The 288,358-nt window shown below is 43.2% G+C and overlaps 3 protein-coding genes and 1 non-coding gene across 10 annotated transcripts; all 4 read right to left on the bottom strand.

The window, feature by feature from the left end:
• Positions 1–9,207: 9,207 nt before the first annotated feature.
• KCNA5 (potassium voltage-gated channel subfamily A member 5) lies at positions 9,208–171,787 on the bottom strand. Of its 5 annotated transcripts, XM_036404888.2 has the most exons (5): positions 168,052–171,787; positions 61,612–61,684; positions 51,729–51,881; positions 45,071–45,249; positions 9,208–10,010 (listed from the first exon to the last, which is right to left on the bottom strand). In XM_036404888.2, the coding sequence occupies exon 1, from the start codon at positions 171,501–171,503 to the stop codon at positions 169,617–169,619; it is 1,887 nt and encodes a 628-aa protein (XP_036260781.1). In that variant the 5' UTR covers positions 171,504–171,787; the 3' UTR covers positions 9,208–10,010; positions 45,071–45,249; positions 51,729–51,881; positions 61,612–61,684; positions 168,052–169,616. The 5 variants fall into 5 exon arrangements, with proteins under 5 accessions (XP_036260781.1, XP_054370771.1, XP_036260782.1 ...); XM_054514796.1 differs by lacking the exons at positions 51,729–51,881; positions 61,612–61,684 and having other exon boundaries at positions 9,209–10,010; XM_036404889.2 differs by lacking the exons at positions 45,071–45,249; positions 51,729–51,881; positions 61,612–61,684 and having other exon boundaries at positions 9,209–10,010.
• Positions 165,000–165,074, bottom strand: LOC118700489 (small nucleolar RNA SNORD66). Its single transcript, XR_004982281.1, has one exon. It is a non-coding gene; the product is annotated as a small nucleolar RNA SNORD66 (small nucleolar RNA).
• Positions 171,788–179,718: 7,931 nt separating the features above from the next.
• On the bottom strand, positions 179,719–196,211 carry LOC118700471 (elongation of very long chain fatty acids protein 4-like). Of its 3 annotated transcripts, XM_036404959.2 has the most exons (8): positions 190,106–196,211; positions 188,867–188,932; positions 187,216–187,403; positions 185,930–186,010; positions 185,219–185,362; positions 183,979–184,093; positions 182,905–183,032; positions 179,719–181,623 (listed from the first exon to the last, which is right to left on the bottom strand). In XM_036404959.2, the coding sequence occupies exons 2-8, from the start codon at positions 188,922–188,924 to the stop codon at positions 181,453–181,455; spliced, it is 885 nt and encodes a 294-aa protein (XP_036260852.1). In that variant the 5' UTR covers positions 188,925–188,932; positions 190,106–196,211; the 3' UTR covers positions 179,719–181,452. The 3 variants fall into 3 exon arrangements, with proteins under 3 accessions (XP_036260852.1, XP_036260854.1, XP_036260853.1); XM_036404961.1 differs by lacking the exon at positions 190,106–196,211 and having other exon boundaries at positions 185,219–185,275; positions 188,867–189,060; XM_036404960.1 differs by lacking the exon at positions 190,106–196,211 and having other exon boundaries at positions 179,719–181,574; positions 188,867–189,060.
• Positions 196,212–257,457: 61,246 nt separating this feature from the next.
• KCNA1 (potassium voltage-gated channel subfamily A member 1) lies at positions 257,458–265,908 on the bottom strand. Its single transcript, XM_036404920.1, has one exon. It carries the CDS (start codon positions 265,474–265,476, stop codon positions 264,001–264,003), a length of 1,476 nt encoding a protein of 491 aa, XP_036260813.1. The 5' UTR covers positions 265,477–265,908; the 3' UTR covers positions 257,458–264,000.
• Positions 265,909–288,358: the final 22,450 nt, after the last annotated feature.

The following is a 288,358-nucleotide window of genomic DNA, read 5'->3' on the forward strand; positions in this document are numbered from 1 at the left end:
CCAGAGAAGGGAATGGAACTGTTGAAGGGTCTGGAGCTCCAGGAGGGGCTGAGGGAGCTGGGGAGCTCAGCCTGGAGAAAAGGAGGCTCAGGAGGGACCTTCTGGCTCTGAACAACTCCTTGACTCCCAGGAAACAGGGACAAGATGACAGGAAATGGTCTCAAGCTGCATTAGGGGAGTTCAGGTCAGACATCAGGAAAGATTTGTCCACTGAAAGGGCTATCAGACACTGGAAGGGGGTGTCCAGGGAGGTGGTGAATCCCCATTCCTGAAGGTATCCAAGGAACTGCCAAATGTGGCACTCAGTGCTCTGGTCTGGTTGACAAGGTGGGGATTGGTCAAGTTTGGGCTTGATGGTCTTGGAAGCCTTTTCCAGTGATAATAATTCTGTGATTTGATGATTCTGTAAAGCTGCCATCTGTGAGGGTGTTAATGCAGAAGGTGGGACAATTTCTCCCAGCACTTCTGAAAGAAGTGCAGTCTCAACACCTGCTCAATCCTGTTCAAAAGTCTTTACTGAAGAGGTGAATTGCAGCCTGGAAAAGAGGGAAGCTTTGCCTCTGCAAATTGCAGCCTCAAGGCAAGGCTGGTTCCACATGAGGACTGGCATTTGGAATCAGCTAAGGTAGCATCTCCTACCTGAGGTTCCACCTTTGACACCCCTTTAAACATCCCCACTGATTCTCCTTCAGAAGCTGCCTTGGAAGGACTCTCTCTTTTCAGGTGAGCTGCAGGACGTGCCAGCTTTCACCTCCTGTCCAGCTTCATCTCACCAAAAACATCAGAGAGGGTGATGGAAGAAATAATTATTTTTCATTTCATATAGTAAAAGTCTAGCTATGACTAATTTGACAGCAAATTTTACAAATCCACCAAAAACACCATGATTGATTTCACAGGGGGGATTTCATAGAAATCATGAAATTTCATAGCAAATTTCATACAGGGAATTCATAGAAAGCTCAGCTGTATAGATTTGTGCATCTTTTGGTTCTTAAAGGATCCAGCTGGAGAGTTTTGAATCTGCAGTGGGAGAGGTGACACATGAGGGAAAAGGATGGGAACTATTAAAAGGAAACTCTTGAGCTGTGTCCATGCAAGGAAAGGAACTGACTGCCTTGAAAGAGAAAAGACAGGAGGGGAATGATGGAAGAGAATGGATATTCTCGCTATTCCTATTGCCTGTACATATGGTTTTTACTGAAGGAAAAAAAGACCTGAAGGAATTTGGATTTGTAAGGCCTAGTGAAAGACAGTTCTGATACCAAATATGTGGTAAAAGGGAGATTTGCCATGTGAAAGAGGAAGTCTTTAATTCTTGTCAAGGGGGAGGGGAACAAGAAATCTTGGGAGTTCCCAGTCCACTATTTTAAGCTCTGTCAGTTTATCAGAAGTGAAGTGTGTTTCCCAAGCAGAGAAAGGAGACAACAAATTGGTGTTTGTATGGGAACAGTGTTGTGAGAAATCAATTACTTTTATTTCATGATACAACTCCAAGCAAAATAATTTTTTGTGTGTAAGTATTAAGTGTTACAGGGATGAAAAATCGAATTAAGTTATATTTATTAAGAAAATATAGCATCCCAGGTTTATTATGGATTTCCATATGCCATCTTTAGGTGATCAAATAAGAAGTCATTTAATTACTTTGAGAGGGTATTAAATGGCAGCTCCTGTGAGCTGTTCCCTGAAGTAACTTTGCAAATCATGATCTTTGTTTTGTTTCTGCCATGAGAGTAAATGAAATCACCTTGATTTTTCAGTGAAATTCCCTAACAGCTCTTGTCTTGCCTTGCATGAACCTGCCTGAACTGACATCCATATAATAATATTAGGAATATAAATCACTCATTTACCTTCATGACAGGAGGATGGGGCAGCCTGTGCTCCCTGCATGATGCAAAGGACTTGAGCCAGCCTGAAATCAGTGAGGCAAGAGAAGGCTTTTGTTTCATGTCTCAGCACAGGAGTAAGGGAGGTCAGATTCTCCCCCTTTCCAGCCTGCCAAGCAGCCAAAAACTGGATCCCCACGGAAGGGCTGGGTTAAGACATCATGCTGTTAACAGGGGCTCCAAGGCAGTCCATCTGCTGCCATTGTCACACTGCTGCTGTGACACAGCAGAGTTGCCAGGGAAGACACCTCACTCCTGGGCTCTTTATGGAGTCCTTGGGAATCAGAAGTGTGGTCCATTCAGAGGGGCGGGAGGAGACTGTGGGAATGGGAAACCTGATGGATTTGGGGGCAGGGAGAATGTGAAGCTGCTTGGATTTTCTGGGAAAGCGTGCATGAAATCAATGGGCTGTTGTTGAGGGGGGGAAGGAGGAAGAATTTGTATTTGTTCTCTGATAGGGAAATATAATACTGGGGGATTTGCTTTGGAGAGGAAAAAAAAAAACTATTTGAGAAGAAGGCTACTTGCCTGACCAGAAAAATGACTGAGGGAACCCTGTTTTAAAAGAGCTGGATGCCTAAGCCTGAATTAATAAACTAGGAACTGCTGTTGAAATTATGCAAGGAATTTCTGAAGGAAAGACAAGAGAGGACATTGGCAAAACAAGAAGGTAGAAAAAATTATGAATTTAATGATCAAGTTCAAAACAGATCAGAGATACTTCTGCTAATTTATTTCTCCTCTGTCTCTTTTAAAAAATCCTTTCCCCTCAGGAATAAATGTTTAAGTGGAAATACATTTAATTATGACTCTGTCAGTTCCATGGTTTGGAAGGATGGAGATGAGGACTGGGTTTTGTTTATTTTGAAAAATAAAATGCATTGGATCTGAAAACTGACAAACAAGTTATCGCTTCACTTTTCAGATGCACGAACACAGAAAATATCCAGGTTGAAATCTCATAAATTTTCACAATATGTTCCACAGCTTGCTTTTGATGCCTGAGAATCCTCGATAGCTCTAAATTAAGAGAGGGAAAATGACAAAAATGTTCAAATTATTTAAAGTCTAACACATAAATTTAATCTTTGAACAGCTTAAATTCTATCCTGTCCACTCTTCTGCAGTATCATCACTGATTTCTAAATGATAGTGGTGTCTTTGCTGATATAATAAATTATATAATGTCTCTGCAGAGTAAATTAGGAGAGGATTTCAATGATGTCAGCTGCAATTAAGCATGAAAGTTTGGTTTTCCTTTTACCCCTTTTGTCAGTGTTTGTAAAAGTTTTATCCAAAGTCTCTCTGGCTAATGGAAAACTTTTCCTTGGTTTCCTCTCACACCCAGACCCTCTAAAAGTTTCTTTTGTAGCAAGAATTATAGTTTCATTTTGTTGCCATTTATTTCTAGAAAGCCTGAACAAATCAAGTTTTTTTGTAGGAAATGTGTCATAGTGCTTAGAGAGCAGAGACTCCTTGGCTTGATTTTCTGTGGAGATAAGATTGATGTTAACAAAATGTCTGATGTTTGCTGTTGTCCTTTCTCTTCATAATCTCAAAACCCTTTTCCAATTTCAGCTACATCTGACAGATGACTTCAGTTTTAAGAGGAACTAAACTGCAAATTTCAATAAAGTGGTGGCTGGGACAGAAGAAGATCCAAACAAGTCTTTCCTGAGGGAAAAGCTGGAGCAGAAACTCAAATATATTATTAGAAACTGGAGCAGCAAGGCAACAGAAGTTCTGCAGTCTTGAAGCAAGGCTTGGCCAGAAAGTGGTATTCAGAGAGCTCAGCCACAAATCCTGGAATACCAGGGTGTCAGGCTTCAGGTGTTGTACTGATGATTCACATTCTGAGGAAAGAGGAAGACTTGTGAATAATTTCTTTGTCGATACAGACTTTTTCTCATTTCCTTATTTGAAGAGAATGACAAATTTTAGTCTGAAAAATTTAAGAGAATGTGAAGAAAATGCAGTTATTTTCCTGAGTTTTCTAGACAACACTGGAAAACCCACACACCACTTTTTTTTCTGAAGTCCTTCTATTCATTCATTTGCCTAACGATCCCATACTTTTTTTCTTTTATTTATGAATGTTAAGTAAGAACTCATTGATTTTTTTAATTACATCAAAATACAAACATTTCCAGAATGAAGTAATTTGTACCAAAGATTACTTTATGGTCACCACTTGTAACAAAAGATTAGAGACTGCAAATGGTAACTGTGAAGTAGTGAAAACAAATTTAGTTTCATGTGTAATTTTTTTTTGTGTCTGTCTTTCCATAATTGCAAACATATTTACAATTCCTCTTTTGCATGGGAGCCTCTCATCTTTTCAACTTTCAAATTAAAAAATAAAAAACCCCAACAATTTCTAAGGGTCAAGGGGACAAATATAAGGAATGGAACAACCTAGTAGGCAGAAAATCTACAAAAGGGAATGTGTGAGTCAGCAGATCCACCGTGATGAAAAAAGGAATCCCCTGTAAATGAGGGGTGCTACAGAAGGTATGGGAAGTAATACCTCTTTCCCATATGGATAAAGCCCAATCTGGGATCCTGTGTCCAGCTGAATGCACGTAACAGCTGGAGAAATGCCCCTTGCCAACTGGCAAAAACCCAGAGATGAACACCAAGAATTATCAGATGTCCAGAAAACACAGCTAGAGAGACAAGAGCAAAGGAGCTGGGTTTGTTTAGTCTAGGGAAGGGAAGAATGTGCAGAGACATGATAACAGCCACCAGGAACAGAACAAGACATGATGTGTTTGAATTGCCTCAACAGAAAGAGGTGGGAATTAGGGGAAAAAACCTAAGCTTTTTAATGGCAAGATAGTGAAAGGCTGGATCAGCATGCTCCAGGAATTTGTGGAGGCTTAAAGAAAGATTTAGACAAATATTTGCTAGGTGAGTTGTGAGACTGAATTTTGCTTATATGTAACCCTGCCCAGGGTAGAAAAATGGACTGGGTGACTTCTTAAAGTCTGTGGCAGTCTACATTTTTGTGGATTTTTTTACCATTGCTTAAAATCATGATTTTGAATGTTTAAAAAAATTGAAAGTGAATGGGGCCTAATCCTCTGTTTCTCACACACAGTTTTACTCCTTATATACACATCAATGCATTCCTTGTCTCGACTGATTATTATCCTAACTGTTCATTATTCTGAGAATTCTATGTTCAGAAACAAGTGACTTTAAAGACTATATTAAATTTGAGGTTTTCCTTTCATAGCAACTATAAAATGTGAAAGATATATTTTTAAATACTTATTCTTTAGTATTATAAAAATTGAATTATTCTATTAATACCTGGCTTAATAAGCTTTAAAGTAGCTTTATAAGTCTGACATTTTTATTTAAGATAGATTCTTCTGGGGTATATATTTGGTTATATTTTCCAATGTGATAATAATGCAGTATTCTGTTACTAGTTTTTACTTTTTCTCTTCTTTTTTTCCCTGTGTATAATAGGTACAGATAAAGAGTAGCTAAGACTTTGTGAACTCTCTTGCTTTATCAGTTTTAAATCTACTGACTTTGGATTTAACTGCTTTCTCTCTGCTTCTGAACTGTAGGTCAAAATAAAAACTTTGCATTATTCTAGTCCTTTCTGGTGGATCCCTTCTCATTCACTTCTCTCAAATCCATGGACCTGGTAATCCCAGTCTGGCTTGCAGGTGCCCTCTTGTCTGTCTGAGGGTCAAAATTGGCTGTTGGCTGGGTCTCTTTCAAGCAAGAGCACATCCCACACAGTGAGAGAAGGAGACACAGCTGAGAGCAGCACTTTTGGAGCACCGGCAGAATGGCAGATGGGTTTAGCATGAGTTTTTGGACAATTTGATTCATCTAAGCACAAAATAGTTATGTGGAAAACCAGGTTACAAGGCATATTCTGGTATCTTAAATGTGACAGCAGCACCAACAGAGGTGGGAAAGCTTTGCAAAGTCCTCTTAGGAGGGCGATACAGAATAATCTGCTTCAAAAACTACATTTCACCTTCCTTGTTAACAATCAGAAATTGAAATGAAACTTGAAGAATAGAACTTAGCAGTAGAAGTAAGTTAAACTGAGCAGAAACAGAAACAAGTGCTATATAGGGAAATATAATACTAGCTTATTCTGGAAAAGAGAAACAAGCTACTGAAAACCTCCCATAAAATTGGGTCTATCAAAGCATAAAATATAAAGTTAGTACAGGTTTTAAAAGGTCTTATATTATTTCATTTGAATTGAGATGAAAAAGAGTAGTTCAATATTTTGGAGGAGTATACGGGTGACAAGATTGTAATCAGCTATAAAAACTATATCTGTATCAGGTCAGTGTGCTTCCGTACATAATAGAACAAAAAAAATTCCTTTGTCAAGGTGTACATTCTAAAGGTTTGCTTTCCTACAAAAACATCTCTGTCAGTTCAGAAACACAATTATTATTTAGCGAAAAATGCCATGAATGGTTGTTCCTATCCTTTATCTGCTGTTGAAAAGTTCTTCCAGGTGCAAAAGATTTTTAAAATTCTTTTTGGTCTAACTTTAGATGCATTGAATAACGTTCATCTTATTTTTCATGAAGTAACACAGAGATCATTGATTCCGTGGTCCTGGTGTGAGAAACTGCTACTTTTTTGTTGTAATGGAAGTTTTTCAGTTTGTTTGGAAAGTGTCACTACAACAAACAGTGTTTGCTTTGATGGTCATTGATTTTGATGGTATAAAATTAATTTAGAGTCTATTAATGAGAACAGCATGTTGATTTTGTCCAGCCCACAGTTGGATAGAAACATGGTGTGCTGGGGGAGTAACTGGCTCACAGGCTGGGCACAGAGGGTGACAGTGACTGTGGTGACATCAGACTGGGGACTTGTCACTGTTGTGGTTCTGCAGGGCTCCATCAGGGCTCCATCTTAAGCCGCGTTCTCTTCAACAGCTTCATAAAAGAATTGGATGCAGGACAGGTAGGGATACAAAGTAAGTTTGCAGATGATACAAAACTGGGAGGAGCTGTTGACGCCCTCAAGGGCGAAGAGGCTCTGCAGAGAGCCCTGGACAAATGACAGGGCTGGGCATCACCAACTGTGTGAAGTTAACATAGGCAAGAGCTGGATTCTCTGCAGCTGGGATGGGACAACCCTGAATGTACAGACAGACTGGGAATGAGAGGCTGCAGAGCAGTGTTGTGGAAGGGGACCTGGGGGTCCTGGTTGATGGCCAGCTGGACATGGGCCAGCAGTGCCCTGGCAGCCAGGAGGGACAGCCCTGTTCTGGGTCACCAGGCTCAGCATGGCCAGCCAGGCCAGGGAGGGGATTGTCCCGCTCTGCTCTGGGCTGGGGTGGCCTAACCTTGAATATTGTGTTTTGAGTGCCACAATATAAGAAAGATCTAAAGCTGTTTGAGAGTGTCCAAAGTAGGGTTTTGGAGATGGTGAAGGGCCTGGAGGGGAAGCCGCATGAGGAGCAGCTGAGGGCACTTGGTCTGTTCAGCTGGAGGAGACTGAGGACAGAGCTCATTGTGCTCTTCAACACCCTCACGAGGGGAAGAGGCAGGGCTGGCCCTGGTCTCTGCTCTGTGTGACCAGGGACAGGACCCAAGAGAATGGCTGGAGCTGGGTCAGGGGAGGATTAGGTTGGATATCAGGGAAAGGTTCTTCCTCCAGAGGGTGGTGGGGCACTGAACAGGCTCCCCAGGGTGTGGTCACAGCCCCAAGGCTGCCAGAGCTCCAGGAGCATTTGGACAATGCTCTCAGGCACAGGGTGAAACTGTTGGGTGTTTGTGCAGGGCCAGGAGTTGGAGTGGATGGTCCTTGTGGGTCCCTTCCAACTCAGCACAGTCTATGATTCTACCATTTTGTAGCCAAGAGGCCACAGCAGTCATCCAGGCGGCCAAAGGAGACAGAGCAGGGGACACAGCCTTGGTGTAGTTCAAAGTCTAAACTGTGCTGTCTGTCCCTCAAATATGTAAATGTGTATCAGAGTTTTGGGGCTGGGATTTCTCATTTCTCCAAAGACACAGAGATTTTGTTCCAGTGCAATTTTTGTCCCAGTGTGCTTTTTTTTTTTTTTTTTTTTAATTTTGAAGTCCCCAAGATGTTAATAAAAATAGAATTCTTGTCTTCCAATCAGCTCTAGCTGCTGCCTCGTACCAGTTTTGGGGAAGATGTTCATACAGCTTCAGGACATTAATAGGAGGGAATAACTTCACATTGGAAAGGCATTCATCACACGGCATCTGTGCATGTGTGGAAGTAATTTGAAGACTTCTGTGATGTACAGCTCACCAGAAGCCATTTTCCACACTGGCAATGATGACAATCCAAAGTATTGACCTATGCTGGCTAGTCTTGATCTTGTCATGTTGTCTTGGGGGTTTGGTCAACTGTGAAAAGAAATTTCATTGCCATTGCTTGAAGAAAAAAAAAAAAAAAAAAGGAAATAAGCTACCATATTGTTATGATTCTCCAGCTGTCTATCAGTTTACTACATGAAACAGCAAAGTGACATCTAAGTTGTGATTTATTTTCATAAATTAAGAGCAGACCCATTATGCCAGCCCTAAAACACTCTTGGTGTTTGCATCGGCCAATTACTGTGGAAACTGCTGAAACAAATCCTTTGTTTATGCAGGATTCAAATGTTAAAATCCTTGGATAAGGATCTGGAAAAAATGCCTCAATTTTTTAAGAATTCTTGCAAAATATCACTAGACCAAGAAATTCCGACTGCTTCATCTGTTTGTTGCTCCATCTATATCCTTCTCTGGAATTTCTTGCTGCAGATCTACAAAGGAATAAATGAAAAATTGCTGTTCTCCCAATAAACCTATAGCAAGCAGCCTTAAAAAACAACTAATCTGTAACATTCCGGCCATATTTAGCAGTTTTTATCAGAGGTGTGCAGTAGGAAATGATCTGTGGGGGTTTTGAAAGACTGAAATATGAGGATATTCAAGTCCTGCTTTGAATCCAATATAATCCTGCTCATGAACTTGTCCCATTGAAATCATGTTCATAAAAGCATACCTCTACACACCCTTCCTAAAGTCAATTTTAAATGCCTCTGGTATTGTAAACCGGCTTGATGGGACAGATCCTGCTTTCCCAGGGCAAAACAGAACCCAGTGTCTTGCCATTCTGTGTGATTCCCTTTCCAAAGAGTGGGAATGGAACAAAATGTAAGAAAAGAGAAGAAAATGCACAGGTGGCACAATAATCAAAACTGTGCATTTAATACATAAAAAATCATGCAGAAATACACACAGACTTAATTTTACAGAGAGATGCTATTTTGTTTATTAACACATGACATCAAAGTCCACATACATCATGTTACATATGTGAATTCCTAATTTTCTTTTCACTGTTAAATATATTTATTAGCTCTTTATAGGTTTACTTTAATATTTTATACATAGACACAAATATATTTTATCCTATTTACAGAAGCACCTTCTGTGGTTTTATTGCTGTAATAACAGGCTTCCCAAATAATGAGGTTCCCAATCTATGTGCTATTTATCATGTTATCTATGTTCATGTTTCTTATTTCTATTTATCACATCATCCATGTTCATGTTTATCATTTCCAGTTACAAAGGAAAAAAGTTTCTTGGTTCTGTTCACCCAGCAAAGCACTGAAATTAGATTCATCCTCCCCATTTTACTGTCCCCACTGCCTCTGATTAGGGCTGATTATGGAGCAGCATACTGGTAATTAACATGTTTCTGGTTTTTAAAGATATACTTCTCATAAGAAGCATAAAAACCTGTATTTTTTAAATGAAGGTATTTTGACATGTTGAAATATGTTTGAAATATGAAACTTTATGAACACATGTCCTTTTATTAAAAATCCAAAACAGCAGAAACTCATCAATGTCCCTATCTTGAATATATAAAGTATAGAAATGGATATAGATCATCACAAATTAAAACTGAAGAACATCTAACAAGGCAAATCATGTTAATTAACAGTTATTATAGCAAAACACCTTTCCTCTTGTTTGTTTTAGTGATTTATGCAGTAGCTTTTTTTGATAGAGGCTCATGATGTGAGAAAACAGCACAGTCCTGCAGTCCTTCCCACAGAAATGGTTCCAAAGGACATTCCAGAACTGGGGACTGTAAAAAAAGATAGAAATCAAATTTAAAAGTATTTGCAAAAATATTAGCATGACAAAATTCAAACAAATAAATGTGCCATATTTTGGCAGAGTGGATTAAACACTGAAGAGAGCAGAGAGAGACATGAGAGAGCATTCATTTAGGTACTCTGGGTAGGAGACCCTTATAATTAAGCCTTCTGGAACCAAGCTAAATTAAATAAAATCTATAAATATAATGCATAAATATAATGAATAAACATAATTCACAAATATAAATTAAATACTCCTCTTCAGCCATTTTACATCCAGGTGTCTTTAGGCACCATAAGGATATAGATGTGCTTCAGCCCATGTCACACAGTAGGTGAGCAGTAACACCAGGAACAAACCCCACATTTGTTGAAGGACCACACAGAGTTAAGCCCAGGGTGGATGGCTGAAATATCAAGCACCAAAGAATGAAATAAAAAGATCAAATGCACTTTTCCAAATGCTTTGCAAAGTAAAATGGTGGGTTTTTTCCTCAGTACTCCAGTCCCGTAAGCGCCATTTTGTTTTCAATGCTTGGTGATACTGGGTTTCAGTTTGTGGTTTTGCTATTCTTCTTTTAAGTGAAGTAAAGAAACATACACTAAATAAAATGAGGGGTGCAGTTGACCTCTAACATTTCATGAGAGGCCTTGTATGTTTACCGCATTTAAATGAAAATCAACTTTGGCTGGAGCAGTGAAATAAAAGACCTGAAGGAACAAGGCAGCTGGATGATAGAGTTTCTTCTTGATTTCTGTGACAACACATCTACCTATCTACTACCAACCAACCTACACAGTTAATTATTCTACTTCTAAACACCCAGAGGGAACAACTCATGTATACAGCAGCTTTGACAATTGAAGCCCAAGCTAAAAATATAATGGGAATTGAAAATTGGAACACTCTGGAATATGTAGACTTTGCTTCCATTTCTACATCACTCTCGCGGCTCTTGACCTAACCTAGCTAAAAAAATCTCTCTTTCCATAAAGGCATTTGCAATGATTTTGAAAATTAAGGTGGCTCCCAATCTGCCTGATATATCTGTAGTATTTCTCAGGTTTGCACTTTGGAAACCTTTGAAATGAAGCAAAAATTCCTCCAAATGTTTATGTGCAAGAGCATAATTGCACTGTATATATGCATGTAAAATATAAATGTGCAATATATGTATGACCAGACCTCTTGGGCCACAAAGAAAAATCTTGCTCAGGCTTAGATTTTCATCATTTAGACTTTCTTCTCTAATACTCCCATTGCTGCTTTTATTTTGCACTTGCTGTTCCACATCCGAGGTTTTGCTTGCCCATGGCAAGAAAGAGTTTAGGCACCACCTATTTAATTTCAGATTGATTCACACTACCATTTTCAGCAGAATTAATCTTGGAATGTTTTTGACCCATTAGTTCTAAATAGTACTTTTGTTGGGAATTGTGCAGCTGGGGGAATGTGTCTGTGTCCAGCTATGATTTCCACTTGGGGTAGGGAAGATTGTTTTAGATGTTACTATTACTGATAATTAAATTATTTATTGAACAGGTCTCACAGTCCTGTGTCCGTCCTTGTCCCCTTCTCCAGAGAAGGAGCTAGGGAAGAAAACTATTGCAGCCTGTGGAGAAAAATGACATTACAATGACATTAAAAATGTCATATGTCCTTCAACTGCAAGTATTGAATTGTTAGAAAATGCTGGAAAGTGAACAGAAAAAGGAACTTTGTCTTTTTCTTGAAGATACTGAGAAAAATCCACAGGTGATAGTTACCAGAATTATGAAGGAGAGTAGAAATGCTCTTGTAGTTTTGCTCTGTTTTTCTGTGCCCTATTTCTAAAACTCTTCTAGGGATTCTAGGAATGGCCTGGTACACGTGTGTGAAGGTAAGCAGGTTTCATCTTCCATTTGCCTCATCCCTGGAAGTGTTCCAGGCCAGGCTGGATAGGGCTTGGAGCACCCTGGGATAGTGGAAGGTATCCCTGCCCACGGCAGGGATTGGATCTAGATTATCTTTAGGGCCCCCTCCAACTCAGGCCATTCTATGATTCTATGATTGCGTAATTTAGTAAATCTTTATTATTTCACATGGCACACAATCCTTAAAACAGGGTAACTAGAAAAAAACCCAGTCCATTTGTGTGGTTCTCTCCTGCTTGAGAGGATTATCTGAGTAACCAACTCAGCAAGCTTAGGTCAATGATTCTTCCTGAAGGGATATAGGGCATAGATGTCCCAAACACAGAAGTGGCATCAGAGACAGGAACTGTATTGCTAAACTGGATATGGTGATATTAAGAGGTACTGGCACTTGGCAAGCTTTGCCTTTTTCAGATAGATCCTGGAGATCCATTTTCTGAACTCCTCCAAAAAAAGGGAACAAACCAACTGGGTGGTGGCAGTCCCATATTGCAGGGCCACCTCCCTGCTTGAAGGGATTTAGGGATTTGTCAGTAAACCACATATCATAACTTCTCAGTGTCAACAGAATGGCTGCTATAACTTCTATCCACAGTTTTTGCACCTTTCTGCCAGATCCTTTTTGTCTTCAAACACACACACATACACACACACACACACACACACACACACACACACACACAAAACAGGGAAGGGAAGCTGTGGCAGAACCTTTGTCCAACATGAGCTTTTCCTGGGATCCTATCTCAGTGCCAGTGGCTGGAGAACTGGTAAAGTTTGCCAAGTTTCTTTGTAAAACCCAGATCCCAAATCAAGTGAGTTTGCTGATGAGTGACTTGCAAAATCCTAATCTGGCCTCTGACAGTAACACTGTGTGGCTTTCAGCAAGTCTCAACACCTCTCTGCTTCTGTCTTCCCATGGCTAAAACGTTTATTTGTCTGTCACAGCAGATTTTTAGGGAGAATGCATAATTTGGCATATCACAGAAAATATTGCTTTTCTGCAGTGAGTTAAATAATCAGGCCATCAACAGTGAGATAAGGTCTCCCCTGAGAAGAAAATTGATGTCTACGATAATTTTAGGGTTTATAACACATCAAGGTCTACATAAATAAATCAATTCAATGCAAACAAGAGGAAAAATGGTCAAAAAAACCCCACAGTTCAAGAAACTGTTGCCGAGCACAGTTAATCACTTAATAACAACATCTCCTCTTGGAAAAAATAAGGTAATAATTGGGGTTATCATCTGGTCTGTAAAACCTAATTTACAGCCGGCACAAGTAAGAGCCTTTCAGTTAAGTGAATGAAGGAACATCCATCACCACTACTCCCAGGGCACTCTGTTCTCTTAAAATCAGCACAAGCAAACTCCCCAAAATGTTGCTTAATTCCTGCAATAACAGAATTTGGGAGATGAAACTGGTCAGGCTTAGCCTGAGAGTAGGGTGCATATTTACACACAAGAAATATTAAATTATGATTCCTGTCCCACAGGTTTTCTGACCTAGGAGTAAGCCCCCTAAGCCCCCCAGTCTAGTGGAAGTCTGCAGAGAGACTGGAAAGAGATGATTCCTGTGGCTCCTTCCAACTCAGTCCATTCTATGGTTCTATGATACTATGAATACACAGGCTCATAATTTCTATTTATATAGCCAGACACTGAGATCTTTTTGTCTTGTGCTGTCATTACAGCTTCAAGAGCACCTGTATAATATGATAAATATTCAGAACAAAACTGACACCAGGCTTGGAGGACTCCCTTAAGGATTACAGAGAGTTGAAAGGGTGATATTAATGTGACAAGGGCATCTCACAAAGAAAGGGAATTATTTCTTGTTTCCCAGAATAGCCTAGAAATACATTTCTCCTCTCAGATAAAAAACGCCAAGCTCTGCATTAGTAAAATGGCTACTATAAAAGGAGTAAGAGAGTAAGAGAGTAAAGGAATTGATTCCTTTACTCTGCAGCAATTCAAAACCAGATATATGAAAATATTAACATGATTAAATGACAAGATATTGAGTAGTCCTGCAACATGGCAGAGTTCAGACTGTTTTATTGAAGAGGCGTTTAGGGCTTTTAGGACAACCTCTGGCAGCTTTTTCCAGCTGTGATGCCCCAATATACAGTCCTTCAGGCAGACATGGATCAATTTTATGTCCACATTTCTATAGGAATAATTACCACCCTCACAGCTGACAGATGACAGGACAGATCTACCCACAGTAGAAAATGGCTTCATTTTCTGCAGCTCTTTGCAAGTGGTAATTAAATTGTGCAGCTCAGAATTAAAAATTCATAGAATCACAGTAAATGGGGATAGGAAAGAGCTGCTAAGGTAATTTTTGTCCCTGCCCCTCCTTCTGCCAATGCTTTGTCCAGCACTTTGTAGCCAATTTGAAATGCTCTCTACTTACCCAGGGCTTTTATGAGACCCTGGTTTGACTTATGCACAGCAGAAAATGATACCTTTTCTCCAGAGGTGGACAATTTGCCTCATTCAAAGAGTTGTGTAATCAATTTCATTTACCAATTACAGCCCTTCATTAACATGAGGCCACGGGGGCACTGGGCAAGGCAGGAAGTTAATGAGATTGAGGATGGGATCAGGAGGTCTCCTGAATGCCTTGTTTTGTCTTGACAGCCCAGTAAATCTTGAGTCAGCTCAGTGCTTCTGAAGGAAGAAACAGCTTTGGAGATTCATCCGAGTTTTTCATCCAGCTGTGGGTTGGATGGGTTTGCTGATCACCATTCCTCTCTGCCCTGCAAACTCCAAATGCCCACTTTACAGGGACACCTGGGGTTTGGCAAGGCAGAGAGGAATGGTGATCCAAACTTCCTAAAAGCTGCTGGGTACTCCCTGGGAAGTGCAGAGCACCTCACAGTAGGGACTGAGGTGGATTTTCAGTCCTCAGTTTCAGGTGGGGTAAATGCTGTTTGAAAGAGGCACTTTGCTTTCACATGGCATGGACATGAATTTTGGATCTCCCTGGAAATTTGTAATCTAAGCCTGCAAAGCCTAAAGTGACTTTGCTCTTGCATGAGCTCCTCCCACACCCCCAAGACTTGAGTCTTAAAAATGTGTCTGAGGCCCCTATCACCCCTTCCAGGGTTTGTCAAAATGCTTCTCTCCAGGGGCTGGAGAGTGTCTTGTCCAAAAGACTAAATGTTTATCAACCTTTTTTTCAAATTGATATAAATCGTTTGTTCAAGACACAGGCCATAAATATAAACCCAGGCTTTCCCTGGGGATAAACTGCAATGGTCTACAGCTGAATTTCTTTTGAAATAACTGGCACTGCCTGCAGTCAGAAATAGAACATTGAACTGGGAGGGATACAAATATGATCTGATACAGACTTCCTAGGCCTGCCCAGATCCCCCTCATATGGTTTGTCTGGAATTTTGACTCACCAGTTCCTTGACAAGGGTCCTGCTTTCCATGTGGTTATTCCAAGCCTGATCCTTATCTGGCCTAAATTGATGTTCCTGGTGACAATCAACAAGAGTTCATCTCCCCGTCCTGCTGAGTGCCCTGCAGAAATCCCTAAACCACCTGTGCCTGGTGGGAATCCAGAGCTGGAATGAGTTGGCCATGCTGCAAAGCCCCTCTGGCAAGACAAGTGCCATAGGTACAGCCCAGTTGGACCCTGCAATGGGGACGTGGCTCTCAGGATGGAGTGAACCTCCCCTCCCAGCCCTGCTGGTGACAGGGACACCAGGCAGGGTGCCTGGAGTCAGCTCTGGCACCCCTGAGCTACTCCCATGCCTCAGCAAGACTTCCTAAGTGTCCCATGGGCCGTGGTTCTCAGCAGGATAAACATTACACATCATCCCTCAGGTGCATAAAAATCATCTTCAGGTGATTGGGTCCAAATGGCACAAACAAGGACTCATTCTGCTGATGCTTCTTTTCACATTCTTAGTGTGGGAACTTAAATTGCTCCAAAAGAAAAAAAAGAAGGAGAAAAGGAACAGCTACATAAATACACATTTGAGGGATGGCTTAGCTCTAAATGTGGTTGCAGTGTATAGAAAAGCCAAGCATAAAGACTCTGAAGATAGTCATGCAACAAGACACCTAAACTTATTTTCCACTTTCTTTCTCATCCCGTGCCAGTAGCGACACAGGCAATGAAAAAAAGTAAGTTGATGAAGCAAAATATTTCAGTTAAACACAGTATTTTTTTACACATTAGACATGACCTTTGTTATCTTAGCAGAATTTCTATTTTGAATTTACTTCCCCTTGATTATCTTTGTCCAGGACTGTTTCAAATTGTGAGAGAATAAAAACTTTACTGTCATAAAGCCTTAATGTGGTAATGGCTGACTAAAATTGTTCAAGTAAATTTCTAAAGGAAGTTTTCAGTGAAAACAGAGAAAATTACTGACCTAGAAGTGCTTGTGAAAACGATTTTTCTGTTCAGATCTTAGAAAGCACACAGGGCACTTCTAGGGCAGAAACAAATCCATTTCCTGCAGGAACACCTCAAACTCTGCCAGAACCACACACATTCTTTTGAGCTGCAGCTGATCCTCAAATAATTTTTACAGCTGCCATTCATCTGATCTTGACACAAAGCCCAGATTCACTCCTGGGCCTACCGGCTGCTTTGACTCTAGAGAAGCAGTAAGTGAAGAACTCTGTGTAGGGGTCTGAATGCCTCGAAAGCACTGGCAGATGGGCATATCTTGCATTACATATAATTCACACCTTAATCAGTCTGATCCACATCTGAGTCCTCCCCAGATTTGCTCATAAATACTGCAAAACCAGGGCTATTTTTAAGACAATTTAAGTGTCCTTCATGCCTGGCTTATAGCTTTTAAATGGCTTTTAACTTTCCTCAGCCTGAAAATAAAATAATGTCCTATGGGTGCTTGTAAGAATTCTTGCCTGTAATTACTATGAGAACTGATTTATCTGTGGCACACGCCAGTGTAGGAGGTGTGAGGGTGATTAAGATGCTCTCCTGGGAAGCTTCAGATAATGATTAAATACTGTAGGACAGGACCACCTGCTTGGTCTTTATTTTGGTGTATAGGAATATCACTGTTACTCTCTGCTTCTGATGTGAGAAAGGGGAAGGACAGTTTGGGAAAACTCCAATTCTGTATTTTCTTGGATTTTTAAACAATTTCAATTAAATTCCTCTTTCAAATATCAAAGGGGAATATTTGGCATGCAGAAATGTTTATTTTAATGCCTAAAGTCTTGCCAGACTCAGCTTAAAGGGTGACTTGGTATTTTAGAAGGTTTTGGTGGGTACAGTTTCTTTTTTCTTTCAAAGGAATGCTTTCATGTTTATTCCATGGCTTGGAGAATGTCATCCTAATTTTAAAATCAGGTGCACCAGGGCGGGTACCTCAGTCCCTGATGAGAAGAGTCTCCTGCAGGCAGGGAGTGAGTACAGGCAAAGCTTTGAGGGAGGAGGGTGGTGACAGTGGCACCGCCCAAATTGCTGCTGCCAGAATGGTGACTCAGCTGAGTGACTGAGTCACAGTGTCTCCCTCCCCTTCCTCTGGCCAGGGAAGGTACTGATATTCTGCTGGTGCCTTGGAGATGTAAATTGTAATATTCCCACCATGCTGCAGAAGCCAAGGGAAGAAAAGTTTCCTCCTCCTCACTGTCCATGTGGACTTGTTCCAGGCAGTCTGATCAGGGGAAAGAAAGGAGAGGCCTGACTAACAGCCAAGTGAGCTCTGGAATCAGACACTAGTCAGTGCAGATTGCCTTGGAGACAGGGGAGGAGGCCAGGATCCTCCAAGCATGATTCAAGGCAGGAGGCTCTGGTGGAAGATGTGAGTTTGTATGGGAGTGGGGATGCCTTATCCTGGATGGAGATTCCATTCCAACGGACAGTCAGGCCACGTCCTGGCTGGTACTGGTTGAATCTTGTGAGTATTGATTGAAATCTCAGGATTAGTAGAGGCAAGCAGCAACTCCTACATTTTCAGACAAGATCTAATTGCTCAGAAGAACATCCTGATTAGAGTCAGCAAATCAATATACAGCAATGTAGCTTAAATTGATAAGATAAGGCCCTGCCTGCTGAAAGATCTGCTCTCTGTCAGTGCGTTGGGAAATTCCCCCAGTTAATGAGGTTTGGAAAATAGTGCCAAGCATTTCATCTGTGTCAAAAATGCCTTGGAAGGCATCTGGAAGGTAGTCCTTCCTTCTGGTCTTTCCCTAGCTTGCACTTCACTTCTCGTTCCTATGACTTCGTCTTTAAGTCTTCATTCGTCTTTCTTGAATGAAGTGCCTGTGCCTGTGATCTTGATTGCTGTATCTGCACAACCAAACTGTCCAGGTTTTAATTAGAATGTAAAGGTTACTTTGGTTTTTTCTGCTTTAGTTTTGGGGTTTTTTCTTAAAAAAAACCCAATACAATTCTTTTTTCTTTGAATTGCTTTCCTTGAGTTACAGAAAATCTCTTTGATGCTCACATGTCATACCATTTTTTTCTTGTTTTATACACCTGGGATTCTGGTTTCATCTTGAGTCTTCTTCCACCTTTCTGGAATGCTTTTTTTGAATTGTAGCATTGTGGCATAAGACTCTGCCAGTTCACCAGCCTGGAAGTATCATATATCAGTCTGGGAATCAACACAGTGAATATAATTCAAATGGTTATTGTTCAGCTTGACTTAGAATAGCAAACCTCGATTTACAGATGTCCCAAAATCAATGGGAGATAGATTTCATCTGTTTCCTGACAGATGAAAAATCTTATCCAATAATTTCCCCAGATACTAATTTTTAGTTCCTTGGCCAATACCAGACTAAATTCCATTCAGCAGCTGAGTACAAAACCATCATGGTTTCCCCATCCCAAAGTTTTCCTGACACACAATAATAACAACTCTTGAAATGAAATAGTCTGACAGTGGCTAATGACAGCCTTGCTGCATGAATAAATTACAGAACCTGAGTTGCCCTTGGCTTGCACAATTCTGACTCCTTCCTGACTGCAGTGCCTAAAAATGGCCTGGTCTTCATCAGGAAATAGGAAAGAAAAATTCATAATTATAAATATGTATAATTATGTGTATATACACATTTATATGATTTCTATTATATGTTTATGGCTAGTCACTCCTAATTTTCTCTGAGGAATTTTGTAGATGCTCACAGACACCGTGAAAACTTGGGAAAAAGATACAAGAGCCAAAGACAAGGATAAACCAGATCTGATTTACCACTCATAGCAAAAGTGAAGGAAAAAAATAGGAGAAATAGACACTTAACATGCTTTCTGCAGATGTCATATTCCTTCAGACGCATGGTCAATCTTCACACTTATTTACAGCCAAAAAATGGTGATGTTTCACAGTCTATCATTAGGGAAAATCTATCTTTACCAAGCTTTCTAATATATTACATACACAGAACTGATTGTTATAATCTATTTGCTCACCAGCTGCTAAATAGTTTCAGAGGTTACTTTTCTCCGTGTTAGCTGAGCCTTCGTTTTGATGAGAAAAAAGGTTGGCCTCAAGTCAGACTTCTCTAACATGGGCCTGGGCTTTACAGCTCAGCTTGGTCATCCAGTGAAAAAGGTGAGTCATCTTCTAAATCAGAAAAAGAAATAGCACTTGGATCTGATTTGGATAGTCTCGATCCATTTACCCCACTAAAGATTTTCCAGTTCCTGTCTCAGAGTACCTGGGATCATTTGCATATGTACAGAAGAAAGTTTTGAAAGGTGACAGAACAGAGAGGGAAGAGTTACAATCCCTGTAGTGTGGAGGTGTAGCTGTAGCATTATGTAACAAAACTGGTTTTGCTGCTTATTCTTTCAGTTCAGTACCTAAGTGCTTCATATCTTCCCCTCAGATATGGAAAGCCCAAAGGGAATTTCATTGTTTGCCCTAGAGCATTTAACCCAGATCCTGCAGCAGAGCCTGGGATGGCCTTTCCCTTATCAGTTAGAGACGCTGATGGAAGCACTCCCACAGAGAGGGAGTTTGAAAGCTTTCGGGGAAGCTCGCAGGTTGCTGTGTGCCCAGAGGCACCAGGCACCCCTGTGACTGCATTTTCAGCCTCCAGCGATCCTTTCACAGTAGCACATGAAATCATCAGGAATCCTGGGGTGTATTGGGAAGAGCAGTGCCAGCAGCTCAGGGAGTGATCCTGCCCCTCTGCCCAGCCCTGTGAGGCACATCTGCAGTGCTGTGTCCAGCTCTGGCCTCCTCAGGACAGCAGAGACATGGAGCTCCTGGAGTGGGGCCAGCAGAGGCTGCAGAGATGATTTAGGGCCTGGAGCATCTCTGGCAGGGAAAGGCTGAGGGAGCTGGGCCTGTCCAGCCTGGAGAGGAGCCCCAGCTGAGAGGGGCCCTCAGCCCTGGGTGTCCCTGCCTGCAGGGAGGGCTCTGAGCAGGGCCCAGGCCCTGCTCCAGGGGCCCAGCAATGGCACCAGAGGAACAGGCAGGAACTGATGGAATATTCTCTGCTTTAGAGTCTTAAAATATTTGACTGCATTACTGTTGCTCTTTCATAATGAATTAGATTTTCCTCATTATAACTGTTAAAAGGTCCCCTCTGCTTTAAGAAGATGCCTGTCGTACAGCAGTTCTGTCATACCAAAAAGTGCTATTTTCTGAATACAAAAAGATAAATTGTCTCTCACTGCATTGATAGTTATCCAAACTGTGCAATTTCTCAGCAAAAACGGAGTTCATGTCACAGTGACTGCAAAAATGTTGTACTGTTATTAAGTGCTACTTCCTCAGAACTGTCTCAAATTCCTCCAGGGAGAAGTAAATAGACATTTCTCATGATTATTCCCTTTAAAAAAAACAAAAAAAAAAACCCAAAAAACTTTGGATGTCTCAGATATCTCACAATATTCATATGCCATGTGGATCTGCTCCTCAGGAACTACAACAGTTTTACCTGGCTTAGCATGAGGTCCCAGAGGAAGTGAGCATGGAGAATCTTAGAAAAAAATATTCATTGCAACAAAGCATGATTTCAGATGCCTGTTCTTTTAAAAATTTGCAGATTGCTGGTGCTGTTCTTGCAGATTACTAAGAATTGACAGTGTTATTATTACTTCTACTGCTAAACAGGATAGAAGAACCATCAATATCTCAGAGTTTGTAAGAAACAGCATTAGCAGTGTTAGAGTGTCTAGGAAGTCTGTGCAACTTAAATACTTTGTAGCCTCTAGTAGTATTTTCAGTGTTTATTTTCTAATGACAAAATAAAATGGTTGCCAGCCAGCATTTGTGAAAGTAAATACCTCAAAACTGCTTTCTTACGGCAAGTTTGCCTTTGCTACCTGACTTTGCTCTCAACATTCCGTAACATTTTACACAGCTGAAGTCTTCCTTTTTCCAAACTGCTTGAATCTGTGCTCCATGTTTAAAGGATTCCGTGGGACTGAAGAGGACCTGTGCTTGGACACAGCAACAGAGTAAAACACAGCAAAATCTTGAATGCAGTCATACAAGCAGGAGCCTGGGATTTTCCTGTTAGTCTTGTTGTGTACAAGCAATGAATGAGCAAGAGATTTTCTGAGGGAAAAAACCGAGCAGTCACTGACATTTGAAATGAAGAAGGGAGGGTGCCAATGATGCCTTGAGAGGCTGCCTAGGATAGACGCTAAACTGTGTTAAAGGAATAAAGTAGGTATTTATTAAAAGGCCTTCCAAGGACACACCTTGGTCAGTACAAGAATCTGGCTGTGGCTCCACCCAAGATGGACTCCAGGGCATGAGTTTTCACACTTTTATAAGTTTTGGTCCATTTACATATTGGGATTAATTGTCCAATTACAGCTTCAGGTTATGTAGTCCCATCCTCCCAGATTGCTCTTCTCAATTCGCTGTTGTTTGTACTTTTTGGGCTTGAAGCTGCTACAGTATCCTTGGTTCTCAGTCTGGAAAAGGATTGTTTTGTCTAATTCAGCTGTGAAGAGAACTTGCTAACACTTTATATGTTCAGATTTACACACTAATGCAGTACAGAATCTGGAGAATATGAAAGCTAAAACTTAAGGCATCACCAAGAGGATGGAGCCAGGCTGGTGGTGCTGAGCAGAGGCACTAGAGGAACAGGCAGGAACTGAGCCCAGGAGATTCCACCTGGGCAGGAGGCAGAACTTCTTCCCTATGCAGTGACCGAGCACTGAACAGATTGTCCAGAGGGGGTGGGCAGTCTCCTCACTGGGGATATTCCAGACCCTTCTGGACACAATCGTGTGCCCTGTGCTGTGGGATGGCCCTGCTGGAGCAGGGAGGTGGGACCAATGACGCACTGTGGTCCCTTCCAACCTGGCCCATTCTAGGATTATGGGAATATCCAACATGCAGAAGGAGGCACTCACACCTTCCCACTCCATTCTGCAGCTTGCTGTGCTTACAGATGATTCTGGTTTTTTATTAAATAAATCAGCAGTTACTATCCTTCCAGGAAAGTGACCTCAGTTCTCCTGTACCACTGTGATGGGCCTAATGGAATGATTTGGATAGATGATGGGTAGGGGTGAATTCTGAAGTCACTTGAACCTGAAGACAGCAAGGATTAAAAGCAGAACTATACATATTGTAACAAAATCATCTTTTGGCCTCTTAGAAAGCAGAAAATGTCACCTCATGCACTCTTGTGTGATTTAGCAAAGGTGGATGAAGGAAGCAAAACCCTCCTTCAGTGCCAAGAGTTTAGGTAAAGACTGGGGTTTAAAAACGAGTCCAGTTGATAGGTGACTGAACTGAAACGTCAGCTGCTAAATTGAGCATTTCCAGAGCTAAACCTGGGGACCTTACAGCTAATTGAAGATCTGTTTAACAAACATTGCTTGCAAGCTCTGTGTAGGATCCCCAAGCCAGAGCAGCTGTACTTTAGCGACTGGTTTGAAAAGAGGAGGGGAGGAGGAGAAATGAAGGAGTTAGGACAGGTACTGGAGCTGCTCCTCATGAGCCTCACCAAATAGCAAATGGGAAATCAACAGATGAGTACATTCCAGCAGAAATTCAAAGTGCAAGTAATAATATGAAGGCTAGAATGACATGTTCTGGCAAGTTGGGAAGGCATTGCTAGAAAAGCACTGGTAGGTGCACAGCTCAAACCTCAAAGCTTCTGCTTCCCTCCCCCCTTCCATTTCCTCTCCTCTTTTATTTCATCCATGAGAAATTGTTTGCTGGGATGCATTCACTTCCAGAGGTGGAAGGGAACAGGTACTGGCAGCATTAAGTAGTAGGAGAGAAGGTAAGAATTTAAGTAATCTGGTAAAAATTTGGGGTGTCCAGTGCGGAAAATGAGTATGCAGGTGAATAAAAAAAAATACAGCTGAGCAGTAATTGCAAATTGGATTCATCCTGGAGGAGATGGCAAGATGAGAAGTGAGGAATCAAAGTTTCATAGCCGTATCTTTCACTGTGTGAACTACTTTGTCAATTACTGAGGGCAGAGAGTGACTTCTACTCAGGCTCGCGTCAATGGTGGCAATGGTCTGGAATGAGATGAAGGTGCAGCAGTGGAACTTCATCTCACCTCACGCTTCTCTGGAGACTCAAGGTGCACTTTTCAGAGCAGGTCTCACTAAAGCTCCTTCAATACCTGAAAACTCTCCCCTGGAGTTCTCCAAGCCACAGCTCAGCTTGCAGGCTTGGAAGACATTCTTCATGGGCTTGATGAAATGGGAAATACACTCTGGAGTTGCAATAAAATGAAACTGTTTCCTGTTCTGCCTGTAAACATTCCATAGGAAATTGAGGCAGTTTTCACTGGAGACAAGGAAACTGCCACCAACTAGGAAAAGTTGCTTGAACTGTGAAAAACGGCAAACTTCTCCTTATGGCAAATGCACTGAAATGTACACTTTTATCCAGGGGTTGGAATTACACCCTTTTCTCAGAGAACAGCTGCATGTGCTGGTGGGAATGGTAAAGTTTTGGCCAGGATCCAATTTAATAATACTTACAGAAAGAAGGGTTGGGGGGTTTTTTGTTTGTTTGGTTAGTTTTTTTTGTTTTGGTTTGGTTTTTTAAATTTTTTTTGTCATTTTGCTTTCTTTGAATATAAATTCTTCCAAAACAAAATTTACTCATTGGCAGATCAGGCTTGCAAAGGTGCTGAGTACTCTGGCTGTGGTCCAAAAGTGCACTTAAGCCCCGTGCTCAACTCTGAGGACATAATTAGTCTTGCCAATTTCAGTGGGGCTGTTGACATGCTTAAAGTTAAGCATGTGACTAAGTCCACTGCTGCAAGAATGCTTAGCCCTTTGTAGGGTAAAGCCCAGCTCTGTACTACACAAAAGATCTTTTGTTCAGCCTTGAATGACGAGGACAGGCAATGGAAGGAATAAACACCATTCTCTAAAATAAACATTGTGCTGATCACAGAGATAGCGCACATGTTATTAACACTGAGGCTGTCATCACATTTTATGAGCAGCATTTTAGCAGCACGAAAGAAATGATTCACTCCTCTAAACCATATCTCCATTATCTCTTTGTACCTGAAATGCTTTGCTGGTTCTCTTCCATGGTAACTCTGCAGCTGTTGGTGTTTGCATGGACCCCGTTCATCTTCAAGCTCTGTACTCTGAATACACCAAGACAGCGCATTCTGTGAGGAACAGCTGAGGGAGTTGAGGGGCTCAGCCTGGAGAAGAGGAGGCTCAAGGGGGACTTCTTCACTCTCTACAACTCCTTGACAGGAGGGCACAAGCAAGTGAGGTCAGGGTCTTCTCCCAGGGAACAGAGGAGAGGACAAGAGGAAATGGCCTCAAGCTGCACCAGGAGAGGTTCAGGTTGGACAACAGGAAGAATTTTCTTGTGGAAAGGGTGGTTAAACACTAGAACAGGCTGCCCAGGGAGGTGTGGAGTCCCCATTCCTGGAGGTTTTCAAGAAATGACTCAGTGTTCTGGTCTGGTTGATAAAGAGGTGCTCAGTAAAAGGATGGACTCGATTATCTAGCAGGTATTTTCCAGCCTAAACGATTCTGTGATTCTGTGAAGTCAGCTCTGAGCAGGCTGCTGGGTCTGTCTGGTGCAGAGACACCAGACAGAGGCACTATGAAGTGTCCCTGGCAGTGCGACAGCCACATCCCAGATTTGGGGTTCACTCATCCCTTGCACAGTGCTCCTACTTCTGGGGCTGTGTAGCTGTGATGGGCTGGACCAGATCCCCCCATGTCTAGATCATGGAATGATTATAGAATAGATTTGCCTTTGCCTTTGCAAGGGACCTTAAAGTCCATTTAATTCCCAATCCTGACATGGGCAGGAACACCTTCCCTTATCCCTTGCTCAGAGCCCCATCCAACCTGGCCTTGAACACTTCCAGGGATGGGGCAGCCACAGCTGCTCTGTGCAAGTGTTATGAGCTGACCCTGAAGGCAAGGGTATCCCAGGTTCTTGTTAATAAACATCTTGGGACAGGTTAAATGAAACAACAAAAATTACCGTGTTTATAAATGTATATATATATTTTCAAGATTTATTTTTGAATAGTTTGTTTGCAATGGGAAGCAGGTTTGTAGCCATTTTGGTTATGATTATCTATAGTAACACAGCAGTACAAAAGCATAAAAATAACCTTTAAACACCTCCACAGTGGCAGATTGTTTTGAGTCATTATCCATTAACATTCCAGTCTGCCAGAAACCCGTGCCAGTGCCTCACCACCCTCGCAAGGAAGAGTTATTTTCCACTATCCAATCTAAACCTACTTTCTGTCAGTCCAAAGCCACTGATAGAGCCAGTGCATGCTCAGGCAAAGAGTGAAAAATGGACAAGGCCACAGTGCTGTTATTTCAGACCCCATCATCCTGGCAAGATCTTGGGCAGGTTCTCCCAAAGCTGGAAGCTTGGACAGCTTGAAGCAATGAGTCCCAAAGGATTTCTCTGCAGGGAGGCCAGTGCCACACTGGTGGTGTGGCATTTTTCATGGTGAAGCAAAGGGAATGTGAGTGTTTGCAGACATTTTTCTCCCTAACATTCCCATTTCTGGTCACACAGTCCCAACTGAAACATAGCAGCAGCAGTGGTAAAGGAAAAGGTAGTGTGAGGAACAGCTTTTGAACATTGTTGAGCTATGGCTGTTGAGGTCTGTAGAACTGAGTCACTGAACCATTTGTGTTGATAATTAAAATGAAGCATTCTTAAAACATAATTAAGAAAAAGAAAGCCTGAAGCTTAAATAAATCATCTTCCCCTATTTACTCTTTATGCATTTTTCCATTCCAGATATTCTAAGCCTTAGCACTCTCTCCTTTTTGGCCTTAGTTTTTAGTTTCCAGGCCATGGCTGCTTTTTATTTATTTAGGACTCTTAAACTTTGTTTCATTGTTGGTCCTGAATACTTTTTAAAGGTATTCCTATAGCTTAACTTTTTTCATTTGAAAACTGCAATTCTGACAATTACTAATTCCAAACAGGGGGAAAATTATGGAAAACCAGCAGATTTCAGGAGACAAATCTAAATTTTAGTGGCCTAAACAGCTGTCACTTCCTAGAGAAAGCCTTTCCAACAGAACAATTTTCGGTTTGAGAGCTGCAGAATCATCTATGAAGTTGTCCAACACAATCTTCACATTCAAAAGGACTCCAACAGGTCTTTGAGAACATATCTTTATTTCCACAGGGTCTGATGCAATCCTTACCTTGTCTTCAGGCAAAGTCTGCAGGTAATTTCTGCTCATGATTCACCAGAGTTCAGCAGCCTTGAGGGCACAGAGAAAGGCAAAGAGCATCTGTTCTGGCAGGTTAAAAGATTAATTTCTGAATACTAAAAATAACTTCTTTATAATTCCATCCCATCTTGCTTCCAAGGACTTGACATTTGGCAAATTTTACTGAAGTGAACTTTGCAACAGCTCTGTGAGGTCAATGTAAATATCATCCCTATTGACAGGTAAATGAAATTATAGCACAGATGAAGACAAAGGCTGGGGCTCAGGAAGCATCCATACAGACATGCATCCTCTCTTACAAGTGCTGCTGGCAGCATCAGGAGGCATTTTTTCTGAAATAATTAAATCTGATCCAGAAGTCATTGCCCAGACACAAAAGCCCATTTTGGCTCAAGGAAAGGAGTAGACTTTACTCATGGACAGCTCTGGAAACAGTTATTACTCACAATAAGGCAGAGTCCTCTGGAAGAAACTGCAAGCAAGAACAGTTGTGAAAGAACCCTGGTTTTTTCAAAATAGTTTTTCTTTCTAGACTGAAAAGAAAGCACACAGAAAATTCTGAATACCAGAAGAAAATGGAATTTCTGATGATTTTCCTCCTGAAAACTCTTGGTGATTCATATTCTTAACCCCTGTTTTTGTTTTGTAATTGTAGAAATAAGTTTGCAACTGAAAATGGAAACTTTTCTTTCCAGGAAGTGAAAAAGATTGGGCTTAACCTGGACAAAACAAAGCAAAGCAAACCCTTGAAATTAATATTATTGGTTGGGTTTTTTCTTTTTTTTATGGGAACAAAAATGTCTCCATTGACTCTCTGTGTCCTTCAGACTCCTCGAAGAAAATATGCGAAACATCTTTTTGTTATTCCTTGGGAGGGTCAGATGGTTTAAGAATCCTTTTTATTCCTTTTAATGTGATAAGCTTTATTAAGCTTGCTATACATCATTATTCAGTTGTTTAGAATATAATCAGTGGGGTGAAAAAACTTAGGAGGATGGAAAGACAAGAGAGGGTGAAACTGAGAACAAGATTGATTTCCCCCCATTTAGCTGTCCTCACTTAGTTTAATCTTTCAGATGAGAGAGATGAATCACTCCCTCGAGGTGCTTGAGACAGAGCCCCATGCGAGCAGCTTGAGCCAGACATCCAATTTTCAGAGAGCTGATTCTCAGTAGGACTAGTCCTGCCCCAGTTCCTGCCTCTCCTCTTCCACCTGGAATTGACTGAAGGACAGTCAGCCCCACAGAGCTTCATTTCCCAGCCCAAGCAGATTTTGAGTGATTTGCTTATTTATTAATAGCAAAGAAATAAATAGCAGTTTACATGAATTATTGTGCTGTTTATTCATAATTCCATGTCTTGAATAAGGATGGTTTGGTTGTAGGTTCAACTTGGAAGCAAGAATAGCAGAAATCCAGGGTGAAAGTCCACCAAGCTCAGCATCCTGGCCCATGGAAACATATCACATTCCATGGAAAACAGGTGAGACTCAAGTAAATCTCAAGTGACACTCCTCCAGGATACTCTTCCAGTCTCTAATAACCAGCTTGAGGAGTACCTGAGATAAAGGTGATACCTTGGAGTTGTTAATGTTTTGACAGCCTAAACGGTTTTGATCCTGTGAAAATAAAGCCTAGCAGGAATACAGCATTCCTTGCAGCCTGCACCTCCAACTCCATGAGGGATAAAACCTAAGGGATGGCTGGAGTTCCTACAGACCTGTCTTGGCTGATTGAAATGTCATTCACTTGCCAGCTGTGACCAATGTACTTGGTGCAACATGGATTTCAACACAGGATAATTCAATTTTTTGCTTTACTTGACCATGTGCTGAAGTAACTGTGAAGAGCTGAGTGGACAAAAGGTACCTTGAGTTTGTAGTTAAAGGTCCATTATGTGGGGTAGGAAGAATATGTAGTCCAAGCACTCAGAGGAGAATGAGCAAACCAAAGTGGTGCTTCAAGAGAGCAAAATCAGGGCCTGATTTTTGTGTGAGTGCTTGAACACACATGTACCTGTGGATGCACAAGAAAGGTCAAGCAAGCATTGAAGTAAATACACAGAAATGGTTTTCCTTTGTGGAAATCAGGGCCTTCTGATGTCTTTGCTTGAAAGAAAAGCATGATTCCTAGCTTGGACTACAGATTCATTAGTTAGGATTCCCTGAAAGATTTGAGGAAAATTTAGGTGTAGAGAATTCTAGCAGCAATGTTAACAGAATGAGAAAAAAGCACTGCAATATCAGAGGAGAAGAAGAGGGAAGAGCTAATTAAGAGTGTCAGTTATAAAATAACCAAAAAAAACCCCCAAAACAAAAAAAAAACCCACCAACCAAATAAAAATAAAAACCCAAAAGAACAAACAAACAAAAACAAACAAAAAAACCCCAAACAGTGGTGGTGGTAGTGCCTTGCGTGAAGATTCTTTTTATTTTCCTTCAGAAAAAAAGATCTTCCTGACCTGCTAGATTATTTGATGAAGGAGAAATTGGCTACCACACCCTATTCTGTGCAGGCAAATCTCTTTTTATCAGGAGCGGCACTTTAGCAGATATTCAAGGCAAGCTTGCACTGCCATCTAAATATTTTGAATTCAACCATATGCAGAAGCACATTCTTCAGTTACAATCTCAAGCATGTACTTTTGGGAAAAAAACAGTATAAAAATCACTTTGTCATTGAAGTCAGCAATTTTGACTCTGCTCAGAATGTGGGACTGATTGGTATAAGCTGCTATTTAATGCAGCATGTGTTCAGAGTAGAAGCATATTTTATTACGTCCAAATCTATCACAAGGCCAAATTAATCTCTGGCACACAATAGAGTCGACTCTGACCTACTGCAGTTTTTTTCTCGTGAAAATCAAAATGTAGCATCCAATTTCTATGTAGTTCTAGAAGAACCAAGTAAATCAGTATTTTTTAATTTTACTGATTTAATTTATAAGTGACATAAGGAATGTATAGACAAATGGTGACCACAAACTATTAAATAAAGGTAAATTGACTTTCTGTTGTACATTTGTCTACTGGCTACATAGAAAATAAACTTGGTTTAACACTGCCCTGACTCCTGGTTTATAATTGTTACTTTGGCAAATCCTTTTAAAATCAATAAATATGAAGGCTAAATGGAGAGCAAGTTTTTGAGCAATGCAAACAAAAAAAGGCCTTGATTTAGGAAGTCATATAAGCATGTACGGATGCAGTCCTGCTTAGAAGAGCACACTGGGCATCTCTGGATTTAATCCAGGCATAAATCCAGCAAAGCATATGCTCTAAAAACTTTTTTGTGTCTGGACATGTGTTTTGGGTGAAAGTAGTAACATTTACATTAAATTTAGTTCAGAGAGCATATCCAACTAAAAAGATGGAGAGAACTTGAAAGAGATATCTGCAATTTTCACAAAGTTACAAGAGTTTAATTTAAATTTATATTGTTCCCATGCCTTGAAAATTGGCCCGTGCTCGAGTATGTCTGTAATAATTTACAATAAATTGTAAATGGCTTTTATGTTTCAGATATTAAAGAACACTTTGCTTATTGTGGGGTTAATTTTGCAGGAAAATAGTTTGATAGAAAACATGTTATTTTACATTCAGAGAATACAAACCATATTCCTGATGTATTGAAGGCATTGGGACAGGCCCTGCCATGACCTACAGTGGAACAGATGTGGGAGACTCCATGAGAGGAGGGAACAGCCTCAAAAAATCCATATATCTAGTGTCTGATAAAATCTGAATCCAAGCAGTTTTCTTGTCCAGCAAATGAATTTAATATTTCTATAACATGAGATTGGACAGACTGAAATCACATCCATCATTGTGCTCCTCCTGTTGTCACATCCACATAAGCCTGTCCATTGTGGAGACCACATGGACAGAGGCATTGCATGGACCATTAAGCCACAAAATGAGGCAGGATGTTGATTCTCAGTCATGGAAGAAAGCTCCAAACTTAAATATGTCAAACAGAAAAAGCAGTCATTGGTAGTCTTAAATAAAGAGTTTGGACACAGTCCACCAGAGCGTCTTTGTAGGACTAATCACTGGGACCTGGTAATGCCAGAGTTTTTTGAGATTAAATGTATGGGTAACTATCTATTAAAAGTACTGAGTCATAATGAATTCTTTCAGAATTTATCACAATAGCATGAATTAGGATATATTTTGTGGACATTAGTGAAGCTCTCACAAGTATTTTCCAGATATTTGATAATTTAGCATTAGTCAGACATGAGTTAATGGACACCAAAGGCTTTTTATTCCCTTAAAAATCCCCTCTTTTGGGTGAGTTCCCACTTCTATTATATCATTTAATATTCATTTTCATGACACTAATTGTGTGATATTGATTCAGATATTGCACATTACCTTTGGGACTCCATTTTAATTCAGTGTTAGTGCAGCATTAAGATGTAAAACAAAAGTGTTAGCATTTTAAATTAAAAGTCTGACTAAAACATTTCCATTTAGTGGAATTCTGCTGCCCCCATTGAGTTAAGAAGTCAATCCATATCTTCCTTGAGGGTGCAGATTTGTAAACAAATGTCACAACCCCTTTTATTTTTAGCAGCCAAAAGGATTTCTGAAGTATTTAGAGGGCCTGAAGTAGTACAAGACTCTCTGCAAAAGTAAAGGATCCTTGCTACCAAAGACTCACTGGGATATTTGACTTTGATTTCAGTGGCTACAAAACCACCTCCAAAGAATTTGCTACTTCTTGCAATATTGAAATATTGCCAAGAAATATTGAAATGGTGTGGTTCCCCCAGGGTAGACTAAATTTAGACTTCTCTCTACTGGACTTTTTTTTCTACAATTAAGCCACAAAGCAAATGCTCCAAGAGGAGAGACAAAAGCACTTATTTTGCCCGTTCTTTATATCTGAGTGTCTCCCACCATGGCATTATCATGCCATATAAGCAAAGGACAGAACCCTTGTTCTGAGCATAAAAACGTCCCATTACAGTGAAAATTCCACACACTGGATTTTACGATAGTGTCCTTCCAATTGCTTTTCCCTGAGCCCAGTGTGGTCCCACTGAAATCTGTTAAAATACAGATGTAAACTTCAAATTTCTTTACATCTGTTCATATATATTACTCAAGACTTTCTTGTTCATGCCAGTCTGCTAGAATTTATTCTCATTGAGGCTTGTACATCATTTATTTTTAAGAAAAAGGAACTTTGGCCACTCTAATTAGACTGTGAGTTTTTTTTAAAAACTGGATAGTCTTTTGCTGAGCTGTGGCCATGGTTATCCTCAGCAGCACACAATTAAATACACTTTCCCCCCATTCATTATGGCAGTGAGATGCCCCTGGTTTAACCATTTTTATTAAGGAGAGAAACAAATAATAATTTTGAAGATGCTGTGATTAATGGAGAGAAGGGAAGAAGCCTTTTGCACTGTCCAATTTTAAATTTATTAACTTAGAATTTACTCCTAACTGGAAGCAGTGCTCAAGATGATTAGACACTCAAGATGCTGAGGAATAGAGGTGTATCCAGATCCATATATTTAAAATCCATTCAAATTCTACATCCAGAAAGCATACCCTTATTTTTTAGACACCTATTGTTTGAGGCAGAGAGAAAAAACAGAGGGAGGATACAGAAGGGAAGACATGGAAACGAAAGATAAATGGGAAAGAAAAATCTGCTTCTGTGTTCATGACAGGAACAAAATTCTGCACAGAATCTGTTTCTGTGTGTGGAACAAGGACAAAATTCTGCCCAGAGCGTTGCCAAAGTTGTTTCCAAAGGCATCAGTTCTAATAAAAAAGTGGAATCTGGACCCTGGATCATTTCTCTTCTGGGACAGAATGCTCAATCTAAGACTGCCCATACAAACAGTGCTGAGCAGAGAAAGAAATCAGGCTGCTGCTGGATGCCACATCTCTCTAGGTTCCCTCAGATCATCTCCACCTCTCTGCTAATGGAGATAACCTGACATGTTTGTGCACGCTGGAACTCGTCGTGGAACTCCATGGTGATCCATCTCCACTTGTGCTTCCTGAATGAGTTGCACCTACTGGGATCAGATGCCACAGTATGGTGAGACCTCTCATTTGTGCCTCTCAAACCAGATGTGAGCAGTCCAGAGCAAAACCTAGCAAGCAGCAGAACATCTTAACACCTCCCAGGAACAAAACTGCCACAGCTCTGCTTCACAGAGCAGAGTGAGGGACTGAAATAACAGCTATTACTGTTAAAAACTCTAGAAAGCATTTCATAGATGTATCTCACCAAGAACACTGGCAGCTGTGCAGCATCCAAAGCTTTATTAAGTACATCACAATTGTAAAAGTCTCATATTTCATAGGCCAAACCCATGAACATTTAAGAATGTAAGAACGTAAAAATTTTGCTTGAAATATTCAATATAAATAGTCTCCACAACATTTTTCAGATATGCTTTTAAGGTCAAGTACTGAGTTTGAGTCCATGGTATTCCTAAAGATGTTAGCTTTTCTAGGAGGCTTGAAAATTTCCTAAGGTTTTTAGGTTACATTTATGTATATGAGTTCAGCATTGTCATAAACAGTTTCATAATAAAGTTGCAGGAAAATTGTAGTTCTGAACTGCACCACTTGGCCAGGCAGAGCAGCTCTCTTTTCTACTGCTGGCCAGTGCCAAATCTACAGAAAAATACATATAAAATCCTACAGAGAAAGATGAATAAGAAAGCAGTGCCAGCTAGAAATGCTTTGTACCCTTTTGTCAGTATTTTGTCCTTCAGGGCTGCTCCTGTAGCTTAGCAAGAGCAAATAATTGTGAATGTTAATTAGAGTCTTTATAGATACCTAACTAGTAGATACAGATTGATCTTTTGCACTGAAGTTAGCTATAGGAAACTTTTCTAGAATCTCTGAAAAGGCAGCTGAAATATAAGTCAAGTCTGTGATGGGTATAGATAAAGCTTTGCTCTGTGGAGGGTGTCCTATAAAAAAAAAAGGCATGTATAGAAAACTTTAGGCATTTGTTAGGGTGTTCTCATACTGCTAGTGCTGGGAAATCCTGGTTTTCGAGGCCACATGGTGAGCCATTTGTTTGTTGTAGCAGTGTGCCACGACCTTCTCAAGGCACAGGACTGTGTCCAGTTGACTTTGGAATATCACCAGTGAGGAGACTCCACACCCTCTCTGGACAATCTGTTTAGAGCTTGGTCACTGTCCCGGACAGAAGTTCTGCCTCCTGCCCAGGTGGAACCTCCTGGGCTCAGTCCCTGCCAGTTCCTCTGGTGCCATTGCTGGGCCCCTGGAGCAGAGCCTGGGCCCTGCTCAGAGCCCTCCCTGCAGACAGGGACACCCAGGGCTGAGGGCCCCTCTACTTCTGAGTCTTCTGCAGTCCATTCTTAGAGTGTTGTCATTTGACAAGAAACTCACTCCAAGCATTGGAACATCTCCAACAAAATATTCTTCAGTGGCTACGCTCCGAACATAAGAATTGAAAATAAACCTTGTAATCCTCACCCAAACATAGCATTGAGCAAGGGCCTTACGAGACACTGATTTTTGCTAGAGGTCTAGGGTTTCTTTCACCACAATTTCAGTGTGCACAAAGCTTTCTGTTCTATTGAGAATACAGAGCTCAGCCATCTGATGGGATCAGCACTTCCTTTCCCACCCCAATCCATCACCAATATGCAGGACTGGCTTCCTCAAGCTTTACTATTTGATGAGTAGTTTAGCAGCAAGAATCTTGTACAGCTTTTGTTACTAATGAATTTCAAACCCAACCACGTCTGTTTTTGTATTAGGTTCTCTAATTATCTCAATCTTGGTGTGGTTTAGGCTGGGGAAGCTATTCCACATGGCAGCGGAGAACAGAGCAGCACAGACTGTTCTCCTTGGCCACAACTGGGAGCTCTAAGTAACATTACCCAAAGAGGGAACAGTTCAAACCTATTTATTGTTAGGCTTGTGGCACCATAACATCATGTTGAGCTTCCCAAAGCCACAAAAATTTTTCTTCAGATACTTTCAGCAGAAGCTGCTTGAGGTCCCTCTTACTTGTTTTGGAAGGAGTCAGTGTTGGATCCTCTCAGGTACAGACAGATACTTCTCTCATGTTGTCACAAGTGAGTGTCACTAAGAATGTACTTGCTATGTTCAGCTCACTGAAGGACAAGTTTGGGACTGGCCTGAAAAGATGCAGTGATTTTGGTAAAGCTTTTCAGAAAATTTTTAAAAAATTTTCGGTTTGGGTTGCTCAAGTGGAGCAAGGATCTTCATCCCTTTTTATGAGAACACCGTTTTGGATGTGAGGGACCTTTTAGATGTGAAGAATTGATTACTCTTGTCCTATTCCACATCTAAGGCATTATCCATATCCACATTAAGGATATTGTGGTTTAGACTGGTGGAAAAAAGCTCTTCTGCTGGCTGTTGTTCATAAAAGGATCCCTGCCCAAGAACAGAGCTGTCCAAGACATGGGAAAGAGCAGCTGGAGCTTGGTGCTCTCTCTGTACTCATTGGGATACTCACTTGGAAAAGGGAATGCTCTGGTTCTTGTCCCTCTGCTAGGGATCACTTCAGCTTATTGTGAAAATGCTTTAAAAGGGAGTCTGAAAAGCTGCCCAGATCTGACAAAGAGTTTGGAGGCCAGGGCATTCTAGGAGCTGGGGATTTGACACTTCTCCGTGGGAGAAGGCAGTGAATCTAAATCTCTGGTATTTTGGGTAAGCAGCTTAAGCACTGGGTTAAACGGAAAGAGTGGCATTTCTTTGTTATTTTTCAGTGTTACCTAATGAAGCTTTTCATTTCTCATTCAGTTCTTTGCTTTTATTAGAATTGTCAGCAATGAAAACAAAAATATTTCCATTGACTCATAATGACTTTTTTTCACAGAACCACAGAATATGCTGAGTTGGAAGGGATTTTCTTCTCCAAGAGAAAGAAAAAGAAATCATTTATGTTCAAGGCTAAATGTTTTGTTTGTTTGGACTAAGAACTGAAAAGTTCATTATTTGCACAAAGTATTAACCGAGGCTAAGTGCTTAATGGGTTTCATAAAGATTTGAATATCATGTTGAAAGAAAGGAAATTCTAAGTGCTTTGGAGGACTGGATCAGAATCTGAAAGATCTTGAAAAATTGGCAAATCAGTGTAAAGGCTGATCTCTGGGGCCGTTTGGGTCCGAAGTGGCTTTCTCTGGGCTCTGGCCCCTTGCAGCCTTTACAAGGACAAAAGTAAAAAACTCAAGGTGCTTCTTCCTCTTGCAACCAGAGTCCCACTTTATTCCTAGATAGGAGCTGCCTGGGGATCCATCTGCAGCATCTGAGAGGGGAGAGAGCCAGAATCGCTCATGGCAGGAGATTTTAAACCCAGGGGAATGGGGGGCGGACAAGAGGGAACACAGCCAATGGGATACAAGTGATGGCAGGGGCAAGGGGAGGGAGTAAGCTGGGGAGAGACCACCAGTGGGGCTTGGGGGGGGGGGGGGGGGGGGAGGGGAAGACTGTGTGCTGTAATAGGGGAATCCCATGAGGATACAAACATACTATTCAGTGCAAAATACCAACTAAATTAACTATTTAATGCAGTGCAACAAACCAGTCGAAAGCAAACAAAAACATTCTGAGTAAAGCCAAGCACAAAATGACACAAATAAGGAGCAAATGCATCTAAAGCAGGAGATAATTCCCAGGCAGAAGCAGTACCAAAAAATATGAGGATAACTCTTGAGTGACAGAGAATCAATAACATGAAGCTGTGACCACAATAAAAGATGAATCTCCCTGAAAAATGCATTCAGAGGTCCTTCACTGACAAAAGGACTCAGATTCTGAGTTCCCCTTTGTCTTGGTATACAGAAGTAAGTTATCTGTACATTAAAGAAAGGAGTGAGAGATGTTTTAGTTTCTTCACAATCATGTGTGACTACGGAATGGATTGTTGAAGTTCTCACACTCCTTTATTTAATGTTATTTCTCAAGACATCCAAATCAGTGTTGGTAAGAAATGGAAATGTCCTGGAGAGCTGCGTTTGCTCATCACCACACACACAAATCCTTCCTGGGCCTTCCAATCCTGTATAGGAGGTGCACAAGTGACACGGGCAGTCGCTTGGTGATCCTTTGGCTAGCCCTTACCTCCTGGCCCGTGCCAAGAGCAGCTGCCCCCTATCTACCCCTTGGGCCAGTCTGGGGGCAGTAGAGCAGAGCTGCCTAACTCCCAGAGGCAGCAAAGCTGCTCTGGGCAGCTGCTGATAGGAATCCCGAGTTGAGGAAGCCAGAACAAAGGAGACGAGAGGGGCCACTTGTGTAAGTTCTCAAGAGGGCTTAATCTCCGAGAGGGTCCAGGGGCAAGTGACAAGCTTCAACAGGGTAACAGCAACTTAAGCACAGGGGACACTGTTAGAGAAGGATAACCAATAGTAGAACAGCAGGGGAGGAACATAGCGTGGGGATCAGATTCTAGGTAGTCAAGAGGAGGTAACATGGGAGGGGATCAGGCTTGGCACACCAATGGAGCTTTGAGAGAAAGGTGATAGACAAGGAAGGTTCGAGAGAAAGGGGTGGGGTTACATTTGATGAACAAGGGAAGAGGGCAGTACTTTAAGGATTGGCAGGGAAGGGTCTGGAAATCAGGGAGGTGCAAGGGAGATTGACATGGGGACTGACATAAGATTAGGCAGGAAAATAGTAGTAAACAACTTCAGGGCAAAACCATTGGGGGAAACCAAACGGGGTACATGGAACAAACCTCACAATAAGGAACACCTTAAGATTACAACAGAAAAACAATCTACCACACACAATGAGGTGAAGCTTCACTTCAAACCACGCACAACTGCAATTCCAGCCACCAAAATGCAACACTGTCCTGGGGGTAGTGCTGCCATGGCATGGAATCCACACAGTCATTCCAAGGCTTCTGTGGAGATATTTCCTCAGTGGACAGACCACAGAGAAGAGGAACAGGGCATCTGACCACTGCAAATAGACTCAGCCGGGGTTGGTGGAGTAAAAATCAAGCAAACCATCTAGATGATCACCAGTCTAAGAGATTTTTCTTCCTATTCTTTCTATTACTAACGCACTGCTACTTCTGTTTCCTATTACTTCGTGCTCCCTTTATATCACTTGAACAGTTCAAAGAGCCCATAAAACAAGTGTCAATAATCTTTATGCATTCTTAGTCATGCCTTTATGTGTTCAGACTGCCTAAAAGGGCTGGGGGATAAATAAGAAGGCCCAAGGTGTGAAATTAAACCCTGAACTGAGGAAAAGAAAATATATGTGCCTGGTTTATGGCCTCCACGAATGGAAAGAAATTGGTCAGGATATGAATCTTCTATATTTGGTATCAGGAATATATTGGGGTGGGGTGGGGAAAGAGTGCTGAATTATCCCTCAGTTTTATCTGCTCTCCCCTTTTCCGTGTAAGAATTGCCAGGACTACATTACAGCTGGGGGGTCTGGGCAAAAGTGACCCAAGAGACTCATCCTTGGGTTTCCTCACTCAGCAACAGGTGTTATTCATGTTCAGCAACAAGACTTCCTTAGTCCAGGCCACAAGAGGACACAGAAAGTCTGAAAGCTTTCCTCTAAGCAAATCCCATGAAGTAATTTGAGTTACAACTTAGAGGGAAATAAACCCTCTTAAAACTCAATGGCTTTCTCCCATATGGGGAGCAGGGCTGCCAAGATTTCTGCCCATTAAGGCCTTTTATGAGCAGTTTCCAAAGCCCTAAAAATAGGGATTTCCAAAGGAAATACTGACCCAGATGGAACTGCAGCAGTGTAAATGAGGCTGCAATAACACTGCTGGGTTCCATAAAGAAACAGGAAAGCATTCACCTGGAATTAGACTCAGTTTGTGTTTGGGCATCACATGTCCCACTCACTCTTCACATCTTTCAGCATTTTGTGCTCACTGCAAAGAGAATAACTTTGTTTCTTGGGCATCTTTAACATTTTCTGTGCCTGTTATCCTGGTGGCTTTCCTCAACTTTCCTGAAGGCAACGGGCGTGATGTTTTTATTATTATTTGTTATAAACTGTAATTTTTTCTGTTGGAGCAAATTTTGAATGTTATAAAACTAAAAAGATCTAAGCATATCAAAATGAGACCTCAAGAAGCAAACACCATTTGTTGCAGAGTGTGTGTTGCTCAACTCTGTAGGAGGGAAGCAGAACTAGAAAACATACCAGATTTCAAAATACCCTTTATTTCTGTGATCTGGTTTAGCATCAAGGATTTTGGTCACTTAATGTGAATTGAGCATGCTGACAGAGGCAGGAACTCTGTACTGTTCTAATGTTAACCTGAGGCTAATGGGGGAGGGAGAACTCACCTGGACAGGAATGCAAATGCACCCCCTGCATAGCCATTCCTGTGGCCACACAGGATATCAGTGCCATTTAGTGTGGGATTAATCAGTCACAGAGTGGCTTTGAGGTTAAGCATTTGTCAAGAGTAAAAAAGGGACTGGACGCTTACATGATTAATCATATAAAGATCAGCACCTACAGTTACATCAGGAAGAAGTGGGGAAAAGAAAAATACGTCCAAGAGTTACTTGGAAAGAAAAACAAAGGAAAGAAAAACAAAGCCTGATGGTTTAGAATATAATCCCCCCTCCAAATGAAGCATAAAGGAACCAATTCCTTTTTGATCATCAAGGTTCAATTAACAGCTTCCTGAAAATGGGCTGCCTAATGCAGGGCACAGCAAGAGAAAGGATACAGGGATGGCTTGGCTGGTGACCCAGTGTGGTACTGCTCCTGTGCCACACTTACTAAACCTTTCAGGTGTGACACTGTGGGGACAGAAATTAGACTCTGCAAACTGCTCCTACCATGGGACAATGCCACAACCAAAAAAGGTTTGGCTTTGCACTTCCAAAGGAGGTTATAGCAAAGTGGGAGCTGGTCTCTTCTCCAAAGCAAGAAGTGACAGGACAAGAGGAAATGGCCTCAGGATGCACAAGGGGAGGTTCAGGATGGACATAAGGAGCAGTTTCTTCTTAGAAAGGACTGTGAAACATTGGAACAGGCTGCCCAGGGTGGAGTCCCCATCCCTGGTGGTGTTCAAGAAACCATTGGATGTGGCACTCTGTGCTCTGGGCTGGTTGACACAGCGTGGATTGGTCACAGGCTGGATTTGATGATCTCTGAAGTCTTTTCCAATCTCAGTGATTTTGTTATCCTCTGTCAAGCAATTTCCATAGAAAACAAGGAACTTATCTCCAAGATGAGGAAACTTATCTATGAAAAGATATCCCCATAAAGCCTGAGCACACAGGAGGCCAGGCAGCCCCCCTCAGCTAGGTCAACAGTGCAACAATAGTACCAGGACTGGTAATCCCTTCCCTTCTCTTCCCTTCCCTTCTTCCTTCCCCCTCTTTGATCCCTCTCTCACTCTCTTCCCTTCTGCCCCACCCTTTTGTTCCAAATCCACCACCATGTCCATGTACTTGGAGATCAGGGACAAACTCACACAGATTTGTATGGCAGGTGTGATTTACCCATAAACTTTATAAACTTTCTCAGACCCTCTGACTTTTGTCATTCCTTTCAACCAGGAGTATCTGTGGATCTTAGGAGCTCCCTTCACCTTTTGGGGAGGACACCACAGCAAGTCCTTGCTTAGTTTGCAGCACCTCTTCCTGAATGCTCCTCCTACACTGACTAAAGCATCATGCAGAGCCCACTCTGGATGCTTTGCTTGTCCTCTTATTCCTGTTTAAGATGAGAAGTATCTTTTTACTGTCCTACTGCACCTTTTCATTAACATGAACATGGAGGGACAGCATGGTGGCAGCCACCTACCCTTTAAATTTTTTTTTAAATATACACCACACAGATTCCCTCTATCTAATGTCTTGGTTTATTTTCATGTATTTATCAATTTTCCTAAATCTTCCTTATTGAGAAATGTATTTGCCAAAACAATGAGCAGGAAAAGTATTGTAATAATTCCATCTTTACCAAAACAGTTTTTCAGAGCATTTTTGGGTGTATTAGATTATGGTCTCAAGCGGTAACAGAGAAGGTAAAGAAAAAGTTGAAGGAATTTTAAAAATCACAGGACAAATATAGAATTAGCCAAAAACTCAACAAGACGAAGGCTGGAAGGAAAACTATGTCTTTAAGCTTAGTTTCCTTAGTTCCTGAGAACACAAGGGGTTAAAAAGCAGAGAACTCCCAAGGGAACTCACTCTTCGTTCCCTCCCCTTCGAAGCCACAGGCTGGGTGAGGGAGGGGAAGCCATGCGGCCTCGGTGGAGGCAGGCTGGAGCCTTGGACAGAGAAGGGGTTGAAGGCCCCTGCAGGACAGAAAGGTGAAGAAACACTGGGATGTCCTGGGCAGCCCCAGAAAGAGAGAGCCCCTCCCACCCAGAGAGTGAGCAGGCCACCTTGAAATGATGTATCATGTGCTGGCAGCAGGGCTGGACAGCGAAGAAAGAAAAGGAGGGGGGGTGCAGCAAGAAGGTGCCTGGTCGCCGTGGAATTTCTGGGTGGGCAGAACCTGAAGTTTTAACCCTTTTCTTAGACAATAAAAACTTTACAAATCACTAGTCCTCCTTGATTTGAATAAGAAGAAAGACAGACATGAAATAGAAAAAAATGAGCAAGTGTAGTGAAAGTCAGAACAAGTGAGTGAAAGACGTCAGAAAAAGATAAAAAAGAATCCTAAGTAAGAAGAGATGATGGAGTAGCCTTTAGCTGGACTTTTCTTGCACAGCCATTGTAGCCTGCCTTGCGGCCACGGGGAGCTGGACGAATGCTGGCTAGCCGCTCCCGGTGTGTGGCTGGAGGAGACCACAAGATCTGCCACTCCCGGGTTCTTCTTGAAAACCCCTGGGTAGTGGTGCTGTCTGCGATGTGGGTGGCGCAGGCGAGACCGTGGCTACGAAGTCCCGAGATGAAAGAAGGAGAGAGTGGACACTCGTGTGGATGCCAAGGCACCTTATTTCCCAAGCAGGACCAGTTACAGGTGTCTGAGGAGAATGGCTTGAGGAGGCACTGATAAAGGGGATGGGCGTGACAGGAGGAGACACGAGGGAACCAATAAACGAAGCCCAGGGGAGGAGTGTGGGACACAGCTGGACCAAATATGGATTACGTAGGGGAGGGAAGAGGCTCTGGATGCAAATCATACCTCGAGTAAGGGATGATTGACACAGAAAATTCTCAAAATAAAGGGGGGGGGGGGGGGGGGGGGGGTGGTTACAATGATAGACAGGGGAAGTGGGCGCCACCAGGAGGGAGGAGATAAACTTATAAGGGCATAAAGGGGAGGACCAAGGGATCAGTCACCTTAAAGGGACAAGCCATTGGTAGGAAAACAAGGGGTAAACACCTTAGGGAGAAACCATTATGAGGGCAGTACGTGGGGAGAACCGAGGACCAAACCATATTTTTAACTTATAAAAGGGATAACCAACTTTACAACTGAACTCATATAAACATTTTAAAACACACGACGCCACATAGCCATAGATTAAATCAATTTTTTCTGTAACACAGAAACTGCAATTAGGGGGATGCAATAGCTTCAGCCAAGAGAGTGACCTGCTGCAGTGACGCCAAGTGCAAGAGAAGAGAGAACAGAAAAAGATGAAGAGGGTGTAGTAGTGCCCTCTGGCTTCAGAAAAAAAGAAGAAAATCTCTGTTCTCAAGACCCTCGGCCCCAAGAAAAATGAAAATAAAGTGAAGACTGTTGCTCACAGATAAGAGATAGTTATTCTTTAATACTTAGCAAAGCATCCTTAAAAGAGAACCCTATAAGCAGTTTTAGTGCATGAACAGTAGTGAAAGCACTGTACATAGAAAAAAATGCCACAATAGCAAATTTTCTCTGAGCAGTGCCATGTGTGACATAAAAACACAAGAAGTTTCAGCTGTGTTTCCTAGAAAACCTACAGTACAAAAAGGACTCCTCTCTCCCTTAATAAACTGAGAATTAATTATCTGAGGAGTAGTGATGAACTGAGAATTAATTATCTGAAAGGTGGTAACTTGATTGAGAATCCAAAGTTTTGTCTCACTGTGCTGTGTTAGAAATTGGGTGAGGGGAGGAAGAATATTTTAAAAAGTTTTCATTTTGAATTCTGTGTGTTCCTTTTATTATAGTTGTAGGTTAATAAAGTTATTTTTTCTTTATTTCTAAGGTTAAGCCTGTTCTGCTCTGTTTCTAGTCACATCTCACAGCACTCATTTGAGAAAAATATATTTTCCTAAGTGCAGTAGCATTGCACCAATGTCAAGCCATGACAGATATGCAGGACAAGAGCTGGAATGCATGGACATATTTTCATGTGCAAATGAAAGCACACGCAGTGGCCTAAGGGACAGTGAGACTGACTGGAAAACTGAAGTACAACAGATAGAACAATCTGTGGGGAGAGGGTGGGAAATGACAGCGACTCTTTCTTCTTCAGGGAACAAATGGAAAGGAAACAACCTTTCAAAAGTCATCCCAAGGAGGAAAGGGAGGAATTTCTGGGCTGCATTCAAGGCACCGTGGGCAGCAGGGCAGGGGGGATTCTGCCCCTCTCTGCCGAGCTCCCCCTGCAGGGCTGCATCCAGCCCTGGGTCCAGCACAGGAAGCACAGGGAGCTGCTGGAGCCAGTGCAGAGCAGGGACACCAAGGGGATCAGAGGGATGGAGCAGCTCTGCTGGGAGGAAAGGCTGAGGGAATTGGGATTGTTCAGCCTGGAGAGGAGAAGACTTTGGGGTGACCTCATTGAGGCCTTCTAGTGCCTGAAGGGAGCCTCCAAAAAATGGAGAGAGACTTTTGACTCTGGACAAGGGCCTGGAGTGACAGGACAAGGGGGAATGGCTTCACACTGACAGAGAGCAGGTTTAGATGGGATGTTGGGAAGAAATTCTTTCTTGTGGGGGTGCTGAGGCCCTGGCACAGGTTGGCCAGAGCAGCTGTGGCTACCCCATCCCTGGCAGTGCCCATGGCCAGGTTGGATGGGGCTCTGAGCAACCTGGTCTGCTGTAAGGTGACACTGTCCTTGGCCACATCCTCAGGTGACACATCTGTAAACAAAGGCAGTGTTAGGCACTCTATGTTTTTGGACCATGAAAATTATGCTGTGTCTTCTGTTAGGTATTTCTAGGTTTCAGCATGCACACGTGAGTTATGCTTGTGGCCTACAAGGCTAAGACGGAATTGGCAGGAAGCAATACAATCCCATAATAAGCAGTATTGTATCATAGCTCTGGAAAGTAGCAATACATTTGGAAAACATAAAGTTTGTACATAGGTGTGAAGATTAATTTTAGTATTTTGTTCTTCTTTTCAAAAATCCTCTAAAATTAAAAATATCTTTTTCTAGAGAAGCCTATGTTTAGTGTTTTTGGAGCAATCCACTTAAGTGAGTTTAGTTTTAAGCCAAATAAATAGGCCCTTCTTTACACCCGGTTGACCTCTTCAGGTTAAGTGGACATTTACAAGTGGACAAAGGACATAGATTTGTTTGGGCTGCTTTATCTAAATCCATGAACCAACCATCACATAACCGTGTCTTCCACAGGAATCTATCCAGCCTGCACAGCTAAGATGTGGTAACCCACAGAAGGTAAAACCCATGATGAGGCAGAGTAAAGTGGAGCTTCAGGAGGCAACCTCAAGACTGAGAACTGCTTTGTTGTGGTTTAACCCCATATAGTCACTCACTTTCTCCTATCCCACTGCAAAGGAAAAAAGCTGGAACTGGCAGGGTGAAAGCCAGAAATCTCTAATCTTTAGATGAGGACAGTTTAATCAGGAAGGCAAAAGCTAAGCGAGCCAGCAAAGCAAAACAAGGAATTAATTCACCACTTCCCATAGGCAGGCAGATGTTCAGCCATCCCCAGGAGAACAGGGCTCCTTCAGACACATCTGGGGAAAAAACTGCCATCACTTCAAACATCCCCCACTTCCTTCTTCTCCCCACAGCTTTATAAGCTGAGCATGTTGCCAAAGGGTCTGGAATGTCCCTTTGGCCAGCTGGGGTCAGCTGGGGTCCTGGCTGTGTCCCCTTACAATACATTATGCACCTTCCTCGCTGATGGGGTGGGGTGACAAGCAGAAAAGGCCTCAGTGCTGTGTAATCGCTGCTCAGCAAGAACTAAAACATCCCAGTTCTCAGCAAGAACTAAAACATCCCCCACTTCCAGCACAAATCTAAAACACAGCTCCCTGCCAACTACTGTGAGGGAAATTAACTATGTTCCAGACAAAACCAGCACATCCTTCAACTCTGAATTTCCACATGCCTGCTAATTACAGCTCTGAAACTCTCCTGTGACTTTTGCATGTACTTGCATTGAAAGCAAGTTTAAACCCCATGAATTGAAGTGGACCCACCAGGATTTGGGTATTATGCAATATAATAAGTACTGATAACAGAATACATGGAGTTGCTCTAATGCCAAGGCCTTTTTCAGACTCATACAGAATCCAGAAAATTCACACTTCCATTGCAATGCAGTATCATAGCAAGTCCCTGTACTTTTGGCAGAATATACCAACCTGTGTCTTTATGTTCTTCATTGTCCGGATAATCCTCTTAAAACTTCTTTTTGCAAGTGATTCTTTTTTTCATGGATTGTACATATTTTATTGGTGCAGTAATCATCTTGGTTCTGAACATCTCATTCCCTTCCTCAAAACCTGTGGGGTGGTTTCTGCAGAGAATCCTCCTATTTCACCTGTATACACGTGTTTTGGGGAAACAAAGTGACATAATGCTTTCAATAATTAATAGTAAATAAATTTCATAGAATATCCTGAGTTGGAAAGGACACACAAGGATCATTGAAGTCACAGTCCTGGCCCTGCACAGGACAGCTTTTAGTTATGCTAGTAAAGAGCAGCTGGGCCTGGCATAGATCCTTTTTAAAATGCATAAACAAGGATTGTATCTTTTCTAGCTTTGAGTCTGGCCCTTATTTCCAGAGGTCAAATTTTCTCTTGTCTGGCATTTCTAGCAGGTCCAGCTTCTCTCATTTATGACCCCTAAATTCCTTATTCCTGAGGGAAATGTCACAGTATAACATAGAATAATTATGGTTGGAAAAGACCCCTAAGACCAGCTAGCCCACCCACCAAGCCAGCACTGACCCATGTCCCCATGTGCCACATCTGCATGGTTTTGAACCAGAGGGACAAATTTAGCTCTAGTGAAGCTCTCAGGGGTTTTATCTTGCACAAGAGCAGCAGCAGAGACTCTGCATTACACCTGATCCTAACTCGCCCCTTTTCCACACTGCCAGTGAGCTGACGTACTGGGAGTATTCACAGTTTAGGGTTTACAGCAAGACACTGACACAGTCTCCATCAGCTCACTTCTCACCAGGGATTAGTTCTACCAGCCCAGGCCCTGCGTGTGCAGAATGGAGGGAAAAGCTGAGTTACAGAAGCCTTGCAGCCCTGACCCATTCACAGTCCTTTCTCAGACAGAATTCCTGTGTTCCTGCCTTCCATAAAGGCAGCCCTGCTACCTGGCCATCTGCACTGCCACTGGCTGGGGACAACAGCAGCATCGCAATCACCATGGTGGGGTTATCTGATAGCCATTAAATGGAATCCAGATTAGCAGAGCAAATAGTTGTGAGTCTGCCTGATGGCTTTGCACTGCAAGACCGAGCTGTGGCAAATCTGGAACTTGGTGCTGGTGTTTTTGCTTTCTCACTCAGGTGCCACCTAAGTGCCCTGACCCAAGGGGACTTGGAGGCAGCTGAAGTGACATTCTGGTCACCTAAAAGCAGTATTTGGCTGCATATCAGTGTGCATCTTGACCCTTTCAAAGGCAAGGTGAAACTCTTACTTTTACACAGTAAAAAGTTCTCCTGTTCTTTAAAGGAATACTTTTTTCATCTGCAACGTCTATGGATTTAAGCATTTTTTTCTTGTGTCACCTCTCTGTGAGAGATCACAAAGCAGACTGAGGGCTGGACTGAGAAGATAATGTCTTTACCATTTTTCTAAAAGATTAAGAAGGTGCTTTCACATGTTTAATTTAGACTGCAATTTCCTCACTGGGCTTGTTATTCAGCCGTGCAGCAAGACATACAATCAAAGATATATCTTGCTCCCAAATGCTAGAGATTAGCATGATTAATTGCATGGAGCCTTCTAACAGCTCAAAAGTAACTTTTCCCTTGAAGCTCATTTTTCTCACTAGCTGGAAGCAGAAAAAAAATGCATTTGTCACCTGGCAGAAGAATCCCTAGAGCTGAACACACATGTGTTTGGTTTTTTTTTTCCCTGAAGGATCCCAAGTGCTGTAGAAGGAGGGCTGTCATGGCCCAATCTTTCTCTTTGGCTTGTGCCGTGGTACCCTCTGCTATGCTTGAGGGCTGCTGAATTGGCATAGAGCTTGTTACCTCACTGGAGTGAGAACAAGCTCTTCCCTCCTCAGAATTATCAGTCAGGGATCTCTTCAGTTGTGTTTTTATCCAGGGCTTCTTCTCAGCCTTCAGAACCTTTCTTTTGGCTGCTGAGAGATCCTACCACCCAAGTACAAGGGAACATGATTAATAGGTTTATACATCAGCCTTCCATGTTCAGCCTGGGATGACAGGCTGGGATTTCCCACTGTTGCTAAACTGCTCTGGTTATGGAGTTTTAAAATTAACTTTTCCCACAGACCCTGATAAATATATTTTCCATTTAGCTCTACTGGTCAGTTTGCACTCATACTTGCAGCTTTCTGAAAAGTATTCTTCATCTGAGACCAGCAAAGCAGGCTGTTCCTATCCCAAATAACCAAAAATTCCTTTGGGCTTCCCTGAGGATGCTTTGCCTCAGATTTGAACCTCCTGAAAAACCAGGCGTTTGTGCATCCACGATGAATGAAGGCTGGCCAGGTATGAATGATGGAGACATTATACCCTCTAGTGGCAGGAATATCTGTCACTCCAGCGCCTTGGCAGAAGCATTTCAGGATTCCGGAGACTCATAAGGGACAGTGAAGTAGGTGGTGGACATCACTTAAACTCTTGTGGAGCAATCCTTTATAATATATTGACAAGTCAAGAATCAAATAGAAAGATTTGCCCAGAAAAATGAATGCCAAATTCGTGTCCTTAATATCATCAAGAGTTCCCTTTATTGCTGGCAATTTCAGCACAACACAAGCCAGAAGAAACTGTAGCAAAGGCACTTTTTTGTTGTTATTTTCCTCTTTTTTTTTTTTTTTTTGTTCTTAGATAATCTCAGCTGCTAACCCAGAATTACCACTAATTGTATGAAATAATGCAGCCAAGTATCAGACACTTTCCATGCTTGGTTAACATCAGCAATATATCATTGAGGGTTAAACAAAAAGGAAGCAAAGTATCCTAGGTTTTGGCATTATTAAAAATATAAACTTAAAAATTGACTGAGAGCAGGAAGGGTTTATTATCTGACATTTGAGCTCATATCCCTCAAGGTAGTTTTGTTCTTATACAACAACAGTTGCCTCAGCAAAGCCATGGGAGGGATAAGCATGTTTAATTCATGCCTGCTCACATAGAGGAGGTTGCAGAAAGCTGCTTACAAGTTTGCTTTTGAAAGTCTGGTGTCTGGGGTTTGCTCAGCTATTTCCCTAAGGGCAGGATGACATTCCTGTGGCGTGTGCTTTCTTGAATTCCACACAATATGCTGTATTTTTTTTTTTTTTGCCTAAAATCAGAATTAAAAAAAAAAGGAAAACTCCTCCAACTTCAAGAAATAGTAAATGATAGCAAAAGATAATAGGGCTTTAACTGGGTTCTGCTCTGTGATGAAGCATATATTATTTCTAAGGTTTGGCAGTGGCAAACTGGTGTAATAACCCATTATTTACTGCAGGGCTGATCCAAACCACCATCCCAATTTTGGGTTCCCCATCACGTCATTCAAAGCAAGGTCGTTGCATTTCAGCACTTCTGACAGAGCTGAGAGAGTCACAGGTTTGTTGTTGTCCATTTCATATTGAACTAATTAAACCAGCATTTTGTAATTTATTAGACACATCTGGCTAATTTCTGCTCTGTTCATTACAGAGCTCCTCTGAAGAGGATTGACTCAAAGTTGGTGTTCAGTTTTGTTGCTTCTTCTGCTCTTGCCATGAGTCAGAATGCTTCAGTGAACCCTATCACCACAGGCACACAGCTCTGCACTAATTGTTGCACAACCATCCATGTGTCAGCACTGGCTGATGAAGAAAACAGTAACTCTAAAACAAATTAAATAAATAAAATTTCTTTTGCCATTCAAAAATAGCACAAAATGTCCAGGTGTCTTCAGCCATAATCTTGTGTCCTTATCAAGAGCCAGATTAATCAACATATGAAATTCAGAGTTTTCAAAGACTTCTTTTCCAGAGCTGAGCTAATGGCCCAGCTGCAAGCTTTGGCCCCATGTGGCAGGCTAGGGACATGCATTTGTGTGCCTCCCCTGTGTCACCACCACCAGGGAGCCAAGGGTTAAATCCCAGAAAAGGCCCTGGCTTGCACAAACAGGGACAAGCATCTCTCCTAAGATGATAAGGGGTTATAATCATTGGACATAATACAGACACTAATAGATGGCATCTGGGGAAAGACAAGAGAATCCTTTGGGGGAAAAACTAAGATGACTTTTTGTTTTATTAGGCATCAGAGATTCTGCCCAGTTGAGCCTCATGGCACAAAGCCAGTAGGAATCATGCTTCAGTAGTCCTATTGCTTGTGAAATGGCTAATTTCACAATGTATTTGGAAATCCTTATTAAGGCTAACATTGTTTACCCTCCTCTACAAGGAGAGTTCAAAATCCTTCTTATTGTTCAAAATCCTCATTGAAGGGTTATACACTGACTGAAAAATAACAAAACTGAGAGCAAGGAGCAGGTCTGGCCATGTATGTGTAATGTAAGAGAAAGAAAAATTCAGAGACTTGGGCAAGAAGTAGAGAAGAGACATTAAGTAAACAAAAATTCATCAGGGAAAAAAGATTCCTAGGGAAGAGGAAAAAAGGATTCAGGACATCCACTGGCAGGGTTGAGGGATGCGAAAACACACAAAGGACAGGTGAGCTGTGAGAACTGAATATCGATGGAAAGACAAGGTGTCAAGACCAAGAGAAAGGGCCTGGGTTTTACTTTTGAAGCTTGGCTGATGATGTGGCACTGGAACCCTTCTTGCTTCAGAGAAAATCTGTTAACAACTGAAAACCTTCCAGGGTCCAAACTTCCCTGGCTTTTTGCATCTGGTAGGGAAAAAAAAACCTGAATAGGCTACAAGTTCAAGATGGCCTTTGGAGATATACTTGTTTTTCCAAGAAATGTGGGCATTTCTCATGGCCTGCACTTTTATCAAATAGCAAACTAAAGCAGGCCCTGCTCCCTTTTTAGTTAATAGCAGTTATTCAATTGATATCGAGGGACTTAGTCCAGAATAAGACAAAACACTGATGCTCCTCTAGGTAGCTACACTGGCCATAAAAACCACTAATAAGACAAATAAAACTCCCAACAATCAGTGTCCTATCTATCACCTTATGCTACTTCTTAGAATATTTTTAGAATAAACTGTATGCCAAGCAAAATATCTTTAAAGAAGTGCAATAATGTCTCATGGGCAGAAAGGAGTGAGGAAAACATGTGAGAAACATCCAGCAGACACAAGGTGAGAGCAGGAGGAGGGAGGGGCAGGGCTCCAGTCACCTAAGAAGAGATTGCCTGCAGCCCATGGAGAGGGCCACTATGCTGACTACCTAAATCCTATGAGCTAAGCCTCTTAATGAAAAGTTCTATTAGAAAATGAGAGTAAAATAATTTCAATTACTTCATCAGTCCATAAGCTGGTACCACTCATGCTCTTTTTCCAAGAATTTCTTTTCTTCTCTTGGGGAAAAATATGTTGTTTAATTTTCTCTGAGTATTTCACTACATTCTCTATGGCATTCCAGAAATCATTGATAAATTTTTAAGACACTTTTGTGTCAGCACCAATTCTACCCCTCCCTCTGTATTCCAAGAACTTTTCTCTTCCTAGATCTTCTTTTTTTTTTCTTTTTTTCTTTTTTTTTTTTTCCCTCTGAACCCTTTGCTAAAATCTGTAGTTTCTTCATCAAGGTGCTTTGACAAAGAAATTAATATAAAAATCTGGCTCAGCAATGGTGTGGCCAGCAGGAGCAGGGCAGTGATCGTCCCATTGTCCCTCTGTAGTGGGCAGTGGTGAGACCACATCTCAAATCCTGCATCCAGTTCTGGGCCTGTCACTATTAAAAGACATTGAGTTCTTCACTGAAAGGCAGGAATGGGCTGTCCAGGGAGGTGGTGGAGTACCCATCTATGAATAAATGACTGGATGTGACCCTCAGTGCTCTGGTCTAGCTGACAAGGTGGGGATTGGTCAAAACTTGGACTTGATGATCTTGGAGGTCTTTTCAAACCTTGATGATGCTGTGGCAAATACAAGATTCATATATTTTCTTGTTGAATTCTATGTAGTGCTTTTACTCTGTACTTAGATTTCTTTTTATATGAGGTGAGTTTTTTCCTCCTCCCCTCTTTTTTTTTTCCTTATTTCAGCAATTTTTATCAGATCAAATATTCTCTGTCAGGCTGAATGGGCCCATTAAACTGCCTCTTCCAAAGAAAGTTGTCAGAAAGTGAGTGAACATGTGAGCCACACTACTCTGAGTAGATCCCTCTTTCTTAGCCACAATTATTTTATCTTCACCAGTGCCACCTCAGCAGAGAGATAAAGAGTTTCCAGCAACAGATATAAAGGACAGCAGGCTCCAAGCTGGAACAAAGGATAGTCTTGCTTAATAGTCTGCTGATTTCTAATTTCTACTGGGTATAACCTAGGCACTAGGATCCAGGGAAAGAAGAGCATCAAACTGAGTTTATTGGCTCCTGACAAGGCTTTCCCAAAGTCTGTCTGGAGCTGGAAAAGCCCTGGCCTCCCACAGAGGATTTTGTCACTTTAGGGAAAGAGAGGGAAAGAGATCAGGATCATTAACTTAATTTCCTGTCTTTTATTGAAATCAGTTCTACACAATGACCTTCAAGACAGGTGGACCATGTTAAAAACAAGGCAAAACAAAGCTAAACCCAGCAAGGACATCAATCTGATTCTGGATAAGAGAAGGCTTTATAAAGTATTAGAAAGAGAAAATAGTTTCCCTCAACATTTGTTTGCAACATGGGAATCCATCTTTCATTAACTTACACAACTTTTTCCATTTGGAAAATTTTTTCCCTAGTTCTTCTTGTTCCATCCCTTGTGTTCTGCATTCTTCTCCTCCTTTCTCATTTCCAGAGCTGCTTCTTCCCTGCTCCATTTTTCCACATTTTAACAGTGCTGAGAAGTAGCCACACCGTACTGTACAGACAGAAGCATATTTAGGGACTATCAGTGGAGTTAATATGGAACAGGTGGGAAAAAACTCACATTAAAATAACAACAATCTGTCTAAGCCCCAGTTCCCTGCATTTACAGCTGAATTGTGTTTCACTCTCTTGAGATGTAGCAGGGTCTGCTCTGCCCACTGCTGTTGAGGGATCTTCGTTTCCTGCAGGCAGTAAAATACCTGGCAGAGATCTCAGGGAAAGAGGTTTTTTGCCTTATCTTGTGTAAGACAACTGCTCCATGTTAGAAAAGTCCAAAGAGAAATTGAAACACCTGGAAATGCTTAACTGAGATAAAAGGCAAATATTAAATGTTTCAAGCATTTGAAAAATAAGGAATTGTGTGAAGTGATTATGTTGTTCATGGTAGTCCATAACAAAATAATGATGGGTATCTAATGACATTTAATGCAGGAAGCTTCAAAGTGTTAAAAGCTCTAAAAAAATAATGTAAGGCTAAAGTACAGTGAGAAACTAAGAGGCAGAGAAGCCAAAAAAATTAATCAAATTCAGAAAAAGATTGAATATTCATATGCATATGCATAACCATTTGAAAATACAACAATGACAAATATTTTGTCACACAACAGATCAAGATTTTAACAGGAGAGGCAAAGGGAGGGGAGGGGAGGAGAGAGGAGAGGAGAGGAGAGGAGAGGAGAGGAGAGGAGAGGAGAGGAGAGGAGAGGAGAGGAGAGGAGAGGAGAGGAGAGGAGAGGAGAGGAGAGGAGAGGAGAGGAGAGGAGAGGAGAGGAGAGGAGAGGAGAGGAGAGGAGAGGAGAGGAGAGGAGAGGAGAGGAGAGGAGGCTGGAAGGGCTAAGAGAAAACAAAAGCTCTTCCATCTTAAAAAAAAGATGAATCCCCTGAAGAAAAAGACAAAAACCCAAGAAAAACGAATCTCTTCTAAAGGAGTTACTTCATTAAATCATTCCAAACAGGGCCTCTGCCAGACTCCACTCCCTTGTAGTAACATAAATAGAATGATTCACTTTCACTGAGGCAAGAGCTTGGACGTTGCCAGTAACCACTGTGTTTCATGGGCTTTTCAAAGTCAGTAGGAAACAGCAAATTAAGGATCAGTTAAAGCTTTTATATACACGCCACAGTATAGAGGAGGGATCACACATCCTTGCAATTGTGGTGGCTTCCAAACGCACCACACCGAAGGAGAGCTCCAGTGGTTTGTGGAAAGAGATGTTTCCTCTTTTTCCTGGATGTAACACTCATACATTGCTCCTGCTGTGGCTTTGATCCCCCCAAAAATACTTCCAGGCTGTTAACAGTGCCCATCACATATAAATTTCTGCCTTTCCACTCTTTCCCTGGGCATTAACAGGTGCAAAATGGGAGAAGGGATTCTTCTAAGCCTTTTCCTAATTTATTACACCTGCACATAGCTCAATGCACAAAGTCCTTCAGAAGCTGGTATAGAATCACAAAATAATTTAGGTTGGAAAGACTTGTGGCCCCTGGGTAGACCATGAGTAAATACTGAATTTGAGCCCTTGCTCAGGGCTGTGTCCAGTTAAATTTTGAACAGCTCCAAGGACAGAGCCTTCACAATTACTCTGGGAAACTGTGCCAGTGATTGACCACCCTTGTGGTCCTTTTATCTGATCAGGCTTTCTTTAGCTTTAACAAGACTTAACAAACCAGAAAAAGAAAACAAATCCCTCTGTAGTTTCTAGATGTATCATTGGAAAGACCCCATGAAGACCCTGCTGATTTCCCATACTAAATGAGACTTGTTTGACTTGGTTTTACTTTGTCTCCTCTACATGGCCCCCTTAGCACCTACAACACCCCAATTTTAAAAGAGATGCCATGGGCAATACATCCATGGGCCAGAGCTCTTTCCCTGTGGGAGTCAGCCTTGGCTCTGAGGGCACAGCCTGCCATTAAGAGTTGCTGTCTGATCTCAATCCCTTCCCCAAGGGAGCAGGATTACAAGATTAGTGGATTACCCTGCTGCAGGGATTGGGGGTTTAGCAGGAATCCAGCAGTGGTCTGGCTGGCATCTATGTTTACATACTACAATCAGTTGTATGTGAAACCACTGCAAACTGTTTTCTTTATACCCTGCATTTACTACAACTCAATACAGATATTATGTTCTAGCCTTGGCATTGTTAATTTGAATCTTGACACTCTTCATTAAAAAAAATATATATATATATATAAATCAGTTCTAGTGTACAGAAACCCAAATTTGAGTTTTCAAAGATGCCAAATAGTAAGAATCTATTTAATTAACAGCAGCAGAGAAAAGTGTTTTAATGTGCACAGGTTTTAGGTTTTTTCTTACTATTTGGCATCAGTTTAGCTGTTCTGGATGTCCTGGCTTAATAAGTCATTCTGGACAGTGGAAAAGTCTCAACACCATTAATACTCCTCAGAACAACTTAAATCAGGGAGGAATCCTCAAATTTGGTGATTTTCCTCTCTACATTGGCTGGTCCTAAACCCATCCCCATAATGCTTGTAGCAAACCACGCTTCAGCAAAACAACAGAGAGGAAGAATCAGCCAGCATCAGCTCAGGACCAACTGCTGTGGGATTTCAACTCAATTTTCTCCATTGAGGAAACCAAGTCTTTCCTGGGATGTGCTGTGAGACAGGCACATTTAATTTGCTGCCTTTTCTGTTCCTCCTCTCTACACTTCCCACACATGTAAATACAGTCAGATTTGCCCTTGGTTTCCAAACAACAGCAATTCTAGAGTCCTTGATAGTTCTGAGAGGATTAGAAAGGCTGGGGAGTGCTGGAAAAAAAGAGCTCCTTGGGAGATTTGAGGATTGCAATGATTTCTGCCCAGACAAACCTTTCTGGGTTTGGTTCCCAGCTTCACAGTTTGCACGCTGGGGAAATTCTGTCATTACAAAAACTCCCAAAAAATCAAAAAGCCAGCAACAAGAACGAAAATGTATTTATGACTGGGTGATTAAAACTTCTTTTATTGTGCTGGTGGGTAGAGCTGTCCTAACTTAATAGAAGGTGCTCAGAACTCCAAGCATTTAAAAATATTTTCCTTAATAACATGTAAGGCAAGGAGGTGAATCTGAACTAGAGGAGAGGTCAGGCTTAGTCACCTAATTTTCTATCCCTCCCACAGGAGTCCAGGGACTTAGACCTTTTCTTTCATCACTGAAAACAGTGTTTGGTAGAGATCATGAAATTAGCAAGAGGATGACTCCCAACTTTAAGAGCTTAGCAAACTTCTCTTAAGGTTAGAAAATTGATTTAAAATGCAACTGCTGAGTTTTTAAAATAGCTATCACGAACAAAAAATCCCAAACCACCAACATATTTATAAGACTTCAATTTGCTTCTTAAAAGCACTATTATTATCTCATTTTGAAACTCTCTTTTCCTGTTGTTGGTGTAGCACAAAAAAGTGTTTCCACAGCAGTTTGTCAAAATTAAGAATTCAAGTTTTCTTTTTCTCCAGGAAGTTTGTGAAAATTACTTTTGATCCAGCATTGTGTGGTAAGATCAAATTTTCTCTTACTTATTAAGCTTTCTAATTTAACTTTTCTGGCATTATTCAAAGGCAGCTGAAATGGTAAAATTCAAACTTGACCTATTTTTCAGTCTTTTCAAGCCAAATCTAAGAATATATAGAAAATTATTTTGAAAGCTTGTTCATTTTATAGTTTATTTTCTAAACATGTATATTTAAACTTTTCCACTAACTCCCAAACTTTTCCCCAATCCCTAGATACGGAGACATCCACTTTGCTGTCATTGCTAGATTGTAAATTCTAGAAAAAAAATCTAGAAACTGAGAATTCCACATTCAAGTATCAAACCAAGCAGCAAAAGCTTCATGTATTTTACTGACAAATCCAACTACATTTTTAAGCAGAAAATAAATAAAATCATAAAATACATAATGTTAGGTGATCAATAAGGAGCTGAAACAATATCTTTGCATCAAGGATGTTTTTATGTGTTTATGACATATTTCTCAGGCAATACAGCTCCAGTCTAGTGAGCCTCAATATAACCTCTGTGATTTGGTTTTGTAGGATCTACAGTTTAAATTGGAATAGTTGAAAAATACTTCCTCTCCAAAAGGAAGAAAAACAGTTTCTTCTTCCCATTGTGCTTTTAGGTAGAAATCCTGATTTTAAACTGCTTTCAAATGCCTAGTATTTTAACCAGCTGGAAAGAAACAAGAAGTACCTCAACTCCCTGCTCTTGAATTTTCAGCAGAATCTAGCAGAAAAAGTCAGAATATCCCCACTGGGTCCAAAAAAAATCTTAGTGGGTTTTTCCAGATAAAAACTGAGCAATTATTCAGACTTATTTAGAACAATAGCTTAAAAGTCTTATTTTGGAACAGCTCCAGATTTGAGACTTAAAGAGGAATAAAGCCAAGAATTGTGCTTTTACATTTTCCCTCTTGGTTAAGGTGTGTTCAGCTCCCATTCCCAAGACCTACTCCCTCCATTATGAAATTGATATTGGTCTGCCTCCAAAGGCATCCTCCTCCATCCTCCTATGATGAGGAATCTCAGCATGGTGAGGGGGATTGACAGGACTGATAGCAATCAGTTATTCACTCCTGGGTGAGGGAATTGGTAACAAGAGGGGCAATTTAATGAAGAATTAAGTGTTGGATCTGAGATCTGGGAAAGGTTTCTCCAGAGATTATTAAAAAACATGGTAAATCTTTCCTTTGGCAACAAAATCACCACCTGAGTTGAAGGGACATCAACAAGGAGGCTAAATCACATCTCCCACCTGCCAACTTTTCACTCAGTGGCTCCCATCAAGTCAGCACAAAAGTATGTCTCTGTAAACGGATTGTGTTCAGTTTCTAAAACAAATAAGCATGCAACCAAATGTCTTTGCTGTGTAAAACACTGCAGGCTGACATTTCCACACCTGCTCCTGCCAGCAGCATTCTACTCTGAGGACAGCACGTCCTCCTGCAGGATGAGGGGGATCCAGGTTGCTGGCAGCCCAGTTGTGGTTTCCAGCTCCCATTTGGGATCTGGGACAGGGCTGAGAACTCAGGTTAAGGCCTTACATGGGTATATATTGTGCCTAATGTCTCACACACCTCTGAAACTCAGAATCACAGAACCACAGAACCACAGAATGGCCTGGGTTGGAATGGACCTTAAAGATCTTCCAGTTCCAGCCCCCTGCCGTGGGCAGGGACACCTTCTACTATCCCAGGTTTCTCAGAGCTCCATCCAGCCTGGCCTTGGACACTGCCAGGGATGGGCCAGCCACAGCTTCTCTGGGCAAATGTCCCTCTCCAGCTTCTCTGTAGGCCCTCCAGATATCAGGAGGTGTTGTGGGGCCTCCATGCATCCTTCCCTTCTCCAGGCTGAAGAGTCCAAATTTTGCCAGCCTGTGTCCATAGGGAAGGTGCTCCAGTTCCCTTGTCACCTTTGTGAATTCTGGACTTGCTCCAATAGTTTCATGTTTCCAAACATCTTCTGGTTTTTGTACACATATTTCCAAACATAGGCTCTCCAGACTAAGCCTCTAAGCTGAGCTGAAGTAATCTCCTTAATCAGAGCACACATCAGTAATGAGTTCAAAAGGAGATTGTCACCCCAGGAGCCTTGTCTTTGGAACATGTAGTTCACGATCTGACATTTGTGTGGCAGACAAAAAGTCCCCAAAAAGTGGTCTTTTAGGGACTATCGCTCACATAATCAGTATGCTCCATCCTGCTTTAAATTAGCGTAAAGGTTTAACAACATTTTTATTTATCTCACCTTGAAACATGAATGAAGAAACATGGCAAGGAGCAGAACAACTTCTAAAAGCAAAGACTTGGATGTTCCTGATGTTTAAGGACTAAATCCTGAGCTTAGTGAGCCCAGCCTGCTCTGTTTCCAGGAGACAGACAGCTCCTATTCTCTCCCTAAACAAAGAGGTATCAGTTCCCAGAGCCAAATTCCCAGAATTTTGGATCCAATGAGAACACAGACAAACAGAAAATAATCTGTCAAGACACTTGGCATAACATAACACATAAGCATGGAAATTCTTCTCATTTTAGCCTACACTGTTATTCATCATGAAGGGGGGAAAAAAGGCTGTTTTCAATGGCTCATAGAGAATTTCTGTCACTTACATTGATGCATATCACTCTCAGGCATTCTTTAAATAAAGACAGAAAGAACACAGATATGTACAAAACAGTTCTTCTGAGTGTTGCAAGAGGAAAGGTGGAAAGAACTGGGGGTTGTTCAACCTGGAGAAAACAAAGATTCAGGGTGACCTCATTCCAGGACCTGAAAGGAGCCTGTAGGAAGGATGGAGAGAGACCCTTGACAAAGGCCTGGAGTGACAGGACAAGGGGAAATAGTTTCACACTGGCAGAGAGCAGGTTTAGATTGGATATTGGGAAGAAATTCTTCCTTGTGAGGGTGGGGAGGCCCTGGCACAGGTTTCCCAGAGCAGCTGTGGCTGCCCCATCCCTGGCAGTGTTCCAGGCCAGGCAGGATGGGGCTCTGAGCAAGCTGAGCTAGTGGAAGGGGTCCCTGCCAATGGCAGGAGGGGTGGAACTTCTTTGAAGTTTTTGCAAACCAAATCATTCATGAATCTATGACTTTATGGAAGTGGTGTGTTAGTCTCAGCAGTTCAATCGTCTTTGTCAACCACTGTCTTCCCCTCTGCTTTTGTCACCTCTGCTCTACAGAACAGCTGTGAGATAGTATGAACAGGGACATAAGGTTTTAGTACTATTTCCCATAATCCCCCTTTATTAGAACAAATCCCTGTATTCTCAGGGATTAGGGTCAGTCAATGTCTGTTGAGCTCTCAGCCACACTGCTGCTGGTCCTGACACTAAGGTGTGGAATGGAGAGTAAAAAGAAATTCTTTACACCCAAATCAGAGATCAGACATTAAATGGCTCAATGTACCATATGCCAAAACCTCTTTAGTGCCTGATGAACAGTTCCTATGAGTGCTGTCCTAGAGACAGCCACTGATTTATCTTGATTATTTCAAGCTTCTTTTATGGAAGCTCCAGGTTTCCTGAAGCAGAAATTTCTCCTCAGCAAAAAGATAGGGTAGCAGCACAGGCTCAGAAGACAAATGCCAGAGAAAATAATCTATGCCCAGCAGCCACACCACAGAAACCTCTGGTTTGTTGGGGTTTTTTATGTGCTGATAATAAAAAATCTCGCTACATTTTAATGTGAGAACCATGTGGGGATGTGGGGGTGATAGGTATTCCCAAACAGAAGATACAGTAAGACCAGAGTGTGTTTTCCTCAGACAGTCTGCCCTAAATTGCAGCTTGAGTACCTGTCTGAGAGCAGATGATCGGATCACAGGAGGAATGAGGAGCAGCTGGATGGGTATTTTCTGTGTGTGTGGGTGGTCATCTGACCTTGGCTGGACACCAGGTGCCCACCAAAGCTGCGCTGTCATTCCCCTGCTCAACTGGACAGTGGAGAGAAAATATAACAAAAGGCTCATGGGTTGAGATAAAGACTGGGAGAGATCAGGCATCACTTACTGTCCTGGGCAAAATAGACTCAGCTTGGGGAAATCAGTTCAATTATGTACCAGTCAAATCAGAGTAGGAAATTGAGAAATAAAGCAAATCCTGAAAACAACTAAAACAACTTCCCCCCACCTCTCCCTCCTTCCTGGGCTCTACATCCTGCCCCTCAGTGGAGTAGGGAGATGGGGAGTGGGAGTTATGGTCAGTTCACCACATTGTTTCTGTTGCTGCTTCTTCCTCAAGGAGGGGAGTCTTTCCCTTGCTCCAGAGTGGGGTCCCTGTCTTGGGGAACATGAACTTCTCCAGCATGTGTCCTTCCTATGGTCTGCAGTTTTTCACTAAATGCTCCAGCGTGGGTCCCTTCCATGGGGGTCAGTCCTTCAGGAACAGACTGCTCCAGCCTGGGTTTCTCCCACAGGGTCACAAGTGCTGCCAGCAAACCTGCTCCAGCCTGGGATCCTCCTTCCACAGGAGTCTGTTCCAGTGTGGGCTTCCCTCAGAGTCACAGCATCCTTTGGGCATCCCCCTGCTCCAGCAAGGGCTGCTCTGGGGGCTGCAGGTGGATCTCTGCACCCCTGTGGGCTGCATCATGGGCTGCAGAGGAATCTCAGCTCCGGTGCCTCTGCTCCCTCCTCACTGCCCTGGGTGTCTGCAGGGGGGTTCATCTCACATCTTCTCACTCCTCTCTTCTCTGGTCACAATTACCTCTGCACAACATCTTTACTTACTTCTTAAAAAATGTTATGGCAGAGATGCTCCCGCCATTCCTGATCTGCTCAGCCTTGGCCAACAGCACATCCATCTTGGAGCTGTTCCATCCATCTTGGAATTCATTATCTTGGACATGGAGGGAGCTTCTACCAGCTTCTCACAGAAGCCACCCCTGGGGCCTCCCTGCTACCAAAACCTGGCCATGCAAACCCCATACAGTATGTATGGGGGAGAGAATAAATATGACAGAGCCCCTGTGAGAGAATAAATATGACAGAACCAAATTGTAATCAGCCAATTGGAGAATAAAATAGTTTTGACTCCATGAGATATAGCCTGTGCTTGAAATAAAACACCTGTGCTGAAAGGAGGCTCTCCATGGTGCAGAAAACAAACAGATAAGCCTTGAAATTCTGGAATCCAGAGCATTATTTCTCCCTTACTCATGCTAAGAACTAAAGACGGCTTTTGCTCTTCTGTCTTCTCCATGAGATGTTATCATCTCTCTCCTGCCAAAGACAAACTCTTACCTACCCCTGGCTTCCAGTTCTTAAAAATGATTACATTTTCAATGAAAGAGGAGCACAAATCCAGAGCCTCCCTCTGCTGGGTGTCCTTATCACTAACATATGAGGTCATGTTTACATCTTACCTCCTGCTCCTGAAGAACATTTACCTCCTGTCAAAAGGGCAGCTTCAGCAATGAAGCCCATGACAGAGTAAGTGGCAATTATGACATGAACCAGGGTACGGGAGACTCTCCCAGAAAGGCTTGGAAATTTAGTCTCCCATATGCCTGGTGAGTGTCCTAAATTTTAATTTTACCAAATGGGAATCTGGGCCCGGGGATGTAGATGAAAATTAATATATCTCTAAAAAGGAAGGAAGGTAGTGGCGGAAGGAAGTGGTGGAAGGAAGGAAGTGGCAGAAGTGGTGGAAGGAAGGAAGGAAGGAAGGAAGGAAGGAAGGAAGGAAGGAAGGAAGGAAGGAAGGAAGGAAGGAAGGAAGGAAGGAAGGAAGGAAGGAAGGAAGGAAGGAAGGAAGGAAGGAAGGAAGGAAGGAAGGAAGGAAGGAAGGAAGGAAGGAAGGAAGGAAGGAAGGAAGGAAGGAAGGAAGGAAGGAAGGAAGGAAGGAAGGAAGGAAGGAAGGAAGGAAGGAAGGAAGGAAGGAAGGAAGGAAGGAAGGAAGGAAGGAAGGAAGGAAGGAAGGAAGGAAGGAAGGATGGATCACAGTGACACTCCAGTCACACACACTTCAGCTGGGAAGACCATGCCCTCCCCTAGAGCAGTTCTAACATTAGGCAGTCTCAGATATTGATTACCAGATGTTTTCTGACCAGATGTTTCCTCCTCTCACTCCCAGCTTAGCAAACCCTCTAGCATGCTTTTGGTGGAGCTGTTCTCCCTCATGAGACAGGGAAAGGAGTGAGAGCTTCCTAAGATAAACTTGTGATAAAGAAGTGTTTATCACATAGTTTTGCAATTTCTCATGCATCTCTGATGAACTCACCTGTCCTATGCTCACTAATCCACCTCCCTCAGGCTGCTTGGAGCCTGCCAGACCTCTGAGGAGTTTTCTGCAGCTGCCATATGAAAAAAAAATAAAGAAAATAAAAGACTGCTAAAATGTTTTTTCCTTCTGCCTTTCAGTGAAATTTCCCCCAAAATACAGCAATGGTCATTCCCAAAAATAATCTGCCAGACAGAGCTCAAAATAAATACAATTTTAAGAACATCCCGTCCCTGTAAGGTGTTCAAGGCCAAGCTGAATGAGGCTTGGGACAGCCTGGTCTAGTGGAAGGTGTCCCTGCCATGGCAGGGGGTTGGAACAAGTTGATCTTTAAGGTCCCTCCCAGCTTAAACCTTTGGTTCAATGAGTTGATAAATAAGAAGGGAAAATGACATGTGGAATCTCCTTATACTCCTGGGCATACCTAAGGAGTTTGTTCTTAAAGCTGAAACATGTTTGGGTCTCTGATTACTGTTTTTTTTTTTTCTTTTTGACCCTTACTTAACTCCAAAGAGCTGACTTCATAAAACTTGAGGAAGTTTATGAACCTATAACCCTAAGTTTTATAGAGTTAGAGATGCAACTAAAAGAAACAATTATAATGTAAAAAAATCATAAATATCTGTGGTTGCTTTTAAAACTCTACAGCATTTCTAAGTCATATTTCTGGTAAATATTCAAGCAAATACAGAATATTTGTTGATAAAATGAAGGATATATGGTGTATTGGCCTATCTCAGAAACTTTCTGAATAATTTACAGTAAGTTGGCATGCCAGGTCCAATTATCCATTATCTCCAATCTTTCCTATAGATCATTGTGCTAATTGTCTTTTTACAGAAATGTGACAATTACAAGATGATATTAAAATAAACTATTTTATTTTACTTCAGGTCACAAAATTAATCCTCGTTTTCATTAAGATTTTCTCTTGCATTCCAGGATTGTATTTGTATCATGTTTGGTTAGACATCATGTTGACAGTCAATAGTGTCAGGGATGCAATTCCTGAAGGCATTTATTGCTATGAATTCTGTTGGACTTTTATTGGTAATCTCCATGGAAGAAAATAGGGAGTTCCTCTTAGCAAAACTATGAACAGATGTCAGGTTTGTCATCAGGATTTGGGTCTGTCACAGCACAATGGGTTATTTATTTATAGATCTCACTCCTGTCACATTGTCACCATCTTTAAAGAAAAATTTCCATTGACTAGAGCCAAAGAGGAGACATCGCAGAACCACGGAATATTCTAAGTTGGAAAGGACCCACATGGGTCATCAAGTCAAACTCCTGGCCCTGCACAGGATACCCCAACAATTTTTGATAAGGCTGGAATACTAAATAAAATGTAGAGAGCATTTGAATCTGTGAGGTAAAATCTAGACTTTCTGCCTCGATAAAACCACATCTCCTTTCACCTTTGAGTAATTTCCACTGTGCTCTAATTTCTGCTCCTCCTACATCAGACAAAATGACAATCTCTGATTTCCTAGAACTCTTTCAATCCTTTATTTGCTTGAGAGCTTTTAATTACATTGCAAAGCTTACATTTTTATCTGTCCATGTATATAGATAGAAATACACCCTGAGATAATACTGTTTGAGATGTGGTGTTAATATGATAAGTACAATAATCTTACAAGTAGCTACAAAAGGTAGATAAGGGATGATGTGATTTTAGGAGCTTGTTGAAATGTCACAATTTGTCATAATATTATGCATTTGAATAGCATAAGCAATGAGATCCTTAGCTGTGTGGTATTTTCTGATTTATTCCTTCCACATTGTCCATGAAAGAAAGAGGTTTCAGAAGAAAATTTAGAATCACACCACTACTTAAATTAAATTAAAAAACTGGAATATTTCTATGACTGTTTCTGCTTCTAATCAATGAGAACTGGCACTTTGAACTCGTGAAAGTCTCTTTGACTGCACAAGAAGAATTCATGTGTAATACTGTAATGCTCAAGTGCCTTATGGGAATGAGGTAAATCTCATTAAGTCATTTCCATCACAGCCTGACTATCCATGTGGGCATAAAACACAAAACATCAAGTTTACAGCCCCATTGGAATGATATAACTTCATTGCCATCCTCTTTTTTAAAGCACCTTTCATCTGGCATTATGTTAGAAGGAAGTTGAAAGCAATGCTGATAATTGGGTCAGTGACAGAATTTATTCAAATACCATTCACTCCCAATACAGAATTAAATTCCTATTTTAGACAGACATGTCCACCTTGGATACATTTATCAAAAGTCTGGGGAGACAGCTGAAATTAAATCAATGCCACACACTTTATGGGCACTGGCTGATGTCCAGAATGCTAAAATGGCAGTGCAGAATTGGAAAGGCCCAAGCATGTTGTTTATATGGGCTGGCTTAAATCCAAAATGGCTACAGTAGGAGAATAAAACATTGGTAACAGGGCCCTCTACTCCTCACTTGAGGCCAGCAAGTGCAACGCTTCAGCTGGGAATATGTGATCATTATGAAACATAGGCACATAAACCTCCAGGCACAGATCCATCGTGATTCTGAGCACTCACACTTGGCGGGAGAGAGAGCAAGAGGCATGGACACTCTACCAGTCTCTCAAATGGATCAATGGAACCATGGCTTGGCTCTCTGCCATGAACTGTGACTCTCAGCTGAGACAGGCTGCTGATGGCTTTTCAGGAGTGGTCTGCTGGGTTGCATTTGAATTTACAGTCTGGAGGTTTGTGAGGAATGGTGCTTAGAAGGAGTATCCCTGCTGTCTGCAGGGTCTGCAGCCCTAATGCAGAGCTCCTCAAGACCTTTTATTCACAGAATCATTTAGGATGGAAAAGACCTCTGAGACTGAGTCCAACAATCCCTCCCCAGCCTTCTTCCTAGTATAACAGATCTATAACAAGGTCATGGACCTCATTTGGCATTTTCAAAATGGGTTTTCTGGAATAAAAATAAGTCCCCAGGTGCGGGGCTCCATCGTGTTTTATGGCCATGCAGTGCTGACAATGCACAAAGAATGGGGTATGGGTAACCAAGGCTGTTTCCAAAGGTGGGGAAACATGGGCCATTAGACACATCCAGATCCTTGAGATCCACATCTCAGAAAGGTCATCCCTAATTCCAACTGAGTGCAGAACTAGCAGAGATCACACTGATTTTGTAGCTGTTAATTTATTTTTCATATTTATTTGCCATTGGGAATTCTTGCCCAAAATCGTAATAATAAATCTGGCCCAGAGAAATAGAATCAAGATCCCTTGGAAGATGTTAAGAGACTGGAAAACAAGTTCATATTGATTCTCAATAAGCAAAACAAAACAGAAAACCCAGGCATTGTTCGTGAGACAGGAATTCTAAAACATTCTATTTGGGGAGTTTGATGGCTTGCTTGCTGCCCAGCTTTCAAGCATTTCTGCTTTGTCAATGCAGGAAAAGCTGCAATAACTTAAATTAAAAAAGAAAAAGCAAAAAGCTTTTTCTTGTGTGCCATTGTGAACCTAGAAACTTTGCCTTCTTGATCATCACCTTTTTTCTACCTTCACACTTGTGCTCTGCTCCTTTACAGGCAGCATTAAGGTCCTTGCTTTTCTTTAACGGAAGTGAGAGAAATAGACTAGCATCTTCAAGGTAGTCTTCTGGGGAGATACTGTTTGGATTTTCCAAAGAGAAAACAATGTTCCAGTAAAGTAGTAATTTTCCCATACTGCATCATACAGTTGTTCAAAAACAGAGTTTTTTTCATCAGGAAAATAACCCTCTAATAAAGTCTGCTTCATCCCAAACAGTCTAGACAAGGGCTGTAATTAGCTTCTGGCCATTAGATGATTTACAGACAATTCCATCCCAAAACCTGACATGTAAAACTCAAACTCTTCAGATTTATTTAATGCAGATGTTTTAAAGATGAGCAAATGTAAATATCTCTGAGAACTGTGTGAACACTGCCAATACTTTTTTATCTTGGTTTCAAAAGCTGCAATTCAACTGTGTGTACATGAGAATCCGGTGCAGCTTGAGACACTTGAAGATTCCAAAGACATTCACCTGAGCTGGACAGAAATGACACAGGGTAATGGAAAACCTTCTGAAGCAGTGGATCCAGACAAAAAAGGACATCACAGAACAACTCAGAAGATGTTACATGTTGATATTTTGACAGCTGAGTTACACTCCAAACCTGCATTCTAAATGAGAGCTTTTAAGATTTGGTTTTTCAAGTATCTTGACGCACATGTGTATTTATGAGAATCTTGCCCCACAAAAAAACAACTGAAACTGATTCCAGCTCATTGACTTAGAACTAGATGATGAATTTTTGTAAGGACAGTCTCTTGTGCAAATTTTTGCCTTTAACATTAGTCTTCAGGGACATCAGTAAAACGTTGGTACCACAGAGGCTTTGCAGAAGAGCAGTTTCCTGGAGCAGTTGCTTAACGTGCTGCAGAACTCACATTTGTCAGTGTGGGAAGGAGATCCCACTCTCTTTTGGCAGTGTTGAAAGCAATAAAGGCTTACTTTTGTTCCCAAAGAAAGTATATCTCTCTGGGTGCACACATGATACAGCAGTGCTGAGCTAAGGGAAAGGACTGAGTCCCCGAAGATCACTTTTCAGAACAAAGACACACTTTTACTATCCCTCAGTATTACTGATAGAATCTCAGGGTGCTCCTGAAGAGGACAGGCTCTGACAGCTGTGAGAGCGTATCAATCATATGGCAAATTTCATACCCTTATCTCTCACTAAAATAAAGGTAGGAACAGCAAATCAAGATCTGGATTTATAAAAGCAGCACTCAGACTGAATTGTAAAAACTGGTTTGGAATCCTTACAAGGTTTGACACTATTATAAAATCAGATTTGTGCCATATCACAAAAATACTGTGTTTTTTCTCCATCTGAATAACCATTTTTACTTAAGCAAATGAGATAAAAAATATTTTATCTTTCTGGGGAAAATAGAATGAAATAGAGACTTAATAACACACACAATACACAGTTTGACCACTTTAAAAGAAAAATGGATAAAGAGGAGGTATTGTGAGACTACAAGAGATGATTCCTGCATTTCACTGGAATGTTAGGAAAGTAGTTCTTCAGAAACATGCAGTGTCCTGGGGCAAGAGCTGCTTGTGATACATCTGTGATGACAGCAGTTTGTTAGAGACCCAGATTAGAGGGAAATGTTCTGGCATGCAGAGACTTTAAGGCTCTAACACTACAAAAAGGATGGCAGTGGCTCAAGAGAGCAGAATTCTTAAGGGGAGATGTAGTCAGGGTGGAAGACACTCAGGGTACGGCCCAAGAAGTGGTGGAGGGAGAGCACATTTACATAAACAGATGGTACAAACTCATTGCAGGGCCTCCCTTTTTTGTTACAGCTCCCACTTCAAAGCTGCCCTGCTGAACATCCCTGCCAGGCTGCACGGGGCAGCTGGGGATGAGCTGCCATTGCCTGTCTCACACACAGAGCTTGTGTGCTCAGCTCAGCTCCCAGCAGGGAATAAGATGATTCTCCTTCCCCTGCAAGTGTCACTGCAGCTGCCACCCCACCCAGGAGCTGGAAGGGCCATGTCCATCCACACCCCTCCCTCACAAGGAGCAGGGCAGCATCACCACTGCCACTTTTCTCAGCCTTGATCTCATGGCCTCTAGAGAAGCTTCTTCCCAGTACTTGTTTGATAGGTCATGGTCATCTTTCATCCATTGCATTCTGCTGTGGGAAAAGGCAGATTCTCTGTTACTCTGCAAACTTTTCAACACCATCTTCCTGTCTGATTCAGAGATAAAACACGGCATTAAACACAAAACAGATCCCTTTTTAACTGCTGCATTCTATGTCTCCCATCTCTTCTACTTTAGTGTTTGGAGAGTGACTCATGAGGAGCAGCTGAGGGAGCTGGGGGGGCTCAGCCTGGAGAAAAGGAGGCCCAGGGGGGACCTTCTGGCTCTGCACAACTCCCTGACAGGAGGGGACAGCCAGGCATGGGTCGGGCTCTGCTCCCAGGGAACAAGGGACAGGGCAAATGGAAATGTCCTCAAGCTGTGCCAGAGGAGGTTAAAGAAGAATTTCTTCACTGAAGGAGTTGTAAAATGTTGGAATGAGTTGCCCTGAGAGGTGGTTAAGTCACCACCTCTGGAGGTTGTTCAAGAAATGACTGGATGTGGCACTCAGTGCTCTGGTGTAGTTGACTTGTAGTTGTAGGATGGTTTTGGACTTGATGACCTTGGAGGCCTTTTCCAGCCTTGATGAATCTGTGGAACTCATGCCTTTGCTAAAATAAGTTCCCTTCCTCCATTATGGCAGCTTTGATGTGTTAATAGGTGTGTGTGGATACACTGACACCTTGCTCATGTCACATCCCTTCCTGTCACCTTCCTGCCTGCATAAAACTGAGAGAAACAGGCTGGCAGTGGTTGCCCTCCCTGAGTTGGCCCAGGATGCTGAGGCATGAGGATCCATGAAAAGGACAAGGAGATGCTTTCTGCTTCTTAGATTATCATGACTGGAGAACATGTGGACTGTTCTGCAGATGGGAAGATGGGCACAGCATGGAAAAAGAGACTTGAGACATTAAGTTTTCTGTGTTTGTTATTCATCACTTAATTTATACTGGAAATGAATCTGAGAGAAGGAAACCTTACTCAGCTTTTAGCAGAATTCATCCCTTTAGTAAAAATATGAGATCACCTAAAATGTACCTCTGAAGGTCTCCAGAAAGGAAGATGAAATTTGATATGTCATTCTTGAGGTTTTAGACTGAAATAGGGTAAGAATAGGAAAGACTCCTCTATCATCACACCTAGTCACCTCCAGTCTGTGTCTTTGTACTTCATAAGGGAGGAAACACAGAAAAAATACATGTACACTGGTCCAATATTTTCAATGGCCCTTCTAAAAGAATTAGTCCTTTCTTTGAGGGTAAAGTTTTGCTAAATGTCCATGAGAAAATGAAGTCAGGCTTTGATTCATTCTAGTCTGGACATTTGTGTAACTTTGTTTCTTCTTCCTAACTTGGTGTTTATAAGAGACCACCCCTGAAATCTGAGAATGTTGCAAAGATTACCCGGGCCCTTCTAAAAGCATCATCCCAGCGGGTGTCAGATGGAATAAGATGACTTTGAGATATCAGTAGCCAAAGAGAATTTCAGTCTAATCAGTAGCCAAAGGGAGTTTAAGTCTAACAAGTGGATGCTGCAAATTCTGCTTGTAGAAAGGAAGCAAAAACTACCAAACCAAGACTATTATGTGCTTTGTCTGCTCGTCCATTCTCCAGTAAGATGCTGGAGATGCTGGTGCTAGGAGATGCCAGACTTCTCTATCTTTTTTTTTAAAACTTCTTTTAATACCATAACCAAGACTTACAGTGCTTTAAGTTGAACTGAACCTGTGATGAATGAATTCAAATATGAAGCAAACCAAGACTCATTTTTACAGTTTCTCTAAGGAGGGACATGCTAAAGAATCCTTTGGTGAGTTGCTGCTCTCTACTGGGGAAAGGATGTACGAAAGACTACCCACATGGCACATTCCCTATAGTGCATGTTATTCCAGTCTTATCCATGAACTGATGTACTAATTTTAAAGTGATCTTGACAGTGAATTCCCAAATAATTTCCTACATGATGTCACATGCATGTGCACCCCTATCATAAAATCTCAATAGATTAATATCCCAATTTACCTGTTCTCCTTCCCTCTCCCAAACACATTCATTATCCTCATTTACTGCTCCTTCCACTAAGGTCCCTGGCATCAAGTCCAGTTCAAAGTGCCTTGTCCAGCTCTCAGGGATATGCCTGATGCCTGTCACCAACTGCCAGCCTGATTTCTTCCATGGTGAAAAGATCTCACATAGCTGTGACACTAATTTGAGTAAACAGAAGACTTGTTGTCACAGAAGATGGACTTTTCCTGGAATAACATGAAGTTATAACCTTGCCAGGAGACAAAAAGAAGGAAGAAAGTGTTCCTAACACTTTATTCACTACCAGCTACAAAATTCTTCCTTTTGTATTATTTTTCCTCTTTTTTTGGTTTATTTCTTTCCTTTTGCCGTCTTTTTTTTTCTTCTTCCCTCCAGCTCAATTTTCGCTCAATAGTTTTCTCAAATACACCAGTATACCACAAGAGTATAAATGCTCAAAACTACCTTTTTTTTTTTTTTGCATTCAACAGCTGGACTGAAACACTTCTTGCTGCAGGAGATTTTATACCAGGAGATGCAGATAAACTTGAGGTGACTCTAAATGCTCTATCACTAGAAATGGAAGCTGGGGGAGACCTGAGCAGAAATACCTAAGATAGCTCAGGTGTCCAAATAACCTTGGATATGAATCAAGATTTTGTCAGGAATTATCAGAATAAAGTCTAATATTTGGGGCAGGAATCTGATACAGGAATCTGCTACAGACCAACTGCTTGGGAAGAGGAAGCAGATTAAACCCTCTTCAGCTGGTAGAACAAGTCTCGAAGTCAAGGGCTCTGAGAGTTGCTGTGGATCATCAGGATCATTGAAGTCCAACTCCTGGCCCTGCACAGGACACCCAAAGAATCACACTGTTATTATTTCCTCATGGTTGCAGGAAGAAGACAGAGTTAGGGAGCACTTAAGTCAATTGTTCATGGGAATAGTTAATATGGCTGTGACGTTCCAAGGGAACCATCGATGTCACTGTGAGACTCATCATCTTCAACAGCTCATGGCAACCAGGAGAAGTTGAAAAGGGCCAATGTCACACCAAAGTTTGACTGAAAAGGGCCAATGTCACACCCATTTCTGCTTGTCAAGAGAGGGGGAGAGGTAGAACTGCTACTTAGGCCTTCCTATTTCTCCTTGTGCAGAGAGCACCTTGTTTTCACTAAATGCAGACTTCTGACTTTGGGAGGGGCATGTTTGAGGCCTCTTACGGGTGTGACTTGAACAATCAGCCCTTGTAAGGTCTCACCTGCAGTGCTGTGTCCAGCTCTGGGCTCCTCACGACAGCAGGGACATGGAGCTTGTGGAGCAGGGCCAGTGGAGGCTGAAGAGATGATTTAGGGCCTGGAGCATCTCTGGCAGGGAAAGGCTGAGGGAGTTGGGCCTGTCCAGCCTGGAAAGGAGCCCCAGCTGAGAGGGGCCCTCAGCCCTGGGTGTCCCTGTCTGCAGGGAGGGCTCCGAGCAGGGCCCAGGCTCTGCTCCAGGGGCCCAGCAATGGCACCAGAGGAACGGGCAGGGACTGAGCCCAGGAGGTTCCACCTGGGCAGGAGGCAGAACTTCTGTCTTGGACAGCGACCGAGCACTGAACAGATTGAACAGAGAGGGTGTGGAGTCTCCTCACTGGGGATATTCCAGACCCCTCTGGACACAATCCTGTGCCCTGTGCTGTGGGATGGCCCTGCTGGAGCAGGGAGGTGGGTCCAGCTGCCCCACTGTGGTCCCTTACAGCCTCAACCAGTCTGTGTTTCTGTGATCAGACATTTCTCAGGCTACACCTCAGCAGGTCTCTGCTTTTCTTCTGGGCTTGTTGAAAGGAAACAATGATTTCTTATCCTGCTTCCCCCATATGGGGAATGAAGGATGATGGAGAGCTCCAGCCTGAATGCATCACACATTTGTGAATCTCTGTTCATATACACCAGCCTGCTATAGGTATCCTGACACATAAATCAGGTGGGCACCAGACGCAGTTTGGCTACAAGAGGGAAGCAAAATCTGGGGGCAATTTTTTTAGGATGCTGGAAAAAATCTCCATGCAGATTGGTTATTAACATAGACTGCAAGTTGGTCTAAAGAACTAAAGAAACAATCTTTAAGCATAACCCATTCCTTTCCAGAGGTTTTATGAAGATCAGACACCACAAATAAAATCTAACACTTCGCTAAGTGAGGAATATCAGTTATAAGAATGATGGTAACTAAAAACTGTTTCTATAAATGCTTTTGAATTCAAATATGTATCTAATGTGTATGTTACGTAACTGTAGTGCATGCACCTGGCTTGTGAGTGTGTATGTGCATGAATTCCCACCCTCAGAAATGTATTAAACACTGTAAAAGATGTCAGGTCAAGCACCTAAAAGAGAGAAAATGTCAGAAATTAAGTACATCCTGGAGAACTATAGTTCATCTCCTGTGAGATTGTAATGTGATAAATTCTGGAACTGAGTGATCCTAGACCTTTTTTATCTTTTCCTCTTAAAGCACTTCTCTCTCTGCATGCTCTAAGTTCTCTGTATTTGTTCACTGCCATTTTCCTCGCTCACTTCTCATGCTGTGTGTGGCTTTGGGACACACTTATCAAAATCCTGTTCTGAAGACAGAAGGCTTAATTTCCCCATGGAATTTCCTACAAGAAGCAAGCATAAATCACCTCCCTGAGTCCTTCAGTGCCACAGTGAGGGAAGGGAAAGACATGCTTGACTGAGCATCTTGTACTCCTTGTACTTTAGCACCATGTCTGAAGGCTTCATGAGCAAGAGCATTTATCCCCAAAAACGTCCTTTATTGATGGGGACAAGAAGAAGATGTTAAAGTAAGAACTCTTGCTCATGTGACAATTGAGTGAAGGCTCCAGTTATTCAGAATTCTTAGGAACATTAGCATGCTCTGTATAGGGTCCCCTTGTAGCCACAAGGATCCAGAGCTCCCACAAATCCAAAACCGGGATGCAAAGCAACCCACAGCAGCACCTAGTGCTGGATCAGATTACAGGCTGTGTCATGAAAGATGGTGCTGTTGTAAAGCTCCTCAGACCCATCCATTGCACTGACAGCAGCCACTAGGAGTCCATCTCAAGTCTCATGTTTGGCAGAAGGCAGCCGAGCCCGTGTGTGTGTCCTGCCATGTATCACATATGACATCTGCTCTAAAATTACCAAGGCAATAAAAGGGACATTTCATCAAAGGACATTTTTCTGACACTTGTGTGAGTCACCTCAGCCTAATCTCAGTTCCAGGAGCTTAGGGAGCGGAGGACAGCTGTAATAGTTTAGCATTTCTAGTATGGACCATTGTGTTTTGCCAGCAAACCACAGAACTGTGTGCTGGTGTGGCTCTTGGGTTCCATTCCAGCTCCAGCAGGGAATATTTTGTTGGCTTTAATTCCTGCAGCTAAACCCAGGCCACTTGTTGCCTTTAGGTCTCTTTCTTCTTTCCCAGCTACTTCCAACTTCATCATTTGCCTGCAGTCTTTTCCTTATCGTGCCTGCTATGTTTCTCCTGCTATATCTTCACTCTTCGTCACACATCTACTCAGTGCTCACCAAATTTACACCTACCTCTCCCAGTTCCTAATCCAGAGATTCCTGAGGAAACTGGTGAATTCATATTCTGAACCATGTATTATAAATTGTTTCTGTGTTTTATAGGAAAAATCCTCCATTAAAAGCCAGCAACTTTCTTAGAAACCACCCAGAACTCAGGCAACAAATGTGAGTAATTATTGCAAAGGCATAGAGGGGGCAAATAAAGCAATTTATCAGTTCCATTCACATTCATAGACAAGACTAGCCTTATGCACAAAGAGGTAACATTTTGCCTCCTCTGAAATAGCTGCAGTGAGATGGGATTTTCCCTGTAGTCTCTACTTTTAAGTTACCAAATGCAAAAAGCTGTAAATCAGGAGCTTTTAAATGCCATACTCTAAGAATTTATCAAACTGTGCCTTCTGTCTTCTGGACTGTTTTCAATATTTGAGGTTCATACCCATTATGCACTCTCACATGTTGAATAAATACTCCCCTTCTATGCTGTGCACACATTCTCAGTAAATTTTACTCATTTGGGCCAAATGGCTCTGGTGCAAAGGCACTACTTGTTGGAACTTGGGATACACAGTGACAATATCAGGTATTGAGGCAGACCCAGGACTTAATAAGTAAGATAATGAAAGCCTTCAAATCACACCAACTTCCAGATTCAGGCTTATGTTCCTATTCCAAGAGTTACCTATGATAAAATTTTGACATTGGAAAAATAAATTGCAGGTATCTGGTAGCTGAGACCTGATCCCATACTAAGACACATCTACTTAAAGCAGAGGAGTTCATTGAAACCAAAGGAGTGACACCAGACCAAGATCCAGTGATGATCCTGCACTGGTTTAGTACTTCAGGATGAATTGAAATAAGGAGCCAGCCACTGCAGTTGTCCATTTTTTTTTTCTTTATTTCCCTGATGTTCCCATCCTGAAGCCATTAAATGCCAGAACCACTGGTTGATGACTGATCTCAGAATAGTTCACAGAATAACCAGCACATTGACCAAGGACATCAGCAAATCAACACCTATCCAGAAGGGAAAAAATGGACTGGAAATCTTTTCCTCTGTTTTGTGGTTTGACTCAGGCTTCAGTGAAGTTTTCCTTCCAGATAAATGCCAAAATCCTTTTCCGAAAGGAAAGCAACTAACCCTGTTTCTTCCCTGGGCACACACAAAATTTAAACCAATGTTGTCTCCAGGGAAAGGAGTGGCTCTTTTGACAGCAGTGATAGCTGTTTACAGGGGCACCTTGGTTCCAAAAGCTGTTTACTACCCCTTGTACTGAGCAAAGTGATAGAATCTTGTTCACGATTCAGCTTCCACAATTCGAGCTCTGCTCACTGGGGTGTCACTCCACATTTACCTGCAGTCAGACCTGGAAGCCAGCTGCCCAAAATTGTCTTACTCTCATACACATGCAAACAAGCACACATTTCATTGCATTCCCAACACATACTTTGCCTAACCTTACAATGACCCAAATCTCCACTGGGCTTCCAAAATTAGTTGTTTTCTCCAGTCTATCTCTGTATCTACTGACAATCTTTCAGCGCCTTCTTCATCTACTCAAAGCAGAACTTAAAAGTTCATCTGCTTCCAAGACACTTTTCCTTCTACCTCCTCAGGGTTCTGACAACAAGCAGCTCATTGTTTGTTGTTATTACCTTGGCAGAGACTCTGCTGAAAGAGCTGCTGCTTTCAAAAATCTACTCAGTAGCATGGTCTCCCAGGGCTGCATGTTGTCATATTTGCCAAGAATGCATACAAAAATAATCCAACATTCATCACAAAGAGAGAATTTGTGTTGATGCTGGGGGTTTTTTTTGTTGCTATTTTTGGTTTTTTGGGGGGTTTTTTTGTGGGTTTTTTTTGTGGTTTTTTTTTTTTTTTTTTTTTTTTTTTTTTTTTTTTTTCAGAAGTCCTCAGAGTTAATAGTCTGAAGTGGTTTGGAAACCTGAGAAGCCAAAGTCCTGAAAACCCTTCTCCTTCTTCTTGGAAGAAAGGTAGCATGTACATGTGGGACTAGTTGGCTACAAGTGGAACTGCACAAAAAATTGCCATGAGAGCTAGAAAATCATCTGGCAGGTAGATGGGCCTCATGCACAAGAGAATTGATAGTGTGGATGCAAAGTTGATGTTGTTATAAATGATCAATCAAAAGCTAAATTATCAAAAACATGAAAAGATTATATCTTTTTCCGCAACCAAAATACGATCCTCAAAACCGCCACAGCCAAAGAGAGAGCATCGAGCCCGGGATGAACCTGGAACCAACCTCTATCACATCGGACCCTTCCCTGTTCAAGGGAGCTGCTTCTTGCGGGGATGTTTTATACAGTTTATTATGCCTGAGGCAGAGGAGTCCCAGTTTCTTTTGTAACTCTGCATATTCAAGACTGTTTCTTTCACTGTGCAGAGCTGGACAATCGCTGTTTCCTGATTGATAGCCAGTGCTAAACGCGTCCAGGGGAAGTTGGGTATTCAGATGTATCTTTCTGGTGACTCCGGCTATCTTGATCGATGTTATCAACAGGGCAATGATCATTCTTAGGGTCTTCCGATTACTCAGGATAGCGGTGATCATCGTGCTGGGCACGTCTATTTATTTATGAGCTAACTGCGGATTGTTCTCCTGCTGCCTCCGGGAACCTCAGAATTCAAGGAGACGTCTGCCTTTGGGCTGCTTGTGGTCAGAGACTCGTTTGGATTTCACAATCTTTATAAAATACATTCTCTTATAGCATGAATTATTTCCCAACATATGTTACAATGTTCTTGAAAATAAGAATTTGTTTAGCCCAGCCATGTATCCACCAGCTTTGCCAGTGTCACCTCTGATGTAGCATAGGGCTTTCTTCCAGGAAGTAAGGAATTCAGTTTAATTCCCTTTTAAGCATGAAGAGGTTTTAAAACCTAACCCATCATTTTAAAAGTGGTTCACCAGGGAAAGTCAAAGAAGTAGAGGAAATTATAGAAGAAATTCTTCCCTGTGAGGGTGGTGAAGCCCTGGCACAGGTTGCCCAGAGCAGCTGTGGCTGCCCCATTCCTGGAAGTGTCCAAGGTCAGGCTGGATGGGGCTCTGAGCAACCTGGGATAGTGGAAGGTGTCCCTGCCTGTAGCAGGGGGTTGGAACTGGATGATCTTTAACATCCCTTCCATCCCACACCACTCTGATTTTATGATTTTTCATTTCACCTAGTGAATCACTTTGAAAAAAAAAATAAATAATCCATTGCCTCAAAAGCCATGTCACTCCAGGCTAATAAATTCTTTCCTAGCATTTAGCTAACTGTGTTTTCCACCAAGGCAATTGCTTTCCACTGTCAAATCACACCAGGGAAATTTTTAATCCAAAACAACACAGAACCTGGATTTTCCTGTTGATGAGTACAGTTAATTATCTAACAGCAAATGTTTGACTTAATGACAGCACACAAAACAAAAAAGCCTTAACTTTCCATTATGCAGTAGGAAAGAACTCGTGTATGTGTCAATAGGCTTTCTTTTGTATCTTTTATTTCTGCTTTAACTCCTGGAAAAGAAATGCTGCAAAGAGCCTTATTTGAAAAGGAAAGGCCACCATGGTGAAGCCTGTAGAAGTGGTTGGGATAACGCTGTCCTTGCCACAAAAGACAGACAAAATCTCTAGAATTCTATCTGTGTAAACTGATCCACGCTTGACCCTCCTTTTCACAACTCTCAATTTGGCAACATGAAAGAATTTAAAAATAGGCATGAGAGTTTCACTGCCAGGACAGTAGGACTGGGCAAAGAGGGTCTCAGCTTGAATGTGACCCAAGCCCTGAGTGAATGGAGGTGGTTCTTTCACAACTGTCTGCAAATGTGTGTTTACACGTCTCTCTTCAGGGAGCTGAGGAGTTTGCAATAGCTGGACATGCTTTTAGCAGGGACTTGATCAGATTTCTTGACTTTGCTCCAATCTGAGACTCAGTAGCTCTGTTGTGTTTGAATTTTCATCACCTTTAACTAAAGAAAAAGGTCCTGCTTTTAAAACAATTTTCCAAAAACATTTTGGTCTTCGTGGAGTCTTCTTAGTTGTTTTTTTTTCTAAATGGCTGTGACAAAGAGCAGGGTTCTCATGGTGATAATCAGCCACCAGGTCTCACTGGGAATCCCCACGTTTAATTTACAACCACTGCCTGGTACCCATAAGTTGCCCCATGCCAACCATACACGTCATTTCTGGGCCTGCCACGCTCTGATCTGCAAGGATCACTCAACCCCCCAAAAAGCACAGGAGTGGTCCACAGTTTCTGATGCTAGCCTTCTGATTCTGAGGGTGTGAGTAACTTCCTCCCCCTTGCTTCTGCAGCTGGGCTCTCCTGAGCTGCTCCACAGGGCAGCTGGGGCACTCCAGCCCCATCCCTGCTGCTTGAATCAAACCACACTGTCCTGTCCATGGGAGCATTCATTACCCTACTCTGAAACATGTGTGGGATTATAGATTCCACACCGTGTGGTCACCACCCCTCTGCTCAGCCCTGATTTAGAAAGCTTTCAGGCACAGCCTGCTCAGATGCCTTCTCAGTTGTCCCCCTCCCACTGGCCAGCAGAAGAGCAGCAACTTTTTTCTGGGTTGGCTTAGAGCACTGTCCCATTGCCTGAGCATGCCCTGGGGCTCACACTGATGAATTCACCACCAAAGCACTGGGTGGCCCATACCTGGAGATTCTGGGGTTTTCCAAGGGCTGTACAAGCCTTGCTTGCGCAGGAATTTTAGGGCTTCCAAGGAAGAGAGCAGGGCTGAGCATTGAAAGGGATGGGCATGACAACAAGCATTCAGGGATCAGGTTTCCTCCAGATTGACCCCAAAGGACTTTCTTCACTCTGGTTTGGATTAAGTAGTATTAAGAACTGCCCAACAGCCTAATCAGGTAATGAGAAATAGATCCTACATCACCTACACAGGCTCCCAAACAATACCTGGGGCCCATTGGCATCCACTATTTACATAAATCACAGAATCACAGAAGTGTTTGGGTTGGAAGGAACCTTAAAAACAATTTCATTTCAACCCCCTAGCATAGGTTTCATTTCAACCCCCTGCCTGTCCCCCTGCAGGGAACACCTTCCACTATTCCAGGTTGCTCAAAGCCCCTTCTAACCTGGCCAGGAACACTGCCAGGGATGGGGCAGCCACAGCTTCTCTGGGCAACCTGTGCCAGGGCCTCACCACCCTCACAGGGAACAATTTTTCCTTAATATCCCATGTAAACCTCCTCTCTGTCAGTGTGAAACCCTTGTCCTGTCACTCCAGTTCCTTGTAAAAAAATCCCTCTCCATTTTCCTTGTTGGCTCCCTTCAGGCACCCCAACCTTACTTAAATCAAAAAGAAGAAGGGGGATAAAGGGATATCCATGAGGAAGATTAAGCATTTGTCTCTGGGTTGTGGCTATGATTCGTGTTCCATAACTCTCTGAAAAGGTTTTAAGACAGTCCTATCTCCTGCTCTTTCCCCTAACACCTGGACTTTTGTAAATTTTTATTTCTGTGTGCAGGAAGTCCTGATTTGTATGAAAGCGAGAACAGTATCTTTTCAAAAATGCCTATTACAAATAAAATCTTACTCAAAAAATCTATATTAAAAGAAGTTATTTTCAAAACAGCTCTGACTCATTTGGAAAACACCCAGGATTTTGAAAAAGTTTGATAGAATTGAGTCAAACACCTTTTATAATATGGATTTTTCTGCAGTAAATTCTGTACATATCTGACATGAAGTTACTTTTCATTTTTTGTGGACGCCAAATTAAGTAAAGTATTTACTATTTGACTTCAGGTGAACTAAATCTCTTTTATTCTAATGTGTCACTTTAAAATAACTCCAAGTATCATGCCAGCAAATGTGGGAACACTTTAAAATGTTCACTTGCTCTGCATACCCTTTTACAGGTATCTCCTGGGTCAAAACCCCTTTAATTTCCAGTTCATTTTCTAAGAAGGCTGGACATTTGCATAGTTTTTGAATATATGAAGAACAAAATCTCCTTTGGAAAATTCTACAGCACCAGGAAACTGCTTTATTCTTTTTCTTTTTTACTGTATTCAGAGGAATCTATATAGAGAGAGAGATATACACTCTACATTTTACTTAAGGGTAGTTTCAGGCAGTGAAAATATTATTGTTTTCTAAAACCTCTCCACATTTTCAAGCCAAGGTCATTCCTGAAGCAAAACACAACAAGGAAATCAATTTTATATGAGAGATATGAGTGTCCCATTGCACAGCACTGATGAGATAGCTGTGCTAAGTCTTCAAACCTAATATCCACTATCATGGGCATGGAAACAAAAGCCAGTTATAGCACAAGTTTTTTTGGCTGATGTTAAAAGCAACTAGTATAAAACTGCAACTTGAAAAGCTTTTAAACCTTTCTCAAATAAAGTGGATATAAACTGACTCATTTTTTTAAGTGCACCCCAGTTCACACCAGCTGCAACAAGGCAAACGGCTGGTCCTGCAGTTCTGAAGACCGAGCTAGAAACACTTCTTTATTCCTAGTCAAAATCATTAAGTTGAAAGAGAAAATGGAAATAACCCATTAACAAAGGCAACCAGAAAGATAAAAGCCAGAATGGACTAAAGGGTCCTGAATAAAAGTGAGTTTAGATTAAAGGCCAATGAAATACGGAACCCAGCCCCATATACATTTACCTGGCTCAGCTTGTGAAATGTCAGTGTAATAGGCTGCTGCTGGAAAGATAAGCAGGGCTATGGTCTGAAGAAGAGCTCTTAACAATAGGAACCTTGTTGGAAAAGTTTTCTATTGTACACATATATGTTAGCTGTTATTGTCTTCCTTTATCAGGAAAATCTTGTCTTGGATTCTGAGATTGCAAAATCCCTGCCAGTTAATTCTGTTCTATATTTTAAACTACATTTTGAACAAAATAAATCTAAATATATCTTGTGTTTTAACTGGATAAAGCTTCCTAAAAGGTCCCAGCTAATTCTTGCTGCTAGATACAACGAGGCACAGAAAATGAATGCAGTGGGCACATCCAGATGGTGAATCAGTTTTGTAGTGATAGGCATCAGTGAAATCCCCATCGTACTTCAAAGGCTGTGTGGAAAGCACTGGGTGTTTGTGTCAGGGAGAAGAAATATTAGATCTCATTCCTAACCAAACCACTGGAGAAGCACAAAAGGTGCACTTGGAGTCAGCCCCAAACAAAGGCAGAAAATCTCTTCTTACAACAACAAATTTGTATTCAGTCTATGCAGCAAGTATCAAGTGAGCTGGGCAAACCAGTGAGTCTGTTCCCAAAAATATGCTTTTCTTTTCCACTTTTGTTGAGGAATTGCCTGCAGGAGGCCCATGTATTCCCATTTACTATAGCCCTGAGAACAAAGGATCATTCTGCACAGTGATGAACCCAGATTAGGAGTTGCTTAGCTTTCCTTTTAAAGCAAACAAAAATAGAGAAGATGTTTATTATGACATCCACTGTAAAGTGTTAAAATAAAGAGGCTTTAGGTGACAGAGCCTTTATCAGGTACTAATAAAATGTTTAATTATATCACCATTCATAGCTGGAAGCAAATGAATAATACTCAGGTATATAACTTTGATCAGCCTGGAACTTAGTGTTCATTTTAACAAGACAAACCAATTGAGATAGTATAATTAACCTTTCCAGCTATGTTACCTCTTCAGTCATGGTCTCTGTGTACTAGTATATGGATAAAATATATATTGACATACGTAAAATGCATGATTCATACAATATCTCAACACAGTTGCAATGTATGGGCTGTCACTGCATGCTGCTGGACAACATTTTTTTAATAACAATACTGGAATCCAATCCAATTTCAAAATTTATTTAAATCAAGACCTTTTAAATCAGTGACTTCATTCAATAACCTAAATCATATTTATGTAAATTACTGGTTAGATTTTATTTTATTTTTTAACACTGCCTTTATGAACTGTGCCAGTCTTGGTAAAAAAATCTGTTCAGATCTCAATTTCCATATTTTCCAAGTGTGAAGACTTTAAATGTGAAATCTTCAGAATCTTGAAAGCTGGTTAATGACATTAAATAACATTTAAAGGTAATGACTACGCTACTACTTTTGAAAATAGAAAACTTTGACACATCAAGAAAACAGCAAGAGCCCTGCAAAAATATAGCAATTAATTAGCATTTTTGGCCTCTCTCAGTTAGGTATGGAAAATTATTTCCTTATTTCTTTATTTCTTTATTTCCTTATTATTTGACAACACAATAGTCCCTGGACATCACCATGCAACATCTTCTGCCTTTCCTTTGACACTTCTGTAATTATCCCATGATTTATTAGATCCTTTGAAGTACCAGGGGTTGGAAAACTTGTGCCCAACTCCAGCCTCTACTTCCAGAGCTAACATGCCGTATTTCCTTTCCTAGCAGGAAAAAAGTACTTGAAAGTACTTTTAGGAAAGTAGTACTAGTGCTAAGTACTTAGCAGGAAAAAAAAGAGCTTTTCAGGAGCAGCTCTTTTGTCAGTCTGGCTGCTCTAACCAGCAAGTGGTTGTCTGGCCCCGGATAACGTGACAGGAATAATCTGTAAAGAGGACCCATCTTATTAAAGTTGTGGCCACCTACTTTGCTCCCTTATTCCATGTGGCTTCCCACACATCCTGCCTGCCAATCCTTTATTGTGCTAACAGGAATAAATAAGAAACAAACATGAAATGGCAGGCATAGTATTTCCCTGTCATCACAGGAGACATAAAAATTGAATTTTCAGAGGTGGAACAAACAGAAGGTCCCCATTATTAAGTTTGCAATTGGTTTTTACGGGAGCGCAATGGGAAGTTGAAATTTACCTTTCCCTTAAAAGACATAGATTTGTACTCAGCATTGATCACCATTTGTGTCTTTTTCTCATGAGGTGGAAAAGCACATTTTTTCCACTCCTTCTGGTTTTCCTGGTTACTTGAACAAGTTACTTCTTGAAATTTTTATGGTTTGTGGCATCACGTTACACAAACATGAGTTATTATTGATGCACCATGGCTTTGAACCTCTGAGAATGATAAGTAGAAAGAAAATCCCCTTTTGATGTAGCAGTTGCTGAAAATTCCTCCTGAGGTCACTCCTCGGAAGAACAGCTCTCTGTTCACAGCAAGGACAGACTTGTCAAGGGGTATTTTAATGCCATGGATAGTTCCTATATAAATATTAATTGGTTGATCCTGCACAAGCAAGTGCACCACTAAGTTTCCACATGCTAATATTGAGTAATCCAATGAGTCAGCACCAGTTACAAAGACTTTTAGAGGCTGGACATGCTGGGTTCAGCACCATTTCCCCCCACCTCATGGCAATATTGCAAACTTCCAACAATTTTTACAACAAAGCTATGAAAAGTAGACCTCATACCAGGTATCCACATCTGGTTTTTCTCAAAGTAATTGCATGCAAATGGACCAGGGGCAGAGGATTTAACTACAAAGCAGCAGCCCATGTTTCAGAGGTGAGAGCAAACACTCAGCTTTGGTCCTTTGAACAATAATCAACAGCAGTCTGTGTACCTCCAGCTGGAGATTGAAAAGGAGGAATTTAAGGAGTATGCCCAGTTTCCTGTACAACAGCATGACGAATATGTGTGCATAAATATCCACATAAAAAGCCTGTGAGAATTGTGGTTGTTCAGGCTTTGGGGTGACCTCATTCTGGCCTTGCAGTACCTGAAGGGAGCCCACAGGAAAGATGGAGAGAGACTCTTGACAAAGGCCTGGAGTGACAGGACAAGGGGCAATGGCTTCACACTGACAGAGAGCAGGTTTAGATTGGATATTGGGAAGAAATTCTTCCATGTGAGGGTGGTGAGGCCCTGGCACAGGTTGGCCAGAGCAGCTGTGGCTGCCCTATCCCTGGAAATGTTCCTGGTCAGGTTGGATTGGGCTTAGATTAACCTGGGCTAGCGGAAGGTGTCCCTGTCCATGGCAGGGTATTGGAAGTGCGTGGTTTTTAAGGTCCCTTCCCACCCAAACCATTCTATGATTCTATGATTTGTACAAAAACACCCTCACACATCTCAAAGTCCATCAGCCTCAGAAATCTGCATGAGCAGCCAGCCCAACAAAAGTGACATTCCACTTTTCCAGGAGTGCAGAAAAGAAATGCATTGTGCTAGCTGTGTGCTCTCAGCTGTAAAACTCCAAAATCTGAATTGCAGGGATGTTACAGATAATGGATATACCCTGTCAGACTGACCTTGCACAAAGAGCCATCGAGGTGGGAGGGAGGCAAGGAACAAAGGACCTCCAGGATGAGGTGGAACCTCTTTCCCTGTTTGTGGCCCTAAGGGCTGAGAGGTGAAGGACTGTGGGTGTGTTCAGAGCACACAGGCCCATGGCAACAGCAGCTTTAATGAGAGAAGTATTAAGTGCCTTTGTCACCTATTAGTGAAATGAGGATAAAAATAGTGTTAGGTCATGTGAAACTGCACAGAACATTGTTGTGTATATTCAGGCAGTTGAAGCAACCAATGAACTGTTAGGTTTCAGCTGCTTGGTTTGTTTCAAGTATGATGACCCTTAAAACAGATGAAAATATATTTGTTGATACTGGGCATTAGACACCCTTCCAAGCCACAAATGCACCCCCCTACTTCTAACCTTCCCAAAGGGGCACAAGTGAGGTTACAGATTTAGGTGCCTGCCGTTTTAGATGGCTGGTTTTGGAAATGATAGAAAACCCACAGTGTCACATGAGTGATTTTTGGTGAAGCTCAGATTAGACTCAGGATGATTTGCTATCTTAGAGCACCTCAGTTCAGCAAAGGTTTTACTGGGATCATTAGTAAAAACCCAATTGTTTTGGAGTTTTTCTTTTTTTTGCTTTTTTTGTGGTGGATTTTTTTGTCTGTTGTAATAATGTGGAGCTACCTTGCTTTCTATCAGAAGAGATTGTTTCTTAAAAATTGCTCATGAAAAAGAAATCTGTAAGAATTCAAAAAGGATTTTCTCAAACAGATTTCACATTACACAAGATAAATTAGCTAATAGTTTTTTTCTGAACCTAGATTATCCTTCTAACCTGTTTTCCTGAGAGTACAGCTTCACTAGAATGCTAAATCATGGTAAATAAATGTGCATATCAGATCTGAATAATAGATCCAGTTCAAAACCAGAAATAAACATTTTATTTCCTGAATGCATTTTTCCTAAATAAATGCATTTTTCCTAAATAAATGCACTTAATGCATTTTTCCTAAATAAAAAACATCCTCTTAATATACTGTGAGACTAACATGTTTGGGATTTGCTGTTTGTTTTGTTTGGTTGTTTGTTTTTAAATTTTATTTTGAAGTCAATTAATACATGCCTGACCTCAGAAGAATATTTTCTTTAATTAGAAAGTGCTCCTAGCTAGAGATGTCAAACTCTACTTTCAAATAAGGAATGCCTAGCTAAACAAGCCAAAGAGGAAAATCTCTTAATCCATAACTTTAATCATAACAGATATTTTACATAACCAAAAATGTACTTAGATCAAAATGCTGTCCAATTCCAGGAATAGGGAATAATTTACTTGAAGTGAACCTGTAAAGGATAATCTGACTGCTGTGTTTTAGCCCATGGAGTCCTTACTCTGAAGAAAATCAGCAGATACATACAGGAAAAAAAAAAAGCTTTAGAGTGTTCAGTAAATCCCAAAAGAAATTGATTTTTTTTTAAAGGTGAACTGGGAACTAATGAGATAACAGACACACATAATTCAATGTCCTGTCATAGCCATCATGGAGGGACCTAAATTTTCTGACAAGCTTTGTCTGTCCAAGCTCAGTGTGGTTTCTTTTCTGGTAAGAGATGCTACTCCCTGGCTGTAATGAGAACAAGCAATTTCAATTGAGAATCACTGGGCCAATTACAAAGAACATTTTGTACTGCGAGACTTTTACAGCCAAATGGGAGCTCCAGTTTAGGAGCAGAAACATCACACAGACTGAGTTTTACGCTACCTCATAAACCTTGAAATCTTTGGGCAAGATAAAACAATTCCTTCCCAGAATCCTATGAGAGAGCCTGAGCCCTTGATGTGAGGGCAGGTCGTGGTAGGTGACTTTGAAAAAACACTGCTATTATTAATATAGGATAATAAATAGTTTTGCTAGGAAAGGTGTAGGGTTACATGGAAACAGGGAACAGCTGAATAGTATTAAATCAACAAAGCCAGCCTTGTGACTCCACCAGTCCTAATATTTGTGAACTTGTGTATCCTGGAGAAAATCTGTCATGCTCTTCCCTTGCTTTGCCTGGATTTGGAACCCAGGCACCACCCCCATGCCTGCCCCATCCACTTCCACCCCCACAGTGCAAGGTTAGTGTGGCAAAAAAGTGTTGGACTGGCAGGCAGGCCAAGGATTGTGTTCCTTTTCACCCTTGTACTGCACAGTGACCTCTGAGAGCTTATTTAGATTTCCTTGGCTGTTCTCAGCCCCAAGAGGAGTTTCTCTGGCCCCCTATGGATCTTCAACCCTGCTTTTCATACAAAATTATAGCATACAGCCTGTTCTAGAAATAGCTAAAAGACTACAGACAAATAAATGGCAAATATCTACTTGAGAAAAAACAAGAATGATCAAACACAGAGTTTTTCCTTTAAGGTGCAACATGGAATTTTGTTCACACACAACTAAGCAGAAGAAGAAGACACTTTAAATATCTCTGTGATTACAACAAGGCTTCAAATATGCTTTCCCTGACAAGTTAATTCCAATTTATTAATTATGTCTATATCTTAACTGACACTCACAGAAGTGAGTATAATTGAATGTGTCCACACTTAAGCATCTTTAAATTGTGTCATCACTGGGGCTTCTGTGGTCCTTGGGGCTACACATACCTGAGCCCATCTCAGAGCTTTTCCTGGGGTCTTGTGGGAAGATCCTTCTACCCCTCCAACTCCAGAGAGGAAAGGAGATTGATTTAACCCCTGTCCTCCTTGCAAAGCACTGAGCTTTTTACATCCAGCAATAGCATTGCCAGGCTTCTACCTTTCACCTCACCCTCCATAAGAAGCTCCACTTATAAAACACAGCCACGGTCACATGAGGCATTTAAGTGCATGATCAGAATCTGGGTTAAAGAAAAATCTGTGTCCCTTCCATGCGTCTAGCATTTTGTTGGACATGAGCACCCTCTGTTAAGACTAAGTGTATTACAAGTCTTTAGTGATTTGTTTACATAAAGAATTACACTGTGAATTAAAAGGATGGAAAACAAAAAGTACCAACTATGAACAGTCAGTCACTTTGATGCACCTTTATCCTGGAGCATTGGAAAAGTATTTCTTAGTGTTATTTCTCACAGGAGCACTAAAAGTGGTTTTAGAACATAGGGAAAACACAATCAGTTTTCAGACAGACTTTCTAAAGCACAAAGTGAACCCTAGCATCAGTGAAATGTCTCACCAGAGGAGCGAGCATTCCCGAGGGCATTATTTCACCTAAACATCCAGAAAGCATTTCAGGGCTAACTTGCTGAAATATACATTGGAAGAAGATTTCTTTTTTTGGAGTTTGGGGCAGGAGGGAGATTGTGCTCCTATTTCCCCCCTTTATATATCTAACATTTCTTTTACTGCAATTCAAACAGACAATGTCTGAAAAAAAGCAGAGTTTATCAGTGAGACACTGTCATTCCCCACTTTTGCCAGATTTGTTTGGATTTATGAGTGAGGCATTGTCCAGCCAGGAAACTGCAGATACCAATTAAATCAGTGTAAAAACTGATACAGCAAAATCTTGGACTCACATTTGAGTAGGAAGCAGCTGCACTGTGTCAAGATGTCACTGACCTTTTCTATTTGTTAGCAGTGTCCTGGCCAAGTCCCTGCTTTCACAGCAGTGTCTAGGAAATGGCATGTGGGAGCATTTCTCACATGCTTCAGGGTAACTTTCAGTGCTTCCACTCCCCTACGCACACAAAGGGGCAGAATTTCTCTGGAGTGCCTGAGAAGAGCAAGTGGATTCTGACCAATGCATGTGGTGGGGAGATCCTTCACAGAAGGGGCAACAGCATCACAAAACACTGTGAAACATTGTGAAATGTTCACAGAAAAATCTCAAAAAAAATTCCAAAAAACCAAACCAACAAATACGAACAAACAAAGCTTTACTTCAGCCCTTTGAAGGTGTGACCTCAGATAAATAGTTAATTAACTCAAGATAAAATAAAACAAAGACCACTACACTGGGACAGCATGAGATGCATTCATTTAATCACATAGATATTGAGCTTGTTTCACCAGTCCAGTTTAAATCAGCATCACACAGACCAGGTCCAAAGTGCTGTAAATTTACAGGTAGAAAAAGAAGTGCCTATTTGTCATAAAGAGCATATTGTTGGGCCTCATCTGCACACAATCCTCCACCAGAAGAACTGAAAGGGTATTTTTAGATCAATTTATTTAGCTGGGGTATATTAATTTTGTTAGCTGTGGTATTGTATCCATAAATCTATGACCTGCATCTCATTTATTCTAATGTGGGTTTTTTTTTGCACTACTTGGCAATAAAAATCAGTCTTGAAACAGGAAACAAGCACAATTGAGGTCAGTGGGGTACAGCACTTTCAGCACCTCTGAGAGCTGGATAAAAGTGCCAAGTGACACAGAGCAGAGCACTACTGTGCTACATCCCATGTCCACACACATGGGCCTGGCCTGCTGGGGCTCAAAGAAGAAACAAAGGATGGGTACAGCTGAAAGGGAGAGAACCCGGAAATTGTGCCAAGCTAGAAATTGTTCTCTCTGCTAAGTAACAACTCCTTGAAATGGAAGAAGAGAGAAATGAGACAAAGCATGATATATGGCATGTGACTCCTTCTAGCTTTGAAAGGCAGGCCAGAGAAGGGATGTGGTCATCTTTTGTACTAAATCCCACATCTCAAGCATCTTTAGGTAGGCTTGAACACTTTTCTGTGGAGTTCAGAAGACAAGAGTCCCATGGAGCTGTGGCTTAGCAGTCCTTGAATTCTCTGTAGGAAAACTTGATTTGTATGGTGCTAACTTTGCAGATGGGCCGTGAGCATCTGGGATTCAACTTGTGTCCATAGTGTTGTAAAATGTTAAGAGTAAATATATGGTATTAGCAGGAACAGTTTGTGGTCATTGAATGGTAAAATGTCTTCAGCCACAGCTACAAATGTACCTGCACTCTCATGCTCAGGATAACAGGCAGACTGTTAAATGGTTATATCTTTGTGAGAAATGGCTATTCACTTTTCATAAATTTAGAAAGGTTTATTAAACCTTATCAAAAATACGACAGAAGACTGAATAGAGAAAATGTTACGGTGCTGGGAGCAAAGGATTTTCCCCACCATGTGCTTGCCTACACAAAGGAGGTTTTGCCTTTTAACCCTTTAACCCCTCTCAAAGTTCTGTCCATCAACTCCTTCTTTGCTGTCCAATGGTGGAGTTTACTTCCTCAAATCCTGACTGAAGGTCAGATGTCCCCATAGTGACAAGGTGACCCTCCCAAATGTCCAAGACCTGGCTGTCCCTTGCTAACAACACAAGGGGTAAAACATCTATAAAACTTTTCTTAACCTATATCCCTGGTACTTGTCTGTTAATTGTGAGAGTCAATAATTGCATTATTCATCTATCACAATCTTTGATATTAAAAAAAACAGGCTGTTAGGAGACAGAGCTTGAAAAGATTGTGCTAAACTCTGTGATCAAGCACCACACCAGGGTATTCACATCTCCTTGGAGCAGACCGAAAAAGGAAACATAATTTTCACCAGCATTTCTGTCCCATCTATTTTTTCCCACCGCCTCCTGTGTACTGTAACAATGCATTTGGGAAAGTAGGTGTTCATCCCATACCTCCTGATCAAATTTTGTTTACTGCCTTCTTTCCCAGACTTCAGATGAGTAATGGAGATGCCTGCAGCAGCCATGAAAAACCAAGTGGGGGTGGTGATGGGGGCACCAGGGAAAGAACACACAGGGCTGGCAGCCGTGCCCTCTAGGCCAGCAGCACATCCCAGACAGGCCTTTACCTTTCATGGAGCTCAGCACCCCATCTCCACCTTAAGAAGGAAATAGATCAGAGCAGGGACAGCCCAATCCCACTGGAGCACACCCAGGGCAGCAGCTGCTAAATCAGCTCTGAAGGCAGTCAAAGGTGGGGGAGGAGGGAAAGAAGCACATCTTGGATCCTTGAGAAAAGGGAGTAGAGTGTGCCCTCTATGGCTCAGCCACCTCTGGCAACCACAGGGGACAATTCAAGATTTCAAATTCGATACAGAGCACAGCCTGCCTTCACCATGAAGCTGCAGAAAGTCAGAGGCCAATTCCATCCACTTGCAGCCTGCTGGGATTTGACGGCCTTCAATAGTGCATTAAACAGGATGGCTGAAGCCCTTCCTTGATCATCTCCCTCTTTGCAATTCCTCTTTCACACCTTAATCCCATTTTTATCCAGGCTGCTGGATCAGCAGGTGAAATGCCCTTTAACTGAGCCCTTCGCTGGAAACATCAGTGTAAAAGCTACTGTTCTGACTAATAAGGTGATTTTACTCACATAAAATCAGTTTAGTAATTTCAGAAAAAAAGTTTGAAACAACCACAACAGTGGGGTCCTGGCATGGTACTTTGTAGCATCAGGGAAGGATCTTTAAAGAGTGAAAAGTGATTGGAGATGCCTCTGAAGGGAATGCTCCTTTCTTCCTGTGATGGATGATCCCAGCAGCACTGAACCATGACATAGGTAGAGATGGAAGGAATTATTTTGTACCAGATGAAGCAAATCAATGTCTTATTCTTAATGTGAGAAAAGCTCAAGAACTTAAAAGGGGTTTGCATTCAGCTGTTAAAAAAAGTAATGCTGGTAATGTAAAATAACTTGCTGTAGTGAGAACTAATTTACATTCTAAATAGGGTTAAAATGTGGGGACTGAAGTGCTAAATATTAGGAAACATCCTTCTGGATTGACTAGCAATTCAGAAAAGGAAATCTCAGCCAATCTAAAAAGCCATAATGTTTCAAAAGGTGAGTCCTGTATGTCCTGCATCCAAAAATCCACAGAAAATTTTTGCTTTCTTGTACTGATTCATCCTTGCAGCATTTCATTTAACACACTGGTTTGTTACAGTCAGAGTCTATTATGAATACAGTAATATTTTAAATAACGTTTTAGAATTTGCACTGTGCTTATGCAAAAAAAAAATCAGTAACTGAGGTGCGTTTACTTAACATACCATCAAACTCACAATTTGCAGGGGAGTCAGACTACGTGTTCACTTATGGTTTACTCTCCTTTACCTTGTGTGAACTTTCTAGCACTTTGCTTCTTGGTTAGTAAATTGATAGGAGTGACTCTAAATCCCTGTATTGCCAAAAACTGCAAGTGATTAATTCTCTGATTCATTGCCTGGTAAAACAGGGGTTGTGACAGCTCCCAAAACACATCTGAATCTATTTTAGGAGTAACAAGAGTGTATATTAAAAATGTATGGAGGTGTAAAAGCATGGATAAGGAGCAGCAACCATTGACTGGATGATCAGCCACAATCCAGAACATGTCAAGCCCCTTAAATTTGAGAATGTGGGTGAAGGAAAATGACTGTGCTGGTGTCAAGTGGTGCCTCAGCTGGGGGCTGAGGCAGCTTCCGCAAATTCACCTCCTGTTTATCCCACTCCTTGTTTATTTTCAGAGCCTGCTTGGCTTGTGGCTGTGAGAGGGGATGTTAAAAAGCAGCTGACAGGCTCAGTGAGGTTTTCCCAGCTGGCCCATGAGGAGGACAAGCAGAACAACAAGGGGAAAGGGGAGAGCTGTAGGGATCAGCACCTCCTGGCTCACTGGGCACACCTTGAGCTGAGGGGCTGCAGGGCAGCAGAAGTCACAGTCACTGCCTTGAAGGCTCAGCTGCCTTCAGCTGAAGGCAGAAGATGGTGCTCCTTTCTCCAGGCCACTGTGTCAGTGGCAAAGAGTGATTCCTGCTTTTGAACGTGGGAAGAGAAGATGAAGCAATGACTCAACTAGCCTGGGCACTCCAAATAATGCCATCAAGGTGAGTCATGAACAGGTGATGTCTGAGGACTGCCTGCCCCCAAAAAATCCAAAGACTGCAACTCAAGGAATGAATCTTTCCTCTGAGTTTAAGGAACCATTTGTGTCTTTTTCCTGTTTTCCTACAGGTTGGACTATCCCCTGTTACCGTTCTCTCTGACATTTTTGAAGTTCTAAGCATGTGTCTGAGCACACACAGACAAGCTCTTATGAAAAAGACATCTGTCACCATTTCCTAAACTTATATGCTATGCAATTCCTGCTTTCAAAATTGCCATGCATCTAGGAGGGAAAAGATCTGGCAAAGACCATGCTGCACTCGGCAGGAAGAAGTGAAATCACCTAAATACTACAGGATCAAAAAGCAAGTAAATTGAGAGAGGTCACATCAACCATATCATGTTGATAGGTACATGCATAGAGCCCAGAAGTCTAAATTTGCTTCAAGTACCCTTGGGTAAACAAGTTTGGGTTTGATGTTAAGAACGTTTAATTAATTCAATCAATCATTTTGCTGAAAATGTTCCTGTCAAAGATGTAGCATTAAATGAATAAGTGTCTTCTCTAGAGATTAGTGTTTTACAGATCTCTCTTCATGCCCTGTTGCTTTCATTACATAATTATTGACATGATTATATTCATTTGATGTCTTTGCTAAGGGACAGATCTCCCCAGTTTCCCGCTTAATTGATTGATTTTCAGGCAATTGCAATTGTGACTGTTATCTGCTCAAATTATTGATTAGAATATCTGAACGTTGTGATACATTTGTATGATTTTATAGATTAGGAGGTAATTGAAAAAGTAATAGTTACTTTCAGAGATGTTTTTCACCATTTTGAATTGTCTTGGGCTTCTAGGAAAAGATCAGCAGAACAAGAGAGGCTGGGTTCAAAGCTTTTTCACCTCCCAAGAACAGTCTCAAGTACCTACAGGGCTGTTCTGAGCTACCATCACTCATCAGCCTTGCTGAGACTTGTCACCAGCAGAGCTCAAAGCAGCCTTTCTGAAAACTTCCAGGGAACTTCAGCGCAAATCCTGTTCATTTTGCCAGAACAAGTGAAGTGTAGAATGTATTAAGTAGGCTTGTTTCACCCTCTGAATAAGATTATGAGAAGGGGAAAGTTCATTTGAGAAGTAAATAGGACTACAAAACACAAAAAGTTCATTTTTTGTAAGGGAGGGGGTTCTTTGTTTAATGCAAATGTGGCTATAACTGTGTTTAAGACCTTTGGCTAAATTATTATCCTTTTAAATCATTCCAGACAACAAAACTACAAATTAAGAACCCTTTTGTACCAGATAAAGCCACCTTCCTCAGGTCTGTGAGCCAATCCACTACCATACCTGGAGCCAAGTACCAAAGCTGAATATGAAACTGGGAAATACTCAGGAGGACCTGCAAGACTTGAGCCAAAGAATGGAAGAGCGCTTGGGAAGGCTTGAAAAAAAGCTGGAGATATCATGAGGGTCTAAATTATTTTAATGGCTAGAGACAGGCACCTTCTGAAAGTGAAAATTCTCCATAGAGTGCTGAACACAAGAGACCTTTAGGGAGGGAGATTGGTTTGAGGAGCTGGAAGTCTGATATGTCAAATCACACAGAGAAAAACAAAAGGAAACCCCAGTTATCAAACCAAGCACAGATAGTTCCTCTCAGGCCACAACATTGACACTTCACTGTAACAAAACACTTAATCCTGTGAGTAAGGATTAGGACTGCACAGGCCCTGTCCAGAGAATTTGTTGCTACAGATTGTTTAAAATTAATTGATTTCCTTTCATCAATACTCTATGAGAATGATTTGTTTTGCTCCATACACCTAAATTCTGCTAGGAAAGGTTAGGTTGTACCAAGTAAACGCAACTAAATTGTAATAACTTGGGGAAAGGTTTTCACTGGAACTGTGATTTAAAGAATTTTTTTCTTCTTTGCTAAGAATGAAAAATGTTGGTTTAAAATACTGTTCCTGACAATATAAAGGACTTGTGAGGCCTTGATGGATATCTTGGTTGTTCCATGTACCTATATCCTTATATAAGAATGGGGATACCTGGCTGAACTGAGTGGGCACATATCCCCACAACCTGTTCCTATACACAGCCAGAGCCTGGACACTGAAGTCCTTCCTCCTCCCCTTCAAATAAAAAATGAGGGACAACAAAAGATTTCCAAACACAAAAATTATGGGTTTTGTTTAACTGTTCCAACAAACCTGTAACAGAATGCAACTATTTGAATAAGGAAAAGTTGTTTCTTTCCACCTAGCGCAAAGCCTGATTTCAGATCTGCCCTTGGCATGTCAAGGTCCCTTGTCCCTTTTCCTGTTCTGGTTTAACCCCACCCAGCAGCCACTCACTCACCCTTTCACCACAGGAATCAGGAAGACGATCAGAAACGTAGAAGTGAGAAAATTAATGGGTTGAGACAAAGACAGTTCAAAAGGAAGAGCAAAAGCTGTGTGCACAAATAAACTAAAACAAAGAATTCCTTCACCACTCCCCATGAGCAGGCAGATGTTAAGCCACCTCCAGGAGGGCAGGTGTCTATCACACATATTTGGGAAGACAAAAAGCCATCACCCCAAACATTTCCACCTTCCTCCTTCTCCCTCCCTTTTATATACTGAGTATGATGTCAGCTGGTCTGAAATGTCCTTTGGTCAGCTGGAATCACCTCTCCTGGCTGTGTCTCCTACCAAATCCCCAAGCACCCCCAACTTCCTTCACCGGCCTGACAGTAGGAAAAGAAGAAAAGGCCTTGGCTCTGCACAATCCCTGCCGAGCAATAACAAAACCATTTCTGTATTATCCCCTCTGTTTTCAGCACAAATCCAAACCACAGCCCCATTCCAGCCACTGGGAATAAGATTAACCCTACCCCAGCTAAAACCAGCAATGTTGCTTTCCAAAATCACAGAATAAAACACAAAGTTTACTGGAGGGATGAAATACCTCTCCTGTGAGGAAAGGCTGAGAGAATTGGGATTGCTGAGCCTGGAGAAGAGAAGGCTTTGGGGTGACCTCATTGTGGCACTCCCTGAAGGGACCCCACAGGAAAGATGGAGAGAGGTTCTTGACAAGGGCCTGAAGTGACAGGACAAGGGGCAATGGCTTCACACTGACAGAGAGGAGGTTTAGATTGGATATTGGGAAGAAATTCATCCACCAGACCAGGTTGCTCAGAGCCCCATCTAACTTGACCTGGAACCCCCCTTCCAGGGATGGGGCAGACACAGCTGCTCTGGGCAACTTGTGCCAGGGCCTCCCCACCCTCACAGGGAACAATTTCTTTCCAATATCCAACATAAACCTGCTCTCTGTCAGTGTGAAGCCATTCCCCCTTGTCCTGTCACTACAATTCCTGATGAAAAGTTCGTCTCCAGCTTTCTTGGAGGCCCCTTCAGATACCAGAAGGCTGCTCTGAGCTCTCCATGCAGTGGCCTTGCTACCCAAGTGTGGGCAGCACTCAACACCCGCAAGACATCAATGTAAGACTGATTTGTAAAGAAGCTTGAAATCTCCATATTCCCTGCATTTCTCCGGGGAAAAAAAAAATAAAAAAGGGTATAATTTTTTCCAAAAGCTCCAAACACACATAATTAACCTTTAGAGAAATCCATAGCATTTATATGGGGTAAAATTAAAAAACACATCATTCATGTGATTAACGTGTCCTTCTTGCCTTGTCCCACTCCTGCTTCCTCCTGTCATGTGTCCAACAATACTTACACCTAATTATTATTGGCCTATTGCTCTTAGTAGACCACAGTATTTCTGAAGAACTCCAAGACACCTAAATAATTACATCTCCTTTGGGTAAGATGCAACTCAAAATGTAACTTTTTCAAGTGTGTAGTCACCATACTTTTCCTTCAAGCAGAAGTTACTCATTACAATTCCTTGTATATTACACTGGTGTTACACAGTACCTAGGAGCCCTAGGTGAGGCTTATTAAGAGGAAAAACACACATTTAACTGGGACACAGGAGGGTTGGAAACCAAGCCCCTGTGCCTGTACATGTCCTCAGCTGCTCTCAGGGTTTGCCATCTTTAAGTCACAACCACGATGGCTCTTTGGATTCCTGAGATTGGAACTTGGCAAAAAAGCAGCTGAGGTGTTTTTTTTTTTTTTTTCTGCAGGAGGTGTAATCTCTCCGGCCTGTCTCCCAGGCAAACCTCACAAATGAACCGTGTCCAGCCATATGTAGAGAAAGGCAGAGTTTTGAGGGTGACAATCTCTGAAATGAGCTGGTAATTGTGGCCCATTGTCAGGGGCAGACACCACACAGGCATTTTGTGCACTTCTGCATTCTTGGTTCTGAGCCAAACAACTGCTGGGAAAAGCCAGATAACAACCATGGCCTGCTGGGGGCTGAGATGCAGTCTGGTACAAGTGCCTGGCAGCCTGGACATATTAAATGGGAAAAGAAGCCATCACTAAGCTCCAAAGCGAGAAAACAATTCCCATTAGGCCTAATAAAAGATGAAGAAATTAAAGGTCTACCAGAACAAATGAATTAGATAATGAAACTCTGGAACTAGATCAAAACTAGCAGGGGGAGGAAGGGGAAAAGAGCAGAACTGAGATCAAATAGCAGCTGTGGGATGCAAATCAGACAGAATATCCTCCAGTCAGGCCCAGAATGAGGCAGCATCTGGCAGAAGGAGGCAGAAGGGCAGTGGGAAACCAGGAGAGAAGGAATGCAGAGTTTGGGAAAGCTGGCTGGATGACATAGCATAGCAGAGAGTCAGGCTCCAATGCATCCAGCCCATTTAGGAAGCAGAAATCCAAACTTTCCACCAGAGGAGGAAGACAAGGAAAAGAAAGGCAAGAACCAATGAAATGTGAATCAACAAGACAACACCAGGAAGCAAGGCTGGATATGCTGTTAATATTCTGTGGGATAATATTTACACCCAGAAAGATCAATGTTTTATAGTGAATTACAACAAACATGGCATGCTGTAAATAGGGACTGATTTCCCTCAGAGTGTCATATTTGTTGTTGCAGTGTCTTTTAGGCTAATTCCTTTCCCATTAGCCAGTTTTGGGTAATTTCCATTACCCAGTTTTCCATTACCATTTCCCAGTTTTGTGGGAAAGCATCTAGGATCTGTTGCGCCCAGAAGTGCCCCTGATGAGGGGAAGAGTCACAGGTCACATGTTCAGGAATTATTTACCAGAGATGTGATCCCAGTTTCTTGAAGATACTCAGGTACCTCTTCAGGTGCATGACAGAACCTCTTTCACAGGCTAGGCTTTCTAAATCCCATGAATATTTTAGGGAAATTAAGGCTGAGAGTGGTTAAATATTTTTCACTAGGACTTCAGATAAAAAACTACCTAAATTCTATTTAAAATTCTAATGCAAGGGTTTACTGAGATGCCAATATGTTCTGTCTTTCTAACACTGGCGGGACAGATTGAACTTTTACACTTCCGCAAGGAGTTATCTGTGTGTTCAGGATGAGACAGAATAATCTTTAAACAGGATTTCCTGAGTCAATGAAGTTAACGCAGTCACAGCACAACAGCTGACATCATCCTTTCCCTTTCTCTCTAATTTCTCTCTGCCTATTTTTGTCCAAAATCATCAGAAGAATAGAAGATACCAGGAGAAAGAAAGGCATCCTGTCCTATCACAGCTGAAATGAGATGATTGGCCTGAGATCACAAATGAAAACCCTTGCAGTGAAAATTTTAAACAAGTAAAATTCAGGGTTTGTAGCAAATACAGGTTTATTTTATTTTGCTCCATTGATCCCAGTAATATTTATCTGAAGTATCATATTTTTTCTATTCCTTGTTTCAAATAAAGTTACTTATTTGAATCAAATAAGCACTATTCAGAAATGAAGGTGGAATATGATTTTATGTTTAATGCCAGAATTTTGTTCTTCCATAGACTGAAAATTGAGAGTTCCAGCTAAAAGGATCAAAAGAAAAATGAAGCAGCTGGTGAAAGAGGACAAAGTGTCTGCGTCAAGAGCTAAAGAATGTGGCCTTCAGGAGACAAGCATTTAAATGAGATTTTAAAGCTTCAGAGCACTAAATGCTAGAGCACTTTACTTTCAAAGCAAAAGAAACCATACCTGTCATGTTACAGAATAAGATGTTTTGCAAAATAAGCAATTGGACAATGGGCGTAGGTGGTACTGATTAATTATTTGTATCTGTACTTTACTTATCCTTTGTTATCAGTCTGTACACATGCTGAAGGTCAATAACCTGTATCACAGGCTGGAAAAAAAAAGAGATAAAATTAATATAAAAATGGGTATAATGAAGGGCATGGTGTGTACACTGAGTAAATGGAATCTCAGCAGTGAGGTCCGAGTTCCCACAATTTTCCCACACATTCACTGTCATTTCAGCATCAGACTGTTGCAACTTCCTCTTATATTTAACACATCACAGCCTGGATACATGAGCTAGAATCACACTTACATCTCCTACATATAGAAAGAAAACATTCCAAATGTCAGGATATATATATACACCCTAAATTGTCCTTTTTATGGAAGCAGCTCATGTCTCTTACCATCACCTTTTTGTGGCATGAGACACAGTGTATATTCTCATTGATTTAGTGTTGGAGATAAGACCTGTGTGCATATTCTCATTGATTTAGTGTTGGAGATAAGACTTGTGTAATCTTCACTTCTTCATCTGCCACTGTCTCCTTGCAGGGTCTTAAGTCACATGTTCCCCTTGGTGCCTCAGCTTGTCCATCCAAAGAAATCAGTGGAACAAGGAAATGTGCAACAAACACAACAGAGGCATTTCAGAAGTAAGGAGAGAATGTTCACTCATGAGCTGGGGCAGTCCAGCATTAAATAGAAAGTTCTGCAACAGAAGATCTTGCTCACAAAACAGGGGTGTAAAAGACAGGTACAGTAAATAATTATGTGTGGTGGAAAATCTGATTAGGAAGGACACTTGATAAGTTACTAAGGGACTTGGCTGATATGTCCTCCCTCATCAAGAAGAAATTCTGCTACCACATCAAAGTACTTAAGCACTGTCCTTGAAGGAAGAACTGGGTTCTCTCAGTGCTTTGTTATGCTTATTTCCTTTTTCTTCATGTGGAAATATGCCTTCCTTCCACTTAGAGCTTCCTGAGGGCTGTGAATTTGAGTCAGAGCAAAAACTGTTGCAAAGAGCACAGTCTTTCCAGCAGAAAAGCACCAGCACATTTTGTGCAATCACATATCCTAAAGGACATATTAAATTTGGTGTTAAAGCTCTGAGAAATCTACCTCTGACTGAGAGAAGAGAACCACTTTTGCCATGCCAAAATTGCAGGAGAACTACAGCGATAAGTATTCCTTTTGTTTTGTTGTTGGTTTAGAGACTCCCAATAATTGAATGAATATATCCTTTCCTTACCTCCTTTGACCACCTTTGCTTCAGCATCGAGTCCTAGTGAAGACCTAATGTGTAACAACATCACAAAAAAAGAGAGAGAAAGTCTGGGGTAGGAAGAGGAGAAGAAAAGGCAGGTGTGGCTTGACAAGCGATGAGTAAAGAGGCTTTCAGGACACAGAGACTCAGGACAGCTAAGCTGACCCTGTATCCCTGAGAAACAGGGAAATCCCATACCAGGCAGGGAAAAGCATTGCTGAGCCACTGGAGCACACAGGAGTGAGCAGCAGGCACACTGGCATTTCAGAACAGGCAGGCTGAAGTCATGAGAATGTGAAACACCATCTGAGAGCAGGCATTCTATACCAAATGCAAGGAAATCTCCATGGAATCAGCTCGGAGGCATGTCAGGAGCATGACCAGCAGGGCTGGCCGGAGTTCAAAAGGCTCCGGAAAAAACCTCCAAGTGTTGTCTCACAAGTCAGTGTTCATTAGAATTCCATGATTCCCACCCACCCCTTTAATCCTGAAGAAGTGGCCTCTAGCACCTACCAAGGTCACAAGAGCTCTGCATCCATGATTCCCTTGGGAAGGGCTAGCTTGACAGACAAAACCAAAACCACCACCTGCTTGCTGAAGGTGGTGCTACAAATCAGTGCTGGACCCTACAGGGGTCTTTAACTACTTTAACTGAGAGTTAAGTTTAACTACTAACTGAGAGTTCTCTCAGTGTTGTACAACAAGGAGAGTTGTTCATTCTTTCCTGTTACCAGAATATTGTCACTGGGCAGCCTTCACAAACCAGTTGAAGTAAATTAACTGAACAAGAAAAGTGGCCCTGGCAGCATCAGGAGCACAGCAAATCACTGAGTACTTTACAGCCCCCATTTGAGAAGCAGGGTGATTAAAGCATTATACAAATGAGAGGCAAAACAAGTTGCTGGGCACAGCTCAACTGCAAGCAAGGCTTTCTGAGCAGGTGGCATGGTATGAGACAAGACAAGGGAACAAGTAAGTCAATATGTAAGGCTAGATCTCCATAATCCATCCTAAAAGTGCTAGAATACCCTTCCCAAGGCCTGGATCCCCATTCCTTCTTAATAGCAAATTCTTGCATTGCTAACACTTTTAGAATAAGCTTCAGAGCACAGTGTGTTTCTCCTAAAATGCTGGGCACTAATATAAAAAATGCCACATCACAAATTCAGCTTCTCCTGAATAAGCAGTAACTTGACATAGGAGAGCCCCATAAATTTGAATAATTGCTTGAGACAAGAGCTGAATGAAAATTGAAAGCAACTCCTTCTCAGGAGAAATAACTAAATAAACCTTTGAATACTCTCTTCATTCTCAGGCTGTAGGAAACTTTAAAAAGTGAGACACTGGAAAGGAACATTGAATTCACCTCCAGCAAAAGCAACCACTGGTGAATTCCAGAAATATGTATTTAATTAACTCTTTTCCCTGGAGATAAAAAAAGCTTTCAGAGTATGAAGCCATAACCAGAGACTAAAAAAAGACATCTTCCACTCAACACTAATGCCCAAGGCTTTATCTAGACTAATATAACCTTTGATTTTCAAAAATGCTTTTGGACAAACAAGTCCTGCTAACTTATTGGGAGAGTATGACATGTACCAAATTCAATTCCCTGGATGTCCAACCCTCATCACTCAGCCAAAGATGCTCTGGTGCAAGACCCTGAGCATTCACCCCTTCCTGGTGCTTCCTGTTTCAAAGAAGAATGTTTTCTTGGGTACAGTGCTCTTAACTCCTGCTAATCAAAAGGATCTTAAAAGATCACTCTGAAGAAAAATAAAAACCACACAAACAAAATAGATAATAAAACTGGATTTGAATATGGAAAAGATGAGATTAACTACATACAGAGCCTGAAGTAGTTACCCTACAAATTGTTGCTTCATGAACTGTCATTGCTGCTGATGTTTTGCTTCTGACAGAAAGGGCATTGAAAAAATGAAGTGGTGTCAGTAGAACAGTTCAGCAATGATTTTAAAGGCAAATACAGCCACATGGTCAGATTCAGGCGCAACTGGAGATGTTTTCTATATTTTGGAGATGGGCCAGGGTACCAGGACTGTGGTAAATATTTCCAGAGGGATAAAATTCACAATTCAATTGAATTGAAATATCAAGCAAATGAGTGACTGCAGTGTATAGATCCAAACCTTTTCCAGGCACCTCTTACAGGGAGGATCAGCCATCCATGTAGACAATGCAGGGAAATGGAAGGACCGGGATGGACCCTCAAGCAGGAAGGTTGCCAATATTTTGAGAAGCCAGCACAGGATCTGTCCTTTCTCTGCTCAAGCTGCTGTGTGCCTAGGCCTGTTAGTGCACGGGCACTAAAGTCACTGCACATTTTTTTGGGACAAGGAGGAATAAAAATATTACAACACTACAGGAGATTGCTGGTTGTGGAGTGGGCAGCCTTCTGTAAACACAAAGAGACAGGATCTACCCTTCAGGATTGCACACATGGGATTTAGTGACTTTTGGTCATTTTTGACACCTTGTGTCATTCAAACATACATTGCTTAGAAATCAAGGAAGGAGCTTTCTCAGATGTCTTACTGCCCAGCCACAAGTTCCAGGTTCATTGCTGAGCATGGCTTCATAGCACAAGTTACAAAGAAGGTCAAAGCAGGTGTCTGGAGATTCATCCCTTTCCTGCCTTAATGACCCCAATTCTCTCACCCCTCACAATGACACCACAGTTACTCCAACTGCCCTTCTATCTGTACAAAAATATTTTCTTTTCTTCAGCCATGTTGGAGGCTGCCATTTGCATGATTCACCTGTTCTCAGCTCATCCTAGCTCCAGCAGTACTGTTTTTCCTGAGATTGCCAGTGTAGAGAGATCTAGCTGTGCATAACTATCAGCAGACACAGTCTGTCAGCTAGAAAAGAGCTATAAAATCCAAAATGTCCTGTTCTTCTCCAGCAAAAGGGGCAAAAAGAGGAAAAACATCTATTTATGGCTTCCAACTGAAAAGGTCAATGAAAATAATCCCATTTGCTTTCACGGATTTTGGAGGAGATCCACAAATCTTTATTTTTAGGTATGAAAGGATCTATTGCTGGTTGCTTAAAATACACCATGACTGACTCCTCATCCACGGGACAATGTTTCTCCCTTGCCTTTGTTGCTCTTTGATAATCAAAGGTCCTTTTGGATTTTTTTTTTTCCCAGAACACTCTTGTTTTCCCCACCACACACTAAATACTTTGTTTAGAGAGGTTTTTTGGAACAACATTTCTTCCCCTTCTCCAAGGAAAAAGGCTTCAGTGTCCCTTTAGAGAGCCCTCCCTTGTGTGGCTGAGCAGCTGAGCCTTTACCCATCCTCTGGCCACATTTCTGAGTGTCAGACAATCACAGAATCATGGAATCTTCAAAGCTGGAAAAGACCTCCAAGATCATCAAGTCCAACCTTATTCACAGAATACAGCAGCTGTAATGTGCTCTGCAAACCACAATGTCTAAAAAAATTTGCTGCCTTGCTCAGATTGCTCACTGACAAGAATCTCCTTGGATTTCTGGGCTGGATCAAACCCACCAGGTCATTTGCACTCCAAACAACTGAGAGCCTGTTTTCTTTTCATTAGCTGTTCCAGGAATTTGTTTTGTACTGCAAACAACACAGACAACACACAGTATCCAAAAATCTCTTCCCATATGGAAGAATGTACTTTTCCATTCCAGTGTAAATAAGGTGCTGCTGTGGGAAGTCCCCCGAGGCTTTAAATCTAATCCATATTCTGCCCACTGGGGTTATTTGGCCAAATAGAAATTAGACACCCTGGGACATGAGCCCCCAGGACATCTCAGTAACAACTGAAAGGATTTAAAGATTTGTCATAATTATCGTGGGCAATAAATAGCTGAGCAGAGTGGCAGATTTCTGTGGGATAGGGAAACTGCCCATGATTATGTGCCCTATTCTTCCCCTTTTCAGCCTGAGCTTTTATGTGTACCAAGAAATTTTATGAATCAAATACCCTGTTTTGATTAAAACTGCACAAAAAGTGAAAGCACAGTTTATCCTAAATTCATTTATTCCATTCTGGTGAAAACAGATAAACCAAATATTAAAAAAAAAATATAAAAAATATTATACAATGCACCAGGGTCTTATGACTGGAATAAAAATATCTTCAAGCATCCTTCCAACTGAATTGTGCTGTTTATGCTGTTAGCAGAGACAAGTGTTTAGTTTCCATGCTACTCAGGGTCTGTGGATCAGCCTCATTTTCAACAGTGGCTATCATTCTTAAGGAAATATTTCTTTCTTGTACTGCCAAGCTGAAGTCAAACCAGCCTTCCAGCACTTCAGTATGTAAAAATCTGTATTTATTCTCCCATACACTTTCTGTCAGACTGCATTCCTACAGCCTGAGAAAACAGTGCACAAGCTAAATAAAAGATAACACAAAAATAATTTCATAATGAACTATTAAAAATCTTTTACTGGCAACTACACTGAAGAATTCCCTTTCAATAAGAGTATCAACTCCTTTTCTTATTAAAGAAGTTTTGAGCTCTAACCAATATTTCCTTGAGTTTTGAGTTGTGTTTTGCTCCTGATGGAAGGATCAGAGATGCAGTTATGAGTGAGCAATTCTTGACAGCTTTCAGGGATCTCAGATACAAGTCAAGGGAGATAATTGAGTCTGCTCTGAAAGGTGATGGGACAGCTGGATGTTACACAGAAAAAAAAAAAATTGCTCTGAATAAATGAGGACATCTGGTCAGCTTTCTGTGGGAAATTATTCTAATTTTAATACCAATAAAAACAATCCAATATATCTAGAAGGTTGACCCTTTAAAGAGCCAGACACTGAGTGTTGAAGGCTGGGGGTCATCTCAAAAGGAGATCAGTAGCAAAAGTCACTGCCAAGGCCAGGGAGTAAGACATTATCCCAGCAAAATCCTGCTTGCAGGATTCACTTTTTAATGATGTCCCGATCTATCTAATTTTATGGGCACTGCACTCACAACACCGAGAGGCTGCCAAGGTCCCACTACTTGGTGGGATATTTAAGGAGAAAACAGCAATTCCATAGGGACTGATACTGCAACATTTCCTTTCAATAGGATAGTATTGATGGTGTTGCTTCTTTATAACATGGATGACCCTGGCTTCCTGCTTCCTGCTCCCACTGGGAAGTCCTCAGCGGTACTTGGAACTTCATCCAAAAATAGATTACACTGTAATTATATTATTTATATTTATGCCAGAACTGCTTAGAATGAAGGGAGTGTTAGAGAAGATTGGCTGTAATTGCCTGCTATTGGCATTGTTAATTATTATTGAGTGGCTGTAGTCCACAATAAGAGAAGTCATGTGAAAACAAGAAAAATCAACAGGAAAGTTAGTCAAGAGGAAGAGCTGTTCTTTCTAGCACACAGACACGACAACAAGGCACATTATGAACTAGAGCCATCTCATACTGCCTGTGGGTGCCCTGCCAGTACTCAGAGCAAAAATAGGACTCATAACACCAACATCTGACTTTCAAGACTCAAGGCTGCAAAGGCTTCTGCTGGCAGCTGCAAAAAAGATACAGAAATAAATATAAATATATAGCTGAAGCAGAGGGGAAAACAAAGGAGAGTCTCAAGGACACTGAAGTACTCCTCATGCCTGGGAGAAAAACTACGTATTTTGAAGAGGAACTTTCTGGATTGTTGTAGAGCTGCGGAACTATCACCACTTACTAGCACCAGAGATACCCAGACAGAAGAGAGAGGTGATCCCTCCTTCAAAAAATAGAAGCATGGGCACATGCAAGTGAACAGATGGGAAAGGATTGTCGGGGTCTGTGCCTGCTGTCAGGATCAATCCAGTTAAATATCTTTATAAAACAAAATAAAACAAAACACCACCACACCACCCCCCCCCACCTCCCCCCCCCCTCCCACCCCCAAAAGAATAAACAAACAAAACCCAAACAAATAAAAATAAGCTCCTTTCTGGAGCTATGCTTTTATCCCAGGTTGTAGGAAAAGAAATGTCACAATGTGGTGACCAGCAGGGACATTGGGTCTTCTTAACTCAGAAACACAGAAACGAAAATTCTCAGAAGCATGGAGCCACTGATTGAAAAATCAAATCCATAAAGAGAATGGACACAGGAAAATGTCCACAGAGCCCCCTACATAAACAAGCACAGCAAAGCAGCACGACAGGACTCTGGCTTAATTTCATGCCCTACATGTCCCATGTCCATCACCCAACTCTTCAGCACCCCCCAAATCCCAAGTGTCCTGCTCAGAAACACAGGTCCGATTCCATCCCTGCTGGGCCAGTACAAGTGACCCACGGAGGGCAGGATCTCCAGGGAACAAAGAGAGGGCCTTTGAACATGTGTGGGGTAGGAAAATAAGGAAATAAGTTTTCTAAAGGTAATAATTCCTTAGGGAATCTTTTAAATTTGTGTTCCCCCAGAGAGGTTTGGAGGCAAATAATCCCAAACCACATCTTCTGGCAAGACACCAGTTTGTTAGGTAAATAATTTTGCCTCAAAATTCCTTAGCACAAATTTATCACTGGGAATGGGAAGGATGAGAGCTAGCACTCACTGAGCAAAAGTTCAAATGTTTGGTTTCTTTCAGGAGGTGACATTCCTCTGCATAAAACAAAGTATCTTGATATTGTGCATTGGGATTAGAGGACTATCACCATGATCTAAAGACAGAGCTGGGTAATTTTATATTTCATGTACTTCCCAGGAGCCCTCAGAGACTCTGGAGATGGAAAACCAATATAGCAGATACTTTGTGACTAACAAAGAGCAGAGACAAACAGCCCCCCAGAGCACACTGAATTCCTGATGAGGCAATTAATGCAGAAGGAACTTGGGGAACAGGCAGGGATTTTGAAGAGAGATGCTACAAAAGAAACACATCTCAAATAAAAAGGGTATCAAACTCAAAGTGATTGTGAGAAGCAGGTAAGGCTCAAAAACTTGCTGAATTACATTAGTAACATGATCTGAAGGATGAGTTGCCAAGTCCGGTCAATGTGTTCAGGAAATATGGCCCTGCTTTTTATTCACATTCCTCCCATCCTTTCACAGATGAAAAGGGAACAGAAGGTATGACACCAACACCTGAGTAACATAAACAGGCTGAACAAGCTGCATCCCCCCCTCCAACAATCCTGATCTGAAAGGACAGTGAAAAATTAGGGCTCATATTTGCAACCAGTGCGCTCAGAATATCCATCACCATGGATGGAATGAAAAGACAGCAAATACTCCTGATATAGATCCTCCTTCTTCACCTCCAGAGGATAAGATGGTTTCTGATGCCTTCATCTCCTTTTCCCTTCATGAGACCTGTTAGGAAAAATTAATTCGTCTCATTGCATCATCCCACAGACCTCTTTAAGTCTGTAAAAGAGTACTTCAGATGACTCAGTCTGGAACAACAGTAACAATCACCTGCTGGAAACCTCAGACATCCTTTTTGAGAGGCCACTGTCCTGGGATAACAGGCAACCAAATCATATTTCTCCTCTAGATATGGCAAAATCCTGACTTGATCCAGAATTTTCAGTAAAAGGACTTGCAGATATAAAACAAAAATCTGGGCCAACAGACTCAGGTGCCCATGGATGCAGCTGGGAAATTGTTTCCTATCATACTCCCTATTTGGTATAGTGATTTTTACTGTTTTCCTTTGTGAATTAGGATAAAAATCTAAAGATTTCAAACTAAAGATACTTTTTAACAATCAGTTAGATGAAAGTGGTTTCAAGCAGAGAAATAAAGGAAAAACACAATGAAAAAGGCTCAGAACTGTTAAATCGTAGCACAGGCCATCTTAAAACTTTTAACTGACAATGTAGTTGAATTTTTTCCAAAGCTAAACTTTTCTGTAAACATCTGAGTTTTTTTAATCAGCATTTTTCAGAAATAAAGACAGACATCAGCAAATGCTTTAAAATGTAAAGCTGCCATGCTAAATGTTGAAGAAATATAAAGTGCTTATATTTAAGAATTCTCATGACAGTGCAGGTGAAATGTTTCAGAACAGAGTGAGAATGAGAAAGAAGTAGAAATTTACATATTTATTTGTCAAAAACTAGTCAAACATTGTTATTCATATTGCATCCTATACAACTGTGGTGTTTCGTTGTTGGGTTTTTTTTTTCTGATTGGAATTGTAATATATAGGGATATTGGTAGGGATAATTCATGCTATTAATGTATGGTATAAAATATTGTGAAATCCAAAGCATGTCTTTTGACCATCCCAGCCGGGAACTGCTGATTTAGATTCAGCTGTCTGATTTAGATTCAACTAGTTCCAAGAATAGAAGCTTCCAGGGCAATGATCACCTGATCACCGGTATCCCGTTGGGAGCGACCCAAGAGTGATTATTGCCCTGCTGATTGCATCTATCAAGACAGTCAGCAGGGCCAAACTGATACATCTGAATGCATGGCTTCCCCAGAGCCCGTTGATGCCATGGCACACCTCTGCACATGGAAAGAAACAGTGATGCATGTGAAGAAACACAAAGGAAATTCGGAAATTCGGTGATCTTTGCCTCGGGCAGAATAAACTGTATAAAACCTTGCGGTGTGAAGCAGGGAGCGTGAACCGAGGGGGAGATTCTGACACTCAGGAGGTCAGATCTGTGTTCACCCAGCGTCAACCCCGGGCTCGACGCTGTATCTTTGGCTGTGGTGGTTTCAAAGACCAAACTTCGGTCTCACAGATAAATTAATAAATATTTGCTAAATTATTGATAATTTTGGCTCACGATTTGATAATTTATAACAGAATTTTACTTTGAAAGCTGCTTTTTAGAGGTCCCACCTAGTAGAAAGTCTGCAAAGATGATTTTTCTATATTGTTTTAGACACAAAATCACCTTAATTTGAAATCATTGCCCACTCAGGTTCACCATACTCAACGGTCTCCTTCCCTGGAGTCCTGGGAGCCATCTCCCATTTGGGGAAGTGTGGTGCGGGAAGGAAGAAAAATCACTCCACACTGAACATGTCAAGTTACATATGAAGAGCTTGAAGGACTCAGGAGCTCTAGTTACTTCTATATAATGTGTTCTACTTAAAGGTATGGTCTCGGAAGGACTTCACCTTAATTTTTAAAATTAGAATCATATTAAATGAAAAGACAAACTAGACAAAGGTAGTGCAGACCACTGCTTTGCTCAACAGGCTGTGGCAAGCATTCAAATTCCAGTCAGAACTGCAGAAATCCCTAACACTGTCAAGAAGTACAACTCCTCTCTGATAGAATATACTGAAAATTTTATGAGAGAAAACCACAGCCAATTCTTGTAAGATCCATTAGAGTTCCTCTTTGTCTGGTTGACATCTGGAGGAGTACAAGTTTTCCAGCTATTTATCCATGCCAATAAATAGCAGTTTACTACTGTTTCCACCTTTAGAACTGGAGAAATCATACTTTCCACCTTTAAATCATTAACCTCTGCAAAACTTTCCTGCTCCAGCATTTAGCAGAGAGAACCACCAAAAATATATGTATGATGCCGTAATGTCAACTCAGTTGATGCTACACCTAAAATCACACAGTGCAGAACTTTGTGTACCTTGCTGAGTAAAGTGTGCAAGGAAAACTGACCTTTACAATATTCTGCATTTATAAACATCTCAGAATTAGGGTGCCTGCAAATCAAAGCCAGAAGTGGAGCTCCATGTTGCAGTAGAGGTGTTATGATGCCCAGGAACTGGAATGATCTGAGAAGTGAAATCATTCAATGAAAAGAAAAGGGGCTCTGCTATGGTCTCCTAAGCAGCTGCTAAGGCTTAACTCCAGGTCTGTTGGGTATAAATAAAAGCTGTAATAGTCCTGTATTTGAGGGCTCCTGGAAGCTCCCAGTTTACAAATCCCTGGTGAGGCCTCACCTGCAGTGCTGTGCCCAGCTCTGGGCTCCTCACGACAGCAGGGACATGGAGCTCGTGGAGTGGGGCCAGCAGAGGCTGCAGAGATGATTTAGGGCCTGGAGCATCTCTGGCAGGGAAAGGCTGAGGGAGCTGGGGCTGTCCAGCCTGGAGAGGAGCCCCAGCTGAGAGGGGCCCTCAGCCCTGGGTGTCCCTGTCTGCAGGGAGGGCTCCGAGCAGGGCCCAGGCTCTGCTCCAGGGGCCCAGCAATGGCACCAGAGGAACGGGCAGGGACTGAGCCCAGGAGGTTCCACCTGGGCAGGAGGCAGAACTTCTGTCCTGGGCAGCGACTGAGCACTGAACAGATTGAACAGAGAAGGTGTGGAGTCTCCTCACTGGGGATATTCCAGACCCCTCTGGACACAATCCTGTGCCCTGTGCTGTGGGATGGCCCTGCTGGAGCAGTGAGGTGGGTCCAGCTGCCCCACTGTGGTCCCTTCCTGCGCGTTTTCGGGGTCCGGTTAGCTGCTGGGAGCCGCGAATCTGGGTGGGTGCCAGCAGGCCCGCTCCTCGGCGTATGTCACCGTGGAGAGATCCAGCCGCGGTCACGCGCACGCACAGTCCCGGATGTTTAAGACGGCACAGCTAGACAGAGAGGTCTCGGTGACTCCAGTATAATTACAACAGGCTTTTTAATACTGGGAAGTCTGAGGATGCTGGTGGGGAGGGAAAGAGGGGCACAGCTCTGTCGAAGGGTACCAGAGCTGAGGTGCTGAGCCCCGAACCGGGGCTGGAATGGGGTTTATAAAGGGGGAAGGAGTAGGTGGGCTTGGGGGTGCCCTTTGACCACTAAGAAGGGGTTACAGAGGTGGTCTTTTAGTGAGGTGACTGGGGTACACCAACAGGGGAATGGGGAGAGGGTGGTCTTTAGGGGTAGGTCCAATGGAAACGTGGGGAACTGGGAACTCACTGGAACAAAAGGTATGTTTTACTTATGGTTGATTGCTCCGTCCCAGGGTGTCCCAACTTCATAATCTTTGTCACCTCCCCCCACAGCTTCCAGTTCGAGCCATCCTGGGATTCTGTGAAGCTGCCCAAACTGAGAATCTACACAGACAGACAACTTGTTTTGCAAGGAAAACCAGAAGCTTTTTTTTGACTCTTCAATCTCTATCAAAGAAAAAGGGGAAAAAACCCAAAAAACCAAAACCAACCAAACAAAAACCCCCCAACAACAACAAACCCAAAGCAAACAAACAAATAAAAAAACCCACCAAAACCAAACAAATCCAGAGAAAATAAAAAGACCAAATAAACCCAAAGGAAAGAATAAGAGCATACTATATATACACCAATGGCCTACTACAGTGTAGTGTAGTGCCCTTTGTATCCATTAATGGAGTGTTTTTTTAAACTCAGTCTGCTGCAGAATCGTATTTCATCTACTTCATGTCTTGAATAAAAACAGAACCAGGTTAGCATAGCGCAGATGGAGGAGGAAGAACACCTAGCAATGCTGAACACCTTCATATGGGTGTTTTCACACCCGGAGAAAATGTTCAATAATTTTGGGGCAAGTTTCTGAAGGCTGCCTGTATTCCCTGTCCCTCTGAGGCAAGAGATCTCCTGTAGAAGCCCAGAATAGAAGTAATGTGTCTTTCTCGAACATGAATAACTGGACAGCTGTGGAGCCAAGTGAGGACTATTGCTAACGCGCTGCGAGACAGAACTAGATGCTCCCTCTCCCTGCCTCCCTCCTCCCTGCTTCCTTTCCTTTCTTCGCTGCCCCCTCCCCTTCCCCTCCCCTCCCCCTCCCCTCTCTATCCCTATCTCCCTGCTATTTCCCTCCCTTCCTCTATCTCTGCCCCCTGCTCCTTCCTCTCTCTCTGCCCCCTTCTCTTCTTGCCTTCCTCCTTGCCTCCTTCTCCACCTCCTCCTCCTCTCTCTCTCTCTCTCTTCCCTCCCTCCTTCCCTCCATCCCGACACCGGGAGATGGCGCCGGCTGCCCGCGGTAGTGGCGGGTCCCGCTGCTGTCGCTGTTGCTGGGGGGTGCCATCGAGCCCAGGGCCGCGCTGGGAGCAGCACGGCCTGGCCCGCCTGCGGGATCCCTGGACACGAGCGGCGTCTCCCCCCGGCTGTCGGGACCCGTCAGGTTCCGAAGGCCCCCGGAACACCGCGGGCTGAGCTCCGGGATGTGCGCACGGGAACGCCTCGCGTTTCTGCGGAAATCCTCACACGCCAACCTCGAGCCTGATGCGTGTTCCCAGCGCAGAAGTTCCCCACGCTGCTGTAACACCGGCTCTTTCTCCTTGAACCAAAGCCCTAAATCGGGGATATGCGTATTTCCCCGCTTAAAACCCATCTGCCACCTTCCTCCCTTTTCCTGCAGAGGGTCTGAACCTGCTCCTCCTCTCCATACATCCAGCCGTGCGAGACCCCCAGCCCGCGGTATAAGCTGTGGTATTTATGCCTAGCCAGCCATGCTCCGAGCCGTCAGGCCAGCTTGTGCATCTGGCACCCGCTCCTAATCTTGTCCAAGCCGCCCAGCCTGGCTCCAGCAGCCACAGCTCCGGCATCTGCCTCTCGGCATCGGCATGCCCCACGCCCTCACGGCAGAGACCACCAGAGATGGGGCCAAAACCACCCGCGGTCTCTCAGCCCTTTAAGGGGAACACACCCTGCACATCAGCCCGATCCTCTGGACATGGTGGTGTGTGGATCACAGTACAGGAGAGGGGCCCAGACCGAGGTCAACACAGCTGAGTGGCCCTCCAGCTCCTCAGGCTGCAGCTTGAAGTAACTCCCCACCTTTCTCCCGTTATCTGACCCCCTCTTTTAGCCTTCTCTTTGCTCCTCATGGTGTGTAAAAGACAAGGAGAGGGCTGCAAACCACAGAACCCAGCAGGTTTGTTTCAAGCTGTGAGGAAAATGAAAGGCTTTGACTTCATTATTGCTGAACTTAGGGAGTCGCTTTCAGTCATAGAATCATCTCAGAATCACGGACTGGTTTGGGTGGGAAGGGATCTTAAGGATCATCTCGTTCCAATCTCCCAGGCACAGGCAGGGAGACCTTCCTCTAGACCAGCTTGTAAACCCTGTCAAATCCCTTTGATGGGGACCATTCCTGTGACCAAGAGAGGACAGTCGCAGGTCTTAATCAGCCTCCATTTCCTGTTGTCCATCTAAAAAAATCATCAGAGTCCCCCATAGACTGGTGCCATGTCTTGGCAAAGAGGCAGCATCAGCTCCCTGATCAAGGTCGATTTGCAGTTCAGCCATCTCTGGTTCACAGGACAAACTCCAAGCAGTTCAAGGGAAAGATCCTATTTACATCCTTTTCCATGAGTGACATCTGTGCTGAGTTGAGGAAAGGAGGAAAAACTGTGGGTTGAACAGCCTAGAATCATGGAATGGTTTGGGTTGGAAAGAGACCTTAAAGATCATCTCATTCCATGCCCCTGCCATGGGCAAGGACACCTTCCACAAGCCCAGGTTGCTCAGAGCCCCATCCAACCTGACCTTGGACACTTCCTGGGATGGGGTAGCCACAGCTTCTCTGGCCAACCTGTGCCAGGGCCTCACCACACTCACAGGGAACAATTTCTTCCCAATATCCAATCTAAACCTGCTCTCTGTCAGTGGGAAGCCATTCCCCCTTGTCCTGTCTCTCCAGGCCCCTGTCAAGAGTCTTTCTCCACCTTTCCTGCAGGCTCCCTTCAGGCACTGGAAAGCCATAATGAGGTCACCCCAAGGCCTTCTCTTCTCCAGGCTGAACAATCCCAATTCCCTCAGCCTTTTCTCCCAGCAGAGCTGCTCCATCCCTCTGATCCCCATGGTGTCCCTGCTCTGGACTGACTCCAGCAGCTCCCCCCGTCTTTCCTGTGCTGGGATCCCAGGGCTGGATGCAGCTCTGCAGGGGGACTGAGCAGAGAGGAGCAGAGGGACAGAACATATCTTAGTATATAATAAGATACAATAATATGTTTATAACAAGTTCTTAAGACAATCTTCACTTTTTATATAGCATTAAATATTAATGTACCTGATTTTTTTGAAATCATTCATTCCACACCTTGGTATGGTGCAAAAACCCCAATAGGGTGGGCCGAGCTGTAGGGGTTCAGGGCTGATTATCTAAAGAATGTAATGGTGTTAAAATGTCTCTTCATTCTTATATGGAGGTCTAGGATTTCATAGCAAGATATGCATTGTGTTCCTAAGAGTTTCCTTCCTTCATACAAGCACTGTCAGGCAATCAGTATTGTCTGACAGGGATAAATGAAATAACCCCCGATTAGTTTCCTGTTTGTGTATCAGCACAACAAACCATACACTTGTAGTAAAAGAGATTGTTTCGATAGCTTCAGGAAGAATATTTTAAAAAGAAGTATTTAAAGATATCGAAGCAAAGCAAATCTGTTCTCAGCATTCTCATTCCCAATTCACAGATACTTGGGTTCTCATGATTCCTCTCTCTGGTTTTTTAATTTAATTCAAGCAGCATGTATCACCCTATTTTAAAAACACTCAATTAAAAAAATAAAGTTATATTTGTATCAATTTAACCTACTTTTCAGGTATTTTGACAGAGGCTCTGGGCTTAATTCAGACTGCTGCAGAAGGATTTTTGGTTTGCAAAGAAAGAAATCTGCTTATGATAGGTTAAAACAAAGGAGATAGGTCAGACTAGTCTGACCAACTGCCCCTTTAATCAAATATAAGCTCAGTTTAGGGGATTTTTTTAAATGAATTTATTCTGATCCCTAAGATAACTTGGCCCAAGAAGTAGGACGCAATATCCTTTCTACAACACTCCTTATCAATAACTATAATTTTAAATAACAACCTGGGTTATCAATATTACTTCCTGTAGTAAATTCTTTCAAACAATTTCCTATCTCCCATTAAAACCAAAACAAAACAGAACAAAATGTTTTCTATTTCTTTCCAACACCATTGGCCTTCTCCTAAGTTTCGTGCCTTGTTTTGTTCTCCAAGTTGGAGATTCTTGCAAATAGGATTGTGCAGTTTCTGCTCTGAGAACCATTCCTGCATTTTTCCCTGCATTCATTTCCAGTGAGGAAAGATGGATCACAGACTTTTCAACAACTGGGAGATGGAGGAGACAGGAGCAGGAGAGTGGCTGAAACTGGAAAGGGAAGAAAGTTATTGCAGATAAAATGATGGAAAAAACCAGGAAATAATTTGGCTGAACTGCAGATGTTTGGTCAATGGTTTGACTCGATGATGTTTTGGGTGTTTTCTGACCTAATGATTCTCTGAAAGACTGAAAAGCAAGAACAAAAGGCAGAGAACAACATGGAGAAAGAGGAAGACAGACATTTTTAGCCTTCCACAGAATCACAGAAGTTTATTCCTAGTCAGTACTTAAGCTCTTTGTTAAAAGCTTTTCCATCTACTGCTGTAGCCAAGCTGTAAATGAGGACATCCAAAAGAAAAGATGGGGATTGTTTCTGGAAGAGAAAGAGAACAGTTTCTGTTGGCTTTCGTGCCAAGAAAAATCATGTCACACCATTCAATCCCTCAGTTAAAATAGACACATCACACCAAATCTGGAGAAGCTGTTTAATTTTGAGTATTATGAATGAAAAATAAAGGGAAAAGGGCCTATATGAGCACTATTCCAGTATTGTCTGGGTTTGTGTGCTAACACTGGATCCTGCTAAAACTTGCCTGAAGGTGGAGTGCTCAGGTGCAGCTCAAATCCCTGGGACCAGCCAGAGCTCCAAGCTCTCAGAGACTCAGCACTCAAAGCCACCTAGACAGTTTTTGAGTAAGAGCTAGAATTGTATATTAGATACACAGAAAACCACCAGTGCAGAAATTATCACAGTAAAGGCTGGTGAAGAAAAACAACATCAACCTCCAGAAATGTGGGCCTGCCCCTAAACATACCATTTTCCCTGAGGAAAAATAAAAAGCTTGAAGAAAACAGATACTTCCCAAAAGTTTATCATGCCACTTAATGAAGGTGCAGGCCCCTCCCTTACACTGACAGTGGCTTGCTCATTGTCCTCCTACAACCATTTTATGTTTAGCTGTACTGACATTCTAATTTGCTGCTAAAAAATAATAGTGATTAAGTAAATAAATAAGATTTACCTGTCATGTTAGTTTCACTGACATCATGATCAAACTGACAGATAGTAGGTTTAGATTGGATATCAGGAAGGAATTCTTCCCTGTGAGGGTGGTGAGGCCATGGCACAGGCTGGCCAGAGCAGCTGTGGCTGCCTCATCCCTGGCAGTGTCCAAGGCCAGGTTGGATGGGGCTCTGAGCAAGCTGGGCTAGTGGAAGGTGTCCCTGCCCATGGCAGAGAGGTAGAACTGGGTGATTTTTAAGGTTCCTTCCAAGCCAGGCCTATGATTCATTAAATTTCTTTTGCATGATTTTTCTTCCTCAGAAGGACACAATTCCTGACGATCTCCATACATATCTACAGATTCAGGACAATAAATGACAAAGCCATCACCTGAAGTCACAAGACTGAGCAAATCTGACTTCATTGCTCTGAAAACTGAACATGCTGGCTCAATCTCAAGATATGCAATCTCAAGACATTATTTATCTTGGTTGAGATTCAACTCCTGCCCAGAATAAAAATACTAAAAAAATTGGCCAAACATGGATGTAAGCATATCAGCTTTGATACTGGGCACTGGATTTTCCTAGAAATTAATCCTCCATTAAAGCAACAGATGGCCCTGTGTTGTTCCAGGGGCTCAGGGCACACATGAGGGGCTGGGTGACTGATGGACTTATGAATGACTGGGTCTGCATAAACCTTAAGTTGGATTAGGATAAGCCCATGCATGTCAGAACTGGTTTGCAGTATTGACATTTCACGTCAGCTTTGTGAATCCAGTCTTCTTTCAGCCCCACACAGGGCTGTGTCACGTGGAGGGGACAGCGTAGGAATATGTAGGAATAAACACATTCTGGCAGCTTTACTGACTGCTTGGATGCTCTCACCAGCAACAAATGAAGTCCCTGCTGATTCATCCTTTAAATCAGTGACAGCTACTTAATTAACAGGACCACAGCCAAGCTGCTTAGGACTAGCACTGACCCTTCTTAAGAAAAGGAAAGTTGTGCAGCACATTTTGAAGGGCACCTCCCAGCAAGCCCAGATTTTGGGTGAGCTAGGTGAAGAATGGTAGCAGAGAGAAGCACAAGGTTGTGCCTGCACTTACAGAGCTGGGAAGGACCATCTGAGCACAGGGGGCTCACAGCCCTCTCCTACCTGACTCCATGAGGCACACACATAATTCCTTGGATAATGCCATGACCTTACATGGACTCTCACAATCAAAGTGTTGGCTGTTACCCAAATGCTTTCACAGTCCAAAGAGCATCTACAAGAATTATAAAGGGTCAGTAACATGCTCTCCAAAGACCATGACAGCCTCTGCTATGGACAATTAAACCCCCCTCCCTTGCACACCTTTAAAAAGTTTTCACCTAAACAGTTCTTAAATGACAGGTTCAAAACCTGCCAGCTGCACTAAAGCTGCACTTTAAGGTATAAGTTATCCAGGTTCCAAGGATACCTCATTGAGGGGCGGAAAATTTCTGGGATAGCCTCGCAGGAAGGATGTGCAGCTGCTGGAGCCTGTCCAGAGCAGGGACACCAAGGGGATCAGAGGGATGGAGCAGCTCTGCTGGGAGAAAAGGCTGAGGGAATTGGGATTGTTCAGCCTGGAGAAGAGAAGGCTTTGGAGTGACCTCATTGTGGCTTTCCAGTGCCTGAAGGGAGCCTGCAGGAAAGGTGGAGAAAGACTCTTGACAGGGGCCTGGAGAGACAGGACAAGGGGGAATGGCTTCCCACTGACAGAGAGCAGGTTTAGATTGGATATTGGGAAGAAATTGTTCCCTGTGAGTGTGGTGAGGCCCTGGCACAGTTGCCCAGAGAAGCTGGGGCTGCCCCATCCCTGGCAATGTTCCAGGCCAGGTTGGATGAGGCTCTGAGCAACCTGGGCTAGTGGAAGGTGTCCCTGCCTGTGGCAGAGGAGGCACTGGAATGAGATGATCTTTAAGGTCCCTTTCCAACCCAGGCTATTCTGTAATTCTAAACCTCAGCTCATCTTACAGGCCTAAAAAGCTTCTGTGTTCATGTGAAAGTTGTATACAGTCCAATAAAGTGCATAAAAATTCCCCACCACTAATAAAAGTCCTCCCAGTCCATTGCAGAAGCAGCTGTTCTGGGATGGATGGGGTCAGCAAACACAGGGAAGAGGCCAGAGTGGCACAGTGATGTTTGCCAGGAACGTGATTCTGCATTCAGCCAAACACTTGTCAAGATCAGTAAAGGGGGAAAAAGGAGACCTTGTCTTGTTAAATTTACAACTGTGGGTAGAATGAAAACAATTTGCTTCAAGATATTTTGATTCAGTCTTTTAAAAAAGCCTAATATTTAAATACTTGTGCTTAGTATGGCTTTGAGAGAGGCTCTGATGATGGTAATAATAAAAAGAAAGAAATTGTAATAATTTTTCATGCACCAGTGTTTAGCTGTTGCTGTACTTCATGAAGAAAAGCACAGAGTTAGCCTCAGCTTTTATTTCCACAAGCACAAATATGCCCTGCCTTGCTCCCTACCTTCTTTTTCTCCCTGTGCTTATAGGGCAAACAGGGAGGGGTGAGCGAGAAGAGAACCTTTTCCCACGAAATTCTTTGCCATAAAACACAGAATCACACTTTCTCCACAGCTGGAAAACCAAAAACCACCTCCAACCATCCCTGTACCATCTGCACTCCCACAACTCCACATCATATTCCTCCCCAAGAACAGAAGCTGGATTTATTCCTTTTCCCCATAACTCTCTAAAACCCTATAAAATCCTGGCCACAGGTGCACACAGAGCACTGCCAGTGTCACTCAGAGGTTCTTAGCACCACCAGGTTCGTGGGCTCCTGCTGTGGGTAACTTGCAATGTGCCTTTCACCTCCCTGAAATCTGGGGGGAAAGAACACAGAGAACAGGTCTTTTTGCCATTAAAAAGGTGAGAAGTGCAAGCTGCCAATTTATTCGAGACAAAGGAAACAAGCAAATTGATCTCATCTAAACTATCATAGAAGACTGATGCTGAAGATCACACAAGCACCATCAGAAGGTTAAAGCTAGTCATGCCAGAGGCCTGAAAAAAACCTGGAAATCGAGGCAAAAACTAATTAATTTGATGAACTAGCAGCAAAGTTTATTTTCACAGCAAAAACACTTGCCAGTGGCAGAACACAAACTGTCCTGCTGGCCAAAGGGAACATCATTTGGCATGAAGATAAGTTTTAGTTACCAAAACAACAAAGGATCTCCAGACCTGAATTCTGGCATCACACGACTCCCATTGCTACAGGAACAGGGGACTGGGGGACTTGTCCACGCTGTGTCTCAGCTGACCCCTGACTTTTACAGCCCAAGACTCTATTCCCTCATCCTGGATATCATCCTAGATTAACTTTTGTGTTGTTTGTATTTTAGGACACAGATAGTTGCTACAGGCACTTCTAGTTGGATAATAAAACACACATATATTTTTTGAGTAAATGAAAGAGGAGGTTGGGGAGGATTTTAATCAGCCCACAAAGATAAAAAGTGTACAATTTTTGTTAAAAATTGGTTATAGAGACACTTTGGTCTTTATTAATGGAAATCCCATGCACTTCAGATATTCAGGATTAAAAAAACTACTCTGGAATGTTCAGCAGTGACTTTCTGCTGTTGTATTTAACCTCCTTCACTCAGGTAATAAAGACAAGAAAATGGCATGCAATTTAGGAAGAAGAGCAAAGCAAAGAAACTTAACAGTCCACAAACAATCCAGAGGTTGGAAATGATTTAGCTGGAGTATTTGCTGGGTGTACATGTTACACTGGAAGAAAATGAGACACAGAAAAATTTTCTGCAGTCAAGAAGGAAGAAACTCAGATAACAAACCTTCAGTTATAGATTTCACAGCCAATATAAATTCCTGCCTTTGCCTTTGCAGATATCAATTCCTGACTTGTCTGTTAGATTTCCTCCCAGTTTTTTTATTCTACCCTCTACGTATGGGGAACGCTCCCAGTCATAATGTGTAAATAGCATTCCATGTCTTTCTTGGTGTATCTCTTTAAAGCTTACTCCCTGCTCGCTCCTTTCTAGATGAAGGACAGACAGCTGGTGTTCCATGGCTGCTGCTTGTTATACTAATCTCAATCAGTTCACAGCTCCATGCGGCCCTCCTGGAAGCTCATCTCGCCCTGGACATGCAGAGAGCTCTGGGGCAAGCAATATTTATTATTACACGAGAGCACCAAGCCTCGTGTGATGGAGTTCGGATGTCTGACATATCTAGATGCTGTCAGATAAACAAGGGAATCATTTGACACAGCTTTTGTCACTACCATTAAATCATCTGAATGGCTTTGAATAGCTCAGCAGCACAGTTATGCCATTATTTTCTTCTATTTTTGTTTGCACAAAGTGCTCTGCATTGCTACATCGGAGGCACAGATGTTGTGCTGCTGCGTTTGATGGAGTCAGCCCCCACAAATCCAAGAGCAGGTATTGGCAAATTTGAGTTTTATTCACTTGTTTGTCGGCTGGGATCTTGTATGGAGGCTTGAAAATACATGCACACAGCAGAAGAAAAAGAGGCAGCCAGTGTTACGAAGGCCAGACTTTGAGCTAGGATCAGGAAATCAGATCCTGGTGGAAAGTATAATGTTTGTAAATCTTGGTTTAAAAGGTTTCCCTTAAAGCTACCTTTACAGCATCCTGATTTTGTGGCATGCAGCTTCAGCCTGACCTTTTCCCTTGCTTGGCTCAGAGTTGCGTTTGCCAAGGGAGCATTTGCCCTGCAGCCACTTGTGTTCATTATGAGCCACTCATAAGCTCCTGAGCAGTGGCTGCAATCAGCTGATGGTCTGGCTAGGGGACAGTTTGCTCAGAGACAGGAGCATCCCCTTGCCTTAACATTTCTCAAGAGCTCTCTCCAAGTTTCCCACAGAATAGTGCTTCAAAGGAGACTGAGGCTCAGTGTTGTATTGTACTAAATAGTTTATTTAGTTGTTGTTTTGCACTGGGTGATGGGAAATTTGTACTGAGTATGTGAAGCGGTCCAGCTGGAGAAAGATTGTCCTTCTCGGACGTCCCAGCTAGCTATCCAGCACCGCTAGCAGTACGGGGGACACTATCCCAATCTCCGTGGTTTGGGACAGCACCTAAGGCAAACACTCTGTGCTATGACAGCAGCGCGACCTCGTGGTAGGACATGGCTTGGCTTATGGCTACAGTCAGCAGAAATAAGAAGAGAGCGCTCTCCAGCTGTGGTGAATCCAAGTTTATTGGGTCCCAGGGGAAACCGACAACCAAAGAGAATGAGGGAGGGGTTGCAACAGCTTATAAGGAGGGAGGGACACAGGGGAGGAGTCAGTCTTTGGACGAATAGGGTTTCAGAGGGGAGTGGGATACAAAACATTGTCTTAGGGAGAACACCAATGGGGATAAGTTGAGGGTGGGGCCCTGGCCCCTGAGCCAATCACTTGATGCTCTACCTGGAAGTTTCTAGAGAGTTCTAGAGAGAAGGGTGGGAGCGCTGAGTGACTGACAGGGCACCGGGGAGGGATTTGAGAAAGGGTACATTGATCTCCAAGGCAACTGGGGAGGAGTTGGGATAACTGGCAGCACAAGGGAGGGAAGGGAGAACCAGGGCAGAACCATTATATGATAGGGGGAACAGAACAGTCCAACTTATACAGACACAACACAACAAGTATGGTATGTCATACCATACGTAGACTATTCCCCCTCTCCCATCACATGGTCTATCCCCCATACACGCCCCTGCTATCCCCCCTGGTGGTCTGTTCTCTGGTTACCCCTCCCCTCGCCCCTCCCCAGTGGTATCCCATTGGCCGCAGTCCTCTTTCCCTGCCCCCATCCCCCTCGAGTATAAAACTCCACTGAAGGTATGTTATGCCCTCTTTTCCACCTGAGTGGTTGCAGGAACCGGAGAGTCCCATCCCAAGCCAATAAACAGGACTCTCGTCCCCACGTGGAGAAGAGCGCTTCTCGTCTTTTATTTCTGTCTATGCAAGACCGTGTGGGCTAGGGTTCGAGCTAGCTGGATTGGACCCATACAACAGCCCAGAGACATGTGGATTCTTGCATCTCAGAGGCTCTCATCAGCCAGTTGTCTTTTTGCCTGCTGGCATCAGGGGCCAATTCATTGCTGAGCAAAGGAGCAGCTCCCCAGCTGTTCTGTGTGTGTTCTGAGGGAGCAGCAGGCACTCACACTGACCTTATTCGGAACTGAAGGCACCATCCACCAAAAAATCTTTACAGATGTGACTCAGCCTCTCTCCAGGAAAATCCAAACCTGTCTGGTCACACTTAGAGGAGATTCACAGCACACTTCAGAGCATAGTGAAGTCAGACCTCATTTTTCACAATGACCCACTATTAGTCTCTAGTCATATCCGCTCTCTGTATCTTTGGCTAACTAAGGGGTTAGAGGAAAAGGGCTGCCAGTATCCAATCCATAACACTGATATTATACTTGGAGCACCTTTTAGTGAGTGCAGGGCCTTCAAAACAGCTGCCATTTAGAAATGTACAGTCATGATTCAGTGCAGTGTTAAAAAAAAGAGGCCCTTTAACCACTAGGTGCCTATTGAGAAATGGAAAGTTTTGGTTCTATTTACATTTTGCTCATAAGAAGAACCGCTCTGCAGAGTAATGAAATCCCTCCCACGTGCTATTGCCAAGGCTTTTAAAAACACTGCCAAGGCTACTTATTTTTTATATTAAACAATTTGTGTAATCTTACTGTGGACAAACTGAATCTTACACTGACTCTGTGCAGAGGATGACTTTGTCTCCCAGCAAAAAGCCAAACAAGCACAGAGGGTAGGAATATCTTTCTCACACCTAAGGATTCAGAACACAGGGTTGATGTGGCCATAGTAGATGCAGAAGCATCCACAGTATCACTGGATGGGAGTTCCTTGTAGGATTATTTTTTATTCAAAACCCAGAATTAAACAAGGAAGGCTTTCTGAGAGCAAAGACGACACAAGTGGTAAGTCCTCTGGCCTGAGAGTAAAATGCGGCATTTGACTTGAGATGAAATTTGCAGAAAGAGGACTGAGGGACACTGTGCTCACACACAATGTTAGAAACAGAAAACATTCTCATTTATCATGTCTGTGGTTGGAGCATATCTTGCTCAATCCCGTGCTGGTTGACAATTTCCAGCTCTTGTAGATTCTCTTAGCAGTGTTTTTCAGCTCAATTCAACACCTTCTCTTTATAGATTATTTTACCATTTTGTTCTCCTTATCTCTTTCTCTTAGATTTCCTTTTCACTCTCTCAAAAGCAGCACAATTATCATGACACTCATGTGATTTTTTTCTGCCAGTGTAGTCTGCTCCCTCTCTGTTGCTACTGTTCACACAACCTAGTTTGGGGGCCCTACCTTCCCAGGGTCCTCCGCAGAGACAGGGGGAATAAAGGCATCCCAGAAACATAATTCAAACTCCCTGAGAACAGAACTGCCCCTGCATGTACCTGTCTCTCCCAGCAGTGACTGAAGAGGGGTCTAAAGACCTTCATCAGGGAGCAACAGGAACAGAGCTGCTCTGTGAAGGACAACAAGAAACCAAGGGTGACCACCTGGCCAGAGCACTGTTCCCCAGGGCCTGAGCAGAGCAAGCAGGATGGGTGATGTCAACATGCTTATTTGATGGTGCAGACAAATCAAGATCAGCCCTGAAAATTCACTCAGCATGATGGGCCTGGGTGCTGGAACACCTCTTACTTAGCCAAAGCCACAGGTGGGTGCTCAGGCTTGGGCTCAGAGAGGTCCTGGAGCAATGAGCAGATGGTGCATGTGGGGAGACTGCAGCTCAGGGCAGTGAAAGCCTACATGCTACTCAGGGCCACAGTAACCAAACAGCACTGTCAGGGGCCCAGAGGTAGGTCCTGTATCAGCCAGCCTCACTTGCTGTCCTGTGTGCTGCACCAGAGCTTCCTGGGTGGATGGCACTTGTGCTGGAAGCACACAAGTGCCGGAGCCCAGGAGCATCACCCTGCAGCTGGGGTTCATCTGGGTGTGGCTGCGCAGTGGCTGTGCCTCTGCTCTGCCTTGTGTCCCCCGTGTCTCAGTCATTGCCTGCACCTGCTGCTTTGATCTCAGCTCTGCCTCGCTGCTGCAAACATGTGGGGGGTCACAGGATCACTAAGATTGGAAAAGAGCTCAAGGATCAAGGAGTCCAACCTGTCACCAAACACCACTGTGTCCCCCAGCCCAAGAGCACTGAGTGCCCTGTCCAGTCATTTCTTGAACACCTCCAGGGATGGGGACTCCACATCCTCCCTGGACAGCCCATTTCAGTGTCTAATAGCCCTTTCAGTGAAAAAAGTCTTTCTGGTGTCCAACCTGAAACTCTCCTGGCACAGCTTGAGGCCATTTCCTTTTGCCCTGTCCGTTGTTCCCTGGGAGCAGGGCCCAATCACCCCCAGCTGTCCCCTCCTGTCAGGGAGTTGTGCAGAGCCAGAAGGTCCCCCCTGGGCCTCCTTTTCTCCAGACTGAGCCTCCCCAGCTCCCTCAGCCTCTCCTGGTGCTCCAGACCCTTCCCCAGTTCTGTTCCATTCTCTAGACAGGCTCCATCCCCTCAATGTCCATTTTGCAGTGAGGGGCCCAGAAGCGGACACAGGATTTGAGGCCCCAGCACTGCCAGCACAGGGGACAGTCACTGCCATACCATGGCTGGCACAGCCCAGGTGCCATTGACCTCTTGGCTATCTGGGCACAGCTGGCTTATGTTCAGCTGATTGTCAACCAGTTCCCACAATCCAGTGCCAATCACTGGATTCTTGCCTGACCCAAGAACCTTGGTTGTCATTCCACCTTGTCTCTGATGTTGTTTGGATCTGTGGGATTGTGCACTCAATGAGAGTGCTACTCCCACCTGCCTCGCCCTTGCTGCTCCCTGACAGGGGAAAAAAAAATGATTTCTGGAATTCTGGAAATACCAAGCAAAGGTAATTTTGCTGGGGTTTTGTCACCCTGTCCCTGATCTTGACATCCATCTGTTCACATGGACACTCACAGAGCTACACACATCATCAACACATTTCCACAATGCTGCATACAATAATGTCTAACAGGTGAGTGTGAGGGTAGGAGTCAGGATCCTGTTTTATGGAAAACAGGAATCCTGGAGGAATAACTGAACTCCTGTGTTGGAGAGGTTGTCCTGCTGCTTCACAAGGAGAATCACAGTCTAAAGATAAAATTCATTCCCTCCGCTCTTTCTTTTCAGAATTATGTTTTGCTCACAAACCAAAGAAATACTTAATGGAGAATAATAACTTTTCTCTTTTTTTTTTTTAAATTACACAATCTTAAATCACTACATACTCAGATAGAGTGGTTATTAGAAAGAAAGGACTCAGTTTCCAGTAAAGCCTTCATTAAATTTGGCCCATCTCAGTTTCCCTCTGAAATGGATAGCAAAAATTACGGAAGCTAAAAGAGCCCAGGTGATAAAGAGAGGCATTGGCACAGATCATAAACCAACTGAAAATGGTCCCTTCAAACCCACTGTGAGGTGACTGCCAAGGGATAAAAATCAGACCATTGGTCACCCTTTTGTGACATTTTAAATTGGCTACTTGCATCACTTTCATTGACTTTCTTTTCGGGTGCCATCACCCCCACTGATTCACTAAGTGTCATTAATTCAGGGAATGAGGTTTGGCTGCAAAAAGACCCACCTCAGAAACAGATTAGTCATGAGAATTTGCAGGAAATAACCGCAGGAAGGAACAACCCAATAAAAGGCAAAGGAAAATTACATTGTGAGACATAAACTTTAAAGAATTTAGGGATTTTAAAGGAGCTGAGGTTTTAGTTAGAGATAAACTTTATTGGAGTTAATCAAAATAAATGGGTAGGTCGTGATGAAGTTAAGAGTAGTTAACTAATAATTGACTGCTTGTCAACATAATGTTTGGTTAGCTGGGTTTATAATGAAGAATATAGAAACTGATAAATAGCTTTTAGGAACATAAGACAATTGTAGGCCTCCTCTGTTCTGAAACTACTGAAGATGGGGAATGGGAGTTCTACCAATGGGTTTATTTGTCATATTTGCATTGAAAAGGTAGAATGGCCAGAACTAGGAAGACTTCATTTACTTCCTCATTTTGGGACCCCTCCCCATGAAAGGGACCACTGACCCATTTCAAGGAACAAACTATGCATGCTTAATAGCTTTTGAACTAATTTCCATATGAAGCGGGGAATGGGATGTACCAAAATTATGAATATGTATTTGTATTTTGGGTATTCAATACTTGTATAGATAAAAGGACTCTGTAATCACCTGTAAATCACAGTGTGTATCTGGGAGCTATCCCACACGCTGCCTGGCATTGCAATAAACATACGCTTTCTAACTTTAAACTGTTAGAGTCTTTGTCCATCACAGTTGGATACGGTACTAGATCAATATCCATATTTTTAATAAATCAATTGCACACTGACTCTGGGTGTACAAAACTATGCAAATCTATCTAATGCAGTGGCTGTTGGTCACATAGGAGCCTTAACTCCCCTAAGACCATTAACTTTTGCATGTACATTTGATAAGGAAAGATTTATTTTTAAACAGTTTTAATCACTGACATTTGTTTCATTTTTATGATATAATTTAGGAAGTGCAGAGAAAAGGTTCCTAATATAGATGTTTTTCTATTAAAACATGTCCATCAAGATCTTCCGTCCTGCCAACTGCTACTTTTGTAGCAATTAGTCCTAGTGATTTCCTAGCAGTAAAGGAAATCACTTCAAAATATGTACATACCAGAGCATATGTAGTTAAAATATTAATAAGCAATATATTATTGTAATTATTGCATATAATAAATATATGCCAATAATAGAATGTGTATAAAGATATGATATGCAAGATCCCCAGAGGGAACAGATAGAATTATTTTCCTTGATTTTGAATTCCTAGATTTCACATTTCATAATACAGATATTAGATAATTATGATAAAGAGCATCTGGTCAAATTGCAACAAATTTCCTTTTCATTTCTTTGGGAAATATTAAAAATCACAACTAGGACAGCAAGCAAAGAAACTTGGCCTAAAATAATGTATTTTAGCTAAAACTAAGATCAACTTTTCAACAGAATCTGGAAATTAAAATAATGTAATCTAAATGATTAAAAACAAATAAAAAGCAAAAAGGCAAAAGAGAAATATGTTTCTTTCCCTTTCGGCCTAGTAAAACCAGCCATGGGTTGTTCCAGAACTAGACAAGGGGAAGATGAACCCAGATATGTCTTTGCTTTTATTTGAGCAAAACTCAAGAGAAAGTTACTTTTTGTTAGCAGAGGTGATTTTCCTAGGCTGTATTCCTCCACAGACTCTGAAACACCCAAAATCTGGCTGCAAATTTGGAAGAGAATTAAAAACTTTCTTGGAAAGACCACCAGACTTTGAGACTTGCTGACAGTGGACACTAGAATTCCAGAAATAAAACCCATTGATAAAACTTCCAAATCCTACCCAGTGTTAGGGTGGAAAATGAAGCTTCTTTGTTATGCTGTTCCACAGGGTGTCCTGCCAAGCTCTTCCAGCTTAATGCCACTGACAACTCTAAGTAAAATATGAGGATTGAGCAGGAATGACAAGTGGCATTCACAGGGCACTGCCTCCTACTCCAGACACTGCCCACTTCGACCTTCAGAAGTCTACTGGAGTTGTCCTTATCTACAGCAGCTAAGTCCTCTTACGTGCTATTTAAATAGCAATAAAATCCCTTTTTTCACATTTTGCATTTATCCCAAGGAAAGAAATCACAGTTGATTAAAAAAAAAATCAACAAAACAATGAAAACCACATGGAAATATGCTAGGAGTTTCCTCATCCTCGAAACTTGACAATAAGCATATTTGAAACACTCATGTTGTTGCTGGGAAGGAAAGAGTGGTTTAGCCAATATTAAAGAAATGTTTCAAATCTGAACAGAATAAAGAGGGTTTGTAGCCATGGTAACTTCCACAATCATTTATTAAAAAACTATAATATCCCTGAAGAGTTGTGACATGATGCAGCAACCATGTCACATTGTGTGGGCTGATGTTACGTCTTGAAAGCCTGAATGACTTCATGTGACCTGGCATGATGCTATGGATATTTGAAATTTTTCAAGGGAAATTCCAGTTCTAGTGGTAGGTAGAAAGAAACAAATTTTCACAGGGGGTTGGAAAAGGACACACACAAATGACAATCATAAATTATTCCTTAAAATTTGTGCACTTGCAGAGTAATTTCACAACATGGAAAGTGAAGGATAACAGAACATTGTGGCTACACAGGAAAAACTTCTTATCTGGAGTAAGTAGGCAGTGTCTCATTTTTGGTAAGCATAAAGACACCGTTACTATAAAAGTGTATTACAAATTCAAATGTAACCACTGGAAAGAGATTATACTTTGGATTGTTTTTTCTATTTAGACAGTGACATTTGGAACTTTAGAGCACTAATTTAAAATCACAGCATAAAATCTTTGTGCTTTGACATATTTTTCCTATTTTGAATGAAAATTAAGACTTGAAAATAATTTTTGAGCATCTGATCATAAAAAAAAAAATCCTTTCTGCCATTATTACAGCTTCAGACAGTGGATCAGACTGTTCTTTTAATGTTCAGAACAAGCACAATATGTGAGATCAGGTGATTGCCACTTGAAAAAGTGGATAAAGTTCAGGACTGATCTGACGCCAGTAGGAGAGGAAGAGGATTCCATGGATTATTACACTCATGCATTGCAATGAGACATCTCTGACAGAGATGTAGTATTCCCAAAATAGCATTTGTCACCACATCAGAGCAGGCAATGGCTTGGTGCAGAACACTTTCTTTTAACTTAGTATTTTTTAAGTTGCCTGAGAAGTATCAAGGAATGTGAGATCATTTGAAGCCAGTGTACTTATTAACAAAATAGTGGTGAAAATCAAAAACATTGCTGCAGCACTCTCAGAACAGCTTTCTCTCCCTAAATAGAGGTACATCAGTTTTAAGAGGACTGTTTTATAAGAGAGCTCCAAGAAACTCCCCTTGAAATCTGTCTTTCTTAGAAATTTCTGTCTTAGCAAAAGTTTGACAAAATATATTTAGAAAAGCATTCTGCATGGAAGAGTCTTCACTGGCTCTGAAAGGATAATGATGATTTATTCCTTGGAGAGGTATGACTTTGAGAGTGTGTATCTATCAAATAACGGTTAGGAAAGATCATCCACTGCAGTATTGTTGGACTGGGTCCCAAAGGCCTGAGTTATCTCCATCACATCCAGGGACATTATTCTCTCTGCCCCTGAGATGAGCTCCCGGCCTGTGCAATGTGTTCTCTTCATTGCAAACAGGCTGCAGAGCCAGAGCAGCTGGAAGTCACAATAAACTTTATTTCTCTTATGGACAAGTTGCCTTGTCCCAGATACTTGTCACCAGAATCACTTATGAACGTTCAATGTAGCTCAATCCATATTTGTGCTCTGGACCACCATGGGCTCATGCACAACTGGTTGGAGAATGGTGAATGAACTAATGAGTCTTTTCTTCTTTCACAAACCTCAGTCACAGTGATTTCTCTCAGGATCTGCCAGAAAATGTTTAGATCACCCACTGGCAATCGGCTCTGCCTTAACTGTCTAAGCGCTTGACCACTCCATAAACTAAAGGCAGATTTCCACTCAATAGACTTTAATAGCTAATATTTGCTTGGAGACCTTTTGTCTGCCCTCCACACACAGGACCTGCTTCGTTTTGGAGATAAGTCATAAAGAGATGAGCCATAACTGAGACAGAATCTGTCCATTTAAATTTCTTCTCTTCAACATGCGGAACTGTCTAGAACATGCCACATGCTCACAGACACTGACAGAGATTTGAAACCCAGAAAGATGAAGAGAGAATATTGGCCTGGCTTGGAAGGACCTTAAAGATCATCTTGTCCCAACCTCCTGCTGTGGGCAAGGACAACTTTCACATCCTGGCCTTGGACAATTCCCGGGATGGAGCAGCCACAGCTTCTCTGAGAAACTTGTTCCAAGGCCTCGCCACCCTCACAGGAAACAATTTCTTCCGAATATCCAATCTAAATCTCCTCTGTCAGTGTGAAGCCATTGCCCCTTGTCCTGTCACTCTAGGCCCTTGCCAAGAGTCTCTCTTCCTCTTTCCTGTGGGCTCCCTTCAGGCATCAGAAGGCCACAGTGAGGTCACCCCAAAGCCTTCTCTTCTCCAGGCTGAACAATCCCAATTCCCTCAGCCTTTCCTCCCAGCAGAGCTGCTCCATCCCTCTGATCCCCTTGGTGTCCCTGCTCTGGCCTGGCTCCAGCAGCTCCCTGTCCTTCCTGTGCTGGGCCCAGGGCTGGTTACAGCTCTGCAGGTTACAGCAGAGAGGGGCAAAGAGACAGAATCACATCCCTTGATCCCCTAACTCTTCACCTACTGTGTACTGAACCAACTCACTCATCTGACTGCAGCGCTGTTTCACCATTTTAAAACCAATAAATGTTTATTCTACTGTATTTTGTTTGATCTGGTTTGCAACAAATAAACCAGTTAAGTTTTATGATATGCCCTTTGAGATGTTATTTTTCTTTGGAACCTAAATTTAATGTAAATCAGTCTCTGGTCCCACCAAGGACAAATATTTAAAAATGCTGCCAGCCATGCCTTTTAGACTGTTGTCTCCCCTTTATAATTATTGATGTTGGCATTATACCAAGAACCCTTTTCTTGGTGTTTCAATAGAGTTGTGTTTATTTTGACATTTTACTTGCTGAATAAAAAACTGGTCTCAGTCACGGCATAAGTTTCAATGGGTGCTTTCAAGCATCAGAATCCAGCATTTCTGTGCTTTAACAGCATTTTATTTCCCTGATATCATTTAGAAAATCATTCAATAATTCTACACTAAATGATATCCAGGAGGCAGGAGCTTATTTGCAATAGAGCACATTACACTGAAAGGCTGTGTCAGGTGCATGAAAGAAATGTCCTCACCCCTATCACTGGGCTAATGAGAAGGGGAGTGCTATCCCTGTAGGAAACTACACCCTCCTGACCTTTAAACGTTTTGGCCTCATAGCCCTGCTGTCTTCCCCAGGGCCTGCTCCACACCAAGCTGCTTCCAGATGCTGTAAGTTACTGAACCCCGATGAAAATTAGGCTTTCAGTCTTGTTCTTATCTGAATGCACACCTTAAAGTGTGAGATAAATGTCTGGTTTTGTCTCATGTATGGTGATGCAGTCTTTCTGCCACAGCCACCTTCAGGACATGAATTATTCACTAGAAATAATAAGAAGACTGTTACTCAATAAAAACTTGTCAGGTTTCCAGGTCCCATTCAGAGGCTAACACTAGCTTTCATCTTACAAATAATACATATTCAAATTCATTTGCTAACCTGTTATTCGGCAAAGGAACCACAGGTCACATTACAGTTAATTTATGAAATCACTTAAGTGAAACCCTACACCTGCCTTTACCTTTCACTTCTGCAGAACATTAGCAGGTTGTATCACATATCATTGCAAATGTTTTTCATTAGAACCAGCAACAAAGGTGTCTAAAGTGAAGCATAACAGCTGGATTTAAGAAAAGTAAGTCTTGGTCAACTTAATTGCAAAGGCCTTTGAAACTGGACTTTGCCATCTCAGCGCTAATTCCAGAGTCATGGTGTGTGCATTTGCATGGTGTGTGCATTTGCATGTTAGAAACCTGCTTGGAAGGCATTGCAATACCTCATCATATCAAATATTGAAGAAACATGATCAGCTTGTGCTGCAGCATGGCCGTACCACTGAACTAACCAATTCCTCCTGTTATCTGTTTGTATTAAAATCAGGAGGCTGGAAATGTGGAAGTGTTTCTCTAAAACAATAACCACAACTTTCCTGAAGTTCATGATCATGTTCAGTCAACGTGTAAGGAAATATGAACAGGCTCCTGTGACCACAGAGACCTGCATACTCTCATTATTCCTGCACACATAGTGAAAAGTCAGAAACATCCTCAGAAAAAAAGACTGTCAAAATAGAGCAGAAAATTTGCTCTGATTTTCCTCAGCATAGCTTTCATATTTCCATTAAGTGGGTAGACAGGCAAGAACTGACAGTTTGCAAGTATTTTTAACTTCCCCTTCTGTTTCTACATTTGCTGAGGGAAATTTGTCACTTTCCCCCTTTTAAGATTTTTACCTCCAGCTTTGGCAAGCTTCAAGTATAGAAAGAGGGTTTTTTTCCCTCTTCATTCAAGGGAGTTCCAGATATTTATGGGCTTTCATGCTTCTCCTAGGGTGGTAGACAGTTAGTACTCATGAAAGAGGTTAGGATCATTCTACGTTATTAGATATGTCATATTTATCAGCAAAGTTACCTGCACACTCTTCTTCCTGCTGATGTCCAACCTGAAACTCTCCTGGCACAGCTCTCATCCTGTCCCCTGTTCCCCGGGAGCAGAGCCCAATCCCCCCCAGCTGTCCCCTCCTGTCAGGGAGTTGTGCAGAGCCAGAAGGGCCCCCCTGAGCCTCCTTTTCTCCAGGCTGAGCCCCCCCAGCTCCCTCAGCCCCTCCTGCTGCTCCAGCCCCTTCCCCAGCTCCGTTCCCTTCTCTGGACACACTCCAGCCCCTCAATGTCCATTTCTTGTCCTGAGGTTCCCAGAAGTGCCCCAGGATCTGAGGAGTGGCCCCAGCAGTGCCAGCCCAGGGGACAGTCACCGCCCTGGCCCTGCTGCCACACCATGGCTGGCACAGCCCAGGTGCCATTGGCCTCCTGCCCCCCTGGGCACACCTGGCTCCTGTCCAGCCGCTGTCCCCAGCACCCCCAGGGCCTTTCCCAGCTTTCCAGACCCTCTGCCCCAGCCCGGAGCTGCAAGGGGTTGGTGTGACCCAAGGCAGGACCGGGCCCTTGGCCTTGTGGAATCTCAGAGCACTGGCCTGGGCCCATGGATCCAGCCTATAAATCTCAAAATAAATTTACACCTGATGATGACATTGCTGGTAGTGACCAAAAGCCCACCATGCTGTGCCTTTCAGTAGCAGAAACATCACTACTAACCTGTCCCATATTTGAAATATCTCTGAGTTACCTTTTGGCCTCCAAACTGTCACTCAATCTCCCATGGCACAATAACATGAAGTGATCTGTGATACTTTGTGCTGCCTCACCCTAAAGAATTCTGAGGACCAGTACATGACTGAGAAAGGCTCATGTGTCCTCTCAGATCCACTGCCACAGGTTCAGTGTCTCCACCTACACTGCTCACTAATTCTGAACAGAGAATTAAAAAAAATTGGGAGGTAGAATTCCTCCTTTGGTGCTTTCTCAGCAAGTACAGATTGCTTGCTTTTCACAAGGCAAATACAACCCTAAGGTTCCCTAATTTCTGGCCAGTTTTCTATTTCTTGATCTAAAGTTGAATTTGCTCTCCAATTTTAAACGATTGCCAAGCCTGGAATGGGCTGCCCAGAGGGTGGTGGAGTCCCCATCCCTGGAGGTGTTCAAGAACGGACTGGATGTGGCAGTCTGTGCTCTGGTTTAGTTGACAAGGTCAGAAGTTGGCCTTGATATCTTGGAGGTCTTTTCCAACCTTAATGATTCCATGATTCTCTGGTTCTGTGGAGGGGACCTTAAGGACGGTTCTTTAAAGAAGTCATGTATCAAAATGCCAAACCAAACCAACCACAACCAAATTACCAACCAAAACCCCACCACTAACCCAAAACTCAGGAAACAGAGAAAAGTCTCACTCAGGAAAGTCTCCCTGTAGGGTCACTGGAAGTCTGATACTGTACTTGTACAATATTAGATTAAACATTAATTAATAATAAATATATTAGACACAAAGTAATCCATAATTGACTGATTTCTTCAGATACACATTTTCTCTGAAATTTTCTCCAAACTTTCTTTAGATACACATTTAATTCTGAAAGTCTTTCCTCTCAAGTGCACAAAAGAAGAAGAATGAGACTAAATCCCAGATGAAAATCTGCCTTCCTCACCCTGAAGTGAAGAACACTTTGGTAGTGAACCACAGTAGAACTTGCAGCAGAGACAACATTGCTTTGTCACAGTGCAACCCAGATGAAATTGGGAAGAGAGAAGATGGCTACAAAGAGGTTGTGCAATAGAGAACTGTTAAAACAAGCTGTTAATATTCTGGAAAAGCAATAGCAATGTGCCTGTGAATTACTTATCCATAAAAAGAGATATAATTTTAAGTAAATCTACTTGAAGTGATTTTTGTTGAATATTCTCTCCCAGGAGAAGAATTCACCCTGCCTCAACTCCACTTCCCAAACCTTAATTTTCTGAAACATACAGGAAGATTAGTGCATAAAGGAGAGACCATCTGTTTCCTTTCATCACTAAACTAAAGATGGTTTCCTCTGTGCAGAAGATTGCAGCCCGTAAAATCTTGAGACTGAAAGCGTTTGTATTTAAACGCAAGCAAGGCAGGAATCCAACAGGTCATTATTTCCTTTTAAAATGAGGGAGGGAAGTTGCATCATCAATCATTATCTCACATTATTTCAGTCTTATCTCTTTTCTGGCTTTAAGAGGCAACCTCAGGCACATGGCCAGCAGTTCAGTTTCAACCAGGATTTTGTTTTGTTTTCCTCCTGGAATACCTGGGTGACTCCTGGTATTGAGACACATTTTTAACAGACACACATGGGAACCACTGGAAAAATCCTGTTGGAAGCAAATCTGTGTTTGGTACATACTATTATGTACCAAATAACACATACATACTATTTATATGGTTGCAGATGATGAGCTCTTTCCTTTCCATGGGATTGGTGCTGTTAGAATAGATAATTAACACACACTCAGGAGCTAGTCTCCTTGAGATTTGATGTTCTCAACTCTCACACTACTTAATTTCATCTACAAGAAATAATGGGGTTTTGTCTCCTTGGATTGATCCATTTTTATGGCCAACATGTTTTGTAGACATGGGAAAGGCTTTTAAACATGGGCAAGCAGAAGTTGGAGCTGTCCCTCTCATGGATTGATTTCTGCAGCTGGGGAGTTGAAGGTGCTCAATGCCTAAAGTGTATGATTGAACCCATGTATCCAAGGTCCATTGAAATTTATGATGTCACTATCTGGAATTCACTGCTTCAGCCCAGAAAATAATATTTCCCTTCTTATCCATAGCTATCCCAGAACCACCAAAACTGTTTTACACATTGAAACATTGCAAATTTGAAAAGCTACACCTGAGGCCTACATGTAATATAATTTTGTCTTCAAAATCCATCCAAATCAGGGGACTTGGAGGAGGAAGGAATGATATGACTCCACATGGGCCAAAAAAGTCTACTTACAGTGACCTGATTGCAAGCTAAAGTCTCAGAGGAAAATAAGCAGAACCATCTTACATTCCAGCTATTGCTACTGGGTACCCATTTTACAAAGTGAATTTGGCAACTATTTATAACAAAAAAAGCCTCAAAAATACCCCAAAACCAGTCACCAGACTATTAGAAAGATATCAGCCCAGCTGTATGCTTAGCCTGATTGCAGGTTCCTTTCTTTACACTCAGCTGGACACTCTGAGAATGATGAGCACCTCTGTGATTACAGCTCTCCCGTGTGTTTTCCACCTATTTCACTGAGGAATAAAAACACTACAAGTGAGTCATTCCAGATTTCCTATCATTATGTTATCTGACTATCATGCCTCTTCCTAATAATTATTTTTGTATCCTGTACCCATGCAGATCTTCCTTTCAGTGGCATCCCTGAAGTCTCAGAGAGCAGAAGTCAATGTCCCTCGTCCTCTTATTTTTGTCTGCCTTTCTCATTGTATTCCCAACTTTGCACCCTTCCTATTTATCTCATGTACCCATTAGGGTCTGTATTCCCTCCATCCACTTTCAGATTAATAATATTTCAACTATTTATCTCCCAGGATTATACAGAACCTTCCTTCTCCAGCCCACGGCTGCCCTCATGGTGGGGATTTCACCCTCACAGAGGAAACCAAATAAAAAAGGAGTGTTGCCTTTGCCAAGAGCCACTTCTGCAGATACCATTTGGAGGGCCCTGCTATCCCACAGAACTTAAATTGGAAGCTCATTGGAACCTTTCAGCAGCTCATGATTTTACTTGAAAGAGAAGAAAAAAAAAAACAACACAGAGCTGTTGAGAGAAGTTTCCCAAGTGAAACTCAAGTCTCAGAAGGCAAGGAAAGGAGGTTCATTTTAAAACATAAACTGCTATAAACTATAGCACTATAAACTGCTGCTCTGGAATTGGGATAAATTTAGTATGGATTCATCACTGAGAAGTAACTTCTCCTGGTATGTGAGTTATCTGTGATCTTCTGAAGCTGTCTTCACTGGACTTTACAGAGGAATAAACAGGCTGGCAAATCTCACTGTGTACATGCTCTTGCATGGGAAAATCCAATTTAATCCCTGGAATTTCAGCTTTCCCTGTTCTGTTCTTAGCCAGGCAGCTGCTTTTAGGAAAATCTTTTATCTTCAGCAAGACAAGGAGCAAACAGTATGGACTGCATGTGATTAGAAGCAAAATTTCTACTGCAAACACAACTGCTTTGAGCTGTTTCAAACACCTGACTTATGCTAAAGAGTGTTGTGGGAGCAAAGGACAGCAGACAAGACAAAAAGGAATCAGAAATTAGAGGGCTAATTAGAGATCTAATAATAACCTAATAATAACCTTTTTTTTTTGGTCACAAATTCTTAAAAAGTTATTTTGGTTTTCAAGTTTGAAGACCCCATATAGGAAAAAACATCTCCTTTGGGAGATCAACTCAGTGAGTCAAGAACTTTATATTTGCAATTTTTGTTTCCCATCTTTCAGTACTCTGCTGGCTGTCAAAGCAATGCACATTTCACAGAGCATGAAGAGAATCACTGTAGAGAAAGGGGAAAGAGCCACTGAGGTCACTGATGTGAGGGCAGATTTTGGGGTTGTAAGGTCAAGCTTTCATCATGTGGTGAGTGGTTCAATCTCTTTGGCCTGGAATCTTCTCCCACTCACCTGATGTGAACTGAGTGGACTTATCTGTAGACCAGCACTTAAACTTCTCTAAGTGTGACAAATGAAGAAAAAAGTCCTTACTTTTGCACTTTGATTGAGTGAAATTTTGTGGTCTTTCACACTCATCTTGCATTTGCATATCATCAGATAAGTGTTAGGGTGGAGAACAGTCTAAATTTAAAATGTGTGGGGAAAAAAAACAAAAAAAGAACTGTTGGGCCACCTTAAGCACCAGACATTAGAAGGGAACCGGGATCATTCAATCTAACTTTTACAGCCAGAGATGGAAAGATTAATTTCCTAAACTTCTGATCAAATAAAGAACAATCCACAGAGACAGAGGCTCTTCATGGGACACAATAATCTGGCAAAGTACTCAATCAGATAAAAAAAATATATTTTTCTTATATTTTAAGAAGAAAGGATAAGTAGTTACAACCAAGAGAAAAAAATCCCATATTTTGAAGGACATTAGGAAGGGTGAGGCCAGAATATCTTACCAATTTACCCAAGTTCAGAGACTAGGTTTTTGGGAAAGTTGGAGGTTTGGGAGATGATGGAGCTTTCGTAAAAAACGTTCACTATCAGAGCTCTGCCCTGGTGCCAGGCTGTTTTAACCTTAAACTACCTAAAGGAATGAGATTCAATCATACAATTTTATCTTAATTTATCTATAGCAAAGGCATTTCTGTGCCTCATTTTGTGACTAAGATAAATTCTCTGACTTGTTGCAACTCCAAATAACATGAGATCCAAACTGGATCAATGCTACTGAAAGAAAATTGTATTATTTCCCTGAGTTATGTTCTGTGGAATCTGAGATATCAAAATAAAATTTCAAGTAGTGATAAAAACCTTAATCTCGGTTAAGCTTTTCTGGCAACAGAGAAACAAACACAAGGCCTGTAGCACCAGGCTGAAGCACAACAGAGCTGTTACCTCAGTAGGGCTGGTATTTTTAAAATCCTATTCATTGTTCTTAAGTCTCTCACAAGCATCAGCTGCTCCATACTTTTCTTCCTTGTATGATTAAATTGACAAACACACTTTGAGATATGGGCTCTCATTTCAGGTATGTGAAAAACAACTGCTCACTTTGAAAATTTGAAAAGGTTTATTAAACCTTAACAAAAATAGAACAAAAGGACTACATAATGAAAAATTTGCAATGCAGGGAACTGGCCTCATGGCCGGTTCATCTTCAACATGGATGCTCAGTGTTTTATACCCCTGGGCGGTGCATCAGCCAGCCCTGGCCCCTCCCAAAGTCTGTCAGTCAGCTCTTCTTTGCCATTTATCAGTGGAGACTGCTTTCTTGTAACTTGGTTGGAGGTCAGGTGTTGCCATACTGCCCCCCCAGGCACCAAGTTTTTCCATTCCCAGCTGCACCATGCAAGGGACACATGTGCAGCCTTCTTTGTACCTGTCCTAGACAACCCAGGCTGTCTGATGGCAACAATACAGGGGGGGGGAAAGGGAACCATGGGGAGAACAGAGGACATCTAAACTACAATAACATAACTATACACCACTAAAGCTTTTCTTAATATTCACACAATAGTTTTCCCTCAATTACAAGAGCAAATAATCTCATTATCCAACTATAACAGGTATATCTGGAAGGAAGATTGTCATTTCAAGAATGGAGATTAGAAATATAAAACTACCCTCCTCACAGATTATTCTTCATATTTTCACATCACTCTTTCAGCACAGGGTTGTGTTTAGTGCAGGACCTGTTTTCCCACAGCTTCCAATGGATTGCTAGAGGTGTTTTGGGAGTACAAGGACAGAGACAAGCTCACAAACAGGCTGATGGGAATCCTGGATGGGAGCCACAGAACCATGACCACATACATCAGACCAGATCATCCTCTACAGTCAGATAAATTCACACTTTATTTATTGTCAGTTTTTATCTTGATCACCAATGTGGTTTTCTCAGCCTTTAACTCCCTGGAAAATGGGAAGTGTCTAATGGATTTTGAGCAAAAATGGAGCTAGTGGATAAAGTTATAAGAATGTTATGCTGGATAACATGGTTTAGGTGACTGGAAACATCTCATCCAGAGCAATAAAGATTTGTTTCACCTTCTTGTCTGTTTTCTATGACACTTTCTACAAATAATATTATTCAGAGGTAACCATAATTTCCTATATATTCTATTCATGGCACTCTGTGCCATTTCAGCTAGGACAAAAATTGCTGGTTTATGAAACATTTCAGTTTGAGCTTTTGAAATTTTCAGTTATTTCCATTAAGTACTTTTACTTCTAAATTTGGGACAAAATGTAAGGGGGAAAATAGAAAAAAGAGAACTAGAAAAAACAGAAATTCTTCCTTCAACATTAAAAAAAATTTTTTTAAGTGTTGGAACAAGTGACAATCTATAAACTGCTCTTATGCATCAAGCTACATCAAGAGAAAGCCAGAAGTATTTCTGAAAACAGTTTGTGTTTTATGTCGCACACACTTTGGTGTGCCTCACAATCATAAATTTATGTTGGAACAGAGCTGAGGTCTTTGTATTATTTCTAGACTCTTTTAAAAAGTGGTTACACTGCTAATGTGGCCTTTGAGTGAAGTTGATTTATTGACATTTCTTTCAGAAATGTCACAAAAACTGCTCTCATGCCATGGCTACCTGAGACAAAAGAGGGATGGAAATTTCCTGCACATCCTGCAGCTTTTTCACTGGAAATATTACCATCAGAATCCTGTTTAGAGATATCACCATCACTTCAGTCAGGCCCTTTAGTGAAAGGAAAAGCCTGATGAAATCACTTCACCCCATGAAAGAAAGATAACACTGTGCTGGCATCAGCCTGTTAAAATTCACTGGGATCAGTAGCCATGGAATCAATTGGTCACCGAATCCTAGTCGTTGCAGATTTTCCTTCTTTTCCCTTTTCTTATGTGCAGTTGTTCTGTGACTAACAGAGACACATTTCCAGCACAAAGCAGATAGGATAATGGTGAAGGAGCAGAAATGGGGAGTGATTTTCACTTCATCCCATCCTCATATCTTGGGAGGTTTAAGCTGGTCACCAAGGGCTGTTCTCACTTGCTTGAGTACTCTCTTCGGGAGATTAATTTCACTGAATTTTTGGAGCTTCAGGGTTTGGTATTTTTCCTAAGCCATTCCCTATTACTTTCTTCCCTCCTGTACAACCTTCTTTCCCAAAGCCTTTCATACCTTCCTTATAAGGCTGTTCGCAGCCTATTCCTTTAGGAATTTGGTACATTTATTGGCTAAGATCGATCTTTGGGGCTGACTTGTACACAGAGGAAGAGAGGTTGTGTAGCCTGGAAACAACTTCCACTTAATCAAAGCACCTTCCTGTGTCCAAGGGGAGAATAAGAGAATAATCTTACCTTATTTTCACATGATTCACCTGCTTATCAGCAATTCCATCTTCTTGGCCTGGAGCCATGGCAAAAGAATTCATTATTTTTCCATGTCCCATCCATTCTCTTATAGTGTTTCTGCTTTTCCTTGGACTATATCTCTCCAGAGAATGATTTCCTCTCATGCCTATCCTCAAACTATGGGTACCATAAAAAAGATGAACATTCTTTCACCACACAGCCACTTGTAAAGACCCTTCTAGGCTTGAGGTTTTTTTTTTGAGGGTGAGTCAGGAGATACTTAGCTAGGTTTTATTCTTAGAACCTTCTTATATCATGAATAAAGTAAGTTGTGAGAAGAAATTTTTATTCAGATTCATATCAGTGCAAACACAGAGAATGGCAAAGCTTACCATGGAGTTCTGAAGTGCTCATCTCAGGGAAGGGAAGTTTTACCAACAATTCATATGGACAGAGCCAGAGAAATCAGAGTTTTAGCTGTCACATTTACTCAGCTCCACTAGTCTGGATGGTCAGTTTTAAAAACTGCCATTAACTGTTGCCTGTCCCTTTCTTTTTCCCACCAGCTCTTGCTCATATTCCTCACAGAAAACCTATTAGATGATCAAAGGTAAGTGATAAAAGCTGCCTTTCTGCACTGCATTCTGGTGTATCAAAGTGCTTTAAACACACCTTATTAAAAAAAAAAGAAAAAGAAAAAAAGAAATTATTTTATATTAGAGTTTTTTCTTCCAGAATCTCAAACCTTGCCTAGCAAAACACCAATTTAAGTGAAGAAAAGTTGGGACAGCGATGGACTCTTGGACTCATTCCCTTCATAGTTATTTGTACTTCAAAGCTTTTCAGTATGGGCTTTATTTGTGGCAATTTCCCAATGAGGCTGAGCAGGGAGTGCCACTTTGGCAAAACAGGGCAAAAAAAGCTACTGAGGAAACAATGTCCCTCACATTTAAAGATCTGTACTCTTCCTTCTATGTCTAACAAATATGTGCTGGGAGCAGCCTGGTTTTTTGTCACACTAATGAGCACAAAAAGAATGGAAAAATCAAGGAAAGTTAAAGCAACCCAGAAATTACCCTGGGTGTGGTGTTGAGCCCGGAAATTCTCCACCTCTCCACCTGCATAGCCAGGCAGTGCCAGTGGGGCTCAGGGATGCATGATAAAGGATGAAGAATGGCATTGGGAAGGCTCTGAAAGGAGAATTTTGATCTCTAGTCCATCATTCTCCTAGCATAAGAGCAAAGTATACCTGAGCAAAGGTAGCAATTTCTGTAAACAGACAGGAAGGGGTTTGCTCTTACACCCTATTTGCCTGTCAGCCTGAGCTGTGCAGGGTCAATGAGAGAAAGAGTTGAAAGAAACTTGCTCAGAGATGTTTCTGTGGCTGCCCCATCCCAGGAAAAGTCCAACGCCAGGTTAGATAGGGCTCTGAGCAACCTAGTGGAAAGTGTCCCCCATGGCAGGGGGTTGGAACTGGATGGGCTTTAAGGCTTCCAACCAAAGCCATCCCATGATTCTGTGAAACTCATGGAATACCAGGGTATGGAATAGCAATCAGGAGGTTTTGTGCAAATTCTTCACTGACAGATGGGATTTCTTTTCCCCCACAGTCTTGTTTGTGACTCTCTGCTGAGGTGCTCACACGGGTATCTTGGTTCCACACTGTTGCAGTGAGTTGTCCTGTTTAAGCCAATCCAAATAATTGGTTATCCTCCAGAGAGGTTTGTAACCTCCAAGCAGATGAGGGATGATAGCTGTGCTCCATTTATAAAATAGTCCTTAGCCAACACACAAACTGCACTAAGGCTGCTGGTGCCCCTTCCGTCCCCAAAGGCTGCTCCGCTCATTCCTCACCCTCTGACACTTCTCCTTCCCTGAGCGTTAGAATCCCTGTTCAGATGTCCTGGAGGATGGCCTGTGGCAGAGAAAGGAGCACTCTGCTGTGCTTCCTGAGCAAGAAGAGAAGCAGTCACACCTCATTAGCTACTGAAGCACACATCTGTGCCCAGCTTCCACACTGGCATCCATCTCATCAATGGGCAGGAATGAGGCAGACCTCAGAGTGAGCAGAGGAAAATTAATTTGTGCCTTCTATCCCATCTTCTTCCCAAAAGCTGCTTTGAGCTTTGCTCTTTAATGACAGAAACTACTGGCCCTTGACTCAGCCAGGATTCAGCATGGTTTAATAAGGTCACAGAATGGTTTGGATTGGAATGGACCTTAAAGACCACTTCATTCCAACCTCCTGGCCTGAGCAGGGACACCTTCCACCAGACCAGGTTGCTCAAGATACTTATTCCTTCCTTCTCCTGGTTTGCAGAGAGGGGATAAGGGAACACTCTCCCTAGATGACCCCTCAGCAGCAGCACTGATCCTGACACTGCTAAAGAGACTGATTTTGGCCAGTCATGTGCAAAAAAGCTCCCAACCAGCCACATTCCCCCCAGCATATTAACTTAGCCTCACTCCGAACACCAGGTTCAACTCTGGCCTGAAAGGCACTTTTATACCCAGAAGCACATGAGCACAGAGCTCCTCTGCCCTGGCTTTGTGTGTGAGGCAGGTTCAGGGCCTGGTTGAAAGATTTGACTACACCTGAAGTTGAAGCAGGATGCTCACTGCAGCACTGGACCTGCTAATCTCTGCCACTAGGAAAATCTGCCTGACCCTGTCTAGAATCTATTCAATATTTTCTTCCTTTGCCTTCTGCAAATTGCATAAGTGGGGAGCCCCTTGGAAGCAGAAAAGAGGGGCTGTGGTGGCAGCTGCTGCTCCCTAGGAAGGAAAGAAAAGGGAGCAGTGAGTGGAAAGGGACTGTCACAACCAGAGTGGCTTTCCTGCAAGTAAAGGCTCTCCAGCTGGGACTGCGTGGGAGGGAGCAGAGATTCTGCCAGCAAGCAGAAAGGTGGAGGATTTGTCTTGATGTGATTATGTTGGTTTTTTTTAAGCACGAACTAGTTTTATTTCTCCTGTGGCCCCTTCCTCCTGCAGAGCTCTCGAAGGTAAGAGTTCACAGCTCTTGAGACAGACTGGGCAGACAGGGCTTGCATCAACAACCGAGAATTTTAAACCAAGAGCAAAGAATCCAGCCAAAAGTATCCCCTCTCTATCACCAACAAAACATTTTTGGTTATTATCAGATTTCTCATCTTACGACAGCTCTTGTGTCCTATCCACAGAGACAAGTGTGTGTGGGTCCATGCATGAGAGACAGCAAAATGACAGCTGAGATCCTTTGAAAGTTGTCAAAATCCAACATAATTTCAAAACGATGTTTTGGGGGGAAAGAATAATAAAAATACCCCTAACAAGTTGAACTCTTCGTGCTTCTTTCCCACCGTCAGTTTGTCAGCACTCTGAACAGGGTGAGAACAGCTCTCTCAGAGCACATAATTAATATTTTCTGCCTGCATCTGCTGTACCCAGGCAAAAACTGCTTCCAGCCCTGCTCCAGCCTCACATCTCCCAGTGCAGTTAATGTGCTGAGAGGCACTGTTTTGCCCTAGTAATCTTGTTTACACATTTCCTCTGCATTTTATTTTCTGTAATCTCATTTGCCAGCCTGAAAAGTAAAAACAAACAGAATGAGCTACTAAGAACAAAAAAGAAAAGGAAGGAGGCTTTCAGGAATGCCCCAGCTCATCTCACGTAGGCAGGAATGTGCTTTTCCACTGCTGCCATGTGAGGAATGGCACCTCTGTCTCAGTGTTCCTGGGTCCTGCCTGAATTCCCGAGTGGGCAGCACAAAGTGCAGGGATTTGCGGGCAGTTAATTCAGATAATTGTATTTTCCTGCTGCCTGTGGAACGGAAACACCGGAGCTCTGGGGGCAGAGGATTCCACGTGCGCTCGCCTGCCGTATGTAGTGCACCAAATGCCTGCAGCTGCCCTCCCCTGATCCCATCTGTTGGAGATTGATGTTGATTTTGCTCATCTTGCGTCCTGAAAAGCCAGCAATAATAATGAATGAACTCAGCATTCAGCAGAGTGTTGACAGACAAATCAGGCTGATGGCAGGCACATTCTCTGCAAGGTTCTTTTGCTGCAAACATGCTCACAAGGGGATGGGACTGGATCCTGGGATTAAGAATCCGGTCCTAGACAGATTTTTGCACCACCTTCACCTTGGTGGATTTCAGTCCATCACTCATCATTAGGTGGCTTCTGTTGTGTTTACCTTGGATCTTTTTTCCTGTAACTACAGGCACAAAGTTCAAGCACAGAGCTAGGTGCTGGTTAAGAACAGTCAACTTCTAAGCAAAATCCCCTTTTCAGGTTGAAGATATTTTCATCTAAATTTAATCTTTTATTGCAAATTAAAAGCTGATAAATAGAATAAAAATTATTTGATTAGCCTAGTCTGAAACTCAAGCTTATTAAACCATTGACTTGCTTCCTATGCTCTAATAATTACAAGGAGAAGCTGAAAAGAAATTAATGAATGTGCTTTTGGCAAAACAGCAGCAGTAGCTCACCTAAAGAAGATGCCTTATTAATAGAAACCTTAATTAGAAGCCAGCCCCAGCTGTTTGTTTACAGGAACAAATCTTGTTTCTGATTGGAGATGTCTAGATGTGTATACTATGCCTCCAGGATGAGAGAGGAATCAGGAGCTGTCATTCTGGTGGACATGAGAAAATAGAGCTCCACTCAGTTCAGTGATGGAGGTGTAGGTAGGTCAGAGAAGCCACCTGTCCCCATCACCACTGTCACCACTCACAATCCTCAGGCTTCTCCCAGGAGGTCCTATTGCCCGTTCCCTGTGTTAAATAGCCCACAGCTTGAGTTGGTTCAGCCTTTGTTCTATTTAAATTGGACATTTTGCAATTTGTATGATTTAAAATCCTGAACAGAGGCTTGGCATACAGCATTAAACAGACAAGGACCAGAAATGTCCTTCTCTCTTTGCTTTGTAAACAGTTGTATTTGATGGAGTCTTACTTGCAGCAAGGACATGTTCCCAACACACTGAAAATGACAGAAAATTTCCCACTGACTTCACTAAACCTTTGAGACCCAAAGGAATATTGCAGTAATAAAAAACCAGCATTGTACAATGGTCTCAAGTTTCTACTGGCACTGAATGTCTTTTCCAAAGAAAAAGCCAAAAAAAGCTGAATCTCCCCAAAGCAGGAGAGGCACTGAATGGTTTCATGCCCTTGCTCTGAGGGACTTTAATGTCCATGAATGCTCAGAGCACTCAGAATTTTGATAAGTTGACTCTAAGATCAAAGCCTGTTTCCAGACTCAGAAATCTCCTCATTAAAGCCTCAGTCCTGCATCCATTTGTGCATCTGTTCACATCAGTCAAGACTATGCCTCAGCACAGAACTGAGCACCTCACTGGATCTATCCAGCAAAAGAAAATCAGGGGAGTTGCAAGGAATGGGAAGATCCACATGACAAGGATGAAGTTCTCTAGTTAAAGGCCTAAGGCTTCCATCAGCCCACAGATCTCCCAGGTCATGGTACTCTTTTCCTGAGTAGAGAGGGTTACAAAAAAACCCAAACAAATTCCTTTAAAAAGTTTGTGATTCACAGAAACAAGTTGCATTTAAATGCAGGTAAACTCTGAGGCGTTCAGTGAGCAAAACCAGAAGATCTCCACTAATGTCAAGGAAATGAGGCTTGTTCATGCCAGCTGGGAATCTGCCTAAAGGACTCTCACAAGGCAGGGCCAGGTCCTACAGCATCCAGTTCCAAGAGCTGCACAGGGAAGTACTGGTGAAATGGGTGACACTCCACTGATTCATGTAATATCAGTTCTAAATTTAGCCATGGATGAGAACTGAAATAAAGAAGATAAACCTTTATGGAGCAGGAAAATCTACCTTTCAAGTCCAAAAAGACTTATGAAGAATTATTCCTGAGCTGAGCTTACCACTTGCTGGTAATTTTTCACCGTCTCAAATCCCACATCAGAAGATTTTCAGGCTGTGACAGACACATATAGACATAGAAATAGATATAAATATAGATTAGCACATTTAAAATTATCAGTCATTATTATTCAGAAACTGTTATCACTGTCACGCACACGGGGCATGGTTCTGAAGAATGCGGACATTATTTTATTGAGTTAGAGAGATGGGAAACAGGCATAAAGAATTCAGGTAATGAACATATTTGAAATAGCAATATAAACATAAACAGAAAAATGTTCAAGTCAAAGTCACATGAAAAATTAGACTAATCTTCAGATGCATTCTAGACTTGTATGTACAGCATTTTTATGGTAAAAGTAGAAATACAAACTCCAGAGATGCAGCACATCTCAAGAATACAAAATAAATAAAGATGAGCGCCAATAAAAGAAAGAGAACAAACACTTGAATCTTCTTCCAGAATTATGAGAAAGTTTGATATGTAAGAAGCAGGGGATAAGATGCCCAATCTATGACAAGAACTCAATTTATTTCCAAACAAAAGCTCAAATGATAAAGTCTTGTGCCTAGGAGTGAGTCCTAAAGCATTTAAACTTTTCTCACTCCTGTTGTGAAGCTGAAGTATTCTTCTATGAGAGAAACTTTGGAGCAGACCAGTGTTTCAGCAATCCCAGTGAAGGAATCCAATTCTGGGGATGATGGGGACATCACAGTTATTTATCCAGAAGGAAGTTTTTCAGCAGCTTCTAACCCAAGATGACTTGAGAACAAGGAATAGGCTGGTTTGGTTTCAGACTCTGCAGCAGTGTCTTCCTAATGGTCAGTGTCTGCAGGAGGAAGGCAATCAGGACAGTGTCATGCAAAAAGCTGCATTGATTAAGGAGGAAAAACCATTAGGCTCTACACTGGACACAAAATTATGGCTTAGAACAAAGTGGAAGGTGTCCTTTCCCATGGTGGGGGGTTGGAACTAGAGGATCTTTAAGGTCCTTTCCCACCCAGGCCATTCCATGATTCTCCGATTCTCTGAAAGATTCACCATTATTTCACTTCCCTTTCAAGAGTGTTACAATTAATTGAGTGACACTGAGCACCATCAACAGTTTTCCTGCTGGAAGTTTCTCCCTCATCAATTTGTTTGCATAACCAAATATCCTAGAGACAAAAAAAAAACAGCCCTGTTTCCACTCCCACAATCCTTGCAAATTAGATTTTTATGGTAGATTTTTCCTCTCCAGAAAAATAGGTCAGTTCCCCTGCAGTAATGCACACAGTCTGAGGCCCATGTTTCTGCTTGGAATGAGCACACATGGAATGCAAGTGCCCCTTGAAGCTGGGCATCTGCACATGCCACCCTCTCCTTTAACTGGTCAAGTAACTATTTGCAGATTTCCCCTGCCTTCAGAGCTGAAGCAAGGCCTAAATACTTAAGCCTTTTTCTACTTCCAATCTCCCTCCCTGAAAATATGGACCATAAATATCCTCTCCCAGGAGATTAGTCCTGGAACCTTATTGGGCTTAAAGTTACATTTGAACAATGTCCTAATAAAAACAAATAGTAAATAAAGTGTGTTCCAAGGACATCAAATCATGATTACAATGACTTCCATTTTTGTAGAACTTCCAAAATAAATCTTTCTTTCTTTATGCCTTGGAAAATAAAAAAGACTTGGTATGTGGGAATAAGTTAAATAGATGGAAATATAAAGTAAAAAATAACAGGAGATTGCTTAAGAAGAATATTTAAGAAAAGTTATTCCCAAGCAGCTTCCCAGGCAGCTTCTGTAAGACAAAATAGAAAAGAAAGAAGTAGAAACAAATGGATTTTTCAGCTCAGTGGGATGAAAGAAGTTGGTTTCAATGGGGTCTGAAAGGGAGCAAGGACGACTGTGGCCATAACTGCACACCTGAACCACATGATTTTACACATACACACATCCCCCTTAAATCCATCATAATTGAACAGTGACTTCTTTCAGCGTGTGTGCAAACACTTCACTTCATAAAGCATCCCTGAAAGGGCAAAGAGGAGAGAGAGCCCTACAAATATTGGTCATTCACCCTGTGGGTCCTGCAGCATGGGGACCACACAGCCACATCCCTGCCTGTCTCAGAAGGCTGTTCCCCAGTTTTGGTAAAGTTTTACAGTCTTGAAAGTGAACTTAAGCCCAAAGGTGACATACATGAAAAAAAAAGAAACAACAACAACAAAAAAAAAGCAGCAAAACTAAATCCTTTGGAAAGGTTTTGAAGTGAATCTGTGTGAAATGAAATAAACAGTTCTCCCCACTCTGAAATACCAAAGGCAGTTTCTGTCAGAAGAGCTCCCCACATGTTAATCTGCAGTGAAGCCTCAGTGCCAGAGTTGGCACCCTTTGAAGTTAAAGGAAAAGCTCCTCCTGTCTTTATGGTGCCCAGATTCCTTGCTGGATTGAAAAATATCAGAGGTTTCCTAGGCTCCCAAGAGCTCTCTGAAGATCACTGTCCAGTGATTAGAGGAAATGTCAAGGGGACTGGGTTAGAAATCTCACAGTGGCTGAGCTGGAAATGCTCCCTAGAAGGGATCCTGATTTGGTTGTGAATGATCTCGGAACTAGGCTTATCAAATCTGATGGCAGATTTGAGTAGAAAAAGAGAGATTCACATCTCAAAATAAAATATTTGGTGCTTTCTTTTTTTAATTTTATTTTACCAATTCTACTTTTCTTCCTTTTTTCCCCCTACTGATTTATGTTAGCTAGAATCAAACTTGAGTATTATGTGGGTTTTTCATGGTATTTTCATACTCTTCTCCTTTCTTTTCTCCTTTTGAAGGAAGAAGGAGAGGAAAAAAAAAGGTTGGAAAATGAAATGGACTTCAGTAATTTAAATTTTGAATAAATAATTTTTTTCAGGTGATGTCAAACTAACTGAAATTGACATTTAATTAACTGAAATTTACATTTCCATGTAAACATGAAAAATATGAATGTAGCGTTTTGACGCTCTTTGATTACGTATTTTCTACAGCAGGAAAGGAATGTCGTGATTAAGAATTTTCAGCCAACTTGAGGCATGAGTATTAGGAGTCCCTGCAATCTGGCATCCTGAGCCATAATCTTTCTGAGTAGCACAGAGGGATCTGTTTTGAGCAGCAGAGCATCTACACTACAGCGGAGTGCTGCCTGTAATACAAGCGAGGATAACACAGGGCAGGAGATTAATATTCTGCATCACACTGGGCTCTGTTATTTTTATCCTGCTGTTTCCTTCACTCACCATCTCATGACTCACACCCTCCCCACACTGGAATTTCTGCCTCAATCTCGTGGCTCACTGGTGTCTTAGGGAAGCCGTGGAGAGCTGTCTGGAGAACATCATTACTGCCTGAGCTCCAGGTCACTCTGGAGAACACAGAGAGGCAGCAGAATTTACTGGTTTATCACACACCTCCTCTGGCTGTTGCAAACTGTCTTCAGCACTTGTAAGGGTTGCAGTTCTTCCTTGTTTTTACAGCCTTAGTGACATGTCTGGATGCAAGTGCCAGTTCCAGACATTCTCATGGATAGCTGGCACTGCACTAGCCTTTAGTAAAAGTTCAGGACTCAACCTGTGAGGGGGGAAAGGGCTCTTGAGAGACAGGTGAATGTAATTCAAGATGAGTAAAAGAGCTGCTCCTTACATGTTTCTTGGTTATCACCTCAGGGATATGGTCCTCGATGCCACACTAGCAGGGTTGATGCTTCCTGAGGCAAAACCACAATTCCCTGATGTGAGATGGGAAGGCCAGGTCACAGGAGGAACTGGATGTTGAAATCCTTACTAGTTGCACATACAGCTATGGTGATCCCAAATGCAGAATATCAAAACCCCAGTGCAGTCTCCTGCTGTAGAATCCTGCACTCTCATTTCCCAGGGGATTCAGTTCCCCAGGTGCCTGGACTCTGGCTTCTCTTTAAATCCAGAAGTAACACGGAGTTTGCCAGTTAGGAACCTAAATTCTACCTCCTCCCAGAAATGAGGCTGATCAGAGAAAGCATAATTATTTTTTCTTACCTCCTCATGGAGTGATGACAGCCCCTGCTCAAGAATCTAAATTCCCTCCTTTCCCTCTATCTGAACTTCCATCTCTATCTTCCTGAGGGCATTTCCAAACCAGTTGGAAGCCAACAGCACAGAAGGTTCGCTCTTTATGTGAACAAGCAAATATTCTCTAGGCTAGAGGGAGTACTTCAAACAGCAATTGGACACCATATCATTCTTCAAAAAAAAATATTCATACTAGAAAATAACAGACAAATCTCACTCTAAATGTTTCTTCCTCTTTTGCCCTGCCACTTTCAAAAAATGAGCTTTATTGAAAGGTGCCAAAGAAGCCTTGTCCACAGAATATTTACAAAAAAAAAGGCATTTATCTGGGGAAAGGGGAATAAAATCCTAACTCAGCTGTGGAAATTCTACTCAGTAGCAAGATTCCCTTCACACAGGTACTGAAGCAATGGGCTCTCCAGTACCTTTGAGTGTATCTAGCCAAAGTAATGCCCTTTTTTGCTGAGAAGGTAGGTAGGTATCAGCCTGGTTCTAGAGTCAGTTTAGCAGAAGGATCATTTGTGATCCATAGTGTTATTCCAGCTTTCCCAGGAAAAGGTAGCAAAGGATGTCAAAGAGCCCTTTCTCACAAGCTTTTAGATCCCCTGGCCTCCTGCTTTTTCTTTTTGCTCCCATCTGGCTCTCCAGGTAACACTGGAAAACATAAAGCATGTTTTATTTCTGTGGATGTTTTGTTCTCCAGATTTGTCCTGGGGCAAACTTCCTACCCCCTCACATCAACTCAAGTCCTTCTCGTGGACTGTTGATGATGACTCAGAACAGTCAATGAGCCTTTTGTTGGTGACACAGCCTCATCCGGCAGAGACTTTGTTGCTCAGAACCCAAACACCAGCTCAAGTCACCCATCACATGCCCTGCCCTCTCCTCTTGTCCCTCCCCAGCATAACTGGCTGCCTGGAGGGGGACAGATGAGCATGATGGAGCAGGAAGGCTGACAGCTTGCACACCCACACCACATCCAAATGCCAGGTCTCCCCAGAATCCAAAGGGCAGAAGCTTCCCTCAGTCCACCCTCAGTCTAGAAATGTGACCGCAACACAACAGTCATGCCCTTCCTCTCAGACAATTCTTCCAGCTGGAGGATGATCAATGTGAGAGCCCCAGGAGAGGCTGAGGAGGATGTGATTACTGACCTGAAATGAAGCCTGTGCACACTGCAGGAGAAGCTTCCACTAAAATCTCTTCCACTGGAACACTGGAATCAGCACCTCAGGACAACAAATGCTGCTGCAGTTTGAAAGATGATTACCAAAAAAAAAAAAAGCTAAAGGGAATTGGAGCAGCCAGAGAAAATCTTGTTAATGCAGCAGTATCCTGCTGTGAGCTTTCTGTTTAACAGAGAGGCTCCTTGGTACTAAAGTTTTTGCTGTCAAACACCTGTCAGCAGTCCTTTAAAGTAAGGTTTGTCCTGAGCTGCAACCTCCTGTCTTGAACCTGTCTTTGTCTGCAGCTGTTCTAAGCAGACTCTATGAATCCAGAGAAACCCTTTCCATATCTTACTTCTCAGCTCTGTCTTATCACCTGAGGTGCACAGAAGGTCAGGAAAGGACGTAAAAATATCTCAAAGAGGATGTCAAGAGGACGGTGCCAGGCTCTCTTCAGTGGTGCTCAATGACAGGACAGGGAGCAATGGCCATAAACTAAACACAAGTTCCAACTCAGCAGAAGGAAGAATTTCTTTCCACTGAGGGTGGCAGAGCACTGGAACAGCTGCCCAGGAAGGGCCTGGAGTTCCCCCTCTGGAGACATTCCCAACCTGCCTGGATGTGTTCCTATGTCGCCTGCTCTGGGTGACCCTGCCTGGGCAGGGGGGTTGGACTGGATGAGCTCCAGACGTCCCTTCCAGCCCTAAGGATTCTGTGAAAGACATCACTCAGAACAGTCGGGAAATGACTTGCAAAGAGCAGCTTTTCATTCACGTGGAGCTGGTCTCTGCACTTCCTCCCAGTCTTTTCCAAACACAAGGAAAAGAATATGCAGGGACACTTTTGTCAAATGGAATAGAGCAAAGCAAGGGACTTTCTCCATTAACTGTTTTTTTCTGGAGGATGTTAGGTGCTTGGAAGATACATTTTTCATGGAAACATTTCTGATTCAATCCTGAGTTCTCTGGCAGAGGTTTCCTCAATCATATGGGAGATGAACTCTTTGCCACCTCTCACAGATGGTAACCTGCACTTCCTACAAGCTAGAGCAGGGGGGTTCATTTTAAACAAGATTTTTAATATTTCAGGAAAAAAAAAAACCAACAAACTAGTGTGATTTCCTTCTAATGATTCAGAAGAAGGGTTCTGCAATCCAGAGGGTAAACTAACTACTAAAATGCATATAATCACTATGATTTCCAGAGAGCAATGATCAAAATTGCCTCACATCTATACACTGCATTCCTGGAACTCAATCTTCATGGCAAATGAATGCCTACCATTGGATAAAAATGTCATCTGGCACTGAAAACAACAAAGAAGGATGGTAGTTCCTCGCTCAGAGCATCACTGAAAAGCACTTAAAATTATTGATGTAAGATTAAAGCCTTAAAAATAAAACCACATCATTAGAGAGCAGGAATTTTGCCTTGAACACAACGTGTCACCAGTTTCAAGACAAGTATAGTTCTATATTTAGAACAAGAATCAATGGGAAAGGAATCTGAAAAACCAAAATATCACTACTCGATATTTTGTCATAAGAAACATGTGAGATGTTTCTCCATCTCACAAAGAGTTTCTGTCCTAAGAGGAAAGGTTCACAGTTTGCTTTTTCAAGAAACTACAAATTTTGTACTTTCTAGTATTAACTGATTTATGCAAATTTTATACTTATCCTGTCCATAAATTAATGAGTTGCCAATCTTGCTGTATTTTAAGTCAGATCAGCACCAGATGGAGAGCAGAATTGCTTAATAAGGGGTTTTATCAAAAGAGTAATTAAGCAAATATACATCTGAAATCCAGTGTCAATACTGACAAGTCTAACAAACTTTCCTAAGGAACTACCTGATTCTGTGGTGGCTGGATTTAGTTTTAAGTTCTTGGCAGAGATCAGTATCCTACACTTGAACTATGCTATCCAAAATGTCTAAACTGAGCCCTGAGCTCAGTTCTGACCCCTGTGAAAAAGAAAAAATAAGAGACCACCAACCAAGTGTTTTCTACTGTGTCAGGACTGGGACTTACTGGTTTTGAGTAAGATATCGGCAAATACCTAAAGTGCACCCTTTGGCTGCCATGGCAAGGCCTAGATTAACTCTTTCACCTCCAGCTTAATTAGACCAGCCTTGGTATGTTCAGCAGTATCAGAGCAATGTTTCTGTGGCATTGTCTTTCCTCTGTTCCTACTCCCACACAGGCTGTGTGAGCACAGACTTTTGCTCTGTGAACTGGGAATGTAGACCAGGAGCACCTTGCCATCAGAAAAACACAGGCTTTATTGAAACAACAGCAACTCCCCTCATGAAATGCAGCATCGGGTCGGGTTTGCCTATGACAAAGGCAAATTTAGGCTGGCACAAGGCAGTGTTGAGTCTGACAGTGTGTGACTTCCACAGGTGCTGCTAGAGCTTGTGGGAGGTGTTGCTGTGACTCATGGAGGCTAGCAGAACTAACAGGGCAGCATGGTGGGACAGCCTTGTTAATGACTCTGGTGGCTGTAGGAAGAACCAGGCCATTCACAAACTGAAAAGGGACAAAAGATTTTTCAGGAAAGTGCATGGGAGCAGCCACAGCTTCTATGGGCAACTGTGCCAGGGCCTCACCATCCTCACAGGCAACAATTTCTTCCTAACAGCCAATCTAAACCTGCTCTCTGTCAGTGTGAAGCCATTTTCCCTTGTTCTGACACTACATATGTAAAAAATTTCTCTCCATCTTTGTCCCTTCATGTACTGGAACAGATTTGTTCCTGTGAAGCCTGCAACTGCTTCAAGAAAGGCTGAATGTCCCCTCTCTGTGACACACCTGGTGTAATCATGGTAGAAGACCAGGCAAGTCCCCCTGGTGCTTGTGTTCCACTGAATATTTTAATTTTCTTTGGAAAGATAGGAATGAGACAGAGTAGTCTACCAATGATCAATTCATTTACAGTAGTTAGGATAAAAGGAATGTTGAGATTCTTCAGAGAAAGAGGAAAAAGCTGGGTGAACATGCAGCAAAACGGCCAGTTGAATTTGCAGCTGCATAACCTGTTAGAAAAAATCCTCACATATATCACAGAGATCTAAATTTTTGTCTGAGTTCTGAACAAACACATTCTGGGTATTTATAGTGATGCTGGTTAAAAAGAAGCCAGCCCAGATTTAAATCTGAATCAGGCTAAAACTTAACCAACAGTGAATATTCAAGAGACCTGGCTGCCACCACTTAGAATTTAGAGTCAGTGCTCTAAATTCCACCTATGAGAGACCACCAGTAAAGAGTTTCACTACCTGCAAAGTGAAGGCTTGAGTTCACTACACAGGGTGCAGTCACAGCTGTAATGGTGACAGGATGCATGAGAAAAAGAGAGTGAAAGTGAAAATATCATCTTTACAGTAATCTGTGGATCAGCCCATTTTAGGATCCAGCTTTAGGTGCTGGAGCTTAAAGCTGGCTAAGAAGCCTTACAGGAGATGTGTGAATGATCCACAGCAGAAAATTTAAAAGCAGGTAAAGGAATTACTTTCTAACAAAAGATGTAATTAGGCTACGGAACTTAGTGACAGAGGTAATCAGAGAAGCCAAAAACTGTACTGGATTCCAAAGGGCCAGGACACTGAAGGAAATATGCAGATTATAAATTACAAAAAATAAAAACATGGAATAGATTGCTATTCCAGCTATCTTTTCAAATAGTAAGCACTAATCTGGCATGCCGTGAATCTACAGAAGGTCTTTACGCGTCAGTTCAGCACTTGCAACCCTTTCCTTAAGGAAAGTACAAAAGTGCCATTTGCCTAGATTGTTTCCACCTTCTCCAGCTCCATTTTTCCCAGTTTAAGCATTATGGACTGGCAGTGATACCCAGCCTTATATAAGAGACCACAGAAACAGATTGATTCATAATTTAGGCTCCAAGCTGACAGTGGGGAATAACTGCCTCATCCTGATCCTTTTCAAAAGTGATTTTTGCCACCAGTTCAAAAAACAGGGCTCAGACAAACCCTTGCTCCATCCAACCAGCAGTGGGAAAGTTTACCAAAATCAGTACCAGTGCTATTTCATCCTCTCTCTGTCTGCTGAAGCCAGTTGCAAAACATCCATTCAATTCTACAGCAGATTAGGTCTTCAGAGTCGAAACACAATTTGAATCAAGTAAGGGTGGAGTGGGCATCTCTCTGGCCCAAATTCCAGTCACAGAATCACAGAATGGTTTGGGTTGGTAAAGATCATCCAGTTCCAACCCCCTGCCATGGGCAGGGACTCCTTCCACTAGCCCAGGTTGCTCCAAACCCCACCCAGCCTGTCCTTGAACACTTCCAGGGATGGGGCAGCCACAGTTTCTTCTCTGGGAAATTTGTGCCAGGGCCTCACCATCTTCACAGGGAACAATTTTTTCCCGATATCCAATCTAAACCTGCTCTCTGCCAGTGTGAACCCATTGTCCCTTGTCCTGTCAGTCCAGGCCCTTGTCAAGAGTCTCTCTCCATCTTTCCTGTGAGCTTCCTTCAGGTCCTGGAAGGCCACAGTGAGGTCACCCCAAAGCCTTCTCTTCTCCAGGCTGAACAACCCCAATTTTCTCAGCCTTTTTGTATGGATGTTAATCATCCCCCTACTGGATTGATCCCAGGGGTTAGTGCTCTGCAGTTAAGAATGGGAAAGGTTTTTTCATCCCTTCAAGGATTAAGTTATTCTTCATTCAATGCCTATGAAATTTGGCAACAGCTACGAAACAAGTGGTGTTGAGCAGCACAGGTCACTCTCAGTGCCACCTGTACTTCACCATGGGTGATACCAATGGCCCTCAACACTCACAGCTGATAAAAGGAATGCAGCTCATCAAAAAAATGTTGCTCAGCACCTTGTTGAAGTGTTCCCTTGTGCGGACAACAAATCATGGAGATGGCATGTCTGTTTGCAATGACTTCAGTGTCCTCCCTGACTTCTGAGATGACATTTAAAAATGGGGACTGTCTACCAAGGAAAAAGCCATGTTTGCCCTGGTTAGTCCCTGCACAGCAATTCTTCTTTAAAATAATAGAGATTAAATTTGTTTTGGTATTCCAAAGTGGACTAAGTTACACATAAATCAGGCCTACCCTTATTCCACATGTGATTATCCACAAAGGTGTGTGCAACATTTTGAGTCATTGTAATTAACAACTATATTTTTCTGATTCCCATTCAGATCATGCTTCCCAAGTGTTCCCATCTAGGTGAAACCTTATGAATTTAGAAAAAAAAAACCTCTCCAATCTCCGGTCATTCTCTAGAGAAGAAAAATTGCTGCAAATTCTTGCCTGTACAATCTGAAGAGCCACAGTAATGTCCCTTTTACATTCACTGCAATTTCCACAAACAAATGTAGCAGGAGCAAAATAGGTCAAAATTCTGCAACAGGAACTACAAGATGATTTTCAGAACATACATGTGTTGTGGCAAAGCCCCAGATACACTTCTGTTCCCAAATTTGATTTATCATGTAGTTATAACAAAAGGTAAGGCTCAGTTATGGTGGATTTTGCTTTTTCTTTTTTCTATTTTCTTTTTTTTTCCATTTTCTTTTTTTTTTCTTTTTATTTTTTTTCCTTTTCTGGAAGATATGCTTTTGTAAGACATTTCTTGCTTTTAGCCTGTGTTCTTATAGCATTATTTTGAAAAGCCACTGGGCAGATGGTCCCCAAATGTGAGTTAATCACTTGTAGGTAGCTTTTGGGGAAGCTTTTTGAAATCCCTTCATGCAAAATGATTTCACAAACTGCCTGCATGCCATTCTTTAGCTATTTGAACCGACTATTTCAAAATGGTCAAGATAAAAATGGAAGATTACATTCTATTTGTTTTGCAGCAGGCGGCTACACTTATTTCACCATGGTGAAAGAACATAAAGGGAAAATAAAGCACATACATGGCTTTCACTGAACATTTTTCTAGATGTGTAAGCCATGACAGACTTCAAGGTGAGGATGTTTGGGCCTCTGCCTCTCTTCTGCAGCAGTTCCCACCTTTCAAAATCAGGTTGGTTTTTGAGAGAGGCTGAATGTTCAACACAGGCTGAGTGTTCAACAGTCATGACTCAGACTGCACAGCATTGTAAGAATAATGTAAAAATCGGATTTCAAACAGGATGCTCTTCTTCTTCCCCACTGATTTGGTACAGAAACCGTGTGCTTTGCATAACATAAAGTCAGAAGTGTTGATTTTTTCTGGTCTAGTGAGCATTTCATCACTGGTTTTGAACAGATTTCACCAGAAATCCATCACTGACAAAATTCTGCAGCCTTTCTTAACAATGGCAGCAAATCAAATGCCTTCTGATCCTCACCCAGATTTGCCTGTGTGTGAACCAATCAAGGATGACTGCCCCTCTCTCCAGGGTGATTCATAGCTTTAAAAAATAGAACAAAAAATAGACTATTTTCAGTTGGAAAGGCCCAACTATCTGAGCACTCCTCTCCCAGTGTATATTGCCCAGCATTCCCCTGTTCCAGGCACAGAATCCAGCATTTGTTATTGTTAAATTTCACCCCATGGCTCACAGACCAAATTTCCAACCTCTCAAAGCCTCCTGGCCCTGTAGAAAGTCAATAGCACCTTCCAGTTTGGTGCCACCAGCAAATTTCTCATGGTGTGTTCAAATGCTGCATCCAGGTCACTGATAAATAACTGAACAGGACTGGCCCTAGACTTGAGCCCTCAAGAAACAAGGCCCAAGGTATAAAAAGCCATCAGCTCAGAGCCCCAAACTGATACTTAAAGCAATTGGTATTTTTCCCTCAAGCACAGCAAACCCTCACACCTTAAGGGACCAGGAAGTGACACTTCCTTCAGGGGCCAAAGTTTTGAGGACAAAGGACAGCTCTGAGATGCACTTTCCTTTCAGAAGTCACACATTGCTCATAGATATGCACCTATATTTTCTTTTTAAAACACCCAGCTGCTTCACTGCTCACAGAGAGAAAATACATGAGGGCTACGAGCCACGTTTTATATGACATCACTGGAAGGGTCTAATCCAGAAACTCCATGATGGCCACAGCCTAAAAATGTAAACAAAGATCCATTCTTATGAACTCTTCCCTGGAAAAGCCTCCCCTCTCTTCCTCCTGCCCCTTCAAGCTTACCACTGCAGTGCAGCAGAAAAGGATACGAGCTTTAAGCACAAGGTTTTCTTTCCTCAACATTTAAAGGATGGAGGGAAGGAAGGAGGGAGGAAGGAAGTGTCGGAAGGAAATGTTGGAACGAAGTGTCGGAAGGAAGGAAGGAAGGAAGGAAGGAAGGAAGGAAGGAAGGAAGGAAGGAAGGAAGGAAGGAAGGAAGGAAGGAAGGAAGGAAGGAAGGAAGGAAGGAAGGAAGGAAGGAAGGAAGGAAGGAAGGAAGGAAGGAAGGAAGGAAGGAAGGAAGGAAGGAAGGAAGGAAGGAAGGAAGGAAGGAAGGAAGGAAGGAAGGAAGGAAGGAAGGAAGGAAGGAAGGAAGGAAGGAAGGAAGGAAGGAAGGAAGGAAGGAAGGAAGGAAGGAAGGAAGGAAGGAAGGAAGGAAGGAAGGAAGGAAGGAAGGAAGGAAGGAAGGAAGGAAGGAAGGAAGGAAGGAAGGAAGGAAGGAAGGAAGGAAGGAAGGAAGGAAGGAAGGAAGGAAGGAAGGAAGGAAGGAAGGAAGGAAGGAACTCTTCCTCAAGATACAAGGCACCGTTTGCCTTATTTCTCAGCACAACTCTGCTTCTTGCTGTTACCCTGTAAATCCCATCTAATTGGCATTTGTAGCACTTCAGAGAAGTCTGTGAACATACCATGGTCTCTCCCGTGTTGAGAGAGCAACAGTTTAGGACAGGTCATGCCACAGCTTTTTCCTAAGAGAAGCAGTTTTAATTCCAGTCTTTCTTTCCCCAAGCAGCCAGCTACCTTTTCAAAAGCTGTAAAAAGAAGAAGCCTTAGCTTCTTCAAGGCCAGTGTCCTTTTGTCAAAGCTGGTTGCAAGTGGCTAACAAGTCCAAAAGCTACTGAACAAAAGAGTGACTAAAAACCCACCAAACCCTTCTCCACACCAAACCCAGCTCAGTCCACTGCTGTCTGCAGAGCTGATATAAACTTATTTCTGCAGTGTTCCGCAGAGCCAACTGTATGTGAAAATAGCTGTACCCAAATTTGCTGCTAAGGCCACCACTAAGCCACGGTGTCCTTGTGTGGGGAACTGTCCCCAGCACAAGCCAAGCCTGGGAGCCCTACTGGGGCCAGAACATGTACTCCATGGCACATACTGGCATCACCAGCAACCCTGCTGAAGGGTGCTTTCAACTCTTGCATCCAGGTGGTTGATAAATATGTTGAAGACGACTGTTCAATAAGGAGCACCAGGCACAGCCCCATCCACTCAGCCTGGAGCATGGAAATCAGCAGGGAGATGATGATGAGGCAGAGCCTGCTGAGCCTGCAGAAGAGAGAAAGGGATGTGTGCTGGGATGACTTTATGATGCTCATATTCCCATTTGTCTGTTTAGCCCAGAAATGAGTTTTGCACCTTTTAGACTGATTCTGAGAGCAAAGGGGGAAGAGAAGAAGTGCATAGTTTGTTTTCAGGAACTGCACTTGCTCCCCTGCATCCTTCTCCTGGACTGTGCAGCACGGACAGACAGCAGGACAGAGCTCTCCTTTGCTTTTAGTTAGTGTTTAGCTAGCTGAGGCAGAGAAGTTCCCTGGACTGTTCTTGGGAACTGTTCTTGGAACTGTTTAAACCTGCTCTGGACTGAAAACCCAGAAGAGCACTGGCAGCTCGCACCTGTGGCCCATGGGGCCAGGCTGAGCCATGGCATTTCCAGCACCGGAGGGACTGATAAGAGACTGAGTGAGCTGAGCTACAGCCCACCAAAGGGGACTGTCTGAGTTTGTCATGTCTTCAGATTGGCAAGATGTTTTATTTTTTAATATTGTACAGGTTTTTTTGTGCTGGTGAATGCTTTGCCTGTTAAAAAAACAGAGTTCTTCCACTTTTCTCCAAGGAAATATTTTCCTGAACTGTCTGGACAAGTGGCTGCTTGAATTTGCTTTCTAGAAGAACCCCCTTGGACGTTTCCTCGCAAATTTGCCCTAAACCAGGACAGGATGGGAGAAGGATGGTGTGCACAAAAGCATCCTGCCACTGTCCTTGGGATGGCTGATGTGCCCACCAAGCTGGAGGAGAGCTGTGCTGGCTCTCTGGAGCACCCAGCCAGGGCTACCTCAGCACATTCTGATCCTGCCAGGCAGCAGGGCAGGCTCAGCACAGAGCTGCTCCCTGAGCACTGGCCTCAGCGGAGAGCAGCAGCTCCGGGCTCCCACCGAGACCCAGAGCCAGCAGCTCAGTGGGGGCTGCCTGCAGCCCTGGCTGGAGATGGAGCCGTCTGTCTGCAGCGAGCTGATGCTGCGCCCTCAGTGCCCGCCCTGCACTGCCCTAGCCCCTGTGCCACCCCCTGCTAGCTCAGTGTGAGCCTGCCACCTGCCAACAAGGCATTTGCTCTGATGAGGCAGCAAACACCAGCCCTCCACAAAGCCTATAAAAATTGCTGACATTCGCAGCACCACGAATCAGCTGCACTCATCCTCCAAATTCCACCAGCTCACCAGGAATTAGAAAGCTGCAGGTTTGGCTCACAGCAAGCCAGCTCAGCTCTAAGCTGTCCTGTCCCAGTCATGTCAGTACCAAACTAGAAGGAACAGCCACAGGTCAAGCAGATTTGTTTGCACCACTTCACAGCTCAACCTTGGAAAATCCATTTTTTGCCAGGAACTTCTCTGGTCATTGTACCTCCCTCTGGGAAAGATGCTAACTGGCTGTTTGTCATCTGATCAGAAAGGGGAATTGAATATTGCCTGGCTGAGTCACAGCCTGCTGATATTAATTTCTGCCCTCTCTTTAAATTGAGAAGGCATGTCTGGCACACACCTGAGCAAGACACTTTATGAGCAAGGCTTCTTTTCAGTACAGGTACCTGGCTCATGGTTCCTCTCCAACAGAGACTAAGACTTCACAAAATCAGCCATTGGCAGCACTCCCAGGATATTTTTCCATTCGCACATATTTCTAAAAATGTCAACTCCAGTCTAACCATTCTCATCTGGGGAGTCTGACATCAGATGTACATTAGCCCAGGAAAAAAATTACCCAAAATGCAAGCCCCTTCTAAAAAGGAAAACAAATTCTAAATATGTTATACTGGCTCCTCCTCTGGGCTCTCTGCAAATGAGAGGAGGAAATTTTACAGTGTGATTTTACAGCCATGATGATTCAATTAGAAAATCAGACAAGGGAATGGGGATGGATTTTACAGGGATGAGAAGTGGATGATATGTGATATTCCTGTTCAGGCCTGACTTCCTGTTTATTTGGGTTTGCTACCCAACATCAGACGAAAAAAGTCTCAGGCAGGACCTTAAGAGCCACGTGCAGTCCTGGAATGAAATCCAGACTGCTAAGCAACACTGCATCTGGCTGTGGGAGAGCTTCCCTAGGGAGAAAGCATTTTGGCTTGAGCATTTTGTTCCAGTCATCAGTCTCTGATTATTTTCTCTTCCAAATTTGGACCCTTCACACCCCTCCCCAGCATCACCTGCCTTGCCTGAGGGACGAATGTAGCCAGGACATCATGCTGCAATTTGGCCACACTGAGGCCAGGCAAGAAGTGATATTGTTTCCACACTGTGCCCACAGCACGGTGGAATGCCGTCAGCATTCCCTCACTGCTAAGAGAGATCTCTGTTTAATTTGGGCTGTCAGGAGTCAAGGAAAACAAAGGATGTGACTGCAGAGCTCAAGTCTATCTGAGCAGGATTCCTGGAATGGAATCCAGTTGCCTTCAGTAGGACTAATCTGCAGCTACAGAGTGAACAGAGTGCAGGGTGTGCTTCTGAGATATTTCAAATAAAAGTTTTGATGAATGCTGCAAAAATGGCTTTGCAACTGCTGTACTTCTGGGAAATAATTAGAAAGCCCTCCTCTCTTTACTGGCTCTGATGATGATTGCATCTGCTCGCCTCCAGGATGTGCTTGGCATCCGAATTACACTTTTGCTTTCTTGCAAATCTTCATGTTTTCTACATACACATTTTCACCATGTGTCCTGTCTCTAAATATTAACACATAAATACAATAAACAGAGTTTTCAGCCTTACTTGATGAAACAGACCTCAAGGAGTGATTCCCTGGCACAAAAAGTTCCATCACTTTTTCTAGGTGGTGTACCTCAGCATTCTAACCTCCACATTCTGTTGGTCTTTTCTATATCACACCCACACTAAACCATGTGCCCACATATCCGCTGAAGGAAAAATCCCATCAATAAGTTCACTTGTCCTTAGTGGTCCCTTCAGAGTGATTTACTTCTCAACATCTTCTTAGGGTGGTTGACAGCACTGACATCTTAAACTATTGTAGTTAGAGCTGTCAAGACCCAAGAATACAGGAAAGATTTTAAATGGAAGTTTATTTCTACTTTAGCAGAAGGAATTAGGAACTTTGCTTTTTCTTCTCCCTCTGACTGAATTAGACTCATGTTTCATTCTCTGGGGACCACTGGCATGTAGGCTCACCTTGAAGCCACAGAAGAATTCTAATGCTGGCCCACTTTCTGCCTGTGCTGAGTGGTCCTTGGTTTCTTCAGCACTAGAATGCAGAGTGTCCCCACCCTTTTTTGTTTGTTTGTTTGTTTGTTTTTTAATTTCCAGTAATTTTGTGATGCACCCTGCTGGACAGCAAGACCAGGGGTTATGCATGGCCACCAGGGCCTCAACTGGAATGCTAAGCAGAGTTAGAAGATGCAGTGACTGAAAAACAAGATGCAGCCTACACTAGGGCCAGGCAAACAGGAAAATCCGCCAAAAACCAAAGCAACAGTATCCCATTCCCACTGTCAGATCCACTTGTGCTCCTCTGTGTGTGTCTGGAATAGTGTGGTGATTTTTAGTTAAAGTTGCATATAGACGAGTGCAGGTGGAAGCAGAATTAGAGAGAAAAGATTTTGGCAGGAATAGCTGTTCTCAGTGAATAGAGACTGATTATTGTTTAAGAATGTGCCAATAGGGGGAAATGTGTAAAGCTTTTAAGTTACCCCAAAAATTACCTGAGGGCAAGAGGCATCAAAGCAGGGCTGTATTTACACCTGCCACCTCCAGAGTTTGAGGGAATGTTCCCAAGCAATTAATCACAATCAACTACACTTCAAGGCTCCTGGCCATGCTGGTAAGTCTGTACCCAAGCACTCTCTTGGGTAGTGCTTGGGTACAGACTTATACTTCCTAGGCACGATGTGGGCATGAGCAGAGGTCAGGAAGGGAGCCCAGCAGGCTGAGTGCCGAACACCTTGTTTCAGAGTGAGCCTCTGGCAGCAGGAGCTCAGCCTGTCTCCTGCCAGCTGGCCTCAGTGCCAGGGAATGGTCCTGGGCACATTTCGTTTTCTAATATAGATGTAGTCAGGATGTCTATGAGAATTTGTATTTCCCCCTCAGTGGAATATCCAGCTTCCTTTTTAAGAACAGAGCTACTCCGTTTTCCACTAGCAAGAAGCAGTGCAAATGCTATTTTGAAATACCCAGCGTTTCCAAGCTTTCCAGAGAGACTTCTCTCTCGTGCTTCAGAATTCTGCACTTCTCAGACTCTGCTCCATTGTATGGATGTATCACTGAGATGGAGATACTCTGGGAGACAAGTGGGAATCTGACCCAAATTTTGTTGGTCACTGGAATTTACTCTGCCAGGCCTGCAGGAAGATGCCAGTGCCTGCCTTAGATCCACACTTCAGCACATTCTCCTGAAGGCAGGTACCTGTATCCTTTCAATGAACTGGGCAGACTTTTAAAACATGATCCTGAGAGATACTGTGCAGGTATTTTGCCCAGTGGCTGAAATCTCTCCCCCAGAAACAACTGTGGGAGCCAGTCAAATGTTTGCATAGCTCAGCTGTGGATTCCTGCTATTCCTTTTGCTTCCTCTGTGGCTAAAGGAACGCTCTCTCCTTCAGAGCACAGAGGCTAAGCTTAAACTAGAGGGCATTCCTTCCCAGAACAAGCTTTGTCACCCTCCAGACTCCCTGCTTCTTTGCACCATTCCCTTGCATAATAAAACACCATGTATTTTCACAATAGCCCCCTTGTGCAGCACTGCCTTGAAAATTACTGTTTTCTGAACTGAGAAACTCATGCAATTTGCTCTGCAAATTCCTGTTAAATGAATCACATTCAATCACACCCCATTAGATTTTCAAATAATTTTAAACAAGACAGAAAAAAGAATTATAAGTTTATGTTGCTTAAATAATTCAAATAATTTTTCACCTTTCCAATCACAGGCATTTCTACCTATACTTAAGCAGGGAGGAGGAAGAGGAAGAATTTTTAAATGTGTTGAACTTGCTTGAGAGCATTAAGTATGGTATAATGTAACCAATCTCTACTGACTGAAGAGAGCAAAGCAAGCCCTGGTATGGATTTTGTGATATTTTGTAGGGGGATTACTGTGTGCTAGGACACCATCACTGGAGTGAAATCATGCAAAGGAAGAAATTTTACCTGCTTCTTGTACATATTACACCCTCAGACCAATGTAGTCCATTTAAATCCCATCTTTTCCTCCAGCATCTTCATGGAAACATCAACCCTGACATGAGTATTTATTATGCAGCTGTACTGTCATGAGAAGAGCTGCAAGGTTCCATTGCATTCCTCACCCACAGGAGTGAGGAAACCACCATTCCTGGCCAGGGTTGGACATGAGATTTAAGAGAAGAGACCTTATATTTCAACATTTATGTCCAAACTGCCTTTATCAGAAGACGGGAGAAGGTCAGTCAACCACTGTCTTGAGAGGGAAATTATTACCTGTTTTCATCCAAGGTGATTCTCCAGCAACATTCTTTCCAATGTCAATTTTAAGACAGTCACAGCTGTTTTCCAGAATATTGCAAATTACAATCTCCATGGCACACCAAAATTGAAGCACAGAAATAAGATATATCTTTCTTTTTTCTCTTCTTTCTGTCAATCAAGTGTTAAAACTGATTTATTTGGAAATATCCCCCTAATGACTGTGAATTATTTATAGAGAAGACAACTTGCAGTTGACTTTGGTAAATTTTAAATTCTATCTGGAAAATTATTAATTCTGTGGTAACCATAAAGACTGTGCGCTAGGAAGCCTAAGCTTTAATGAAAACACTTTGTTGCCTTCTATTAGATCAGGTAATTTCTGGGGCATCCACAGCTCCTCTGGGCAACCTGTGCCAGGGCCTCACCACCCTCATAGGGAAAAAATTCTGCCTAATATCCAATTTAAACCTACTTTCTGTCTGTCTAAAGCCTTCTTTTTCTTTAAATAAGTTGATATTTCTCTTCAAAACTTCTAATTCCAATTAATTCCTTATCAGCTTTATTTTTTTCCTATTCCAATTACATAAAAGTTTTTATTTCACATTATCTCAATGGCTACTATAACCACATTTTTCACAATATTTCATCATACAAATATTAGGTATGTTCTGGTCAATGGGCCCACAGAGTTACTGGAGAAATTCGGTATAATGAGCTGACACACTGATGTCAGGTGGCATGACCGAGGTCCACTGTAGGGTGCCAGCACCCTGAAGTCCCAAATTTAGGACAGAGAAACAGAACTTTAACAATCTGATCAGAAGAACTAGGGACCAGTTAATGCATACAGAAAGAAAGTAAAAAAAAAAAAAAAAGCAAAAAACAACCAAAACAAGCAAACTTCAAACAAAGCAACCAAAAACCAAACATTACAGAACCTGTGAAAAGACTAAATGGCACAATCTAAAAAAATATTTAGTAGTGCCGCATATAGCAAAAGTCATGGCGGAATAATTTTGGAACAATTATTTTAATTGGTCATAGGTTAGATTATTATAAAGACCTTTTCTATTTCATTTTTTGGACATTTGTAGCTGTGGAGTGAGGCTGCTAGTCATTTAGTGACATGGCTAAAGCTGAACCAAAGGCAGGCAGATGCTGTTAGAGCTTCATCTCCCTGTTTCCCTGCTGCCCCTCTGTCCTGCAGGGGAATCAGCCTCATTATTTCTGAGCCTTCCCCCAGACCCTGCCTGCCACACAACATTCCGATCCCGATCCCACCGCCAAGTGGCAAGGCCAAAGTCTTGATGAGGTGCTTAAAGCCCTCCTTCTGTCATTCCCTAAATATGGCAGCAACCACCCTAAGGCCCCTGCCAAATTCCACTCCTGTTCATGGCATCTTGCTAAATGGCTGGATCAGATGTCATCAAGGCATCTCGTCCCTCACCACAGCTCAGTGGCACTGTCACATGCCACTAAATGCTCTCCTCATTTGACCTCAGCACCAGCTTCTCTAACACTGACCAGGAAGAAGAATTTCTTCACAGGTTGTCAGGCATTGGAATGAGCTGCCCAGGGAGGTGGTGGAGTCACCATACTCAAAGGCATTCAAGAAGCAACTGGACATGGCACTCAGTGCTCTGGTTCAGTTGACAAAGTGGTGATCTGACACAGGTCGGACTTACTGACCTTTGAGGTCTTTTCCAACCTCAGTGATTCTGGGATAGGTTTCAGAAGAGCCAGACTTTTTGTGCACGCAAGTGTCTCCCTCTGAGAGTGCTCTGACATGTGCTTTGCTCCTTAACAGGAGGTGAAGGGCAATGCCTGGCGAATGTCTCAGTACCACCTCCACCAGACCAGCAGTGTCTGCAGCTGGAGAGGCCAGGGAACAGCCAGCAGGAGTGCCATGCTCTCCTTACAGAGCCCAAATGAAAAGAGCACACAAAAGAGGGATTTGTTTGTGCTGCTCAGAGCAGCATAAAGTCCCCTCTGTGTGCAGTGACCCCACCAGATGGATCATGGTGCACAGCTGCTGGCATCCAGTCCTTGCCTGCAGAGCCACCCAGAGTCATGCAAGAGACCACAGGGGGAATCTCTCTTCCCTGAGATCCACATTTTAGACCTCTCAGTCCAGCGAAACCCACTCCTATTTGTGCCTCTCTGAGCCCCGTCCCCCTTTGAAAGGCTTGGACTTCCCCTCCCCATCCTTTTCTTTACCCTGCACCACAGAGCGTGGTACAATTGTTCATAGAGCGCTGGGAGATGAATGGTGTTATATAACTGCTTGGTACTATTTTATCGTTTCTTAGGATGATGGAAAAGTAAAAGGGAAATGTGGACTCCCCTTGGGGTCAGGCTAAGCAAATTAAACTTACATTACTGGTGACCCAAATGAACATTCACTTCAGCTCTCCCAAGAATGCATTTTAGTGCACAGTGTTCCACATGAGAGGACAAGCCATTAATAACTACAGCATGTGTGGGGTGAGGGAGCTTTTCTTTTGCAGCTCCTAGCCAAAAGAGTTTACAAAACAGTGTTGGTTTGTTGTTTGGCTGGGTTTGTTTGGGGTTTTGATGTCTGCCATGATCTGCTATTCATTAAGTTCTGACATCTTGATGCCTTTGATATGGCAAAGAGGTCTGATTCAGCCTGCTGTTCATTGCAGGTCAGTTAACATAAATTAATAGTGGTTAGGTTGTATTTCCTTCTTGTGATGGGCCTGGAAGAGAAAACTCTCTTCCTGTCTCACATTTCCAGGAGCCTTCTTGGAGGGATTCATTTCTCTCTTATACTCTTCTGCACCCACATATTTACCCCAAAATCCAAGGGCAATCCATGGCTTCAAGGTTTCAGTCCTGTTTATAACTTATCTTTAAATAACCATCAGAGAATCAAAGAATACCTGGATCTAGAAGGGACCCACAAGGAACATCCAAGTCCAACTCAGGATCTCAAACCTCAAAATCATAAAAATCAGTGAATCTAAAACACCTGCTGAAAATTGTGTTGGTTTAAGCATGTGTCTGTGCTAAATGCTCTGTTGAACTGGGTTCAGACCATGTTCCTGGTCACATTACTCAGTGCTTGGCAGCAGTACCTGTGATTAGAAAGCAAATCCTTTACTGCCCTATAAGCCAATAGAAATCATGTATTTATTTGTAAAGGTGTCAATACCAAATTTGCCTGAACTGTGCTTAACATGTTAGAAACCCAAGCCAAGCAAATTTTTTTAACCATACTTTGAGAATGATTTCTTTTCTTTCTATTGGAAAGTTCTGTTGTTTTGTTATGGAAAAACACAGCATATTCAAACAGAAGGCTGAATTTAATTTCCTATCAGATGAGTGAGCTCAGGCAGCCACAGGAAGAGAAGGCAGCACTTGAACTTGAGTTCACTTACTTCCATGAGGAGAGAACCAGTTCAGTGAAAGCAACAAAAAGACACAAGGTGGGAAGAAAAGTAAAAAAGGAGGGGGAAAACCAGGCCTTCCCTTTGTGTCACCAAGATCAGCTTGACCCATGCCCCATAGCCCTGATCTATTTCACCTTTATCAGCTTGCTGCACTTTGGAGATGTAATCTAGAACCGTAAAATCCTTACGCAGGATTCCAAACAAGTGGCTGTGTGGACACAATGCCCCTCCTCCGAGGAGCCAACAGCCCAATCCAACATAACACACAGTTGGAAGACCAAATTCTGGTGGTCAGGCAGGTAAGGGTAGTAGTTTCAGAAAGACCACCTCAAAACTTTATCCCGAAAGACTCACTGCGGTTGTTTGGTGCTTATTCAGGCCAGTCAGATGGATGTGATCACCGAGAGCAAAGCAAAGCACTTGAGCAGTCTGAGCAAAAAGCCTTACTCTAAGTCCATCAGTGACCTAGGTCTCAGCACGTGCAGCAGAGTTACACCACTTTGTTTCATCTGAGATTCAGCCTCACCAAAGAGCTGATTCTTCATTTCCCTTTTGTGCAACAGCTCCCACCAAGGCAAACTGGAGATCTCCCCAAGTCTGTAGTGCAGCTGCACTGGATGCTTTTCCTGTTAGTCTTGTTTTAGACAGCTCCTCAGCACATTACAGCCTCATTCCACATCTAGCTAAACAAGCAAACCAACTAAGAAACCGACATCTAAAATTCTAAAATTAATGTGAAAGATGCTGTTCTCTGTTATGAGATTCAAATTCCTTCCCCTCAGCCCTGGGTTTTGGGCTGAGCATTCTGTTAATGAAACGTATGACTTGCTTGACAGTTATTTTACTGACTAGGAGAGAAAAAAACATCATGCATTTGGGCATTATCATTAAAGTGCAAGGTCAGGGACAGGAAAGCAGCATTTGTGTCTGGGGGAGAGAATGTCAGAGTGCTGCCCTGCAAAGCTGATCCCAATTTATCTCAGGACATAGATGAGGTACTTGAATAAATTATAATCCCAACTGAGCACTTATTTATATTAGAAAATTTTTTAGAAACAAACCTTGAGCGATGTTGACAATCAAGCCTTCTCTTCTCTGCTACTCTTGCCGTGCCACAGGATGTGGGAAAGGCATGGACCATCCTTCAGCAATACAACAGAAGTTGGAGGGGGAAACAGAGATGTCCTTTGCAAGAGAAATTTTAAGAAAACTCTTTGAGCTAAAGAGCAACTTTTTGTCGGTCTTCAAAGTTAGCTGTGATCCTGATGAAGGCAAGGTGTCACTCATCTCTCAACACCTCAACTGTAAAATCCACAGCACTGAGAAGGTTTTGTTTGGAAATACAAGAAACCAGGGGTGTGTTTTGATGAAAAGATGGTGCTTTTCATCCGTGTCCAAGAGAAAAGCCACACGACGGTTGTTGAAGCAGCACAGCACGCCACGTTCAACTCCTGAAGTGCCATCCACTCCCAGTCTTAGAGAACTAAAACCAGAGAACTGTGTACACAAATGGTGTGTGCATACATAAAGGTGACTGATACACATGCTCAAGCAATCTGGAGTGTACAATGAAAACAGTTCTGCAGATATTACACTCAGTATTCTACTTTCTCATTGTGTCTATCCACTCCCTCATGTTTTTGATCTGTTGTGCACTTGAAAATCTGTTCAGATCACTTTAGATTTGTTGTGCACTAGATTTAAACCAGTAACAGCAGAAGAGTGTATTTTTTTTTCCTTTAGGTCTCAACAATATAACAAAGATAAAAAACTGTAAAACCACAAAAAAAAAAAAAAACCCAGAAAAAGAAAAGTTGCACATACTTTTTTGAGTGAGGCCAGTAAGCACATGACTGAATGACTTAGAAATTCTGAAACAGGAAGGTAACTAATAAATTTATAAAGAAGTATATCTATAATATTTAATAATTTAAGGCTCACAAGAAACTAACATATCAATGACAACAGAAGTTTTCTGCTCTAGGGTTCAAAGCACCAAATTCACTTCACGTACAAGATAACCAGATCTGTGCTGATCACTACTGGAAAACTCAGAAAGTGCTGATTTGCTAATGTTCCTAGTGCTTTAATGCTATCATATTTCACAGGAATAAGAAATTTCCTTTCAACCATAAATACAGTCATACAGATACAAAATATATTTGAATAATTCCAATTTGAAACTGTAATACAAAACCCCTCCACCTCCTCCCTCCCATCCCCAATCCATTCATTCTCCACACACACATCCCCCCAGTTCATTACACTAAACTCGGAGCAACTGAATTGGTTACAAATTACCCATTCGAAACCAATGACCATTTGCTAAAATAAGTTTCTAAAAATTAGATTTTTCTCTGTCATAATTTACCAGCTCCTGCATCATGGAGTGTAGCTTATTCTTAGTCTATTTTAAAAATAGGTGACCCTTTGTGTCATGGAAAAAAACCACAAAAACATGTATTCCTGGAGGACTGCTCAGGATAGTGATCAATTTATAAAATACAGCCTTATTGACTTTTTTATGACTTAAAAAACTAATTGGTACTAAAAGAGTAATTGGAGTAGCAAGTTTCTGACACCAGAAAATCCTTCTGCCCCTCTGAACTCTAACCGTCTCCTCTCCTCACAGGTCTGTTTCCCTGCTGGTGTCCAGACAGAGAGCATAGAGGGATTTTCTGAGATCTACATTACTTTTTGCTTTGATATTTGCTTTCTCTAAGGAGCTGGTGCCATTGTTGAACTCCTCACTGTTTTCCAAGTGCACAACAGATTTGTTCAGAGAGTTTTTGCTGGGTCTTCTCTTCACTTCTCCCCCTGCAGTGCTGCCCTGAACACTACTGTGTTCGTCTTTGAGGATAGCCTGCTCTTCGTGGTCAGTCTCTCGGTGGTAGAAGTAGCTGAAGTTGGACACAATGACAGGGACAGGGAGGGCAATGGTGAGCACACCAGCGATGGCACACAAGGAGCCCACAATCTTGCCCCCTACAGTGACAGGTCTCATGTCCCCATAGCCCACAGTAGTCATGGTTACCACAGCCCACCAGAAAGCATCAGGGATGCTGGAGAAATGAGACTCGGGGTCATCAGCCTCAGCAAAGTAGACAGCACTGGAGAAGAGGATCACCCCAATGAAGAGGAAGAAGATGAGGAGGCCCAGCTCCCTCATGCTGGCTTTCAAAGTCTGTCCCAAGATCTGCAGCCCCTTGGAGTGCCTGGAGAGCTTGAAGATCCTGAAGACTCTGACCAGGCGGATGACTCTGAGGATGGCCAGGGACATGGCTTGCTGCTGGCCCCCACCCCCATTGCTACTGCCAGCCCCGGGCTGCTGCTGCTCGTGGGCCAGCTCGGTGCCCAGGGTGATGAAGTAGGGGATGATGGCCACGATGTCGATGATGTTCATGATGTTGCGGGAGAACTCGGGCTTGCTGGGGCAGGCGAAGAAGCGTACAAGGAGCTCAAAGGTGAACCAGATCACACAGGTGGTCTCGATGATGAAGAAGGGGTCAGCCAGGCTACTGGGTGGCTGCATGGGTGGGGAGTCCCCGGGCGTGCCATTCAAACCTCCACCTTGTGGGGGCAGAGGTACGGGCATCTCCCTCTCGTCTCTGAACTCGGGCAGGGTCTCCAGGCAGAAGGTGATGATGGAGATGAGGATCACCAGCACGGAGACGATGGCGATGGCCCGGGCTGAGCTGGAGCTCTCGGGGTACTCAAAGATGAGCCAGACCTGGCGCTGGAACTCATTGCGGGGCAGGGGCTTCTCCTCCTCTTTGATGAAGCCCTCGTCCTCCCGGAAGCGCTCCATGGCCTCCTCACCCAGCTGGTAGAAACGGATCTCGTCGGCGAAGACGTCGATGGAGACATTGACGGGCCGGCGGAGCTTGCCCCCCGACTGGTAGAAGTAGAGGATCCCGTCGAAGCTGGGCCGGTTGCGGTCGAAGAAGTACTCGTTGCGGAGCGGGTCGAAGTAGCGAATGCGCTTGTCGGGGTCCCCCAGCAGCGTATCGGGGAACTGGTTGAGAGTGCCCAGCTGCGTCTCGAAGCGCAGCCCCGAGATGTTGATCAGCACCCGCTGATGGTGCATGGCGCCCGGGTTGGCCGCCGCCGCGTCCTCCTCCTCGTCGCCCGCCGCAGCCATGGCCATGCCCCGGCGGTGTCCCCCTTCCTCGGACGGCCCCATGTCCACGGCGGGGCGCGGGGCGCGGGGCGGCGGCCGCGGCGGCGGCGTGAGGGCTGCGCGGAGCTCCGCCGGCCGCTCGTCGGGGCCGCTCGCGCCGCCGCTGCCTCCTGCGCGGGGACCCGGCGGGGGCCGCTCCCGCTCCTCGTCCCCCGCGGGCGGAGGCGGCGGCGGCGGAGGGGCGTTCTCCTTGCCGTCGCTCAGCTGCGGCGAGCCGGCGAGGTGAAGCAAGTTGCCCCGCCAGCGCGCCCGGCCGCCGGTGGTCGCGGCATCGTCGCCGGCCGCGATGGCCGTGGTGCCGCCGTTCTCCAAAGTCACCAGCGCGATCTCCATGGGCAGCAGCAGCAGCAGCTTCGGCGGCGGCGGGAGGCAGGCGCGTCTGAGGCGGCGGGCATGCTGCGCTCGCCGCCCCGGTGCCGCTGCCGCCGCCGGCCACCTCCGGGCGGCCCCGCTGCCCTGCCTTGCCCTGCCCTGCCCTGGCCGACCCGCCTCCCCTCACTGCGCCGCCGAGCGCGGCCGAGCGCGGCCCGGGGGAGCCGCCCGGGGACCCGGATATGAACGAGCGATCATTATATTATGGTCGCTTGACGTCAAAGAGGATCCCTTCTGCTCCGCGCTCCCGCGCAGGCAGCGGCAGCATCCCCCAGGGAGCTGGGATGCCGCATCCCCCCGCGCCCGCCCCGCCCCGCCCCGCCGAGGGGCTGCGCGTCGGGGCGCGGACGCGCTGGGGCAGCGGGGCCCGGCGGTGGGGATACCCACAGGTGCCCGGGCGAGGGATGCGCGGCGGGGGCACCGCTCCGGAGGTGCGGGAGGCCGGGCGCCGGCCGTACGTGCGCTCGGGCAGGGGGCTGGAGCTGCCCTCCGGGCCGGGGGTGCGGGGCACAGCGCTCTCCGCTCCGCATCCCGCGCCCCCGCGGAGCCGGGGGATTACGGGGCGGCCCCCGCGCGTGGATTTGCTCGCCGCGAGCGCTTCTGGCTGCACACCCCCTCTCGCCTCTAATGAAAATCAAACTGAAAGCCCCGGGGATTCCGGGCTCCTCTTGGCGTGTGTCCCCCCCTCCCCATTCCCCAGCGGAATAAGAACAATGGAAGGGATTGCTTTGCGTTTGCTCTCCCCGTTTCTGCTCCCTCGCGTTTCTCGCTGAATTAGTGCGGTTCCAAAAGGTGCTTCCCAAGCCAGCAAACGACATTTCTGCCGGGCTGTTTTCATGTTAACATTTGCAAACACTTTTCCCATTGATGCATTCTTAAACCCACATCCAAGGCTAAAACATTTCAGTAGATGCACATTTTATTAAAGAGAAGCGAGCAGCTTTACACAATGATACAATTTCAGTTCAGTAATACAGTCGGTGCTAAGATCCTACTTGCTATATTCAAGACATGAACTCATGTATTCTACTTAAGGTCTGCAGGGAAATACACTAAATATGTATATAAATATTGTAGGATTAGAACCTATAGGTATATATACTCTTGTGGAGTTCCTGGTTTTCTAACCAAATTGATTGTGACCATTTTGCCTTCCAGTTGGCATCACAGTGACATTTTTTCTTAAATCCTTATGTTACCACTCATAGCTCCATCAAACACTTCACCTAGATTCACTGTGACTAGTGGCTTCCCCCTAATTTAAAACATTACCTCTGTGTATGAAATCTGCCCAAAGATATTAAAAGCAGTGCCAAAATAGAAAACCATAATTGTATTAAATGGTTTCTGTAAGTGGTGGCTTGCATTTTATCTCCGAGAACTGAGCACAGAATTGCCAACCTGTTTTGCCAGTGTGCCAGTGAATAAACGACAGCTTTACACACACCAGTAATTTCTAGAAGCAAAATTATGTAGAAGATAAATTTTTCTTTCAAAATAATGGCCCTTTGATTTACAGTTATTTAATGGGATAACATATTAAACCTGCAAAATATAGGATAACACCCTCTGGGACTAGCAAAACCCATGATAAATACAGACACACCACAGACACAGCTGTGCACCCCAATAAGGAGTGGCTGATCTGCTACCAGTGCATATCAGGGATTACAACCAGAGTAGGGCTTGCACACTCGAAAACTATTCTGGTTTTCCAGCTCTGTCAGCAGGGCATTTGCCCTCCAAACATTGCCTCAGGAATAACCATTTATTATTTCAGGAGAAAACATCCTCAGACATCTGTGATGGTAGGCACCACTCAGAGCAGAATAAAGTGTACAGAAGAGCAATAACTTGCTGCCTCTCAGATGTTTGTATCCATTCTGCCATTCCTTTATCAATAGCAGGGAATGCCTGGAAGGGACCATACCAAATTTAAGTTCTAGTTCAAGTTTCTAGCTTTTCTAAGTATCAAGTTGCAGTGTTCACATCCTGAATTTGAAGGCAGATGGGATTATGCTAAAGTGCAAAGAAAACTAAAGACTTGCCCAAATTCACTTGGATTAAAGCCTTGCAGAAAACCCTATGAAGAAAATGTACATTATTAATTGACAGATCAGAAAAATGCAGCTGCTTGTACAGCATTTGAGTAACTTGTAGCTACTTTCTTTGCAGCTTTAAAAGGTCTGAGAATCTATTAAGGTGTCTGTATGTGTGGGTACAAAAGAAGAGCAGAGAAAAGGGACAAGAGAAGGTGGGAGGATGATGTTAAAGGGGAAGGAACATCTACTCCAAGCAGGAATTTTAAAGGACAATTTTTATTTAATAGCCCTCATTTTTTCAGCTTAGTGTAAAGACAAACTCTTGAAGAGCAGCAGAAAGCCAAGGTACTGGAGAGAAAGGATGACAGGCAGACTAGAGAATAGTACTGAGATGTGCTACTAATGTTTTAACCAGGAAGTCCCTGAAAAGAATTTATTTGTCAACATTTGTATTTGTGATTTAGCCAGAAGTTGAACACAGGAAATCAGTCCTTTACAATCCTGCACAACAAAAACCTAGCATTCACTGCAGCACCCACTGTGCCATTCACATAGAAGGTGTGGCTGCTGGGAGCTGTCCTTCAGTGTCCCACAGCAAGATGAAGGACCCATCCCACGGAGAGGTCCCATATGCTGAGAAATGAGCCGTGGGGACTGTCTGCAAGGGCTGCATTCACCTACCCACACCCAAACTCACTCATACACACACTACACTCTCTGGTACCTTGACCGAGGACACCCTGGGGACATCAGTCTTCTCACAAATACTACCTCTTGGGCCATCCCTGTCACTGACAGGGAGTGGCAGCATAACAAAAATGAAAAAATGATGCTGAGCAGTGAAGAGGGGCACACCAAGCTCTTAAGGCTGCTCACAGCCCTCCTCCTCCTCAGTGCTGATGGGAATCCATGTGCCTCCCTCCGCACATTTTGTGGGTACAGGGACCCCAGGGTGACATGGGTGACTCCCTTTTTTCCTTTTCCATATGTTGACTAAAAAAGGCGAGGTTGTGGCAGATGGTTAGGAAATCATCTGAAGCTGAGAGGAAACCGAAAGGGTTAAAGGCAAATCTGTGCCTCTGCCACTTGGTTAATTCCTCGGCAGCCTCATCCAGTGCTGAGAGGATTCAGGCCAGAGGGAGGCACTGCCACAGTCCCAAGGGGAGACCCTAGAGAAAGGGTTTCCTGTCCAGGAGGATTAAGTACCAGGCCATTGACAAATCACAATAAACATCTGGATGGAGATCTCCATCTATCAAGCCCTAATCCATGAAGCTATTTATTAATGAATTCAGCACATTCACACTGTTCTATATATAGGGCTGGCTATCTTTCTAAATGTTTGGCTTCTAGGTGGTTTACATCTGTATCAACAGATTTTTTTTTTTTGGGTGAAGCAATCTACTGTATTCTGCTTTTGCTTGTTTAATTGTTTAGAGTAATTCTTTTGCCTTAAAACAAACAAACAAACAAACAAACAAACAAACAACACAGCCATGTTTTCTAATAGTATATAAAAAAATCCAATAGCTAAAACCCAACCATGTCCCTGCATTTTATATTGCTTTGCAATTTTAAGCCCAAGTTCCTCTAGAAACTTTCCATCACACAGGGATGGAAAAAACATTAAATAGTAATTGATTTTCTTTTCTGTATTTTGTTTTGATTAAAATGAGAATCCCTCTCATTTATCTTCAGAGAGAAAGTAAGCACAGAGTAAATGGTCTGCTTAATTCAAAAGTAATTTGATTAGAACATCCATAATTTACATTGACTGGAACAGCAGGAAAGATGCTGAGCACAACCAGATATCAAGCTAATTCATTTCAGCAGCCTACTTGCACTATGCTTTACATCTTGTTCATGTAAACTGCTCGACGAACATCTAATGACCCACAGTTTGTGAGAGGGAGACTTACACACCACCGTGCCCTCAAAAGTCATCTGTTTGTAGGATTGAATAACACTCCTGCCCCCAGCAAACATGGCTGTGGAGCTGAGTGTGCTGCTTTCCACACAGCTGTGTCAGCCTCATCCGCATCCTGAGTTGCTCCAGCCTTTGTCACTCAAATTGGTAGAACCAGCATTTGGCCCAGAGGTTTTTCACAAATCCAGCTGTGACAGGGTATTTTCAACCCATCCTCAAAGCTTTGGACTCTACCAGACAGCATGAGCCATCCAAGCTTGCAATTTATAATTTCCTGCCCCTTTTGACTTCCATTGCTTTTCTGTGGTGTAATATTTAATTCCAGGGACTTGATTTTAGAGGGGAAATCCCATTTGGTGCCTTTACTCTCTGTTAAATTCCAGGAGCACATAGCTGTGCTTTCAGGTTTTTTGTTACAACGAGATTGCTCAGGTGGACAGTTCCAATTAGGACAACCCAATTTTAAAACAGGAGAACAAAGACAAACAAGGGCAATCTGAAGGAGTAACCTGCAGAGCCTCTCAGCTGTACCACTGCACATTTTTCTTCACTGCCTGTGCAAATACCCTAACAAGTTAATTTTGCTTGCATCAATGCTTCTGTAACAGCTGTGCTCCATGCCATGCTTTCCATACAGTTTCTGTATGGAAAGCATGGTGTTTCTGGGCAAAATCAATCCCTCCTTATCATTTGACTGAAAATACTTCATTTTCATCCTGTGCCATCAAAGTCACACCAACAAAAAGCTCTTACTCATTCAAGATCAGGCCATTCACTCAGGCTGTGAGGAAGAGGAACAGGAATAAATCAAAGGTTTCATGTCTAGAACAAGTGGTGACAGTGGTGTCTGAATTGGGTGATCAGTCACTTCAAGCTGTCAGGTGACAGATTTGTACTTTCATGTTTTGTTACCACCTATGTGGCCAGTGACACTCCAGAAACCATTGCTTTGTCATACATGGACACAAATTAACCTGCATAGGCTGCATTAAAAAAAGATAAATGGCGTGTTTACAAATTCATGTATTTTAAGAGTGGAAAAGCAAGGATTAACCTCATTCAGATTCCGTGCTCATTTCCAATTTTTAAGCAGTCATGAATCAAGGAAAATCAAAATATGTGATGGTTAGTCTGGTATAAAATTATGAGTGAACTTAGTTACTACATTCTGAAAACATTATAGTGAGGGGAAAACTGAGGTTGAAACCTACACATGTATAGGAAAAAGAGCATTAGATTGCTTTGTGAGCACAGAAAATTTAGCCAGCTGCAGGAAATGCTCTACCACAAAACTAGGGGGCCAAAGGTACTGATGGTTTAAGCAAGAGAGTGTAGCATTGTGTGTTTTAAACAGGTTTTGTTGTAAAGTTGGTTATTTTTTGTAAGTCAAGATTATGGTTTTGTGAGGAATGAAATCCTGGAGATGAGAACTCTTTTTCAGAGTAGTAATTGGTAGTTGATGTTAGTGAAGTTGATAAAGTCTTAATTTGAAGTGTTGGTCTGTTGTTAAACATTGAATGTTAAAGTTCAAGGACTTGCCTTTAGTTGCCGTTGTTAAATGTTACCATTTTACCCTGTATTTGTATCTCTCCTCATCATACTCTGTATTTGTACCCTGTGTTAGTCTGTTGTTAAACATTGAATGTTAGAATTCTAAGACTTGCCTTTAGTTGCCGTTGTTAAATGTTACCATTTTACCCTGTATTTGCATCTCTCCCCATCATACTCTGCATTTGTACCCCTTTCTGTCTCACCCATTGGGAACCACTTCCCCTGCTCCCCTGCTCCCAGGAGGCCTTGCACCTGGACTGAATTCAAATGAGAGGCTGTGAGAACTATATGAACCCTCTCAAAACAACAAACCAGCACATAAACTTTGACTTTAACCCACCAGAACCACACTAAGTCACCCACTCTTGACCAGAGCCGGATTCCGTCCTGTCACCATAACTTTGATAGGACCCAGCTTGGAGGATACCCCTGGGCTACCAGCCAATATTGCAGCCCTGGCTCTGCTGTGAGACAAAGCTGCACTTCTCCTCTTCAGCATCATCTAGTGGGAGCAGCAGCAGTGTGCGCGACCCCTCAGGTTCCCCACCCAGAGCTGTTTTTAATAAAAGCCTTTTATAGGAACTGGTCTCCTGGCCCTATTTATGACAGCTTGGGGACCCGTCCGGGATAGCCACACCTGAAGAGGACTGAGGATGGGATGGCCGCCTGCCCTATTGGGCCTCCAGGGAACAGCTGGATATGCCGGTCCTTGGAAGGCAGCCTGGGACTAGCGATGGAGCACCGGGACCTGGTAAGAATTGGTGGCAGGAGTTGGAGGGGAGTGAGTGAGACGGGGGCAGGCAGCTCGGACCCCCAAAGCGAGTGAGGGCCCCCTAGTACTGCGTTTCTGGACTCCCGCGAGGGGGCTGGCCAGGAACAGGGGGAAGTGAGTGGAATTGGTGCCTCCAAAAGGGGTAGGACCCCCCCCTCTCCTTGGTAGGAGGGGTGCAAGGGAGGGGCCAGAGGGAGCTCCAGTGGGACCTAACCCCAGGCAAGTGAGAGAGTTGAGCCCGTGAGTGTAGGTGAGATTCCCCTCCTTTTCCCGAGTGTGTGAGTAAATTCCCCATACTTACCAGTGTGAAAGTGAATGAATGCTTGAACAGTAAAAGAATATTAAGTGTTGTTTTGCCCATCAGTAGTTTTCGTTTGGGTAGGGGCACCTTAAGATTTCAGTTAAGAACCAAATTAGAGTCAGTATGAGAAAGTGTTTGAGTAAAAGAAGAAGATTTGGAAGGGAAGATGAGAAAACAGAGAAGAATATTCCCCCTGATAGTCGTCTTGGGCAGATGCTTGATCAATGGGACACTCAGGAGGCCACAAAAGGCTTAGACAAAATAAAAATGATTCACTATTGTATGGAAGTCTGGCCTAAGTTAAACCTGCAGGGGGAGTGGCCGTGGTACGGGACAAGAGATTCATGGATGTGTTCCCAATTAAACCAACACCTGAAAACCTGAGAGAGTCCCAGTCTTGAGCAGTTAACATATGCTGCATGTTGGCAGAGGGATATCACCGGCAATGAGGTTATAAAAATCTGTAAACTACAAAAACAGGAGGAAAAGAATGAGGGGAGAGAAGAGGTTAGTGTTAAGTGAGACCCCCTTGATTACTTACCTCCTCCTCCGTTCCCTCTTATTTACCCAGCTATGCCCCAGGCTCCTCTCCCAGATCCCCCAGTTTTACCTCTGGCCTCTCCATCCCCACAACCAGCAGCCATTCTGATCCCATTACCACCGCTGATTAACACCCCTGTGGTTAATACCCCTACCCTGACTTCAACTCCCTTACCTGCTCCAGTTTGACCTTCGGTTTCCCCCATGTTCCTCCCTCACAATAGTTTGTCCCTGAGTTGTTTGTCCCTTGTTTTCCCACCAGCGACCTGTCTGTTAAGGTGACCGATCCCCTAGTCCTTCCCCTTATATCCTTATAAGTTTATCTCCTCCCTCCTGGTGCTGCCCAGTTTCCCTGTCCATCACTGTAACCACCCCCCTTTATTTGGAAAAATTTCTGTGTCAGTTATCCCTTACTTAGGATATGATTTGCCTCTTGAGCCTTTTCCCTCCCCTATGCAATACTTCTTGGTTCAGTTGTGTCTCTTGCTCCTCCCCTGGGCTTCGTTTATTGGTTCCCTTGTGTCTCCTCCTGTCGCGCCCATCCCCTTTATCAGTGCCTTCCCAACGGTCCTTCCCTGACACCGTCACTGGTTGCGCCTGGGACAATAAAGCACCTTGGCATCCACACGAGTATCTGCTCTCTCCTTCCTTTGCCTCAGTGCTTCATAGTCCCACTCTCGCCTGCGCCACCCACGCCGCAGACGGCACCACTACCCGGGGTTCTTGAGAAGAACCTGGGAGTGGTGGAATCCGTGGTCTCCTCCGGCCACACGCCAGGAGCGGCTAGCCGGCACACGTCAGCTCCTGTGGCTGCGGGTCGAGACTGCAGGAGAGGGCCGTAAATGAATCATTAGGTGGACAAGAGTAATGAAACAGCTTTACTTGCACTGAGTCTTCAGCTCTGGAGGGCTCCCAGGGGAAACTCTCCACATGAATATGTTAGATACACAGTAGATCCCGTTTTCCTGTCTTTCCAAACAAAGGGAGGAATGAAAGACCTATCCAGGGATTTCCTAGTTAAAATTCTGACAGAAGAACTCCAGTATTTGAAAGTGTCACTATTTATTAATTTATTTGCATGGAAAAATAGTTGACAGGAAGAAAACCAAGGTGGTAGATTCCTCTTCCCCAGCACGGATGCAGTGATTCTTATACTCACCAGTCACAACCAGAAGAGAGACTGATCAAATCAAAGGAAGGACACTGATGATGTGACCTTGTGACAGTGTGAACAAGTCCTTAGTGGCTGTGTGTGAAGGGGAGGAGGGTGAAGAATGGCAGAATATTGTTTTATCTTCCGCATGTGTGTGGAAGGGCTGAAGGAAAGGATTGGGGTACGAGCACAGAGCAGCGAAGAACAAGTTGAATTTATTTTTTGTAGCCACTCGACTCCAGATTGGTGAAGGGCACACAGGTCTTTTGGGGTACATCCATTTGCTGTTCAGGCCAGATCTAGTCCTCTGGACATTCCCAGTGGAGTTGGACTTTTTTATATTTGAGATGGATTTGGCTTGGCAGTGGCAGTGCATCATGTCACTAATTCCAATCCTCTCCTTCAACACCAGTGTTTCACAAAATACCACCACTCTGTAGTACCAGTTTTAATCAGCTGAGCAGGATTCAATCAATAATTACCACTTTGTAGTTTAATTAGGATCTTCAAAGTACTATCACATCAGAACTTTAACAGTATTTAACAGTCTGCAGATGAATATAAGTGTCAAATTCTAGTTGTAGTTGATTTAGGAGCAGAAAAAAGAAGCCAGTTAGTGATATCTTAAAATCAATGGAGCTATGCAGCTTTGCACTATCCAATGAATTGATTTTATACATTTTATATTAATTCTTATACAATTAGGTAGTGGAGGTGGTTGCTTATGGTGTTGCTAAACTCTTTATGTTTGACAAGAAGCAAAATTTAAAAATAAAAGTATTAAAAATAATAACAAATTGGAGAAAACAGTTATGAAAATGGAACATCAATCTATTCTTTCTAGTTCAATTATGGCATCTACAAGGAGCAATACCAAGTATCTTCATGCATTAAAATCCTCTATTGGTATGAGAGCAACCAAAAGGAAATGAGCATTCCAGAAAGTGGGACATGGTGACTCTTACTGCACTGGTTTCTTATTAGGATGAAAGTGCTAATAATGCCTTCTTTAGCTTCAGGACAGTGAAGACACCTGTTCAGCCAGACAACCTAATGTCCAATTTCCTTGCTGCTTATACTGATAAGAAGTTAAACCATCAGGACCACCCCAGGCCTAGTAGGAGCTTCCTTAGCAGGATGGGTGGGATGCAGTGTACATCCTGCAGTCCCTGTGATTCCTGGCTGCTGCTGCTACCTGGACATTGATTTCCAGGCTGGAGGCACATGACCCTGCCTGACCTACAACAACAAGCTGAGATAGTTCTGTGGAAGCAAAGAAACCCTCTACAGCCTAAGAAATGAGGCAGGGAGTTGTAGCTGGCTGCTAGACCTTGGACACCAAGTTAAAGATGGAAGGGAAAAAGACCTTATCTTGCAAGTGTCCCAAAGCCTGCTATGCTTGTGACTACTTGGCTTAGCTTGGCGTCAGCTTAATTGTGCCTCCTCAGTTCCTTAATCCCTGAGTTTACATCATTCCTTTCTTCTCCCTCACCTGGGATATTTGAAGGCTAGACATGAGCCTCATACACACTCCCCAGATACATTTCCTTCCTGGAACCATGTCACAAGCAGCAGAGAATGCTCATGTTCATCAGGCTGCGCTCTCTGTCCTCTTTGATTTCCTTCAAGTCAGCTTTTCCCGCTTTCCCCTGACGTAGGTCTGATAGTAGAAGCGTAGGAAGAGAGCCAGGAGGCTGAGGATGTAGAGGAAGACTGCGGTGTTGAAGCCATCAGGGAATGGGCACTCTGTGAAGAGGTTGTAGGAAGAATGAGCAGCAATGGCCACAAACTGGCACTGGAAAAAAGAAGCAGCCAGATTAGGGAACCTACATGAGATACACCTCAGCTGGCCATTGAGACCATCACAGCTATCACAACATCCTAGCAGTGTCCTCAACCCACAGGATCACCTGCTTGCCTCTCCTGACATCCCTGGGAACCTTCCTTTCAAGTTTAGCAGTGTTTTCCCACCAGGAAAGATGTCCACTGAACCTGAAGGTTTAACCAATCCTGTTGCTCCTGCCCTTGGCCCATTTCTCTGCCATAGTGCAGTAACTGAGATGCTGGAATATGAAAAGTGAAGGTGGTAGATTCCTCTTCCCCAGTGGTAATCAGGTTGTTATACCCATAATTACTTTAATTTGTATTTTAACTTGCAGAGAGGAAATGCAGATACTACCTTTATTCATTTAAACATTCAACGTTAACATTTTTTTTGTATTTTACTAAGTTACCTGTCTCAATACCCTGAATCAATGAGTTCTACCTACCAAAGAGTTATTAAATATTTTTTTCCTTTGCCATAATATGCATTAGAAATACCTTTTTATTTCATGCAATGCTTTCTTGTTCTGTTTTGCCATGCAGGCTAAGTAAGAATTCTGGAGCAGTCTTCACTGCACCAGTGTTTTACACATATCCTCTTCCTCTTCCCTTGTAACTGCATACTTATGGTTTGCAAAGCCTCTCTTTGAGTGGAAAAATCTCTCCTACAACCATTGTCCTTGTTTGGACCATTGCATTTATGCTGTATCTTTAAAAAACACAGGGTTTTCCAGATTTGTAACTTCATCAGAGATGAGGGAAAGAAAATCCAAAGGAATTTTCTAGAGAAAGAGTAAAATTCACATATTTCTCTTTAACTTGCCTGTTTGCCTGTAGCTAGAGACCCCCTTCCTTTCTGAAGGAACTGAATCAAGGCTCCCCAGTCAGCTGCCTTATTGAGAATCCAGTTTCCCATAATCACTGTCCCTACCTCTCCACATCAAGCTCTGTTTTCACTGCTCCATATACAACATAAAAAGGAGAAATCCAATTGTTAATTTTTCTCTTCCCTTCCCATTACAAAGCTGTGGATACTTAGTTTGAGATGGTCACTGAAAGCCTCTGATAGTCTTGTGAAAGCATTTGAAGCAGGTCACCCATGGCTTCACCTCTCAGAGTGGCACATGAGGGCACCTGGGGATGTGCTGCCCTCCATGGACAGCAAGCAAATGGAGCCAGTGAGTAGACAGACAGCAGAGGCCATCACACCTGAGCCATGGGAGGGCAGGGGTGAACACCTGGAGCTAATTACCAGCTGCAGGATGGTCAGGTAACGCTTCCACCACAGGTGCTGGCGCATCTGCGGTCCCAGGCTGGCCAGGGCATAGTAGCCGTACATGAAGATGTGGACGAAGGAGTTCAGCATCCCAACAAAGAAGGCTGAGGAGTGAGAAAGTGAGGGTGAACAAGGCACACAACCCATTCCAGGATAACCCTGTGAAGGCCTCACAGCCATTCTGATGATGCTTCCAAAACACACCACACCCACCTCTGTGCATGAACATTCCACCTGGGATCTCATACCTCCCATGCAAAACCAGGACACTGTGGAAGCACATCAGCTTTTCCCTTCCTTCAGCATCCAGAGTCATTGCATGGGTTGGGTCAGAAGGGACCTTAAAGGCCATCAGCTCCAACCCCCAGGGCACATCTCCCACTAGAGTTGCCCCAAAGCCCCATCTCATCTGGCCTTAAACACTGCCAAGGTTGGGGTATCCATGATATACCCATCCCATATCAAGTATTCAGAGACAGAGAAGGGCTTCAAAGGCAGAGGAGAGACTTTGATTGTCTGACCTAAGCATTTCACACCATTTTGGTGTCAAGGCTGTGTAGCCAAAATGACTTCCCAAAAAAATGCCCCAGCATCTTGTATAAGGCCTACCTGGAGTACCCAGATGCTTCTCTTCCAGTTGAGCAGAAAGGGGCAGTGTTCTGGATACAGCCCAGAAATGGGCACGGCCACAGCGGGAAACAGACCCAGAACCTGGCCTGCTGCCCCAGGGCCTCTGAGTGGAGAGAGAGGGAGCACTGCTCTGGGAGGAGATATACAGTGACCTTTTGTGGGTTGTTATTTTTTTCTGTTTGGACCTGCTCTGATGGCACACTCTTATTCTGGTTGAGGCAGTGAACAGGGCAACCTAAACAGCCCCAAAAGCTGAGCAGATGGGATCATCTAGAATGCACATGTTTTTCTCACCTTTGGAAGTAGATGAGCTTCCTACCTGCCAGTCAGCCCATCTGCACTGTAAATGCTACCTCCATTGCCCAAAAAAGCTGTGAGAAACACAAGGTTTTCTTGCAGCAGCATTTCTTACAAGCATACCTTGTCCTCCAGGCACGTATTTGACCCCTGACCACCAGTTGAAGAGCATAGAGCCATGATGGTACACATGCAGAAAAGTCACCTGCTCTTGTTTCTTGCGCAGAATTAAGAAAACCTGAAAGAAGCCAGGCAAAGGAAAACCTTGAGTTGATGTGTCTTGACAAAAATTTCACAGTAAAAAGTTATAAAAATAGCTAATTACGAGTCTGAATCTCCCAAACCCATTTCCTCTGCTGTTGACAAAAACTGGTGAAACACAATAGAACTTGTAGGGGGAGTTAGAAGACAGAATTTCTTCCACAAAGCCCCAGATATTTTTATGTCTGGATTCAGGGCCCAAAGTCCAAAGAGGATACATCTAAGACTCTGACTGAGCTTCCATACAATTCACAGCTGCTTGGATCTGCTCCTTTTCAGGGCATAGCTTGTATATTTACTGCTACCAGACAATAACCCATAGAAAATCCACTGTGTTGAATGGCCAAACCTTCCTGGAATTTGCATTAGTAAACAGAAGGGTTTTGCCAGATGAATACATGTCAGCTCACTGCATTTCTGCATGCACATTCATACACACACAACAAAAAGTGAATCTGCTTTTCAGGCACTCAGGACTGGCAAAAAGCTGCTTTTGTTGCTGAAACAAACAGAAGGGATCGGCCAAAACCCTGGCAATAGGCCTAGGAAGGATCCACATGTTTATTCACATTTCAGTAGGTTGTCAGCTTACACCCCAGAGAGCTGAGAAATTTCAGGCTAGGACACAGCTGTCTTCTGCTGGCTAAGCAGAGGCCTTGTCCAGTCACTTAGTTCATTTACAGTGCAGAAGGACACCTGACAACAAGCTGTAAAGAGGTGGACTTTAAATTCCCCCAGGACACAAACCTTTAGTGCAGAGCCCTGGGAAAATCCATGGCAGCAGAGATGCCAGGACTTGTCCAGCTCCTTTTCATCTCCACTGTTAATCAGCCAGACAGGCAATAGCAGAACCTGTGTGGCACCAGCAGCTAAAATTTTGGGGAGCCACCTGGCAGCAGCCAGGGGTAAAGCCTCTCCCCTAGCACTGTGTCCAGCCTCAGGAAGGGTGCTGGGGAGGGAATGTGTGCAGCCAAGGGACGGAGACAGGCAGCGAATCAATATGTGATCAACCCAGGACATCAGTTCTGGCATGCTGCCCCTTTCTGCCAAAGAAGTATCTGTGTCCAGCCCCGGTCCCGCTGAGGAGCTGAGCCCTCCTTACCGTATCTAGCAGCTCGATGACTTTGGAGAAGAAGAACCACCAACACACTCTTGCCATCTGCTGGGCAGCACAAGGCACGGCGGTTAAAGCTTTACCCCAAATCAACACATTTTCAACCACGCTGTATCCCTGCCCACCCGGGGTCTGCAGGAAGGGGGGAAAATTAAGGGGTCTTTTTTTTTTTTTTGTCCAGAGGGCAAGACTCTGAAAAACTGAGAAAAAACTCATGCAGCATTTTTGGAAAGCTGATGTGGTGAGACCCAAACCCCTGTGATGACCAAGAAATAGTTTTAGCTAAACCCCCCTGCTAAAAGAAGGGTTAAGTGAGATTTCTGTCATACAAGGCAGAGGATATAAAAATCAGTTTTCTTGTTGGAAAGAGATCACCCAGAATCCTTATAATCCATGCAAAGAATCACGTCTATTTCAAAAATTGATTTGCAATATTGATACTTCAGCTGGTAAGATCACCCTCTCTGCAGTGGTCAAAGAGCAAACTTGGATGGCTGGGCTGACTGAGATGATTAATTTTAGAGAACTAAAGCAAAGCACAACAACTGTTGAAGGAGACAATTTAGTGGAATAGATTTACAGGCAACAACAAACTGGAGTCAAAGCCTTCTTAGCCATGCAAATTACTATTTATGAGCAAAAGAATCTGCCTAGAAATGGGAGGGCAGGGCCTAAGGCAAGCTTTCTCCAGAACTGTACCCTCATTCCCAGCTCACTCCGGCTGTAATCCACTGGCTGACACAGGTAGCTGTAGTTGGCCAAGACTGAAGTGACCAGAAACTGAAACAAACAAAAAGCAAATAGAAATCAGTTTTCTGTTCAATGCCATCTGTTCCAAAAAAGATGGACATATTAATGCTATGGTAGTGAGGTTTCAGTCTTATAGTACTGACAGAAAATCCATGGACAAATAGTAAAAACCTAAAACAAAGTACTTCACATCCTGGTTGAAATCTCAAAAAATGCAAATTGGGCCTGGGAAGATTTGTAACTCTTTGTGTAATCACTGGAGGGCTCAAAACTACTTCAGCGGGAATACTGAATTCTAGGCTTCTAAGTCTCTCTGAGAGACTCTGCTCTCTTTTGCAAAGATCTTTCTGTTCTGTTCTGGTAGGTTGCATTTGCTTGTTCATTGGAAAGCCAAAAACTGGACCAAATAACCAGTAGAACTGAACAATCAAGTGCAGAAAAGCAATTTGCACACCTGTCCTAAGATGGAGCAGCATTTGTTTAAAAAAAACCAAAAGTGATTGTGTTTTTATAGTGTTTATGTATTATAGTGTTAAATGTAACACATTATAGTGTTGATGTAACACTTGTAATACAAATTAAAAGGGCATATTTGTTGTCAACAGAATGTTTTTGAAACCTATTTGGCCATGTTCCCTCAAAGAGTTTTCAGTGGCCTACATAAACTTGGGAGGAAAGACTTGTAGAAAGGCTTATGCATTAAGAACAAGCAGAAAAATAAGTTCTTAACATTCTCAGCAGCAGGAAAACAGAGAGTGCTTGGCACTCCTGGAGAGAACTGCCAACTTTGGAAAATCAGATTGTTCAAAGGGACCTTAAAGATCACCTAGTCCCAAACCCCTGCCTTTGGCAGGGACACCTTCCACTAGTCCAGTAGTTCTCATCCTCAGAAATGGATCCATCACCAGCCAGACTCGAGACAAAATGAGACCATTCCACTTTCTCCACACAATCTGTGCCTAATGAGGAATTCTCAACCTGCAACTCATTCATTCAGGATGAATGAAATTCCATGTTAATTTCATGAATGGCAGGGATATTGAGAACTGGGAGGAAATCAAGCACAGCAGGACAATACAGCCCCTCTTGTGGCAAAACATGGGACATGTCCAAGACAGCTCCCACTCCCTTCAGCAGAGTCCATCAGCAAAAGCTGTTCAAACCCTGGAATCTGGAGGCTCTGGAATTCAAGCCCTTCTCAGGTGCTTACCTAGGAGCCAATCCTGCCTCCTCACCTCATAAAACATGTAGCTGGATAATGCCACCATGGCCAGGTTGTAGGTGAGTAGCAGAGCCCTCAGCTCCAGCCGCTGCCGCTGCCGCATGCAGTACGGTCCCAGTGCCACTATGAAGAGGTAGGAGGTGAAGACCAGGATGACTGGAAGTGGGGAGTAAACCAGTGGCCACGGGTCTGTCCTCAGATCTGAGAAGAAAGACACACAGCCACAGCTGGCACCTCCACACAGCATGGGGCGGATGTATTTAATTGTATTTCAATACTTCCCTTTGGTGCACTCGCTGCAGAAAGAAAATTGGTGTCTTTGTGTCTTTGCAAAGCTGCACCTCAGTCCTGCTCTGACTCTGCCAAAAGGATTTAGCACAAAGGTTTTAGCCCCGTTTTTGGGTATGGACTGCTGTCCTGGAAGGCAGATCTTTACTGGGATGAGTTGGAGCCCTCCCTGGGTGAAAGAAGTGATCCCAGACACTGTGCAGGGAAGCACAGGAGCAGCCAAAGCAACAGTGGCTCCTCAGGGAGTGTAAATTTACAATTTTATAATAAATGTGTTTCAATCCTTGGTGTTACTTCCTTACAATCCTCAGGATATCTAAAATTCTCCACTCCTTCGTTTTTATATCTGCTCTTACAGTGGGCTCTCTTAAGAAGCATGAATTCACTCAGAAATACCAAAACACTTATTCCTGCTGAAACAGCTCTTCGGTCCTACAGCAAAGGGAAACTGAAGAGATTTTCTGTCATGCCACCTCCTCCTAATCCTGCTGTCACCCAGGATATATTACATCAGCAAAAACATCCCAGGTACCATTCATGCTTTCCTTTGCTGTGTTATCACTGCTCTGTCAACCCCTTTCATTTTTTTATAAATGCCATACCAGTCTGGACAACTCTGTTAATCCCTCTCCCTTCTAAACCTTCCAGTTCTTTATGATGGCTGTTATGGGCTGTGTTAGGAGCTCTTTGACATTCCATTTCTAGATTTAGCAGTTCATCAGAAGTCCTGAATCACAATTTACACTTTCTTGTGAAATTTAAGTCCTGAAACATTTACTGAGCATTATGTAAAGTCTAAGCATTATGCCTCATGTCTTCCTCCTGCAAGCCTGCTGTTCTACCTTCATGGCATTTTGTGGCTTTTCTTTACATCCAGAGATACATCACAGCCCTTTGGGACCAAATTGAGCCTTTAACTAATGAAAATCTGATGTCTCCTCACTGCAAGCTGTCAAATCTCAGGCATTGAAGAGTGGTTACTGCCAATATTTCATTTGATAACAGGTCTTCCTGGCATCACAAAGATGCCAAAGGTATTAACTCTTTGGTCAACTAAGCTTTCCCATGACACATGAATATGCATTTAAAAAAATCACTTCCTTTAGTACTCCAGACTCAACAATCTCAGGCATTTATTGCTCCTTGCCCACTGGGAAATTCCTAGTCACTTCATTCCTTACTGTGATCCAACTGGAGGGTCAATGAGATATATTTCAAGACTTAAGGGAAGTTTGTGATCATGGAGAAGGAAAAGTGGAAATCTTCTTAGTTAGGAAAATGTGGGCTAGTGTAAGGATTAAATTCCTTCTAGGTTTGGTTTTCATGATCATGCTGTTGATGCAGAAACTCCCATTTTAGACAGCATCTCTACCTACCTCCACTTTCAAGAATCCAGTTGTAGAATTCCTGAGTTTTCTGCCAAGTTGAAGCCATCTCAAGTTCTGGAAAGAAATTAACTTGACTGAGTCAGGAATGAGGAGGCTCTTTAGACAAAGAACTACAGCTAATGAAAGGATAATAGTTTGCTTTCTAAAAAATTAACTTTTAGACCAGGATTAAAGTCCCCTTTAAAAAGGGAAGAAAGAGAAGCCCCCCCCCCCCCCCCCCGCAATGATTAGCTACTTCCAGATTTTATTTATTTATAAATTTTAATAATTTATTATTTAATTTCCGGATTTTGATATTGCATGGAGTTTTCACCTCTAAAAAATGCTCTGAGCAGTTGCATGTGATCTGCCAGATCCAGGAGGGAACTGCCAGTACCACTGGGAAATCAGTCACATGGCATTTTTCATGGCATTTTTTCCTAAAGCAGTGTGGGCACAACATTCACATGAGGACAAACACCAAGTGTCATAACTGCATCTTTCCACAGGTAGTATTAGATATTCCCAGTGCTGGAAGGCAGCTGGGGATTCATTCAGCACTGCTGCAGCTCCAGAGGTATTAACAGAGCTGGTTATTTGGTTTTTCTGAGCCCCAGTTTATACATTAATTTTGTTTTATCTGGTATAGATTCTGTTATATAGTGTATAAAGTAGAATACATATTATGATGATCCTTCTCTTCCCTTCTTTCCTTTAGTAGGGAGATGTTTTCAAAGGAACTTGGAAGTTCTCCTAGAAAACACTTCTGCAGTTAGTTTCAACAGCTTGAGCTACCTGATCCAGTTCTCTCCATTAACAAATACACAGGGGCAGCTTCCTCCAGGCTCATCTCCTGCTGGCATTGAGAAAAGTACATTTTCTCCTTTGACCCCTCCTGACAGACTGTGACACCCATGCCCAACATTGTGTCAGTGACAGACACCCCCAAATTTCTCTCCTGGAGTTAATCCTTACAGTCAACCTCCTTCTTGGGGTGTTCCTCTGACACAAAGCCAGAGACCCCTGGGAGATGTCACACCTATCCTGACCCAGAGCCACATGCCCTTGTTATCCGGGTGGACTCTGCCAGCACCCAGCTTAGTCGGCGATTATCAGCCAGCTCAGAGTCAATCCCTCAGGGATTCCACACGGTTACAAGTCCCCAAAAAACCCACATGCACTCCAGCTCACTCCCCTTCCTTCCCCCCAAATCCGTCGGGAAAAGGCAGGAAGGAGGAGCAGACTCACCACAGCAGTGCAAGTGGCTCCAAACGTCCCTTTCTCCAGGGCTGTCCCCAGCTGCTCATGGCGCAGGTGGGGCCAGCAAGACAAGGAGCTGCAGCCTTCCTCTCCACAAAGGAGGTGAGTACATCCCCTGCGAGGTCTCCCACAGCCGTGGTGAATCTTCAGGCCATCTTCTTCAGTCTCCTAGCGGTGGCCACCAAAACCCCACTGCCAGCCGCAGGCACCGTGGTGTTATTGCACAACTTAGCCAGAATAAGAGGTTACATCACATACTCCTCCCCCCCCTCTTGCCTCTCCCCACACAGTTTATCTGATTAGGGGACTGGAAAGAAGAGAAAAACAAATGAAGATTCCTGGGATTCCACAGGAGTGAACCACTGACCTTTAGTGCCGTGCTCAGGAGCCCAGCCTGGCCAGGTGGGACCCAGGCCAGCATTTCTTCTGCAGGTTTCTTCAGGACATGCCACGACAGCTTTGCAGACAGTAAAAGATGAGGGATCACAGCTGGAAAGCAGTCTGTTTGGAGCACTTCTTTCGACCAGCACAAGGGGCTGGCAGCAAGCCTTTTGAGTGCTCAAAATAAGTCCAGACCACCAAATGAGGGATAGAGAACAATGAGAACACTTTCACTCACTCACTCACTCACTCACTCACTCACTCACTCACTCACTCACTCACTCACTCACACTCACTCTTGCTCTCACTCAGTCTCAGTCACTCAAGGCAGGGAAAACTCAGCTGGAGTCATCCCCTCATATCCAGCCTGTGTCCCTGGGGGAGTCACTGTTTTTAATGACAGGAGAATATTTGGAGGGGTGTGACAGAGACACCAAGTGATCTCCAGCAACTGCATCAAGGGAAAATGCAGAGAGCTGCAGTGATTCAATCCCATGTGGGGGGACCAATGCAGAACTAGGACCCTGGACCCCCACCCTCCAAGAAACAGCCCAAAGCCAAGTGATGGGGTTCGGCTTGGTCACCTGGGGCCACCTGGGGTGTGGATGCATCCTCTTCTTTTTCCAGTGGGCACAGATCATTAGCAAACTCCAAATAAACTAGAGGGTAGTACCATTTCTCATACCACTGCGTTGTGTCTGTCACCAGATCCATAACAAACCTTTTTGAAGGGCAAAACACCAAAGATTAGCTTTTCAAAGCAGCTTTAGGAATTAGGCAGATCATGTGTTGGGAGTTTTTCATTGAAAGATATCACGTGCTGATGCTGTTGGACAGCTACTGCATTTCTGTGATTTATGGAAACCATGTAAGTATTTAAACAAATATTTTTGGGAGAGGTGATTTAGGATGAAGATTTTGAATTTGGGGGGTCAGGGTGTTAGAAGGGCAATCCAGTCTAGAAGAGAGTTTGACTGACCTTTGGTAGCATACTGGGTTTTTGTTGACCCAGGGTCAGGGAGACAATTATTGTGGACTTTACAATTATAGTGAACTTTACAATCATAGTGAACTTTATACACTTTTTTTTTGGTGGTTTTTTTTTTTTTTTTCTTTCTTGAAGAGCTTTCTATTAAGACCTTTCCTTGAAGTTTTCTAATTGCTCATGAACCAGCAGGTTTCATTTCTATATTTTTGGTGCCCCAGTCCTAAAAAGGGTTCAATGATTTATCTGTGTGAATCAATGGAAGTGATAAATCAGATCAGTCCTTTCTGTCTGTCACATGTAGATGGGACTATGTTTTATTATATCCATCAGTTAGTTTAAGTAATGTTTGTTGAGTTATTTATACTGATGTATAAGACTCAGAATTACAGACACAAAACTTTTCTATCAAATATTTTTTACTCTGGTGAAAAAATAATTACCTGCAGTGAATTTTCACAAATTTCATTTGGGGCAAACTATTTCATTGTTCACATAAACTGGATTTTTTATTTTTAATATCATGAAATATATTTTATTTTTTTAAAACCTTCCCTCCTCCTGAAGTATTCCCAGTGGTGCTGTTGCAGATGTTCACTAGCACGGCTGGCAGATGGAGAGATGTCCTCAACAATGTGGTACTTTTACACTCCGGCAATAGGTGTGCTATGATGAATTTTAGCACAACTGTGAGGGCAGCTCTGCAGGGACTGCACACAAAGCCTCAGAACTTTTACTTTCAGCAAGAACTCAGTAGAAAAATGACCCCCAACATTGCTCCTTCACTGAAATAGTATTAGGGGAGCTCTTAGTGCCAAAGTGAATTGGGTTTTTCATTCAGTGATTTGGCAAGAAAAAAGGGGATTGCAGGGACATGAATGACAGGCACAGTAATAAGGAACTCAGTTATGTAGAATGTGTGACAGCTCAGACAACTCCATCCAGATGAAAAAATATATTAACCAGTGAAAAACCTGACTATCTCCAGCATAGTTTAGAGGTGATTGCCACAAAATCATTATCAATAGCAAGTATCAGCAGGAAAACAATCCTGAGGGCTTCTAGACTGTGCAGCTTTTGCTCTTTGGTCCTGTGATTGCTGTTGCTTCCAACCAGAACTGTACTAAAAGGACAAATTACCAAAGAAGACCTGTTCTAATGCTTGAGAAAGGCAAGGAGCAGGGGGCCACTCTCATCTGGATACACAGACTATGTCATGGTGCTGCTCTGAACCCCACAGCAGAGACTTGGCAGATAACAAAACCACAAAATGGTTTGGGTTGGAAAAGACCTTAAAGATCATCCAGTTCCACCCCCTACCATGGGAAGGGACACCTTCCACTGGCCCAGCTTCCTCAGAGCCTCATCCAGCCTAGTCTTGGACACTTCCAGGGATGGGGCAAAAAACTTGCACATACCTGGCCCTTGGAACTCCTGAATGGCATCAAATTCGCTTCCTATGCAATTCAAGTGGATCAAGCTGCTCAAGTGTTTGATGCATACAGATATTCAGATGTAGTGTATTTTATGCAGATAATAAAAATACTGGTAACTTATGTATGGAACTGGCTTCAATGAGAGGTAAATATCAGAGCTGAGGATGCCACAGAACAGGAAGGAAGGTGACAAACCCACAGATCTCTTCCTCAGCTCATATCTAGATCTGGACTCTTGCTAAACAAACTGCTTATGGGATAACACATTTACGAGTCAGGAGAAGTTCAAGGATCGTATTGTCAACACTTCCAGCAGATGAAGCTCTACCTTGCTCCTTGGCAAATGTCCTCCAGAACAAGCTCTGAACTCCTGAAATGATATCTTTGTGAATATATTGCCAAGGGAGGTTCATGTCATCTCCTCTAATTCGTGCTTTTAAACAACCATCTCATCTCTCAATTGCTTGCAACAGAAATAAATGACAGTTGACTTTATGAGTACTCTCAACAATGGGGAAAACAATAATAGATGTTTTCAAAGCTATAGAATTTCCCACAGAATAATAATTGAATGGCTGAGTTAGTTTTACTAATATGCAATTACCAGTTTATATATGCTTCTGGGGAAATACAGTGGTTTCAGGTGACAATCAGCCAACACAAAAACACTCTGAAGACCTCACCAAACTTTCCAGTACATCTGGGTCTAATCCACAAAGCTCTTGTGCATGAAAAAATCCAAACTCACAGCAAAAAAGAAGCCTTTAAGAGGCCCAGTGAAGCAGCTGAAGATGCTTCTGGCACAGGGATTCTGTTTCTTGATTGCCTTGCTTATGCTCCATGCAACCAACTGCACAGACCTGGAAAGGTTTAGAAAAGATTACAGGAAGGGATTTTTGGCAGAGCTACTGAGCAGACTGTCTCTGTGCATAGGACTGGGAGACTGCATCAACTCTTGTGTAAATTATGGTCAGACTTATCTTAAGGCAGCATCTCCAGTGGCACTGGACACCTACCTATGTATAGGCATCTGAATTGAGTCCTCTTTGCTTCTAGACCCACCTTTTGACAGCCTTGCCTACTTACTTGATCATTTCTTTGAGATAAGAACGTTCTCTCGTGATGTGCTTTTATGGCCAAGCATCAGTCTTGGTTGTGGGAGCCTGAAACAGCCCTGTCTCCAAAAATGCATTCTCAAGTAACTCCTAGGCCAAGAGAACTCAGAAACCTTTGGCTTTCATCTCAAAATCTGCTGTCTTTTCAGCATGTCTTGAATCAGCATTATTTCAAAATTGTACTGTGACTGGCAAGGAGAAGGGACTTAATGCTGATCCCAAAATTTAATGCATCATCCAAAAACCTCCCAGAAATGAGCTTAAGATTATGTATTGATCAATTGGCTAATAACAACTTCCAAAAATAAAAACAAAAAACCAAACAAACCAAAAACCAAACCTTGGGCATCATGGTAGCAACAAAGTTTTTATGCCAAGATGTTGGCATAAAAGGAGTGAGAAGCCAAAAGAAAGAGAAGGTAATGAGCCTTCATTTAGACATCCAAGGGATGCCAGGAATATTGTTCTAGTCCTAGAGCTCTACAAAGAACACTGAACAAACTTGATTGTCCAATAGATGCAGCCTGTGGATCTCCAAACCCAGACCTCATGGCATCTCCAATATGCTGGAGCCATGGGTAGAGCACAGATTGAATTCCTGCTATAGTTAGTGCAGTACCCACGTAATGAGAGCACAGTGCTGATGACTGCTGTCTCTTTTTTTCCCATTTAATCAAGGGAATACAGAATCTCCATGTACCTGTCTCTTGGTGATACTTGAATGTTTCAGTGCTTCTGAGAACTTTCCTCTTCAATTTCACTCCCACACAAACCCACCAACAGCACCGAGCTGAGAAATTAATTCTGACCAGCTGTTCCTATTGAAGGGAGAGCACTTAACAGAACTTGCCACTGAAGATCCACTGCCATTGGAGAAAGGATTATAAGGATTATTTTTCCTATTTTTTTTCCCCCTCTAGTTTCTGATATTCCTCCACTATGTGCACTCAGCTGATCAAATAAGTCATAACAGATGCTGCTTCAGAAGCTGAAGAGAGACGTTAAATGGTGGGCAAATGTTGTCCAGGCCACCTGCAAATGTCTGGGGTTCACACTGTAGGAAAGAGGATGTTCTTGTAATTGTAATGCTGCTGCTGAAAGAAAATAATGTATTCTCTTTTTAAATCAGACGCTCTGAATTACCACATCAATATCTGTTAGCCTCATGGGGATTCTGGAAGTCTAGGACAATTCTTCCTTTTTTTTTGTTTGCCTGGCAGATACCCATATCATCCTCCCTCTACAAAGATGTGTTCACCAAATTAAACTGATCTGGATCCCTCTGGGATGGTACTATGCTTTCATCCCCTTCTGTTCCTGCCCTACACCTGGAGAAACGCTCCCACAGAAATTAGTATGGCTCCTTTTTATCATCAAACCTTTCCTCCTAATTATGCCTACGAACTGCTGGTGGTCAACCAGGCTGTGATGTATCCTCAACTCTTTCCACTTCACCTTTTATTCCCATTTTGCCTGCTCCTCCCTTTCTCCTGCCCATGCCTGCAATGCACTGGATCGTGTCTAACATGCAGATTGCAGGTTCTGCAGAGTCTGATTCCCTGTGCAATGACTACCAAAGTATTTATGGCAGCAATAAAACTTGAGGATGTAAAATCCTCTTTCCTCCTCTAATGATCTGGTACAGATGCTCCCGGTGATCTGGAAGCCAAATAGAATAGATATTTATAGGAGCCAGAAAATGAGCAGTTCGACTTTCCAACTTCCAATGGTGGATTTTGGAGCCAATAGGCAGCACAGAGTGTTCTGATCTCTGTCCTCTAAAGCAGTTACTGTGTGGAGAACAGCAGACACCTTCCTGAAATTGCCTTATATTTACAATAGCAGAAAAAGATTCAGTTTTGTTATGATCCATCCTGAATCTCTATCTATGTGTAAAATAGAAAATTTCACCTTGAGTTAAAGTAACTCATGACAAAAGACAGTGACATAAAATGCTTACTGAGGCAACAAACTCCTCCACACAGGAAAAAATGGAAACATCTTTACTGGGCAGGACTTTGGCTGGATTTTATGTATTGCTCTCAAAGTCATGATCACTCTGTTCAAGGCCAGGTTGGATTGGGCTCTGAGCAACCTGAGCCTTGGGCAGGGAAGGTGTCCCTGCCCAAGGCAGGGGGTTGGAACTGATCTTTAAGGTTCCTTCCAACCCAAACCATTTTGGGATTCTCTGAAAACAGCGTGGGTGATTGACTGGAGAAAAAACTGCCAGTCTCCCTCAATTTATTGCAGAAAAGAATGTGGCTGGGACTCCTCCAGTTCAGATTCCTTGGGCCTGTGGTGAATCAGTCAACAATAGAAGGGCCATACACAGTCAAACAGCTGCAGAGCTGCATTATAAAAGTGACATGACTCCTTTGCAACTCCCCAAGGCATTATGAGGTTTAATTACTGTTTTATTCTTGGGAATCCTTACAGAAAGGCAATCTGTTAATGACAAGAACTGTAAATATCATCGCTGCTGCTGGCAAGTATAGTCCTGGTAAAGGTGGCAACAAATGAGCCAGAGTAGCACACAGGAATTTCCTTTCCTCCTGCTTTCTATTCCCCTGCAACTGCATGAAGTCCTAGGGAAAGTTAACCTGGCCTACAGGCACTGGTCTTGTCATAATTCCAGGCTACAGGCCAAATCCTGGGGGATGATGTGGGCTAGCTCAAGGTACTTCAACAGATTTCATCCTTCCTTTCTATCTTGACCACTGTGAGAAGTTTGGAACTGATCCATTTGGGATTGATTGTACATGCTGCTTTGGTTTGTGGGTTAGTCCTTCTTGCCGCACAGTGCTTTGAGACACAATCTTCTATACACCAGTGTGGGAAAAACACAATGGTAGAGGATTCTTCTAGCTTGAAGGCAACAAACCACCCCTCTGAGAGGAAAACACTGATCTCTGCCACAGGAGACACGATGGAGTACAGAGCAGGCACTTACCTTGGAAAGAAAGCCTGGTTCTGAGCATGCAGGTCACACACTCTGTTTGTTAAAAAAATGGAGAATGTACAATTTGTCTTCATCTGTCTTAAAGCAGATGAAGGAAGCCTTTTAATGACTTTCTGTCAGGGGGAGATTTAGACAATTAGAATATGATATAATGACTCTGTAGCTAGCAAGGCCCAAACTAATGATATAAAGAAAGCAGACAGAAGAAAAAGGGGCCTCCTTTTGCAAAAGAATGTCTACATGGCTCTTGGGTTTCCTTAAGACTACAGAGAGTGTGCACTGAAATTAGGATAATCTGCTGAGCTCTCCAGGATGATAGTTCCATCTCTGTGCTAAGTAGGTAAGAAAGATAGAGAGATTTGGATGTTTCCAGCTGCCCCTTGGAAAAGCATCTCCAAAGGCATGCATTTAGGAATCTGCTGAGTGCCAGCACAGGCAGTCACCATGGTGGTTTGTGCAGTGCCAGAATTGCCCTCCACACAAGTCACCAACAGATCCCTCCGATCTGCTTACAAAAGTATTCACTTCAGGATTTCATGGCCTCATCTTCCCAGCCCCTTCCCCAGGAGCAATGTCTTAGCCAAAAACCAGCTGCCAGCAGTAAGAGGTGATGAGAGAAGGGCCTCATGTCACATTTGAGAGCTCGTAGTGGTTTCCTGGGGAGCTGGTGACACTCCTTCAGCACTGTGGGAGGGGTGCAGCAAGGTTTCCACCCCATGAATGGCAGCATTTTCTCATAGAGAGGACAGACCAGCTGTGGCCCTAAATTAATAGAATAACCCACCTTTCAGCACTATGAGGAAATCACCTCTGTTGGGGCCCTTATATCTCAGTTAAATGGGTTATCAGAATATCGTGTAGATCCCAGGCAAGTATTCATTCTCTCTGAGCTACCTGGAAATCAGCCATAGATGCCAGGGCTCAGCTGTGGAGTAGGGACTTATGCCAGTTATTTTATTACCTGATTTTGGGGTTCTTTGCCATGTAGCCATGAGTCTTTAGCCATGTCTCAGGCCTCACAGTCTCTTCTTCTATACTTGAGAACATTTAATAGCTGCAAGAAATCTGTTCTAAAATTCAGCAATAGGATCATAGACTTCTCTTGATTCTAGGATCATTTGGTCCAGCTCTTGGCCCTGTACAAACACCCCAAGAATCCCACCCTGTGCCTGAGAGCACTGTCCAAATGCTCCTGGAGCTCTGGCTGCCTTGGGGCTGTGACCATTCCTGGGGAGCCTGTTCAGTGCCCCAGAACTCTCTGGGGGAAGAAAATTTCCCTGATACCCACCCTAACCCTTCCCTGACCCAGCTCCAGCCATTCCCTGTGTCCTGTCCCTGGTCACACAGAGCAGAGATCAGGGCCTGCCCCTCCTCTTCCTCTCCTGAGGAAGCTGCAGAACTACTGTGAGATGTAACCCAGGATGCCCTGCAACTGGACTTTGGTGCTAAATTAAAGATTTTTTCCTTGTGGGTCATGAGAGGGAATGTTTCAGAAATGTTGGCACTATTTGTACCAAAATGGTCCAACTCACATATCTCCTGGACAGGAATGGCAAGTGTAAATCATAGAATAGCCTGGGTTGGAAGGCAGCTTAAAGATCACCCAGTTCCAACACCCCTGCCATTTGCAGGGACACTTTCCAGTAGACCAAGTCCCTTCCATAGATCCAAGAGAAGGCCTAAAGATGCTTAAGCCCAAGATGATGCATCTTAAAGGAATGCATTCACTGCCAACTATGATGTTCTGATTTGAATGCCACCCTCAACAGAATTTCACCCTCTTCTACCATCATTTCTTCCATGGTCTTTGCTCATACAGAGATTCTTATGACCTTATCTTTTCCTCCACAGCTCTTTAGTCCCCGGGTATACAGCATTTCATTTGATCTCTTCTGAAGCCTTTCAAATTTGCCTACTCCTCCATCAAAATGCAGTAACCAGTGACCAAACCCCATTTTCCAATAAAGAACACCTAAGGGGGAAAAAAACTTCAATCACTTCTGTCACTTCTCACCTTTTTGTTTTTTTACATATAGTACTCCTCTCCACAGTGTTAACTCTCTTAAAAACGTAGTAAAATGCTGAGAGTTTTGAGTAGTATAAGTTTGCATCATATTTATCTCAGAAATAAAGAGCTTGAGAATATTATTAGTAATCTTAGTGAAAATTTGTAATTAAAAACAAACAGAACAAAACAAAAAAAAACCCAGAAAATCAAAACCAAATCACCAAACAACCCTGTGGGGATTGCTTAGTCACTGCCTTGTGCTTTGTGCAAAATAAATAAATTTGTGCTGAGTAAATCAAATGTTAAATGCTGCTCCTGGCAGGAGGATATGCTCCTTTTGCAAGGGCTGAAAGGAGGATGCTCCTGGACAACTCTCGCCTGAATCTGACAGGGAGGTGATAGCAACCAGGCTTTGAGATGGACTGGCAGAGTCCTGTGCCCACACAGACCTGGCAGAAAAAAAGGTGGTAAGTCTGGAGCCCAGGCAGGTGTGGCATGATTGTAACCTGCCAGACTCACAGCATTCTACCTCTTTTGGCTACTGCAATTAATTAATTAATTGAGCAAGACTAGGGCTATGCACCATGTGCTTTTCTCTTATATTTTTTTAGACCTGGTTTACTTTCTCTTTTTTTTTTTTCTTTCAGATTAACAGAGAATTGTCACTGACATCTCTGATCTCTGCTGAATTTCCATTTCCCTCAGGTGAGCAAATTACAAGGCCAAATCTATAAACAGAAAGCATTACATAATTTATTAAGACTGGAATTGAGTACCATCAGGAACTGTTACAGTTAGGATGGATCCTAAGCTAGTTTTTTTTTTTTTATTTCTACCACTAGAGGCCTGTAATGTGCTGCACATTTGGAAAACTCTACATTATGTCAGTGGCACAAGAGTACCACAAGTACAAACCTTGCGCCATGATTGTAAAGAAGTTTCTACGTATTTAATACAGCTTCTGGAGACAACTTTTTGCCAATGGCAGAACAAGTTCAAATAAGCAACTTTTCAGCAGTTTAATAAGAGAAAACACCTAATAAGCAAATAATTTAATATTTATGAATATTAGCAATTTTCTTCAGCTCTCTTTAAAACCCATGGACTGATCTCTTGTGTAATATTGCTTAGATTGGGATTTACTGAACAGACACCCAGCTGGTTTCAAGTTAGGAATACATAGAAATTTAGGAATAAACATTCACATCTAGTGTGTTTGTGCACTTGTTTTGATAGTATAGCACATCTGACATCTTCACTTGTGTTAGTGGTCTGGAAAAAGTACTTCACCTATGCATGAAGGATTAATGCTATCAGAGAAATACTTTTTTATTCTAAAGTAATCATAAGAGGTGGGTATTTCCAAAACAATAGTGCTGTTTATAGCATGTTGGGGGGGGTTGTTTTGGTTTGGTTAGTTTTCATATTGATTTGGCCACCTGATCACTCTGCTTTGCTCTGATAGACAAATTTTCTGCTTGTATAGAAACAACTTTTCTGTGGATTTCAGAGTAACCCCTGAGATCTGTCTCTAAGTGAATTTCTGTGGGTAAAAACAAGCTGACCATTCAGACTGTGGTTTTCTACGCCTGACATCCCCCAGTCCAGGTCTAATAATTACTCTCTTACAAGCTGGCCATCGGTCGATGGGCAGAGCCACTGACATTTCACCAATATTCATTTCAGAGCTGCTGCTTCATCCTGAAGAGAACATTTCTTCACAAGTCACCGCACACCTCTCACTGGAGATGTTTGCAGAGGAAGGCAAGAGATGGCAGCAGAAATTGCTTCCTGGGATAAGATTCATCTCACCTAAATTTACCCACCTGAAAGTTGGATGTCTTCAGCAACCCCACAGACTCTGGAGACAAACCAGTGTTATTGGGAGTTGAGTCACCGTGCCTGTCAGCTTTGCCATGAATCACCAGTTAGCAGTGCTTTGGTTTTGTACTGACAATATAAAGCACCCAGAAGAGCCCAGACAATTAGCTGAGACTTTATGCTTGAGTGTCATTGTTCAAAGGGGAAATATCCCTTTTGCTGCCCCAGTGCTGGGTATCGACGGCAGCACTTGCAATATGCAGCTGTGAAGCTCTTGGCTGAGGGCTCTGTGAGGTAATTTCTCTGTGTGGGACATCAAGCAAGCAAAGTGAGTGTAAAGACCTGGAGATGCTTTGATTTGCTGGTGCTGCCTCCCCCAGTGCTGAGTGCTAAGTGACTACATAAAACATGAGGGAGTCAGACTTACCCAGAGCCCCGTGGCCAGTCCTCTGGCAGCTACTGATAGCACAGGGCTGTGACATCCCCACAGGAGGTGCTGTGCTTTCCTGCCCTGACCTTCCCATGCTGGGGCACTGCCACCATCCTTCTCTGAGCCCAGATCCAGGGGTCACTGCAGAACCTGAGCTCAGCAAGGCAGTGAAAAAGCAAGGGGAGGAGGTGTTTTGGAGGTGGAAGTGCTTCCCTTGCCACCCAAGCTGAAGCCTGGAGGTGACTCATCCTCCTCTGCACCCGCTCTTGCACAGCTCCTTCACACGCTGTTCTTTCTTTCCTTCCCCTTCCTCTCCCTCTCCATAGAGGTGATCCAAAAAGTCCTTCTTTCCTGAGAAACAGCCTTTTTTTGCTTGGTCACTCGTGTATCCAGCCCTGGTTTTATGCATTGCTTCAGCCACTGCACGAGTTACTGCAAAACAGAGCAGCAAATCTGACACACTTGGTGGAATAAGCATTCCCAGTCAGGGGCTCAGCAGATATTAACTGATGTGGCTCCAGAGAAAATATGACCCTCAGTCCTCCATTTGTTTGGTTGCTGTCCCATCTCTTGGGACAGCAAATGCAAAATGCCCCTGGTGAAGACTTGGAAAGCAGACGGGTTTAAAGTGAGCACAGCTTTGCTGATTTTTAAAACTGTACTGCTTCTAATTCCCACCAGCATGGGAATGTTCGATAACAGCCTTATTGTGCGCTTCAGCGCCCAGCAAAGCCCATCTTCCCACACACAGCAAGGAGGTGTCTGCTAAAATTAAACGTCATTCTCGCTGGCATTGTAACACCCTGAATTTTCGTGCTGAAATGTGGCATGTGGAAGAGCTGATAAACAAATCCTCTGGGCTGAGCTTTCAAACAGGGGAAGGCAGTAAAGCAGAATTGTGCTGCCTCTCCCCAGCTGTAGAATTGGGGCTGTAACAGACCATCTGAGCCTCGGTGTCCCTGGCATACTCATCCTAACAAAGCAGAAGTGCCAGAGGACTCGGTGACCCTGGGAAGCTGATCAGCTTCTCCCTTCAGGAAACTCTTACTATGGGAAGTGAGCATTCTCTTCCTGGGGCTGTTAAAGGATACACACACCCCTGGAGTCATCAGGGAAGGCTTCCCTCCTGTCTTTCTCAAGGCTACATCAGTAGACTGATGCAAACATTTCAAAAAACTACATGGGAAGTAAAGAAGCACCCATCTCATCCTAAGTCCTTCAGCCTGGCTGAGGCTGCCCTTGAGGCAAACAGCTTAGCTTTGCACACCAAGACAGGCTCCCTCAGCTGCTCTGAGCACGTGTGGCTCGTCTGACGTCAGCGGACACCAGCTGAGGCTCAGGTCAGGCCTTTCTCCTGGGCCCATATGTTTCACAGGACACCGGGGTCATACTGTTGCACTTGAAGGGGCACTCCACTCCTGTACTTAATAAAAAGCAAAAATGAGCCTTCTGGTAATGGAGGTAGAGCACCACAGCGTGCCTCCATTGTAAATTGTTCTCCTCCCTCAAAAAACATGGGGAACCATCAGAAAAAAGGGAGGTGATAACAATCCAGAAACCACAGCTAGGGATGAGATCCATCACCCAAATTTAATTTTCAGCACCAACTCTCCAATGAGCAGCTTGCTTTAGCCCTTCTGGAAAGTCCTTACCTTCACATGCAAGATGGACATTCACACCAATATCCTTTAGACAAGCTCAGACCACCACAGAAATGTATATAGTATCACGTTCTCTGATCCTGTTACACCTTCTTTGAGAAGGAAGGTGTTCCTCCTGTCTCACTGGAAACTGCAAGCTAAAGCTTTTGTGCTCTGGAGACTTCCCCTCATTCCTCAGTCTCTGTACAACACACCAAGAATTTAACACTGAGTTTATAAGTGGCTTCTAAATTAGGATTTTAACACAGATGATGAGAACACTTGCACTTACAGAATCACAAAATCCTAGGATGGGTCAGGCTGGAAGGGACCACAGTGGGGCAGCTGGGACCACAGTGGGTCACTAGTCCCACCTCCCTGCTCCAGCAGGGCCATCCCACAGCACAGGGCACAGGATTGTGTCCAGAGGGGTCTGGAATATCCCCAGTGAGGAGACTCCACACCCTCTCTGTTCAATCTATTCAGTGCTCAGTCACTGCCAGGACAGTTCTGCTTCCTGCCCAGGTGGAACCTCCTGGGCTCAGTCCCTGCCTGTTCCTCTGGTGCCATTGCTGGGCCCCACAGAGCAGAGCCTGGGCCCTGCTCGGAGCCCTCCCTGCAGGCAGGGACACCCACGACTGAGGTGTGGGTTGGAAAGGGCCTTAAAAATTGCTCAGTTCCAACCCCCTGCCATTGGTAGGGACACCTTCCACTATCCCAGGTTGCTCAGAGCCCCATCCAACCTGGCCTGGAACACTGCCAGGGATGGAGTAGCCCCAGCTTCTCTGGCCAACCTGTGCCAGGACCTCACCACACTCACAGGGAACAATTCCTTCCCAATATCCAATCTAACCTTCCTCTCTGTCCGTGTGAAGCAATTCCCCCTTGTCCTGTCACTCCAGGCCCTTGTCCAGAGTCTCTCTCCTTCTTTCCTGCAGGCTCCCTTCAGGCACTGCAAGGCCACAGTGAGGTCACCCCAAAGCCTTCTCTTCTCTAGGCTGAACAATCCCAATTCTCTCAGCCTTTCCTCCCAGCAGAGCTGCTCCATCCCTCTGATCCCCTTGGTGTCCCTGCTCTGGCCTGGCTCCAGCAGCTCCCTGTCCTTCCTGTGCTGGGATCCCAGGGTTGGAGGCAACTCTGCAGGGGGACTGAGCAGAGAGGGACAGAGGGGCAGAATCTCACCCCTTGATCTGCTGGAGTCCATGCAATAAAACATATGGACACTGGAAAAAATCCAAGCTTCTTTCTCCGCCCCCCCCCACCCCGGGCCATTTCAGTTTCTTAGCTTATGGATATAAGTAAGGGACAACTCTCCTCAAGCTGATGGAATTTGTGCTACTACCAGCATTCTGTTCAGCATGCACACTCAGATGGGGTACGGCTACTGAACACATAAAACAGAGATGCCCTGCATGCAAACACAGCTTCTGTCTTTTCTGGAAGTGGAAGCCTCCACAAGGAAGTGATGGCACTCCCACCACAGTGGCACCCTTCCTGTTCCCATCCTGGAGCAGGGTGGGAAGCAGAGACTGACATCCCACTCCCAGCATCCTGCTCCCAGCCCACACAGCAAAGTCACTGAGGCAAAAGGCTTGCATGGAGCATGGAGGAGAAGGAGAAGGCAGGGAGAAAGGAAAGTTCCTTCTGGCTTTCAAAACTAAACACCAGATTTAGAGCTCATTAGCAGCTTATGCATTTGGTTTGAGCCAGGTTCAAGTCAGGCAGGTCCTGGGACTACAGCCTCTGCAGAGCTGTCAATGTCTTTCACTGCTGATCTGCAGTTCCTTAACATCAAATGGGGGCTGCTCAGGCATCCACCTCACTTGAAATCTGCTGCCCACAGCCTTAGGGAACAGCCATATCCTTGGGACCCTCATTCCCTCTTTTACCCCTATTCACAGAGAAGACAATGACTGCAAGAATAGAATGGAATAGAATGTAAATATTTCAGTTGGAAGGGACCCACAATAATCATCCAGTCCAACAGCTGGAGCATGTCAGGGCTGACCAAAGGTTAAGGACATTGTCCAAATGCCTCTCAAACCATGATGGACCTGGGGCATTGACCACCCCTTCAGGAAGCCTGGTCCAGGGTCTCACCACTCTCTTGGTAAAGAAATGCTTCCCAACATCCAGTCTAAAAATCACACAGGGCAGGGGAATATGCTTCATTTTCTGCTACTGCAGAGACAGAGAATGGGAAAAGAAAGGATAAATGCCCCCAGAAACCTTTCTCTGAAAAACAGACTTGGATATTTAAGCTATGACTGCCATTGTGCCATTGCTCATGCTGTTATTTGTTGTTGTGATCAACTATTAAATTTAGGCAAGGAAACTCTCAAGTAAAGGCTGAATGAAGACCAGTTATTTATCATCTTTCCTTTTTTTTTTTTTTCCTATGTGCATATTTGAGGGAGAGATGGCATAGAAATTACTGCTTTCTTTCCTTTCAACCCTTTTACCAATCTGGGATTTCTGCCACGTGACCAAGTTGACTTAGAATTTTTTTCTATAATAATTAGGATTTATCTGAAGCTGCTCAAGTGATCTAGGCATGAGGATCTAGAAATGAAAGACAGGTTGTTACTGTGAAAGCCGTTATTACTTCAGTACCTGACCCTGATTGTGCTGGTCCTCAATTTCTTGTGAGAAATGACGGTAAATGACATCCAGTCCTCATGGCTTTTGACTATCAGTGTCTGGGAGGAGACCTGCTGCACTTACAAACTAAAATGAAGTCTGTCCCTCCCCCAGAATAATAAACCTCTCAAAACAGTGGACACCAAGACCTTCTGGGACTCCCATACATTTGTAGAGGATGTATGTATGCTGAGAGGGAATCCTGTCTGTTGTTGCCATCTCAAATGCACAGGAAACACTTCTTTTGTGGATATGAATCCTTCTGTTGCAATTCTCCATGCATAGGAGGTGGCAGGATTTCCTCTAAGAAGAAACGAAAGTCCTTGCATGCCCCCACACTGATCTATCCTTCAGAATTCCTGTAAGGACTTGGAGCGCCTTATTTGTCACTTGTTAATCAAACTCAAGGGGATTTTTAATGTGAAAAAAGTCCTTTGAATGAGACAGTTGAGTGCATCCAGTGAGGGTTGCTCTAAGATGCAGTCTGGCAGTCAGTACAGCTGATATTTGGTTCCAGAACTTTGACCAAAAGACTGACAACTTTTTTTTAGGATTTTTTTGAATTCTATGAAAAACCGGGGGTGGAGGGGGTGTGGAAAATTGCTCTTTTAAAAATTTTCCACATGCTGCCATAGAGCTCAGAGCAAGACTCACCAATATTTATGACTCCAGGGTCAGCACTGCTAATTGAATTAATTGAGGCAGTGTTGATTTGCATCATCAGAGAACATGACCCCAAAACATTGTATTTAAATTCATTTTCCCCATGTTTTCAGAGTTCTAGTGAGAGACAAACTGCCTCCCCCTCAGGAGTCATAGGGCAGGTACATAAAATAAGAGCTGTTTGACTCTCCCTGTACCATTAGGGGCAGGGAATGAGGAGAGAATATAGAGGGAGTGTGTTTGTCAAGGATGAGCAGGAAGGGGATGGAGATCTGTTGATGCTGACATTATTTCCATGATCTCCAGATCTTCCCTGCAGCATCCTACTAATCCCACCCCTACCAAGGCACCCCTTCCTCCAAATGGAGCACTTTGGGACCCTGCTGTGGCTTCTCTGCCAGAGCAGAATCACACACCAGTTCTGCTGTAGCAAGCAGGGATCCTCCTTGCTATGCATCTCTCCAGGATCCAACCCAGCAACTCTGACAATTTGTCCCTAGAGACTGATCACTTCCTGCCATGCTTCAGACACAGAACCTCCTGGCCATCCCACTTCTGCAGGGAATTTCTGGCTTCCCATCCCTCCAACTACTCTGCATCAAACCCAGTTAATGCCATCCACACAGCCCTGTAACCCAGGTGAACTCTGGCTCACCCTGCTAATGCTATCTGCTTACACCTCAGCTGCATCCTCCAAATGATGGCTGCTGGTAATTTAAGGCCTGGTCTCCCTTCACATGATTATATCATTCCTAGAAACTGTAGTTGGCTTTGTAATGGAGCAGGTCCTCTGTGCAGGTCCAAGGGCACTTTCTAGGATGCTGTGGTGATCCTCACAAATTCCCCTGTACTCCAGGTGTCATCTGATGTATCACCAGATGTCACTTGGCTTGGATGCAGAGTGCTGTGCACACCATGGGTTTTCCAAGTTCCCATACCAATAAACCACTTGCTCATTCCCCTTGCTGGCTGTTGTTCATGAGAAGCATGAACATTGCAAGCCACAATTATAAGCTCCTGTCATTATATAATTCCCATGAAAAGGGCATGGGAGAAATTTGAGTGGGAGGTGTCCCTGCTCATGGCAGCAGAGATATGGACAAAGGATTTTCCACCCCTCAGTCCCTGGAATGAGCTCTGCTGAGAGAGGCTAACTTGAACTGCTGCCTGAATGCTGCAGAAACAAATTGACCAAAGCTGGCAGCTCTGAACCATTGGTAGTCACACTCCCAGAATGGCCATCAGCTGCCACTTTGACAGGAATCCAGCATTGTTTGGTGGCATTTACCTTAGCGGACAGATATTTCTCTGCATCAGGGAGAGCAATTTAAGCTTTCAGAACTGTGTCTATATGTTTATTGCTTTTTTCTGCATTCAAGAATTATTCCTGTCACAGCTCAGACTCTGACTCAACTTAATTAACCTTGGAAAGGTCACCTCACAGAAACTTAGGTAGATGAAGGACAGGAAGTCGTACACCATTTCCTGCCCTTCCTTTCTCCAGAAGGGAAAGTCTAAACATGTCCATGCTTGTCCCTGGCTCTGGTTCTGTGCAGGGCCAGGAGTTGGACTTGATGGTCCTTGTGGGTCCCTTCTAACTCAGGATATTCTGAGATTCTGTGAGATGACATTATATTAGCTATGACTGTTCAATTTTACATTTATCTGTAGCCAGCAGAGAAACCTTCCAAAACAGTGCTTCTTCTCTTTTCCTATGGTGATGAAATATGTTTGAAAAACAGTGGAAGCCACTGAATTAGCTGGGAATGCTGGCCTTCAGGCAGTGTGCTCCTGGACATATCAAATTTAGTAATGTGTATTTAATAGTATGGCATTAAGATGATGTTGAGCTGGTTTCACCCTCATAAATCACACATCTCACTGCATGACCCAGCAGGATTGTTCCAGTTTTGTTTCAATAATATTTAAGGGACTAGGCCAAGTTAACAGGCTAACTTTCATGCAGTTCATGCCTACAAGTACAGCTTTGCCTGATATTTCTATGTCTCATCCAGCAGTTTCTGGATTCTTTACGAGATGGCAAAAGTGAGGTAACTATAATCCATTGTTAACTGTGTTTCTGTTAACAATAAAAATCATCATGGATTTGCTGTCTGTAGAGCACCTGACTATCCTTCCTGGAACAAAGATGCTGTAGAAGCCATTATGCTGTAGAAGCCACCTCATTATTCAGGGATTTAGTCCAGCATTAAAAACTAACTTCTAGCTGGGAAAACTCACTCTTAATATTCAATCTAAACCTCCTCTCTGTCAGTGTGAAGCCATTCCCCCTTGTTCTGTCATTCCAGGCCCTTGTCAATAGTCTTTTCATCTTTCCTGTAGACTCCCTTCAGGTGCTGGAAGGCTGCAAGTTGTGTGGATGTTGAGGGCTGCAAAAGGACAGTGGGAGGGAATCAGACATGTAATTTTGCAGGCACAGCCTCAAGACACTGGTTTCCACACCATGGCATGATAGCTAGTGGATGCAACAGTCCTCCAGGGTCCTGACTCTGGAAAACTGGAGCTGACCCTCACTGTTTGGTCCAGCATGCCAAGGCCCAGCCAGCCACATTTTTCACTTCCCCCTTTCCCTAGAAACCAGGGTTTCCTAATGGCCTGGGCAACACATTGCAGTTTCTGCCCCTTGTTCCCTGCAGAGACTGGTGTTAATCTGGTGGTTCTCTGCTAGTGCCTGTCCTTTGCCTTAAGGATAAACTCAATGCACATTTCAAGAATTGCTCATGCAGTACAAGTTATTCCAGCAGATTCTAACGCAAGAGAGGAACGACTGAGAGCAGCACAAAGCCAGTGGGAGGCAGTGCTTGGAGAAAGACCAGGACCAGAGCACCAGACCCAGGAAGGAGAAAGCTGCAAACAGCCCAGAGAGCAGAGACAGAGGCAGTCTGTGTGTGGCAGCATTGTCCATCTCCACAAGAACCGTGTGATGAGGTCAGTGATTGACATCTGAGACACAGCAGAGCAGTGCTTGGAAGCATAGGGTCTCTTGCCTCTGTGCTGGCCTTCCTTCACTGCCTCCTCTCATGATCATGGTTACATCCAGAAGCTACCAGCAACATCTTCCCCAAAACCACTATTTTTGTACCTGTTTCCACCAGCACTCCCCTGGATTTCAGCGAGACTTCTGAAAGGAGAAAGAAAACCACTGGAAATGAGTGTCCTTGGTGGTCTGGGGGTGCAGCTTATCGTGTATAAGCACAGCCACCTTGTACTCACAGTGATTTACAGTTCCCCTGGGCTAAACCCCCTCTCAGTGTCTGCTGAGCTGGTGCTCACCTATAGTTCAGGATCAGATGGAGGTGTGTGGGTGGTGAAACACGCTTGGAGGCAGTTCCAGTCACACAAATCCAAAAGAAAATTCACAGAGGAGCCACCTGAAGCAGAGCAGTCACTGCAAATGCCACCTCTCTGCCATCATGGAGCATGTTCAAAGCATGAGGGTTTCCACAGGTCAGGGACACAGCAGCAAAAACAAGGCAAAGATAATCTGCTGGGTATTAGTGGAAGGATATGGGTAATAGAAGGTCAGCTAGTTCAGGAGAAGTCCCTTTGATGTTTCAGATCTGCCTGACATCTGAGAAGTCTGCTGCTTTCGAGAGCTGGCAGCAGGAGCTACTGTTTTTCTCAGGCTCTTTTCTCTGTGCCTGTGGTAAGCAAAGCAAGGGCATATTTAGCATTGGCTTGGAAATGCTGTTTTTTGGGATGAGGGAACTCCAAGTCCTTACAGGATTACTGCTAGGGAGACTTGTTGTAAAAAGAAAAGGCCCAGAGCTCTTTTCCATTCCTGTTGCCACATTGCCCAATCACCATGTCCCCTTCCTTTGGTTTGGCCTAGGGCTGTCATCCAAGGACATGGATTCAAAACAAGCCCTGCCTCCCTAGGTCTTCTTCCACCCCACAGCAACTACCACATTCCCAGCCTTGCTAAAGGGGTGAAATGCTAGAGGGCTTTTGCTGGAGGCTGCATGTGGCTTAAAATTGTAAGAGTGTAGGTTTAGATTGGATATTGGGAAGAAATTTTTCCCTGTGAGGGTGGTGAGGCCCTGGCACAGGTTGCCCAGAGAAGGTGTGGCTGTCCCATCTGTGGAAGCGTCCAAGGCCTGGTTGGATGGGGCTCTGAGCAACCTGGGATAATGGAGGGTGTCCCTGTCCATGGTAGGGGCTGGAATGAGATAATCTTCAAGATCCCTTCCAAAACAGGCCATTCTAGGATTCCATGATGATTCTCTGTCAATCAAAACTGAGAAACAAAGGGTGGCAGCCAGCTCAGGAGCTGTGTCATTCAGATGAGAGGTCAGGAGCAGCACTTTCCAGTCCTGGTTTTTGGACCCGCAGCACAGCTTTACTGTTGCTAAGCAAGTCAAAACTATAGCTTCAAGAAGTCAAGGCCACAGCTAAGCCAACAGCCTGAAACCTGACCTGGATTTATTCTATGAGCATGTTTTCCTATGCTCAGGGTGTGACTGCGCTTAGATGTGGGGATAGCACACAGATCTGATTGCACAGTTAATCCTTCATTACAAAGGTACTTGCTGCCTTCTCAACTGGTAGGAGGGAGGGAGACAGACAGATGAAGCCCTGACATTTTCTCTGCACAGAGCTAGAGACCTGGACTTCTCCAGAGAGGAAATGCTGCTGGATACTGCCAAGAAAAGGACTTTGCTGTGCTCAAATTTCCCTGACTTAGGTCTGTTTAAAGATACAGAGAAGGAGCTGATGCTACGAAATGCCTCCTACCCACAGAGCTCTTGGTAACATTTTCCTCATGGTCCAAGCTCCTCTCTCTCCACAGGGAACAAAAGAACATTCCCATTGCCTTTGCAACACAAACACATCCTCACCTCAGCCAGCTGCATCAATCCCAAGCCTTTTTGAGGAAGCAAAAGCAAATCCTTTTTGAGGAACTCCACTTTGAGCTCCACTGGCTTGTTCCTGCAGGCAGAGCTCTCCAGGGCTGGAACTGCATAGTGGCTCAGCTCAACTCAGGTCACTCTGTGCGCAGCACCAGCATCTGCAAAGTCATTGAGCCTTGGCTGCAGAGTGCTGTGCTGAGCCGGAGCCCAGCTCCGCGGGCACTGCGCATTCCTGCTGGCAGGAACAGGCTCCGCGAGCATGGGCAGCCTCGCCATGACCTTGCAAAGTCCGCCAAAGAGGAGAGGGGCAGAGGAGCCCAGGCTCTCCCGGAGCGGGGCACAACCTGTCACAACATTCATTCTAAATTCCCCTCTCACTCTGCCCCGTCTCCATCCTCATCTCTGGTGGAGGACAGGAGAGGTTGAGAGGTTGCTGGATCACCTGGTCATGCCCAGCTGTCGTCATGCCCATGACAACTGCAGTGTAATTATAGGAAATTGTCTTGGCCCAGCTCCAAAAGCCAAGGACTCAGGTCTGGTATCCAATCATTTATTTGCCCCGCAACTCAGGAACACTAAGCCTCTGCAACTCCAAACAGCTCTAGGTTACTCAGACTACTGGACCAGTTCTTTAGAGATGACTGTTCTTGGTCATCTTGTTCTTTCTTTTAAAGAAACAACTTCACCTTCTAGGATATTTCAGGTAGAAACTTCTGGGCAGAGCCACTCACTGCAAAATAATGAGCACACAACCCTGAAAAACAAGCTGCAGTGATGTTTTATACAACCAAAAAGGAAGGGAGGAGAAGAAGAAAACACTAATTACATCTGGATGCACCCACAGTGTCACTATTGCACTGGTAATTACGCCAAGATTGTATATTTTTTTTTAAATAACAAGAAGATGATAGGTTCTTTAATATCACATCCTTTAATAGCACATTTTAATATCACATATCTTTAATATCACATTTCACACAATGGCTGTGTGAAGCCATTTCACCCACCTGTAACCCACACCTCTTGTGCCTATGATGCTCTCATGCTTATATAAGAGAGAGGGTTGAAAATCTCAGAAGTGACAGCTGCAAGAGAAGAGATTACTTTCCCCCCTTATTCCACCACAGAGGAACCTGTGTTGGAATCTGCTAAACTGGAAACAGCTTCCACTTGAGCTGCTCCTAGAGGCACCAGTCAGGTCAGGGCTGATTGCTTGCTCTGAGAAGGAGACAGAAGGCTCCACATCAGTGAGCTGCGCACTCCCCACAGCTGGCAAAGGAAGGAGGAGCTCAGGGGGTCCATGACAGCATTTGACAAAAGAGCTGGAGAAAGCCACCCCTGCTGTGAGCAGACACCATTCCTGCTGCAGAAAGTGGAACACTAGGGCAGGCTTTCTAGGGACGCAAGGATTAGCTGGGACAGATAAAAAATGGCAGTAACAGAAAATGAAATACAAGGCATTCCTTGCAAATTTATTCTCCTCTTAGTGATGCATGTCCTTTTCATTTGCCAGGCTGGCACTGTCACCAAGGTCAATGCAAATGTGCTGTCAGCTGCAGGAAATTGGTGGGAAACTGAGCATTTCTGAATGTCCCTAGGACTTCTGATGGCCTCTGCAAAATGACACTGGGCTTCATTCTCTTGTCACAAGTCCCACTTGTACAGCTAAATCAATTTTTTTTCCATTTAGGGAAGAGAAGACATCTGCATTAATCTGATCTGCCCCAACTCCCAGCCAACAGAAGCTCTCCCATACTGTGCTAAGACAGAGGGTTTGCTGGAATTTTAGAAGGGATAAGAACATCACTTCACTGGTTCTCCTCTCCTAAAAGCACCACAACAGCCAAGATTATTTCTCCCCTGCAGTCCAACTCTTACCCTAAATGGAAGAGCTGGTCCAGCCAAAGCATACCTATTCATCATCAGTGCAGTGCCAAAAGCTGTGCAGGCAGCTGTGGAACATAAAAAAAGGTTCCAGAAGAGAACGCTGGTAAAATATCAAATATCACTTTTGAACCCGTCAGTTCTGTGAAATGTAAGAACATTGCTATTGCATCGTCTGCCAGCACCACGGCACTGCAGAAATCCTCCTCTCTGTAGAGAATGGGTGGGCTCCACCATCTGTCTCCTGAGCACTGCAGAGAGCACAACAGCTCCCTCTGCACATGCTCTGGCACGCAGCAGTGAGTGATGTCCCCAGCTCTGCCTCCGAGTGGGCAGATGCGAGCAAATAGGATTTATCAATTCATCACTGTGTTGCTTTTAGTTTTGCCTTGGTACAACTGCACTGAATTCCACTGAGCTAAGCTGGAGTAATACCTCAGGGAACCTGCTGCTCCTTCCCCCACCCACACTCACACACACCTCACTCAAACCACAGCTTTCACCCCATGGACAGGTGGGTTTGGGAAGCAAACTCTTTTAAGAATGAATCACTGTCAGAGCAGACAGCTTGAGGAAAGTTTCTTTCTCAGTGAAGTCACCTCTGAAATGGACTGGGGAACCAGAGCATCAAAGACCAGTGATAACACTCATTACCTTGAGAATGATTTTTATTCCCAGAAATAATTTCATCTCCTAGCAGAGGGCAGGAAGTGTCACTTGTAGTTATTAAATGGGGTAAGCATGGCAAACAAGAGGATCCATGTTCCCCATCTCCCAGGCAGGCTGTTCCATTGCCTTATGGACACTGTAATTATTTCTGAAATCCAGCATTCAGCCGGGTCAAAGGAGATGAGACTTGGCCACCAGGTTGTCTTCTCTCCATGAAACCCATCCCAATGTAATGTGAGTGGAGGATGTCAGAGACGTCACATCTACCAAAGCTGCCGACTTTTCTCTTAGCAGCCCTGATAGTTGTCAGGAAACAATGTCTTGCTGTTACTACGGTGACACAGGAGACCAAAGCCACATGCCTCACAACACTCACCTGCCAGAGAAGGGGAGAAATGCTCACCCTGTCTCTCCCATCACTTCACAGGTGAGGAAAGCCTCCATTCAAGCCACAGAAATTCCAGCAGTGTAAATCAGGAGCAGGGTTCCTGCCACCTTGGGTGTAGAAAGGGCTTTGGCCATCTGTCCAGGTCACCAACAGGTTTGGTATTGTACTGCTTCCTGCCAGCTCCCAGAGGGTCTTACTGGGGAGTGACATGAATCCTAAGGGAAGGTCTCAAAGGTGGCAGAGATATGTCAAGTGATCCAGAAACGCCATGACCAAAACCCACCACAGAGAAAAGGGAAGAAAAGCCCCATTCTTTGTCACACTGGATAAAACCACCACCTATTCTACAAGGATCAAGAACAGGGAGAGGACACGGCATTTTTTTTCTTTTTTGCTGTTTACTTGGCACACTTCATATCTCAAACAGTGCCACATAAAGGAACAGGCCTATGTAAGTACCAACTCCTTTTGAGGGATCCAGTCAGGCTATGGAAGATGGTGAGGGCCTGGAGGTGAAGACACAAAAGGAGGGCTGATGTCACTTGGTATGTTCAGCTGGAGAAGAGGAGACTGAGGCCAGAGCTCACAGCAGTTCTGCAGCTTCCTCACAAGGAGGAGGGGCAGGCCCTGATCTCTGCTCTGTGTGACCAGGGACAGGACACAGGGAATAGCTGGAGCTGTGTCAGGGAAAGGTTAGGGTAGATATCAGGGAAAGGTTCTTCCCTCAGAGGGTGGTAGGGCACTGAACAGGTTGCCCAGGAATGGTCACAGCCCCAAGGCTGCCAAAGCTCCAGAAGCATTTGGACAATGCTCTCAGGGATGCACAGGGTGGGATTCATGGGGTGTCTGTGCAGAGCCAGGAGTTGGGCTGGATGATCCTTCCAACTCAGTGGATTCTATGATTCTATGGCTGCAAGAGACAAGACCCCAGAGAAGCAGAGACAGACACACAGCCTGATTCAGGATCACACAGGGGATTGCCTGCCCAGCCCAAGAGCTACAGTTTTTCCACTGTGCCACCACCTCAGCACAGCAAATGGACAGTATTCCAACCCCTTGCAAAGAATGGGAAGGAGGTTTCCTGTACCTCCCCCAATCTGTTCCTGACCCTTGACACTGCAAACCTATGGTCTTATGCAGAACAGGAACAGGATTCCAGCTCTGACTTTGCCAATGTGTTAACTCTGCCTTTTCCTGCCTCAGGAGACACCAAGAGTCAGTCCAGATGGAGCCTTTTGAAAGAACAAACTACCTGTGTCAGCTAAGTGGGAGCCTTGACACCAACACAGATTTCTGTCGCCTCTTAGTAGAAGCTGGGTTTCCTTTCCTTGCTACAGAGGAAGAAAAAAAGCCTTAGATTTTTATCTCCTAGGCTAAAATTGTTTGAGTGTACCTCGCATTCCAAAGACAATGTAGGTGGAATTGAAGATGGATGGGAAGACTGACGTATTCCCTCTCCCCCATCCCCAGCCTGTGTGGAGGTAAGCCAAGAGGAGCAGGACGTTCCAGCTGAAGGAGTGGTGCAAAGTCCTTCCTTCCTGCAGAGAGAACAGCAGGGAATATTCTGCTCTCACTCCATGCAAAACAGCACAGCTCCTCACCACATCCCACCCAGTGGGTGAGGGCAGAAGATACCAAAGTCTTTCAGAGCTTCCACTTTGCCACACATCATAGCCAAAAGGATTAGTTCAGTAAGGGCAGATACTAAGCTCTGATCATCTTGTTCCAACGGTACAGATTACTGCAATATGAGCCATGGGGAAAAAAAAAAAAAAAAAAAAAAAGGACTTGAAAATCAGATGACAACAAATCAAGCCAAAATGTTTTTCTCAGAATGGGTAATGATAGAAAAAAAAAATCACTTTTATTTTTTCACCAGTTCAGAAGCTGACTAGAAATGTTTTGCTCCAAACTCTTTAAAGAAAATACAGGCAAAAGATTTTCTGAAAGATGTAGGCACAAAGGAGCCATTTGATCTTATGGTGCCATCTCTTTGTGTTCCACAGACTGCAATTCCATCCATTCGCTTCTTCATTAAACACAATGAGAGATATTGAGCTAAAGCTTCTACTTTCTGAAAGCCATCCAGTTTTGAGAACATCGAGAGGTGGTGATGCTTCCCTTGATCATGTCCTCCAGGGAATAACCACTGGATTCACAAAAGGCCCTCATTTTCTGTTCTCTTACACACTAGTGACAAACTCTAGATCACCTAGAGGGCACAGATATACACCCATGCCATCCAGCACATTCTACCAAATTTATTAGCACATTTCAGAGACAACCATCACTGGAGCCATTTATTATTTATTCAGTTCTGGAAGGTTATCAGCTCCCAGCTGAGATCATCAGAGACATTCTTCCTCCATCCTATCTGATGGAGCAATGGAAATCCTGTCTGGGCTTTCTGACTGTGGGAATCATGCCAGTTTGACCTCCCTTGGTGCTTCCAACAACCCTGTCTATATAACCACAGAGCCATCCCCTGCCCTGAGGCAGTTGGCCGGAAGGCTGATGGGTAGTCTGGAATTACAGTAAATTTAGATATGAGTTATGGCTTCTGTTAGGAATTGGGAGTGCCTTCTTATGGCAGACATAAGCAGGTCTGCATGGGAGGTTTATGATGCACAATACTGCAGGTCATCAGGGAAATCAAGGCTGGGACTTTCAGGAGAGACTAGGAACAAAGATCCAGCTTAAAGTCAATGAGAAAGAATTTGCTGCTTCTCCTTGGTGGCTCCCAACCCAAATAGACAAATCCAACATTTATCTGGAAGCTTTGAATCCTAACCAGGGAGCAGTGGAACTGACATTTAGATGATGATTTGAGCTTGCTCTGATGTTAAGGCAGGCTCAGTAAGGAAAAAACCTCTTAGTGAGAAAAATTCTTGAACAGATTCCCTGTGATTCACTGTGTTCCTTGCTCCATCTGTTTCCCTTAATATCCAATGTAGCTACACATTAACCTCACATTTTAAGAATGAATGATGAAGGCTGTAGCCAGCATTATAGTCTGCAGTGAAAAGGCTCCATCAGGCTAAGATAAAAGAAATTAACACTTCTAAGTAGTGTCTTTCAGTGTAAACCTGTCAAACTTTTCCAGCAGTACAACTGTGGAGCACTAACCTGCTTTAATATGCAAGAAGCTGTGGCAACTGCTTCTGATGGGTTGCCATTTTTTGTTTTTTTTTTCTTTATTTTCCCCAACCCTTATTTCCTATTTTTGAGCTGATTCTCAAGCCACAGTCTCTCAGCCTCTGGGAGGTTCTGTGAAGGCAGTGATCATCTTTTTCTGGTTTGAGTTGGCCAGTGCAAGCCAGGCTTGACCAAAGCTGTAGGGAAGGAGTTGCTGACATGCTTTGCAGCACAGCACAGTCCTCAGGAGATGTTTTAGCAAGGGCAGAAACTTGCAGGAGGCCTTTTTAATGTCCCCCTCTGCTACATGATAGGGAAATGCTTCCAGCACAGCCTTCCCACCCTGTCTCCTCCAGCCTGCTTTTTACCTCGCACAAGTCCAGAAACCCCCGAATTTCCCTGAGCTAGGATGGGAGGGAATTCTGTGACATTCAGGAATTTTGCCAAAAAAAAAAACCAAACCAAAAAACCAAAACCCCACGCATTTTTAGGTGGTTAAATCAAGAATAGGGCTCTGTCCTAATTTTCACAGGAAATATCCTGTCCACAATACTGTATGTTTCTCACCAACCCAAGTCAATGGAACGCAATGGAAAATCATATAGAGAAATCATGTTGGGATCTTCATCGATTGGCAGTGAAAGGTAACAGATGGCCTGCAAGAAGGATGGAGAGGGACTTTTTACACAGGCCTGGAGTGACACGAGGGAATGGCTTCACACTGACAGAGAAGAGGTTTAGACTGGATATGAGGAATAAATTCTTCCCTGGGAGGGTGCTGAGGCCCTGGCACAGGTTTCCCAGAAAATCTGTGGCTGCCCCATCTGTGGAAGTGTCCATGGCCAGGTTGATGGGGCTCTGAGCAACCTGGGATAGTGGAAGGTGTCCCTGTCCTTGGCAGGGGGCTGGAATGAGATGATCTTAAATGTCCATTCTGTGGACAAATTGTGCTCTCCCTTTTCTATCTCCAAGTTATACTTGGAATAAGCTGAATTTTACAAAGCTTTGTATTATTACACAAAACCTCATTGTGCCATTGAATCTGCCACACACATAGAGTCCCTCCAAGCAAGTTCTTATTCTCATTGGTATTTGTGATGTGTTTAATCACAGTGAGGTTCATCTCTCTGAACGTCAGGCATTTGATGTGGCCATCCTAGCCTCCAGAGGTAATGAACAGAGCCAGAGACTTCCAGGATGCACCAAATCTCCATCAGAATGGGGACAGCTCCCTACACTCCCTACAACTCCTGCTCCTTCTTTCTGGATATCATGGGAGTTATCTTGCCCAGAATTATGTCTGTCTTTGCTGTTGATGTCTACACATAAATGAAGTAAATCCTGTTCCAGTTGCCTCTAAGACTGTAAAGGAACCATCCAATCAGGTTTGCATCCATGAAATTATAATTAAATGTTTAATGTAAAACGGGCTGATATCCCTGGCTCTTCGGAGATTTAGGAGTTTAAGATTCTACTCAGGGCATTTCAGACCTTCCCTGTCTAATGCCCATGTCAAGAAAAAACTCAAATTGCCAGGATCAACCACTTCATAATGATTTGTGTAGGAGAAAGGATTTCTACATATTCAGTTTAAATTAATGTCACTATTAGGCTGCTATTCCTTTATCCCAACTCTTGTCACACAATGCAATTATTATTGTTTTGACAAAATCTTCCCTGAAACTTGAACCGACAAAGTACCCAGAGCCTGGAGCAGGGCCTGATATCTGCCTGCCATCTTGTCACAGCTGCTCGATATTGATTATCAGCTAATTACCCAATTGACATCCTCCCAGTTTTATTGTCTTGTTAAGGAGTTTATCATAAGATCTGTCAGACAGTCCAAAGAGACTTCATTAGCATAGCACTAATAATTGAAGACTTGGATGACTAATAAAATACAAGACATAAATTTCTTATCACTCGTTCTTCCTACTTCCCTCCTGGCATGACAAAACACAGTAGATGATGATGATGCCTCACAAATCTGTTTCCCTTCTCCACCCCAGAGACTCTATCTGATGGTACCTAGTTTTGATAAGGAAAAATGCTGAAAATAAGGGTGGAAATCAGAAGAGTAAACCAGCCTTGTTTACTGGTACTCTGGAAGTCAATCCTATCCAGTCTTTCTGTAGTCTTGGAATGTATCAACCAGAAAGATTAACCTCCTCAACCAGAAAGATTAACCTCCTTGCAGAACTATTGTGCAAGTACAGCTGCTTTATCTCCTCCTAGTCCCCAGGAAGGGATGGTATCACACAAATCCTATTCAGCAATTTCAAATTAAGTTTGAGCCCTTCAGGTTTGGGGATTATTACCTTCTAGAGCTCCATAAGAACATTTCACTTGTTGGAATCAATATTCTACGCAAGCAACACTCTGGTCCAGCTTTGTGGAATAACCTCAGCCAGGTGTGATTCAGTTCAATTTATAAAGGAAAAAACTTGAATCTACCCACTCAGAGCACAACAGGGCATAAACTTTGGATGAGAGTCACCAAGAAATCTTTGTAAAGTTTTTCTTTTGATTTCTTTGAACAGAACAGAATAAAATCAGCAATGCACTTGGAGCAACCTTGAGCTAGAAGGGGAGAAAAGATTCCCAGAGCTCTCGGAGTACAAATGAAGCACCAGCAAGCTCTGATTCTCTAAAGCAAAACAAAATCATATGACAAGCTGCTCCACACAGTGAGACAAAGGTATGAAGTCTTATCACTGAAAAGGTGATGCCACATATAGAGTACTATGCTAATAAAAGTCAGACAATGTAGATTTAATTTTCTCCCTTGGAAAAAACCCTCTTTTTAAAATTACTACCCCCAAATGTGCTGCAAGATATAGACATGTCCATATAAAAACCCCTATATATAAGCATCTAATAATTTAAGAAAGATTTAGCATATAAATTCACCCTTTACTAACAGAAGGAGAAGGTTTCAAAAGCAGAGCAATTATTTGTCCCACTCTTCCTGAAACTGAAACAGATTTTTCTCAGGTGAACTGTTGCTTTGTCAAAAAATTTCTGATTGGACAGTAATACACCAAGGAAAAAAAAAGTAGCTGAACTGGTAAAACATTATAATTTTTTATCAGTTATAGGAAAATGAACAAGAAATAAACTGTCTTTGAAGGTATCCTTACTTTTACTTTGAAGGTATCATTGGCAGTCTGCTTTGTTATTTTATGTTTGAATTCCATCTAGAAGACCAAAATGGCTTTACATGCAAGTGTCAACTCAGAATATAGGGTCTAAAATAAGGTCAAGGTACTTTTCAGATTCTCAAAGGCACCTAACTCTCAACCAATTAGCTCCAAGCAATCTTAAGCAATCTGAGAGACTTTGGAGTCTTCATATAGCACCTGGACAGCCTCAAATTTAAACTATTTTGTCTTGCACTGGATTTTATGCTCTTGGATGCTTTTGAAACACTTTTGAAGACCAATCCTACTGATGGAATTGATGCCTTTAAAGACTCAAAGGGCAACAGAGTCACTGGACTTTCAGAAATGCATATTTTCTTTATTCTGTACAAGAGTGGCCTAGCTAAAGACCAAGGGCAGCAGCAGTAAAGTCCTATTCCCACAGACTGGGATAAGAACAGGAATGATTATTAGACACAGAGATTATACAGGAACAGTGGATTTGACTATGATAAACCCTGATTCTTCCACATGCTTTTAATCCAAGGTAAAGAGCTCTGACCCAACCCTGAAAGGAAATGGGCAAGACTAAAGAACCTGATTGTGTCCCTTCAGGGCCTGAAGGGAGGCTGCAGGAAAAACGGAGAGACTATTTACAACAAATTACACTCCTAGCCTAGCTCCTGCAAAGCCGAGAAGTTCTGGTGCAGGAGTAGTACAGGGAGTCACAGCCTTCCAAACCAACAAGATGAGCCAGAGGCAGAGCATATCTCTTCTTTTCCAGGCTCTAGAAGCCTTCCCTGGAAGGGAGAGAAGACCGACCCCTTCTGACCCTCTTCTGCAATGCAGCTTTGAAAGCTGGATGTCAAATCCTCCCCCTTCCTGTCAAACAGAGACATTTTCAGAAGTCAAATTCAGTTTCCCAACTCTTGTATGTATTTATCCTGCTCACAAGATATTTACCTCCCCATATTTCTTCCCCTCGCACTGACCTGTCATCCAAGGGTGTAATTAGTTCATCAAGAGAATGAAGGGCAGTCCAACCTGCCTGAAGAGAGGTGATGGAAAATAGAGTCCTTGCTAACAAGAGCAGCAGGACAAGGGTCACATATTGGTAGAGGTGATGAAAGCTCCTGCAGGTCTATTCAGTGTGGCTGTTGCTATGAGAGTGAAGAGATTTGTTGGCCCTGAAACAGGGAGAGGACACAGATGCTGTTCTGCTCCATATCAGTTACAGATTCTGGTCACTTGTGTAAGTTAATACTTTCCCAACTTCTTTTAGGCTCATTACAACTCTTCTTCTGTTTCAGCTTGGCAGCACACTTCTGCCTCTCTTTCCACAGGGAGAACATGCTGCCTTTTGCCCCTAACAGGCACATGGGGGCAAAGGGCAGATTTTAATCTCTGATCTGCACTGGTGGTTCTAGCTCAGGTTTATTATCTGTGTGGAAGAGAAAGACAACAATCTCAGGAGTGCTCTCCCATTCAGAGCCAGTCTAAGGCTCTGTTTGGGCTGATGAGAAAATATCTTTGCACCACTGCTCTCAACAGGGCCATCTCCAGCCATCTTCTGCTGAAAACAACAATATATAAATAGGGAAAGAAATAAGGACTTGATTCTCTCTATCCAGGTGAAATAAAAAGATTATAAGAAGTATAAAACAGGCGAGTTCCTGGTGCTGTTGAACTCTCTTTTGAAAGTTTGTTCCCACCACGATTAGATTTTATCTGTTGTTTTTTAGGGTGACAGCACCAGAATCATTGCCCAGAGCATTGCTTCGGAAATTAATTCTGTCTCAGGGATGATGACAGGTTTTGAGATAGCCAAGCAAACAACATGCTGAAGTACTGCCCATAATGTGCAGTGCTGTGAGTGCCATATTAAACACACATTTAATCAGTTGTGATGAAGGGGAAATGGTGGAAGCACATGTTCTGCCTCCCTGTTCAGCTCCTGAAGCACTCAAGGGCTACATCCAGAGCTCCAGTACAAGACAGAAGCCACCACTATAAGGTCATATGGAAGGTGAGGGCCTTTGCTTCATCAACTCAAGAACCCTTTCACTTCCAAGAGAATATTAAATGAAGGAGAAATTTGTAAACAAGAACATGCAGAGGCCCAAGCCAGGTGCACAGGAGAGAGAGAGGCACTGGGAAAGAACAAAAGCATTCATTGATGGGACCACCAAGGATCATCAGGCACAGCTTTGGAGAGGAATTTGTAACTGCTAAGAAGGTAGAAACAAGAAGAACAGGACAGCTGAGGATGTTGAGTTGGGCCTGAGAGACTGAACTTAAGGAATGTTTAGTGAGTCAGGGCAAAACAAGAGGGAAGGAAAAAATAGGACATGAAAGGGTGTAAAGAAGGGTCAGTCAAATGTAACCCCTCACTGATCAGTGTATTTGGCTCAACAAGCCTGCACCCAGTCACTACAGTGCATCCTATATTTTTATTAAAGCCACTTAAAATGGTCTTTTAAAGTATTTTAAAGCCTTTTGCTGTCTTTCTGTACAATTTCACTGTCTGTTCCATGTGTGGGAATGCTCTAAGGACAAGGTGCCAGCTACTGGGGATAGGAACTGACACAAACCAAATAGAAAGCATTTTGAAAAGGTTAAGTAGGGTGAAATGTCTCTTTGTTTTCTAACCTCAAATCTACTTTCTTGAAAGTCAAATTTCCCCTCAAATTTTTTTTTTCAAATGCTCTCATGATGCAATTGCTGAAGCAGCTCTCAACAAATTTAGGTGCTTAAATACAAAACGTTTTAAGTTGCAAAGACTGTATTTAAGGAGAAAATAGATGATCTTTTGGTCAACCCTAGGCAGCAGGTGTTGTTTTCTATAAGATGATCTGTATATATTCTATAGACACAAGTACAGACACTCTAAGGTAGCATTTTAAAAAACCCAAATGAAACAGAAAATTATAATAAAGGTAATATCACATTCTACATTTTTTCAGAGTCCTTATTACAAGGCAAATCACCTCTCCTGAGCATCAGTGGAAAAGGCAACAAGTTTTGCCTATGAACACATTACATCAGGAATGGTTTAGCAGCAGACTCTCTATTCCTGGGTCTCTGTTGAGATATTCCTGATTTGAACTGCTTTTAGTTAAGAAAGAGAAAAAAATATCCCTCCACAGATATGGCTTTATCAAGGCATAACCCTAATAAAGTAAAAGCCTTGATTTCACAAGGGAAGCAGATAAGGAATCAATGCCCAGAAGGAGTTTAAACAGAGAGCCTTGAATAGATTCCCCAATTCCCCTTTATATTGTGGATTTCTGGCCAGAGAAACAGGTATGGGAGCTCCTGAAGACTGGAGTCCATAAGATTTTCTCATCTAACTCTACCCGAGCCTTATTTTGTACTTTTTCATGAAGCCAATCCTTTAGTTTCTCTAAAATTTGTTGCCATAATTTTGTGTTCTGAGATCTTGTGGAGACAGGAAACCTTCCGAGGCAATCATACACTAATGCCAGCATCAATCAGCAACCACATTAGACAACAAAACCTCTTCCAATATGTCAATACAATAAACAGTGATCAAATTCCACTCAGTGCAGGCCACAAAGCCTTGCCTGTACTTCCTCATGATTTTTACATGACATGCTTAAATTTACAGGAACTGTCCTGCCCTGTTTCTAAAGAAAGGAGTCAAAGAACTGTGGGTATTCAACTAAATAAGCAGGAAAGACAATTCCCTCTCTTCTCAGGGACAAATCCACAGCCTTTAACAAAATGGATAAATGTAATTTCTGGGTTGCTTGACTTTTAACCCAAATCCAGCAGCAGGCAAGCTTAGTTATGGTAGAACAATGCCTATGCTTTGCTGTGACCAAGATCGCTCAGATTAATTTCAGACATGGTTGAGATGGACTTCTTTGGAGGGGAAAAAAAGCTGCTTTTAAGTGATAAAGCACATTCTAGGAGCTGCACATCCAGTGCTCCCTGCAAGTACTGTAGTGCATGGCATGAGCCAGGCCACCACAACTTCTGGAGCTACACATTCCCTTCAGGAGTCTCTCTTGCTCTGTCCTTCAGAAATCCAGTATCCCCTTAATCCTGGGGAGGGAGAAGGTTGAACTTCATGATGGAACAGTATGTAATTTTGGCTGCTTAAATACAAATCTCATTTATTATGAAGGTAGCTTTTCCACAGAGATAATGGCTGTGCTGAAATTAAGATTATAAAACCTGCCATCCATTCCCTTCATGAATCTTTACCAATGGCCCAGGTATCCTATTGGAATCTGACCTATATCTGACCTATATCTGACCTAGAGCCAGTGGCTCTATGGTAAGTCACTAACCTTTTCCGAGCCTGTTTGGCTTTTTTTAAAATCTGTTTACCAGCATATTCCACAATTCCAGTTTCCTCCAGTGACATGAGGAAGTTTCTCTAGAATGCCATCAGCATTCCCTTGTCTACAGAGCCCAGGAACTGCACTAGTAGCATATGTCTTGCATTAAAGAAAAAAAAAAAAAAGAGAGCTCAGAAAGCTAAATTATCTACAGCTATCTCCACAGATTCAGCACAGCATTTCTTATTTCAGAAATAAATACTCTAAAATCCAATTTCATCTCCCACAAAAATTTCTATGCAATATTAATATGAATAACAGATTTTCTTAGTATTGCTTCCAGTTCTTATCTTCCCCACCAGTTCACTTTTTCTTTATAGAGTTATTGCTTATAGTGGAGAAACTTCTGCCACATAGGGCCTAAAAAAAGAATGTTTTGATTCCCAAAGGCCTTTGGGTAATATGGTAATGCAAACAATAAAGGCAAAATTTCCTTGTGGAGCTTTGCAATACAGGATTACTCACCCACCCCAAGAACTTACACCACAACTCTCTTTTGCCTAATGCTGGTATTCAGGAAAAAACACAGAAATGACAGAATTTAAAGCAAAAAGGCAGATGATGCAGACATTTGTCATGCAGCCCTTCTATATGCTTGTTGCACCTTCTCATCCTACTTTTCTTCTTCCCAGCTTAAATAAGTTGCTTTGAAATTCTTCCTTCTGCTGGATTCTGTAGCATGAATCTTGATCGTTTTTAGAACAAACCATACTCAGTTCATTTTAAAAACAAGGTTTTCTGTCCCACAAGACCTTGTGGGACCCATCTCCACTGTCTGCAGTCTGCAGGACAACTCCGCTTCACTTCACTTCACTTCACTTCACTTCACTTCACTTCACTTCACTTCACTTCACTTCACTTCCACTTCCAACATTCCCATTCTGTGTTACTGCAGCATTTTTTGTGGGATCTCTCAGAAATCCCTGCCCCAATGATGCCTCAGATTTTAGCTTTTACATTTTTCAGATTCTGTGCTGCTTTAGGGGTCTGGGCTACATATAAGAGGATAGTAAGCTCTCTTCACAGAATAGGTGGACAAAATAATTCCTTCTCTAGCTGGGGACCCAAGGGCAGCCAATCCAGATCTCAGGCCCAAGAGCATAAACAATGGTGGACTGAAGAGAGAAAAACAAGAAGGATGGGACTTTATGGGCTAGAGTTGTAATTATACGATTAGCTCCAATATGCTAATGGACCAGAACTTACAAAAGTGTGAGACCCTGTGACCAGTCATCCATTTTTGTGACCATTTTGGGTTCATCTGGGGTGTAGCCCAGGCTGGGCTCTTGTGCTGCTCTAGGTGGATCTATTGAGGCCTTCTAATAATACCTACTTTTATTCTTTAACTCTGTCTAACCTCTGTTCTAGGTCAGCCTTCATGAGGCATCACCTCCACCATGCACATAGCTCTGCAGTGCTTGCACATTCCTTGAGCATTCCCATTGTACTTCCCAGCACCTCCCAGTCACTCCCCAGCATTCCCTCAGCCCACCTTCTCTGCAGCCAATAAACACTCACTGCCAGGCACTAAGCTCCTTCATCTTGCCAAATAGCGTGGGAAAGAGGGCAGGATTGGTGTAGGAACTGAAATGGAACTGAGCAGTGAAAAAGAAAGCCAAAGTCAAATTTCAAAAACTGATTCTCTCCAAACATAATTTCTGCTGTGTATGTAAAAGGTACTAAATATGTGAAAAAACTTGATCTCAGCCCCCATCAAGGGGCAGGAGACCCAATCCAACACAGCTATACTGAACTCTGAGGTTTCTACACTGAAGTTCCTCTAAGTTTGTTCTCCAGGAGATGATGTCAGTGCTGTTGGACAGGTGGATTACATGCAAAGGCTGCAGGCCAGGGTTTGCTCATCCTCTGATTTTGTCTCAGCATTCTGCACTGAAGTAATGTCAGCTGGCTCAGAGCTTGTGGGTGCCACGGGGGGCAGACAGGTGAGCCCAACTCAACTCACACACCCTCTTCCCAAAATCCTGAGCTTTGTGCTGAATTGGAAATAAAACCAGTTCACAGAATCACAGGATAGGTCAGGTTAGAAGGGACCACAGTGGTTGGTTTGGTGGTTTTAAAACGGCTAATTCAGGAGATCTCTAAAGCTTGTGATAAGGATATCCTGAGAGTTACTGGATAAATTTTGTTTACAGCAACATTATTGGCTGGACTAGAATTGGACTCCTGTGCATTTCTATCTCTACTTTTAGCAATGTTTTTGGGTTTTCTTAAGAAGGACTCTACTGTTTTGGACTGGAAATGTAGGAGTCCATAGCCTTTAAGGAAGAAGGATGCATGAATTATAGCAGGACTCACAAAATTTCAGTGTCGAAATGCTGAGGGACTCAAAAATTGGGAGGAAGGGTGTGGAGGTGGAGCACTGACATACTTCTAAAGGCTCAGAGAAACCACAGTACATTTTTCCTGTTAATAGCTAGCACTTGTCCATGGTATTTAGAACATAAATAGGATCTAAAGAGAAGCCAACAGCTGTTTTCTAAGCACTGCTAGAATAAGTTATATTCATGGTGCAAAACAGACCAGTGGAAGGACATTCATCACTCTATAGGCAAATTTAATATATGAGGATGCCTATCCTAAACCTTGGGACAGTACCTTGGTGCCTGGCCTGGCCTTCCAGACATCTGGAATTTGATGCTGCCCTTTAAGTTGACAGGACTCCTGTGACTTCCAGGTTCAGGATACCAGAGTGATGCCACCATGGTGCTTTTAGTTCAGGATACTGAGAATTGTATGGTATCCTCCTCCCTCTTGCCATTTTCCAGTCCTTTCTACTTCGGAGGGAAGCTTTGATCCAACAAGGATCACAGGCAAAAGGCTGGTGAAATCCCAGATGGATGAAGGCCAGTGCAATTAGACATGATCCCTCTTTGTAACTCGCAATGTTTTCCCTAAGTAAATTATTGCTAATTTGATATACCAGGAAACACAGCTGATGCTTTTGAAGAAAAAAAAAAAAAACCCTCTGTTCATGAAGACACAGCACTACAGGCCACAGAAAGCCTAAGCCAAGCTTAAGGACCAGCAATATTAATGGATTATTGGAGCAAATGAATTTGCCCCAGGACCACATCTTCCTTGAAAAGTGCACAAGCCAAATAGGCATCACAAGGGATGTGAATGGACAGACAGAAAAAGTAGTAGAGAAGGAAATTTCTGTTTAAAGACTAAGATAAATGAGTGATATGACCATTAGCAGCACATTTTCTTAAGGTCACTTATCAAAAAAATCATGAAGAAATAGAAGTCATGTCACCAGCATAGACAAATATCACAGAATAGGTAAATTTGAAAGAGACCACAGTGAGTCCTCTGGTCCCACCTCTGTGCTCAAGCAGGGTCAAAATATACAGCCTAGACAGCAAGAACAAGAGAAGCTTGAACAAAGACGATGTCTCAAACAGTGCTTCAAACCTTTTAAATGTTGCTTTTAAGACTGTGCTTTTGGGCATGAACCTCACAGCTTTAAAATAAATAAAAAAATGCACACACACATACTTCCAGCCTTGGGATAACTTCACAAAACCCAGCATTCCACTTAATTGGAGTTTGTGGAAGATCATTTTTGAAGTGGCAGCTTGTGTCCCCTCACTACAGACCAAATGTTCCACTCTTTCCTCATCCAAGTTTGAGATAGAGATGAATTCATCTTCCTTACTCCCTGTTGTGTAGAACAGGTTGTTCACTAAGTGGAAAAGCCTTCTGGAGTCTTTATTAGGGGGGGGGAAAAAAAGGGACAGAAGCTGACAATTAATAACAGTAAACTCCTGGAGTGAAAATGACTGTGTCTTGTTGTCCGAGTTATTACTTTCCCACCCCCTATTCAGATCTAAAATTCATGCTTTTCTGTTTGTGAGCTTTCCATCTGTTGAAAAGACAGCAAGAAGGAATATTCCACATGCATTTCTCTCATGATGGAAGAGGCATGAGAGGAGCTGATATTCCTGTCTTGCTGTGCAGTAGGATCCAAAGACTTCTCATGGGACCAATATTTTGTGGGCTGGGCTCTCAGTCAGCACAGAGGACTTCAAGACCATGCTGTTTACATCTTTAGGCAGAAGCAAGTGCAAATGTCTGTGAAAAACACTCCTAGACTAAAAATGTAAGCATTAAGATCCTTAAGACTCCAGAGTGATGCAGAAGTGGCGACAACTGAACAGAAAGAGAGTCTTGGGCTCTTTCCCAGATAAAACATTCCAACTAACCATCAGTACCTCTCCTTCCACACTTGTTTCCTACCTCTGTGCATCAGTGGGGGACAGCAGCATTCCTTGCTAGGTAAAAAAGCCCCTTTTACTTATTCTACAACACAGCACCCTCCTTTTTCTTAAGGCAGAGAGAACAAAAAGAAAAAAAAACCCAACAAATCAAAAAACAAAGAAAAACCCAACAAACAGAAACAAACTCCTCAAGCAACTTCACAGCCATTATTGATACACCTTGAGCAGTGTGAACTTAGAGGATAAACATTAAGTTTATTTTCACTGGTGACATAAGAAGGAAAACCATGAACAGTCCAATAGGGAAAACAGTGGAAACCCAGTGATACAAATATATGGGAAGTACATGAGCCACAGAGCCTGGGAATCTGCTGAGCCCCCCCTGCAGGGCTGCATCCAGCCCTGGGCCCAGCACAGGAAGGACAGGGAGCTGCTGGAGCCAGGCCAGAGCAGGGACACCAAGGGGATCAGAGGGATGGAGCAGCTCTGCTGGGAGGAAAGGCTGAGGGAATTGGGATTGTTCAGCCTGGAGAAGAGAAGGCTTTGGGGTGACCTCATTGTGGCCTTGCAGTGTCTGAAGGAACCCACAGGAAAGATGGAGAGAGACTCTTGGCAAGGGCCTGGAGTGACAGGACAAGGGGGAATGGCTTCACACTGACAGAGAGCAGCTTTAGATTGGATACCAGGAAGAAAATCTTCCCTGTGAGTGTGGTGAGGCCCTGGCACAGGTTGGCCAGAGCAGCTGTGGCTGCCCCATCCCATGGCAGGGGGCTGGAACTGGATGGTCATTAAGGTTCCTTCCAACCATGGCCATTTTGTGATTCTGTGACTGTTGAAGAAATACTGATTTTCTGTAGGAGCACTGAAAATATTGGGGAAGTTGGTGCCTGCATCCATCTGTTGTGCATGCTTTAGAAGATAGGGACTAACTGCATATAAATCTACTTGCTGTGAACTCATTTTACATCACCAGAAAACTCAGCAGGTTTTGTTTGTCACTTACAGGGGTGTCCTTCTGGTTGCCCAATCACATCCAGCTCTTACACAACAAGAACTTCAGATTAATCTTCATGGCTGTGATGGTGCACATGGACTACACTTCTCCAAACACATTTTCTTAATGCCCTTCCAATCCTTTTTTAGGAGATTAGTGCCAGCAATTATTTGAATATCTTCATCTGTGTGAGGCCACCTCACACACAGAAGTCATCAGCAGAACTTGGTGATTACCAAGGCTTGGTGCTCCAAAGGGCAAGAGAAAAAAGTAATCTAATCCTACACAAGGTTAAAAAGCCAATTTGCTCATTCATAGGCAGCAGAACAACCCCTTCCATCCAACTCTTCAAAGATACAATCCCTCAATTCCATAAACAAGCTAGCCCATTTCTACATTCACACATTCATTCCTCCTCAGGCACAGTGGCACACAGATATATTTTGCTCCTGTGGGTGCCTGTTACTACTAAGTTGCAAAGCATTAGTGGACTTTCCTCCCACCTCCTATCTTTAACAAAAATACTCCCTTTTTTTTTCTTTTTTTTTCTTTTTTTTTTAATAAGCAGTGTTTTCTTCCACCTCAATCTGGTGTATTTTTAATAAAGCATGTAGCTCAGCCTTCTTATTTTTTAACTTGATAGACTCATTTCCATGGAGATCTCTGGAAGGCCAGAGAACAGAACCATCACACTCCCCCCTTCTGCCATCCTCACTTGAGTCTACAGAGCTTTTTTCCACATTTTCTTTTCATCCTCTCTCTTGTTGCACTTGTGCTTGACAAGCACTACAGCACTCCTGATTCATGTAAAATGTGAGATCCAACATTAACACAATTCATGAGAAGGGAATTAGAGAACAGAGAAAACGATGTCACCCTCTCCATCTCACCACTCACTCCATCCCAGGTCCTTCTGTGGCCCCAGCTGAAGCAGTAACTGAGCACTTCAATGCCCATCATTTGGTGGATCTATCCCTAAAATAACCCCCTACAGCAATGCATTCATTTATCTATTTAAGTTAGCAATGAACCATCAAGCACAAGCCAAAAAGAACTCTGATATTTATACAGAGACCAATAAAATGAAAAATATACTTAAAACCTGAAAGGTGATTCTGAAATACCACTACATCAACTGACTCACAGGCTCTTCCGCAGATGTTTCAAATATTGTGCTCTAGAGCTTCCCAGGTACTTCATGGATCATCTAGGCCTGCTCAAAGGCATATTCACTGGCATTCCTCACAAGGCTGAAAATCTGCATGAAACCTGTACCTAATCTCTCACAGGTTTTCAAAACAAGGGGTTGGATTTACTGTGGTTATCTCCAGTGATTTATGGACTCACTGAACTGCTCAGCCAGCGGTCTGAACTCCCATTACAGTCACTGGGGCAAACTGGTTTGCAACATGATCTATTACTGTCTGGTTAACATTTAAGTCTGTCTATGAATCACACCCAGCAATTCCTTTTCTTCTCAACTGACTGTGAGAAAGCAGAGCGAGCCAAATGCAGTGCTTATAGTCTAGGAAGGAGATCATCCCTTGCTCTGAGCAACCTGGTCCAGTGGGAGGTGTCCCTGCTCATGGCTCTTTAAGGTTCCGTCCAAAACAGGCCATTCCATGATTCTATTATTAAGTAATGTTAATTGCTGTAATAGTTGAGTGTTAATCTGTAGCCTGGCTCCCCATTACCATTCACAGGGCACACAAAAATGGGACTCCCAAAACTGGAACCACCAAAACCCAGGAAGTACAGAAAAGGAATACAAAAATTACTTCAGAGAGTCTTTGAGAGAAATATAAGCAAGATAATTGCTTTCTCTGTCATTTATTCTCCCAACAACAGAATCAACATAACTCTGCTGCCCTGCCCAACTCAGATCCTCAGGTATTGTATATTAGCCAGATAAATACAAATAAATATACAAATAACTTCCTACCCACACTGCAGCTCTGACTGCTTCTGTAACTATTCTTTTTGGTTTTTGGCAGACTTCAAGAAGGCAGTGAATGTCACCAAATGCTTTCACAAATTGTTTTAACAAGCTGGATTCTGATCTATTAAAGGCTTAAAAAGTTAGATAGGCAGCAGGAAGAAGTGGATCATGGTGCTGCTGAAGAACAATACCAAAAGCCAAAAAGGGTAATACACAGAGCAACCAGTTTGATTATGCAGCCACCAAATGAGCCTTCAGCCAGGTTGTGTAGGAGGGTATAACTACCTTATCAGCTCTGAAATCTGGAAACACCAGAAAGATCCTAAACTTTTGTTTTTGTTTTACTTGTGCTTTTTTTATTCTTTGATACTTTGGAGCTTTAGGAAATTTAAAAGGTTTATCCTCTAGGCTACACACACTTCCCTGGTCTGAGTGGTTACTAGAAGATTATTTATGTACTGTAAAAGCTTTCTTTCTTTTTGTGGAGCTTCTTAGGACTCTACGCTTTTTGTAAGTTGTTCTCTAAGTAGAGTGGGGGAATTTTTGAAGTTTTGAGGTAACATGGTTTATGTGAGCTGGGTTTTGTGCCTGCTTTTAGGGCTTTTTTATTTGAATGAAAATTTTTTTTGGCTGGTTTTGTGGATAGGGAGGTAAAAGAAGGTATACTTTAGATCTAAAAAGGTAAACTAGGTTAACTTAGGTGTTAAACAAGTTAGTAAAGTACATGGATTTGCTATTATAGGATATAAATTTTTTGTTGTCTTATTGATAGCTTTTAAATCTTGTACTATTTGATATGACTTATCAGGTTTCTGAACGGCTAAAATAGGAGTATTGAAATTAGATTGGTATTCTTTCAATAATTTTAACTGTAGAAAATTTTTAATTATTGAGTTGATTCTTTTTTTGTTTTCTTTTTTTAGGTGGTACTGTTTAATTTTTACTGGTTCTATCTCTTTTTAAGCTTGATTATTATGGGGGGGGGGTATTTTTTGCTCTTTTTGGTACATTAGAAGCCCATACCCCAGGAAATACTTGACTTGATATCTTTTCACTAATTTCTTCTTTAATTTTAATGGCTAATGTTAAATTTAACACTTGTATGTACTTTTGATTATTTACTTCTAGAGTAACCTCCCCATTTTTGAATGTAATGGTTGTTTGTAACTGTTCTAGTAAGTCTTTCTTTAAAAGTGTTTTTGCTGAATTTGGCATATATAAAAACTTGTGAATTTTCATTGTTTCTTTAATTTATACTTTAAAGGTTTGTAAAAGTATGCCTTCTCAGACTGGCTAGTTGGTCTTTGTACTACAACATAATTATTCTCTATAGGTACTAAAGTTTTATTTAAAACTGAATATGTGGTCCTTGTATCAACTAAAAATTCTACTTTTTTTTTTAGTTTTATTGTTATAACTAGTGGATCTGCTGGGGTGGAATCTCTTATCTTTTTTATTTATTTTGTATGGGTGCAACTATTTGTTGATTACTTTGTCTTTGTTCTGGGTATTGCTTTTTTTAGTGACTAGTTCTTTTACAGATTGCACACTGGTTTTTGCCTAGTTGAAGTGGACTTCGTCTGGGTGGTCTTTGTGTTTCTGTTTGCTTTTCCTCCTGTACCACTGCTACTAGCTTTTTTATTTTTTGTTTATATCTTTCTTTTCGGCTATTAAATACTCTCTATGCCTCTTCTAGCAAGACTTTGAGGTTTCTCTCATCCAGCCCCCAGATTTTTTGAAGTTTACACCTAATATCTCTAGTAGATTGTCTTAAAAATTAATTAACTAGCTGATTCATCCCTATCTCAGACCCTGGATCCAACGATGTATGGCGAAGCATAGCATTTCTTAAATGCTCTAGAAACTCGGACAGAGTCTTGGAAGGCCCCTGCTTAAGGGAATATAAGGCAGATCCATTTATGGTTTTTGGAATAGCTCTTTCTTCTCTTGTTGTTATTTACTCTTGATAACTTGCTAATTTGTTTGCTTTTGTTGATATATTGGGATTTTATTTTGGGTCTCGGAGGGGGAAATATTATTTTATATTTAGCTACTTGTTCTTGTAGTGATCTTCTGCTAAAGTTCCTGCTCTCTTTAAGATTAGTTGTTTTTCTGTTTCAGTGAAAGCATCTAGGAGTAACTGGAAGTCAGCCTAATTTGGATTGTGTTGCTTGGTAACATATCGTAGATGTTTGGTAGTAAGTATTGGATCAATCTGATAATTCTTAGCAATTTTTTCTTATGCTTTTAAATTAAGAGTGGTAAATGGCACTTTATCATTAATTTTTTTTTTTTTTTGGTCCCACTGCCTCTCACACAGGGGCTTGTAACACTGTTTGCCTCTTAGTTCTAGATGAAATTGGACTACTAGGAGGGGGATATGCTGAGTGGATATGCTTTTTGAGCTTGAGTCTTCTTCTCTTTTGGGCAGTCATCCTCCCTCTTGGGAAAGTCTTTCTCACCTTCATCTTCATCCTCCCTTCCCTTAGGAGGAGCTTTTAACAAATTAAATATATTTCATTCCTGTGCTTTAGCATGATAAACTTTGTCTGATCTTATACATCGTTGTCTTATACTACATACTAAACAACGTTTGATTTGCCCTCTCTTTGTTTTGTTTTCTTTTTTAAGAGTTAACATTAGTGGGCCAGAGGGAGCTCTGAGCCCATAGTCCCTCTGCCATTCCAGGTGACAAAAAAGCATATCTGCATACAAGACTTCATTTGATTTGGCTTCTCATTTTAAAAACAGCATAAACTGCAATAAAGTATTATAATCTAAAGTTTAAGCTCTATCCTCTTAGCTGTGTAACGGCTATTAGTGTGTGCAATATTGAATTAAATCTTTATTTTCCGAGCCGCTACTACTGGCGACTTCTTTCTAGTGGGCTAAGATACACCTTAAGGGGCTAGCTCAGGGAACTTCTTTGCTTTGGTTAGTTCTCATCATCTCCTTCTCCTATCTCGTTTTCACCCAAACCTCTCTTCACAGAGTCTCATAGGTTTTTTTCATATACCCCCAGGTGGCAGGTATCAGATGTGATACTTTACACACAAGCTTTAAGATCTTAGGTTCTGAATCAGCTTGATTAGGAAACTTCAATTTACACTTGGGGCATATGCTTTGATGCTTACTAGAACAGCAATATTAGTGCCTCTCACAAACTCTGCACTGCAATAGTACCCACGTAGGGTGCCAGTCTCTTGATGCACTAAAGGTGCCCAGGAATTGCTTGCAGAGGTAAGCTATTCTGTTTATCACTTGGGGGATTTTTAAATCCTCTGTGGCAGGTTGTTCTTAGTTTAGACTTACTGTATCACTAGCTGAAGTCTGATAAAGCTCCTCTAAATGAACTTATTTGTCTCCTCTATCTAATAATTCACAGGATTCATAAACTCTCAGGGATCAAGTTTAAACTACTAGGGCAGAGGAACCTCTTGTGTTCATCTAGCTACGGTTAAAATGTGTACAATCTACACAAATTACTACTTTTAAACTCAAAAAATATCTTCACTCATATTTCTCCACTTGTTCTTCTTCTCTGTGGGGTGCTCCCTGCCCTGACAGCCTGCCCCAGCCCGCAGCCTGGCCTTCACCCGGCCACATCAGACGCGGGTAGAACTCCCCCCAGTGCCGTGAGTATACTCACTCACTCTCTCTTTCATACACCACACACTCACATGATTACAAGCACATTAACATTAACTACAATGTCTGGACATCACAAGCACACAAAGTTTGGGTTCACTCTACTCACCCCCAGAGCCGCTAGCAGTTGCTCTATCGAACAATGAACTTGTCCCTAGACGCGCTATCAACAAGGGAACCTTTGCCGCTGACTGTGCTTGGCTGATGGCTGTCTGCAAGCACAGGGACAAGGTTGTGCACTCAGACATCTCTGAGCCATCTCTGAGCGGCTTACTAGCAGCCCTATGTCTCTCCCAGGGCCCTTCGATACGTACTCTATCCGCACACCAGAAGGTCGTTGTCAGTCTCCACAGGGGGCACACGAAGACAGAGCGGAGCCCCTCCAGGGAACGTCCCTGGGGTGTGCCAAGGAGGTCTGTTCTCCCCTCTGCCCCTGCGGGGACAGAGACAGTCTCCTGGCTGGCCAAAATGATTTGTGGAAAAAAACCTAATTCTACAACTTGTAAAAATTGTAAAGCTGGTATGTTTATTCCAGTGCCAGGTGCATATGAAATAGATTTCTACTCTGTTTCAAGTCACTTGAAAAGAAACCCAAACAAACAAAAGCCCAACCAAGCAACAACCAAAATACCAGTTTGTGTTCTAGTTTGTGTCCATTGCCTTTGGTCCTGTGTCTAGGCACTATGGAAAAAAAGCCTGGCTTCATCTTATTTACCTACTACCATCAGATAACTCTACACCTTGGTAAGATCCCCTTGAGACCTCTCAAGAGTTATAGCACTCTCAGCTTTTCCTCACAGCAGAAATGCTCTAATCCCTTTATCAGACTCTCTAGCACATCCATGTCTTTCTCTTACAGGGCTCCCAGCACTTCAGACAATTCTGCAGGTGTGGCCTCACCTGCAGTGCTATACAGAGGGGAAGGATCACCTCCTTGACTCATTGACAATGATCCTTCTAACACAGCTCAGGATACTTTTAACTTTCTTTGCTACTGGAGTATGCTTGGCTTGCATCCATCCTGGTGCCTGCCAGGTCTTTTCTGCCAAGCTGCTTCCCAGTCACTCAGTCCCTAGCAAATACTGGTGCCTCTTCCTCCCCAAGTCCACAGGACTTTGCACTCCTTCCTGAGCTCCAGGACGTTCCTGCCACACATTTCTCCAACCTGCCCAGCCTTCCCTGGATGACAGCACAGCCCCCAAGGACACCAGCCACTACCCCCTGTTCTCTGTCTGATGTGGGAATACTCTGCCCATCATCCACATCATTAATGAGGATGTTTGACAGGATTGGACTCCATTTAAACTTTGTGCCACTGACCATCCCCCCCTTCAGCCTGTTCTCTGTCTTATTTACCCTACCCTCCATTTGCTCTACTGTGAGGGACACAGTATCAAAAGCCTTACTGAAGTCCAGGTCGGCAATGTCTACTGCTGTCCCCTCATCCACCAACCCATTCATTTCATCACAAAAGGTTGTCTGGCTTGGTCAAGCACAACATCTCTTTGGTAAACCCAGGTAGCCTCCTCTTGGTCACCTTCCTGTGCCTGGAAATACCTCCTAGGGCAAGCATGACCAGCCTGTAGTTTCCTGGGTTCCTCTTCTTGCCAACTCATGGAAGGGAGTGGGAAGAAAGATGACAAGTGTGTGGCATTTACCCCGGGTTCCAAAGGAGGGAATGTTAGGTCTAGCCATATGCTCAGCAGCATTCCACTGGTAATTTGGGGACTTGAGTGCCATCTAAATAACCTACTTCAGTTTGAACTGCCCCAGAAGTGACTGTTTTTCCCTCCATGAGAACAAAAATGTCTGTCACAGGCATCCAGCAGCCCTCAGGAAAACAAGGAACTTTACATGCTCATAAGAACACATTGTGGTAGGGCAACATACAAACAAAAAAAGTACCTAGAAAGTTAATTAATTAATAAAAGGTATCTTCCATCTAAGAGCAATGCCTTTTTTGAAAGCAGATGGCCTAGAGTCTGAAAAAAAATCAGACTTTCCCCTGACTGCCTCCATCCTCCATTACTTGATTAATTTTCCTCAAAGCATTTGGATGTAACTGAACTCCAACCACTGAATCAGCTACAAATAAACATGGCTTGTTGTCCTTAGGCTGAGCTGCTGCATATCGAAATAGTATTCCTGTTGAAGTTAAAGTCTATTCAGTGCAAGGATTATTAATAACTCCTTTTATTAACATTCCTTTGGCTGAACTGTTTGGGGTCTGCCAAAAATGTTTTCTTTGGTAAGAGGATATTCTGGAAGAAGCAATGTTCTATCAGTTGAGGAGGCAAACCCAGAGAAAACAAAGAAAAAATAATTATCATCAGTTGGTGTTTTAATTGCTGCTATTAACAAGCCAGAATTACAGAATGTAACAGGTTTGGCATTTGGTTGGTTTTGGGGGGAGGGTTCATGGTGGGAGTTCTTTTTACTTATAAGTCCACACCAAAAATATGCTTTAAATATTTTTCTTAGATACCTGAATTAGCAGATGGTATCAGCTTAAATGTTGCATTTTTTCAAATCTACCTGGAAATGTGCACACAATCAGTTGCTGTTGGGCAAATATTCATTATCTGCAAGGTGAAGCTATAACCAATGGCACAGCTACTTCTGCAGCATTATTGATCATCAGCAGAGATGACAGCTTCATGCATCAGGGCATGGAGAGTGAAGTGTTGCCCTTTTTTCTGTCTGCACCAGAACAATGCCACTCAGCATTATCTAACTGGGATTATCACCTGACTGGCAGCAAGAAAGGCTGATGAATCAATTTTATTCCAAAGCCCATTAAAATGGGAAAGGGCACTGCATTAAGTCCTTCCGGTGGAAAACCTTACTTCTTCATGGAAGAACCTTCATCAATATCAAGTGTCACTTGTCACATAACTCACTGCAAACTTACCTTGTGTACCGGAACAACTTTCGCCTTTACTGGTAAGGACCTAAAGCTTCATTCACCTCTTCAGGAGACAAGTTACTCTCAAAACCAATAGTTGGAACTTGCACAGAAGCTCAATTACCTCTGAGAGGCTAATACTACTCCTGGGATTCCGCAGGTTCCCACTAACTTATGTATGGAAAAGCTATGTGCCATCAACAGAACAGAGAGCAGCATCCTGCTCACTTAAACACATCCCTGCAGCTGCACAGAAAGCAAGCAGCAAACCAAAAATTGCCTCTGAAATGCCTTCACACTGGCTGCAAACCCAACATTTCCAAGAAGCTTTGATCAAGTCCTGGAGACAAGCCAGATAGAAAACGAAGCACTTCTATGAAAATTAGAGTCACTGTTTCATTTCTATTGGCTGGAAAGTGGTTTGTTTAAAAACGTTTCATTCCCATCACACATTTGAAGTAAACAGGTACACAGAAGGCTTTAGGACTTCATCCTTTCCCCTCTCTCCCTATTTCCTTCCCACCTCCCCCAGTCCTTAAACTTGTCTCAGCAGTTTGCAAATGGTACCTCCTCCTACCACTGAGGTCACCCCAAAGCCTTCTCTTCTCCAGGCTGAACAATCCCGATTTCCTCAGCTTTTCCTTCCATCAGAGCTGTTCCATCCCTCTGATCCCCTTGGTGTCCCTGCTCTGCTTCAGCACTGAAAGCAGAAGGAAGTGGTGACATGAACTGCCTGGACTCAGCATTTCAGAAGGGGTTGATTTTCCTGCCTGGTGACTACATACCATATCTGCTACATCAATTAGTTTATCATGGGGATTTTGTTTGCCTGCTTTTTGAACAAAAGAATTTTCTTGAGATAGAAAATCCACTCAGTACAGTCTACAAAAATGGGCAGTTTTAAGTCAATTCAACTTAATTCATAATTCATCCTAACTGATGATACAAGGAATCTGTCTAAGCAAGTGCATGTTAGTGAAAAAGTAAAATGACCACAATGAATCACTTAACACATCTTCATGTGAAGTGGAGAAAGCATTCCTAGGACAGTTATTCATTTTTTGCTAAAGCAATGTGAACCCAAGCCTTGTCCTAGCCCATACACACCCTACCAAGATCTCAGTCACCTTTAGAATCATGAAATGGAACCACAGGATCATTGGAAAAGACACCCAAAATCACTGAGTACAACCTTTGGATAATCCCCACCTTGTCAACTAAAGCATTAAGTGCCACATCTATTTGTTTCTTGGACACCTCCAGGGATGGAGATTCCACCACTTCCTTGGGTTGTCCCTTCCAATGCCTGCCCTTCGTTTCTGTGAAGAAATCCTTCCTGACGTCCAGCCTGGCACAGCTTGAGGCTGTTTCCTCTCATCCTGTCCCTTGTTCCTGGGGAGCAGAGCCTGACCCCACCCAGCTGTCCCCTCCTGTCAGGGAGTTGTGCAGAGCCAGAAGGGCCCCCCTGAGCCTCCTTTTCTCCAGGCTGAGTTCCCCCAGCTCACTCAGCCCCTCCTGCTGCTCCAGACCCTTCCCCCAGCTCTGTTCCCTTCTCTGGAAATGTTCCAGCCCCTCCATGTTCATCTTGCAGTGAGGGGCCCAGAACTGGACAGGATTTGAGGTGGGGCCTCAGCAGTGCCAGCACAGGGGACAGTCACTGTCCTAGTCCTGCTGGCCACACCATTGCTGATCCAAGCCAGGTGCCATTGGCCTCTTGGCCACTTGGGCACGGCTGGCTTGTGTTCAGCCACTGTCCCAGCACCCCCAGAAGAATGCTGTGCGAGACCCATGTGAGACCCTGTTACCGCTTAAAGGATTGGGCCTCACTTTCAGCCCAGCCCATAATTTTGGATACCCAATTATTCTCCCACTCCCCTATTTTCCACCAGCACCACCAATCTTCCAGTTACATTGGTGACTGCATTCACAGGCTGATGAAGCAGAAAGCTGAGTTTTGAATTCACAGAATTCACAGAATGACTAGGTTGGAAGAGACCTTAAAGATCAAGTCCAACCCATGCCCTAACACCTCAAACAAACCATGGCACTGAGTGCCACATCCAGTCTTTTTTTAAACACATCCAGGGGTGGTGACTCTGCCACTTCCCTGGGCAGACAATTCCAGAACTTTATCATCCTATCTGTAAAAAACTTTTTCCTAATATCCAACCTATATTTCCCTTGGTGCAGCTTAAGACGGTGTCCTCTGGTTCTGTCAGTTGCTGCCTGGAGAAAGAGACCAACCCCACCTGACTACACCCACCTTTCAGGTAGAGAGTGCACCTCTCAGCTGTAGAGAGTAATAAGGTCACCACTGAGTCTCCTTTTCTCCAGGCTAAACATCCCCAGCTTCCTCAGTTGTTCCTCACAGGGCTTGTATTCCAAGCCCCTCGCCAGCCTTGTTGCCCTCCTCTGAATGCACTCAAGGGGCCAAGGAGCCCCTTGGCTCTCTGGAGCCAAGCTCAGGGAACTGATGTGAGTCACAGCACAGCTTCCAGAACACCCAAGTAGATTTGAGCCTGTTGGGAGCATTAGCTGAGAGCAGGCAGAGGAGCTGCTCCTTTTGGCAGCACATCACACACAATTCAGTCAGGTGGAGCTGGCTGTGAAGCCACATTCCCAGTCAAACACTTCTTTTACCTCAGCTCCAACAGCTGCAGCCAGAGAGCAAAATCCATGGAGCCAACAGGTTGCAAATCTCCCTGGCCTAAGAAGCAAGTTTTCATTTGTCTTTGTATAGCCCCCAGAACCAAAAGGCACCCCAGCTCAAGTGACATTCTTGAGCTAGCTCAGCTTTCAACTTTAAACTATTGCAATCACTTCTCCTATATTCACGCTGATCATACCACGTCAGAGTCCAGCTCTTGCTTCCCTGCAGAAAACAGACATATGTTTTATGAGCTTTTTTCACTCCTAAGCATACCCTGCCCCCAATAACCAAGATCTTGGTTCTTTTCCCTCTGAACCCTATCAGGGCTTTCTGCCATCTGCTATGTCTGTGACAGATGCTTCTGTAACTGACAGATCAAGCTAAATATAAGATATCAACACCCCTGTATGCTCCAAAGATTCCAAGTTTAGTGCTCCTATTTTAAGTGAAGCCTAAATATAGCAAGGTAAACGAAAAACACCTTCTGTGTTGAAGTATTCCCAAGACTGATGAGACCTCAGCACAAGTCCTCCAAAGCTTAGCAAGAAAGGGAGGGGACAACATCTCCTGAGGGTGATATTTTGAGATTTAAAGCATCATTGCCAAGGCTGTAGCAAACCCTTCCCCCACGTGAAGGTACCCTGCTCTGGAGCAGCACAGCTCAGCTGTATTTGCCACCATGGCTACAAATCCAGAGTGCCATGGAAGCTCCCTGGTGGAGAGCAGCATCCCCCAGGATGGGAGGGGACTAGCACATTTTCTGCACCTCATCTTGCTCAGCAAAGGAAAACTGTCCTCTTTTCCAGGGACCAACATGGGTAGAAAAGCTGACCTCTTCCCCCCCACCAAAGCCACAAGGCTCTCAGGTCTTAAGGGATGGTGAAATCAAGGAACAGAGACACTTTGCAGGCTGAAGAACACTCAGCAGCACAGGAACTGCTGTCCCTGGACAGCTTTTCACCTTGAAGTAGCTCACTGCACTTCATGTACTCCAAGTACCTGCCATATCACCCCACCCCAGAAACTCAGGTCGCCACAGGGTAAGCTGAAAGCTGCTGAGGCAGGCTATTGGGGGAAAAAACACTTAAAATGTGGAAGATGAGCACACCACTGAGCAAACAGCATCAGAGAGGAGGGAGAGGCACATTTAAATAAGGAAATACACGTGCCCACACTGAACTTCAGCCAGCTACTCTGTATTGAGAGGTCTGTTAACCACAAGGAGCCAAAACCTTCTGGGATTTTTTTGTCTCAAAAACACATTGATAACACAAGTATTACATGGTTGCACCACTGCAGTGCCCAGATGCAGTCACAATGCATCTGATGAACCAGAGCTACAAATACTACAACTTCTTCAAGTTTCACTTAGGAATCTCCTGTTCAGGCGCTGTTTATGTGACAATCCAAATTGTTTTGTGAATTAAAGTGCAGCCTAAACTTCTCACACTGTTTGTGAAGTCCTGCTAACTGCAATCAAACCTGTCTCTTCTGATTTTGCATTTAATTTCCAGTTAAGGCAACGACTAAGCTTTGGGTGACTTCAGTGAGCTCTAGAGCAGAGCCCAAAGGATTGAACACCTCTCTCCAACAGCAGAGAGCTGGCTAAAAACCTAAATGCTGTGCACTATCAACCAGAAAATCCTCCCTCACCTACCAGTTCCTCAACTATAATGAACAACTTTGCTGAACAAAGCAGGGAGGACATTGAGGTCTATCTCTTATTTTGTGACAGGTCCCCCTTCTGCATTTTGATATAAGTTAACAAGCACAAAGTTGTCCATACCCCATTTCTAGGAGTACTCCTGTGCTCAAAACAGCCAAAACTACTGACAGCACACATCCAAAATCCACCCAGGAGAGCAAAACACAAGATTAGGCACAAGCATACCTGCAACACAAGTCAGACTGAGCCTGGTGTCTCCAGCCAGAGCTGATAGGGAGCTGTCAGTGTGTATCAGGTGTGTTGGGGTAATCAGGTGATGAGGTTAATTTAGTCCCCTGAGTGCTCTCACGATCATGACACCAAGAGCAGGAGGGAGCAGAGCTGCAAATTGTAAATGAAGGCACAGAGAATTGCAGGTAGGCAAAATTCCTACGTTGTGCTCACACAACCTGACCTCCAGAGGACTGAGAGCCATGGACTACAAACCCTGGGCTGAAGCAGGTGGTACAAGCCAAGGCATAGCCTCTGTCCCCAGCATGACGGGATGATGCACAGCCCTGAAGTCCTCAGCATTCCCCTGTCCCTGGCAGATCCCACAGTGTGATCTTTCTCCTGCTTCATTCCTGGCACAGGAAGGACAGGAAAGGTGATTTCTGAGCTCCAGCCTGCAGCTCTCAGAACAAACTGTGATGCCTTGCTCTCTCTCTCCTGTCCCTTTTTACTCATGTAGCACCTATTCTCAACACAGGAGTGTTGGCTGGAATTGAGGGAGTTTGCACTGGGATAATTTTCTTCACAGGAGCTAGTACGAGGCTATGTCTCGGATTTTTGCTGGAAACAGTGTGGATAACCCTGGGATGTTTTAGTTCATGCTGAGCAGGGCTTGAACAGAGCAAAGGTCCTCTCTGCTTCTCACCAGTCAGGGAGGTGGGGGGTGCACCAGGAGCTGGGAGGGGACACAGCTGGGACAGCTGGTCCCCATTGACCAAAGGGACTTCTCATACCACAGCACACGTGAGGAGGAGGAGGAGGAGGAAGTGGGATGTTGGCAGTGATGGTGCTTGTTTTCCCAAGTCAGCATTACAAGTGATGGAGCTCTGCTTTCCTGCAGAGAGCTGAGCCATGGGCAGTGGTGAATGAATTCCATGTTTTGCTTTGCTTGCAGCCCATGAGTCTTCTCTCTTTCACCTTCCAATTCTCTCCTTCATTTCTTACTGCAGGGCAGTAGTAGCTGTGTGGGGCTCAGATGCCAGCTGGGACTAAACCATGACAAAAAGTCATCTAGACCCACCTCCTGCTCAGAGCAGCACCACTATCAATGCTAGACCAAGTCACCTGCAGCTTCATCCAGCCAAATAATGGGCATTTCAAAGGCTGGAGTTGCCCAGCAGCTCTCCAGATGACTCATTCCTACCCACATGGTGACTTTTTTTTCCGCATGTACATTCTGAACTTCAGTAATCTCACTGGAGACCTCACATGGGGATTCCTCTCCAACTTAATGTCTTTCCCCTTTCAGATAACTCCCAGCCTTATCCACTGAACTCCCACACTAACACATGCTGCCTTGCCCTTACATTTTCAAAGGTTTATATAGGACATACAGCTGTAAAGCTCCTGTTAAATATGACCTAATTTAGTTCCAAGTTTAGCATTACCAGGACATTTTCAGGGATGGGAATTTCACGGGCTTGTGGCAGTGCAGCCATGTGATTTTATGAAATAGCATTCAAGTGCAACATTTTCAGTAAGGCACTCTAGAGGAGGCTATTTACAGGGGATCACTGTTTTCCAGGGTTTCTAGAGTCTCAAAAATTACCAAGCACCATTTGGCTGTTTCACACAGCCAAGCAATTCTGTTTCAGGTCTGCCTGCATCACAGAATCCCCACAGAGCTGTCAGACACCTTGAGCATTATTTCAAAAGCATCACAGAGAGACCACAAGAAAGGTCAAGAGATCTGAGTCCCAGGAGCACCAAGTGCAATGCCAGCCCTTCCAAGTATGAAGGAAGCAAGCTGGGAAAATCCTGCCTCTGCATTCTCAATAGAAGGCAAAAAATCAAAGGCAGCCTGCAAACTGTGAAGCTCTCACTGCCCTTGGTCACACCACCCAGCAGGACCACAGGGGAAATCATTTCTGAGATGTTGCAGTGATTCTTGGAGGATTGCTTTGCTTTGGAGGGAAAAAAGCCCCAAACCCTAAAATCCATGTTGGACTGTGCATTCTGACAGAAGAACAAAATTAATGGGCACAAGGAGGCGGGAGATGCAGTGTAGGCAATGCTCAGCACAGCACTTAACAGCACTTTGAAAATTACGCTTGAAATATAATTTGGACATAATAAATGGATTTGTATCAGTGAGCACCAATGCCTTGGAGGTGATATGAGCTCCTTAATCGCATACGTGTAAACATCTGGGTTTCAAAGGGGGGAAGCAAGAGAAATCAGAATGGAAAGGAGCAGTCTGGAAAACCCAGAGAGTAATAAAAAAATCAGGTTCATGACTGACCAGGACATCAACGCTAAAGGAGAGCCACACTTCTCAGAACAATCTGGCAAAATCAGACCATGAAAAACTGGATGAACCCTGTTACCTGACATGGCCAAGCTGCCTAAATCCTCTGCAGGTTTTCTCTGCGAGGGGAAATGAGAGAGTGGGCAGAGAACCCCACTTTGCCAGGGAGCTACAGAAAAAGCTTTACAACCACATCACAAATGAAGTGCCCAGAAGTCAATGAACTAATTTAAGCTACAGCTCCTCTGCAGACATAAGGTCCATGTCTACACAGTGCCTTAAATAGCACACATTATGAATTTTCCAGCTGGCCCCATGTAGAGAAACTGCATAGGGAGAGGGAGAGACCATGCCTCAAATTATTGCAGTGATTTCTGGGATCATCTCTATTGCAAGCCTAGAAGGAACCTGGAACAATTCCATTCAAGTGTGACAAAAGGACTTCAAGGGCTCTGTTTATTAAGAAATTATTTCTGCCCTAATTTTACACGCACTTTTGCTTTCAGAGATCTGCCCTGTCTCTCCCAGGCAAAATGTTACTTTGAGTTGAGGTAAAAAGGCAAAGGGGAATGACAGACATCTGCCATGCACTTTGGAAGAACCAAGAAGAAGAGTGGGGAATTAAGTGTCACTACAGGGAAAAGTCACAGGAAAAAGAAAATGTAGGATGTCACATTTTCCAGTGATTAAAGCCTTTCTGAAGATATCTGAATGGCGACAATGATTGCTGAAGATTTTTGCCTCTCACATAAAACTCACAACTCAAAGGTCCCACGCTCAAAGGACTGGATTTGTATCTTTCAGATGTATTAATCAAGAGTAACTCTGAGACAAGATTAAAATGCTCTCTAGAATGGGCAAGAAGAAGTTCATTGAGCAGGGAATTTCTTTTGGCCTAATCACTATGCTCATGGATTCCCATTACTAGAAACTTATGGTTGCAATCCATGTCAGCCCTGAAAAGGATCAAAATATTAATCATTTTGTCTGGCTGAAAATTATCCATCAAAGCCTTGTTCAGCCAAAAAAATGGGATAAAAATTGAGTTATCTTGTCTATAAAATATTGATGTTCAGAGAGTCTGTAAAGACTCTGGAATTTCTGTTGACCCCCCCAGTAAGTTGTGTTCTCTCTACTTAACAAGTTCTGCTCTCTCCACGGCAAGCAGAGAAAGATGTGGCTTAACTGGAGCTGTGGGAGGTGGTACCCTCTGGAAAAATTGAGTCTGTGCTGCAGGAGCTCTACACAACCCCCTTTTTGGCAGGAAAATGGTCAGTTTCACAGGTAACGGTTTAATAAATCAGGGAGCTCACTAGAATGAAGCCTGCCAAGTGTGTGAAGAGTTTTTTCAGTTCCCTTTTGCCCTCCAAAACAAAAAATGTATTTGTCCATGGACTAAAAGACAAAATAGTTTTTTGGTTTTTTTAAGGGGTTTTTTTTTCTTCTCTTTGGACAGCCAAATGTTTTCTTCTACCAACAAGCAAACTCTTGGATGTGTTGCTGAAAAATTATGGAGAAAAAAGAAAGCTTCTACTTCAAATCATGTTTTTGCATGTTTGAAAAATCTTTTCAGCTAGTTTTTTTTCTAGCTGAGAGATTTTTATATGGTTGAAAGTAACTAAAATGAGGAAAGTTCCTCTCTCTTCGACTTCAGCTGGTGGTTCGTGAAAACATCACTATTTCCAGAATATTGATGGAATATCCTTCTGGCTAAAGTTTCACATCTCTTCCATCTGACAAGCAGAGAAGTGAGCTCTGTTCTGTGACACACCTGCTTTGTGTGGCTCCAGACCTCTTTATTTTCCCTGACTCTTACTCACCCCAAAATTTCTGCAACTGTACAAAACTCAACACCCCTCCTGCCACTCCTCAGGAAATCAGACTTAAGGTCAGAAGGTTCCCTAAACCAGAAGAATCTAAGCATCCTCTTTTGTCCCCTGATTGTGCAGAAACTGCTAGTGCTAGATGAGGACCTCCAGCCTGTAACTTTGTCCATGTTCTTTTTCATAGACAATGATTGACTAGAATGGGGATATGAGTGATTTTAACAGTGCATTCCAGCACAGAGTTAGTCCTTTGTGCCTGGATTGTTACAGTGGCAGCATCTGTTTCACGCTGCCATCAAATCACAGTGATGTTTCCACTCTCTCCTCAGGCTATGATGAATGTAATTTTCCAATGTTTGCCTGAATCCCACACAGCACTAATCAGCAATTATCAAAAGCAGCAAACACAAATAATTAAGATATTTCCACAGCATGCAGGCAGAGTCTTCTCTGGGATGTGTGCCTCACACTGTCATGGCTAAATATGTTATCTGTACCACCCATGAGAAACCCTGAGGGGAAGGGCAGCTTCATCTCCATGTCTTGACCCCAGATCAAGCAAAACAGTGTCGGTGAGGCATCCAAGGGATTTTCTGTTTCCAGAGGAAAAAGGGCCTTAAAAGCAATACCCTCTTTTCCATAATCATCCTTGTAAACATGGGGAAGCCCAAACAGGGGACGTAACAGCATTAGATACCTTTAGAGTCTGACATCATTATAGGTCCTATGACAGATCAACCAGTGTCATTCATCCCCTCACTCCCAATTTCTCCCAAATACAGCCCAAACCCAAGAGATTTCAGTCTCCGTTGTATTGATTCTCAGTCACATCTCCCTGTTTCCTCCAGTCGGGGCTCAGCCAGTCTCCATTTCTGTAATGCACTGCAGCCAGGGGCTCCTACCAAAATTTGATGTGGGGGATTTATTTTTGCTAATGTGTAGTATTTCCTCCTGCTACAATTAGAGGGATAGTAAATAAGCACACTTACATATTCAAGTGTACTTATCTCAAATTCCCAGGAAAAATCAGTGGATCTGTGTGAGCATGCTGAATGGGTGGGAATGCCTGCTGAAAAGCCTACACACCCAACTCCCCTCTCTTCTCTCCAGCTTATTTTTGCTGCTGAAATTACCCTTTCAATTTGGAGCTGCTGTAAAGTGGCAGAGCTTAGAGGAAGTCAGTGGACCTACAGCAGTTCCCATGGCCCAAGATCTCTTAATCATACCCTATTATAAACCAACCAGGTTTGATTTGACCAGTGGTTTAAAAAAAGCCCAGACCTAAGAACCTCTCCTCCCAAAATCATATTTAAAACTCTACTTTAATCTTTATGTGTGTAAATCTGCACAGAATTGACTCCATTCAAGTGAATTGAATCACAGCAGCTCAAACAGGTGTCCTCCATGTGAATAATTCCATAAGAGACAAGAAACATGAAAGATTTTGCTTCCAGGTTCTGCATTTTGGTACTTGCCTTGACCAAGGTCTTTTAACCAGAGAGAGAGAAAAAGGAGAGAAAAAGACAAAGAGAGAAAGAAAGAGAAGAAAGAGAGAGAGAGAGAGAGAGAGAGAGAGAAAGAAAGAAAGAAAGAAAGAAAGAAAGAAAGAAAGAAAGAAAGAAAGAAAGAAAGAAAGAAAGAAAGAAAGAAAGAAAGAAAGAAAGAAAGAAAGAAAGAAAGAAAGAAAGAAAGAAAGAAAGAAAGAAAGAAGAAAGAAAGAATCTTGTGTATTTATGTATAGATATCAAGGGTATTTTTCATTTCTATAACTACCCATTTAACTTTTGAAAGAGATGCTAACCATCACCTTTTAAGTTTTAAAGCACATTCTATGTACCAGAAACTGCACATGAGAATATATCTGTAAGGTGATTTAGATGACCATACATATAAATTCTCCAGGGTTTCTGTGACTTCTGCAGCATCCAATGCTAGAGGACAGACAACAGGGCTGCCAGATCACACCAGCCTGAGACAAACTCCAAGCTCCTCATCTGGCATGGATGGGCAGGTATGGGCCTCCAAATGTCTCTGTCAGGATCCACAGTTCCTCATGATCACACTGCCCCACTTGTGATCACACATCCCACGGAGATGATCAAAGGACTGGGAAAGTCTGCCATATGCTCCAGGAGAGGCTGGGAGAGCTGGGACTGTTCCTGGAGAAGGGAAGACTCAGGAGGGCCTCACCAACATGGATAAATCCCTGACGGGGCAGGGTGTAAAGAAGACAGAGCCAGGCTCTTGTCAGTGGTACCCAGTGATAAGCCAAGAGTCAATGGGCACGAACTGAACAATAAGAAATTCCACAGAAACGTCAGAAAAACACTGGTTTTGGGTGTGAAGGTGATGGAAGAGTGGAGCACATTTCTCGGAGAGATTGTGAAATCTCCATCCTTGGAGCTACTCAAAAAAATGACTACACATGGTCCTTTGCAGCTGGCTCCAGGAGACCCTGCTTTGGGCACAGAGGCTGGACTAGAAATCACCAGAGATTTCCTCAACACTCAGCATTTCCATGATTCTGTGCTACCACTGAGCAAGAAAATAACAATCTTCAATACTTGGCCCAACACAAATGAAAACATCACCTGACAACTGCAATTATTTGTTAAAGAGTGCAAAGATGAAGTATTTACAGATACCATCCATTATGAAATTGGGAAGAAAAGGAATGACAAGTGAAAGGGTAGGGAGGGAGGCAAGGGGACAGGAGGGCAAGGACCAGGATGCCCAGCACTTTAACTGTTCTTTAAACTGTAACATTTCTTCATCCTCCTAAGAAGACAAAAGTAATTCCATGAACCACAAACCAAGATGTCCATGTGGCCCAGGGCTGCAGGACAAGTACCATATTCCTTGGACAGCTGTGGAGAAGGGGATTACTGGGAGAGGCCTCCAACTTACCCCTCATGGTGATTCTGCTCCAAAGGCCAAAGTTCAGGCAATCACACAGACCACAAAGAACTCCCATGTGTCTTGGAGTCCAGAACACCAGGAATTCTCTCTACCTCTATGCCCAGGGACTTTGAAGAGTCAGGTAGTGATGGAGGCAGTGTTGGTACTCAGATTTTCTCAGGGCAAATTGTCATGTGTGTTGGGCAGCAAATTTGTAGATGCGGCTTTTTTTACATAGCTATTATCCTGAAGACTGGGAAGGCTCAAACAATTACTTGGAAGGCTGGAAGTTGCTCACAGCATCAATGTCTTATAATGTCCCTTCACCATATTTATGAGCAGAGAGAGATTTGCCTGAGAGACATTTCCTAGCAGACCCATAAACTTGCTGCTTCTACTGAGCTTCACATCATGTGACTCAACAGAAACCCTAAGAGTACAGCAAAGGGTGAATCAGTCTTCTATTCATGCAATAAAAGTATTGCCTGAAAAAGTTCAAACAAATGGAAATTGGAAGACCTTTTTATGTCTCAGTTTCCCCATCAGTCACAATCTCATCTTCCACAGAGATGCTGCTCACACAAGTTGTAAATATAATGAGTCATAGAGATTTTCTCCCATTTATCCACAAAACACCTGCCTCACTCCAGATGTTACTGAATAGAAATAATCAGAGAGGGCTTTGTTCTAAACACTAATCACCAAGATTATGTTAAAAAAAACCCGCTTGGTTTTACTCATGTTTTTAGTGTAGTCACACTCTGGGATCAAGGGCTCCATTCTACTTGGTGCTTTACACCAACAGTTATTGTCGTGATTGGGTGACAAAGCATGGGAATTTCATCTGGAATAACCACGGAACATCATTCAAGTAACAGCATCTACTGCCTTCCCACATATCATTGTTAATATAATTCCTGCACAGTAACATATTAAGAGGTGCTGAACTCCATGAGAATTTAGGGCACTTGGAAAAATCAGCTTGGAAATGCACAGGGACTCACAGACAAATGCCCTCAATTGCTCCCTGCTGCCATAAGCGGCTTTTGCACTACAATTTCATGGCTTTTTTTGTGCTCATTCACTTCACACTGATAATCTCACAGGGCTACTGGCTTCCCCAGAACCCAGCCCATTTCAACCAGCTGAGATTCTAAGTGGTCCTTAGTCTCATTTCCTGCTACAGAGACATTCTGTAGGGGCTTCATTCCCTCCCATGGCACCATCCTGTAAGGAGTGACAGGACAAGGGGGGATGGCTTCAAATGGACAGAGAGCAGGTTTGGATTGGATATTGGGAAGAAATTCTTTCCTGTGTGGGTGCTGAGGCCCTGGCACAGGTTGCCCAGCAGAGCTGTGGCTCCCCCATCCCTGGAAGTGTCCAAGGCCAGGCTGGATGGGGCTCTGAGCAACCTGGGCTAGTGGAAGGTGTCCCTGCCCATGGCAGGGAGATGAACTTTAAGATCCCTTCCAACCCAGACCATTCTATGATTCTGTGATCCTCCCCCACCCTGAAACAAAAAAAATATATCCTGGGATGTATTTAATAACTCTCAGTGTGATGTAGAGGAGTCAGTCACATCCTATCAGCTATGATGCTCTGAAAAGATACAGCTGTTTTAATTGCTTTGTCATCATCACTGCTCATCAGTGTTTCACCATGGAGAGTAAGAAGTCCTGGAGCTGGGTGTAAGTTTTGGTGCAATTCACACTTAAATGGAGAAGACTCACCTCCAAAGTGCACATAGATTATGTTTGTAGAAAAAAAATTCTGGTGTGTGTTTTTAACCGTGTTCTGCACAAAGTAAGATAAACAAGCAGACTTAAAGTATCACAGCAGAGATTTACTGTGAGAGAAATAAAGACTTAATTCCCCTACACTTCCAGATAATATTTATCTGCAGGAGGTTTTAAGTTCTCTTGTAAAAGCAAATACAGCCTGGTACATATTTAACTTCCACTACAGTAAATCATATTTTCTGATATTTTCTGCAGTAGCTTTATCACTGGAGTGTTAAAGAACTCTGGAGAAGAGTAGGAGTTAAAAAGTTTGCTTGCTCTGTAGATGTCTCCATCTGACCTTTTCCATGTATCTTAAATAGTATTAAATTAATTCTCCGTCTTTCACTCATGTTTTTCATAAACTGTTTCATATTAAGTACAAATCTATGCACAGGAAAAGAGAACAATTTAAGTCTTCACTAAAACAGCAAAATGGGCAAAATAAAGGATGCTCATGTCTTTATTTGCCTTAATTTTTATTATCTTAAAGCATATACTCTGTGATCACAGAACACTGTTCAGAGTCACTGTTCAGAGCCAACAGATGAAAATATATTTGGTGTCACTTTAACACATCTCTCCTTTAAAAGAGGTGGATTTTTCTCATATATTGTACTACAGTAGAACCTGATAGGCAAGATTCTTTCCTTCTGCCCAAACTGAAGCTCTTATTTATGTAAAACTGTATCAGATGTGAATAGGAAATGAAGACACTTAGCTGGTTAGTTCAGAAGAAATTAGTTATTTTGACTTGCACCAGGGCATTTTTCATTTTATATAGGAGTAATGAACTGCACAAATGCAGCCATTGAAATCTCTGTTCCCATGTTCCTCACATTCCTATTGGTACCCAAGTCACAGGAGTAAGAACTGAATAAGTATTACCAAAAGGAGACACAGAAATCAAAAGACCAACATCTGCACTCTGCTACCTGTCTGCCAGTCCCAAATGTTCCAGCTAGGACGTGGGGTTGTGTGAACACACTGATCTGTTCTGGGCTGGTCTCTGTCTTGGGGGATTTCAGCAGCCTTTGGAAGGTGTCACAAATGGGTGAGATCACAGACACCTGCAGGCCAGGAGAAGCACATCCCAGTCCTGTCAGACAGAATGCAGGCTTTGAATATTCATTAGCAATAGTGGCTCTATACCCTGCTGTGATACCCAGCTTCCATTTGCTACCTTTAATTAATAATTGAAGGTATTGGCTCCCACTGTTTCCAACTGCTGTTCAGGATCCTCGACAAATAGATTGATACCCTGGATTAACACAGCACAGCCTGAGCATCCCCAGACCCTTGACTGGTCTAAGGGACTGACACAAAAGCTCCCTTCAAATTTCTGAAACTCCCGAGACAGAACATGATTTCTCTCTGACACTACCAAAGGATGAGAGCAGCACATGAAATATTTACAGGGCAAACAGATATGGAGCCAAAGCAGATCAAAGCAGAACTCCAGGCCTGCCCAGACCCCAGGAAGACTTCACAGTTTGCACTCACACCGAGATCTTATTGCATTTCTTATCCCAAGTGCCAACAAGGTGCCGTGCTGGAGATCAATGCAACATTTACGCCAGGAGGACCAAAGCAGTGGGTTCAAAATCTCCACACCAAATATACAGACTTGCTGGAGACTCAGCAAAAGCTTCACACAAACTGTGTGGTTTTGACAGACTGGCCACAGGACAACAAAAGGCAGTGGTCTGGTTCATGCCACTTTTATATCTCAAACACTGGAGGATTAATAAAAACATAAAGGAAAAATGTGCAAAATGTTAAGAGCCAAAATGCCAGAAACCAATGTGACATGAAGTCCACAGGAAGACATTAACCCATTGTGATTTATTGCACAAATTTGTCCAAGACAAGAACGTTTGTGTCAGAGCAGTGTTTTCCTCACAGGCAAAAAGATTTTCCATTTGGTGTTTGGAACCTTAAAGTTAATCCATCCTTCTGTTGAACTAAACCAACTCCCCAGGGTGACTTCGGGGTCTCAGCTCAGATGGCAACACCCAGTTCCAGCTGCATCCCTACACTCCAGTGACTAATTGTCATTGTAACCCCAGAAGTGCACAGCCCTCTGAACATCACCCTGTCACTGCACAAACCCTGCAGTACTCATATCTTTCCCTCTTCAGGACTTAAATACCTCAAGAGTTTAAAGCCTTATTAGCAGTAAATATTCTTCTCTTGCAATTCAAGCCATTTCTTTATTATTTAAATAATCATAAAAGAGTATGTACCCCAAGTAACAAGATAAGTTTTAATTTCTCCTTCTAACTTTCCAAATTCTATCCAATTTTTTTTTTTTTAAATTGCAACTGAAACAACCAAACTTAATAATACTAATTGAAGCTGCAGGTGTCAGGGCAGAGGGAAATAAGAATATCCATTAGTATTTCAGGAACATTTGTAGGTGATTTATTTTAATTAAAAGCCACAAAAACAGCCAAAGTCCGGCAAATTGGGTTTGTTTGGCTAAATAGAAAAGCACCAAAGGAAAGCTACATCCCTGAAAGATGGAATTGGCTTGTTGGGGGCTGAAGATGAATACTGGAACACACTGAAAACAAACCAGAAGACTCAAAGAAGAAGGCAAAGATACATCTAAACACCTACCATTGCCTGAGTGATTCCACTTGAAGGCAGAACCCTGTTGCCAGTCTCAGCTCCCACCATCAATCCAGAATGTCTCATGACTCAGCTGCCACAAGAAACTAAAAAATCCTTTATTCAGAGTTTAGTGCAGAATTCTGCATGAAGATTTGTGTACAGAATGGCCAAACAACAATGAGCTAAACAATCAATACATGGAAAACTTTTTTTTGTCCCCCAACCTGAAAAGAAATAGTTAAAATCTATTGTGTATTCTCAAGTATTCATGACAAATGAGCTGAAGGATCCATCTGGATATCAGTGTAGGAGATGTGGAACTCTAAATACCACTTCCACTGCACCTGGGTTTCACTCAGCAAAATTCTTATGTGAACTGAAAACAGGTGAGAGAGGATAGAAAGGGTGACCCATGAAATGCACCCATCCTTGACCTGTCCTCTTCCTAAGGATCAACCAGTGCTTTTTCTGCAGCTCTCCCTGTCACAGTGACAACTGCAGGCTCCTCTGCTCCGGAGCCAAATGTGCTATTGCGCCTACCTAGTGAGAGGAGGTCACCAAATATACCATCTACAATTACAGTTTCTTCTGCTAGCTGTAAAAGGTTTCTATTCAACAGTTGCAATTGTCTTCTTGTTGGAATAAAATGTGAGGTATTTTAGGAAGCTCTTAGAGGAGCTGAGTGGATTGAAGCATTGTTGTGCTAATTAAAGCTTCTTTGATTTTCCAGTGCTTAATCTTACACTCTGTGAAGTGAGCATTTTTATAGCAAGGCCAGCCATGGGAGATAATGCAACTCCAAAAGTACCCAGTAGAAGCTTTGAGCACAGAATGTTTCTCATCTTCTTTTCTTCACAGACTGAGAAAGAGCACAAAATCGTGGTGTTTCTGCAGCCTTCTGAGGGGAAAAGACACAACCCTGTTTACTCCTGTGGACTCTGGGTTACTTCAAGAGCCTGTATCTGGCTGTTGCAGGCCAGAGCAGCTGCACTTGGGAACAGCCCTGAATCAGATGTCTGACCTGTTCTGGCAGTCACACCATCTGACTTAAACTGCCATCCTGAAGGCTCTTGCTCCAGATGCTGCAAAGGATGGGATGGGCAACACCCTAACACTAGGGAAGGGTGCACCCATCAGAAAAGTTTGGTTTTGCTGTCAGAGCTAAAAGTTGTTTTATGGCTTGGAGGAATTTTAGGATTCCTATTGACTGAAGAATAAAGACCTGCGTGGCAAGAGAGTGCATATTCACACCTGTGATCCACAAGATTCCATAAAGCAATTGTTTTGTAGGCACTAATCAAAACAGTACACAAAAACTGATCAGCTTCCAAGATTAACTGCCAGATAAATCAAATTTATGTTGAAATCAATATTATATGAAGAAGGAAACGGGAAAATAGCACCTTGTTACTGAATGGACTCTGTTCCTCTCTGTATTGGAAGTCTGCTGAATTATTGCTCCTCTTAGAACACACTTGCCAGAGCAGCTGAAGAAAAAAGGAGCTTATTCCATGGATCCTCATGTCTGTTACCTAAGATATATCTACAGAGACACATTTTTTCCCCTCAGTGTAGGATGCTTTAGAAAGAACTTATATAGGAGGTGTCTTGGTGTAACCAAAGGAAGGACTCAGCACACAACTTGTAAATTATGCAGTATAAAATACAAGATAGGAGGATTTGCATTTTGGGGTAAAAAAATCCCACACATTTACTTTTGAGATTAAGGGATTAACACAGAGATTCAACTAACTCAGAACACAGTGTTGGTTGGTTGGACTTTTTTTGTTGTGGGGTTTTTTTTATTATTATTATGTTTTGGGGTTTTTTTTTGATGTTGTTGTTTTTTGGTTTTTTTATTGGTTGGTTGGTTGGTTGGGTTTTTTGGGTTTTTTTTATGGAGTGATTTTAGAGGTTAAAATCATGTCCTAGGACCTGGTCCTGAATGCACAAAGTTTCAACAGGAAATAATAGGAGCTTTGCTAAGAGCAAATGGGAGAAGATTGCTGCTGCAGAGATCATAAACAAGCTTTTTTTGGTTTGGGTTGGGTTTTTCTAAACACAAAGAAGAGAAATAAAGAAGCAATGAGACTTTAGACACACCTAGAGCCAGCAAAACTCAATGACAGTGATCACCTCCTTGACCACCACAAAGCAGCCAACAGCAGACAAACAGCTTGGACCAGACCCATTAAGATCACTTCAAATCCTTACTAACAACTCAACAAAACAATTTCAGACAATTTGTAAGTGATATTCAATCAACCGACTAAACACTCAAAGCTATTGATGAACGAGGGTTTAATTGACAAAAGCTTTTCTTGACTAAGAAGTCAGGCAATAAAATCACAGGAGAGGCCACACAAAATGTTCTGCCTTGTGTAAGGTCAGAATATTTTCACTTCATTTCACCAACGTGTGATCAGCACTCTGTGTGCATCCCACTGTTGGAAACTGCCCCTATCTCCAAAAAAACCCATCTCTAGGTGGACTCCCAGCACACAACAGCTTTGGCACAAAATAATGACCATGTATGTCATTGCCTCCTTTGTGAACAACGCAACACTGGGACATGGCATGTGTGGCTCTCCCTGCATGCTCTGCATGAAACACACCATGATAAAGCAATTTTCCATGGAAAACAACATCAACTCACTTGGATTTGCTGACATCCAACCCAACCCAAAGCCCATGGTCAGTCCCACAGTGGTTTGAAACCTGGTTACGAGTCTGCACTCAGATTATAATGTTAATTAATACCCACAAACCTTTGGAGGGTGCAGTCAGTGCTCACGGCCAGTAGGTTTAACGTGATTATGAGTTTTGGTGGGACTTAGTGATGTCTCAGTAGTGAGTGCAGCACAGTTTGGCCCCAGAACATTATGCAGGGCTATGTCCAAAGCCTGCACAAACCAAACCTTTGGATTAATTGCTCTGTAAAGCTTGAGTAATCATTTACAAGCCTCTCAAAGCCCACAGCCACATTTCCCACTCACTGCATTGCCATTTCTTCTACCACTCAATAGGAAAACCATCAATAAAGCAACCATTAATTTCAGACAGAGCTGGCCAATAGTGACAGCAGAGAAACCAGACTCCAGAAAATAACCAGACAGATTAAAACCTGGGTAAGATCCTTAAAAATTATCTTTAATTGATGCCAAGTATGAACAGATGAACGAGTACAGAAGCAGGTAAAATTGCATAGATGAAAACTATGCATTTCAAATAGTTCAAGAACTCATAACATCAGATGTTCTAAAAATGGTAAGTCAAACAATTTCACTATTTGGAAGTAAAATGAGCTGTAATGTGACAATGAAGTACATACTTCACCCAAAGTATAAGCAATTGGTAAATGGTGGAAATAAGTACAGCTGTGTCAGCTTAAATGGTTTGTTGCCCTGATGGTGCACTTTCATATGGAGACTATTCAGTTTATATCTTTCACATTGGCAATATTTGATCTTTAAAGTCAGAGCTATGTCTGAGAGGCCATTTACAGTTCTATTGACCGTGTTAGTTATTCATTTCAAACCGACATACTGCAAAAACCACAATGTTTTACATGTAAAGGAAAGGAAAAAAAATATTTCATCATACCAGGTTATAGGTAAGGTTTTGCTGAATTTAGTCATAAAAATATCATTTTTACTTTTGTACAAAAGTAAAATATACATTTGATCCCAATTACATTATAGAAATGTCACTGAAACAATAACATGGATCAAAGACTGATGCACCTAAAGGAACTGAATGCAACGTTTTCATTTTATTATAGAAACTAGAAATGGATGATGATTTTTTTAATATATAGCTTGTAGTGACATTTGCTAGAGCCTGTGAACAGGTGAAATATACAGAATTACACAGATATTAACAGAAACCTTGAGACAAATTTCAGTTAAGACCTCAGTTTCATTTATTTCCTTTGAAAATATCAAAGCATGCTATGCCTTGACAGCATAAATTGTTGACCTCACTGGTGGCAAGTTCACCTGTACTGAGTGAAACTGTAGAACACCCTGAAGTTTTTTGTTGTTTTTTTTTTGCAGATACAAATACTGACTCCTTTAAGAATACTTGATAAGCATTTCAGGAAAAAGAAATTCCCTACACCTGATTAAGTAAAGCCAGAACAGAAAACAGAAAAAGAAGCTCAGCCTGAATTAAGTCCAACCAAAACTGAAGTGTAGGTCCCTGATTAAAGAATCTCAGAAAAGGAGTCTGTTCCAGACTTGCAGGAGGCAGGTCTGGGACAAACTTGCCCTGCTGTGCAATTGCAAGGACAGCTTTCCAGTTCCGTCCAGGTCTGCGCTGCCGAGGCTAAATCACACCTTGGAGCTGACTCTGCATCCCTGTGAGTCTGAAATTACTCTGAGGATCACTATCATCAGGCTGCTGGAAGCCTACAGGATCAGACCATTCCTGGAAAAGCTGCAGTACCTCCCTCTTCTTCAGGTTAGGGGAAAAGATTAATCCAGAATGGCACCCCTCAAGCAATAGTTATCAAGCTAGTATTTGGAAAGGAATACATTCTCTCCATGTATTGCATATGTAGGCAGAAGATTTTGTTCTAAAATACAACTTTCCACCTTTTTCTAATAAATTTCTGATGTTCCTGACCTAGTGTTGGTTGTGTTTTGTTTAATAAATGTACGTATAAGAAACTGCACTGTTCAAGTGTGGACTGTGGAAAAGTGAAACTCGCCCTCAGCTCCTTAAAATCAGCAGGTTTTGAGGTTCCACTTGGGCTGCAGCTCTCTCACAGTAGAAACTAACTTCCTGTACTTCTGCCTAATGAAAACAATTGTCCCTTGGTATCGGAAAAACCCTGTCAATACAAGTTGCCACTGCTACTGTTGTCAGATTGGGCAGCTGCAGCTATAATGAATGACACACAGCTGATTTGTTAAGAAGGGTCTGATCTCTGAAATCTCTGCATGGGCAAAAACCACTGCTGCAAACAAGAGGACTTTGGCTGAATTTTGTCCTGTCTCCAGTGCTTCATTCTGTCTCACAAGTGCTAGTCCATGTGACTAACAGTACATCAGGCTAGCACCTGTGCAGTTCTGTAAAGTGGAAATTAATTTCCTTGGGCCGCAATTGTTTTTGGCTTGCTCAAAGGCAGCAGTGGTGTAAACCAGGAACAAAAGGAGGGACTCACCAGAACTGCACCGGGATCAAGTGTTAGTTTTCCCCTCAGTAAGCCAGGCTGTGAATCTGCAGCACTCGTGTACCAAGAGTTTTGGTGCACATGGGCACCCCCTGCACAATGGGGTCACTTCCAGTACATCTAATGATTACTACAGGCTTATCTGTATGAATGGGCTTGTGAGGCAGATGAGGTAAACTGCATTAAGCCCCATTGTGTTCAGAATTAAAGCAGCCTTAATTCAATTCAGATTTTACTTCCTTTTCAAAAAGAATGACTCCAAATCACATTAAGGTTTCTTTAATACTGCAACAGAATGTCCATGCTGGGCTTTAAAGCAGTTTAACAAATCTACTTTAAATGCACACCTTTCATTAGTTTGGATTAGCTTTCCTGAAGTCTCTGGTGGAGATAAGGCTTAGGATACCCCATGCAGGGAATCTGCATGGGTTTGCTAGTATGCTGTGAACTCACAACCTGGCTAACTGCACCCTAACTTCCTCATGAAGGTGACTAAATCCAGTTCATGGCCTGTGCTGGAGCTGCCACACAGAGAATTAAGCTCTCGGCAGTCTTGCAGCAAGCCCTGGGTTCTGTGAAGGAACAGGGTACAGAGTCCTTCATTTTCACTCTCACCCTTGCCCCTCTGCCTCTCCCTAGTGCTCTAGAGCTAAGTATGGTAGAACCAGATGGGGAATTCTGGCAGGGATACGAGTCTATGGGATTCCTGCCCACTGACTCTCTGCTCCATTCCCGCCTCTGCACTGCAGTGCACTGCTGCCTTGCCCTTGCCAGGTAAATTCCCTCACCCCTTTCCCTGAGTGGACGAAGGAAAAGCTGCACAGGACCAGTTAAGAAGCACAGAGAGGCACAGAGCAGTGGGTGGTGGTGAGGGTGTGGGGAATGACTTCTGGTGGGAAAGCTTTCTTCCCCTCACCAAACTAAAGACTGCCATATCCACTGGGTTCCCTGTCCAGCATAACATGGACATCACTTCCAGGACGTCCCTACCAATGGAATTCTTTCGGAGAAGCACCACACTGGCCATCAGCTCATTTCCAGTCCTCTTCCAGTTACATAAAAATCCCCTTAGAATCCACGTGTAGCAAAAAGAAACATAAGGGCCAAAAGGAAAAAAAAAAATATATATATATATATAAAAAGAAAAGAAAGAAATAAAGAAATAAAAAAGGGATGCTTGCTGATAAGAGCAGGCAGTTTGTTAAGTGCACCTTCAGGCCCACAAAGACATTTCAGCACTCCCATGTAAAGGGAGTAAGAACCTTGTTTTTGTTATTTTTTTGTGTCAAACTTGACAAAAATGCATGCCTATGCTACATGAGATTAATTCCTGTACTCCATATAGGTTGAGATCCTTTGCAGTGAGCTATAAATGGACAAAGCAACATTCAGGCTCCCCAAACCATGAGTTCTTATGATCCGTCCCAGTCTCTTGACAAAGAATCGCTGCATGAAGCACTTTTCTCTGTGCATAAGCAGAATGATCATCACTCTGCACATTAAATTAAGGTGTGCACACCCAGCTGGGGCAGAAGGTACACAAGTGAGGCCTCATCTCCCAAATGCATCCTTCTGATCATCGGTCCCATAGCACTGAATTGATTATTGCTGTTTAGTTTAGCCAGATGGTGGTTTTATAAGCTGAGTGCAGCATTCAAGTCCATTTTGATATCAGAAGTCATATCCTGTGATTCAAGAGTTTGGGAATATCAGGACCACTGGCATTTAACAGGGAGAGAGGTGTACAAAGGGCAAGGGCGTGAGCAGGGGACAGGAAAGAAGCTTTACAACATCTACCTAGATGATGTAATACCCTGCTTTATTTGATACTTTGCACTTCTTGCAGGAATTGTAGCTCCTTCAGTTCTTGATATTTCTCATCACTATGATTCACAGAAGTCACACAGTGAGAAATGAAGTCAAGTCTTTCTGAAAACCTGGCAGGTCAAGCTTGTGCATAACTGCAGAGTTAGGGTTGGCTTTTAAGTGCTTTGATTTTATTTTATATATACATGTGCCTGCATATGTATGTGACACACACAGGAGCAGACATACATGTATATATATATATTTATACACATATATACATATATCAGAAAGATAGGGGAGGAAAGGATCTGTACACCATGGAAGGAGATGTGTTCAACAGCAGTTGGCCACATGCTAAGTGCAGAATGAAGATCCTCAACTTTGTCCATTTGAAAAATTGAGATTAGTGCCTATATGTTTGTTCAGATCTTCCAGGGCCTAGCAGTCAAGGCTGGCATGTTGCAGAAGATATCTTCTCCTAGCATTGCTTCCCTCACCAGGAAATGATGGAAGTACAGCAAGATCAGAGACCAGGAAGAAGAATATGGTTCAAAGGCTGTGGTGGGATTTAAGATCTGAAAGAGGATGGAGCAGACAAGGGAGGGCCTGGCAAAGCCTTTCCCATCTACCTACTGGGGAACCTAAGGGAAAGAAGAGCACAGTCCTCCAGTCTGGTTGCCTGACTGGGCGATGCCCAGGCTCCCATTCCTCCTGCGCCCTGCCTTACAGGGACAAGCTGCCAAAAAGCCACCTCAGGGAAAAGAAGGGCTGATACAGTGATGGCAGTGATGCCTTTATGAACAACTGGGGAAATCTGAAGCTTGGCATGCACACAAATAGGAGTTATTTGGCAGAAGCTAATGCAGAGCCTGGCAGCATCCGCCTAGCTAGGGATGGAAAGTATTCCACGGGCACTGGTGATCTCTGCCTGCCTCTTCTGCATCCCTCTCACTCACACTTGATCTTTCTATCCCTAAACCTTTCCATGCTGTACCAGTAGACAGCACAGGACACTCCTGACACACAGGATTGACTCCTCGTCCTTTCCCTCGGTGTCTCTGATCCACTCAGTTCCTGGAGGCACTTTCAGCAGTTGTGGGGGATGTAAGATAAAGGCACTGCGCAACTCTCTCAATCAATCTGCTGGGTCTCTTCAGTGAGTTTTGGGGGGGATACAAAAAAGTCTCAACTGATGACTGCAAAAGAAACCAGCTGCTGCAATTCGGATGCATGTAATAGATAAGTTTCATTTACATTCTGAGAATGCACCAAAAAGCATGCATCTGCACCTTTCATCTATAGAGGATACTAGGTTTTTAAAGGTTGCTATATATAACTTGACTTGTTAGTTTTCCATATAGCTTTCCCTTTAAGGGATGGGATATGTTCCTTTCTGACAACACCTGGACAAAAGCCAACACACTTCCCTGAGCAATGCAGGAAACAATCAGGTTTCTCTAATCAGTTCATTCAGGCCCTCAGTCTATCAAGCACTTTTTTTTTGTTTTTATTGTTATCATTATAGTTGTTATTATCATCATCATCATCATCATTATTATTATTATCATTGAATTCATGCACTAATTAATTCAAGTTACACTTTAATCAAATAGGCCATAATGCTGAATATTTGAACATGCTTTGATCTCCAAAAGTTATTGTTCCCCTTTGACTAACATACGCACTTAAATACAGTACTTTAAATTACTAGTCAACAATTTAATAAATTAAGGAGTGCACTTCTGGTGAATGCAAATCAAAAAGAAAAAGAAAAGAAATGAAAAAAGATAAGAGAAAGGACCTATTTTTAGAAGATTCAGTTCAAACGAAAGCTTATCCGCTATTGACTGAGGTAACGTTTCAAGCATGCGATCATAAAATAAATAGTATCAAATTCAAACATGCTTATATTAAACTCCATTGTGCTATCTTGCAACAGAGGGGCTTAAAGTTTTGTATCCAGTTCCAAACGGGGAGCGGGGGCAAAGTGTGTTTCTATCATCTGCATGTGAGAGGACTTAGCAGCATTGCAGATGTTTTGTCTTCAGTTTTGTTTGTTATTCTCCTTTTAGGATATTTCTTCTACGGACAGCAAAAGAGTTTTTTTTAATAAGGTGCTGTGTGGATCTGTAGGTTGGAAGGATGGAATCTTTCACAGAGGGGGCGGAAGGAAAATTTGCACTCCTTCATAAACACCGTGGCAAATGCTTGCCACAAGTTTTGGCTGATCTTTTTGTACTATTATTATCTGATGCACTGTCTTGCAACTGTGTAGTTTTGCAGAATATTTTTACTGGAATCCATGCATATGCTTAATAGCTCTAAAAACTGTCTTGCTTAGTTTAAGATAGCTTTATCCAAATAAAAGAAAAGTAAAAAAAAAAAAGAGGAGATAGGAGAGGAAAAGTTTAGGTCTACATCATAACGGCTTAAAACTAAACTAGTTCAAATGGTTATAATTTGCCAGGTGGAAAATGGTTTTTTTTTGAAAATAAACAAAATTTTATCTTTCATGGATACTGGAAGCTTCTTTATTGCAGAGCAAAGATTTGCAATGCAACAATGCATTTACGAGGTAAATAAAGCATTCAAAGACTATCAGTAAAGCATCTACAAAGTGTGACTGTGTCACTAAAGTCTTCAAGCTGTGAGTGGGGATTTTGTTTTGGGTTTTTTTGTTTGTTTGTTTAAACATCAGTCAGCAGCTTGCTTTTATTAACGCAGTTTTGGTTGGCTACAGTGCAGTTGCCAGTTCTGAGATTAGCCTCTCTAAAATTGTCTATGCTATTATTCATATCCTCTTCGATTTCCATGTACTCAGATTTGCTGATTGTGGAGGAGCTGCGGCGACTGAGATCACTGTCAGATGCTAAATTAGGGGAGCTAACGTGAAGTAACTGAGCCTGTTCTTCCCCTTCTGTTTCTCGGTGGTAGAAGTAGTTGAAGTTGGACACGATGACAGGTACAGGCAGGGCAATTGTCAGCACACCAGCGATGGCACACAAGGAGCCTACGATTTTGCCTCCAATTGTCACAGGGTACATGTCACCATAGCCCACAGTGGTCATGGATACCACCGCCCACCAGAAAGCATCAGGGATACTTGTGAAATGAGACTCAGGTTCTTCAGCCTCAGCAAAATATACCGCACTAGAGAACAAAATCACCCCAATGAAGAGGAAGAAGATTAGTAAACCTAGCTCTCTCATACTTGCTTTGAGGGTCTGTCCCAAAATCTGGAGGCCCTTAGAGTGCCGGGAGAGTTTGAAGATTCGAAAGACTCTTACCAGTCTGATGACTCTCAGGATGGCCAAGGAGGTGGCCTGCTCTCCCTTCTGAGTCCCCTCCCGCTCAGCCATCTCAGTGCCCAGAGTGATGAAGTAAGGGATGATGGCCACAATGTCAATGAAGTTCATTATGTTCTTGAAGAAATCAGTCTTGCTAGGGCAAGCAAAGAAGCGCACCACCAGCTCAAAGGAGAACCAGATGATGCACAGGGTCTCCACAACAAAGAAGGGATCTGTGAAGATGTTGGATTTGTAGACCTGGGTGGTGTTGTCAGTGCGATGCACTGTGTACTCCTTGTCCTCCTTCAGCTCAGGTAATGTCTCTAGGCAGAAGATCACTATGGAGATGAGGATGACCATGACAGAGACTATGGCAATAACCCTTGCCGGCCCAGAGCTCTCTGGGTACTCAAAGAGGAGCCACACTTGGCGCTGGTACTCCCCCTCTGGCAAGGGTCTCTCCTCATCTTTAATGAATCCTTCATCTTCTCGGAACTTCTCCATGGCCTCCTCGCCCAGCTCATAAAATTTTATCTCCTCAGAGAACATGTCCAGGGGGACATTGACAGGCCGGCGGAGCCGCCCCCCAGACTGGTAGTAGTAGAGAATGGCGTCAAAGCTGGGCCGGTTGCGGTCAAAGAAGTACTCGTTGCGCAAGGGGTCAAAGTACCTCATGCGCTTCTTGGGGTTGCCCAGCAGTGTGTTGGGGAATTGGGCTAAAGTCTTCAGCTGTGTCTCGAAGCGCAGTCCCGCAATGTTTATCACCACACGCTCACAGCACTCGTGGTCATCGTGGGCAGCGGGCTGGTAGCTATCCTGGGGGTGGCCAGGTAGCGCAGAAGTCTCATCCATGTTCTCTCCAGCCATCACGGTCATGGTGGCACAGAGGAAAGGGGACCAAGGGGCAGAGGAGAAAGTGAGGGAAAGGGAGGAGGAAGAGGATGGAGAAGCACAGATAGACCCAGGGTGGTTCAAGGTGGGGGGGGGGGTTGAGGAGGTTGAGCTGGGGAGCTTGAGGAAGGGGTGGAATGGAGCCTAAAGGATGGAAATACCCAAAAGGGGAAAAGAGAGGCAGGATGAAGGGAGAGGCATCAGGGATGATGGGAGGGTGAAGAAAGAGGGAAGAAGTACCTTTAGGGGGGGCAGAGGGCAGGTAAGGTGAGGGGTCCTGTCCCCCACACCGGGAGGCTGAAGGTCTATGGAGTGTACCCCCAGGCTGGGGTTCCCTGCCCCAGCCGTCTCCTTTAGGCTTTAACTCGATCCGTCCACTTTTCTTGCCGGCTTGACCATCGCTGCAGCTGCTGCCACGAAGCTACCACACACACACACACACACACACACACACACGCACACGCACATACACATAAAATAAATAAATAAATAAATCACGGGCTGGCTGGGAGGCGAGTCCTTGCAATGCCAACTCAGCAAATTTCCCTCACCTGCCTCTTCCTTCCCCCCTCCCACCACCACTGCCCTGGTCCTCTCCTCTTTTGTGCTGGGGAGGGAGAGAGGGATGGAAACACTCTGCTTTGAAGGCATAAAGCTCACTTGCAGGATGGAGGCTGCCAGGGAAGAGAGAAACAGAATAAACCAGCCCCCAAGCCCCTCCACATACACACACACACTCAGGCGCAATGGATTGGCTTTCACATCAGCAGGAACATCCCATTCTGCCCACTACAGCAGTACATGTGGAGTTCTACGCGTTCCTACACATCCCTGGACATGCACCAGGGCCTCCAAGGCAGGAAGGTGCCCCGAACTCATCGGGAGGGCTTCCCGGGGAACTTCAGCAGGGTCAACTCCTTCAAAGGAGGCTCCCGAGCACCGCGGTCCCCGCTGTGGAGACTTAGCTGAGCACTGACAACTTCATCACACCAACTGTAGGAGGGGAGCGGATTAGGAGGGGGGGAGGCAAGGCATCTCCTCTCCTGCTTTGCAGCAGCTAAATGTAACTGAGAGAGAGACAAGGGGAGGGGGGTCGACATCCCAGACCCAAACCGTCCAAAATCGAGGGTAACATCGGCACGGAGAAGGGGCTTTTCCTTACCTGCTCCGGGTGAGACGCGCTGCTTAGGAGTAGGAGCCAGTGTCGGAATGCGTCAAGTCGCCTTGCAGCAGCATCCAAAAAAAACCAAACCAAAACAAAAACCGCAGCGGCAAACTTAACCCTCCTCCTCCTCTTGCGCCCCTCTTTATAACGCAGCGATCGCTTTACAGGGCTGCCTGCGAGACACTGAAATATTCATACACTGTCTTAGGCTGCACAAGGGCTAGTGGGTTTAATTAGTTTCTGATGAGAACCGCAGTGGGGGGTGGGGGGTGTGCGTGGAAAGAGTGCAAAGTACCTTTTCCAAAAGGCTTGAGTTAGTCAATAAAATCAAGGAGTCCTAGCTAGCTGCTGCCTCTCCAGCTCTCTTGCCTTAGGACAGCTGGAAAAGGAGCCGGGCGCTGAGCAGCGGCGGCGGAGGAGATGTCAGAGCGCCGCAGCCCTGCAGCCGCATCCCCGGAGTCGGTCTTGGCTCGTCCCGGCAGCAGCAGCGGCGGAGGCAGGAGGAGGCAGGAGCTGGACGCGTGTGGCAGGAGCGAGAGTGCAGCTGAATGCATAAGAGCGAGGAGCAAACTCGAGCCATTTCTTGACGCTGCAGTATCAGCAGAAACCTGAGAGCTGTTTGGTGCAGCTCGGGGATCGGGAGGGCGGGGGAGCCGGGGGCCGGGGCCGGCGGAGGAGGGAGGGATGCGCGCTGCCCCCAGGCCGGCCGCCCCCGCACGCTGCGCGCCGCGCCCCCGACGCAATGCGGGCGGCCCCGGGATGGGGCTGCGGGATGGGGCTGCGGGATGGGGCTGCGAGAGCCTGCGGGAGCCAGCGGGATCCCGGGCAGCCGGCAGGGGAGGCACGGGCAGCCCGGACAGGTGTGCCGAGCAGCCGCTTCCCGACGCGCCGAGCGACGTCGGGACAGCGCTTGGTGCCCCCTCAGCACCTGCGGCGGAGCGGGGCCGAACATCCCGCACGGACCCCGGCTGCGGTCCCGGAGGGCGGCGGCTGCACCCGCAATGCCCGGAGCCCCCTGGCCCCGGCCCCCGGCCCGCCTCCGTACCGAAGGGGACTGCGCGACCGGAGCCTCCTGGACACATTGGTGGAGGCTAAATCCCGAGCGGAATGGGTGGAATTGGGAGGGTTAATCGTCAGGCAGGGACAGTGCCCTTTCATGCTGCTTTATCCCACCGAATTCGTTTAATTGATGAATCACATAACTTCGAGATGAAAAAGACCCATTATGTCATCAGCTGGCCTCCCCTGCCAGCACAGGATTGTTCCCCACAGTATATGATCACTTACATTATATAAAAGCCTGCTGCTCACTTTGTCAGGGCGGGAGTGGTGATCAAATACAACCCGTGCCTGTGTAATTTGAAGCACTCCAGAGCTAAGTAACACCAAGTCCGTGTTTAACAGACCTGGTCTCATTAGCTTTCCACTGCATAATACATTATCTTCACTTAAGATCACCACCTTGGCAGTCCAAAAATACTTAACCACCTGACCTCCCTGGTGGTTTCTGTCTCTTCTTCCCTTCTCCTTATTTATGCCCATGTTTTGTTGTTTGGGGTGAGGTTTTTTGATGATGTTGTGGTTTATTTTTAATTTTTTTACTAGAGCAAAACCCATTCTTAAAGTCCTCTACCCCTGGCAATGCTGCAATCACAGCTAGTTAGCATGCTGCATTCACCAGCCCTATGGAAACATAAGTGCAAAGAAACAAACAGATTTCCTGTCTAGCCTGGTACAAGGGTGGGTTTTGCTGTTGTTTGGTTTGTTTTGGCTTTTTTTCCAGTATCACATATGCTGAAAGTTTTGTGAGAAACTTCTGGTGAAGTTGTGAGCAAGAGAAACGTCTGTTTCTGCCACTCCCAGGTAAAACAATCAAAACACTAAATAAAAATAATCTTCCTCCAGTGAAAAATAAAGCACAATTCTGTCTGAAGTTCAGCAGCTCAGCATCAGCACCTAGCTCTGGACCCTGCATTCCTGGACCCTGTAAAAACTAAACTCCCCCCAAAAAAGAAAGGCTGTCCCATCACCTAAACAAACCAGGCTGTTTTTCAACCCCTTGAGAAACTCAGTGACAGCCTTCAAGTCAACATCCTCTGATGGCAGTGAATTCCATGCCTGGGTGACACAGTAGGCTGCAGAGAACTCCGGGAGCTCTGCATTCGGTGCGCTTGGAGCTGCTGAGCAGAAGGAGCTCTGTGAGTGGGCGCTCCCCCGCCTCTGGTGCAGTGCTTTGTCCCCCTGTCCCAGCCCAAAGGGTGCTCAGGAGTGGGCTGAAAATGCAGATCTAACAAGCAGAGGCCTGAGCTCTTGGTGCTGCTCTGCCCTTGGCTTTCTGCAGGATTGCAGACAAGGATATACATTCTGCTTTTGCATCTGGAAAATAGGACTTAAAAGTGCTTCTTTTGCCTGTCACAGCTCCTTAGGCAGCTGGTTTCTGAGAGCTGCCTTAGCACAGCAGAACCCTAATCCTCGTTGGGAGCTATGTGCACACCAGGCACAGAAATAAAAAAGAGGAGTGATAGCAACCTTAGTTTTTCCATTACAGCTAAAGGACAAACTGGGATATTGCTCTCCCCCCTCCTCATTTTGAATAGCTTTGAACTGTGGAATTTCTCTTTGCAATCTAACTACCATTACTGACAAGAAGTCATGCTGGAAAGGAGGGATGTTTCTAAGTGGGCTAATAGCCATAGGGTCAATAAAATCTTGTTAAAGTACACAGACTAATGAGCAGTGTAACTAGGGCTTGCAAGAAGGTCGTCTGTTACACATTATAGTGCTAAGTAGCTTCAATTAAATATTGAGGAATGGAAGAAGAATCTAACTTGCTGCCAGATTCAAAGTCAGGCTGCTGCTGTTTTCTACCTTTTACATTACAGAAAATGGCCAGCAGCAGCTGAACTGGTCATCCCCCCAAAGAGCCACACTGAGAAGTTCTCTTCAGGAACAAAATTTTTTCAAAGGGAAACTAAAAATTGCAAAAAAACTTTGCAGCTTTTTGTGGTGGGAAGTCTGGTGGTACTGTTGTGATGAGAAAGAACAGCATTTTTCTCTTTTTATGTTTTGTTTTTCATTTTAGAAAGAAAGAATTGAGTTGTTGATTAAAAGTCCTTGTGTGTTGTGAGGATTACAAAAAAAAATTGTATTGAATGAATGTGAATCTGAAACAGGATTAAAAAAATGAGCATTGGCTTTACACAGTGAAACAGTCTTTAAATACTGTCACCAGGGAACCTGGGAAATCCTGATTGAAATCAATGGATACAGAAGCACAGTGGATTTCTGAGCATGGCCTCATTCCTGTGAGTGTCTTGAGAGGCCCCCAAAATTTCTTCACCTGAAAGAGACATTTTGTGTGATAAAAAACATTGTGAAATCCAATGGCAAAGGATGTCCTGGTTGCTTGAACACTATGGATCCTCACAGGCACTGTAATCCCAATCTATCTAAGCCTGGAAACCAACCTGGAAATATTACAGCTCCATTTTGAGCTGCCTAATGCCACCAATGGGTTGTGCAGGTGTCACCACACATCTTTAATGACCTTGGGAGGCAGAGGATAAAGTGAGATGTTATGGCCCCAATTTGCTGTGCAGAGGGTCTGTCAATCATTCTGGTCCATTACATGTAAAGAGTCAACAGACGGAACCAAAGGTGAGCTTGTGGTGTTGACAGTTGGGTTTTCTTCCTTGAAGGCTTTAAAAGCTTTTAATCTTTTAACACTGATTTATGAGCCTTGTTAATATCCTTCAGTACTATTTTGCATTTTTGGTGACTGGGATAATCAAATCTCATGCTTCAGAGAATATTGATAGCTGATGGGAGATGACAATTACTTTGGTTCCCTCTTGTTATATAATTTCATTTTTTGTCCTGTTCCCTTTTAAAACCTTAAATATGGGCCCTCTGTGATCAAAAAAAGCCAAGGAGTGGAACCAGTCCTGTTGCTACACAGAGGGAAGAGGAGAGCTTGGGAGTTATTCCCATGAAGAAGGAAGCAGAAACTGCCCTGACTCATATGATAGTTGTGCCATTAGGACCAGCCTGGAGAAAAAGGATGCCCCTGCCTTGCCTCTATATCCCACATCACTGGGTTGGAAAGGTGCAAAGTGTGGCAATAGGAGAATGGCTGGGCAGGGAAGAACAGAAAATGTTCTGTATTAGGTTGGGGTTGAGGTTTCTTCTGTCCTCCTCAAAAGCTTCTTATAATCAGAAGTGGAAACAAAATGCCAATCCTGAGCATATTCAGGTTTTTAACACACATATTCAGGTTTTTAACACACAAGACCTTTTTCTTAACAGGAGCCACTTTTGGCTTTCCATAATTGGATGACTTAGTACAGGATTTTATAAAAGCACCACAGCAAGAATATATTTATCAAGAATGCTGCTGGCCACCAAGTGCAGAGAGCAGAGAGTGGCCTTTCCCTCTGTCATGAGGGGTGAGTACCACACGAAGCACCACTGTCAGAGAAGGGAACACCTGAGGAGGACAAAGCACCACCAGAGCAAGCACGTTCCTGTAAAATCCAAGAACCAGTCCTTACAGTGGGTCCTTGCAATACACAATCAAGAAGTCAGTTTTGGGAAGTCTGAGTTTGCTTCCCCTCTGAGATCAATTGCACAATGATTCCACCCGATGAAAAAAGATTCTGACACATATTTAAACAAAGCCCCACCTCATATGGCATCAAGCTGCCCAAGAGTGAATCAGAAAGTGGTGGTGTTTTTGAAACAACAACCTTTGTTAGGAAGCCCCAAGTTGAGGCTGAGTGGTGATGAGTGATAGAATCCCATAATCATAGAATGGTTTGGGTTGGAAGGGACCTTGAAGATCATCTCATTCCAGTGCCCCTGCCGTGGGCAGGGACACTTTCCACTATCAAAGATTGCTCAGAGCCATGGTCAGGGACACTTTCCACTGTCCCAGATTGCTCAGAGCCCCATCAAGCCTGGCCTTGGATACTTCCAGGGATGGGGCAGCCACAGCTGCTCCAGGCAACCTGTGCCAGGGCCTAACCAGCCTCACAGGGAAAAATTTCTTCCCAATATCCCATCTAAACCCGCTCTCTGTCAGTGTGAAGCCATTGCCCCTTGTCCTGTCACTCCAGGCCCTTGTCCAGAGTCTCTCTCCATCTGTTTTGGAGGCTCCCTTCAGGCACTGAAAGGCCACAATGAGGTCACCCCAAAGCCTTCTCTTCTCCAGGTTGAACAAACACACCAAAGTGTGCCTTAAGAACTCAAGGCATAACTGGCTACTCTCAGTGCTCAAATAATTTACCAGTCTTGCCATGGCCATAATCACAGCTACCCTACAAAATCAGAGCTGGGTTTAGCCCTAGCTGGGCTGCAAGGTCACCAGCAACAGAACTCCGGGAACACTCATTGACTGCAAGGTTAGACTGCAGCAATGGGACTTAGAGTTTATAGTAAGGATATTTTAAGGCCAGTGGACAGTTGCAATCTCTTGATGAGCTGCCATGAAATATGGCACATTATCACTTGGTCTTGTGACAAAGGACACTGAGAATCCACTCACATCCATCACTGAGCAAGCCATGTGGAGGGAGAAGTCCTCATGGGCTTCATTTAGCCTTCCCAAAAAGTGTTGCCTTATTGTTTAAGCAGGCTGGTCCCTGCCTCAAAAGCTGACTGCAGACCTGAAATTCAGGCTACCAAAACATGGCAGACTGTTGGCATTCTCAGTGTTATTGAGGGAAAATTCCTGAAAAGGAAGGATGTAAAGGAGAGAAGTAAAGAGACCTACAGAGAAAGGAACAGACTATACATCAGTGGCAGTGAAAAAGAAAAACAAGAGGTAGCTGCATAAAACAAGAATCTACACTCATGCCAAACCAGTGTCTACAGGATTGAAGTCACCAGTCTTCAGCAGTAATAGAAGTCAGGCTCAATTAGGTGTATCAAATTCAAAAGTGTTCAGTGTTTCTTAGGAGTCAGGGCAGCATCTTACACTGGATTAATAATTGTCTTTATTATACCTGACAGAGTGTAAATGCTGGAATCATGATCATGTGTTCTCCAGCAAAAACTAAGACAGGTTGTGGAGGGATTCCCAGGCACCAAGGCAGTGGCTGAGGGTAGTTTCCACTGGAACTGGACATGCTGAAGAAGAAGGAGCCCTAGCCATGATTCCATACCCTCAGAACAGTATATTAGACTGAATGCAGATAAGCTGAAGCTTTCAGAGAACAGTGACATCTATGAACTCTTCAGTGTTTCCAATTATACCTCAAAAACCTTAGAGCCATGAAGGAAATGTCCAGAGCAAAAGTGGTGAAGGATTTCTAGTTGTTCATAGAGAAGAGAAACTACTAGAATCTTCTTTTTGTCCTCCTGCCTCTCAGGACATAAGAATTATTGAAGAAGCTATCACACAGAGACATGATTTGGCAGCAGTCAGGACCCCATGTGATAGGGTAAAGGCAATCCAGTGAAGGGCATCAGTCCCAAATTGCTATATACCCCTGGAACAGACAGAGCCACAGAAAGCTTGGACCTTGCTGCGAAGTCAGCACCTGGAGCACTTCCTGGTGGAGCCCTAACAGATAAACAAGGTGCTGTTGCTCCTGCACAGGGGGTGGGACAGTCCCAGTGTGTCACTTTGGGGCATGGTAGGAAGATGCAGCATGAGCTCCAGCAGAAGGAGAGCATGCTGAGGAAGTGCTAAGTGCTCCTGGAAGCTGTCTGGGTGTGATGATAAAGGCATGGAACCACTTTGTGTTCGGAGAGTGAAGCTGTGCTGGGAGGAAGAAGGAACACAGGCACTGCCTGTCTCGTTACTAGGCAAAGGATTTAGTGTTTGTGTCTCTGTGTGCGTGTGTGCACATGTGCAAGATGGGGTTTTTATTTAAAGCAGGACAAGCAGTAATCCATGAGGATATAAGAGCTGCCATCAGGAAATTAATAACTTCATACCTAGGGATAGAGGGTGCTTTATTGGAGCCAGACTATTCCACTGGCCAGGCACCAATGTGCACTGCAGAGCATGGTCAGGGTAAACACTGATCAGCTGGGATCTTCCTGCCATTCCAAGACACCTTTGCAAATGGTCATTTCATAGGGCAGGAGATGGATGGTCAGCTTGCTGGAAGCTGGCTCTGGAGGAAGCTCTGGAAAGAGCTGATTAGGAGAGGAGCACTGCCTTCCCACTGTCTGACAGGCCTTGCATGCCCTGCTCTGACATGGCTTGTAGCACTCTGCAGCAAAATTTGTGTCATTCAGCACTTCACAGGCCAGATTTGAGCACCAGATGTCTTGCCATGGGTATCAAAAATGAAGAGGAGCGAGAGCAAACAAAGTTAGCAGCATAAACAGTGCAGGGAGTGATAGTCAAAACAAGGCAGTCAGGAAAGTGATCCTTACCTGCATAAGCTGGGATCCAGCAAAGCTTTTTCCCTAAGACTAAACAGGGAATGTCCAATGCATCTACTGAAGAAAACGTATAGAGGAGGGTGGGCTGCAGTTCAGCAGCCAGGCTTTAAAAGCAGTTACACTATCAAGAAACTCACAATAAAGAAAAGGAGAAAACAGAAGGTCATCTGCATCTGCTGCTCTGAGTGGAGCAGATATGAAGACAGAGAGCAGCAGCACAGGAAAGGCCGAAGGAAAGCAGCTGCAGCCTGGCAGGGATCACAGGCGGCAGCTACAGTGGCAGGAGAGTGCTAAAGGATGGCCAGAGGTAGCTGTAGAGCTGGGAGAAATGTCATGACACAGTCTGAGCAGAAACCAAACCAGAAAACATCAGCACCAAGCTGTTCGTGCAGCAGAGCTGCACTAACGGGAAATGGGGTAACGTAAAAGATGTGAGGGCAACAAAAGCCTGGCCATAAGGGGTCCTTATCTCTTGGAGGACTCAGGATCTTCAGCCCCAGCTCTAAACTTGTAGAAAGCCTGAAAGAACCACACAAGGGCAGAAAATGCTGAGCAGGTAGTTCAAGTGTCTGTGGCAGAGGGTTGGAAATGCTCCCTGCTACATTTGTCCTTCCCTGATGAGAATTCCCAGTGCAGGTTGCTCTGCAGAGCTGCTTTGGCAGCAGAGCTTCCTCTTGCTTTATTTTCATCATGCAGGAGAGGCAAAAATGCTTAACAGGGTGTGTTTCAAATCTATACTTGCCTTAGAGCCCAGATTTAGAGTTACAGCTGCATGTCCTCTTTTGGGAACAGGGTTCTTGCTGACCTGCCTGCCCAGAATTCTTCTTGTCTGCTGGAGAGACAGCTCAAGTGAAGCAGAAGCAATTATTTACAGAAAAAGAAAGAACTTGAGTAAACAAAAACACTGGCGGCTACTGCATATTAAAATGAAAGACCCAGATGCTTTGAAGCCTTGTCCCCAGGTGATTTTAAGTGCTCCAGAATAATTCTAAGTCCTACCCAAAATGAAGGCCGTGAGGCATCCCTCAGACACTACCAGGTCATCAATGTCTCATCTTTTCCTGAGCTTTGGACATTGCTGTTGTTCTAGCTTCTCAGTCTTGCTTTTTTGTGTCTTGTCCTACTTTATATCTCGGCCAGGGTCTGTTCTGGACTCGAGAAGTTGGTGACCTATTCCCTTTCTGGAACTTCTTCTGTGCTGGCTGTGGCAGTAGAGTATGGTCTGCCTCCTGTTGGTTGTATTCCTTAAGCACTTTGTTAGATCATAGCTCTTGAGTTTTGAGCACCTCTTTTTATGATTTATTTTCACTTGAAGTCTCAAAATCAAGTCTCATGGTGTTTAAAATACCACTGAGTGCTTAGTGAGCACACTGCAGTAGGTCCATCACACTTCAGACAAATTTCTCCCTCCCTATGTGGCAACTTGCTGAGTTATTTACAAATTACTTGCCTTTACAATTTCTAAAGCTTTTGTCTCGTTATGTCCCGCTTTTCAAATCTTTGTGCATTATGTAGGAAAAGAGAAAGGACATCTATCACACACCTCCTGTCTGTGTCAAATTGCCTCAAGGCAGCAGTCAGCAAGTTAATATTCAACAGTTACAGCAGTATTTTCTGACTTCAGCAGTGTCTGAGGACTGATCCCAGGATAATGATCCCATTGTACTGTGTAGCAGAGAAATAAATTGATAGTGTGAGGCATGCCAGAAAAAGCTTTTCAGCAAGGGACAGGCAGCAGTGAGCAGGGCAAGATGGATTTGCTGGGCAAAAACAACAGCACACGGAAAAAGGCCTTGCCACCAGCCACTTCCAAACATCCTGCTAATAACAGTGCATGTGAGAGGTGAAGACATGCACTGGGATGCTCCAAATCTGAGCCAGAATATCAGACCACTGTTCTCATCCAGTCTTACCAAATATCTGCTTTTCCTACATCCTGATATATGCTTTGGAACAGGTAATCACTGTCAAAGCCACATCCCCAAAGCAACAGAACCCTTGGCAGAGATCTTTGGGATGTGTGGCAGGAGCCAGCAAAACCCTCTCATGGAAGGAAGTTTGCTGTCTGCCTGAAACCTCAAGGTGATCCATGTTTGATCATTTGGATTCAAAACCTGTCCTAATCATAATCTTTGATTTCTCTCATGCTTACTGATACAGTTTAAAAACATAAACTGGTTGTTGTTAAAAATATAAACTGTTTTACAGTTTAAAAACAAGAGGTGGTGCTTGCCTCTGTCCTCACAAGCCAAAATTTTACCTATGGAAATTGCCATGGTGTGGCTGAAGTGAAAGGAATCCCCACATAGCTGCAAGGACAGGTAACACCCAACCACCCAGGCCTCCAGTGTCCTGGCATGTTTTACAAATGGCAAGTCCATACCTTTTCTCCTGTGAATGAATATGGATTTATTTAGAGTTGCCAAACTATGGATGTATTTCAGGTTCCCTTATGAAAATTTTACCTAGACCTGTCTGAGGTTACTGTGTGTGGTTCAATGAAGCCAATTTCCTACAACAGCAAAGCAGCAGAAAAGTAATTATGATGTTTTGTTTGATTGTTAAAAAGAGATAGAAATATAATCATTAAGAAGTGATAGCAGATGATATCTTTATCTGTAACACTGTTTCTGTCTTTGGGTATCTTATACTGTGGGGAAAAGGCAGAGATTGAAAATGCATTAAATATAGCAACTAAGGATGGTGAATGGCATAGGAAAAAAAACAAAATGTGTGAAAATAATGTATTTCAACATAAACCAAATCCTTCTTTAATTGGTCTCTGCAGTTTATTAAATTTATGACAAATCATGAGTAGTTTCAGGTTATCCCCAGCTGTGAACTTTTAGAGTTAATCTTGTAAAAAGAATGATCACCCTTCTAACTCACAGGCATCTGTGACTGTGCAAATCTCATTGGATTGCTACCAGCTGGAAAATCAGAGCGTGGAGCAGAACTCTGACCTTTGTGCTGCAAAATCCGAGGAAACAATCAACTGAAGGAGATAAAGGAGAATCCTCCCCATTAAGGAGGAAGTGGTACAGAAATCAAATTCACTTGTGCAAAGATTCATTTTGCCAGCCGGCCCACCAAGGCAAAGAGCTCCACCTACTCAGCCAGTCGCAGGGAGGATCTGGGAACTTTGACTTGGAGCATTAAATTAATCAGAGCACTGCTAGGAGTTAGCATAGCAGGGGTTGGAGGGTCCTTTTTCTGTGGAACCCTATTTGAGGAAGAGCTGTAGGAGCAGACCAGGCTGCTCTTTCATTCTAGTCAGGGAAACAACAAAGACATCCAGGGACATTAGCACCAAATAAACACAGAACAATCAAAGGAGTTATTTCCTCACATAAAATGAAAGTCACCAATGTATTGAGGACAAGCACAAGTCATATGTTCCTCTTAAGTCCTACTTAATCCCTGCTTTGAGGATTTAAAGGACATTCAAGTGATTCATAAACCCTGTGTGTGTTTTCTGCACAAGACTGATTTTTACCCACCATAGAGACAGCTGAGCCATGGGAAATTCTGCAGTGGGTCTCATCAATGGAATAATGCTGTTGTGTTCAAGAAGGTGTGGTTGAGGTCTCACTTGCAGCTGTAGCTTTAACATCTGACATCCTGATAATCCAAACTTATGCTTTATGGCGGGCCTTGATTCCCCACAGGATTCTTCAAGTAATGTGTGTGTCTTACTGGCATCATTACATATCTGCCAGAGAAGGTAAGTCAAGGAGGAGCTTTGCATCAAGCACAAGCCAGGAATGAAGGCAGGAGGTCTCTTCTGACTGACAGTTTATTGATCTGAGCCAGCACGACCAACTTCCTGTTTTCTAAAAGAAAAAAAAAAAAAGAAAAAAAAAAAGAAAAAAAAAGCGTTAGAAAAATATCTGCTTGTTTTCAGAGGATAGGTTCAGCTGGAAAATGGGCTGAAATCAGCAAGATGGTGCCTAAATGTTGCTGCTTTTGAAGGTAACAACCAAACTGTGAAAGATGGTTTCAGATACCTTTTGCACAGTGTGTGTGAATTTATTTTTGCTTGCATTTTTGGTTTATGCCTTGTTGTGGTGATCTGTTCTTTTTACCCTTGCATATTTTTACTGTAGGTTCCTTGGCAGTGGCTCCTGCATCTCTCACAGCTCTGTTCTGCAGCATGCAGTGGAAAGGAGATTATTCAGATCTATAGTTCTGTCAAATGACACTCCTTAAGATATTCTGCAAGCTTAAAAAGGTGAATTTATGCTCTGGCTTTTATACTTCTTTGTGCCCGAGGCACTTTGATGCATAAAAATAAAAGCAAATAAACACGTACACCCACCACTTGCTGGGGCCATGAGCTCTGAGAGTTATTTTGTAGGGGATTGATACCTTCATATCTCCTTTCCTAAAAGGAAAAAGAAAATTTAGAGAGACTATTTACAAGGGCCTGGAGTGACAGGATGGCTTCACATTGATGCAGAGTAGAGTTAGACTGGATATGAGGAAAAAATTCTGTGAGGGTGCTGAGGCCCTGGCACAGGTTGCCCAGAGAAGCTGAGGTTGCCCCATCCCTGGCAGTGTTCCAGGGCAGGTTGGATGGGGCTCTAAGCAACCTGGGATAGTGGAAGGTGTCCCTGCCCATGACAGGGGTTAGAACTGGATGATCTTTAAGGTCTCTTCCAAGCCCAGTCATTCTATAAGTCCATGAAACTCAAACACGTTGGGAGAAGCAGAGAAAAACTGGTATTGAAAAGATACTGGAAACAAACTCTGGTTAAAGGGTAATCTTTTTTTTCATATACAAAATAAATCTTAAAACCTAGATAAAGCTGTAGATGGATTCTAGTCCCAGAACCCTGGTTCTCACTTGTGAGCCTCAGCAGCAGCAGCGTTAGCTTGGTCCACACACTTTTCTTCCCCTTCCCATCTTTCATCTTGCCATTTCTTTGTAGACTGTAGTCTCTGAGGAGCAAGAGTTTGCATGTCCATATGATATGTAATTCAGGTGGCCCTGATACTGTGCCAGTAGAAAAATATAAAAATCTCCAGTTTCACACTCAGCAACACAGCTGGGAAGTTGGAGAGGGAGCAACAGTACTGTTTGTTCCTGATGGAGCATGACCTCTGGCTCTGTCCAGCTTTGATCACTAAAGAAAAGAAAGCTTTCCTGGGTCCTTTCGTACTGCTTCTCCTGCTATGCTGCTCTTTTTTGCTCCTAGAGAGCTCCCCAGCTGCAGCAGGAACTCCCAGCTCTCTGTCCCTGCTGGGGGGAAATGATACTCCCTGCCAGCAGAGGTGTCCTGGATGTAATTATAAACCAGAGGGATCTCCTGTGACATGAGGAATATTGCATTTACTCTGGGTATTTAGCAAGAACTGGTAATCCAAAACATTCTGGCTCCACTGCAGCCCTCATTTCCTTCAAAACCCCTCACAAGCTCTCTCCTATAACTCCGTCCTCCATGCTGGAACACCTTTGGCTTTGCAGCAGATGGCAATGCAGCACTGCCTGCTGCCAAGATGAGCCAGTTCATTTTTCCATCATCTGCATCTTACTATGAAGCAGCAGAAAAAGAGGGGGGAAAAACCCCTTGGCAGCTGATCTGTGGCACGTTATCTCCTGTTGTGGAGCTCTCAGCAATATGAGCACATTGATTCAAATACCTTAGGAATAAGCAAACTGAGAAGTCCAGAGACAGCTGGCCCTTACTGACATGGTGGACCTGAAAACAATCTACAGAGCCAGCTGAAATTCCAACCTCAGATTCCTAAACAGCTCAGATTTTCCTGGTGCTTTTCCCACCCCTTGGTGCAGCATTGAAATGGAACATTTTCTTGGCATTGTACCTTTCCTATCTGCTCTCTCCACCCACTTTCATCACATTGTGTCTCAGCATTAGCCTGGCTTTTGGGCACATGATGCTGTGGAATTAAAAGCTTGAGTTTTTAGCAGATTAGTCCAATCAACTTTCAGTTGTGACAAAAACAAAAGCAACCTTCAAATGGGGAGCTGGGTATCACAGCAAGGAATGCACAAAATATCCATGATTTAGTTCAATTAAAAATATCCATTTTATTTCTCATTCCCTCTATGTGCTTTTAATCTTTTCAATAAAGGCAAATCAAATGCTTTCAACTTGCTCAGGCCCACAGTGAGTTAAAACTTGTCTTTTATGAAGGAAGAAGTTTTTGATTTCCTATTTTTTGGAGCTAAGCAGCATTTTCCATGGGCTACTGAATGTCTTCAAAATAACAACTGAAGCTTTGTAAATACAAGCACAGCCTTCCCTTCCCTCTGAAACTCTGAATCTTAGAAAATAAACAGGGATGGACACTTCAAGATGATGGTTCCTGTTCCAAGACCTGAAGAATTTTACAGAAATCCCTCTTCCTGCTCTTCTGCCTTGGGGCTGTGGCAGAAGGAAGATGTGGAGCCAGATTCAAGCTCTTGGTGTACTGCAAAGCCATGGCTTCTGATGATTTGCTCCTCACTGAGAATGCCAGAGAGTGAAAAAAAGGGTCAGGAAGTTCAGATACAGCCTCAAGGAGCAGTCTCCAGCAGCAGGTAAGTGAGTAGTACTAAAAGAAAGAGAGCATCATCATTTTCCAGGGAGCTTGACAAAGTTAAAACAGTAAAATAAAACAGTATTTCTGATACCATGTAGAGTAAATGCAGTGCTCTGTTGTACATCAAATTAGTCAAGGGATACCAACATTTCAACATCTCCCCCTGAAAAAAAACTGTTTATACACTCAAAACAAATGAACAACAGGAAAAAAGAAAGGGATATGAAAACATCATAGCTAAAATGTGCCTTTCATCTTCTTGTGTCAGGTTCTGAATTATTACAGATCCTGCTTCATACTTGTGAAACAGCCATAAGAAATTTTTGGTTTTACTTGAAAACAAACAACCCCCCCCAAAACGACAAACAAACAAACAAAAAAAACCCACCACACCACCCCCCCCCCCCCCCCGCAAACTATTTCAGCTAAGTTCAAGGGATGATTTTGTATTTCCAAATGCACAGAAAACTCAAATCACTTGCAGTTAAAATTACCTTTCCCAAACCAGTGGCATTCATTTAGGCTCTGCAGTGTTTTTGCTGAGCTGTCATGGAATTTTGATTCCTGTAAATCAGGATTTTTGTGCCTGTGCTTATCTGTGCAACAGGAATAACAGGCAGTAGTTTGTACCTAGAAAAAACGGACCTAGCTGAGAAGTTTAGGTTTATTATCTTGGAGCACAAACCTGAGAAGTTAAGGAAAGAGAGGGTTTTCCTGTGCTGCTTTTACTATGGATGAAGCAAGAACAGAAATTCAGGTGGACAGATGGAGGTGCATTTCAAAGCACAGCAGTTAAACTCTCCAAAGCTTCCAGAGTCCAACAGTATTATATTTTCCTGAGGTGCAAGAACCTGCTGGACACAGAAGTCCCTGCATGGGTGAACACAAGCATTGACCATCTAGATATAGATAAAAAAGGCAGTGCAAATTACAGGAGGACATGCTTCAAAAATGGTGTCTTAGACAAGACTCAGTGAAACAGGAAAGTGTGGACAGAAATCTCATGGTTAATTCTAAGGATTTATTTACTCAGTGCATCAAAGATTGACACAGTTCAGATACCTCCTAGATCCTTAGAGACAGGTATTTTCCTAAATATTTATTGGTTTTCAGACACTGAACTTCTGTCTTCAGCTACCATTGTGCAGTTGTGGGGTTTTTCCTCTTCTTAAATCTGTTATCCCAGAGGTGCTACCACTATCCCTGATGGGCTCAGCCTTGGCCAGTGGCAGGTCCATCCTGGAGCCATTTGGAACTGGCTCTGTTGGACACAGGGGGAGCTTCTAGAAGCTTGTCACTCCTGCTAACAAAACTCTGCCCTTCAAACACAGTGCACCCCAAAATGAAAATAACCACAGTGAGAAGTTGTATAGTTTTCTCAAACCTTCTCTGTGTATTTTTCAGGCCTAAATGAAGTTGATTTTAGAATATTACCTGTTCAAGGTAAAGGTAGGAATAGCTTCCCTGCCAGACGCAATTCGTGCTAAGTGCATTCTTTGAATGCAGGGCTGGCCTTTAGGGAAATGCTTGTGTGATGCTAATGTGCAAAGATGGATGTGGTAATAAGAAAAATCCTTTCACACAGGCTCTTCATTTGAGCTTTCTTGTCCACAGAGAGCAGGGGTGCAAAGTTCAGTGGCCTAAACTTAATTGTAGCTTGGAGTATTTTGCTGTGTTATATTTTCTTTCTGTGACTTTCCCAAGTAAATGTTATATGTCAAAATATGATCCCAAACAGGCTTATTTGCTTCAAAGTGTTACATTTTGCTAGCCAGCATTTCTTCATAATTTTCAATCTAAACCTGCTCTTGGTCAATGAGAAGGCAGTGAAAGTTGTGCCAGGGCATCCTACTGTAGAGAGGATTACAAAATATGTCATATAATGTTTATCCAGTCATAGCCAAAATAACACAGTTTAATTCACAAGGCAACTCACAGCACCACTGTGGGATCACACAAAAGTGGTGAAGATGGTAACTGTAGAAAATTCATACTGGTTTACTAGGAGAGGGAACATGAAGAGGGACTATTTACCAGGGCCTGGAGTGACAGGACAAGGGGGAATGGCTTCACACTGACAGAGAGCAGCTTTAGATTGGATATCAGGAAGAAATCCTTTCGTGTGAGGGTGGTGAGGCCCTGGCACAGGTTGGCTAGAGCAGCTGTGGCTGCCCCATCCCTGGAAGTGTCCAAGGCCAGGTTGGGGGGCTGAGCAAGGGGTTAGAACTGGATGATATTTAAAGTTAATTCCAACCATTCTGTGATTCTGAGAAAGCGGTTCCAGGTGGTAAAACCACATCTCCCCACCATCCCCTCAGCCCGTAATTTGAATGAAACAGCACAGGCCAAACATTGCTTTAGCCTTTTGCTCTTTGGATAATATTACCAGCTCTCCCAGGCTTGAGTGTAAGGAGCTTAGCTCTGCAGCATTATTGTGACTAATCTCATCAGAGACTGCTGTGGCAGCCAGGCTCCCCTGAGACAGAAGATGGGGAGGATCTCAGAATAAGGGAAGGGCAGATGGGGAAGCCCCGCATAAATCATAAAGAATATGAAATAAAACATTCAAGAGCTCAATGAAAATCCCAGATTAAAAAAAAAAAACAACACAAAAAACCCATGTCTAGTCTCAGGCCGCCTTGCACCTAAAAATATCAAAATCTCATTTCTCTTCTTTCATATGCTGAGGGAATATGCTGAGGGAATGTAGATCTGTATCAGAAGAATCTAATGTGGGCGTGAACCTATATGGGACATTTCCTGCTGGACTTTGCATGAGTTTAAAATCTATTTTACAGTTCAGAAGTGCTACATTAGTAGTGGCAAATTCACCAAATAATCTGACTCCATCATCCTGAAAATTAGCTTATCCTCAACCTCAAGGCAGCACAGTTACCTTAAGAAAAGATTAATTAAAACAAGACTTTCTTTTTATTTTCTTTCTCTCAGAAAAAAATCACCTGGCTGGAAATAATAGAATGATTAGAGAGGATGTCTGACTTAGACTGTGATGAAGACCCAAAAAGCTAGACATTTCAGGTTTTCCTATGGCTTCAAACAGAGACCAAGAAAGAAACATGTACAATAGAAAGGACCAAAAGGATAGATCCAGCTCAGTGGGATAGATGGGAAGAGATCCTGGACAAGGTTATGAACTTCCAAGAGAGAAAAGTGTATTGCTGGGAATCTGCTTTAACTGTTTTGTGGCTACAATCTTCCAGAGTCATGTAAAATGTGCTTTCTTCAGTGATTTTGATTTGTATGCTAGGAACTCACCTGTTGAGGTAGCATTTTCTTAGCAAAAAAAAAAAGACAATCTCATGGAAAACTTGGGTTTCTGGAAGTATGTAGGCACTGGAAAATGATAGTCATGAAGACTGAACAAAATCATATCATGATTTCAATCCACAGATTAACCTTTGTCAGATCTGTTGCTAGGCATGTCAGAAGAAGAGGGAGAGCTGGCTGTGAAAACATAAAATTGCCTGAAAGAATACATATTTATCCACTCATATCTGGCCATCCATCCATTCATTGATCTTGAGCACACCCTAACAAGACATGCTTCAGCCTCCTTTCTTTCCCCCTCACACATCAATCCAGGCAGTTACTGGACATGATAATTATAGTAAGCTCTTAAATCCCAATAAATACTACTGAGCTGGCTACTCAGAGGCTTCCATGCCATCGACTTTTTAACACAGTAATGATGTATTGCATCTGAGTACTTTTAGAAGTTTACCCCTTGATTAGACTTAGAGAGAGGGAGGAAATACTGTCAGAAATGGGAAGGAGATATTTCAGCCTGGAAAGAGGTAATGTTTTCAAATTTTTACTTTCAGAACAGTGGCAGAATAATAAACATGTAGAGGTTCTTGGTTTTAGGCTCTGGTGTTCTTTCAGTGGCAGAGAATGATGCCTCTGCTGCTGTGAAGGCTCTGGAACACCCAGTGCTGTGGAAACTTGGTTTGTCAATGGCTAACCCATGTCCTGCAACATGAGCTCAATTTCTTAGGCTGTACTTGCAAAGGGGCCAAAAACTTGGCTTGCTACTCATGGCTGTGCCCAAATTCCATCTCCCAGTGTCACCAGTGGAAATGCCCAAGGTTTTCACTACCAAGAACAAAATCAGAACCAGGGTGGGGGGCAGTGGAAACAAACCCAGGGATGTAGCAGCTCCCACCTTCCCACCTGCATGTTGGCCAGGCATTGCCTCAGAGTTATATCAGTCCTATCTGCCCCCTTTCTCCATCCTACCTGGGCCAGGAAAATTGTGCAGCTCCCTGCACAGGTCACCGTAAAGTTTAGGAAACAAAAAATAGTTCCTCTTCTGGCCTAAACTCACAGAGCTCAAACACCTCCTCTAAGGGAAATGCCTTCTGAATCTCAAATTTCTCATGATTCAGAACTTACTCAGAGCCCTTCTTTCCAGCACATCTCACAAAAGGTACCATTTAGCTTTTCTGCCTCAAGATATTTCTATTCTGCAGCAGCAGCAGAGTAGGACCAGGATGAGGAGGGAAACACACAAGAAAAGTGAACATTTGGCATTCCAAATGGCTGAAAGGTGAGGAAGGGATCCTGGCACATGGTAAGTCAAGAAAAAAGAAAGTCAGTGGTCCAGAAAAAAGCCTGGGAAGGGTTGATACAACTGCAGGTGAGAGGAGTATGCTCTGCGTGGAGAAGGGTTGCAGGGGACCAGCAGCATTGCAGGGGCTACGAAATCTCTAGAGGACTATGGGTGAGTAGAGTGAAGCAAAGTTCATCAGATTCTTCTCCTGAATACAGTAAGTGACTCTTACAGAATCTGGATATCAACAAATACATCAGAACCAGGTGATTCACTCCATTTTGGTTGCTGTAAGTGCTGTGAAGTTCTGTATACAGCAGTGATTCACAAAGGATGAGTAAGGCCCAGCAGTCTGTGGCAAGAGCAGTGGAAACCTGCCAAGGCCATGGCAGCCCATGTGTTCTGTGTGTCACAGGATGGAGTGACATGCCAATCCCTTTTCCTCCTTATTTTCCATTGAATTTTGTCCAGACTCCTGGCCACAATGAAGGCCCATTGGATGCCCAGGTCATTTTGTACCAAAACACAGCTTCTGGTTCTGGGCAGAATCACTTCTGAAGGGCAAAAATAAAAAAATATCATCAGTACTGTAGCTCTTGGTAGGAATTGAGGCTCTGCGTGACACTGAGGAGGGCACAACAAGACTTTAGACAACAACCACAGCTCTTGACTAGGAACAGCAAATGTATATGAGAGGGGTCAAATGAAAGAGGCCAAAGATACATCAGCTGAAGAGGAAATCAGTTGAAAGGGGCAATCTTAGTTTCCTCAGCAAACTACAATTCAAAGGCTTAAGGTAGCTTTTGATATTGAGGTTATTTAATATTCCTGTCGACTCATTTACAGAAAGAATGTTTATGTTTCTACTGCTTTGAAATGTTTTATACCTTCCGGCCCATGTTTATTTGTTGCTTGGTATCCCTACTCACTTCCACTGACACTGGATACACACAGAAAAATAGCTGTCTTTATAAATTCCAGCTTCTCCCTCTGTGGAAAACTCCCAGAGCAGGACATGGCAGCTGTTTAGTGGCACACAACACCCCTGTGCACCACTTCAGGGTATGAAGGAGTGCAGATCCCCATATCCCATTGTTGTTGCAAGATGAAAGTGTAGATGCTTAGGCATTAATTTAGCACGCTGAATTTGAGCAGTAAGCTGAGGTTAATAGCCCTACAACACTTGAGAAAAATGTAATTGATCTCTTAGAGAGCATGAGTGATTAGGAGATGGGTTTGTGTCACTGGGAAGGTAGTGCTGTCAACAGCACAGTGTCTACTAACAGTGTTCACATGGCACCCCTTCACCCAGCCTAGTGAAATGGATGTGCTTCATCTCCCACATTCACCATCCACCTTATAAAAATGGATCTAGGCTGATTCCATTGCCTTTTGTGTTGTTCACAACCAGAGGAACTGCTCAAACAGGGATTCATACATCTCAAAATAATCAATTTCCTGCTCATTCCAAAGTCAGGTAATGCTGCTGTCACCATTTCATTACACCTGTGGCAGAGTTGCACTAAATTGCCTCAAACACCAGGAACTGCCATGGTCCTGCATCCAAGGTGATGAAGCCTGAACCACTGAGGACATGGCAAACTGAGATCAAAGAGTGACAGAATCATAGAATGGTTTGGGTTGGAAAGGGATCTTAAAGATCATCCAGTTCCACCCCCCAGCCATGGGCAGGGATACCTTCCACTACTCCAGGTTGCTCTGAGCCCCATCCAACCTGGCCTTGGACACTTCCAGGGATGGGGCAGCCACAGCTGCTCTGGCCAACCTGTGCCAGGGCCTCACCACCCTCACAGGAAAGGATTTCTTCCTGATATCCAATCTAAAGCTGCTCTCTGTCAGTGTGAACCCATTCCCCCTGGTCCTGTCACTCCAGGCCCTTGTCCAGGGTCTCTCTCCATCTGTTTTGGAGGCTCCCTTCAGGCACTGCAAGGCCACAATGAGGTCACCCCAAAGCCTTCTCTTCTCCAGGCTGAACAATCCCAATTCCCTCAGCCTTTCCTCCCAGCAGAGCTGCTCCATCCCTCTGATCCCCTTGGTGTCCCTGCTCTGGCCTGGCTCCAGCAGCTCCCTGTGCTTCCTGTGCTGGGCCAGGGCTGGAGGCATCTCTGCAGGGGGGCTCTCTGTTAATGTGGACTTACAGACTTGCTCTAGTCCCACGATGGGACTTCAGCATGGGAGAATCCCCCTCTGCAAGTGAGGGAAAGAACAATAAAAATTTTTGTCTGATCAGATTCACCAGAGTTATCATCCAGAAAAATTTCTGGGTAAGAACTTTTCAACTGCAAACCTTTCCTTCCCAGCAAAACCAAACATAACAAAATTAAGTCAACAAAACAAACCAAAAAGTTTATGGAAGGATGGAAGTCTTTCCCTTTTCCATTTCCATTCACGGATTGATTTTAATTGCTTACCTTGTCTATCCCATCATACAAACTGAATAAAACAACGAATGATCTTTCTAATTGCATACCCTTTGTTAATGCAGATGTGAACCTAAACTTCCTTCTCAAGAATTGGTTGTATTTCTACTTGAACTTTTCACAGTAGAACAGAAATAGATCTTATCTGACTCCAAAGGGATTGTTAGCAATGAGCAGATTAGAAGGAAAACAGATGCTGGGGCAGAAGAGATGTAGTTCTGCTCGTATTTTTAATCAGATCTAGATGTCCCCAAGTTAAGAACCACTGCAGCCAGGGTGGACCTACCCAGGGCTGAGTATGAGTTTAAACTGCTTCTGCAGAGAGGTGTCACATCCAACAGGCAGAAGCTTTGAGCCATTCAAGTGCACAGAAGATACAATCCTGTTAGGAACAGTCTTTCCTCAACATCTTTCATCCTGCTGTCCTTGGATTTTGAGAAACTTTTGAAAAGGATGTATCTTTCAGCAGGCAAAACCCTTGTTTCTCTGATGTCACATGCATCCCTGAATACCTTTATATTAGAAAGGTGAATAAGTTACATTCTTCAGTTTTCTAAGAACAGAAATTTAATTTTGTGGCCAAATGAAGAGAGCTGGATCACAGCCACCGTCTGCCTCTGCTGTTAAAAATTCCTCTGAAGTCCCCAGTTTAATGCAGAGTGGTTCCCAATGTGAAGAATGCACACAAAAGCTCTCACTCAGAGCCCAGTGAGTAGCAGTTGAGAAGGGTTTTGGCCCCCTCATATTTGT

This window comes from Molothrus ater, chromosome 5 (assembly GCF_012460135.2).
Source record: "Molothrus ater isolate BHLD 08-10-18 breed brown headed cowbird chromosome 5, BPBGC_Mater_1.1, whole genome shotgun sequence".
NCBI lineage: Eukaryota > Metazoa > Chordata > Aves > Passeriformes > Icteridae > Molothrus > Molothrus ater.

What these genes read in the sequence shown, in the direction of transcription:
- KCNA5 (XM_036404888.2), bottom strand. Translation starts at nt 171,503, where the DNA reads ATGGAGATCGCGCTGGTGACTTTGGAGAACGGCGGCACCACGGCCATC.
- LOC118700471 (XM_036404959.2), bottom strand. Translation starts at nt 188,924, where the DNA reads ATGGCTTCAACTTGGCAGAAAACTCAGGAATTCTACAACTGGATTCTT. An exon ending in GGAGTGAGCTGGGAATGAGG is followed by an intron (nt 185,363 to 185,929) that starts GTACAGTTCTGG and finishes CCCTTCCTGCAG; the next exon opens with ACCCCGGGTGGGCAGGGATA. An exon ending in ATACGTGCCTGGAGGACAAG is followed by an intron (nt 183,033 to 183,978) that starts GTATGCTTGTAA and finishes CTCACTCCTCAG; the next exon opens with CCTTCTTTGTTGGGATGCTG.
- KCNA1 (XM_036404920.1), bottom strand. Translation starts at nt 265,476, where the DNA reads ATGACCGTGATGGCTGGAGAGAACATGGATGAGACTTCTGCGCTACCT.